General features: G+C 32.5%; 2 protein-coding genes across 4 annotated transcripts; both read left to right on the top strand.

The window, feature by feature from the left end:
• The first annotated feature begins 102954 nt into the window (after positions 1–102954).
• LOC129972153 (glypican-6-like) lies at positions 102955–221586 on the top strand. Its single transcript, XM_056086170.1, has 8 exons — positions 102955–103111; positions 156074–156276; positions 163314–163502; positions 192182–192347; positions 213902–214032; positions 216612–216892; positions 219025–219197; positions 220737–221586. The coding sequence occupies exons 1-8, from the start codon at positions 103003–103005 to the stop codon at positions 220982–220984; spliced, it is 1500 nt and encodes a 499-aa protein (XP_055942145.1). The 5' UTR covers positions 102955–103002; the 3' UTR covers positions 220985–221586.
• Positions 221587–231633: 10047 nt separating this feature from the next.
• Positions 231634–245038, top strand: LOC129972155 (uncharacterized). 3 transcript variants are annotated; one of them, XM_056086172.1, is made up of 6 exons: positions 231634–231810; positions 232714–232767; positions 238160–238508; positions 240434–240493; positions 243506–243697; positions 244720–245038. In XM_056086172.1, exons 1-6 carry the CDS (start codon positions 231756–231758, stop codon positions 244862–244864), a joined length of 855 nt encoding a protein of 284 aa, XP_055942147.1. In that variant the 5' UTR covers positions 231634–231755; the 3' UTR covers positions 244865–245038. The 3 variants fall into 3 exon arrangements, with proteins under 3 accessions (XP_055942147.1, XP_055942148.1, XP_055942146.1); XM_056086173.1 differs by having other exon boundaries at positions 231636–231810; positions 232725–232767; positions 238160–238456; XM_056086171.1 differs by having other exon boundaries at positions 231636–231810; positions 238160–238456.
• The last annotated feature ends 43320 nt before the right edge of the window (positions 245039–288358 follow it).

Below are 288358 nucleotides of genomic sequence, written 5' to 3'. Positions count from 1 at the left end.
CACCATTATAGAATGAAAATAAATAAATAAACATGTGGCTTTAAATTCGACCTCCCAACGGATCGTATGTTGCCTGGTGGTCCGAGTGTCAGCCTGTGAACAAGTGGTCGCAGGTTCGATCCTCTCTCTCTGCATTCGTTTTAGTTTTACTTTTCTTCATTTTATTATTATTTTTTTTAATTTTAAGTATATAGAAAATTATTATTTTTCTTTTCAGGAAGTAAAATTTTGAACAGAATTAACAAAGATTTCAATATCATATATAAAAATACTTCCAAAATAAAGAAATTGTACAAATAAAAGTCAGTTCGGTCAGAGACTCTGGGCATGCGCAGACTCATTCCTTCTCTTATACACATGGCTTTCATGCATGGATTTGCACCATTATAGAATGAAAATAAATAAATAAACATGTGGCTTTAAATTCGACCTCCCAACGGATCGTATGTTGCCTAGTGGTCCGAGTGTCAGCCTGTGAACAAGTGGTCGCAGGTTTGATCCTCTCTCTCTGCATTCGTTTTAGTTTTACTTTTCTTCATTTTATTATTATTTTTTTAATTTTAAGTATAGAGAAAATTATTATTTTTCTTTTCAGGAAGTAAAATTTTGAACAGAATTAACAAAGATTTCAATATTATATATAAAAATACTTCCAAAATAAAGAAATTGTACAAATAAAAATCTCAGTTCGATCAGAGACTCTGGGCACGCGCAGACTCATTCCTTCTCTTATACACATGGCTTTCATGCATGGATTTGCACCATTATAGAATGAAAATAAATAAATAAACATGTGGCTTTAAATTCGACCTCCCAACGGATCGTATGTTGCCTAGTGGTCCGAGTGTCAGCCTGTGAACAAGTGGTCGCAGATTCGATCCTCTCTATCTGCGTTCGTTTTACTTTTCTTCATTTTATTATTATTTTTTTTAATTTTAAGTATAGAGAAAATTATTATTTTTCTTTTCAAGAATAAAAGTTTAACCAGAGTTAACAAACATTTCAATATTATATTTAAAAATACTTCCAAAATAAAGAAATTGTACAAACAAAAGTCTCAGTTCGGTCAGAGACTCTGGGCATGAGCAGACTCATTCCTTCTCTTATACACATGGCTTTCATGCATGGATTTGCACCATTATAGAATGAAAATAAATAAATAAACATGTGGCTTTAAATTCGACCTCCCAACGGATCCTAGTGGTCCGAGTGTCAGCCTGTGAACAAGTGGTCGCAGGTTCGATCCTCTCTCTCTGCATTCGTTTTAGTTTAACTTTTCTTCATTTTATTATTATTTTTTTTAATTTTAAGTATAGAGAAAATTATTATTTTTCTTTTCAAGAATAAAAGTTTAACCAGAGTTTACAAACATTTCAATATTATATTTAAAAATACTTCCAAAATAAAGAAATTGTACAAATAAAAGGCTCAGTTCGGTCAGAGACTCTGGGCATGCGCAGACTCATTCCTTCTCTTATACACATGGCTTTCATGCATGGATTTGCACCATTATAGAATGAAAATAAATAAATAAACATGTGGCTTTAAATTCGACCTCCCAACGGATCGTATGTTGCCTAGTGGTCCGAGTGTCAGCCTGTGAACAAGTGGTCGCAGGTTCGATCCTCTCTCTCTGCATTCGTTTTAGTTTTACTTTTCTTCATTTTATTATTATTTTTTTAATTTTAAGTATAGAGAAAATTATTATTTTTCTTTTCAGGAATAAACGTTTAACCAGAGTTTACAAACATTTCAATATTATATTTAAAAATACTTCAAAAATAAAGAAATTGTACAAATAAAAGTCTCTGTTCGGTCAGAGACTCTGGGCATGCGCAGACTCATTCCTTCTCTTATACACATGGCTTTCATGCATGAATTTGCACCATTATAGAATGAAAATAAATAAATAAACATGTGGCTTTAAATTCGAGCTCCTAGCGGATCGTATGTTGCCTAGTGGTCCGAGTGTCAGCCTGCGAACAGGTGGTCGTAGGTTCGATCCGCGCTCTCACCATTCGTTTTACTTTCACTTTTCATCATCATATTATTATTATTTTTTTTTAATTTTAAGTATAGAGAAAATTATTATTTTTCTTTTCAGGAAGTAAAATTTTGAACAAAATTAACAAAGATTTCAATATTATATATAAAAATACTTCCAAAATAAAGAAATTGTACAAATAAAAATCTCAGTTCGGTCAGAGACTCTGGGCATGCGCAGACTCATTCCTTCTCTTATACACATGGCTTTCATGCATGGATTTGCACCATTATAGAATGAAAATAAATAAATAAACATGTGGCTTTAAATTCGACCTCCCAACGGATCGTATGTTGCCTAGTGGTCCGAGTGTCAGCCTGTGAACAAGTGGTCGCAGATTCGATCCTCTCTCTCTGCGTTCGTTTTACTTTTCTTCATTTTATTATTATTTTTTTTAATTTTAAGTATAGAGAAAATTATTATTTTTCTTTTCAAGAATAAAAGTTTAACCAGAGTTAACAAACATTTCAATATTATATTTAAAAATACTTCCAAAATAAAGAAATTGTACAAACAAAAGTCTCAGTTCGGTCAGAGACTATGGGCATGAGCAGACTCATTCCTTCTCTTATACACATGGCTTTCATGCATGGATTTGCACCATTATAGAATGAAAATAAAGAAATAAACATGTGGCTTTAAATTCGACCTCTCAGCGGATCGTATGTTGCCTAGTGGTCCGAGTGTCAGCCTGCGAACAAGTGGTCGTAGGTTCGATCCGCGCTCTCACCATTGATTTTACTTTCACTTTTCATCATCATATTATTATTTTTTTTTTTAATTTTAAGTATAGAGAAAATTATTATTTTTCTTTTCAGGAAGTAAAATTTTGAACAAAATTAACAAAGATTTCAATATTATATATAAAAATACTTAAAAAATAAAGAAATTGTACAAATAAAAGTCTCAGATCGGTCAGAGACTCTGGGCATGCGCAGACTCATTCCTTCTCTTATACACATGGCTTTCATGCATGGATTTGCACCATTATAGAATGAAAATAAATAAATAAACATGTGGCTTTAAATTCGACCTCCCAACGGATCCTAGTGGTCCGAGTGTCAGCCTGTGAACAAGTGGTCGCAGGTTCGATCCTCTCTCTCTGCATTCGTTTTAGTTTAACTTTTCTTCATTTTATTATTATTTTTTTTAATTTTAAGTATAGAGAAAATTATTATTTTTCTTTTCAAGAATAAAAGTTTAACCAGAGTTTACAAACATTTCAATATTATATTTAAAAATACTTCCAAAATAAAGAAATTGTACAAATAAAAGTCTCTGTTCGGTCAGAGACTCTGGGCATGCGCAGACTCATTCCTTCTCTTATACACATGGCTTTCATGCATGGATTTGCACCATTATAGAATGAAAATAAATAAATAAACATGTGGCTTTAAATTCGACCTCTCAGCGGATCGTATGTTGCCTAGTGGTCCTAGTGTCTGCCTGCGAACAAGTGGTCGTAGGTTCGATCCGCGCTCTCACCATTGGTTTTACTTTCACTTTTCATCATCATATTATTATTATTTTTTTTTTAATTTTAAGTATAGAGAAAATTATTATTTTTCTTTTCAGGAAGTAAAATTTTGAACAAAATTAACAAAGATTTCAATATTATATATAAAAATACTTAAAAAATAAAGAAATTGTACAAATAAAAGTCTCAGTTCGGTCAGAGACTCTGGGCATGCGCAGACTCATTCCTTCTCTTATACACATGGCTTTCATGCATGGATTTGCACCATTATAGAATGAAAATAAATAAATAAACATGTGGCTTTAAATTCGACCTCCCAACGGATCCCAGTGGTCCGAGTGTCAGCCTGTGAACAAGTGGTCGCAGGTTCGATCCTCTCTCTCTGCATTCGTTTTAGTTTAACTTTTCTTCATTTTATTATTATTTTTTTTAATTTTAAGTATAGAGAAAATTATTATTTTTCTTTTCAAGAATAACAGTTTAACCAGAGTTTACAAACATTTCAATATTATATTTAAAAATACTTCCAAAATAAAGAAATTGTACAATTAAAGTCTCTGTTCGGTCAGAGACTCTGGGCATGCGCAGACTCATTCCTTCTCTTATACACATGGCTTTCATGCATGGATTTGCACCATTATAGAATGAAAATAAATAAATAAACATGTGGCTTTAAATTCGACCTCCCAACGGATCGTATGTTGCCTAGTGGTCCGAGTGTCAGCCTGTGAACAAGTGGTCGCAGGTTCGATCCTCTCTCTCTGCATTCGTTTTAGTTTTACTTTTCTTCATTTTATTATTATTTTTTTTAATTTTAAGTATAGAGAAAATTATTATTTTTCTTTTCAGGAAGTAAAATTTTGAACAGAATTAACAAAGATTTCAATATTATATATAAAAATACTTCCAAAATAAAGAAATTGTACAAATAAAAGTCTCAGTTCGGTCAGAGACTCTGGGCATGCGCAAACTCATTCCTTCTCTTATACACATGGCTTTCATGCATGGATTTGCACCATTATAGAATGAAAATAAATAAATAAACATGTGGCTTTAAATTCGACCTCCCAGCGGATCGTATGTTGCCTAGTGGTCCGAGTGTCAGCCTGCGAACAGGTGGTCGTAGGTTCGATCCGCGCTCTCACCATTCGTTTTACTTTCACTTTTCTTCATCATATTATTATTATTTTTTTTAAATTTTAAGTATAGAGAAAATTATTATTTTTCTTTTCAGGAAGTAAAATTTTGAACAAAATTAACAAAGATTTCAATATTATATATAAAAATACTTCCAAAATAAAGAAATTGTACAAATAAAAATCTCAGTTTGGTCAGAGACTCTGGGCATGCGCAGACTCATTCCTTCTCTTATACACATGGCTTTCATGCATGGATTTGCACCATTATAGAATGAAAATAAATAAATAGACATGTGGCTTTAAATTCGACCTCCCAACGGATCGTATGTTGCCTAGTGGTCCGAGTGTTAGCCTGTGAACAAGTGGTCGCAGGTTCGATCCTCTCTCTCTGCGTTCGTTTTAGTTTTACTTTTCTTCATTTTATTATTATTTTTTTTAATTTTAAGTATAGAGAAAATTATTATTTTTCTTTTCAAGAATAAAAGTTTAACCAGAGTTAACAAACATTTCAATATTATATTTAAAAATACTTCCAAAATAAAGAAATTGTACAAACAAAAGTCTCAGTTCGGTCAGAGACTCTGGGCATGAGCAGACTCATTCCTTCTCTTATACACATGGCTTTCATGCATGGATTTGCACCATTATAGAATGAAAATAAATAAATAAACATGTGGCTTTAAATTCGACCTCTCAGCGGATCGTATGTTGCCTAGTGGTCCGAGTGTCAGCCTGCGAACAAGTGGTCGTAGGTTCGATCCGCGCTCTCACCATTGGTTTTACTTTCACTTTTCATCATCATATTATTATTTTTTTTTTTAATTTTAAGTATAGAGAAAATTATTATTTTTCTTTTCAGGAAGTAAAATTTTGAACAAAATTAACAAAGATTTCAATATTATATATAAAAATACTTAAAAAATAAAGAAATTGTACAAATAAAAGTCTCAGTTCGGTCAGAGACTCTGGGCATGCGCAGACTCATTCCTTCTCTTATACACATGGCTTTCATGCATGGATTTGCACCATTATAGAATGAAAATAAATAAATAAACATGTGGCTTTAAATTCGACCTCCCAACGGATCCTAGTGGTCCGAGTGTCAGCCTGTGAACAAGTGGTCGCAGGTTCGATCCTCTCTCTCTGCATTCGTTTTAGTTTAACTTTTCTTCATTTTATTATTATTTTTTTTAATTTTAAGTATAGAGAAAATTATTATTTTTCTTTTCAAGAATAAAAGTTTAACCAGAGTTTACAAACACTTCAATATTATATTTAAAATTACTTCCAAAATAAAGAAATTGTAAAAATAAAAGTCTCTGTTCGGTCAGAGACTCTGGGCATGCGCAGACTCATTCCTTCTCTTATACACATGGCTTTCATGCATGGATTTGCACCATTATAGAATGAAAATAAATAAATAAACATGTGGCTTTAAATTCGACCTCCCAATGGATCGTATGTTGTCTAGTGGTCCGAGTGTCAGCCTGCGAACAGGTGGTCGTAGGTTCGATCCGCACTCTCACCATTCGTTTTACTTTCACTTTTCTTCATCATATTATTATATTTTTTTTTTAATTTTAAGTATAGAGAAAATTATTATTTTTCTTTTCAGGAAGTAAAATTTTGAACAAAATTAACAAAGATTTCAATATTATATATAAAAATACTTCCAAAATAAAGAAATTGTACAAATAAAAATCTCAGTTCGGTCAGAGACTCTGGGCATGCGCAGACTCATTCCTTCTCTTATACACATGGCTTTCATGCATGGATTTGCACCATTATAGAATGAAAATAAATAAATAAACATGTGGCTTTAAATTCGACCTCCCAACGGATCGTATGTTGCCTAGTGGTCCGAGTGTCAGCCTGTGAACAAGTGGTCGCAGGTTCGATCCTCTCTCTCTGCGTTCGCTTTAGTTTTACTTTTCTTCATTTTATTATTATTTTTTTTAATTTTAAGTATAGAGAAAATTATTATTTTTCTTTTCAAGAATAAAAGTTTAAATAGAGTTAACAAACATTTCAATATTATATTTAAAAATACTTCCAAAATAAAGAAAATGTACACACAAAAGTCTCAGTTCGGTCAGAGACTCTGGGCATGAGCAGACTCATTCCTTCTCTTATACACATGGCTTTCATGCATGGATTTGCACTATTATAGAATGAAAATAAATAAATAAACATGTGGCTTTAAATTCGACCTCTCATCGGATCGTATGTTGCCTAGTGGTCCGAGTGTCAGCCTGCGAAAAAGTGGTCGTAGGTTCGATCCGCGCTCTCACCATTGGTTTTACTTTCACTTTTCATCATCATATTATTATTTTTTTTTAATTTTAAGTATAGAGAAAATTATTATTTTTCTTTTCAGGAAGTAAAATTTTGAACAAAATTAACAAAGATTTCAATATTATATATAAAAATACTTAAAAAATAAAGAAATTGTACAAATAAAAGTCTCAGTTCGGTCAGAGACTCTGGGCATGCGCAGACTCATTCCTTCTCTTATACACATGGCTTTCATGCATGGATTTGCACCATTATAGAATGAAAATAAATAAATAAACATGTGGCTTTAAATTCGACCTCCCAACGGATCGTATGTTGCCTCTTGGTCCGAGTGTCAGCCTGTGAACAGGTGGTCGCAGGTTCGATCCTCTCTCTCTGCATTCGTTTTAGTTTTACTTTTCTTCATTTTATTATAATTTTTTCAATTTTAAGTATAGAGAAAATTATTATTTTTCTTTTCAAGAATAAAAGTTTAACCAGAGTTTACAAACATTTCAATATTATATTTAAAAATACTTCCAAAATAAAGAAATTGTACAAATAAAAGTCTCAGTTCGGTCAGAGACTCTGGGCATGCGCAGACTCATTCCTTCTCTTATACACATGGCTTTCATGCATGGATTTGCACCAGTATAGAATGAAAATAAATAAATAAACACGTGGCTTTAAATTCGACCTCCCAAAGGATCGTATGTTGCCTAGTGGTCCGAGTGTCAGCCTGTGAACAAGTGGTCGCAGGTTCGATCCTCTCTCTCTGCATTCGTTTTAGTTTTACTTTTCTTCATTTTATTATTATTTTTTTTAATTTTAAGTATAGAGAAAATTATTATTTTTCTTTTCAGGAAGTAAAATTTTGAACAGAATTAACAAAGATTTCAATATTATATATAAAAATACTTCCAAAATAAAGAAATTGTACAAATAAAAGTCTCAGTTCGGTCAGAGACTCTGGGCATGCGCAGACTCATTCCTTCTCTTATACACATGGCTTTCATGCATGGATTTGCATCATTATAGAATGAAAATAAATAAATAAACATGTGGCTTTAAATTCAACCTAACAACGGATCGTATGTTGCCTAGTGGTCCGAGTGTCAGCCTGTGAACAAGTGGTCGCAGGTTCGATCCTCTCTCTCTGCATTCGTTTTAGTTTAACTTTTCTTCATTTTATTATTATTTTTTTTAATTTTAAGTATAGAGAAAATTATTATTTTTCTTTTCAAGAATAAAAGTTTAACCAGAGTTTACAAACATTTCAATATTATATTTAAAAATACTTCCAAAATAAAGAAATTGTACAAATAAAAGTCTCTGTTCGGTCAGAGACTCTGGGCATGCGCAGACTCGTTCCTTCTCTTATACACATGGCTTTCATGCATGGATTTGCACCATTATAGAATGAAAATAAATAAATAAACATGTGGCTTTAAATTCGACCTCCCAACGGATCGTATGTTGCCTAGTGGTCCGAGTGTCAGCCTGTGAACAAGTGGTCGCAGGTTCGATCCTCTCTCTCTGCATTCGTTTTAGTTTTACTTTTCTTCATTTTATTATTATTTTTTTTTAATTTTAAGTATAGAGAAAATTATTATTTTTCTTTTCAGGAAGTAAAATTTTGAACAGAATTAACAAAGATTTCAATATTATATATAAAAATACTTCCAAAATAAAGAAATTGTACAAATAAAAGTCTCAGTTCGGTCAGAGACTCTGGGCATGCGCAGACTCATTCCTTCTCTTATACACATGGCTTTCATGCATGGATTTGCACCATTATAGAATGAAAATAAATAAATAAACATGTGGCTTTAAATTCGACCTCCCAGCGGATCGTATGTTGCCTAGTGGTCCGAGTGTCAGCCTGCGAACAGGTGGTCGTAGGTTCGATCCGCACTCTCACCATTCGTTTTACTTTCACTTTTCTTCATCATATTATTATTATTTTTTTTTTTTAATTTTAAGTATAGAGAAAATTATTATTTTTCTTTTCAAGAATAAAAGTTTAAATAGAGTTAACAAACATTTCAATATTATATTTAAAAATACTTCCAAAATAAAGAAATTGTACACACAAAAGTCTCAGTTCGGTCAGAGACTCTGGGCATGAGCAGACTCATTCCTTCTCTTATACACATGGCTTTCATGCATGGATTTGCACCATTATAGAATGAAAATAAATAAATAAACATGTGGCTTTAAATTCGACCTATCATCGGATCGTATGTTGCCTAGTGGTCCGAGTGTCAGGCTGCGAAAAAGTGGTCGTAGGTTCGATCCGCGCTCTCACCATTGGTTTTACTTTCACTTTTCATCATCATATTATTATTATTGTTTTTTTAATTTTAAGTATAGAGAAAATTATTATTTTTCTTTTCAGGAAGTAAAATTTTGAACAAAATTAACAAAGATTTCAATATTATATATAAAAATACTTAAAAAATAAAGAAATTGTACAAATAAAAGTCTCTGTTCGGTCCGAGACTCTGGGCATGCGCAGACTCATTCCTTCTCTTATACACATGGCTTTCATGCATGGATTTGCACCATTATAGAATGAAAATAAATAAATAAACATGTGGCTTTAAATTCGACCTCCCAGCGGATCGTATGTTGCCTAGTGGTCTGAGTGTCAGCCTGCGAACAGGTGGTCGTAGGTTCGATCCGCACTCTCACCATTCGTTTTACTTTCACTTTTCTTCATTTTATTATTATTTTTTTTAATTTTAAGTATAGAGAAATATTTATTTTTCTTTTCAAGAATAAAAGTTTAACCAGAGTTTACAAACATTTCAATATTATATTTAAAAATACTTCCAAAATAAAGAAATTGTACAAATAAAAGTCTCAGTTCGGTCAGAGACTCTGGGCATGCGCAGACTCATTCCTTCTCTTATACACATGGCTTTCATGCATGGATTTGCATCATTATAGAATGAAAATAAATAAATAAACATGTGGCTTTAAATTCAACCTAACAACGGATCGTATGTTGCCTAGTGGTCCGAGTGTCAGCCTGTGAACAAGTGGTCGCAGGTTCGATCCTCTCTCTCTGCATTCGTTTTAGTTTAACTTTTCTTCATTTTATTATTATTTTTTTTAATTTTAAGTATAGAGAAAATTATTATTTTTCTTTTCAAGAATAAAAGTTTAACCAGAGTTTACAAACATTTCAATATTATATTTAAAAATACTTCCAAAATAAAGAAATTGTACAAATAAAAGTCTCTGTTCGGTCAGAGACTCTGGGCATGCGCAGACTCATTCCTTCTCTTATACACATGGCTTTCATGCATGGATTTGCACCATTATAGAATGAAAATAAATAAATAAACATGTGGCTTTAAATTCGACCTCCCAGCGGATCGTATGTTGCCTAGTGGTCCGAGTGTCAGCCTGCGAACAGGTGGTCGTAGGTTCGATCCGCACTCTCACCATTCGTTTTACTTTCACTTTTCTTCATCATATTATTATTATTTTTTTTTTAATTTTAAGTATGGAGAAAATTATTATTTTTCTTTTCAGGAAGTAAAATTTTGAACAAAATTAACAAAGATTTCAATATTATATATAAAAATACTTCCAAAATAAAGAAATTGTACAAATAAAAATCTCAGTTCGGTCAGAGACTCTGGGCATGCGCAGACTCATTCCTTCTCTTATACACATGGCTTTCATGCATGGATTTGCACCATTATAGAATGAAAATAAATAAATAAACATGTGGCTTTAAATTCGACCTCCCAACGGATCGTATGTTGCCTAGTGGTCCGAGTGTCAGCCTGTGAAAAAGTGGTCGCAGGTTCGATCCTCTCTCTCTGCGTTCGTTTTAGTTTTACTTTTCTTCATTTTATTATTATTTTTTTTAATTTTAAGTATAGAGAAAATTATTATTTTTCTTTTCAAGAATAAAAGTTTAAATAGAGTTAACAAACATTTCAATATTATATTTAAAAATACTTCCAAAATAAAGAAATTGTACACACAAAAGTCTCAGTTCGGTCAGAGACTCTGGGCATGAGCAGACTCATTCCTTCTCTTATACACATGGCTTTCATGCATGGATTTGCACCATTATAGAATGAAAATAAATAAATAAACATGTGGCTTTAAATTCGACCTCTCATCGGATCGTATGTTGCCTAGTGGTCCGAGTGTCAGGCTGCGAAAAAGTGGTCGTAGGTTCGATCCGCGCTCTCACCATTGGTTTTACTTTCACTTTTCATCATCATATTATTATTATTTTTTTTTTAATTTTAAGTATAGAGAAAATTATTATTTTTCTTTTCAGGAAGTAAAATTTTGAACAAAATTAACAAAGATTTCAATATTATATATAAAAATACTTAAAAAATAAAGAAATTGTACAAATAAAAGTCTCAGTTCGGTCAGAGACTCTGGGCATGCGCAGACTCATTCCTTCTCTTATACACATGGCTTTCATGCATGGATTTGCACCATTATAGAATGAAAATAAATAAATAAACACGTGGCTTTAAATTCGACCTCCCAACGGATCCTAGTGGTCCGAGTGTCAGCCTGTGAACAAGTGGTCGCAGGTTCGATCCTCTCTCTCTGCATTCGTTTTAGTTTAACTTTTCTTCATTTTATTATTATTTTTTTTAATTTTAAGTATAGAGAAAATTATTATTTTTTTCTTTTCAAGAATAAAAGTTTAACCAGAGTTTACAAACATTTCAATATTATATTTAAAAATACTTCCAAAATAAAGAAATTGTGCAAATAAAAGTCTCTGTTCGGTCCGAGACTCTGGGCATGCGCAGACTCATTCCTTCTCTTATACACATGGCTTTCATGCATGGATTTGCACCATTATAGAATGAAAATAAATAAATAAACATGTGGCTTTAAATTCGACCTCCCAACGGATCGTATGTTGCCTAGTGGTCCGAGTGTCAGCCTGTGAACAAGTGGTCGCAGGTTCGATCCTCTCTCTCTGCATTCGTTTTAGTTTTACTTTTCTTCATTTTATTATTATTTTTTTTAATTTTAAGTATAGAGAAAATTATTATTTTTCTTTTCAGGAAGTAAAATTTTGAACAGAATTAACAAAGATTTCAATATTATATATAAAAATACTTCCAAAATAAAGAAATTGTACAAATAAAAGTCTCAGTTCGGTCAGAGACTCTGGGCATGCGCAGACTCATTCCTTCTCTTATACACATGGCTTTCATGCATGGATTTGCACCATTATAGAATGAAAATAAATAAATAAACACGTGGCTTTAAATTCGACCTCCCAACGGATCCTAGTGGTCCGAGTGTCAGCCTGTGAACAAGTGGTCGCAGGTTCGATCCTCTCTCTCTGCATTCGTTTTAGTTTAACTTTTCTTCATTTTATTATTATTTTTTTTAATTTTAAGTATAGAGAAAATTATTATTTTTTTCTTTTCAAGAATAAAAGTTTAACCAGAGTTTACAAACATTTCAATATTATATTTAAAAATACTTCCAAAATAAAGAAATTGTGCAAATAAAAGTCTCTGTTCGGTCAGAGACTCTGGGCATGCGCAGACTCATTCCTTCTCTTATACACATGGCTTTCATGCATGGATTTGCACCATTATAGAATGAAAATAAATAAATAAACATGTGGCTTTAAATTCGACCTCCCAACGGATCGTATGTTGCCTAGTGGTCCGAGTGTCAGCCTGTGAACAAGTGGTCGCAGGTTCGATCCTCTCTCTCTGCATTCGTTTTAGTTTTACTTTTCTTCATTTTATTATTATTTTTTTTAATTTTAAGTATAGAGAAAATTATTATTTTTCTTTTCAGGAAGTAAAATTTTGAACAGAATTAACAAAGATTTCAATATTATATATAAAAATACTTCCAAAATAAAGAAATTGTACAAATAAAAGTCTCAGTTCGGTCCGAGACTCTGGGCATGCGCAGACTCATTCCTTCTCTTATACACATGGCTTTCATGCATGGATTTGCACCATTATAGAATGAAAATAAATAAATAAACATGTGGCTTTAAATTCGACCTCCCAGCGGATCGTATGTTGCCTAGTGGTCCGAGTGTCAGCCTGCGAACAGGTGGTCGTAGGTTCGATCCGCACTCTCACCATTCGTTTTACTTTCACTTTTCTTCATCATATTATTATTTTTTTTTTAATTTTAAGTATAGAGAAAATTATTATTTTTCTTTTCAGGAAGTAAAATTTTGAACAAAATTAACAAAGATTTCAATATTATATATAAAAATACTTCCAAAATAAAGAAATTGTACAAATAAAAATCTCAGTTCGGTCAGAGACTCTGGGCATGCTTAGACTCATTCCTTCTCTTATACACATGGCTTTCATGCATGGATTTGCACCATTATAGAATGAAAATAAATAAATAAACATGTGGCTTTAAATTCGACCTCCCAACGGATCGTATGTTGCCTAGTGGTCCGAGTGTCAGCCTGTGAACAAGTGGTCGCAGGTTCGATCCTCTCTCTCTGCGTTCGTTTTAGTTTTACTTTTCTTCATTTTATTATTATTTTTTTTAATTTTAAGTATAGAGAAAATTATTATTTTTCTTTTCAAGAATAAAAGTTTAAATAGAGTTAACAAACATTTCAATATTATATTTAAAAATACTTCCAAAATAAAGAAATTGTACACACAAAAGTCTCAGTTCGGTCAGAGACTCTGGGCATGAGCAGACTCATTCCTTCTCTAATACACATGGCTTTCATGCATGGATTTGCACCATTATAGAATGAAAATAAATAAATAAACATGTGGCTTTAAATTCGACCTCTCATCGGATCGTATGTTGCCTAGTGGTCCGAGTGTCAGCCTGCGAAAAAGTGGTCGTAGTTTCGATCCGCGCTCTCACCATTGGTTTTACTTTCACTTTTCATCATCATATTATTATTATTTTTTTTTAATTTTAAGTATAGAGAAAATTATTATTTTTCTTTTCAGGAAGTAAAATTTTGAACAAAATTAACAAAGATTTCAATATTATATATAAAAATACTTAAAAAATAAAGAAATTGTACAAATAAAATTCTCTGTTCGGTCAGAGACTCTGGGCATGCGCAGACTCATTCCTTCTCTTATACACATGGCTTTCATGCATGGATTTGCACCATTATAGAATGAAAATATATAAATAAACATGTGGCTTTAAATTCGACCTCCCAACGGATCGTATGTTGCCTAGTGGTCCGAGTGTCAGCCTGTGATCAAGTGGTCGCAGGTTCGATCCTCTCTCTCCGCATTCGTTTTAGTTTTACTTTTCTTCATTTTATTATTATTTTTTTTAATTTTAAGTATAGAGAAAATTATTATTTTTCTTTTCAGGAAGTAAAATTTTGAACAGAATTAACAAAGATTTCAATATTATATATAAAAATACTTCCAAAATAAAGAAATTGTACAAATAAAAGTCTCAGTTCGGTCAGAGACTCTGGCATGCGCAAACTCATTCCTTCTCTTATACACATGGCTTTCATGCATGGATTTGCACCATTATAGAATGAAAATAAATAAATAAACATGTGGCTTTAAATTCTACCTCCCAGCGGATCGTATGTTGCCTAGTGGTCCGAGTGTCAGCCTGCGAACAGGTGGTCGTAGGTTCGATCCGCGCTCTCACCATTCGTTTTACTTTCACTTTTCTTCATCATATTATTATTATTATTTTTAATTTTAAGTATAGAGAAAATTATTATTTTTCTTTTCAGGAAGTAAAATTTTGAACAAAATTAACAAAGATTTCAATATTATATATAAAAATACTTCCAAAATAAAGAAATTGTACAAATAAAAATCTCAGTTTGGTCAGAGACTCTGGGCATGCGCAGACTCATTCCTTCTCTTATACACATGGCTTTCATGCATGGATTTGCACCATTATAGAATGAAAATAAATAAATAAACATGTGGCTTTAAATTCGACCTCCCAACGGATCGTATGTTGCCTAGTGGTCCGAGTGTTAGCCTGTGAACAAGTGGTCGCAGGTTCGATCCTCTCCCTCTGCGTTCGTTTTAGTTTTACTTTTCTTCATTTTATTATTATTTTTTTTAATTTTAAGTATAGAGAAAATTATTATTTTTCTTTTCAAGAATAAAAGTTTAACCAGAGTTAACAAACATTTCAATATTATATTTAAAAATACTTCCAAAATAAAGAAATTGTACAAACAAAAGTCTCAGTTCGGTCAGAGACTCTGGGCATGAGCAGACTCATTCCTTCTCTTATACACATGGCTTTCATGCATGGATTTGCACCATTATAGAATGAAAATAAATAAATAAACATGTGGCTTTAAATTCGACCTCCCAACGGATCGTATGTTGCCTAGTGGTCCGAGTGTCAGCCTGTGAACAAGTGGTCGCAGGTTCGATCCTCTCTCTCTGCATTCGTTTTAGTTTTACTTTTCTTCATTTTATTATTATTTTTTTTAATTTTAAGTATAGAGAAAATTATTATTTTTCTTTTCAGGAAGTAAAATTTTGAAGAGAATTAACAAAGATTTCAATATTATATATAAAAATACTTCCAAAATAAAGAAATTGTACAAATAAAAGTCTCAGTTCGGTCCGAGACTCTGGGCATGCGCAGACTCATTCCTTTTCTTATACACATGGCTTTCATGCATGGATTTGCATCATTATAGAATGAAAATAAATAAATAAACATGTGGCTTTAAATTTAACCTACCAACGGATCGTATGTTGCCTAGTGGTCCGAGTGTCAGCCTGTGAACAAGTGGTCGCAGGTTCGATCCTCTCTCTCTGCATTCGTTTTAGTTTAACTTTTCTTCATTTTATTATTATTTTTTTTAATTTTAAGTATAGAGAAAATTATTATTTTTCTTTTCAAGAATAAAAGTTTAACCAGAGTTTACAAACATTTCAATATTATATTTAAAAATACTTCCAAAATAAAGAAATTGTACAAATAAAAGTCTCTGTTCGGTCAGAGACTCTGGGCATGCGCAGACTCATTCCTTCTCTTATACACATGGCTTTCATGCATGGATTTGCACCATTATAGAATGAAAATAAATAAATAAACATGTGGCTTTAAATTCGACCTCCCAACGGCTCGTATGTTGCCTAGTGGTCCGAGTGTCAGCCTGTGATCAAGTGGTCGCAGGTTCGATCCTCTCTCTCCGCATTCGTTTTAGTTTTACTTTTCTTCATTTTATTATTATTTTTTTTAATTTTAAGTATAGAGAAAATTATTATTTTTCTTTTCAGGAAGTAAAATTTTGAACAGAATTAACAAAGATTTCAATATTATATATAAAAATACTTCCAAAATAAAGAAATTGTACAAATAAAAGTCTCAGTTCTGTCAGAGACTCTGGCATGCGCAAACTCATTCCTTCTCTTATACACATGGCTTTCATGCATGGATTTGCACCATTATAGAATGAAAATAAATAAATAAACATGTGGCTTTAAATTCGACCTCCCAGCGGATCGTATGTTGCCTAGTGGTCCGAGTGTCAGCCTGCGAACAGGTGGTCGTAGGTTCGATCCGCGCTCTCACCATTCGTTTTACTTTCACTTTTCTTCATCATATTATTATTATTTTTTTTTAATTTTAAGTATAGAGAAAATTATTATTTTTCTTTTCAGGAAGTAAAATTTTGAAGAAAATTAACAAAGATTTCAATATTATATATAAAAATACTTCCAAAATAAAGAAATTGTACAAATAAAAATCTCAGTTTGGTCAGAGACTCTGGGCATGCGCAGACTCATTCCTTCTCTTATACACATGGCTTTCATGCATGGATTTGCACCATTATAGAATGAAAATAAATAAATAAACATGTGGCTTTAAATTCGACCTCCCAACGGATCGTATGTTGCCTAGTGGTCCGAGTGTTAGCCTGTGAACAAGTGGTCGCAGGTTCGATCCTCTCCCTCTGCGTTCGTTTTAGTTTTACTTTTCTTCATTTTATTATTATTTTTTTTAATTTTAAGTATAGAGAAAATTATTATTTTTCTTTTCAAGAATAAACGTTTAACCAGAGTTAACAAACATTTCAATATTATATTTAAAAATACTTCCAAAATAAAGAAATTGTACAAACAAAAGTCTCAGTTCGGTCAGAGACTCTGGGCATGAGCAGACTCATTCCTTCTCTTATACACATGGCTTTCATGCATGGATTTGCACCATTATAGAATGAAAATAAATAAATAAACATGTGGCTTTAAATTCGACCTCCCAACGGATCGTATGTTGCCTAGTGGTCCGAGTGTCAGCCTGTGAACAAGTGGTCGCAGGTTCGATCCTCTCTCTCTGCATTCGTTTTAGTTTTACTTTTCTTCATTTTATTATTATTTTTTTTAATTTTAAGTATAGAGAAAATTATTATTTTTCTTTTCAGGAAGTAAAATTTTGAACAGAATTAACAAAGATTTCAATATTATATATAAAAATACTTCCAAAATAAAGAAATTGTACAAATAAAAGTCTCAGTTCGGTCAGAGACTCTGGGCATGCGCAGACTCATTCCTTCTCTTATACACATGGCTTTCATGCATGGATTTGCATCATTATAGAATGAAAATAAATAAATAAACATGTGGCTTTAAATTTAACCTACCAACGGATCGTATGTTGCCTAGTGGTCCGAGTGTCAGCCTGTGAACAAGTGGTCGCAGGTTCGATCCTCTCTCTCTGCATTCGTTTTAGTTTAACTTTTCTTCATTTTATTATTATTTTTTTTAATTTTAAGTATAGAGAAAATTATTATTTTTCTTTTCAAGAATAAAAGTTTAACCAGAGTTTACAAACATTTCAATATTATATTTAAAAATACTTCCAAAATAAAGAAATTGTACAAATAAAAGTCTCTGTTCGGTCAGAGACTCTGGGCATGCGCAGACTCATTCCTTCTCTTATACACATGGCTTTCATGCATGGATTTGCACCATTATAGAATGAAAATAAATAAATAAACATGTGGCTTTAAATTCGACCTCCCAACGGATCGTATGTTGCCTAGTGGTCCGAGTGTCAGCCTGTGATCAAGTGGTCGCAGGTTCGATCCTCTCTCTCCGCATTCGTTTTAGTTTTACTTTTCTTCATTTTATTATTATTTTTTTTAATTTTAAGTATAGAGAAAATTATTATTTTTCTTTTCAGGAAGTAAAATTTTGAGCAGAATTAACAAAGATTTCAATATTATATATAAAAATACTTCCAAAATAAAGAAATTGTACAAATAAAAGTCTCAGTTCGGTCAGAGACTCTGGCATGCGCAAACTCATTCCTTCTCTTATACACATGGCTTTCATGCATGGATTTGCACCATTATAGAATGAAAATAAATAAATAAACATGTGGCTTTAAATTCGACCTCCCAGCGGATCGTATGTTGCCTAGTGGTCCGAGTGTCAGCCTGCGAACAGGTGGTCGTAGGTTCGATCCGCGCTCTCACCATTCGTTTTACTTTCACTTTTCTTCATCATATTATTATTATTTTTTTTTAATTTTAAGTATAGAGAAAATTATTATTTTTCTTTTCAGGAAGTAAAATTTTGAACAAAATTAACAAAGATTTCAATATTATATATAAAAATACTTCCAAAATAAAGAAATTGTACAAATAAAAATCTCAGTTTGGTCAGAGACTCTGGGCATGCGCAGACTCATTCCTTCTCTTATACACATGGCTTTCATGCATGGATTTGCACCATTATAGAATGAAAATAAATAAATAAACATGTGGCTTTAAATTCGACCTCCCAACGGATCGTATGTTGCCTAGTGGTCCGAGTGTTAGCCTGTGAACAAGTGGTCGCAGGTTCGATCCTCTCCCTCTGCGTTCGTTTTAGTTTTACTTTTCTTCATTTTATTATTATTTTTTTTAATTTTAAGTATAGAGAAAATTATTATTTTTCTTTTCAAGAATAAAAGTTTAACCAGAGTTAACAAACATTTCAATATTATATTTAAAAATACTTCCAAAATAAATAAATTGTACAAACAAAAGTCTCAGTTCGGTCAGAGACTCTGGGCATGAGCAGACTCATTCCTTCTCTTATACACATGGCTTTCATGCATGGATTTGCACCATTATAGAATGAAAATAAATAAATAAACATGTGGCTTTAAATTCGACCTCCCAACGGATCGCATGTTGCCTAGTGGTCCGAGTGTCAGCCTGTGAACAAGTGGTCGCAGGTTCGATCCTCTTTCTCTGCATTCGTTTTAGTTTAACTTTTCTTCATTTTATTATTATTTTTTTTAATTTTAAGTATAGAGAAAATTATTATTTTTCTTTTCAAGAATAAAGGTTTAACCAGAGTTTACAAACATTTCAATATTATATTTAAAAATACTTCCAAATAAAGAAACTGTACAAATAAAAGTCTCTGTTCGGTCAGAGACTCTGGGCATGCGCAGACTCATTCCTTCTCTTATACACATGGCTTTTATGCATGGATTTGCACCATTATAGAATGAAAATAAATAAATAAACATGTGGCTTTAAATTCGACCTCCCAGCGGATCGTATGTTGCCTAGTGGTCCGAGTGTCAGCCTGCGAACAGGTGGTCGTAGGTTCGATCCGCGCTCTCACCATTCGTTTTACTTTCACTTTTCTTCATCATATTATTATTATTATTTTTTAATTTTAAGTATAGAGAAAATTATTATTTTTCTTTTCAGGAAGTAAAATTTTGAACAAAATTAACAAAGATTTCAATATTATATATAAAAATACTTCCAAAATAAAGAAATTGTACAAATAAAAATCTCAGTTTGGTCAGAGACTCTGGGCATGCGCAGACTCATTCCTTCTCTTATACACATGGCTTTCATGCATGGATTTGCACCATTATAGAATGAAAATAAATAAATAAACATGTGGCTTTAAATTCGACCTCCCAACGGATCGCATGTTGCCTAGTGGTCCGAGTGTCAGCCTGTGAACAAGTGGTCGCAGGTTCGATCCTCTCTCTCTGCATTCGTTTTAGTTTAACTTTTCTTCATTTTATTATTATTTTTTTTAATTTTAAGTATAGAGAAAATTATTATTTTTCTTTTCAAGAATAAAGGTTTAACCAGAGTTAACAAACATTTCAATATTATATTTAAAAATAATTCCAAAATAAAGAAATTGTACAAACAAAAGTCTCAGTTCGGTCAGAGACTCTGGGCATGAGCAGACTCATTCCTTCTCTTATACACATGGCTTTCATGCATGGATTTGCACCATTATAGAATGAAAATAAATAAATAAACATGTGGCTTTAAATTCGACCTCTCAGCGGATCGTATGTTGCCTAGTGGTCCGAGTGTCAGCCTGCGAACAAGTGGTCGTAGGTTCGATCCGCGCTCTCACCATTGGTTTTACTTTCACTTTTCATCATCATATTATTATTTATTTTTTTTAATTTTAAGTATAGAGAACATTATTATTTTTCTTTTCAGGAAGTAAAATTTTGAACAAAATTAACAAAGATTTCAATATTATATATAAAAATACTTAAAAAATAAAGAAATTGTACAAATAAAAGTCTCAGTTCGGTCAGAGACTCTGGGCATGCGCAGACTCATTCCTTCTCTTATACACATGGCTTTCATGCATGGATTTGCACCATTATAGAATGAAAATAAATAAATAAACACGTGGCTTTAAATTCGACCTCCCAACGGATCCTAGTGGTCCGAGTGTCAGCCTGTGAACAAGTGGTCGCAGGTTCGATCCTCTCTCTCTGCATTCGTTTTAGTTTAACTTTTCTTCATTTTATTATTATTTTTTTTAATTTTAAGTATAGAGAAAATTATTATTTTTTTCTTTTCAAGAATAAAAGTTTAACCAGAGTTTACAAACATTTCAATATTATATTTAAAAATACTTCCAAAATAAAGAAATTGTACAAATAAAAGTCTCTGTTCGGTCAGAGACTCTGGGCATGCGCAGACTCATTCCTTCTCTTATACACATGGCTTTCATGCATGGATTTGCACCATTATAGAATGAAAATAAATAAATAAACATGTGGCTTTAAATTCGACCTCCCAACGGATCGTATGTTGCCTAGTGGTCCGAGTGTCAGCCTGTGAACAAGTGGTCGCAGGTTCGATCCTCTCTCTCTGCGTTCGTTTTAGTTTTACTTTTCTTCATTTTATTATTATTTTTTTTAATTTTAAGTATAGAGAAAATTATTATTTTTCTTTTCAAGAATAAAAGTTTAAATAGAGTTAACAAACATTTCAATATTATATTTAAAAATACTTCCAAAATAAAGAAATTGTACACACAAAAGTCTCAGTTCGGTCAGAGACTCTGGGCATGAGCAGACTCATTCCTTCTCTTATACACATGGCTTTCATGCATGGATTTGCACCATTATAGAATGAAAATAAATAAATAAACATGTGGCTTTAAATTCGACCTCTCATCGGATCGTATGTTGCCTAGTGGTCCGAGTGTCAGCCTGCGAAAAAGTGGTCGTAGGTTCGATCCGCGCTCTCACCATTGGTTTTACTTTCACTTTTCATCATCATATTATTATTATTTTTTTTTAATTTTAAGTATAGAGAAAATTATTATTTTTCTTTTCAGGAAGTAAAATTTTGAACAGAATTAACAAAGATTTCAATATCATATATAAAAATACTTCCAAAATAAAGAAATTGTACAAATAAAAGTCTCAGTTCGGTCCGAGACTCTGGGCATGCGCAGACTCATTCCTTCTCTTATACACATGGCTTTCATGCATGGATTTGCATCATTATAGAATGAAAATAAATAAAAAAAACATGTGGCTTTAAATTTAACCTACCAACGGATCGTATGTTGCCTAGTGGTCCGAGTGTCAGCCTGTGAACAAGTGGTCGCAGGTTCGATCCTCTCTCTCTGCATTCGTTTTAGTTTAACTTTTCTTCATTTTATTATTATTTTTTTTAATTTTAAGTATAGAGAAAATTATTATTTTTCTTTTCAAGAATAAAAGTTTAACCAGAGTTTACAAACATTTCAATATTATATTTAAAAATACTTCCAAAATAAAGAAACTGTACAAATAAAAGTCTCTGTTCGGTCAGAGACTCTGGGCATGCGCAGACTCATTCCTTCTCTTATACACATGGCTTTCATGCATGGATTTGCACCATTATAGAATGAAAATAAATAAATAAACATGTGGCTTTAAATTCGACCTCCCAACGGATCGTATGTTGCCTAGTGGTCCGAGTGTCAGCCTGTGAACAAGTGGTCGCAGGTTCGATCCTCTCTCTCTGCATTCGTTTTAGTTTTACTTTTCTTCATTTTATTATTTTTTTTTTTAATTTTAAGTATAGAGAAAATTATTATTTTTCTATTCAGGCAGTAAAATTTTGAACAGAATTAACAAAGATTTCAATATTATATATAAAAATACTTCCAAAATAAAGAAATTGTACAAATAAAAGTCTCAGTTCGGTCAGAGACTCTGGGCATGCACAGACTCATTCCTTCTCTTATACACATGGCTTTCATGCATGGATTTGCACCATTATAGAATGAAAATAAATAAATAAACATGTGGCTTTAAATTCGACCTCCCAACGGATCGTATGTTGCCTAGTGGTCCGAGTGTCAGCCTGTGAACAAGTGGTCGCAGGTTCGATCCTCTCTCTCTGCATTCGTTTTAGTTTTACTTTTCTTCATTTTATTATTATTTTTTTTTAATTTTAAGTATAGAGAAAATTATTATTTTTCTTTTCAAGAATAAAAGTTTAACCAGAGTTTACAAACATTTCAATATTATATTTAAAAATACTTCCAAAATAAAGAAACTGTACAAATAAAAGTCTCTGTTCGGTCAGAGACTCTGGGCATGCGCAGACTCATTCCTTCTCTTATACACATGGCTTTCATGCATGGATTTGCACCATTATAGAATGAAAATAAATAAATAAACATGTGGCTTTAAATTCGACCTCCCAACGGATCGTATGTTGCCTAGTGGTCCGAGTGTCAGCCTGTGAACAAGTGGTCGCAGGTTCGATCCTCTCTCTCTGCATTCGTTTTAGTTTTACTTTTCTTCATTTTATTATTTTTTTTTTTAATTTTAAGTATAGAGAAAATTATTATTTTTCTATTCAGGAAGTAAATTTTGAACAGAATTAACAAAGATTTCAATATTATATATAAAAATACTTCCAAAATAAAGAAATTGTACAAATAAAAGTCTCAGTTCGGTCAGAGACTCTGGGCATGCGCAGACTCATCCCTTCTCTTATACACATGGCTTTCATGCATGGATTTGCACCATTATAGAATGAAAATAAATAAATAAACATGTGGCTTTAAATTCGACCTCCCAGCGGATCGTATGTTGCCTAGTGGTCCGAGTGTCAGCCTGCGAACAGGTGGTCGTAGGTTCGATCCGCGCTCTCACCATTCGTTTTACTTTCACTTTTCATCATCATATTATTATTATTTTTTTAATTTTAAGTATAGAGAAAATTATTATTTTTCTTTTCAGGAGGTAAAATTTTGAACAAAATTAACAAAGATTTCAATATTATATATAAAAATACTTAAAAAATAAAGAAATTGTACAAATAAAAGTCTCAGTTCGGTCAGAGACTCTGGGCATGCACAGACTCATTCCTTCTCTTATACACATGGCTTTCATGCATGGATTTGCATCATTATAGAATGAAAATAAATAAAAAAACATGTGGCTTTAAATTTAACCTACCAACGGATCGTATGTTGCCTAGTGGTCCGAGTGTCAGCCTGTGAACAAGTGGTCGCAGGTTCGATCCTCTCTCTCTGCATTCGTTTTAGTTTAACTTTTCTTCATTTTATTATTATTTTTTTTAATTTTAAGTATAGAGAAAATTATTATTTTTCTTTTCAAGAATAAAAGTTTAACCAGAGTTTACAAACATTTCAATATTATATTTAAAAATACTTCCAAAATAAAGAAACTGTACAAATAAAAGTCTCTGTTCGGTCAGAGACTCTGGGCATGCGCAGACTCATTCCTTCTCTTATACACATGGCTTTCATGCATGGATTTGCACCATTATAGAATGAAAATAAATAAATAAACATGTGGCTTTAAATTCGACCTCCCAACGGATCGTATGTTGCCTAGTGGTCCGAGTGTCAGCCTGTGAACAAGTGGTCGCAGGTTCGATCCTCTCTCTCTGCATTCGTTTTAGTTTTACTTTTCTTCATTTTATTATTTTTTTTTAATTTTAAGTATAGAGAAAATTATTATTTTTCTATTCAGGCAGTAAAATTTTGAACAGAATTAACAAAGATTTCAATATTATATATAAAAATACTTCCAAAATAAAGAAATTGTACAAATAAAAGTCTCAGTTCGGTCAGAGACTCTGGGCATGCGCAGACTCATTCCTTCTCTTATACACATGGCTTTCATGCATGGATTTGCACCATTATAGAATGAAAATAAATAAATAAACATGTGGCTTTAAATTCGACCTCCCAACGGATCGTATGTTGCCTAGTGGTCCGAGTGTCAGCCTGTGAACAAGTGGTCGCAGGTTCGATCCTCTCTCTCTGCATTCGTTTTAGTTTTACTTTTCTTCATTTTATTATTATTTTTTTTAATTTTAAGTATAGAGAAAATTATTATTTTTCTTTTCAAGAATAAAAGTTTAACCAGAGTTTACAAACATTTCAATATTATATTTAAAAATACTTCCAAAATAAAGAAACTGTACAAATAAAAGTCTCTGTTCGGTCAGAGACTCTGGGCATGCGCAGACTCATTCCTTCTCTTATACACATGGCTTTCATGCATGGATTTGCACCATTATAGAATGAAAATAAATAAATAAACATGTGGCTTTAAATTCGACCTCCCAACGGATCGTATGTTGCCTAGTGGTCCGAGTGTCAGCCTGTGAACAAGTGGTCGCAGGTTCGATCCTCTCTCTCTGCATTCGTTTTAGTTTTACTTTTCTTCATTTTATTATTTTTTTTTTTAATTTTAAGTATAGAGAAAATTATTATTTTTCTATTCAGGAAGTAAATTTTGAACAGAATTAACAAAGATTTCAATATTATATATAAAAATACTTCCAAAATAAAGAAACTGTACAAATAAAAATCTCAGTTCGGTCAGAGACTCTGGGCATGCGCAGACTCATTCCTTCTCTTATACACATGGCTTTCATGCATGGATTTGCACCATTATAGAATGAAAATAAATAAATAAACATGTGGCTTTAAATTCGACCTCCCAACGGATCGTATGTTGCCTAGTGGTCCGAGTGTCAGCCTGTGAACAAGTGGTCGCAGGTTCGATCCTCTCTCTCTGCATTCGTTTTAGTTTTACTTTTCTTCATTTTATTATTTTTTTTTTAATTTTAAGTATAGAGAAAATTATTATTTTTCTATTCAGGAAGTAAAATTTTGAACAGAATTAACAAAGATTTCAATATTATATATAAAAATACTTCCAAAATAAAGAAATTGTAGAAATAAAAGTCTCAGTTCGGTCAGAGACTCTGGGCATGCGCAGACTCATTCCTTCTCTTATACACATGGCTTTCATGCATGGATTTGCACCATTATAGAATGAAAATAAATAAATAAACATGTGGCTTTAAATTCGACCTCCCAGCGGATCGTATGTTGCCTAGTGGTCCGAGTGTCAGCCTGCAAACAGGTGGTCGTAGGTTCGATCCGCGCTCTCACCATTCGTTTTACTTTCACTTTTCATCATCATCATATTATTATTTTTTTTTTTAATTTTAAGTATAGAGAAAATTATTATTTTTCTTTTCAGGAAGTAAAATTTTGAACAAAATTAACAAAGATTACAATATTATATATAAAAATACTTCCAAAATAAAGAAATTGTACAAATAAAAATCTCAGTTCGGTCAGAGACTCTGGGCATGCGCAGACTCATTCCTTCTCTTATACACATGGCTTTCATGCATGGATTTGCACCATTATAGAATGAAAATAAATAAATAAACATGTGGCTTTAAATTCGACCTCCCAACGGATCGTATATTGCCTAGTGGTCCGAGTGTCAGCCTGTTAACAAGTGCTCGCAGGTTCGATTCTCTCTCTTTGCGTTCGTTTTAGTTTTACTTTTCTTCATTTTATTATTATTTTTTTTAATTTTAAGTATAGAGAAAATTATTATTTTTCTTTTCAGGAAGTAAAATTTTGAACAAAATTAACAAAGATTTCAATATTATATATAAAAATACTTAAAAAATAAAGAAATTGTACAAATAAAAGTCTCAGTTCGGTCAGAGACTCTGGGCATGCGCAGACTCATTCCTTCTCTTATACACATGGCTTTCATGCATGGATTTGCACCATTATAGAATGAAAATAAATAAATAAACATGTGGCTTTAAATTCGACCTCCCAACGGATCGTATGTTGCCTAGTGGTCAGAGTGTCAGCCTGTGAACAAGTGGTCGCAGGTTCGATCCTCTCTCTCTGCATTCGTTTTAGTTTTACTTTTCTTCATTTTATTATTATTTTTTTTAATTTTAAGTATAGAGAAAATTATTATTTTTCTTTTCAAGAATAAAAGTTTAACCAAACATTTCAATATTATATTTAAAAATACTTCCAAAATAAAAAAACTGTACAAATAAAAGTCTCTGTTCGGTCAGAGACTCTGGGCATGCGCAGACTCATTCCTTCTCTTATACACATGGCTTTCATGCATGGATTTGCACCATTATAGAATGAAAATAAATAAATAAACATGTGGCTTTAAATTCGACCTCCCAACGGATCGTATGTTGCCTTGTGGTCCGAGTGTCAGCCTGTGAACAAGTGGTCGCAGGTTCGATCCTCTCTCTCTGCATTCGTTTTAGTTTTACTTTTCTTCATTTTATTATTTTTTTTTTAATTTTAAGTATAGAGAAAATTATTATTTTTCTATTCAGGAAGTAAAATTTTGAACAGAATTAACAAAGATTTCAATATTATATATAAAAATACTTCCAAAATAAAGAAATTGTACAAATAAAAGTCTCAGTTCGGTCAGAGACTCTGGGCATGCGCAGACTCATTCCTTCTCTTATACACATGGCTTTCATGCATGGATTTGCACCATTATAGAATGAAAATAAATAAATAAACATGTGGCTTTAAATTCGACCTCCCAGCGGATCGTATGTTGCCTAGTGGTCCGAGTGTCAGCCTGCAAACAGGTGGTCGTAGGTTCGATCCGCGCTCTCACCATTCGTTTTACTTTCATTTTTCATCATCATCATATTATTATTATTTTTTTAATTTTAAGTATAGAGAAAATTATTATTTTTCTTTTCAGGAAGTAAAATTTTGAACAAAATTAACAAAGATTTCAATATTATATATAAAAATACTTAAAAAATAAAGAAATTGTACAAATAAAAGTCTCTGTTCGGTCAGAGACTCTGGGCATGCGCAGACTCATTCCTTCTCTTATACACATGGCTTTCATGCATGGATTTGCACCATTATAGAATGAAAATAAATAAATAAACATGTGGCTTTAAATTCGACCTCCCAACGGATCGTATGTTGCCTTGTGGTCCGAGTGTCAGCCTGTGAACAAGTGGTCGCAGGTTCGATCCTCTCTCTCTGCATTCGTTTTAGTTTTACTTTTCTTCATTTTATTATTTTTTTTTTAATTTTAAGTATAGAGAAAATTATTATTTTTCTATTCAGGAAGTAAAATTTTGAACAGAATTAACAAAGATTTCAATATTATATATAAAAATACTTCCAAAATAAAGAAATTGTACAAATAAAAGTCTCAGTTCGGTCAGAGACTCTGGGCATGCGCAGACTCATTCCTTCTCTTATACACATGGCTTTCATGCATGGATTTGCACCATTATAGAATGAAAATAAATAAATAAACATGTGGCTTTAAATTCGACGTCCCAGCGGATCGTATGTTGCCTAGTGGTCCGAGTGTCAGCCTGCAAACAGGTGGTCGTAGGTTCGATCCGCGCTCTCACCATTCGTTTTACTTTCACTTTTCATCATCATCATATTATTATTATTTTTTTAATTTTAAGTATAGAGAAAATTATTATTTTTCTTTTCAGGAAGTAAAATTTTGAACAAAATTAACAAAGATTACAATATTATATATAAAAATACTTCCAAAATAAAGAAATTGTACAAATAAAAATCTCAGTTCGGTCAGAGACTCTGGGCATGCGCAGGCTCATTCCTTCTCTTATACACATGGCTTTCATGCATGGATTTGCACCATTATAGAATGAAAATAAATAAATAAACATGTGGCTTTAAATTCGACCTCCCAACGGATCGTATATTGCCTAGTGGTCCGAGTGTCAGCCTGTGAACAAGTGGTCGCAAGTTCGATTCTCTCTCTTTGCGTTCGTTTTAGTTTTACTTTTCTTCATTTTATTATTATTTTTTTTAATTTTAAGTATAGAGAAAATTATTATTTTTCTTTTCAGGAAGTAAAATGTTGAACAAAATTAACAAAGATTTCAATATTATATATAAAAATACTTAAAAAATAAAGAAATTGTACAAATAAAAGTCTCAGTTCGGTCAGAGACTCTGGGCATGCGCAGACTCATTCCTTCTCTTATACACATGGCTTTCATGCATGGATTTGCACCATTATAGAATGAAAATAAATAAATAAACATGTGGCTTTAAATTCGACCTCCCAACGGATCGTATGTTGCCTAGTGGTCCGAGTGTCAGCCTGTGAACAAGTGGTCGCAGGTTCGATCCTCTCTCTCTGCATTCGTTTTAGTTTTACTTTTCTTCATTTTATTATTATTTTTTTTAATTTTAAGTATAGAGAAAATTATTATTTTTCTTTTCAGGAAGTAAAATTTTGAACAGAATTAACAAAGATTTCAATATTATATATAAAAATACTTCCAAAATAAAGAAATTGTACAAATAAAAGTCTCAGTTCGGTCAGAGACTCTGGGCATGCGCAGACTCATTCCTTCTCTTATACACATGGCTTTCATGCATGGATTTGCATCATTATAGAATGAAAATAAATAAATAAACATGTGGCTTTAAATTCAACCTACCAACGGATCGTATGTTGCCTAGTGGTCCGAGTGTCAGCCTGTGAACAAGTGGTCGCAGGTTCGATCCTCTCTCTCTGCATTCGTTTTAGTTTAACTTTTCTTAATTTTATTATTATTTTTTTTAATTTTAAGTATAGAGAAAATTATTATTTTTCTTTTCAAGAATAAAAGTTTAACCAGAGTTTACAAACATTTCAATATTATATTTAAAAATACTTCCAAAATAAAGAAACTGTACAAATAAAAGTCTCTGTTCGGTCAGAGACTCTGGGCATGCGCAGACTCATTCCTTCTCTTATACACATGGCTTTCATGCATGGATTTGCACCATTATAGAATGAAAATAAATAAATAAACATGTGGCTTTAAATTCGACCTCCCAACGGATCGTATGTTGCCTAGTGGTCCGAGTGTCAGCCTGTGAACAAGTGGTCGCAGGTTCGATCCTCTCTCTCTGCATTCGTTTTAGTTTTACTTTTCTTCATTTTATTATTATTTTTTTAATTTTAAGTATAGAGAAAATTATTATTTTTCTATTCAGGCAGTAAAATTTTGAACAGAATTAACAAAGATTTCAATATTATATATAAAAATACTTCCAAAATAAAGAAATTGTACAAATAAAAGTCTCAGTTCGGTCAGGGACTCTGGGCATGCGCAGACTCATTCCTTCTCTTATACACATGGCTTTCATGCATGGATTTGCACCATTATAGAATGAAAATAAATAAATAAACATGTGGCTTTAAATTCGACCTCCCAACGGATCGTATGTTGCCTAGTGGTCCGAGTGTCAGCCTGTGAACAAGTGGTCGCAGGTTCGATCCTCTCTCTCTGCATTCGTTTTAGTTTTACTTTTCTTCATTTTATTATTATTTTTTTTTAATTTTAAGTATAGAGAAAATTATTATTTTTCTTTTCAAGAATAAAAGTTTAACCAGAGTTTACAAACATTTCAATATTATATTTAAAAATACTTCCAAAATAAAGAAACTGTACAAATAAAAGTCTCTGTTCGGTCAGAGACTCTAGGCATGCGCAGACTCATTCCTTCTCTTATACACATATCTTTCATGCATGGATTTGCACCATTATAGAATGAAAATAAATAAATAAACATGTGGCTTTAAATTCGACTTCCCAACGGATCGTATGTTGCCTAGTGGTCCGAGTGTCAGCCTGTGAACAAGTGGTCGCAGGTTCGATCCTCTCTCTCTGCATTCGTTTTAGTTTTACTTTTCTTCATTTTATTATTTTTTTTTTTAATTTTAAGTATAGAGAAAATTATTATTTTTCTATTCAGGAAGTAAAATTTTGAACAGAATTAACAAAGATTTCAATATTATATATAAAAATACTTCCAAAATAAAGAAATTGTACAAATAAAAGTCTCAGTTCGGTCAGAGACTCTGGGCATGCGCAGACTCATCCCTTCTCTTATACACATGGCTTTCATGCATGGATTTGCACCATTATAGAATGAAAATAAATAAATAAACATGTGGCTTTAAATTCGACCTCCCAGCGGATCGTATGTTGCCTAGTGGTCCGAGTGTCAGCCTGCGAACAGGTGGTCGTAGGTTCGATCCGCGCTCTCACCATTCGTTTTACTTTCACTTTTCATCATCATATTATTATTTTTTTTTTTAATTTTAAGTATAGAGAAAATTATTATTTTTCTTTTCAGGAGGTAAAATTTTGAACAAAATTAACAAAGATTTCAATATTATATATAAAAATACTTAAAAAATAAAGAAATTGTACAAATAAAAGTCTCAGTTCGGTCAGAGACTCTGGGCATGCGCAGACTCATTCCTTCTCTTATACACATGGCTTTCATGCATGGATTTGCACCATTATAGAATGAAAATAAATAAATAAACACGTGGCTTTAAATTCGACCTCCCAACGGATCGTATGTTGCCTAGTGGTCCGAGTGTCAGCCTGTGAACAAGTGGTCGCAGGTTCGATCCTCTCTCTCTGCATTCATATTAGTTTAAGTTTTCTTCATTTTATTATTATTTTTTTTAATTTTAAGTATAGAGAAAATTATTATTTTTCTTTTCAAGAATAAAAGTTTAACCAGAGTTTACAAACATTTCAATATTATATATAAAAATACTTCCAAAATAAAGAAATTGTACAAATAAAAGTCTCAGTTCGGTCAGGGACTCTGGGCATGCGCAGACTCATTACTTCTCTTATACACATGGCTTTCATGCATGGATTTGCACCATTATAGAATGAAAATAAATAAATAAACATGTGGCTTTAAATTCGACCTCCCAACGGATCGTATGTTGCCTAGTGGTCCGAGTGTCAGCCTGCAAACAGGTGGTCGTAGGTTCGATCCGCGCTCTCACCATTCGTTTTACTTTCATTTTTCATCATCATCATATTATTATTATTTTTTTAATTTTAAGTATAGAGAAAATTATTATTTTTCTTTTCAGGAAGTAAAATTTTGAACAAAATTAACAAAGATTTCAATATTATATATAAAAATACTTAAAAAATAAAGAAATTGTACAAATAAAAGTCTCTGTTCGGTCCGAGACTCTGGGCATGCGCAGACTCATTCCTTCTCTTATACACATGGCTTTCATGCATGGATTTGCACCATTATAGAATGAAAATAAATAAATAAACATGTGGCTTTAAATTCGACCTCCCAACGGATCGTATGTTGCCTTGTGGTCCGAGTGTCAGCCTGTGAACAAGTGGTCGCAGGTTCGATCCTCTCTCTCTGCATTCGTTTTAGTTTTACTTTTCTTCATTTTATTATTTTTTTTTTAATTTTAAGTATAGAGAAAATTATTATTTTTCTATTCAGGAAGTAAAATTTTGAACAGAATTAACAAAGATTTCAATATTATATATAAAAATACTTCCAAAATAAAGAAATTGTACAAATAAAAGTCTCAGTTCGGTCAGAGACTCTGGGCATGCGCAGACTCATTCCTTCTCTTATACACATGGCTTTCATGCATGGATTTGCACCATTATAGAATGAAAATAAATAAATAAACATGTGGCTTTAAATTCGACCTCCCAGCGGATCGTATGTTGCCTAGTGGTCCGAGTGTCAGCCTGCAAACAGGTGGTCGTAGGTTCGATCCGCGCTCTCACCATTCGTTTTACTTTCACTTTTCATCATCATCATATTATTATTATTTTTTTAATTTTAAGTATAGAGAAAATTATTATTTTTCTTTTCAGGAAGTAAAATTTTGAACAAAATTAACAAAGATTACAATATTATATATAAAAATACTTCCAAAATAAAGAAATTGTACAAATAAAAATCTCAGTTCGGTCAGAGACTCTGGGCATGCGCAGGCTCATTCCTTCTCTTATACACATGGCTTTCATGCATGGATTTGCACCATTATAGAATGAAAATAAATAAATAAACATGTGGCTTTAAATTCGACCTCCCAACGGATCGTATATTGCCTAGTGGTCCGAGTGTCAGCCTGTGAACAAGTGGTCGCAGGTTCGATTCTCTCTCTTTGCGTTCGTTTTAGTTTTACTTTTCTTCATTTTATTATTATTTTTTTTAATTTTAAGTATAGAGAAAATTATTATTTTTCTTTTCAGGAAGTAAAATTTTGAACAAAATTAACAAAGATTTCAATATTATATATAAAAATACTTAAAAAATAAAGAAATTGTACAAATAAAAGTCTCAGTTCGGTCAGAGACTCTGGGCATGCGCAGACTCATTCCTTCTCTTATACACATGGCTTTCATGCATGGATTTGCACCATTATAGAATGAAAATAAATAAATAAACATGTGGCTTTAAATTCGACCTCCCAACGGATCGTTTGTTGCCTAGTGGTCCGAGTGTCAGCCTGTGAACAAGTGGTCGCAGGTTCGATCCTCTCTCTCTGCATTCGTTTTAGTTTTACTTTTCTTCATTTTATTATTATTTTTTTTAATTTTAAGTATAGAGAAAATTATTATTTTTCTTTTCAGGAAGTAAAATTTTGAACAGAATTAACAAAGATTTCAATATTATATATAAAAATACTTCCAAAATAAAGAAATTGTACAAATAAAAGTCTCAGTTCGGTCAGAGACTCTGGGCATGCGCAGACTCATTCCTTCTCTTATACACATGGCTTTCATGCATGGATTTGCATCATTATAGAATGAAAATAAATAAATAAACATGTGGCTTTAAATTCAACCTACCAACGGATCGTATGTTGCCTAGTGGTCCGAGTGTCAGCCTGTGAACAAGTGGTCGCAGGTTCGATCCTCTCTCTCTGCATTCGTTTTAGTTTAACTTTTCTTAATTTTATTATTATTTTTTTTAATTTTAAGTATAGAGAAAATTATTATTTTTCTTTTCAAGAATAAAAGTTTAACCAGAGTTTACAAACATTTCAATATTATATTTAAAAATACTTCCAAAATAAAGAAACTGTACAAATAAAAGTCTCTGTTCGGTCAGAGACTCTGGGCATGCGCAGACTCATTCCTTCTCTTATACACATGGCTTTCATGCATGGATTTGCACCATTATAGAATGAAAATAAATAAATAAACATGTGGCTTTAAATTCGACCTCCCAACGGATCGTATGTTGCCTAGTGGTCCGAGTGTCAGCCTGTGAACAAGTGGTCGCAGGTTCGATCCTCTCTCTCTGCATTCGTTTTAGTTTTACTTTTCTTCATTTTATTATTATTTTTTTAATTTTAAGTATAGAGAAAATTATTATTTTTCTATTCAGGCAGTAAAATTTTGAACAGAATTAACAAAGATTTCAATATTATATATAAAAATACTTCCAAAATAAAGAAATTGTACAAATAAAAGTCTCAGTTCGGTCAGAGACTCTGGGCATGCGCAGACTCATTCCTTCTCTTATACACATGGCTTTCATGCATGGATTTGCACCATTATAGAATGAAAATAAATAAATAAACATGTGGCTTTAAATTCGACCTCCCAGCGGATCGTATGTTGCCTAGTGGTCCGAGTGTCAGCCTGCGAACAGGTGGTCGTAGGTTCGATCCGCGCTCTCACCATTCGTTTTACTTTCACTTTTCATCATCATATTATTATTATTTTTTTTAATTTTAAGTATAGAGAAAATTATTATTTTTCTTTTCAGGAAGTAAAATTTTGAACAAAATTATCAAAGATTTCAATATTATATATAAAAATACTTCCAAAATAAAGAAATTGTACAAATAAAAGTCTCAGTTCGGTCAGGGACTCTGGGCATGCGCAGACTCATTCCTTCTCTTATACACATGGCTTTCATGCATGGATTTGCACCATTATAGAATGAAAATAAATAAATAAACATGTGGCTTTAAATTCGACCTCCCAACGGATCGTATGTTGCCTAGTGGTTCGAGTGTCAGCCTGTGAACAAGTGGTCGCAGGTTCGATCCTCTCTCTCTGCATTCGTTTTAGTTTTACTTTTCTTTATTTTATTATTATTTTTTTTAATTTTAAGTATAGAGAAAATTATTATTTTTCTTTTCAAGAATAAAAGTTTAACCAGAGTTTACAAACATTTCAATATTATATTTAAAAATACTTCCAAAATACAGAAACTGTACAAATAAAAGTCTCTGTTCGGTCAGAGACTCTAGGCATGCGCAGACTCATTCCTTCTCTTATACACATATCTTTCATGCATGGATTTGCACCATTATAGAATGAAAATAAATAAATAAACATGTGGCTTTAAATTCGACCTCCCAACGGATCGTATGTTGCCTAGTGGTCCGAGTGTCAGCCTGTGAACAAGTGGTCGCAGGTTCGATCCTCTCTCTCTGCATTCGTTTTAGTTTTACTTTTCTTCATCTTATTATTTTTTTTTTAATTTTAAGTATAGAGAAAATTATTATTTTTCTATTCAGGAAGTAAAATTTTGAACAGAATTAACAAAGATTTCAATATTATATATAAAAATACTTCCAAAATAAAGAAATTGTACAAATAAAAGTCTCAGTTCGGTCAGAGACTCTGGGCATGCGCAGACTCATCCCTTCTCTTATACACATGGCTTTCATGCATGGATTTGCACCATTATAGAATGAAAATAAATAAATAAACATGTGGCTTTAAATTCGACCTCCCAGCGGATCGTATGTTGCCTAGTGGTCCGAGTGTCAGCCTGCGAACAGGTGGTCGTAGGTTCGATCCGCGCTCTCACCATTCGTTTTACTTTCACTTTTCATCATCATATTATTATTTTTTTTTTTAATTTTAAGTATAGAGAAAATTATTATTTTTCTTTTCAGGAGGTAAAATTTTGAACAAAATTAACAAAGATTTCAATATTATATATAAAAATACTTAAAAAATAAAGAAATTGTACAAATAAAAGTCTCAGTTCGGTCAGAGACTCTGGGCATGCGCAGACTCATTCCTTCTCTTATACACATGGCTTTCATGCATGGATTTGCACCATTATAGAATGAAAATAAATAAATAAACACGTGGCTTTAAATTCGACCTCCCAACGGATCGTATGTTGCCTAGTGGTCCGAGTGTCAGCCTGTGAACAAGTGGTCGCAGGTTCGATCCTCTCTGTCTGCATTCATTTTAGTTTAACTTTTCTTCATTTTATTATTATTTTTTTTAATTTTAAGTATAGAGAAAATTATTATTTTTCTTTTCAAGAATAAAAGTTTAACCAGAGTTTACAAACATTTCAATATTATATATAAAAATACTTCCAAAATAAAGAAATTGTACAAATAAAAGTCTCAGTTCGGTCAGGGACTCTGGGCATGCGCAGACTCATTCCTTCTCTTATACACATGGCTTTCATGCATGGATTTGCACCATTATAGAATGAAAATAAATAAATAAACATGTGGCTTTAAATTCGACCTCCCAACGGATCGTATGTTGCCTAGTGGTCCGAGTGTCAGCCTGTGAACAAGTGGTCGCAGGTTCGATCCTCTCTCTCTGCATTCGTTTTAGTTTTACTTTTCTTCATTTTATTATTATTTTTTTTTAATTTTAAGTATAGAGAAAATTATTATTTTTCTTTTCAGGAAGTAAAATTTTGAACAGAATTAACAAAGATTTCAATATTATATATAAAAATACTTCCAAAATAAAAAAATTGTACAAATAAAAGTCTCAGTTCGGTCAGAGACTCTGGGCATGCGCAGACTCATTCCTTCTCTTATACACATGGCTTTCATGCATGGATTTGCACCATTATAGAATGAAAATAAATAAATAAAAATGTGGCTTTAAATTCGACCTCCCAACGGATCGTATGTTGCCTAGTGGTCAGAGTGTCAGCCTGTGAACAAGTGGTCGCAGGTTCGATCCTCTCTCTCTGCATTCGTTTTAGTTTTACTTTTCTTCATTTTATTATTATTTTTTTTAATTTTAAGTATAGAGAAAATTATTATTTTTCTTTTCAAGAATAAAAGTTTAACCAAACATTTCAATATTATATTTAAAAATACTTCCAAAATAAAGAATTTGTACAAATAAAAGTCTCAGTTCGGTCCGAGACTCTGGGCATGCGCAGACTCATTCCTTCTCTTATACACATGGCTTTCATGCATGGATTTGCACCATTATAGAATGAAAATAAATAAATAAACATGTGGCTTTAAATTCGACCTCCCAACGGATCGTATGTTGCCTAGTGGTCCGAGTGTCAGCCTGTGAACAAGTGGTCGCAGGTTCGATCCTCTCTCTCTGCATTCGTTTTAGTTTAACTTTTCTTCATTTTATTATTATTTTTTTTAATTTTAAGTATAGAGAAATATTTATTTTTCTTTTCAAGAATAAAAGTTTAACCAGAGTTTACAAACATTTCAATATTATATTTAAAAATACTTCCAAAATAAAGAAACTGTACAAATAAAAGTCTCTGTTCGGTCAGAGACTCTGGGCATGCGCAGACTCATTCCTTCTCTTATACACATGGCTTTCATGCATGGATTTGCACCATTATAGAATGAAAATAAATAAATAAACATGTGGCTTTAAATTCGACCTCCCAACGGATCGTATGTTGCCTAGTGGTCCGAGTGTCAGCCTGTGAACAAGTGGTCGCAGGTTCGATCCTCTCTCTCTCTGCATTCGTTTTAGTTTTACTTTTCTTCATTTTATTATTATTTTTTTAATTTTAAGTATAGAGAAAATTATTATTTTTCTATTCAGGCAGTAAAATTTTGAACAGAATTAACAAAGATTTCAATATTATATATAAAAATACTTCCAAAATAAAGAAATTGTACAAATAAAAGTCTCAGTTCGGTCAGAGACTCTGGGCATGCGCAGACTCATTCCTTCTCTTATACACATGGCTTTCATGCATGGATTTGCACCATTATAGAATGAAAATAAATAAATAAACATGTGGCTTTAAATTCGACCTCCCAGCGGATCGTATGTTGCCTAGTGGTCCGAGTGTCAGCCTGCGAACAGGTGGTCGTAGGTTCGATCCGCGCTCTCACCATTCGTTTTACTTTCACTTTTCATCATCATATTATTATTATTTTTTTTTAATTTTAAGTATAGAGAAAATTATTATTTTTCTTTTCAGGAAGTAAAATTTTGAACAAAATTAACAAAGATTTCAATATTATATATAAAAATACTTCCAAAATAAAGAAATTGTACAAATAAAAGTCTCAGTTCGGTCAGGGACTCTAGGCATGCGCAGACTCATTCCTTCTCTTATACACATGGCTTTCATGCATGGATTTGCACCATTATAGAATGAAAATAAATAAATAAACATGTGGCTTTAAATTCGACCTCCCAACGGATCGTATGTTGCCTAGTGGTCCGAGTGTCAGCCTGTGAACAAGTGGTCGCAGGTTCGATCCTCTCTCTCTGCATTCGTTTTAGTTTTACTTTTCTTCATTTTATTATTATTTTTTTTAATTTTAAGTATAGAGAAAATTATTATTTTTCTTTTCAAGAATAAAAGTTTAACCAGAGTTTACAAACATTTCAATATTATATTTAAAAATACTTCCAAAATAAAGAAACTGTACAAATAAAAGTCTCTGTTCGGTCAGAGACTCTAGGCATGCGCAGACTCATTCCTTCTCTTATACACATATCTTTCATGCATGGATTTGCACCATTATAGAATGAAAATAAATAAATAAACATGTGGCTTTAAATTCGACTTCCCAACGGATCGTATGTTGCCTAGTGGTCCGAGTGTCAGCCTGTGAACAAGTGGTCGCAGGTTCGATCCTCTCTCTCTGCATTCGTTTTAGTTTTACTTTTCTTCATTTTATTATTTTTTTTTTAATTTTAAGTATAGAGAAAATTATTATTTTTCTATTCAGGAAGTAAAATTTTGAACAGAATTAACAAAGATTTCAATATTATATATAAAAATACTTCCAAAATAAAGAAATTGTACAAATAAAAGTCTCAGTTCGGTCAGAGACTCTGGGCATGCGCAGACTCATCCCTTCTCTTATACACATGGCTTTCATGCATGGATTTGCACCATTATAGAATGAAAATAAATAAATAAACATGTGGCTTTAAATTCGACCTCCCAGCGGATCGTATGTTGCCTAGTGGTCCGAGTGTCAGCCTGCGAACAGGTGGTCGTAGGTTCGATCCGCGCTCTCACCATTCGTTTTACTTTCACTTTTCATCATCATATTATTATTTTTTTTTTTAATTTTAAGTATAGAGAAAATTATTATTTTTCTTTTCAGGAGGTAAAATTTTGAACAAAATTAACAAAGATTTCAATATTATATATAAAAATACTTAAAAAATAAAGAAATTGTACAAATAAAAGTCTCAGTTCGGTCAGAGACTCTGGGCATGCGCAGACTCATTCCTTCTCTTATACACATGGCTTTCATGCATGGATTTGCACCATTATAGAATGAAAATAAATAAATAAACACGTGGCTTTAAATTCGACCTCCCAACGGATCGTATGTTGCCTAGTGGTCCGAGTGTCAGCCTGTGAACAAGTGGTCGCAGGTTCGATCCTCTCTCTCTGCATTCATTTTAGTTTAACTTTTCTTCATTTTATTATTATTTTTTTTAATTTTAAGTATAGAGAAAATTATTATTTTTCTTTTCAAGAATAAAAGTTTAACCAGAGTTTACAAACATTTCAATATTATATATAAAAATACTTCCAAAATAAAGAAATTGTACAAATAAAAGTCTCAGTTCGGTCAGGGACTCTGGGCATGCGCAGACTCATTCCTTCTCTTATACACATGGCTTTCATGCATGGATTTGCACCATTATAGAATGAAAATAAATAAATAAACATGTGGCTTTAAATTCGACCTCCCAACGGATCGTATGTTGCCTAGTGGTCCGAGTGTCAGCCTGTGAACAAGTGGTCGCAGGTTCGATCCTCTCTCTCTGCATTCGTTTTAGTTTTACTTTTCTTCATTTTATTATTATTTTTTTTAATTTTAAGTATAGAGAAAATTATTATTTTTCTTTTCAGGAAGTAAAATTTTGAACAGAATTAACAAAGATTTCAATATTATATATAAAAATACTTCCAAAATAAAAAAATTGTACAAATAAAAGTCTCAGTTCGGTCAGAGACTCTGGGCATGCGCAGACTCATTCCTTCTCTTATACACATGGCTTTCATGCATGGATTTGCACCATTATAGAATGAAAATAAATAAATAAAAATGTGGCTTTAAATTCGACCTCCCAACGGATCGTATGTTGCCTAGTGGTCAGAGTGTCAGCCTGTGAACAAGTGGTCGCAGGTTCGATCCTCTCTCTCTGCATTCGTTTTAGTTTTACTTTTCTTCATTTTATTATTATTTTTTTTAATTTTAAGTATAGAGAAAAATATTATTTTTCTTTTCAAGAATAAAAGTTTAACCAAACATTTCAATATTATATTTAAAAATACTTCCAAAATAAAGAAATTGTACAAGTAAAAGTCTCAGTTCGGTCCGAGACTCTGGGCATGCGCAGACTCATTCCTTCTCTTATACACATGGCTTTCATGCATGGATTTGCACCATTATAGAATGAAAATAAATAAATAAACATGTGGCTTTAAATTCGACCTCCCAGCGGATCGTATGTTGCCTAGTGGTCCGAGTGTCAGCCTGCAAACAGGTGGTCGTAGGTTCGATCCGCGCTCTCATTATTCGTTTTACTTTCACTTTTCATCATCATATTATTATTATTTTTTTTTTTAATTTTAAGTATAGAGAAAATTATTATTTTTCTTTTCAGGAAGTAAAATTTTGAACAAAATTAACAAAGATTTCAATATTATATATAAAAATACTTCCAAAATAAAGAAATTGTACAAATAAAAATCTCAGTTCGGTCAGAGACTCTGGGCATGCGCAGACTCATTCCTTCTCTTATACACATGGCTTTCATGCATAGATTTGCACCATTATAGAATGAAAATAAATAAATAAACATGTGGCTTTAAATTCGACCTCCCAACGGATCGTATATTGCCTAGTGGTCCGAGTGTCAGCCTGTGAACAAGTGGTCGCAGGTTCGATTCTCTCTCTTTGCGTTCGTTTTAGTTCTACTTTTCTTCATTTTATTATTATTTTTTTTAATTTTAAGTATAGAGAAAATTATTATTTTTCTTTTCAGGAAGTAAAATTTTGAACAAAATTAACAAAGATTTCAATATTATATATAAAAATACTTAAAAAATAAAGAAATTGTACAAATAAAAGTCTCAGTTCGGTCAGAGACTCTGGGCATGCGCAGACTCATTCCTTCTCTTATACACATGGCTTTCATGCATGGATTTGCATCATTATAGAATGAAAATAAATAAATAAACCTGTGGCTTTAAATTCAACCTACCAACGGATCGTATGTTGCCTAGTGGTCCGAGTGTCAGCCTCTGAACAAGTGGTCGCAGGTTCGATCCTCTCTCTCTGCATTCGTTTTAGTTTAACTTTTCTTAATTTTATTATTATTTTTTTTAATTTTAAGTATAGAGAAAATTATTATTTTTCTTTTCAAGAATAAAAGTTTAACCAGAGTTTACAAACATTTCAATATTATATTTAAAAATACTTCCAAAATAAAGAAACTGTACAAATAAAAGTCTCTGTTCGGTCAGAGACTCTGGGCATGCGCAGACTCATTCCTTCTCTTATACACATGGCTTTCATGCATGGATTTGCACCATTATAGAATGAAAATAAATAAATAAACATGTGGCTTTAAATTCGACCTCCCAACGGATCGTATGTTGCCTAGTGGTCCGAGTGTCAGCCTGTGAACAAGTGGTCGCAGGTTCGATCCTCTCTCTCTGCATTCGTTTTAGTTTTACTTTTCTTCATTTTATTATTATTTTTTTAATTTTAAGTATAGAGAAAATTATTATTTTTCTATTCAGGCAGTAAAATTTTGAACAGAATTAACAAAGATTTCAATATTATATATAAAAATACTTCCAAAATAAAGAAATTGTACAAATAAAAGTCTCAGTTCGGTCAGAGACTCTGGGCATGCGCAGACTCATTCCTTCTCTTATACACATGGCTTTCATGCATGGATTTGCACCATTATAGAATGAAAATAAATAAATAAACATGTGGCTTTAAATTCGACCTCCCAGCGGAACGTATGTTGCCTAGTGGTCCGAGTGTCAGCCTGCGAACAGGTGGTCGTAGGTTCGATCCGCGCTCTCACCATTCGTTTTACTTTCACTTTTCATCATCATATTATTATTATTTTTTTTAATTTTAAGTATAGAGAAAATTATTATTTTTCTTTTCAGGAAGTAAAATTTTGAACAAAATTAACAAAGATTTCAATATTATATATAAAAATACTTCCAAAATAAAGAAATTGTACAAATAAAAGTCTCAGTTCGGTCAGGGATTCTGGGCATGCGCAGACTCATTCCTTCTCTTATACACATGGCTTTCATGCATGGATTTGCACCATTATAGAATGAAAATAAATAAATAAACATGTGGCTTTAAATTCGACCTCCCAACGGATCGTATGTTGCCTAGTGGTCCGAGTGTCAGCCTGTGAACAAGTGGTCGCAGGTTCGATCCTCTCTCTCTGCATTCGTTTTAGTTTTACTTTTCTTCATTTTATTATTATTTTTTTTAATTTTAAGTATAGAGAAAATTATTATTTTTCTTTTCAAGAATAAAAGTTTAACCAGAGTTTACAAACATTTCAATATTATATTTAAAAATACTTCCAAAATAAAGAAACTGTACAAATAAAAGTCTCTGTTCGGTCAGAGACTCTGGGCATGCGCAGACTCATTCCTTCTCTTATACACATGGCTTTCATGCATGGATTTGCACCATTATAGAATGAAAATAAATAAATAAACATGTGGCTTTAAATTCGACCTCCCAACGGATCGTATGTTGCCTAGTGGTCCGAGTGTCAGCCTGTGAACAAGTGGTCGCAGGTTCGATCCTCTCTCTCTGCATTCGTTTTAGTTTTACTTTTCTTCATTTTATTATTTTTTTTTTAATTTTAAGTATAGAGAAAATTATTATTTTTCTATTCAGGAAGTAAAATTTTGAACAGAATTAACAAAGATTTCAATATTATATATAAAAATACTTCCAAAATAAAGAAATTGTACAAATAAAAGTCTCAGTTCGGTCAGAGACTCTGGGCATGCGCAGACTCATCCCTTCTCTTATACACATGGCTTTCATGCATGGATTTGCACCATTATAGAATGAAAATAAATAAATAAACACGTGGCTTTAAATTCGACCTCCCAACGGATCGTATGTTGCCTAGTGGTCCGAGTGTCAGCCTGTGAACAAGTGGTCGCAGGTTCGATCCTCTCTCTCTGCATTCGTTTTAGTTTAACTTTTCTTCATTTTATTATTATTTTTTTTAATTTTAAGTATAGAGAAAATTATTATTTTTCTTTTCAAGAATAAAAGTTTAACCAGAGTTTACAAACATTTCAATATTATATATAAAAATACTTCCAAAATAAAGAAATTGTACAAATAAAAGTCTCAGTTCGGTCAGGGACTCTGGGCATGCGCAGACTCATTCCTTCTCTTATACACATGGATTTCATGCATGGATTTGCACCATTATAGAATGAAAATAAATAAATAAACATGTGGCTTTAAATTCGACCACCCAACGGATCGTATGTTGCCTAGTGGTCCGAGTGTCAGCCTGTGAACAAGTGGTCGCAGGTTCGATCCTCTCTCTCTGCATTCGTTTTAGTTTTACTTTTCTTCATTTTATTATTATTTTTTTTAATTTTAAGTATAGAGAAAATTATTATTTTTCTTTTCAGGAAGTAAAATTTTGAACAGAATTAACAAAGATTTCAATATTATATATAAAAATACTTCCAAAATAAAGAAATTGTACAAATAAAAGTCTCAGTTCGGTCAGAGACTCTGGGCATGCGCAGACTCATTCCTTCTCTTATACACATGGCTTTCATGCATGGATTTGCACCATTATAGAATGAAAATAAATAAATAAACATGTGGCTTTAAATTCGACCTCCCAACGGATCGTATGTTGCCTAGTGGTCAGAGTGTCAGCCTGTGAACAAGTGGTCGCAGGTTCGATCCTCTCTCTCTGCATTCGTTTTAGTTTTACTTTTCTTCATTTTATTATTATTTTTTTTAATTTTAAGTATAGAGAAAATTATTATTTTTCTTTTCAAGAATAAAAGTTTAACCAGAGTTTACAAACATTTCAATATTATATTTAAAAATACTTCCAAAATAAAGAAACTGTACAAATAAAAGTCTCTGTTCGGTCAGAGACTCTGGGCATGCGCAGACTCATTCCTTCTCTTATACACAAGGCTTTCATGCATGGATTTGCACCATTATAGAATGAAAATAAATAAATAAACATGTGGCTTTAAATTCGACCTCCCAACGGATCGTATGTTGCCTAGTGGTCCGAGTGTCAGCCTGTGAACAAGTGGTCGCAGGTTCGATCCTCTCTCTCTACATTCGTTTTAGTTTTACTTTTCTTCATTTTATTATTTTTTTTTTAATTTTAAGTATAGAGAAAATTATTATTTTTCTATTCAGGAAGTAAAATTTTGAACAGAATTAACAAAGATTTCAATATTATATATAAAAATACTTCCAAAATAAAGAAATTGTACAAATAAAAGTCTCAGTTCGGTCAGAGACTCTGGGCATGCGCAGACTCATTCCTTCTCTTATACACATGGCTTTCATGCATGGATTTGCACCATTATAGAATGAAAATAAATAAATAAACATGTGGCTTTAAATTCGACCTCCCAGCGGATCGTATGTTGCCTAGTGGTCCGAGTGTCAGCCTGCAAACAGGTGGTCGTAGGTTCGATCCGCGCTCTCACCATTCGTTTTACTTTCACTTTTCATCATCATATTATTATTATTTTTTTTTTAATTTTAAGTATAGAGAAAATTATTATTTTTCTTTTCAGGAAGTAAAATTTTGAACAAAATTAACAAAGATTTCAATATTATATATAAAAATACTTCCAAAATAAAGAAATTGTACAAATAAAAATCTCAGTTCGGTCAGAGACTCTGGGCATGCGCAGACTCATTCCTTCTCTTATACACATGGCTTTCATGCATGGATTTGCACCATTCTAGAATGAAAATAAATAAATAAACATGTGGCTTTAAATTCGACCTCCCAACGGATCGTATATTGCCTAGTGGTCCGAGTGTCAGCCTGTGAACAAGTGGTCGCAGGTTCGATTCTCTCTCTTTGCGTTCGTTTTAGTTTTACTTTTCTTCATTTTATTATTATTTTTTTTAATTTTAAGTATAGAGAAAATTATTATTTTTCTTTTCAAGAATAAAAGTTTAACCAGAGTTAACAAACATTTCAATATTATATTTAAAAATACTTCCAAAATAAAGAAATTGTACAAACAAAAGTCTCAGTTCGGTCAGAGACTCTGGGCATGAGCAGACTCATTCCTTCTCTTATACACATGGCTTTCATGCATGGATTTGCACCATTATAGAATGAAAATAAACAAATAAACATGTGGCTTTAAATTCGACCTCCCAGCGGATCGTATGTTGCCTAGTGGTCCGAGTGTCAGCCTGCGAACAGGTGGTCGTAGGTTCGATCCGCGATCTCACCATTGGTTTTACTTTCACTTTTCATCATCATATTATTATTTTTTTTTTTTAATTTTAAGTATAGAGAAAATTATTATTTTTCTTTTCAGGAAGTAAAATTTTGAACAAAATTAACAAAGATTTCAATATTATATATAAAAATACTTAAAAAATAAAGAAATTGTACAAATAAAAGTCTCAGTTCGGTCAGAGACTCTGGGCATGCGCAGACTCATTCCTTCTCTTATACACATGGCTTTCATGCATGGATTTGCACCATTATAGAATGAAAATAAATAAATAAACATGTGGCTTTAAATTCGACCTCCCAACGGATCGTATGTTGCCTCTTGGTCGGAGTGTCAGCCTGTGAACAGGTGGTCGCAGGTTCGATCCTCTCTCTCTGCATTCGTTTTAGTTTTACTTTTCTTCATTTTATTATAATTTTTTCAATTTTAAGTATAGAGAAAATTATTATTTTTCTTTTCAAGAATAAAAGTTTAACCAGAGTTTACAAACATTTCAATATTATATTTAAAAATACTTCCAAAATAAAGAAATTGTACAAATAAAAGTCTGAGTTCGGTCAGAGACTCTGGGCATGCGCAGACTCATTCCTTCTCTTATACACATGGCTTTCATGCATGGATTTGCACCATTATAGAATGAAAATAAATAAATAAACACGTGGCTTTAAATTCGACCTCACAACGGATCGTATGTTGCCTAGTGGTCCGAGTGTCAGCCTGTGAACAAGTGGTCGCAGGTTCGATCCTCTCTCTCTGCATTCGTTTAAGTTTTACTTTTCTTCATTTTATTATAATTTTTTCAATTTTAAGTATAGAGAAAATTATTATTTTTCTTTTCAAGAATAAAAGTTTAACCAGAGTTTACAAACATTTCAATATTATATTTAAAAATACTTCCAAAATAAAGAAATTGTACAAATAAAAGTCTCAGTTCGGTCAGAGACTCTGGGCATGCGCAGACTCATTCCTTCTCTTATACACAAGGCTTTCATGCATGGATTTGCACCATTATAGAATGAAAATAAATAAATAAACATGTGGCTTTAAATTCGACCTCCCAGCGGATCGTATGTTGCCTAGTGGTCCGAGTGTCAGCCTGTGAACAAGTGGTCGCAGGTTCGATCCTCTCTCTCTGCATTCGTTTAAGTTTTACTTTTCTTCATTTTATTATTTTTTTTTTAATTTTAAGTATAGAGAAAATTATTATTTTTCTATTCAGGAAGTAAAATTTTGAACAGAATTAACAAAGATTTCAATATTATATATAAAAATACTTCCAAAATAAAGAAATTGTACAAATAAAAGTCTCAGTTCGGTCAGAGACTCTGGGCATGCGCAGACTCATTCCTTCTCTTATACACAAGGCTTTCATGCATGGATTTGCACCATTATAGAATGAAAATAAATAAATAAACATGTGGCTTTAAATTCGACCTCCCAGCGGATCGTATGTTGCCTAGTGGTCCGAGTGTCAGCCTGCGAACACGTGGTCGTAGGTTCGATCCGCGCTCTCACCATTCGTTTTACTTTCACTTTTCATCATCATATTATTATTATTTATTTTTAATTTTAAGTATAGAGAAAATTATTATTTTTCTTTTCAGGAAGTAAAATTTTGAACAAAATTAACAAAGATTTCAATATTATATATAAAAATACTTCCAAAATAAAGAAATTGTACAAATAAAAATCTCAGTTCGGTCAGAGACTCTGGGCATGCGCAGACTCATTCCTTCTCTTATACACATGGCTTTCATGCATGGATTTGCACCATTATAGAATGAAAATAAATAAATAAACATGTGGCTTTAAATTCGACCTCCCAACGGATCGTATATTGCCTAGTGGTCCGAGTGTCAGCCTGTGAACAAATGGTCGCAGGTTCGATTCTCTCTCTTTGCGTTCGTTTTAGTTTTACTTTTATTCATTTTATTATTATTTTTTTTAATTTTAAGTATAGAGAAAATTATTATTTTTCTTTTCAAGAATAAAAGTTTAACCAGAGTTAACAAACATTTCAATATTATATTTAAAAATACTTCCAAAACAAAGAAATTGTACAAACAAAAGTCTCAGTTCGGTCAGAGACTCTGGGCATGAGAAGACTCATTCCTTCTCTTATACACATGGCTTTCATGCATGGATTTGCACCATTATAGAATGAAAATAAATAAATAAACATGTGGCTTTAAATTCGACCTCCCAGCGGATCGTATGTTGCCTAGTTGTCCGAGTGTCAGCCTGCGAACAGGTGGTCGTAGGTTCGATCCGCGATCTCACCATTGGTTTTACTTTCACTTTTCATCATCATATTATTATTTTTTTTTTAATTTTAAGTATAGAGAAAATTATTATTTTTCTTTTCAGGAAGTAAAATTTTGAACAAAATTAACAAAGATTTCAATATTATATATAAAAATACTTAAAAAATAAAGAAATTGTACAAATAAAAGTCTCAGTTCGGTCAGAGACTCTGGGCATGAGCAGACTCATTCCTTCTCTTATACACATGGCTTTCATGCATGGATTTGCACCATTATAGAATGAAAATAAATAAATAAACATGTGGCTTTAAATTCGACCTCCCAACGGATCCTAGTGGTCCGAGTGTCAGCCTGTGAACAAGTGGTCGCAGGTTCGATCCTCTCTCTCTGCATTCGTTTTAGTTTAACTTTTCTTCATTTTATTATTATTTTTTTTAATTTTAAGTATAGAGAAAATTATTATTTTTCTTTTCAAGAATAAAAGTTTAACCAGAGTTTACAAACATTTCAATATTATATTTAAAAATACTTCCAAAATAAAGAAATTGTACAAATAAAAGTCTCTGTTCGGTCAGAGACTCTGGGCATGCCCAGACTCATTCCTTCTCTTATACACATGGCTTTCATGCATGGATTTGCACCATTATAGAATGAAAATAAATAAATAAACATGTGGCTTTAAATTCGACCTCCCAACGGATCGTATGTTGCCTAGTGGTCCGAGTGTCAGCCTGTGAACAAGTGGTCGCAGGTTCGATCCTCTCTCTCTGCATTCGTTTTAGTTTTACTTTTCTTCATTTTATTATTATTTTTTTTTAATTTTAAGTATAGAGAAAATTATTATTTTTCTTTTCAGGAAGTAAAATTTTGAACAGAATTAACAAAGATTTCAATATTATATATAAAAATACTTCCAAAATAAAGAAATTGTACAAATAAAAGTCTCAGTTCGGTCAGAGACTCTGGGCATGCGCAGACTCATTCCTTCTCTTATACACATGGCTTTCATGCATGGATTTGCACCATTATAGAATGAAAATAAATAAATAAACATGTGGCTTTAAATTCGACCTCCCAACGGATCGTATGTTGCCTAGTGGTCCGAGTGTCAGCCTGTGAACAAGTGGTCGCAGGTTCGATCCTCTCTCTCTGCGTTCGTTTTAGTTTTACTTTTCTTCATTTTATTATTATTTTTTTTAATTTTAAGTATAGAGAAAATTATTATTTTTCTTTTCAAGAATAAAAGTTTAACCAGAGTTAACAAACATTTCAATATTATATTTAAAAATACTTACAAAATAAAGAAATTGTACAAACAAAAGTCTCAGTTCGGTCAGAGACTCTGGGCAAGAGCAGACTCATTCCTTCTCTTATACACATGGCTTTCATGCATGGATTTGCACCATTATAGAATGAAAATAAATAAATAAACATGTGGCTTTAAATTCGACCTCTCAGCGGATCGTATGTTGCCTAGTGGTCCGAGTGTCAGCCTGTGAACAAGTGGTCGCAGGTTCGATCCTCTCTCTCTGCGTTCGTTTTAGTTTTACTTTTCTTCATTTTATTATTTTTGTTTTTAATTTTAAGTATAGAGAAAATTATTATTTTTCTTTTCAAGAATAAAAGTTTAACCAGAGTTTACAAACATTTCAATATTATATTTAAAAATACTTCCAAAATAAAGAAATTGTACAAATAAAAGTCTCAGTTCGGTCAGAGACTCTGGGCATGCTCAGACTCATTCCTTCTCTTATACACAAGGCTTTCATGCATGGATTTGCACCATTATAGAATGAAAATAAATAAATAAACATGTGGCTTTAAATTCGACCTCCCAGCGGATCGTATGTTGCCTAGTGGTCCGAGTGTCAGCCTGCGAACAGGTGGTCGTAGGTTCGATCCGCGCTCTCACCATTCGTTTTACTTTCACTTTTCATCATCATATTATTATTTTTTTTTTTAATTTTAAGTATAGAGAAAATTATTATTTTTCTTTTCAGGAAGTAAAATTTTGAACAAAATTAACAAAGATTTCAATATTATATATAAAAATACTTCCAAAATAAAGAAATTGTACAAATAAAAATCTCAGTTCGGTCAGAGACTCTGGGCATGCGCAGACTCATTCCTTCTCTTATACACATGGCTTTCATGCATGGATTTGCACCATTATAGAATGAAAATAAATAAATAAACATGTGGCTTTAAATTCGACCTCCCAACGTATCGTATATTGCCTAGTGGTCCGAGTGTCAGCCTGTGAACAAGTGGTCGCAGGTTCGATTCTCTCTCTTTGCGTTCGTTTTAGTTTTACTTTTCTTCATTTTATTATTATTTTTTTTAATTTTAAGTATAGAAAAAATTATTATTTTTCTTTTCAAGAATAAAAGTTTAACCAGAGTTAACAAACATTTCAATATTATATTTAAAAATACTTCCAAAATAAAGAAATTGTACAAACAAAAGCCTCAGTTCGGTCAGAGACTCTGGGCATGAGCAGACTCATTCCTTCTCTTATACACATGGCTTTCATGCATGGATTTGCACCATTATAGAATGAAAATAAATAAATAAACATGTGTCTTTAAATTCGACCTCCCAACGGATCGTATGTTGCCTAGTGGTCCGAGTGTCAGCCTGTGAACAAGTGGTCGCAGGTTCGATCCTCTCTCTCTGCATTCGTTTTAGTTTTACTTTTCTTCATTTTATTATTATTTTTTTTAATTTTAAGTATAGAGAAAATTATTATTTTTCTTTTCAGCAAGTAAAATTTTGAACAGAATTAACAAAGATTTCAATATTATATATAAAAATACTTCCAAAATAAAGAAATTGTACAAATAAAAATCTCAGTTCGGTCAGAGACTCTGGGCATGCGCAGACTCATTCCTTCTCTTATACACATGGCTTTCATGCATGGATTTGCACCATTATAGAATGAAAATAAATAAATAAACATGTGGCTTTAAATTCGACCTCCCAACGGATCGTATGTTGCCTAGTGGTCCGAGTGTCAGCCTGTGAACAAGTGGTCGCAGGTTCGATCCTCTCTCTCTGCATTCGTTTTAGTTTTACTTTTCTTCATTTTATTATTTTTGTTTTTAAATTTAAGTATAGAGAAAATTATTATTTTTCTTTTCAAGAATAAAATTTTAACCAGAGTTTACAAACATTTCAATATTATATTTAAAAATACTTCCAAAATAAAGAAATTGTACAAATAAATGTCTCAGTTCGGTCAGAGACTCTGGGCATGCGCAGACTCATTCCTTCTCTTATACACATGGCTTTCATGCATGGATTTGCACCATTATAGAATGAAAATAAATAAATAAACATGTGGCTTTAAATTCGACCTCCCAACGGATCGTATGTTGCCTAGTGGTCCGAGTGCCAGCCTGTGAACAAGTGGTCGCAGGTTCGATCCTCTCTCTCTACATTCGTTTCAGTTTTACTTTTCTTCATTTTATTATAATTTTTTTAATTTTAAGTATAGAGAAAATTATTATTTTTCTTTTCAAGAATAAAAGTTTAACCAGAGTTTACAAACATTTCAATATAATATTTAAAAATACTTCCAAAATAAAGAAATTGTACAAATAACAGTCTCAGTTCGGTCAGAGACTCTGGGCATGCGCAGACTCATTCCTTCTCTTATACACATGGCTTTCATGCACGGATTTGCACCATTATAGAATGAAAATAAATAAATAAACATGTGGCTTTAAATTCCACCTCCCAACGGATCGTATGTGGCCTAGTGGTCCGAGTGTCAGCCTGTGAACAAGTGGTCGCAGGTTCGATCCTCTCTCTCTGCGTTCGTTTTAGTTTTACTTTTCTTCATTTTATTATTATTTCTTTTAATTTTAAGTATAGAGAAAATTATTATTTTTCTTTCCAAGAATAAAAGTTTAACCAGAGTTTACAAACATTTCAATATTATATTTAAAAATACTTCCAAAATAAAGAAATTGTACAAATAAAAGTCTCAGTTCGGTCAGAGACTCTGGGCATGCGCAGACTCATTCCTTCTCTTATACACATGGCTTTCATGCACGGATTTGCACCATTATAGAATGAAAATAAATAAATAAACATGTGGCTTTAAATTCGACCTCCCAACGGATCGTACGTTGCCTAGTGGTCCGAGTGCCAGCCTGTGAACAAGTGGTCGCAGGTTCGATCCTCTCTCTCTGCATTCGTTTTAGTTTTACTTTTCTTCATTTTATTATTATTTTTTTTAATTTTAAGTATAGAGAAAATTATTATTTTTCTTTTCAAGAATAAAAGTTTAACCAGAGTTTACAAACATTTCAATATTATATTTAAAAATACTTCCAAAATAAAGAAATTGTACAAATAAAAGTCTCTGTTCGGTCAGAGACTCTGGGCATGCGCAGACTCATTCCTTCTCTTATACACATGGCTTTCATGCACGGATTTGCACCATTATAGAATGGAAATAAATAAATAAACATGTGGCTTTAAATTCCACCTCCCAACGGATCGTATGTTGCCTAGTGGTCCGAGTGTCAGCTTGTGAACAAGTGGTCGCAGGTTCGATCTTCTCTCTCTGCATTCGTTGTAGTTTTACTTTTCTTCATTTTATTATTATTATTTTTAATTTTAAGTATAGAGAAAATTATTATTTTTCTTTTCAGGAAGTAAAATTTTGAACAGAATTAACAAAGATTTCAATATTATATATAAAAATACTTCCAAAATAAAGAAATTGTACAAATAAAAGTCTCAGTTCGGTCAGAGACTCTGGGCATGCGCAGCCTCATTCCTTCTCTTATACACATGGCTTTCATGCATGGATTTGCACCATTATAGAATGAAAATAAATAAATAAACATGTGGCTTTAAATTCGACCTCCCAAAGGATCGTATGTTGCCTAGTGGTCCGAGTGTCAGCCTGTGAACAAGAGGTCGCAGGTTCGATCCTCTCTCTCTTATTTCGTTTTAGTTTTACTTTTCTTCATATTATTATTATTTTTTTTAATTTTAAGTATAGAGAAAATTATTATTTTTCTTTTCAAGAATAAAAGTTTAACCAGAGTTTACAAACATTTCAATATTATATTTAAAAATACTTCCAAAATAAAGAAATTGTACAAATAAAAGTCTCAGTTCGGTCAGAGACTCTGGGCATGCGCAGACTCATTCCTTCTCTTACACACATGGCTTTCATGCATGGATTTGCACCATTATAGAATGAAAATAAATAAATAAACATGTGGCTTTAAATTCGACATCCCAGCGGATCGTATGTTGCCTAGTGGTCCGGGTGTCAGCCTGCGAACAAATGGTCGTAGGTTCGATCCGCGCTGTCACCATTCGTTTTACTTTCGCTTTTCATCATCATATTATTATTTTTTTTTTAATTTTAAGTATAGAGAAAATTATTATTTTTCTTTTCAGGAAGTAAAATTTTGAACAGAATTAAAAAAGATTTCAATAATATATATAAAAATACTTCCAAAATAAAGAAATTGTACAAATAAAAGTCTCAGTTCGGTCAGAGACTCTGGGCATGCGCAGACTCATTCCTTCTTTTATACACATGGCTTTCATGCATGGATTTGCACCATTATAGAATGAAAATAAATAAATAAACATGTGGCTTTAAATTCGACATTCCGACGGATCGTATGTTGTCTAGTGGTTCGAGTGTCAGCCTGTGAACAAGTGGTCGTAGGTTCGATCCGCGCTCTCACCATTCGTTTTACTTTCACTTTTCATCATCATATTATTATTTTTTTTTAAATTTAAGTATAGAGAAAATTATTATTTTTCTTTTCAGGAAGTAAAATTTTGAACAGAATTAACAAAGATTTCAATATTATATATAAAATTACTTCCAAAATAAAGAAATTGTACAAATAAAAGTCTCAGTTCGGTCAGAGACTCTGGGCATGCGCAGACTCATTCCTTCTCTTATACACATGGCTTTCATGCACGGATTTGCACCATTATAGAATGAAAATAAATAAATAAACATGTGGCTTTAAATTCCACCTCCCAACGGATCGTATGTTGCCTAGTGGTCCGAGTGTCAGCCTGTGAACAAGTGGTCGCAGGTTCGATCCTCTCTCTCTGCATTCGTTTTAGTTTTACTTTTCTTCATTTTATTATTATTTTTTTTAATTTTAAGTATAGAGAAAATTATTATTTTTCTTTTCAAGAATAAAAGTTTAACCAGAGTTTACAAACATTTCAATATTATATTTAAAAATACTTCCAAAATAAAGAAATTGTACAAATAACAGTCTCAGTTCGGTCAGAGACTCTGGGCATGCGCAGACTCATTCCTTCTCTTATACACATGGCTTTCATGCACGGATTTGCACCATTATAGAATGAAAATAAATAAATAAACATGTGGCTTTAAATTCGACCTCCCAACGGATCGTATGTTGCCTAGTGGTCCGAGTGTCAACCTGTGAATAAGTGGTCGCAGGTTCGATCCTCTCTCTCTGCATTCGTTTTACTTTCACTTTTCATCATCATATTATTATTTTTTTTTAATTTAAGTATAGAGAAAATTATTATTTTTCTTTTCAGGAAGTAAAATTTTGAACAGAATTAACAAAGATTTCAATATTATATATAAAATTACTTCCATAATAAAGAAATTGTACAAATAAAAGTCTCAGTTCGGTCAGAGACTCTGGGCATGCGCAGACTCATTCCTTCTCTTATACACATGGCTTTCATGCACGGATTTGCACCTTTATAGAATGAAAATAAATAAATAAACATGTGGCTTTAAATTCCATCTCCCAACGGATCGTATGTTGCCTAGTGGTCCGAGTGTCAGCCTGTGAACAAGTGGTCGCAGGTTCGATCCTCTCTCTCAGCATTCGTTTTAGTTTTACTTTTCTTCATTTTATTATTTTTTTTTTAATTTTAAGTATAGAGATAATTATTTTTTTTCTTTTCAAGAATAAAAGTTTAACCAGAGTTTACAAACATTTCAATATTATATTTAAAAATACTTCCAAAATAAAGAAATTGTACAAATAAAAGTCTCAGTTCGGTCAGAGACTCTGGGCATGCGCAGACTCATTCCTTCTCTTATACACATGGCTTTCATGCATGGATTTGCACCATTATAGAATGAAAATAAATAAATAAACATGTGGCTTTAAATTCGACCTCCCTACGGATCGTATGTTGCCTAGTGGTCCGAGTGTCAACCTGTGAATAAGTGGTCGCAGGTTCGATCCTCTCTCTCTGCATTCGTTTTAGTTTTACTTTTCTTCATTTTATTATTATTTTTTTTTATTTTAAGTATAGAGAAAATTATTATTTTTCTTTTCAGGAAGGAAAATTTTGAACAGAATTAACAAAGATTTTAATATTATATATAAAAATACTTCCAAAATAAAGAAATTGTACAAATAAAAGTCTCAGTTCGGTCAGAGACTCTGGGCATGCGCAGACTCATTCCTTCTCTTATACACATGGCTTTCATGCATGGATTTGCACCATTATAGAATGAAAATAAATAAATAAACATGTGGCTTTAAATTCGACCTCCCAACGGATCGTATGTTGCCTAGTGGTCCGAGTGTCAGCCTGTGAACAAGTGGTCGCAGGTTCGATCCTCTCTCTCTGCATTCGTTTTAGTTTTACTTTTCTTCATATTATTATTATTTTTTTTAATTTTAAGTATAGAGAAAATTATTATTTTTCTTTTCAGGAAGTAAAATTTTGAACAGAATTAACAAAGATTTCAATATTATATATAAAAATACTTCCAAAATAAAGAAATTGTACAAATAAAAGTCTCAGTTCGGTCAGAGACTCTGGGCATGCGCAGACTCATTCCTTCTCTTATACACATGGCTTTCATGCATGGATTTGCACCATTATAGAATGAAAATAAATAAATAAACATGTGGCTTTAAATTCGACCTCCCAACGGATCCTAGTGGTCCGAGTGTCAGCCTGTGAACAAGTGGTCACAGGTTCGATCATCTCTCTCTGCGTTCGTTTTAGTTTTACTTTTCTTCATATTATTATTTTTTTTTTAATTTTATGTATAGAGAAAATTATTATTTTTCTTTTCAAGAATAAAAGTTTAACCAGAGTTTACAAACATTTCAATTTTATATTTAAAAATACTTCCAAAATAAAGAAATTGTACAAATAAAAGTCTCAGTTCGGTCAGAGACTCTGGGCATGCGCAGACTCATTCCTTCTCTTATACACATGGCTTTCATGCATGGATTTGCACCATTATAGAATGAAAATAAATAAATAAACAGTTGGCTTTAAATTCGACCTCCCAACGGATCGTATGTTGCCTAGTGGTCCGAGTGTCAACCTGTGAACAAGTGGTCGCAGGTTCGATCCTCTCTGTCTCTGAATTCGTATTAGTTTTACTTTTCTTCATATCATTAATTTTTTTTTTAATTTTAAGTATAGAGAAAATTATTATTATTCTTTTCAAGAATAAAAGTTTAACCAGAGTTTACAAACATTTCAATATTATATTTAAAAATACTTCCAAAATAAAGAAATTGTACAAATAAAAGTCTCAGTTCGGTCAGAGACTCTGGGCATGCGCAGACTCATTCCTTCTCTTATACACATGGCTTTCATGCATGGATTTGCACCATTATAGAATGAAAATAAATAAATAGACATGTGGCTTTAAATTCGACCTGCCAACGGATCGTATGTTGCCTAGTGGTCCGAGTGTCAACCTGTGAACAAGTGGTCGCAGGTTCGATCCTCTCTCTCTCTGCATTCGTTTTAGTTTTACTTTTCTTCATATTATTATTATTTTTTTTAATTTTAAGTATAGAGAAAATTATTATTTTTCTTTTCAAGAATAAATTTTAACCAGAGTTTACAAACATTTCAATATTATATTTAAAAATACTTCCAAAATAAAGAAATTGTACAAATAAAAGTCTCAGTTCGGTCAGAGACTCTGGGCATGCGCAGACTCATTCCTTCTCTTATACACATGGCTTTCATGCATGGATTTGCACCATTATAGAATGAAAATAAATAAATAAACATGTGGCTTTAAATTCGACCTCCCAACGGATCGTATGTTGCCTAGTGGTCCGAGTGTCAGCCTGCGAACAAGTAGTCGTAGGTTCGATCCGCGCTCTCACCATTCGTTTTACTTTCACTTTTCATCATCATCATCATATTATTTTTATTTTAATTTTAAGTATAGAGAAAATTATTATTTTTCTTTTCAGGAAGTAAAATTTTGAACAGAATTAACAAAGATTTCAATATTATATATAAAATTACTTCCTAAATAAAGAAATTGTACAAATAAAAGTCTCTGTTCGGTCAGAGACTCCGGGCATGCGCAGACTCATTCCTTCTCTTATACACATGGCATTCATGCATGGATTTGCACCATTATAGAATGAAAATAAATAAATAAACATTTGGCTTTAAATTCGACCTCCCAACGGATCGTATGTTGCCTAGTGGTCCGAGTGTCAGCCTGTGAACAAGTGGTCGCAGGTTCGATCGTCTCTCTCTGCATTCGTTTTAGTTTTACTTTTCTTCATTTTATTATTATTTTTTTTAATTTTAAGTATAGAGAAAATTATTATTTTTCTTTTCAGGAAGTAAAATTTTGAACAGAATTAACAAAGATTTCAATATTATATTTAAAAATACTTCCAAAATAAAGAAATTGTACAAATAAAAGTCTCAGTTCGGTCAGAGACTCTGGGCATGCGCAGACTCATTCCTTCTCTTATACACATGGCTTTCATGCATGGATTTGCACCATTATAGAATGAAAATAAATAAATAAACATGTGGCTTTAAATTCGACATCCCAGCGGATCGTATGTTGCCTAGTGGTCCGAGTGTCAGCCTGCGAACAAGTGGTCGTAGGTTCGATCCGCGCTCTCACCATTCGTTTTACTTTCACTTTTCATCATCATATTATTATTTTTTTTAATTTTAAGTATAGAGAAAATTATTATTTTTCTTTTCAGGAAGTAAAATTTTGAACAGAATTAACAAAGATTTCAATATTATATATAAAATTACTTCCAAAATAAAGAAATTGTACAAATAAAAGTCTCTGTTCGGTCCGAGACTCCGGGCATGCGCAGACTCATTCCTTCTCTTATACACATGGCTTTCATGCATGGATTTGCACCATTATAGAATGAAAATAAATAAATAAACATGTGGCTTTAAATTCGACCTCCCAACGGATCGTATGTTGCCTAGTGGTCCGAGTGTCAGCCTGCGAACAAGTGGTCGTAGGTTAGATCCGCGCTCTCACCATTCCTTTTACTTTCACTTTTCATCATCATCATCATATTATTATTTTTTTAATTGTAAATATAGAGAAAATTATTATTTTTCTTTTCAGGAAGTAAAATTTTGAACAGAATTAACAAAGATTTCAATATTATATATAAAATTACTTCCAAAATAAAGAAATTGTACAAATAAAAGTCTCTGTTCGGTCAGAGACTCCGGGCATGCGCAGACTCATTCCTTCTCTTATACACATGGCTTTCATGCATGGATTTGCACCATTATAGAATGAAAATAAATAAATAAACATGTGGCTTTAAATTCGACCTTCCAACGGATCGTATGTCGCCTAGTGGTCCGAGTGTCAGCCTGCGAACAAGTGGTCGTAGGTTCGATCCGCGCTCTCACCTTTCGTTTTACTTTCACTTTTCATCATCATCATCATATTATTTTTTCTTTTAATTTTAAGTATAGAGAAAATTATTATTTTTCTTTTCAGGAAGTAAAATTTTGAACAGAATTAACAAAGATTTCAATATTATATATAAAATTACTTCCAAAATAAAGAAATTGTACAAATAAAAGTCTTTGTTCGGTCAGAGACTCCGGGCATGCGCAGACTCATTCCTTCTCTTATACACATGGCTTTCATGCATGGATTTGCACCATTATAGAATGAAAATAAATAAATAAACATGTGGCTTTAAATTCGACCTTCCAACGGATCGTATGTCGCCTAGTGGTCCGAGTGTCAGCCTGCGAACAAGTGGTCGTAGGTTCGATCCGCGCTCTCACCATTCGTTTTACTTTCACTTTTCATCATCATCATCATATTATTTTTTCTTTTAATTTTAAGTATAGAGAAAATTATTATTTTTCTTTTCAGGAAGTAAAATTTTGAACAGAATTAACAAAGATTTCAATATTATATATAAAATTACTTCCAAAATAAAGAAATTGTACAAATAAAAGTCTCAGTTCGGTCAGAGACTCTGGGCATGCGCAGACTCATTCCTTCTCTTATACACATGGCTTTCATGCATGGATTTGCACCATTATAGAATGAAAATAAATAAATAAACATGTGGCTTTAAATTCGACATCCCAGCGGATCGTATGTTGCCTAGTGGTCCGAGTGTCAGCCTGCGAACAAGTGGTCGTAGGTTCGATCCGCGCTCTCACCATTCGTTTTACTTTCACTTTTCATCATCATATTATTATTTTTTTTAATTTTAAGTATAGAGAAAATTATTATTTTTCTTTTCAGGAAGTAAAATTTTGAACAGAATTAACAAAGATTTCAATATTATATATAAAATTACTTCCAAAATAAAGAAATTGTACAAATAAAAGTCTCTGTTCGGTCCGAGACTCCGGGCATGCGCAGACTCATTCCTTCTCTTATACACATGGCTTTCATGCATGGATTTGCACCATTATAGAATGAAAATAAATAAATAAACATGTGGCTTTAAATTCGACCTTCCAACGGATCGTATGTCGCCTAGTGGTCCGAGTGTCAGCCTGCGAACAAGTGGTCGTAGGTTCGATCCGCGCTCTCACCATTCGTTTTACTTTCACTTTTCATCATCATCATCATATTATTTTTTCTTTTAATTTTAAGTATAGAGAAAATTATTATTTTTCTTTTCAGGAAGTAAAATTTTGAACAGAATTAACAAAGATTTCAATATTATATATAAAATTACTTCCAAAATAAAGAAATTGTACAAATAAAAGTCTTTGTTAGGTCAGAGACTCCGGGCATGCGCAGACTCATTCCTTCTCTTATACACATGGCTTTCATGCATGGATTTGCACCATTATAGAATGAAAATAAATAAATAAACATGTGGCTTTAAATTCGACCTCCCAACGGATCGTATGTTGCCTAGTGGTCCGAGTGTCAGCCTGCGAACAAGTGGTCGTAGGTTCGATCCGCGCTCTCACCATTCCTTTTACTTTCACTTTTCATCATCATCATCATATTATTTTTTTTTTAATTGTAAATATAGAGAAAATTATTATTTTTCTTTTCAGGAAGTAAAATTTTGAACAGAATTAACAAAGATTTCAATATTATATATAAAATTACTTCCAAAATAAAGAAATTGTACAAATAAAAGTCTCTGTTCGGTCAGAGACTCCGGGCATGCGCAGACTCATTCCTTCTCTTATACACATGGCTTTCATGCATGGATTTGCACCATTATAGAATGAAAATAAATAAATAAACATGTGGCTTTAAATTCGACCTTCCAACGGATCGTATGTCGCCTAGTGGTCCGAGTGTCAGCCTGCGAACAAGTGGTCGTAGGTTCGATCCGCGCTCTCACCATTCGTTTTACTTTCACTTTTCATCATCATCATCATATTATTTTTTCTTTTAATTTTAAGTATAGAGAAAATTATTATTTTTCTTTTCAGGAAGTAAAATTTTGAACAGAATTAACAAAGATTTCAATATTATATATAAAATTACTTCCAAAATAAAGAAATTGTACAAATAAAAGTCTCAGTTCGGTCAGAGACTCTGGGCATGCGCAGACTCATTCCTTCTCTTATACACATGGCTTTCATGCATGGATTTGCACCATTATAGAATGAAAATAAATAAATAAACATGTGGCTTTAAATTCGACATCCCAGCGGATCGTATGTTGCCTAGTGGTCCGAGTGTCAGCCTGCGAACAAGTGGTCGTAGGTTCGATCCGCGCTCTCACCATTCGTTTTACTTTCACTTTTCATCATCATATTATTATTTTTTTTAATTTTAAGTATAGAGAAAATTATTATTTTTCTTTTCAGGAAGTAAAATTTTGAACAGAATTAACAAAGATTTCAATATTATATATAAAATTACTTCCAAAATAAAGAAATTGTACAAATAAAAGTCTCTGTTCGGTCCGAGACTCCGGGCATGCGCAGACTCATTCCTTCTCTTATACACATGGCTTTCATGCATGGATTTGCACCATTATAGAATGAAAATAAATAAATAAACATGTGGCTTTAAATTCGACCTCCCAACGGATCGTATGTTGCCTAGTGGTCCGAGTGTCAGCCTGCGAACAAGTGGTCGTAGGTTCGATCCGCGCTCTCACCATTCCTTTCACTTTTCATCATCATCATCATATTATTTTTTCTTTTAATTTTAAGTATAGAAAAAATTATTATTTTTCTTTTCAGGAAGTAAAATTTTGAACAGAATTAACAAAGATTTCAATATTATATATAAAATTACTTCCAAAATAAAGAAATTGTACAAATAAAAGTCTTTGTTCGGTCAGAGACTCCGGGCATGCGCAGACTCATTCCTTCTCTTATACACATGGCTTTCATGCATGGATTTGCACCATTATAGAATGAAAATAAATAAATAAACATGTGGCTTTAAATTCGACCTTCCAGCGGATCGTATGTCGCCTAGTGGTCCGAGTGTCAGCCTGCGAACAAGTGGTCGTAGGTTCGATCCGCGCTCTCACCATTCGTTTTACTTTCACTTTTCATCATCATCATCATATTATTTTTTCTTTTAATTTTAAGTATAGAGAAAATTATTATTTTTCTTTTCAGGAAGTAAAATTTTGAACAGAATTAACAAAGATTTCAATATTATATATAAAATTACTTCCAAAATAAAGAAATTGTACAAATAAAAGTCTTTGTTCCGTCCGAGACTCCGGGCATGCGCAGACTCATTCCTTCTCTTATACACATGGATTTCATGCATGGATTTGCACCATTATAGAATGAAAATAAATAAATAAACATTTGGCTTTAAATTCGACCTCCTAACGGATCGTATGTTGCCTAGTGGTCCGAGTGCCAGCCTGTGAACAAGTGGTCGCAGGTTCGATCGTCTCTCTCTGCATTCGTTTTAGTTTTACTTTTCTTCATTTTATTATTATTTTTTTTAATTTTAAGAATAGAGAAAATTATTATTTTTTTTTTCAGGAAGTAAAAGTTTGAACAGAATTAACAAAGATTTCAATATTATATATAAAATTACTTCCAAAATAAAGAAATTGTACAAATAAAAGTCTCTGTTCGGTCAGAGACTCCGGGCATGCGCAGACTCATTCCTTCTCTTATACACATGGCTTTCATGCATGGATTTGCACCATTATAGAATGAAAATAAATAAATAAACATGTAACATGTGGCTTTAAATTCGACCTCCCAACGGATCGTATGTTGCCTAGTGGTCCGAGTGTCAGCCTGCGAACAAGTAGTCGTAGGTTCGATCCGCGCTCTCACCATTCGTTTTACTTTCACTTTTCATCATCATCATCATATTATTTTTTTTTTAATTTTAAGTATAGAGAAAATTATTATTTTTCTTTTCAGGAAGTAAAATTTTGAACAGAATTAACAAAGATTTCAATATTATATATAAAATTACTTCCTAAATAAAGAAATTGTACAAATAAAAGTCTCTGTTCGGTCAGAGACTCCGGGCATACGCAGACTCATTCCTTCTCTTATACACATGGCATTCATGCATGGATTTGCACCATTATAGAATGAAAATAAATAAATAAACATTTGGCTTTAAATTCGACATCCCAACGGATCGTATGTTGCCTAGTGGTCCGAGTGTCAGCCTGTGAACAAGTGGTCGCAGGTTCGATCGTCTCTCTCTGCATTCGTTTTAGTTTTACTTTTCTTCATTTTATTATTATTTTTTTTAATTTTAAGTATAGAGAAAATTATTATTTTTCTTTTCAGGAAGTAAAATTTTGAACAGAATTAACAAAGATTTCAATATTATATATAAAATTACTTCCAAAATAAAGAAATTGTACAAATAAAAGTCTCTGTTCGGTCCGAGACTCCGGGCATGCGCAGACTTATTCCTTCTCTTATACACATGGCTTTCATGCATGGATTTGCACCATTATAGAATGAAAATAAATAAATAAACATGTGGCTTTAAATTCGACATTCCGACGGATCGTATGTTGTCTAGTGGTTCGAGTGTCAGCCTGTGAACAAGTGGTCGTAGGTTCGATCCGCGCTCTCACCATTCGTTTTACTTTCGCTTTTCATCATCATATTATTATTTTTTTTTAATTTTAAGTATAGAGAAAATTATTATTTTTCTTTTCAGGAAGTAAAATTTTGAACAGAATTAAAAAAGATTTCAATAATATATATAAAAATACTTCCAAAATAAAGAAATTGTACAAATAAAAGTCTCAGTTCGGTCAGAGACTCTGGGCATGCGCAGACTCATTCCTTCTTTTATACACATGGCTTTCATGCATGGATTTGCACCATTATAGAATGAAAATAAATAAATAAACATGTGGCTTTAAATTCGACATTCCGACGGATCGTATGTTGTCTAGTGGTTCGAGTGTCAGCCTGTGAACAAGTGGTCGTAGGTTCGATCCGCGCTCTCACCATTCGTTTTACTTTCACTTTTCATCATCATATTATTATTTTTTTTAAATTTAAGTATAGAGAAAATTATTATTTTTCTTTTCAGGAAGTAAAATTTTGAACAGAATTAACAAAGATTTCAATATTATATATAAAATTACTTCCAAAATAAAGAAATTGTACAAATAAAAGTCTCAGTTCGGTCAGAGACTCTGGGCATGCGCAGACTCATTCCTTCTCTTATACACATGGCTTTCATGCACGGATTTGCACCATTATAGAATGAAAATAAATAAATAAACATGTGGCTTTAAATTCCACCTCCCAACGCATCGTATGTTGCCTAGTGGTCCGAGTGTCAGCCTGTGAACAAGTGGTCGCAGGTTCGATCCTCTCTCTCTGCATTCGTTTTAGTTTTACTTTTCTTCATTTTATTATTATTTTTTTTAATTTTAAGTATAGAGAAAATTATTATTTTTCTTTTCAAGAATAAAAGTTTAACCAGAGTTTACAAACATTTCAATATTATATTTAAAAATACTTCCTAAATAAAGAAATTGTACAAATAACAGTCTCAGTTCGGTCAGAGACTCTGGGCATGCGCAGACTCATTCCTTCTCTTATACACATGGCTTTCATGCACGGATTTGCACCATTATAGAATGAAAATAAATAAATAAACATGTGGCTTTAAATTCGACCTCCCAACGGATCGTATGTTGCCTAGTGGTCCGAGTGTCAACCTGTGAATAAGTGGTCGCAGGTTCGATCCTCTCTCTCTGCATTCGTTTTACTTTCACTTTTCATCATCATATTATTATTTTTTTTAAATTTAAGTATAGAGAAAATTATTATTTTTCTTTTCAGGAAGTAAAATTTTGAACAGAATTAACAAAGATTTCAATATTATATATAAAATTACTTCCATAATAAAGAAATTGTACAAATAAAAGTCTCAGTTCGGTCAGAGACTCTGGGCATGCGCAGACTCATTCCTTCTCTTATACACATGGCTTTCATGCACGGATTTGCACCTTTATAGAATGAAAATAAATAAATAAACATGTGGCTTTAAATTCCATCTCCCAACGGATCGTATGTTGCCTAGTGGTCCGAGTGTCAGCCTGTGAACAAGTGGTCGCAGGTTCGATCCTCTCTCTCAGCATTCGTTTTAGTTTTACTTTTCTTCATTTTATTATTTTTTTTTTAATTTTAAGTATAGAGATAATTATTTTTTTTCTTTTCAAGAATAAAAGTTTAACCAGAGTTTACAAACATTTCAATATTATATTTAAAAATACTTCCAAAATAAAGAAATTGTACAAATAAAAGTCTCAGTTCGGTCAGAGACTCTGGGCATGCGCAGACTCATTCCTTCTCTTATACACATGGCTTTCATGCATGGATTTGCACCATTATAGAATGAAAATAAATAAATAAACATGTGGCTTTAAATTCGACCTCCCAACGGATCGTATGTTGCCTAGTGGTCCGAGTGTCAACCTGTGAATAAGTGGTCGCAGGTTCGATCCTCTCTCTCTGCATTCGTTTTAGTTTTACTTTTCTTCATTTTATTATTATTTTTTTTTATTTTAAGTATAGAGAAAATTATTATTTTTCTTTTCAGGAAGGAAAATTTTGAACAGAATTAACAAAGATTTTAATATTATATATAAAAATACTTCCAAAATAAAGAAATTGTACAAATAAAAGTCTCAGTTCGGTCAGAGACTCTGGGCATGCGCAGACTCATTCCTTCTCTTATACACATGGCTTTCATGCATGGATTTGCACCATTATAGAATGAAAATAAATAATAAACATGTGGCTTTAAATTCGACATTCCAGCGGATCGTATGTTGCCTAGTGGTCCGAGTGTCAGCCTGCGAACAAGTGGTCGTAGGTTCGATCCGCGCTGTCACCATTCGTTTTACTTTCACTTTTCATCATCATATTATTATTTTTTTTTTAATTTTAAGTATAGAGAAAATTATTATTTTTCTTTTCAGGAAGTAAAATTTTGAACAGAATTAAAAAAGATTTGAATATTATATATAAAAATACTTCCAAAATAAAGAAATTGTACAAATAAAAGTCTCAGTTCGGTCAGAGACTCTGGGCATGCGCAGACTCATTCCTTCTCTTATACACATGGCTTTCATGCATGGATTTGCACCATTATAGAATGAAAATAAATAAATAAACATGTGTCTTTAAATTCGACCTCCCAACGGATCGTATGTTGCCTAGTGGCCCGAGTGTCAGCCTGTTAACAAGTGGTCGCAGGTTCGATCCTCTCTTTCTGCGTTCGTTTTAGTTTTTCTTTTCTTCATATTATTATTATTTTTTTAATTTTAAGTATAGAGAAAATTATTATTTTTCTTTTCAAGAATAAAAGTTTAACCAGAATTTACAAACATTTCAATATTATATTTAAAAATACTTCCAAAATAAAGAAATTGTACAAATAAAAGTCTCAGTTCGGTCAGAGACTCTGGGCATGCGCAGCCTCATTCCTTCTCTTATACACATGGCTTTCATGCATGGATTTGCACCATTATAGAATGAAAATAAATAAATAAACATGTGGCTTTAAATTCGACCTCCCAACGGATCGTATGTTGCCTAGTGGTCCGAGTGTCAGCCTGTGAACAAGTGGTCGCAGGTTCGATCCTCTCTCTCTGCATTCGTTTTAGTTTTACTTTTCTTCATATTATTATTATTTTTTTTAATTTTAAGTATAGAGAAAATTATTATTTTTCTTTTCAGGAAGTAAAATTTTGAACAGAATTAACAAAGATTTCAATATTATATATAAAAATACTTCCAAAATAAAGAAATTGTACAAATAAAAGTCTCAGTTCGGTCAGAGACTCTGGGCATGCGCAGACTCATTCCTTCTCTTATACACATGGCTTTCATGCATGGATTTGCACCATTATAGAATGAAAATAAATAAATAAACATGTGGCTTTAAATTCGACCTCCCAACGGATCCTAGTGGTCCGAGTGTCAGCCTGTGAACAAGTGGTCACAGGTTCGATCATCTCTCTCTGCGTTCGTTTTAGTTTTACTTTTCTTCATATTATTATTTTTTTTTTAATTTTATGTATAGAGAAAATTATTATTTTTCTTTTCAAGAATAAAAGTTTAACCAGAGTTTACAAACATTTCAATTTTATATTTAAAAATACTTCCAAAATAAAGAAATTGTACAAATAAAAGTCTCAGTTCGGTCAGAGACTCTGGGCATGCGCAGACTCATTCCTTCTCTTATACACATGGCTTTCATGCATGGATTTGCACCATTATAGAATGAAAATAAATAAATAAACAGTTGGCTTTAAATTCGACCTCCCAACGGATCGTATGTTGCCTAGTGGTCCGAGTGTCAACCTGTGAACAAGTGGTCGCAGGTTCGATCCTCTCTGTCTCTGAATTCGTATTAGTTTTACTTTTCTTCATATCATTAATTTTTTTTTTAATTTTAAGTATAGAGAAAATTATTATTTTTCTTTTCAAGAATAAAAGTTTAACCAGAGTTTACAAACATTTCAATATTATATTTAAAAATACTTCCAAAATAAAGAAATTGTACAAATAAAAGTCTCAGTTCGGTCAGAGACTCTGGGCATGCGCAGACTCATTCCTTCTCTTATACACATGGCTTTCATGCATGGATTTGCACCATTATAGAATGAAAATAAATAAATAGACATGTGGCTTTAAATTCGACCTGCCAACGGATCGTATGTTGCCTAGTGGTCCGAGTGTCAACCTGTGAACAAGTGGTCGCAGGTTCGATCCTCTCTCTCTGCATTCGTTTTAGTTTTACTTTTCTTCATATTATTATTATTTTTTTTAATTTTAAGTATAGAGAAAATTATTATTTTTCTTTTCAAGAATAAAAGTTTAACCAGAGTTTACAAACATTTCAATATTATATTTAAAAATACTTCCAAAATAAAGAAATTGTACAAATAAAAGTCTCAGTTCGGTCAGAGACTCTGGGCATGCGCAGACTCATTCCTTCTCTTATACACATGGCTTTCATGCATGGATTTGCACCATTATAGAATGAAAATAAATAAATAAACATGTGGCTTTAAATTCGACCTCCCAACGGATCGTATGTTGCCTAGTGGTCCGAGTGTCAGCCTGCGAACAAGTAGTCGTAGGTTCGATCCGCGCTCTCACCATTCGTTTTACTTTCACTTTTCATCATCATCATCATATTATTTTTATTTTAATTTTAAGTATAGAGAAAATTATTATTTTTCTTTTCAGGAAGTAAAATTTTGAACAGAATTAACAAAGATTTCAATATTATATATAAAATTACTTCCTAAATAAAGAAATTGTACAAATAAAAGTCTCTGTTCGGTCAGAGACTCCGGGCATGCGCAGACTCATTCCTTCTCTTATACACATGGCATTCATGCATGGATTTGCACCATTATAGAATGAAAATAAATAAATAAACATTTGGCTTTAAATTCGACCTCCCAACGAATCGTATGTTGCCTAGTGGTCCGAGTGTCAGCCTGTGAACAAGTGGTCGCAGGTTCGATCGTCTCTCTCTGCATTCGTTTTAGTTTTACTTTTCTTCATTTTATTATTATTTTTTTTAATTTTAAGTATAGAGAAAATTATTATTTTTCTTTTCAGGAAGTAAAATTTTGAACAGAATTAACAAAGATTTCAATATTATATTTAAAAATACTTCCAAAATAAAGAAATTGTACAAATAAAAGTCTCAGTTCGGTCAGAGACTCTGGGCATGCGCAGACTCATTCCTTCTCTTATACACATGGCTTTCATGCATGGATTTGCACCATTATAGAATGAAAATAAATAAATAAACATGTGGCTTTAAATTCGACATCCCAGCGGATCGTATGTTGCCTAGTGGTCCGAGTGTCAGCCTGCGAACAAGTGGTCGTAGGTTCGATCCGCGCTCTCACCATTCGTTTTACTTTCACTTTTCATCATCATATTATTATTTTTTTTAATTTTAAGTATAGAGAAAATTATTATTTTTCTTTTCAGGAAGTAAAATTTTGAACAGAATTAACAAAGATTTCAATATTATATATAAAATTACTTCCAAAATAAAGAAATTGTACAAATAAAAGTCTCTGTTCGGTCCGAGACTCCGGGCATGCGCAGACTCATTCCTTCTCTTATACACATGGCTTTCATGCATGGATTTGCACCATTATAGAATGAAAATAAATAAATAAACATGTGGCTTTAAATTCGACCTCCCAACGGATCGTATGTTGCCTAGTGGTCCGAGTGTCAGCCTGCGAACAAGTGGTCGTAGGTTAGATCCGCGCTCTCACCATTCCTTTTACTTTCACTTTTCATCATCATCATCATATTATTATTTTTTTAATTGTAAATATAGAGAAAATTATTATTTTTCTTTTCAGGAAGTAAAATTTTGAACAGAATTAACAAAGATTTCAATATTATATATAAAATTACTTCCAAAATAAAGAAATTGTACAAATAAAAGTCTCTGTTCGGTCAGAGACTCCGGGCATGCGCAGACTCATTCCTTCTCTTATACACATGGCTTTCATGCATGGATTTGCACCATTATAGAATGAAAATAAATAAATAAACATGTGGCTTTAAATTCGACCTTCCAACGGATCGTATGTCGCCTAGTGGTCCGAGTGTCAGCCTGCGAACAAGTGGTCGTAGGTTCGATCCGCGCTCTCACCATTCGTTTTACTTTCACTTTTCATCATCATCATCATATTATTTTTTCTTTTAATTTTAAGTATAGAGAAAATTATTATTTTTCTTTTCAGGAAGTAAAATTTTGAACAGAATTAACAAAGATTTCAATATTATATATAAAATTACTTCCAAAATAAAGAAATTGTACAAATAAAAGTCTTTGTTCGGTCAGAGACTCCGGGCATGCGCAGACTCATTCCTTCTCTTATACACATGGCTTTCATGCATGGATTTGCACCATTATAGAATGAAAATAAATAAATAAACATGTGGCTTTAAATTCGACCTTCCAACGGATCGTATGTCGCCTAGTGGTCCGAGTGTCAGCCTGCGAACAAGTGGTCGTAGGTTCGATCCGCGCTCTCACCATTCGTTTTACTTTCACTTTTCATCATCATCATCATATTATTTTTTCTTTTAATTTTAAGTATAGAGAAAATTATTATTTTTCTTTTCAGGAAGTAAAATTTTGAACAGAATTAACAAAGATTTCAATATTATATATAAAATTACTTCCAAAATAAAGAAATTGTACAAATAAAAGTCTCAGTTCGGTCAGAGACTCTGGGCATGCGCAGACTCATTCCTTCTCTTATACACATGGCTTTCATGCATGGATTTGCACCATTATAGAATGAAAATAAATAAATAAACATGTGGCTTTAAATTCGACATCCCAGCGGATCGTATGTTGCCTAGTGGTCCGAGTGTCAGCCTGCGAACAAGTGGTCGTAGGTTCGATCCGCGCTCTCACCATTCGTTTTACTTTCACTTTTCATCATCATCATCATATTATTTTTTCTTTTAATTTTAAGTATAGAGAAAATTATTATTTTTCTTTTCAGGAAGTAAAATTTTGAACAGAATTAACAAAGATTTCAATATTATATATAAAATTACTTCCAAAATAAAGAAATTGTACAAATAAAAGTCTTTGTTAGGTCAGAGACTCCGGGCATGCGCAGACTCATTCCTTCTCTTATACACATGGCTTTCATGCATGGATTTGCACCATTATAGAATGAAAATAAATAAATAAACATGTGGCTTTAAATTCGACCTCCCAACGGATCGTATGTTGCCTAGTGGTCCGAGTGTCAGCCTGCGAACAAGTGGTCGTAGGTTCGATCCGCGCTCTCACCATTCCTTTTACTTTCACTTTTCATCATCATCATCATATTATTTTTTTTTTAATTGTAAATATAGAGAAAATTATTATTTTTCTTTTCAGGAAGTAAAATTTTGAACAGAATTAACAAAGATTTCAATATTATATATAAAATTACTTCCAAAATAAAGAAATTGTACAAATAAAAGTCTCTGTTCGGTCAGAGACTCCGGGCATGCGCAGACTCATTCCTTCTCTTATACACATGGCTTTCATGCATGGATTTGCACCATTATAGAATGAAAATAAATAAATAAACATGTGGCTTTAAATTCGACCTTCCAACGGATCGTATGTCGCCTAGTGGTCCGAGTGTCAGCCTGCGAACAAGTGGTCGTAGGTTCGATCCGCGCTCTCACCATTCGTTTTACTTTCACTTTTCATCATCATCATCATATTATTTTTTCTTTTAATTTTAAGTATAGAGAAAATTATTATTTTTCTTTTCAGGAAGTAAAATTTTGAACAGAATTAACAAAGATTTCAATATTATATATAAAATTACTTCCAAAATAAAGAAATTGTACAAATAAAAGTCTCAGTTCGGTCAGAGACTCTGGGCATGCGCAGACTCATTCCTTCTCTTATACACATGGCTTTCATGCATGGATTTGCACCATTATAGAATGAAAATAAATAAATAAACATGTGGCTTTAAATTCGACATCCCAGCGGATCGTATGTTGCCTAGTGGTCCGAGTGTCAGCCTGCGAACAAGTGGTCGTAGGTTCGATCCGCGCTCTCACCATTCGTTTTACTTTCACTTTTCATCATCATATTATTATTTTTTTTAATTTTAAGTATAGAGAAAATTATTATTTTTCTTTTCAGGAAGTAAAATTTTGAACAGAATTAACAAAGATTTCAATATTATATATAAAATTACTTCCAAAATAAAGAAATTGTACAAATAAAAGTCTCTGTTCGGTCCGAGACTCCGGGCATGCGCAGACTCATTCCTTCTCTTATACACATGGCTTTCATGCATGGATTTGCACCATTATAGAATGAAAATAAATAAATAAACATGTGGCTTTAAATTCGACCTCCCAACGGATCGTATGTTGCCTAGTGGTCCGAGTGTCAGCCTGCGAACAAGTGGTCGTAGGTTCGATCCGCGCTCTCACCATTCGTTTTACTTTCACTTTTCATCATCATCATCATATTATTTTTTCTTTTAATTTTAAGTATAGAGAAAATTATTATTTTTCTTTTCAGGAAGTAAAATTTTGAACAGAATTAACAAAGATTTCAATATTATATATAAAATTACTTCCAAAATAAAGAAATTGTACAAATAAAAGTCTTTGTTCGGTCAGAGACTCCGGGCATGCGCAGACTCATTCCTTCTCTTATACACATGGCTTTCATGCATGGATTTGCACCATTATAGAATGAAAATAAATAAATAAACATGTGGCTTTAAATTCGACCTTCCAGCGGATCGTATGTCGCCTAGTGGTCCGAGTGTCAGCCTGCGAACAAGTGGTCGTAGGTTCGATCCGCGCTCTCACCATTCGTTTTACTTTCACTTTTCATCATCATCATCATATTATTTTTTCTTTTAATTTTAAGTATAGAGAAAATTATTATTTTTCTTTTCAGGAAGTAAAATTTTGAACAGAATTAACAAAGATTTCAATATTATATATAAAATTACTTCCAAAATAAAGAAATTGTACAAATAAAAGTCTTTGTTCGGTCAGAGACTCCGGGCATGCGCAGACTCATTCCTTCTCTTATACACATGGATTTCATGCATGGATTTGCACCATTATAGAATGAAAATAAATAAATAAACATTTGGCTTTAAATTCGACCTCCTAACGGATCGTATGTTGCCTAGTGGTCCGAGTGCCAGCCTGTGAACAAGTGGTCGCAGGTTCGATCGTCTCTCTCTGCATTCGTTTTAGTTTTACTTTTCTTCATTTTATTATTATTTTTTTTAATTTTAAGTATAGAGAAAATTATTATTTATTTTTTTTCAGGAAGTAAAAGTTTGAACAGAATTAACAAAGATTTCAATATTATATATAAAATTACTTCCAAAATAAAGAAATTGTACAAATAAAAGTCTCTGTTCGGTCAGAGACTCCGGGCATGCGCAGACTCATTCCTTCTCTTATACACATGGCTTTCATGCATGGATTTGCACCATTATAGAATGAAAATAAATAAATAAACATGTAACATGTGGCTTTAAATTCGACCTCCCAACGGATCGTATGTTGCCTAGTGGTCCGAGTGTCAGCCTGCGAACAAGTAGTCGTAGGTTCGATCCGCGCTCTCACCATTCGTTTTACTTTCACTTTTCATCATCATCATCATATTATTTTTTTTTTTAATTTTAAGTATAGAGAAAATTATTATTTTTCTTTTCAGGAAGTAAAATTTTGAACAGAATTAACAAAGATTTCAATATTATATATAAAATTACTTCCTAAATAAAGAAATTGTACAAATAAAAGTCTCTGTTCGGTCAGAGACTCCGGGCATACGCAGACTCATTCCTTCTCTTATACACATGGCATTCATGCATGGATTTGCACCATTATAGAATGAAAATAAATAAATAAACATTTGGCTTTAAATTCGACATCCCAACGGATCGTATGTTGCCTAGTGGTCCGAGTGTCAGCCTGTGAACAAGTGGTCGCAGGTTCGATCGTCTCTCTCTGCGTTCGTTTTAGTTTTACTTTTCTTCATTTTATTATTATTTTTTTTAATTTTAAGTATAGAGAAAATTATTATTTTTCTTTTCAGGAAGTAAAATTTTGAACAGAATTAACAAAGATTTCAATATTATATATAAAATTACTTCCAAAATAAAGAAATTGTACAAATAAAAGTCTCTGTTCGGTCCGAGACTCCGGGCATGCGCAGACTTATTCCTTCTCTTATACACATGGCTTTCATGCATGGATTTGCACCATTATAGAATGAAAATAAATAAATAAACATGTGGCTTTAAATTCGACCTCCCAACGGATCGTATGTTGCCTAGTGGTCCGAGTGTCAGCCTGCGAACAAGTGGTCGTAGGTTCGATCCGCGCTCTCACCATTCCTTTTACTTTCACTTTTCATCATCATCATCATATTATTTTTTTTTAATTGTAAGTATAGAGAAAATTATTATTTTTCTTTTCAGGAAGTAAAATTTTGAACAGAATTAACAAAGATTTCAATATTATATATAAAATTACTTCCAAAATAAAGAAATTGTACAAATAAAAGTCTCTGTTCGGTCAGAGACTCCGGGCATGCGCAGACTCATTCCTTCTCTTATACACATGGCTTTCATGCATGGATTTGCACCATTATAGAATGAAAATAAATAAATAAACATGTGGCTTTAAATTCGACCTTCCAACGGATCGTATGACGCGTAGTGGTCCGAGTGTCAGCCTGCGAACAAGTGGTCGTAGGTTCGATCCGCGCTCTCACCATTCGTTTTACTTTCACTTTTCATCATCATCATCATATTATTTTTTCTTTTAATTTTAAGTATAGAGAAAATTATTATTTTTCTTTTCAGGAAGTAAAATTTTGAACAGAATTAACAAAGATTTCAATATTATATATAAAATTACTTCCAAAATAAAGAAATTGTACAAATAAAAGTCTTTGTTCGGTCAGAGACTCCGGGCATGCGCAGAATCATTCCTTCTCTTATACACATGGCTTTCATGCATGGATTTGCACCATTATAGAATGAAAATAAATAAATAAACATGTGGCTTTAAATTCGACCTTCCAACGGATCGTATGTCGCCTAGTGGTCCGAGTGTCAGCCTGCGAACAAGTGGTCGTAGGTTCGATCCGCGCTCTCACCATTCGTTTTACTTTCACTTTTCATCATCATCATCATATTATTTTTTCTTTTAAATTTAAGTATAGAGAAAATTATTATTTTTCTTTTCAGGAAGTAAAATTTTGAACAGAATTAACAAAGATTTCAATATTATATATAAAATTACTTCCAAAATAAAGAAATTGTACAAATAAAAGTCTTTGTTCGGTCAGAGACTCCGGGCATGCGCAGACTCATTCCTTCTCTTATACACATGGATTTCATGCATGGATTTGCACCATTATAGAATGAAAATAAATAAATAAACATTTGGCTTTAAATTCGACCTCCCAACGGATCGTATGTTGCCTAGTGGTCCGAGTGTCAGCCTGTGAACAAGTGGTCGCAGGTTCGATCGTCTCTCTCAGCATTCGTTTTAGTTTTACTTTTCTTCATTTTATTATTATTTTTTTTAATTTTAAGTATAGAGAAAATTATTATTTTTTTTTCAGGAAGTAAAAGTTTGAACAGAATTAACAAAGATTTCAATATTATATATAAAATTACTTCCAAAATAAAGAAATTGTACAAATAAAAGTCTCTGTTCGGTCAGAGACACCGGGCATGCGCAGACTCATTCCTTCTCTTATACACATGGCTTTCATGCATGGATTTGCACCATTATAGAATGAAAATAAATAAATAAACATGTGGCTTTAAATTCGACCTCCCAACGGATCGTATGTTGCCTAGTGGTCCGAGTGTCAGCCTGCGAACAAGTAGTCGTAGGTTCGATCCGCGCTCTCACCGTTCGTTTTACTTTCACTTTTCATCATCATCATCATATTATTTTTTTTTTAATTTTAAGTATAGAGAAAATTATTATTTTTCTTTTCAGGAAGTAAAATTTTGAACAGAATTAACAAAGATTTCAATATTATATATAAAATTACTTCCTAAATAAAGAAATTGTACAAATAAAAGTCTCTGTTCGGTCAGAGACTCCGGGCATAAGCAGACTCATTCCTTCTCTTATACACATGGCATTCATGCATGGATTTGCACCATTATAGAAAGAAAATAAATAAATAAACATTTGGCTTTAAATTCGACATCCCAACGGATCGTATGTTGCCTAGTGGTCCGAGTGTCAGCCTGTGAACAAGTGGTCGCAGGTTCGATCGTCTCTCTCTGCATTCGTTTTAGTTTTACTTTTCTTCCTTTTTTTATTATTATTTTTTTTAATTTTAAGTATAGAGAAAATTATTATTTTTCTTTTCAGGAAGTAAAATTTTGAACAGAATTAACAAAGATTTCAATATTATATATAAAATTACTTCCAAAATAAAGAAATTGTACAAATAAAAGTCTCTGTTCGGTCCGAGACACCGGGCATGCGCAGACTCATTCCTTCTCTTATACACATGGATTTCATGCATGGATTTGCACCATTATAGAATGAAAATAAATAAATAAACATTTGACTTTAAATTCGACCTCCCAACGGATCGTATGTTGCCTAGTGTTCCGAGTGTCAGCCTGTGAACAAGTGGTCGCAGGTTCGATCGTCTCTCTCAGCATTCGTTTTAGTTTTACTTTTCTTCATTTTATTATTATTTTTTTTAATTTTAAGTATAGAGAAAATTATTATTTTTTTTTCAGGAAGTAAAAGTTTGAACAGAATTAACAAAGATTTCAATATTATATATAAAATTACTTCCAAAATAAAGAAATTGTACAAATAAAAGTCTCTGTTCGGTCAGAGACTCCGGGCATGCGCAGACTCATTCCTTCTCTTATACACATGGCTTTCATGCATGGATTTGCACCATTATAGAATGAAAATAAATAAATAAACATGTGGCTTTAAATTCGACCTCCCAACGGATCGTATGTTGCCTAGTGGTCCGAGTGTCAGCCTGCGAACAAGTAGTCGTAGGTTCGATCCGCGCTCTCACCATTCGTTTTACTTTCACTTTTCATCATCATCATCATATTATTTTTTTTTTAATTTTAAGTATAGAGAAAATTATTATTTTTCTTTTCAGGAAGTAAAATTTTGAACAGAATTAACAAAGATTTCAATATTATATATAAAATTACTTCCTAAATAAAGAAATTGTACAAATAAAAGTCTCTGTTCGGTCAGAGACTCCGGGCATACGCAGACTCATTCCTTCTCTTATACACATGGCATTCATGCATGGATTTGCACCATTATAGAAAGAAAATAAATAAATAAACATTTGGCTTTAAATTCGACATCCCAACGGATCGTATGTTGCCTAGTGGTCCGAGTGTCAGCCTGTGAACAAGTGGTCGCAGGTTCGATCGTCTCTCTCTGCATTCGTTTTAGTTTTACTTTTCTTCATTTTATTATTATTTTTTTAATTTTAAGTATAGAGAAAATTATTATTTTTCTTTTCAGGAAGTAAAATTTTGAACAGAATTAACAAAGATTTCAATATTATATATAAAATTACTTCCAAAATAAAGAAATTGTACAAATAAAAGTCTCTGTTCGGTCCGAGACTCCGGGCATGCGCAGACTCATTCCTTCTCTTATACACATGGCTTTCATGCATGGATTTGCACCATTATAGAATGAAAATAAATAAATAAACATGTGGCTTTAAATTCGACCTCCCAACGGATCGTATGTTGCCTAGTGGTCCGAGTGTCAGCCTGCGAACAAGTGGTCGTAGGTTCGATCCGCGGTCTCACCATTCCTTTTACTTTCACTTTTCATCATCATCATCATATTATTTTTTTTTTTTTAATTGTAAGTATAGAGAAAATTATTATTTTTCTTTTCAGGAAGTAAAATTTTGAACAGAATTAACAAAGATTTCAATATTATATATAAAATTACTTCCAAAATAAAGAAATTGTACAAATAAAAGTCTCTGTTCGGTCAGAGACTCCGGGCATGCGCAGAATCATTCCTTCTCTTATACACATGGCTTTCATGCATGGATTTGCACCATTATAGAATGAAAATAAATAAATAAACATGTGGCTTTAAATTCGACCTTCCAACGGATCGTATGTCGCCTAGTGGTCCGAGTGTCAGCCTGCGAACAAGTGGTCGTAGGTTCGATCCGCGCTCTCACCATTCGTTTTACTTTCACTTTTCATCATCATCATCATATTATTTTTTCTTTTAAATTTAAGTATAGAGAAAATTATTATTTTTCTTTTCAGGAAGTAAAATTTTTAACAGAATTAACAAAGATTTCAATATTATATATAAAATTACTTCCAAAATAAAGAAATTGTACAAATAAAAGTCTTTGTTCGGTCAGAGACTCCGGGCATGCGCAGACTCATTCCTTCTCTTATACACATGGATTTCATGCATGGATTTGCACCATTATAGAATGAAAATAAATAAATAAACATTTGGCTTTAAATTCGACCTCCCAACGGATCGTATGTTGCCTAGTGGTCCGAGTGTCAGCCTGTGAACAAGTGGTCGCAGGTTCGATCGTCTCTCTCAGCATTCGTTTTAGTTTTACTTTTCTTCATTTTATTATTATTTTTTTTAATTTTAAGTATAGAGAAAATTATTATTTTTTTTTTCAGGAAGTAAAAGTTTGAACAGAATTAACAAAGATTTCAATATTATATATAAAATTACTTCCAAAATAAAGAAATTGTACAAATAAAAGTCTCTGTTCGGTCAGAGACTCCGGGCATGCGCAGACTCATTCCTTCTCTTATACACATGGCTTTCATGCATGGATTTGCACCATTATAGAATGAAAATAAATAAATAAACATGTGGCTTTAAATTCGACCTCCCAACGGATCGTATGTTGCCTAGTGGTCCGAGTGTCAGCCTGCGAACAAGTAGTCGTAGGTTCGATCCGCGCTCTCACCATTCGTTTTACTTTCACTTTTCATCATCATCATCATATTATTTTTTTTTTAATTTTAAGTATAGAGAAAATTATTATTTTTCTTTTCAGGAAGTAAAATTTTGAACAGAATTAACAAAGATTTCAATATTATATATAAAATTACTTCCTAAATAAAGAAATTGTACAAATAAAAGTCTCTGTTCGGTCAGAGACTCCGGGCATACGCAGACTCATTCCTTCTCTTATACACATGGCATTCATGCATGGATTTACACCATTATAGAAAGAAAATAAATAAATAAACATTTGGCTTTAAATTCGACATCCCAACGGATCGTATGTTGCCTAGTGGTCCGAGTGTCAGCCTGTGAACAAGTGGTCGCAGGTTCGATCGTCTCTCTCTGCATTCGTTTTAGTTTTACTTTTCTTCATTTTATTATTATTTTTTTTAATTTTAAGTATAGAGAAAATTATTATTTTTCTTTTCAGGAAGTAAAACTTTGAACAGAATTAACAAAGATTTCAATATTATATATAAAATTACTTCCAAAATAAAGAAATTGTACAAATAAAAGTCTCTGTTCGGTCCGAGACTCCGGGCATGCGCAGACTCATTCCTTCTCTTATACACATGGCTTTCATGCATGGATTTGCACCATTATAGAATGAAAATAAATAAATAAACATGTGGCTTTAAATTCGACCTCCCAACGGATCGTATGTTGCCTAGTGGTCCGAGTGTCAGCCTGCGAACAAGTGGTCGTAGGTTCGATCCGCGCTCTCACCATTCCTTTTACTTTCACTTTTCATCATCATCATCATATTATTTTTTTTTTAATTGTAAGTATAGAGAAAATTATTATTTTTCTTTTCTGGAAGTAAAATTTTGAACAGAATTAACAAAGATTTCAATATTATATATAAAATTACTTCCAAAATAAAGAAATTGTACAAATAAAAGTCTCTGTTCGGTCAGAGACTCCGGGCATGCGCAGACTCATTCCTTCTCTTATACACATGGCTTTCATGCATGGATTTGCACCATTATAGAATGAAAATAAATAAATAAACATGTGGCTTTAAATTCGACCTTCCAACGGATCGTATGTCGCCTAGTGGTCCGAGTGTCAGCCTGCGAACAAGTGGTCGTAGGTTCGATCCGCGCTCTCACCATTCGTTTTACTTTCACTTTTCATCATCATCATCATATTATTTTTTCTTTTAATTTTAAGTATAGAGAAAATTATTATTTTTCTTTTCAGGAAGTAAAATTTTGAACAGAATTAACAAAGATTTCAATATTATATATAAAATTACTTCCAAAATAAAGAAATTGTACAAATAAAAGTCTTTGTTCGGTCAGAGACTCCGGGCATGCGCAGACTCATTCCTTCTCTTATACACATGGCTTTCATGCATGGATTTGCACCATTATAGAATGAAAATAAATAAATAAACATTTGGCTTTAAATTCGACCTCCCAACGGATCGTATGTTGCCTAGTGGTCCGAGTGTCAGCCTGTGAACAAGTGGTCGCAGGTTCGATCGTCTCTCTCTGCATTCGTTTTAGTTTTACTTTTCTTCATTTTATTATTATTTTTTTTAATTTTAAGTATAGAGAAAATTATTATTTTTTTTTCAGGAAGTAAAAGTTTGAACAGAATTAACAAAGATTTCAATATTATATATAAAATTACTTCCAAAATAAAGAAATTGTACAAATAAAAGTCTCTGTTCGGTCAGAGACTCCGGGCATGCGCAGACTCATTCCTTCTCTTATACACATGGCTTTCATGCATGGATTTGCACCATTATAGAATGAAAATAAATAAATAAACATGTGGCTTTAAATTCGACCTCCCAACGGATCGTATGTTGCCTAGTGGTCCGAGCGTCAGCCTGCGAACAAGTAGTCGTAGGTTCGATCCGCGCTCTCACCATTCGTTTTACTTTCACTTTTCATCATCATCATCATATTATTTTTTTTTTAATTTTAAGTATAGAGAAAATTATTATTTTTCTTTTCAGGAAGTAAAATTTTGAACAGAATTAACAAAGATTTCAATATTATATATAAAATTACTTCCTAAATAAAGAAATTGTACAAATAAAAGTCTCTGTTCGGTCAGAGACTCCGGGCATACGCAGACTCATTCCTTCTCTTATACACATGGCATTCATGCATGGATTTGCACCATTACAGAAAGAAAATAAATAAATAAACATTTGGCTTTAAATTCGACATCCCAACGGATCGTATGTTGCCTAGTGGTCCGAGTGTCAGCCTGTGAACAAGTGGTCGCAGGTTCGATCGTCTCTCTCTGCATTCGTTTTAGTTTTACTTTTCTTCATTTTATTATTATTTTTTTTAATTTTAAGTATAGAGAAAATTATTATTTTTCTTTTCAGGAAGTAAAATTTTGAACAGAATTAACAAAGATTTCAATATTATATATAAAATTACTTCCAAAATAAAGAAATTGTACAAATAAAAGTCTCTGTTCGGTCCGAGACTCCGGGCATGCGCAGACTCATTCCTTCTCTTATACACATGGCTTTCATGCATGGATTTGCACCATTATAGAATGAAAATAAATAAATAAACATGTGGCTTTAAATTCGACCTCCCAACGGATCGTATGTTGCCTAGTGGTCCGAGTGTCAGCCTGCGAACAAGTGGTCGTAGGTTCGATCCGCGCTCTCACCATTCCTTTTACTTTCACTTTTCATCATCATCATCATATTATTTTTTTTTTAATTGTAAGTATAGAGAAAATTATTATTTTTCTTTTCAGGAAGTAAAATTTTGAACAGAATTAACAAAGATTTCAATATTATATATAAAATTACTTCCAAAATAAAGAAATTGTACAAATAAAAGTCTCTGTTCGGTCAGAGACTCCGGGCATGCGCAGACTCATTCCTTCTCTTATACACATGGCTTTCATGCATGGATTTGCACCATTATAGAATGAAAATAAATAAATAAACATGTGGCTTTAAATTCGACCTTCCAACGGATCGTATGTCGCCTAGTGGTCCGAGTGTCAGCCTGCGAACAAGTGGTCGTAGGTTCGATCCGCGCTCTCACCATTCGTTTTACTTTCACTTTTCATCATCATCATCATATTATTTTTTCTTTTAATTTTAAGTATAGAGAAAATTATTATTTTTCTTTTCAGGAAGTAAAACTTTGAACAGAATTAACAAAGATTTCAATATTATATATAAAATTACTTCCAAAATAAAGAAATTGTACAAATAAAAGTCTTTGTTCGGTCAGAGACTCCGGGCATGCGCAGACTCATTCCTTCTCTTATACACATGGCTTTCATGCATGGATTTGCACCATTATAGAATGAAAATAAATAAATAAACATTTGGCTTTAAATTCGACCTCCCAACGGATCGTATGTTGCCTAGTGGTCCGAGTGTCAGCCTGTGAACAAGTGGTCGCAGGTTCGATCGTCTCTCTCTGCATTCGTTTTAGTTTTACTTTTCTTCATTTTATTATTATTTTTTTTAATTTTAAGTATAGAGAAAATTATTATTTTTTTTTCAGGAAGTAAAAGTTTGAACAGAATTAACAAAGATTTCAATATTATATATAAAATTACTTCCAAAATAAAGAAATTGTACAAATAAAAGTCTCTGTTCGGTCAGAGACTCCGGGCATGCGCAGACTCATTCCTTCTCTTATACACATGGCTTTCATGCATGGATTTGCACCATTATAGAATGAAAATAAATAAATAAACATGTGGCTTTAAATTCGACCTCCCAACGGATCGTATGTTGCCTAGTGGTCCGAGTGTCAGCCTGCGAACAAGTAGTCGTAGGTTCGATCCGCGCTCTCACCATTCGTTTTACTTTCACTTTTCATCATCATCATCATATTATTTTTTTTTTTTAATTTTAAGTATAGAGAAAATTATTATTTTTCTTTTCAGGAAGTAAAATTTTGAACAGAATTAACAAATATTTCAATATTATATATAAAATTACTTCCTAAATAAAGAAATTGTACAAATAAAAGTCTCTGTTCGGTCAGAGACTCCGGGCATACGCAGACTCATTCCTTCTCTTATACACATGGCATTCATGCATGGATTTGCACCATTATAGAATGAAAATAAATAAATAAACATTTGGCTTTAAATTCGACATCCCAACGGATCGTATGTTGCCTAGTGGTCCGAGTGTCAGCCTGTGAACAAGTGGTCGCAGGTTCGATCGTCTCTCTCTGCATTCGTTTTAGTTTTACTTTTCTTCATTTTATTATTATTTTTTTTAATTTTAAGTATAGAGAAAATTATTATTTTTCTTTTCAGGAAGTAACATTTTGAACAGAATTAACAAAGATTTCAATATTATATATAAAATTACTTCCTAAATAAAGAAATTGTACAAATAAAAGTCTCTGTTCGGTCAGAGACTCCGGGCATGCGCAGACTCATTCCTTCTCTTATACACATGGCATTCATGCATGGATTTGCACCATTATAGAATGAAAATAAATAAATAAACATTTGGCTTTAAATTCGACCTCCCAACGGATCGTATGTTGCCTAGTGGTCCGAGTGTCAGCCTGTGAACAAGTGGTCGCAGGTTCGATCGTCTCTCTCTGCATTCGTTTTAGTTTTACTTTTCTTCATTTTATTATTATTTTTTTTAATTTTAAGTATAGAGAAAATTATTATTTTTCTTTTCAGGAAGTAAAACTTTGAACAGAATTAACAAAGATTTCAATATTATATATAAAATTACTTCCAAAATAAAGAAATTGTACAAATAAAGTCTCTGTTCGGTCAGAGACTCCGGGAATGCGCAGACTCATTCCTTCTCTTATACACATGGCTTTCATGCATGGATTTGCACCATTATAGAATGAAAATAAATAAATAAACATGTGGCTTTAAATTCGACCTCCCAACGGATCGTATGTTGCCTAGTGGTCCGAGTGTCAGCCTGCGAACAAGTGGTCGTGGGTTCGATCCGCACTCTCACCATTCGTTTTACTTTCACTTTTCATCATCATCATCATATTATTTTTTTTTTAATTTTAAGTATAGAGAAAATTATTATTTTTCTTTTCAGGAAGTAAAATTTTGAACAGAATTAACAAAGATTTCAATATTATATTTAAAAATACTTCCAAAATAAAGAAATTGTACAAATAAAATTCTCTGTTCGGTCAGAGACTCCGGGCATGCGCAGACTCATTCCTTCTCTTATACACATGGCATTCATGCAAGGATTTGCACCATTATAGAATGAAAATAAATAAATAAACATTTGGCTTTAAATTCGACCTCCCAACGGATCGTATGTTGCCTAGTGGTCCGAGTGTCAGCCTGTGAACAAGTGGTCGCAGGTTCGATCGTCTCTCTCTGCATTCGTTTTAGTTTTACTTTTCTTCATTTTATTATTATTTTTTTTAATTTTAAGTATAGAGAAAATTATTATTTTTCTTTTCAGGAAGTAAAATTTTGAACAGAATTAACAAAGATTTCAATATTATATATAAAATTACTTCCAAAATAAAGAAATTGTACAAATAAAGTCTCTGTTCGGTCAGAGACTCCGGGAATGCGCAGACTCATTCCTTCTCTTATACACATGGCTTTCATGCATGGATTTGCACCATTATAGAATGAAAATAAATAAATAAACATGTGGCTTTAAATTCGACCTCCCAACGGATCGTATGTTGCCTAGTGGTCCGAGTGTCAGCCTGCGAACAAGTGGTCGTAGGTTCGATCCGCACTCTCACCATTCGTTTTACTTTCACTTTTCATCATCATCATCATATTATTTTTTTTTTAATTTTAAGTATAGAGAAAATTATTATTTTTCTTTTCAGGAAGTAAAATTTTGAACAGAATTAACAAAGATTTCAATATTATATTTAAAAATACTTCCAAAATAAAGAAATTGTACAAATAAAATTCTCTGTTCGGTCAGAGACTCCGGGCATGCGCAGACTCATTCCTTCTCTTATACACATGGCATTCATGCAAGGATTTGCACCATTATAGAATGAAAATAAATAAATAAACATTTGGCTTTAAATTCGACCTCCCAACGGATCGTATGTTGCCTAGTGGTCCGAGTGTCAGCCTGTGAACAAGTGGTCGCAGGTTCGATCGTCTCTCTCTGCATTCGTTTTAGTTTTACTTTTCTTCATTTTATTATTATTTTTTTTAATTTTAAGTATAGAGAAAATTATTATTTTTCTTTTCAGGAAGTAAAATTTTGAACAGAATTAACAAAGATTTCAATATTATATATAAAATTACTTCCAAAATAAAGAAATTGTACAAATAAAGTCTCTGTTCGGTCAGAGACTCCGGGAATGCGCAGACTCATTCCTTCTCTTATACACATGGCTTTCATGCATGGATTTGCACCATTATAGAATGAAAATAAATAAATAAACATGTGGCTTTAAATTCGACCTCCCAACGGATCGTATGTTGCCTAGTGGTACGAGTGTCAGCCTGCGAACAAGTGGTCGTAGGTTCGATCCGCACTCTAACCATTCGTTTTACTTTCACTTTTCATCATCATCATCATATTATTTTTTTTTAATTTTAAGTATAGAGAAAATTATTATTTTTCTTTTCAGGAAGTAAAATTTTGAACAGAATTAACAAAGATTTCAATATTATATATAAAATTACTTCCAAAATAAAGAAATTGTACAAATAAAAGTCTCTGTTCGGTCAGAGCCTCCGGGCATGCGCAGACTCATTCCTTCTCTTATACACATGGCTTTCATGCATGGATTTGCACCATTATAGAATGAAAATAAATAAATAAACATTTGGCTTTAAATTCGACCTCCCAACGGATCGTATGTTGCCTAGTGGTCCGAGTGTCAGCCTGTGAACAAGTGGTCGCAGGTTCGATCGTCTGTCTCTGCATTCGTTTTAGTTTTACTTTTCTTCATTTTATTATTATTATTTTTAATTTTAAGTATAGAGAAAATTATTTTTTTTTTCAGGAAGTAAAATTTTGAACAGAATTAACAAAGATTTCAATATTATATATAAAATTACTTCCAAAATAAAGAAATTGTACAAATAAAAGTCTCTGTTCGGTCAGAGACTCCGGGCATGCGCAGACTCATTCCTTCTCTTATACACATGGCTTTCATGCATGGATTTGCACCATTATAGAATGAAAATAAATAAATAAACATGTGGCTTTAAATTCGACCTCCCAACGGATCGTATGTTGCCTAGTGATCCGAGTGTCAGCCTGCGAACAAGTAGTGGTAGGTTCGATCCGCGCTCTCACCATTCGTTTTACTTTCACTTTTCATCATCATATTATTTTTTTTTTAATTTTAAGTATAGAGAAAATTATTATTTTTCTTTTCAGGAAGTAAAATTTTGAACAGAATTAACAAAGATTTCAATATTATATATAAAATTACTTCCAAAATAAAGAAATTGTACAAATAAAAGTCTCAGTTCGGTCAGAGACTCTGGGCATGCGCAGACACATTCCTTCTCTTATACACATGGCTTTCATGCATGGATTTGCACCATTATAGAATGAAAATAAATAAATAAACATGTGGCTTTAAATTCGACCTCCCAACGGATCGTATGTTGCCTAGTGGTCCGAGTGTCAACCTGTGAATAAGTGGTCGCAGGTTCGATCCTCTCTCTCTGCATTCGTTTTAGTTTTACTTTTCTTCATTTTATTATTATTATTTTTTATTTTAAGTATAGAGAAAATTATTATTTTTCTTTTCAGGAAGTAAAATTTTGAACAGAATTAACAAAGATTTCAATATTATATATAAAAATACTTCCAAAATAAAGAAATTGTACAAATAAAAGTCTCAGTTCGGTCAGAGACTCTGGGCATGCGCAGACTCATTCCTTCTCTTATACACATGGCTTTCATGCATGGATTTGCACCATTATAGAATGAAAATAAATAAATAAACATGTGGCTTTAAATTCGACCTCCCAACGGATCGTATGTTGCCTAGTGGTCCGAGTGTCAGCCTGTGAACAAGTGGTCGCAGGTTCGATCCTCTCTCTCTGCGTTCGTTTTAGTTTTACTTTTCTTCATATTATTATTTTTTTTAATTGTATGTATAGAGAAAATTATTATTTTTCTTTTCAAGAATAAAAGTTTAACCCGAGTTTACAAACATTTCAATATTATATTTAAAAATATTTCCAAAATAAAGAAATTGTACAAATAAAAGTCTCAGTTCGGTCAGAGACTCTGGGCATGCGCAGACTCATTCCTTCTCTTATACACATGACTTTCATGCATGGATTTGCACCATTATAGAATGAAAATAAATAAATATACATGTGGCTTTAAATTCGACCTCCCAACGGATCGTATGTTGCCTAGTGGTCCGAGTGTCAAACTGTGAATAAGTGGTCGCAGGTTCGATCCTCTCTCTCTGCATTCGTTTTAGTTTTACTTTTCTTCATTTTATTATTTTTTTTTTTTATTATTATTTTAAGTATAGAGAAAATTATTATTTTTCTTTTCAGGAAGTAAAATTTTGAACAGAATTAACAAAGATTTCAATATTATATATAAAATTACTTCCTAAATAAAGAAATTGTACAAATAAAAGTCTCTGTTCGGTCCGAGACTCCGGGCATGCGCAGACTCATTCCTTCTCTTATACACATGGCATTCATGCATGGATTTGCACCATTATAGAATGAAAATAAATAAATAAACATTTGGTTTTAAATTCGACCTCCCAACGGATCGTATGTTGCCTAGTGGTCCGAGTGTCAACCTGTGAATAAGTGGTCGCAGGTTCGATCCTCTCTCTCTGCATTCGTTTTAGTTTTACTTTTCTTCATTTTATTATTATTTTTTTTTTAATTTTAAGTATAGAGAAAATTATTATTTTTGTTTTCAGGAAGTAAAATTTTGAACAGAATTAACAAAGATTTCAATATTATATTTAAAAATACTTCCAAAATAAAGAAATTGTACAAATAAAAGTCTCAGTTCGGTCAGAGACTCTGGGCATGCGCAGACTCATTCCTTCTCTTATACACATGGCTTTCATGCATGGATTTGCACCATTATAAAATGAAAATAAATAAATAAACATGTGGCTTTAAATTCGACCTCCACACGGATCGTATGTTGCCTAGTGGTCCGAGTGTCAACCTGTGAATAAGTGGTCGCAGGTTCGATCCTCTCTCTCTGCATTCGTTTTAGTTTTACTTTTCTTCATTTTATTATTATTTTTTTTTTATTTTAAGTATAGAGAAAATTATTATTTTTCTTTTCAGGAAGTAAAATTTTGAACAGAATTAACAAAGATTTCAATATTATATATAAAAATACTTCCAAAATAAAGAAATTGTACAAATAAAAGTCTCAGTTCGGTCCGAGACTCTGGGCATGCGCAGACTCATTCCTTCTCTTATACACATGGCTTTCATGCATGGATTTGCACCATTATAGAATGAAAATAAATAAATAAACATGTGTCTTTAAATTCGACCTCCCAACGGATCGTATGTTGCCTAGTGGTCCGAGTGTCAGCCTGTTAACAAGTGGTCGCAGGTTCGATCCTCTCTTTATGCGTTCGTTTTAGTTTTACTTTTCTTCATATTATTATTATTTTTTTAATTTTAAGTATAGAGAAAATTATTATTTTTCTTTTCAAGAATAAAAGTTTAACCAGAGTTTACAAACATTTCAATATTATATTTAAAAATACTTCCAAAATAAAGAAATTGTACAAATAAAAGTCTCAGTTCGGTCAGAGACTCTGGGCATGCACAGCCTCATTCCTTCTCTTATACACATGGCTTTCATGCATGGATTTGCACCATTATAGAATGAAAATAAATAAATAAACATGTGGCTTTAAATTCGACCTCCCAACCGATCGTATGTTGCCTAGTGGTCCGAGTGTCAGCCTGTGAACAAGTGGTCGCAGGTTCGATCCTCTCTCTCTGCATTCGTTTTAGTTTTACTTTTCTTCATATTATTATTATTTTTTTTAATTTTAAGTATAGAGAAAATTATTTTTTTTTTTCAGGAAGTAAAATTTTGAACAGAATTAACAAAGATTTCAATATTATATATAAAATTACTTCCAAAATAAAGAAATTGTACAAATAAAAGTCTCTGTTCGGTCAGAGACTCCGGGCATGCGAAGACTCATTCCTTCTCTTATACACATGGCATTCATGCATGGATTTGCACCATTATAGAATGAAAATAAATATATAAACATTTGGCTTTAAATTCGACCTCCCAACGGATCGTATGTTGCCTAGTGGTCCGAGTGTCAGCCTGTGAACAAGTGGTCGCAGGTTCGATCGTCTCTCTCTGCATTCGTTTTAGTTTTACTTTTCTTCATTTTATTATTATTTTTTTTAATTTTAAGTATAGAGAAAATTATTATTTTTCTTTTCAGGAAGTAAAATTTTGAACAGAATTAACAAAGATTTCAATATTATATATAAAATTACTTCCAAAATAAAGAAATTGTACAAATAAAAGTCTCTGTTCGGTCAGAGACTCCGGGCATGCGCAGACTCATTCCTTCTCTTATACACATGGCTTTCATGCATGGATTTGCACTATTATAGAATGAAAATAAATAAATAAACATGTGGCTTTAAATTCGACCTCCCAACGGGTCGTATGTTGCCTAGTGGTCCGAGTGTCAGCCTGCAAACAAGTAGTCGTAGGTTCGATCCTCGCTCTCACCATTCGTTTTACTTTCACTTTTCATCATCATCATATTATTTTTTTTTTAATTTTAAGTATAGAAAAAATTATTATTTTTCTTTTCAGGAAGTAAAATTTTGAACAGAATTAACAAAGATTTCAATATTATATATAAAATTACTTCCAAAATAAAGAAATTGTACAAATAAAAGTCTCTGTTCGGTCAGAGACTCCGGGCATGCGCAGACTCATTCCTTCTCTTATACACATAGCATTCATGCATGGATTTGCACCATTATAGAATGAAAATAAATAAATAAACATTTGGCTTTAAATTCGACCTCCCAACGGATCGTATGTTGCCTAGTGGTCCGAGTGTCAGCCTGTGAACAAGTGGTCGCAGGTTCGATCGTCTCTCTCTGCATTCGTTTTAGTTTTACTTTTCTTCATTTTATTATTATTTTTTTTAATTTTAAGTATAGAGAAAATTATTATTTTTCTTTTCAGGAAGTAAAATTTTGAACAGAATTAACAAAGATTTCAATATTATATATAAAATTACTTCCAAAATAAAGAAATTGTACAAATAAAAGTCTCTGTTCGGTCAGAGACTCCGGGCATGCGCAGACTCATTCCTTCTCTTATACACATGGCTTTCATGCATGGATTTGCACTATTATAGAATGAAAATAAATAAATAAACATGTGGCTTTAAATTCGACCTCCCAACGGGTCGTATGTTGCCTAGTGGTCCGAGTGTCAGCCTGCGAACAAGTAGTCGTAGGTTCGATCCGCGCTCTCACCATTCGTTTTACTTTCACTTTTCATCATCATCATCATATTATTTTTTTTTAATTTTAAGTATAGAGAAAATTATTATTTTCCTTTTCAGGAAGTAAAATTTTGAACAGAATTAACAAAGATTTCAATATTATATTTAAAAATACTTCCAAAATAAAGAAATTGTACAAATAAAAGTCTCAGTTCGGTCAGAGACTCTGGGCATGCGCAGACTCATTCCTTCTCTTATACACATGGCTTTCATGCATGGATTTGCACCATTATAGAATGAAAATAAATAAATAAACATGTGGCTTTAAATTCGACATCCCAGCGGATCGTATGTTGCCTAGTGGGCCGAGTATCAGCCTGCGAACAAGTTGTCGTAGGTTCGATCAGCGCTCTCACCATTCGTTTTACTTTCACTTTTCATCATCATATTATTATTTTTTTTAATTTTAAGTATAGAGAAAATTATTATTTTTCTTTTCAGGAAGTAAAATTTTGAACAGAATTAACAAAGATTTCAATATTATATATAAAATTACTTCCAAAATAAAGAAATTGTACAAATAAAAGTCTCTGTTCGGTCAGAGACTCCGGGAATGCGCAGACTCATTCCTTCTCTTATACACATGGCATTAATGCATGGATTTGCACCATTATAGAATGAAAATAAATAAATAAACATTTGGCTTTAAATTCGACCTCCCAACGGATCGTATGTTGCCTAGTGGTCCGAGTGTCAGCCTGTGAACAAGTGGTTGCAGGTTCGATCGTCTCTCTCTGCATTCGTTTTAGTTTTACTTTTCTTCATTTTATTATTATTTTTTTTAATTTTAAGTATAGAGAAAATTATTATTTTTCTTTTCAGGAAGTAAAATTTTGAACAGAATTAACAAAGATTTCAATATTATATATAAAATTACTTCCAAAATAAAGAAATTGTACAAATAAAAGTCTCTGTTCGGTCAGAGACTCCGGGCATGCGCAGACTCATTCCTTCTCTTATACACATGGCTTTCATGCATGGATTTGCACCATTATAGAACGAAAATAAATAAATAAACATGTGGCTTTAAATTCGACCTCCCAACGGATCGTATGTCGCCTAGTGGTCCGAGTGTCAGCCTGTGAACAAGTGGTCGTAGGTTCGATCCGCGCTCTCACCATTCATTTTACTTTCACTTTTCATCATCATATTATTTTTTTTTAATTTTAAATATAGAGAAAATTATTATTTTTCGTTTCAGGAAGTAAACTTTTGAACAGAATTAACAAAGATTTCAATATTATATATAAAATTACTTCCAAAATAAAGAAATTTTACAAATAAAAGTCTCTGTTCGGTCAGAGACTCCGGGCTTGCGCAGACTCATTCCTTCTCTTATACACATGGCTTTCATGCATGGATTTGCACCATTATAGAATGAAAATAAATAAATAAACATGTGGCTTTAAACTCGACGTTCCAACGGATCGTATGTTGCCTAGTGGTCCGACTGTCAGCTTGCGAACAAGTGGTCGTAGGTTCGATCCGCGCTCTCACCATTCGTTTTTCTTTCACTTTTCATCATCATCATCATATTATTTTTTTTTTTTAATTTTAAGTGTAGAGAAAATTATTATTTTTCTTTTCAGGAAGTAAAATTTTGAACAGAATTAACAAAGATTTCAATATTATATATAAAATTACTTCCAAAATAAAGAAATTGTACAAATAAAAGTCTCTGTTCGGTCAGAGACTCCGGGCATGCGCAGACTCATTCCTTCTCATATACACATGGCTTTCATGCATGGATTTGCACCATTATAGAATGAAAATAAATAAATAAACATGTGGCTTTAAATTCGACCTCCCAACGGATCGTATGTTGCCTAGTGGTCCGAGTGTCAGCCTGTGAACAAGTGGTCGCAGGTTCGATCGTCTCTCTCTGCATTCGTTTTAGTTTTACTTTTCTTCATTTTATTATTATTTTTTTTAATTTTAAGTATAGAGAAAATTATTATTTTTCTTTTCAGGAAGTAAAATTTTGAACAGAATTAACAAAGATTTCAATATTATATATAAAATTACTTCCAAAATAAAGAAATTGTACAAATAAAAGTCTCTGTTCGGTCAGAGACTCCGGGAATGCGCAGACTCATTCCTTCTCTTATACACATGGCTTTCATGCATGGATTTGCACCATTATAGAATGAAAATAAATAAATAAACATGTGGCTTTAAATTCGACCTCCCAACGGATCGTATGTCGCCTAGTGGTCCGAGTGTCAGCCTGCGAACAAGTGGTCGTAGGTTCGATCCGCGCTCTCACCATTCGTTTTACTTTCACTTTTCATCATCATCATCATATTATTTTTTTTTAATTTTAAGTATAGAGAAAATTATTATTTTTCTTTTCAGGAAGTAAAATTTTGAACAGAATTGACAAAGATTTCAATATTATATATAAAATTACTTCCAAAATAAAGAAATTTTACAAATAAAAGTCTCTGTTCGGTCAGAGACTCCGGGCTTGCGCAGACTCATTCCTTCTCTTATACACATGGCTTTCATGCATGGATTTGCACCATTATAGAATGAAAATAAATAAATAAACATGTGGCTTTAAATTCGACCTCCCAACGGATCGTATGTTGCCTAGTGGTCCGAGTGTCAGCTTGCGAACAAGTGGTCGTAGATTCGATCCGCGCTCTCACCATTCGTTTTACTTTCACTTTTCATCATCATCATCATATTATTTTTTTTTAATTTTAAGTATAGAGAAAATTATTATTTTTCTTTTCAGGAAGTAAAATTTTGAACAGAATTAACAAAGATTTCAATATTATATATAAAATTACTTCCAAAATAAAGAAATTGTACAAATAAAAGTCTCTGTGCGGTCAGAGACTCCGGGCATGCGCAGACTCATTCCTTCTCTTATACACATGGCTTTCATGCATGGATTTGCACCATTATAGAATGAAAATAAATAAATAAACATGTGGCTTTAAATTCGACCTCCCAACGGATCGTATGTCGCCTAGTGGTCCGAGTGTCAGCCTGCGAACAAGTGGTCGTAGGTTCGATCCGCGCTCTCACCATTCGTTTTACTTTCACTTTTCATCATCATCATCATATTATTTTTTTTTAATTTTAAGTATAGAGAAAATTATTATTTTTCTTTTCAGGAAGTAAAATTTTGAACAGAATTAACAAAGATTTCAATATTATATATAAAATTACTTCCAAAATAAAGAAATTTTACAAATAAAAGTCTCTGTTCGGTCAGAGACTCCGGGCTTGCGCAGACTCATTCCTTCTCTTATACACATGGCTTTCATGCATGGATTTGCACCATTATAGAATGAAAATAAATAAATAAACATGTGGCTTTAAATTCGACCTCCCAACGGATCGTATGTTGCCTAGTGGTCCGAGTGTCAGCTTGCGAACAAGTGGTCGTAGATTCGATCCGCGCTCTCACCATTCGTTTTACTTTCACTTTTCATCATCATCATCATATTATTTTTTTTTAATTTTAAGTATAGAGAAAATTATTATTTTTCTTTTCAGGAAGTAAAATTTTGAACAGAATTAACAAAGATTTCAATATTATATATAAAATTACTTCCAAAATAAAGAAATTGTACAAATAAAAGTCTCTGTTCGGTCAGAGACTCCGGGCATGCGCAGACTCATTCCTTCTCTTATACACATGGCTTTCATGCATGGATTTGCACCATTATAGAATGAAAATAAATAAATAAACATGTGGCTTTAAATTCGACCTCCCAACGGATCGTATGTCGCCTAGTGGTCCGAGTGTCAGCCTGCGAACAAGCGGTCGTAGGTTCGATCCGCGCTCTCACCATTCGTTTTACTTTCACTTTTCATCATCATATTATTTTTTTTTTAATTTTAAATATAGAGAAAATTATTATTTTTCGTTTCAGGAAGTAAAATTTTGAACAGAATTAACAAAGATTTCAATATTATATATAAAATTACTTCCAAAATAAAGAAATTTTACAAATAAAAGTCTCTGTTCGGTCAGAGACACCGGGCATGCGCAGACTCATTCCTTCTCTTATACACATGGCTTTCATGCATGGATTTGCACCATTATAGAATGAAAATAAATAAATAAACATGTGGCTTTAAATTCGACCTCCCAACGGATCGTATGTTGCCTAGTGGTCCGAGTGTCAGCTTGCGAACAAGTGGTCGTAGATTCGATCCGCGCTCTCACCATTCGTTTTACTTTCACTTTTCATCATCATCATCATATTATTTTTTTTTTTAATTTTAAGTGTAGAGAAAATTATTATTTTTCTTTTCAGGAAGTAAAATTTTGAACAGAATTGACAAAGATTTCAATATTATATATAAAATTACTTCCAAAATAAAGAAATTGTACAAATAAAAGTCTCTGTTCGGTCAGAGACTCCGGGCATGCGCAGACTCATTCCTTCTCTTATACACATGGCTTTCATGCATGGATTTGCACCATTATAGAATGAAAATAAATAAGTAAACATTTGGCTTTAAATTCGACCTCCCAACGGATCGTATGTTGCCTAGTGGTCCGAGTGTCAGCCTGTGAACAAGTGGTCGCAGGTTCGATCGTCTCTCTCTGCATTCATTTTAGTTTTACTTTTCTTCATTTTATTATTATTTTTTTTAATTTTAAGTATAGAGAAAATTATTATTTTTCTTTTCAGGAAGTAAAATTTTCAACAGAATTAACAAAGATTTCAATATTATATATAAAATTACTTCCAAAATAAAGAAATTGTACAAATAAAAGTCTCTGTTCGGTCAGAGACTCCGGGCATGCGCAGACTCATTCCTTCTCTTATACACATGGCTTTCATGCATGTATTTGCACCATTATAGAATGAAAATAAATAAATAAACATGTGGCTTTAAATTCGACCTCCCAACGGATCGTATGTCGCCTAGTGGTCCGAGTGTCAGCCTGCGAGCAAGTGGTCGTAGGTTCGATCCGCGCTCTCACCATTCGTTTTACTTTCACTTTTCATCATCATATTATTTTTTTTTAATTTTAAATATAGAGAAAATTATTATTTTTCGTTTCAGGAAGTAAAATTTTGAACAGAATTAACAAAGATTTCAATATTATATATAAAATTACTTCCAAAATAAAGAAATTTTACAAATAAAAGTCTCTGTTCGATCAGAGACTCCGGGCTTGCGCAGACTCATTCCTTCTCTTATACACATGGCTTTCATGCATGGATTTGCAACATTATAGAATGAAAATAAATAAATAAACATGTGGCTTTAAATTCGACCTCCCAACGGATCGTATGTTGCCTAGTGGTCCGAGTGTCAGCTTGCGAACAAGTGGTCGTAGATTCGATCCGCGCTCTCACCATTCGTTTTACTTTCACTTTTCATCATCATCATCATATTATTTTTTTTTAATTTTAAGTATAGAGAAAATTATTATTTTTCTTTTCAGGAAGTAAAATTTTGAACTGAATTAACAAAGATTTCAATATTATATATAAAATTACTTCCAAAATAAAGAAATTGTACAAATAAAAGTCTCTGTTCGGTCAGAGACTCCGGGCATGCGCAGACTCATTCCTTCTCTTATACACATGGCTTTCATGCATGGATTTGCACCATTATAGAATGAAAATAAATAAATAAACATGTGGCTTTAAATTCGACCTCCCAACGGATCGTATGTCGCCTAGTGGTCCGAGTGTCAGCCTGCGAACAAGTGGTCGTAGGTTCGATCCGCGCTCTCACCATTCGTTTTACTTTCACTTTTCATCATCATATTATTTTTTTTTTAATTTTAAATATAGAGAAAATTATTATTTTTCGTTTCAGGAAGTAAAATTTTGAACAGAATTAACAAAGATTTCAATATTATATATAAAATTACTTCCAAAATAAAGAAATTTTACAAATAAAAGTCTCTGTTCGGTCAGAGACACCGGGCATGCGCAGACTCATTCCTTCTCTTATACACATGGCTTTCATGCATGGATTTGCACCATTATAGAATGAAAATAAATAAATAAACATGTGGCTTTAAATTCGACCTCCCAACGGATCGTATGTTGCCTAGTTGTCCGAGTGTCAGCTTGCGAACAAGTGGTCGTAGGTTCGATCCGCGCTCTCACCATTCGTTTTACTTTCACTTTTCATCATCATCATCATCATATTATTTTTTTTTTTTACTTTTAAGTGTAGAGAAAATTATTATTTTTCTTTTCAGGAAGTAAAATTTTGAACAGAATTAACAAAGATTTCAATATTATATATAAAATTACTTCCAAAATAAAGAAATTGTACAAATAAAAGTCTCTGTTCGGTCAGAGACTCCGGGCATGCGCAGACTCATTCCTTCTCTTATACACATGGCTTTCATGCATGGATTTGCACCATTATAGAATGAAAATAAATAAATAAACATGTGGCTTTAAATTCGACCTCCCAACGGATCGTATGTTGCCTAGTGGTCCGAGTGTCAGCCTGTGAACAAGTGGTCGCAGGTTCGATCGTCTCTCTCTGCATTCGTTTTAGTTTTACTTTTCTTCATTTTATTATTATTTTTTTTAATTTTAAGTATAGAGAAAATTATTATTTTTCTTTTCAGGAAGTAAAATTTTGAACAGAATTAACAAAGATTTCAATATTGTATATAAAATTACTTCCAAAATAAAGAAATTGTACAAATAAAAGTCTCTGTTCGGTCAGAGACTCCGGGCATGCGCAGACTCATTCCTTCTCTTATACACATGGCTTTCATGCATGGATTTGCACCATTATAGAATGAAAATAAATAAATAAACATGTGGCTTTAAATTCGACCTCCCAACGGATCGTATGTCGCCTAGTGGTCCGAGTGTCAGCCTGTGAACAAGTGGTCGCAGGTTCGATCGTCTCTCTCTGCATTCGTTTTAGTTTTACTTTTCTTCATTTTATTATTATTTTTTTTAATTTTAAGTATAGAGAAAATTATTATTTTTCTTTTCAGGAAGTAAAATTTTGAACAGAATTAACAAAGATTTCAATATTATATATAAAATTACTTCCAAAATAAAGAAATTGTACAAATAAAAGTCTCTGTTCGGTCAGAGACTCCGGGCATGCGCAGACTCATTCCTTCTCTTATACACATGGCTTTCATGCATGGATTTGCACCATTATAGAATGAAAATAAATAAATAAACATTTGGCTTAAAATTCGACCTCCCAACGGATCGTATGTTGCCTAGTGGTCCGAGTGTCAGCCTGCGAACAAGTTGTCGTAGGTTCGATCCGCGCTCTCACCACTTGTTTTACTTTCACTTTTCATCATCATCATATTTTTATTTTTTTTTTTTAATTTTAAGTATAGAGAAAATTATTACTTTTCTTTTCAGGAAGTAAAATTTTGAACAGAATTAACAAAGATTTCAATATTATATATAAAAATACTTCCAAAATAAAGAAATTGGACAAATAAAAGTCTCAGTTCGGTCAGAGACTCTGGGCATGCGCAGACTCATTCCTTCTCTTATACACATGGCTTTCATGCATGGATTTGCACCATTATAGAATGAAAATAAATAAATAAACATGTGGCTTTAAATTCGACATCCCAACGGATCGTATGTTGAATAGTGGTCCGAGTGTCAGCCTGTGAACAAGTGGTCGCAGGTTCGATCGTCTCTCTCTGCATTCGTTTTAGTTTTACTTTTCTTTATTTTATTATTATTTTTTTTAATTTTAAGTATAGAGAAAATTATTATTTTTCTTTTCAGGAAGTAAAATTTTGAACAGAATTAACAAAGATTTCAATATTATATATAAAATTACTTCCAAAATAAAGAAATTGTACAAATAAAAGTCTCTGTTCGGTCAGAGACTCCGGGCATGCGCAGACTCATTCCTTCTCTTATACACATGGCTTTCATGCATGGACTTGCACCATTATAGAATGAAAATAAATAAATAAACATGTGGCTTTAAATTCGACCTCCCAACGGATCGTATGTCGCCTAGTGGTCCGAGTGTCAGCCTGCGAGCAAGTGGTCGTAGGTTCGATCCGCGCTCTCACCATTCGTTTTACTTTCACTTTTCATCATCATATTATTTTTTTTTAATTTTAAATATAGAGAAAATTATTATTTTTCGTTTCAGGAAGTAAAATTTTGAACAGAATTAACAAAGATTTCAATATTATATATAAAATTACTTCCAAAATAAAGAAATTTTACAAATAAAAGTCTCTGTTCGGTCAGAGACTCCGGGCTTGCGCAGACTCATTCCTTCTCTTATACACATGGCTTTCATGCATGGATTTGCACCATTATAGAATGAAAATAAATAAATAAACATTTGGCTTTAAATTCGACCTCCCAACGGATCGTATGTTGCCTAGTGGTCCGAGTGTCAGCCTGCGAACAAGTTGTCGTAGGTTCGATCCGCGCTCTCACCACTTGTTTTACTTTCACTTTTCATCATCATCATATTTTTATTTTTTTTTTTAATTTTAAGTATAGAGAAAATTATTACTTTTCTTTTCAGGAAGTAAAATTTTGAACAGAATTAACAAAGATTTCAATATTATATATAAAAATTCTTCCAAAATAAAGAAATTGGACAAATAAAAGTCTCAATTCGGTCAGAGACTCTGGGCATGCGCAGACTCATTCCTTCTCTTATACACATGGCTTTCATGCATGGATTTGCACCATTATAGAATGAAAATAAATAAATAAACATGTGGCTTTAAATTCGACATCCCAACGGATCGTATGTTGAATAGTGGTCCGAGTGTCAGCCTGTGAACAAGTGGTCGCAGGTTCGATCGTCTCTCTCTGCATTCGTTTTAGTTTTACTTTTCTTTATTTTATTATTATTTTTTTTAATTTTAAGTATAGAGAAAATTATTATTTTTCTTTTCAGGAAGTAAAATTTTGAACAGAATTAACAAAGATTTCAATATTATATATAAAATTACTTCCAAAATAAAGAAATTGTACAAATAAAAGTCTCTGTTCGGTCAGAGACTCCGGGCATGCGCAGACTCATTCCTTCTCTTATACACATGGCTTTCATGCATGGACTTGCACCATTATAGAATGAAAATAAATAAATAAACATGTGGCTTTAAATTCGACCTCCCAACGGATCGTATGTTGCCAAGTGGTCCGAGTGTCAGCTTGCGAACAAGTGGTCGTAGGTTCGATCCGCTCTCTCACCATTCGTTTTACTTTCACTTTTCATCATCATCATCATATTATTTTTTTTTAATTTTAAGTATAGAGAAAATTATTATTTTTCGTTTCAGGAAGTAAAATTTTGAACAGAATTAACAAAGATTTCAATATTATATATAAAAATACTTCCAAAATAAAGAAATTGTACAAACAAAAGTCTCAGTTCGGTCAGAGACTCTGGGCAAGCGCAGACTCATTCTTTCTCTTATACACATGGCTTTCATGCATGGACTTGCACCATTATAGAATGAAAATAAATAAATAAACATGTGGCTTTAAATTCGACCTCCCAACGGATCGTATGTCGCCTAGTGGTCCGATTGTCAGCCTGCGAGCAAGTGGTCGTAGGTTCGATCCGCGCTCTCACCATTCGTTTTACTTTCACTTTTCATCATCATATTATTTTTTTTAATTTTAAATATAGAGAAAATTATTATTTTTCGTTTCAGGAAGTAAAATTTTGAACAGAATTAACAAAGATTTCAATATTATATATAAAATTACTTCCAAAATAAAGAAATTTTACAAATAAAAATCTCTGTTCGGTCAGAGACTCCGGGCTTGCGCAGACTCATTCCTTCTCTTATACACATGGCTTTCATGCATGGATTTGCACCATTATAGAATGAAAATAAATAAATAAACATGTGGCTTTAAATTCGACCTCCCAACGGATCGTATGTTGCCTAGTGGTCCGAGTGTCAGCCTGCGAACAAGTGGTCGTAGGTTCGATCCTCTCTCTCTGCATTCGTTTTAGTTTTACTTTTCTTCATTTTATTATTATTTTTTTTAATTTTAAGTATAGAGAAAATTATTATTTTTCTTTTCAAGAATAAAAGTTTAACCAGAGTTTACAAACATTTCAATATTATATTTAAAAATACTTCCAAAATAAAGAAATTGTACAAATAAAAGTCTCTGTTCGGTCAGAGACTCTGGGCATGCGCAGACTCATTCCTTCTCTTATACACATGGCTTTCATACATGGATTTGCACCATTATAGAATGAAAATAAATAAATAAACATGTGGCTTTAAATTCGACCTACCAACGGATCGTATGTTGCCTAGTGGTCCGAGTGTCAGCCTGTGAACAAGTGGTCGCAGTTTCGATCCGCTCTCTCGGCATTCGTTTTAGTTTTACTTTTCTTCATATTAATATTATTTTTTTTAATTTTAAGTATAGAGAAAATTATTATTTTTCTTTTCAAGAATAAAAGTTTAACCAGAGTTTACAAACATTTCAATATTATATTTAAAAATACTTCCAAAATAAAGAAATTGTACAAACAAAAGTCTCAGTTCGGTCAGGGACTCTGGGCATGCGCAGACTCATTCCTTCTCTTATACACATGGCTTTCATGCATGGATTTGCACCATTATAGAATGAAAATAAATAAATAAACACGTGGCTTTAAATTCGACCTCAAAACGGATCGTATGTTGCCTATTGGTCCGAGTGTCAGCCTGCGAACAAGTGGTCGTAGGTTCGATCCGCGCTCTCTCGATTCGTTTTACTTTCACTTTTCATCATATTATTATTATTTTTTTTTAATTTTAATTATAGAGAAAATTATTATTTTTCTTTTCAGGAAGTAAAATTTTGAACAGAAGTAACAAAGATTTCAATATTATATATAAAAATACTTCCAAAATAAAGAAATTGTACAAATAAAAGTCTCTGTTCTGTCAGAGACTCTGGGCATGCGAAGACTCATTCCTTCTCTTATACACATGGCTTTCATGCATGGATTTGCACCATTATAGAATGAAAATAAACTTGTGGCTTTAAATTCGACCTCCCAACGGATCGTATGTTGCATAGTGGTCCGAGTGTCAGCCTGTGAAGAAGTGGCCGCAGGTTCGATCCGCTGTCTCGGCATTCGTTTTAGTTTTACTTTTCTTCATATTAATATTATTTTTTTTTAATTTTAAGTATAGAGAAAATTATTATTTTTCTTTTCAAGAATAAAAGTTTAACCAGAGTTTACAAACATTTCAATATTATATTTAAAAATACTTCCAAAATAAAGAAATTGTACAAATAAAAGTCTCTGTTCGGTCAGAGACTCTGGGCATGCGCAGACTCATTCCTTCTCTTATACACATGGCTTTCATGCATGGATTTGCACCATTATAGAATGAAAATAAATAAATAAACATGTGGCTTTAAATTCGACCTCCCATCGGATCGTATGTTGCCTAGTGTTTCGAGTGTCAGCCTGCGAACAAGTGGTCGTAGGTTCGATCCTCTCTCTCTGCATTCGTTTTAGTTTTACTTTTCTTCATTTTATTATTATTTTTTTTAATTTTAAGTATAGAGAAAATTATTATTTTTCTTTTCAAGAATAAAAGTTTAACCAGAGTTTACAAACATTTCAATATTATATTTAAAAATACTTCCAAAATAAAGAAATTGTACAAATAAAAGTCTCTGTTCGGTCAGAGACTCTGGGCATGCGCAGACTCATTCCTTCTCTTATACACATGGCTTTCATACATGGATTTGCACCATTATAGAATGAAAATAAATAAATAAACATGTGGCTTTAAATTCGACCTACCAACGGATCGTATGTTGCCTAGTGGTCCGAGTGTCAGCCTGTGAACAAGTGGTCGCAGGTTCGATCCGCTCTCTCGGCATTCGTTTTAGTTTTACTTTTCTTCATATTAATATTATTTTTTTTAATTTTAAGTATAGAGAAAATTATTATTTTTCTTTTCAAGAATAAAAGTTTAACCAGAGTTTACAAACATTTCAATATTATATTTAAAAATACTCCCAAAATAAAGAAATTGTACAAACAAAAGTCTCAGTTCGGTCAGGGACTCTGGGCATGCGCAGACTCATTCCTTCTCTTATACACATGGCTTTCATGCATGGATTTGCACCATTATAGAATGAAAATAAATAAATAAACATGTGGCTTTTCTTATGATCTTAAAAAAATATAAAACAAGAGAAAGCAGAAAATTTCTAGCCAAACTAATGTGATGAAGAATTTAAAAAGTTGTTAAAACATGTGGCGACTTAACTTCTTAAACATTCAAAAAGTTATTACTTGGCGCCATTCGCCACCGTATACTCGATTCTCCTACATTGCCAGAAATAATGATAATAATGACATTTCCGTACATATTTCCCTTCATTAATATTTTTAATTCAGTTAGATACATTATCTGTAACAATGTTTCTTAATGCTATGATGGAATTCAAATTCATTCATCAAAAACATTCAATCGCATACTTTCAACTCCATAGAAGTATTTTTACTTCCGCTCTTACTGCGTAATATATGTGACTCTTAATTACACTAAACTAATGCAATTGAATTTGTTTTGCATTAAATAACAAGGTGAAATTTAAAAAAAAGTGTATTCCATGTTAATTATATAACACCCTGAAAAGTCAATATTCTGGGCGGACAAGCTCGTCACATAAGGCGGCTAGTAGTATATAAATTCCTCGTAGTTTTGACCGCAGAAAATACTGTAATGATGATTCAGCAGATAAAAATAATCAGTCTCCAACCCCCCCCCCCCCTACACACATTTCCATCTTCGGCAGCTGGATGATATTAAACCCCCCACCCCCCAAAAAAACTAATCTACAATGTAAATCGTCTTTTACATATTATAATTCATAATAGACATTTCTTCAAAAGAATGGAATAATATTTTAGAAAATTATCTACGCACATTTTTTTTTTCGAAAAGTGACCTCTGATAAAGAATTACGGTTATTCAATGAAACAGATGTGTCTGTTTAGATTTTAAGAATAAAAACTCGTTTGAGTTTTAAACCAAAATGCTCGTTTGAATTTCATTTCTTGGAAAATTTTATTGGTTTTTATGTTTGTACAATCTCATTTTAATGTTTTTTACTATTTATATTGTTGTTTTCTCAAATTCTAAATTTTGCTGGAATCTTCTTGCAATAAACTTCAAAAATTAAACTGTGATGCATTTTTTTTTTAAATATTTGGTGCAATAATTTCTCAATATATTTCGTAGTATTGAAATACAAAATAAAAAATCTGCTTCTATAAAAAAAAATTTTGCAATTGTTTTAATGCTTCATAATCTGAAAGAAGTTGAAAATTTCATGTTGTTTCTGAGACAAACCCCTGTATTTAAAAATCGGATAAAATTATTGCTGATTTATTAATTTAATAAGTAGATAGTCTTTTATCTTTACAATTCTGATTTTAAGATATTTGATAAATTTGAAAACCAGAAGAGTTTTGCTTTCTCTTTTTAGCTAAAGAAACCACGTTTCTCCTAATTTTAAAAACTTCTCGCTTTTAACTGATATATTTTTGTTTCATTGCTGTATTTTCAAGCTATTTAATGCAGAAATTGAAACAAAAAATGAAGTCTTTTATAATATTTTTCGAGAAATTCAACCTGAACGTAATCGCATGTCTTAAATTCATTTTTCAAATTTGTAGAGTGGATTACTACACATTCGCCATTCTCGATATCTCACTGTGTTTCTGAACGTGGGAATTTTTTTATGAAAACCGAACATTAATTACCTAAATAACAGAATTGTAAGCTTGTAAAAACAGGACATTAATTACCTAAATTTGCAAGTTTTTATACTTTTTATTTCAACACTTACATTGTTTTATTTTTGTTTTTATTTACGATAATGATAGATTTTGCTTTCTTATTTTAATTCTTTCCAGGCGAGCAGCTGAGGATATGTGATAGGGGGTTGACGTGCTGCACGACGGACATGGAGCACAAGTTGAGTACGCACAGCAGAGCCGAATTCGATCGCCTCTTGAGAGACACAATAGGACAAGTGAGAGCGACCTTCGCTGCCCAAGCTCAGAGATTCGACGGTGAGACATTGCTTAATACATTTATATCTATACCCTCCCCCACTCCCTAAGCATTGTAGATTGAAGGTGCCCTGCTCGAAATCTGCTTTGCCAACAATAATTTATGTTAAGGATAGGATAATAATTCGGAATGTAAAAAAAAAAAAAAATCTACAAATTTAATGGCGACTTTTAAAAATAACTTTGGTCTTCTTTCAGAATTCTTTTGTATTGTCGTTTGTCATAGTTTAATATCCCTTTTAAAATTCTTACAATTCTTGTAGGAAGATATGCTTCAAATATTTTTAAAATTTGATTAAATATAGAAAAAAAAATATTTATAGAGTAAAAACGTTGGTATGATTAAAAAGATAATATTTCGAATTTTAAGATGTAAAAATTATTCTTATACTGTATTATTTTCGGAATTTATCTTGGAAAAACGGCAAAAAACTGTTTAATATTTAATTAAAATTAAAAATATATATATATATATATTCTAAGCGCACATTTACATCTTTCAAAATATTTATGTGCTAAATGCGGTGTGGTTTTAAGTCAAACTGCCTGTAACGCCAACACACACACACACCTTTATTATTAATAAAGTTAAACGTGAATGTGTGTGCAGGCCTGCATGTTTGTGTGTGTTGGCGCTCTACGTGCTAGGCCGTAGGACCTAGAGCTACCTAACTTGGCATGTGCACATCGGAGCTAAGTAATACGTATCACTAATGAAATGAAATTTATAGTTGTGCTGTGTAACGCGTTCCTGATAAATAAATACAGAAACAGTTATTTTACGCACGTCTGAATGTTAAATAATGTATTTATTTCCTATAAATAAAAGCATCGATGTTCAATGTCATGATAATTCAAGGCAACCTAACTTGAAATCGATTGCATGCATTTAGTATTTCAAAAACCATTAGAGTCGACGGTGGATTACGGGTACAGTGATTTATAAACACCGGATTAATTCTTTTCGACATCAATAAATCATGGCGCTTAACTTGGTATCGTAAGAACCGTTTGTTTATGAGCGAGAGGCGTATGATAAATGATTGTCGACGAATAACAATTCTGCTTTCGTATTATACAGCATGTAGAATGGGAATGATTTTTATCTGTACGATTTCTCCTTGCAAAATAATTTATTCTGCAAAAATGAATAATGGATTCGTGCGAGTTGCTGATTGTTAGCTTTATATAAATTTCTCTAATGATCCCCCAAAAATAATGAGAAAAATCATGTGATTTCCTAATGAGGGATGATAAGGTCCAGAATAAAGGTTGATGATAAGGTAACTTACTGAATAAAGGTTACTTAAAATATATACAAGATAATGAATATTGTACGAGTTAAATCGAAATTGTAAAATATAGGGTGTTAAGCTGAACTTTCTTATGAAATTAGTTTCTGTGAATTAGATATTATCTAATTGAATACTTTATGAAATCTTTCTTTTTCTATAAATATAAACAAATCCCCGAATAATTTGTACTTCATGGAATGGTTCAATAAACTTCCATCATATTTTCCCCTCAAAATTAGTGAAAGAAAATTTTAGTGAAGCTTTTCCGGATTATTAGATAATTTTTGTTAATTAAAAATTGGACTACGTTCCCATGTGTGAAAAATATTTTACTTTCTAGATTTACAATTCCTATTGTATTAAAATAATACAGATGTCTCATTTAATTTAAGAGTGTATGCAGTAAGAGAATTTTATATTTCTTTTTGTATAAAGGTATTTTTTCACAAAGAAAATATTTTTTTAAAGCATATAAATGAAAATATTTTTATCTGAAGCAACATCACATGTATCAACTCGTTAATATAAAATAAGTTTATAAAGGATTAAAATCTTTATTTGTTAACGAATGACTCATGGGAAAAAATGAATCGAGAACATTTCTTGATTGGATTCTTAATCAGAACAGAACTTTGGTGTTCTTAATGTTGCTAATGCTATTTTTCTTCTAGTTCATTTAATTTGAAAAATTTAAAAGAATGCAAATATAAGTTTTTTTTGTACCCATATGAAATGCAATTTTATTAAATTTGAGATTACTGAGAAATGAGATTTTCCTTGCTTTGAAGAGAAAAGGTTAATATACAAATATTTTTCATATTTCTCGACACGATTAAGCATCAAATTATGTAAATATTAAATAATTATTATTGGTGAAAGCATGAGCGAGTTTCTTCTTTTATTATAAATTTTAAAAGTTTTACAACTTGTGATGCAACAATGGCATCCATCTTATATTGTTCTGAAATATAATTATGTTTTTTAAAGATAAAACATTTGGATAATAGATTATAACCGAATTTGCAAACATGGGCAAATATATGATACTTTCCTTTTTGTGAAATATAAATGGATAAATGTTATATCAATGGCAGATTTTCTCAATAAAATATGTTAGAAAGCACATTGTCTAAATTGCTAGCCTAAAAATCAATATCCTAAACCTAATCAATAACCTAAAAATAGATTTATCTTGATAACAAATAAAAAAATCCCTCACAAGGGTCACTAATATAAATTTCAGTTTCAGTATTCAATTCCATAAAAATGATTGAGTTGCTCATTTGAAAACGCTGTTTATTGAATGCTCCGCATTCATTTCTTTGTTAAGATATGTATATGGAATTAAAATATAGTAAATATGGTACTTTTTCCGTTTCCGAGGGCCATTGGTGACAGTTAAATTATGTTCGCCAAATTGCCAGCAAAAGAAAAAGTAAAAAAATCGCCAACAATTTGGCGATTTCTTTTATGGCCCTCGAAAGCGGAAATGAAGGGTAAATGTTTCATTTAATAAGTTTTGAATGATATATTTGAGGATTTTTTTTTTTTTTTGAGAGAGAGATTTTGATATTTACACTGACGCTCGAGGAGGGATGGCTATTTCGTTTTATTCTTTCTTACGTAGTTGCAAGAAGATTGTCTCATAATATGTGTATTAACCAGCGAATATTCAAATTCATTTTATGGATTTCAGTAAATTTTTGTTAATTATATTAAAAACTAAAAAATGAATATAATTGTAGAAAAATGTAAAATGTTAATTTTTAAAAAAACAATTATTAAAATTTTTAGAATCTTAAAAAAAACTTTTACTTGCTAATTTATTTTAAAGAAGCTTTTAAAATATATTAAAATATCCAAAGAAAAAAAATAAAATAAAGATTACTTTCTTGCAGCTCATGCGTTGCTACAAAAATAAATGAATGAAAGTAAAAAAAAAAATCCAAAATGATGATATTTTTTTATTATAAAATATATTTAACGAATGATATATGATTGTGGAAAATTGCTTAGGAGTCTAGGAAAACATATTTGCTTGTTAAGGCTGTACAGTACTTGAAAAAACGTAGAAATGTCGCGGAAATACGGAAATTATTTTTTCTTGGAATTATTTTTTTTGTTGGAGGGAATTTCTTCTATTTCCTGAAACTTTTTTTCATACTCTTGACAGATGCTTGAAATCATTTATAGAAGTTTTCTTATATATGCACGATAATAGTTACTATGCTTTAGGCCTGATATTTTATTTTAATTATTTTTTTAAAGCTCATATTTAGCTGAAAGCTGTAAACTGATAATTTTAGAAATTTCATTTTTTTCCCACCTTAACCTATAAAAAGAAGCATAGTTGAAATTTCATACCAACTTTCGTTGCCAATAAACCAAGAAATAAAGATGAATTAGTTAAAAATATTAAAAATTAAGTATTTGAAAAAGTTTTAAAAAAGCCTAAATTTTAAACAATCTTTTTTAAATTTTGAAATAATTGTTCTTATTAAATTGCTTTTATCGGTCAAACTTATTAATTTTAATATCACTATATAGGAATTTTTTTTTTTGAAAAAGGATATTATGTTCCTTAAACAACGAATTAAAAAGAAGAAAAAAAATGTGCTTGGTTTAGTTGCGGGATGGAAATATAATTGTTTTATAAATAGAAAGCTGCACATTAATGGGTTAAAAACGTCAGCAATTTTCAAGTATAATATCCCAATTTTAAATATTGTTCAAACAAAATTCCCAGTATAACGACATCCCATTAAACCAAGCATTTGCTGTGTAAACAATTAATGGATGTTTTTTATTTAATTTAATAAAAAACAAGTAGTAAGTTTGAGATAACGAAGTAAATCCAAGACTAATTAAAAATTTATTTTGCAGCTCTTCACTTTTATCTTCATAACAAAGTTCTACATTTTTATGTCTTTCAAATATAGAATGCTAATTATTTATATAAAATAATTTTAAAAATAACTTTGTAGATTTGTATTTCCTTTGCAAAACCGACTATTTCATTTTTGACATACGTTGTTTCTGCTAAACAAAATAAATAAATACTTTGCAAACGATTGTTTCCTGTTGAAAATCATAATTTAATAAAGAGTAATATATTAGATTTTATTTCGAGATTTTTCGTACAAGTCTCCAAAATAAACATTTATATTGCAATTTATATTTAAATAAAAAGTCATTATACGTAAAATGCAATATACTGTAAAGGATCCAAGCAATTTTTTTTAATTATTTTGTATACTTTTTTGTGAATTTTTTTTAAGTTCTATCTTTCTACTATTAATTTGTTTCCAATTTAATTTAGCATCATTGTTAGAGACAATTTGCTTATAGATAGTGTATTATATTCTTTTCATTCATATTACAAAATCGATAGTTATTTACGTAGTCGGACGATATTATTAATGTCTTCCTTCATAAATTGGAAACAATAAATGACAGCGCAGTTGTTTAGGCTTGTTCGAAAATTGCATTGCATTTGAAAAATGAAAGAGAAAGCGAGTGCGCAGGGGGGTGGGTATTGAAAGATGTTGAGTAATTTAAATCAAATTTCCATTTCGATTTTTTTTCGAATGTTATTATGAATAGGAAATAGGATATTATCATAATAATACAAAACTCCTACATAAAATATGAAATGTAAAAAATTTCATTTGGATTCTGTGTGTTTTATTTCCCGCTTTTACTTTGAAATTGTGAATCACTGGAAATGCTGAAATAAGTTTCTTCAAAATGATTGTTTTGAAAGACTTTCAAAATTGGTTTCATGTAACAAGTAGAATTGAATAAAAAAAATGAAATAATACATATTTATAAGAGCAAATAGAAGACAATTTTTTTTCAATCATGTTTTTTTATGTCTGCGATTTTCGTTGTATATAAGTTGATTCGTGCATGTTCTTTCGTTATTTTGCTAACAATTGTTTTGTTTGATGAAATTTTAAAAATATTAGCAGTATTGTTAGAACTCAACAAAAACCAAAAATCAAGCGTTTGTTATGAATTTTTTTACAAGAAATAAATAATTCCTAGAGATGATCGTATATTTGTATCGTAATAAGTAAGGCCATTTCTTTTTGATGCTACCCAAAAATTCACTTATTTTTTCCTTAAGTTTTCTTATGTGACTGTTTAATTTATTTCATTTTTTTATTTTACTAATAATATTAATGTCATGTTTATGATTTGTGAGAAAAGATATGATTCTTTATAATAAATAAATAAAAGAAATCCTGAATTTCCTGAAAAGTTTTGATTATTGACGTATTTCCGTAATTAAATCGAGAAAATAGAAAAAATACCGCTTTTCACTATACAAATTTGGTTTGCTACTTTTCCTGATTGTGGCGTCCTGCATTTATACTCGTGATCCAAAACTTTAATGGTCACATTGTCATTGTAGTCTCAACTTTCCAGCATTATCTTAAGTGGCCATTATGACGCCACAAAGTATCACTAGATCGTTGTTCTGAAGCCATCTGCGTAACCATTTATGACGTTACTAAAATTAGCAACAGCTAGTTCAAAACTAGTTAGATTGTGTGTGTTATTATTTTGCTTAAACTGTGTAACCGATCGAAAACTGCATTACTTAAATGATAAATTTACCTTTAAAATGGGAACAACGTTCAAATTTCGAGTCTAGTCAATTGAATTACTGTATAAGGCCTTTTTCTTTCTTTTATTAAATAATATGAAATTTCATTATACCATTTATCGTTCATTTTTTCGTACAATTTCTGGTTGTGTAGCATTTACAATAAAATTAGTTATTGTTGCGTTTGATAGAGAAATTCAGTAATTTCTTTTTTGATAACGAAAGAAAGTGAATTATTTTCTCTCTAAACTTTTTGCGGTGTTATGTGGTTATCAATCGAAGAGATCCAGTTAATATTTAAGATTACCTTAATTCAGGTTTTCAGTGTTTAGTGTTTGAATTTGTCAGTGTTTGTAATTTTATGTGGTTATAAATTGAAGGCTTCCAATTAATATTTAAATTTACCTTAAGTCAATTTTTCAGTTTTGTTAAAATATTAGTATATTCGACTTAATATTTGAAATGTGTTCTTTGAAACATTTAGTGAAGCAAAAACAAAGCATCAAAAACTTTTTCTTTTAGCGATTACTTTCCAAGCAAACAAGCAAGAAAAAAAATCGTTTTTTCTTATTTTGTAATCGTAAATTAAACACTTATTATTGGTAAATGAATTTTTTAAAAAATCAATTTAAGACAATTATTCAAAGAATCCCAGTTATTTTTTGTTATTTTCTGTTTATTTTTTAACAGTTTGAAGAATATTATTTGTTCCATTCTCTAAAAGTTTTTGCACTCTTATTTTGTTTACTTTACACGACCTATAGTCTAGAAACTCTTAATTAAATACGAAATGGTAGGAAGAGCAGTAATAAAAATAATTTATTCTCGATTTTCTCGAAAGTATATAGCTAAACTTTTGACTTTAATCTGCAAAAGATGAACTTTGATTCTGCAAAAGGTGACTTTAATCTACAAAAGATGAACTACCATGGATATTACCGCTTTTAAATTGACTGAATAAAAATTATTCTTAAATAGCGCATCTTCTAAAGTATTAGATGCTTGCATGTATTTTAATCAACGACATCCATTGGTAAACATGTGAAGTATCTATTTAAACAATAATGATTTTGGGTTTTACCAAATTACTTTATCATTATCATTTTGAAGGTTTTCCATTTAGTATTAATCTGCTGCCGAAGGTCATCACACTTTTAGAAACTTAATGGTGATACTGATCCGTCATATCCCAACTGTCCGTTTTGGTTTCACCGATTGAAGAGCGGTGATTTCGATGTGAATAACAAAGAACTGCTTGGAGGACCCCCAAAAATTTCGAAGACCATCAGTTGCAAGACTTATTGGACGAAAATGGGAAAAAGTTGTAAAAAATATTGGAAAATAGCTTGATTGATATATATTGTACCAATTTTTCTCAATAAATGCCATTTTAAAGTGAAAATTCTCAAAATACATGCAAGCACCTAATATTACTTATCAAAACTGTCATGTTAGCCTCATTTTTGGAGAAATGAGTTCAATGAAGGAATTATAAAACTATTTTATTCATAAGACATTTTTTTTGAATTGTAAACAAGTGAAAATAACTGTGACAAAAACACTTGTTGTTTTCTTAGTATTTTCTGATTCTTTCATAAGATATTATGGATGATCCAGATTCTTTTCAACGGACTGAAAATCGTGAAAAATGACTTTGTCTGTTTATTTAATGACTTTTACTTCATAGGAGATCCTCTTTCTACTACAAACTACAAGCATGCTTCCATATTCACTTCAGCAAAAACCCTTCTTAAAGAACCCAGGCCATCTCCATACCACCCACTTGCATATCCCTCTCAATCCGGAGCCACCCTTCCATGTATCTATCATTCATTGCATCCAAAAGTAATGAAAAACTTCCCTTTTAATAAAAGCGTAATCTTTGAACTGAGACTTAAATCCAGATGAAAAACAATTTTTTTTTTTTTTCATTGGCGGACTAGCAGAAAAGAAAAACCCGAAGACGGCAGCTTATATCAGTCCCTTTCTTTGAGGGGAAGGATAAACAATTTTGCTTCTTCTCCCATCTCCCACAAACCTCCCCAACCTCCCCTGCAGTCTGGGTTGAGTGCTTCTTTCCTTCTTTTATTTTATTTATTATATGTATTTTTTTCTTTTTGAATAACGGCCTCCTTTCGGTTATATCGTGGCTCATTATATTTTGTCATCTGCTTATGTTAGCCGTACATCACCAGACTGCTGGAAGACTGCTGTGTAAATTATTGTACATATTTTATGCCGGGAAAAGTTGAGTTAAATCCTTTATAAAGTACCCGAGAAAAACGAAGACATTTTTAGGATTGAAATTTGATATTCATTAAGTGGAGTCGAGTAGTTTTTTTTCTTTTTTCCCCTTCTCTCATGAGATTATAAATGGTCAAATTATTCCCGCTGTATCTGTGGAAAAATGCTATGTTGTAATGTATGTCTTTTGGATGTTCCGATATGTTAAAATGAAATGGATCAAATGGATGTTAAAACTCTTAACTCTATGTTAAGATGTATTAGTAATTTGTTAGTTCCAATGAATAAAATTTAAAATTAAAAGGAGTTTTTTCTCAATAGCTTTTATAGATTCTACACTTATTGTGTTTAAAAGTAAATTTTGGTTACTGACTTATATACGAAATTATTTTGCCGTTATTACTTTCTCGTGTAGAGAAAGTATTGTTATCGTCAAAAATTTAACGAATCTTTAGATTTTTAGACTTCTCTGAGTTTTAAAAACACATTTTTGGAAAATGTCTGTCTCTGTCCGTCCGTCCGTCTGTCTGTGGCAAAGATAAAAAAAAAAAGAAAAGTGGGCTAATGGCACAACTTTGGTATGTGGTTTTCACAGCAAATTAGTAGATTTTTTAAATCAAATTTTGAGCAAGATCCATTTAAAAGAAGTCTGTCTGTCCGACTGTTGGAATATAAGTTAATACAATAACTACTGAATGAATATAACTAGATGGATAAAATTTGGTACTCAGATATAACAATGATAGTGTAGACGCATATCAAAATGTGTGCCAAATCCAACCAATATTGGATCGTCTGTCGGTCTGTACTTTCAGTAACATTTAAACATAAAGCAAAAACGCAGTGACTTAATTATATCAGATTTAGTACGTGATTTTGAGATCGCAATTGTAGTAATATATCTAATTGTTGTTTCAACAGGTTAAAAAAACTCATCTAAAGACTAAATTCGATTTTTGGTTGCTGTTAATCGCATTCCCGGGATTATTTACCAAAAATCTCATCAAATGATGATAAGATAGATTCTCTAAAAATACCTAATGCCTAACTCACGCCAAAGATTAATATTTTGTAAATTTTGTACGCCAGTGGCATGCACGGCAATCTCTAAGATAAAACCTTGATTAGAGAATGCGAGAAAGATTTGGGAGAGCATTCACGCTGGTTTTCTATTTCTTTAATTTATGATTCACTATTTTTTTTACGGAATCCTCAAATCAATTTTCTTCCTTTCCATTAAATATTAGGGTGTCGCAAAAGTGTCTTTCTCATCGCGCTATGAATGGCTTTCTCTGGCTCTTCTTGTGCAAACGTGCAGGCTTATCTATTAATCATCTATGTCATCAGTTTCAGTCCTTCCAGAGCTCTACTACACCCCAAAAAAGTTCTTTTGTTCGTTTGGTGAGATTGGAAAGGCGTCACTTTCTATGAGCTCCATCTTCAAGATGAAAAAATAAATTCTACGAAATACTATCATAAACTGGATTAATTGAAAGCTGCCATCCATAGCTGCCATCCATAGCAAAAATCGGCCAGAATGAATGAACCGACGAGATGTTGTTTTTCATTGTGACAACACGAGACCACCTATTGCTTTGGTCGTAAGAGAGAAGCTCTTACAATTTGATTGGGATGTTTTATCGCATTTTGCATATTCTCCAGATCTTGCTCCATCTGATTATTACTTCTTTCTATCCTTAAAATTCTCTTCGTGATAAAGCCTTAAACTGTCAGAGAAATAAAAGTGCACCTCTGAAATTATTTCTTCCATAGCAAAGAAATCATAATGAGGCTCTCTGAGAGATGGAAGAAGCTAAAGGGTTCTTGTATAACAAAATAATCTCTTAAACAGTAAATATTGTGTATTCATTTCACATTAGAAATAGGAAAGAAACTTATAGGACACCCTAATAGCATCCCTAATACGGAGATAAATTTTAATTAAATTAACAGATTAATTGATAATTCTGGGAATATTAAAATAATATATTGACAGTAAAAACACATAAGAGTTCAAAATTCATGCTCTTCAGAGAGTGAAGGCAAAATCAGTTATGAGATTTCATCTTTATAAGCTTCGTTAAATTAAAAAAAAAAAAAAAGCACCGGTTTTATTTCTGATGTTCTGATTGTTCTTAAAATTCTTAATTATTATGAAAAAAAAATCGTACGTATGTAAAAAGGATTTGATTTAAAAAAAAGCCAAGATTGTTCTAATTACTTTTGATTATATATTTGATTACGTTAGCCATACATGCACTTGTTTCTGTGGCTGTACATAATTTTTTATCTAGAAAGTTAAGTTGAATCCGTTTTATAAAGTACAGGGCGGGGGGGGGGGGTGGAGGAACACATAATTCATACTGAAATTTGATACATTAAGATAAGCTAAATAGTATGTTTTCCTCATTTTTCTTTTCTTTTTCTTTCTTTCTTTTCCCTTTTCTTTTTCTCTTTAGAGAATATAAATGGTCAAATTATCCTTGTTGTTTTTAAAATGTTTTACATGTTTTTTATGGTTGTTACGATAGGTATTAATGAGACAGATAAGCTTTATCTTAAAACTTCTAATTCACGTTAAAGACATTAATATTTTTATATTCAATGATTCAGTGATTAAAAAGGAATTCTTTTTCTAAATATATATTTCATTTTCCTAGTTACTGACATTTGATGATTATAAATAAGTGTTAATTTTTTTATGTACATTTTGCAATTTTTATTTCAAATCATAGCTAAGTGTAGTATAATTTTTGTTTCCACACTTTTAATTCATTTTTTGTAAAAATGGAATTCTGTAAACGATTTTTCATTCACTGCCTGAGATGCAAGAATCTTGAAATTCTCTACGCTTATGTTCTCGATGATAATATGCTATTTAACATTTTTTAGAGCGTGATTATCAGCTAATCGACTCATTTAAAATTATGACTTCATGTTAATGACAGCTATTGATTTTGAATTGATAAAAAAAATTTGATTTCAAGAACCCACAATATTTTCATAATGAATTTTAAATTAAGGATTAAAAAATCGAACATAATTGAGGAAAAAAATAAAATTTTTAGTTCATTACTGAAAGTGTGTTTATTAATTTTTTTTTTTTTTACTAAATAGGTATAATATATGTTTCAGACGTAAAGACGTTTGGTTATATAAACCAAATTTTGAAGATAACGTTTTATTTAGTATCTTCGTCAAATCCGAAATAAAAATGAAATCTTTCGATGCTTTTGACATTCTGAATAACTAAATGCTTTACATATTTAATTATGAAGGCTAAATGTTTTAAAAATATTTAATTATGAAAAAAAGAAAGAAGACGTTTGTTTGAATCCGATGAAATTTTAATGAATTTAATTAGAAAAACTCTGAAAAAGTTCTTATTTATTTTTATGTTTCTCGAATGATTGTTCAATTGTTTACTAATGTATATGTTTTGATTGCAAAGCAATTCATTTTATTGAACCTTTAAACTAATTCATTTTATTCCGGATATTTTATAAGAATCTCTTTAGTTCAAAAAGAAAAAAAAATCTCCAAGTATTTTATGTTGATTGTCTTTTATGAAGGCAATATGTAATCTAATTTAAATCCTAATTAAATTCCTATTTTTTTCTTTAATTAGTCCATATTACTTTATCCTAATATTTTCTCTTATTTCCTGATCCGAATCAATATTTTTTTTATTTATTTCTTAAACGAGCTGTAAGAAATTGATGACCATTGCATTTCTCATGCCCCGAATGAAGAGAGAGAGAAAAAAAAATGTAACATCTGATATTTATAGTTAAAAACAACATCTCATATTTCCATTTAAAAAAGATGGTTTGTCCATTAACAAAAATAAGCAATAATACAGAATACACAAATAGAAAAACGAATCAAAATAGCGGTATCCGTCGAAATAACGGTAAATAAATAAAATTAAATCAGAACTAGTCTCCTAATTGAAAAACCAGACATATGGTTACGCATTTGCTTTAACTAAATTTTTAAAATTTCCTTCTAAAAATATAACAGAACAATTGAGAAAATCTTCTTATAAAAAAAGAAAAATCGCCTTCAGTTATTTGAAAAAGATATTTTCTAAGCTAGTTGACTGTTCCTGTCGATTTCATCCTTTACTTTTCCTATCGCATCACTTCACTTCTATTCAGATCATCGCTCTAGCGAAATTTCAATCTTTTTCGCTCTTTTAGGTACTAGCGCACGAATTGATCCTGTTTTCTGTGCAGTTTATGGGGAATGGGAGGAAAGGCATTTGTAAAAAAAATGGATGCAGTGGAAATTGTATTTTAATGATAGTTATAGATTTGGGTTTATAAGATTGTTGTACTTTATATGAAAGTTTACCCTTTCAAAATAGTCTTATTTTATTTGAAGCTTTTATTTAAATAGACTTATTTTATGTCCATGAATTTTTCTTACATTTTTTGTGTTTATATTGTTGTGTGTTTTCTCTTTATATTAAGTTTTATGGTCTTAATCATAAATCAAATTAATTTTCAAACTATCTAAAAAGCGTTAAAAAAAGGCAGTTAAACTAATGCTTGTTGCTTTGGAATGATTTATATTTATTACTATAATAATATAAGATATTATTTTGTATTTATTAATATATATCATTCCTATAGTAATAATATTAAGCTTTCTGGCCTTAATCAACAATCAAATTAATTTTCAAACTATCTAAAAACATTTAAAAAAACGCGGTTAATCTAATACAGTTACTTTGGAGTGGTTTATATTTATTACTGTAATAATATGAAATATTATTATTTTGTATTTATTAATATGTCCTTCCTATAGTAATAAAATTTTTCTCAAAGTAAACACTTGCTCATTCAAAAATAAAAGATAATGTGTATACGTTGGCGTTCTGTAGGTAACTTTTTGCCCTGGAGTTATAAAATTTAAATATATTTTTGGCGATGGGATTGGGCACTTTGGTGTGATTCTTTTGAAATTTTGATTAGAATTTTAAATAATTAAAAATTAAATATGTATTTTCCGCAATAACATACGAAATTGTTATGGCACATAACTGAATCTACACTAATTCAAAATTTTGAAAAATATCTTTTTGATTATTCAATTTAATTGCACAAATTATATTTTAATTTGGTTTGAAAACTACTTTCCCCTATAATTTCAACAAAATATTTCGCTGTTTCGATGAAAATGAAATCTTTTTCGTTGTTTCATCAAATATTTAATCACGCGAGTCTCTTCATTGTTGATAATTAAGGAAGAAAGATTCTGCTGTTGTCTGTGCAGTCTACATGAGAAATCACTTGTCGTAAAGCGAAAGTGCAATGTATTAGGGTGTCCATAAGTTTCTTTCCTATTTCTAATATAAAATGAATACACAATATTTACTATTTAAGATATTATTTATTTTGTTATATATGAACCCTTTTGCTTTATTACCTTCTTCCATCTCTCAGGAAGCTTTATTATGCCTTCTTTCCAAAATTGCTGTGTTTTGGACAAGAAAAAAATCCTCTAGGTACACTTTTATTTCGCTGATGAATTTAAAGCGCTTATCGCGAATAGAATTTTTTTTTTAAGGACAGGAAGAAGTAATTATCAGATGGAGCGAGATCTGGAGAGTATGCAAGATGTAACAGATGCGATAAAACATCCCAATCAAATTGTAAGAGTTTCTCTGTTACGACTAATGCAATATGTGGTCTCGCGTTGTCATGAGGAAAAACAACGTCCCGTTGGTTCATTCATTCTGGTCGTTTTTTGCTATGGAAGCTTTCAATGGATCCAGTTGATGACAGCATTTCGTAGAATGAATTGTTTCATCTTTGAGGATGGAGCTCGTAGAAAATGACGCCTTTCCAATCTCACCAAATGGACAAAAGAACTTTTTTGGGGTGTAGTAGAGCTCTGGGAGGGCTGAAACCTATGATACAGACGGCTAATAGATAAGTCTGCATGTTTGCACAAGCAGAGCCAGATAAGGCCATTCATAGCACGATGAGAATTGGGACGCCCTAATATAATTGAATGCCGTAGGAAGGTTCTATTAGGAAGGTTCATGTGCACAATAAACAGAACAGTTACAAGCACTATTAAATTAACATACTTTTGATGTCTGTCCCAATTTATTACTAAACAAGATTTTGTTCTAGAAATAGTCAGCATCGTGTTATGCTTATGAGATTGAATTAAAAATGAAACAACGGTGAACCAGCTGATCATCAAAACTGCTAGTTGAAAATAATAAGTGGGGGGGGGGGGGGGGTAAATTAAAAATCTGAAGGCGAATTTAAATAAAAAACTAATTCTAAAGTAAAGAATATTGTTCTTCACAGAAATGGAGGACTCATAAAATTGCAATTCATGGATAGTATAATATTTTTAGAAGTTGAAAGAAATTTCCATCATTTCATTATCATTGTATTGAATATAAGATTTCTAGGATAAAATATGGATTATAAGACTTCTATGAAAACATATAATATTCCCTCGTGATGATGATGTCATATCCGCGTTACAACGAAAAGGGGGTGCCGTAGCTTCTGAGAGTAAAGACGCCTGAACACCCGAGGGCAGAAGTCTGACTTCTAGCTCATATGAAGAGGGCACTCACACACTCGTTTGCACATCCCCTTTTTACAGGGGGGGGGGCTCTTTCGCACATCAGGACTCGAACCCGGGACTCCGAGATCACGAGGAAGACGCGCTACCCCTAGGCCAGGACGCCGGCAGATGTTCTCGTAATATATTTTTTTTTCTGTAAGGCTAATTTTTGATAAGTCTTTTTATAAAAAATAATTTTTTTGATGCCAGATTTTATTTACGTGAATCAAATAACAACTTGGACTAATATTTGTATCTCAATGACCTCACTTTAAAGAAAAAAAAATTATATATCATGGTATGATACATATCTAAATTGAAAAAAAAAAAAGTGAATACATTTCATAACGATGGTTTATGGAGCTACGAAAACAGCATTCTATCTTCAAAAGCTTCTCTTATAAAATTCACATCGCGCCTTCTGTAAACTGTCAGCGCAAGTGTTTAGAATGCTAATGCACTCCCATGTGTCAAACCTCGTTTGTTAAATTTACCGAAAATCGGCAAAACGATCGGAACTGAGTAGAATGAACTAGAAGTAAGGGGAAAAAAAATCTCAGTGCGGATTTCTTTAAACAAATGCACTCTTTATGACAAAAAATGTCTTTTATTTCATGTCCTGCCTTTTGAAATGACTTGAAGTAATCTTTCAAGAAACGAGTGTTGTGTATACGTATATGTATATACATAATGACAGATGATTTTTGGAATTGTTTCCAAAAAGCGTAACTATTACTTCTGTATCATTTACCTCGACCAAATGTTCCATTTCTTCGAGATCCTCTCCCTGCCCATTATTATTGTTATTGTTTCGATTTTGTTTGCCGGAGTTATAGAGGGATTACCCCGCTTAAGACTTCGACCAATAATTGCTTGTTTATCCTTTGCGTTATTGGCCTCAATTTCTTCTGGGAGGATGATATTTTTATTACTTCCTTCTGTTATTTTCTCCTCGAAAGAGGGGAAACGATAACGTTTGATGTAGAAAATAATCAACTTGGTTTGGTTTGAAGTTTCTTTTCTTTTTTTTTTTTTTTGGAGGGGGAGGGGGGCTTTGTTTAAACTTTCTTTCCAACATCAAAAGAATTGGAAGTTTTTACAAGGAATTAGATGTCGGTTAAATAAAGTTTTCTGGAACCAGAATTCGTCTTTTATTTCGTGTTGTACTTAAAAAAAAATATATAATATATCAGCCTGTTTGGCCTTCGAAATTGTGTTTTCTTGTAATCACTAGTAGGAATAATGGGCCACAAGAAGTTATAGGCATTGATTAGATGTCTTTATTGCTTTTTGTTTAAAATTTTCCGTTTGATAAAAAAAATTATATATGAATGGAAATTCAAACAGTTTTTTTACTTTTATTGAAAAAATCTCACTATTTAGCGTTTGTGTACTTATTTGTGGTTATGTGACATTTCCTATTTTCGACCGTCCGTCTTAAATATTTTTACTTTCGCGCATGTCACATATACATAGAAAAAGTATTATAATCATCAAAGAATTCGAATCTCAGGTTTTTATGCATCTCCTATTATAGACATTTTGAAAACCGAAAAGTATATTTTTGGAATTAAATTAGTCTACAGATCAGGATAGCTTAAAGAACAAGTGAAAAGTTATCTGGACGAAATTCAGTATAATCTATACACCAAATTGTTGAATTTCTATTAAATTTTGAAGATATTCTGTCTTTTGGATGTCTGTCTGTCTCTTTGTGAGCATGGTAATAGAGAATACAAACATTTACATGAATGAAATTTTGTTCATGGATATACAGACAGATAGAGCAACAGATAGACATCATTCCAAAAATATGTTTTTTTGGACACAGAGAGCTCTGAAACCTAGAAACCGAAGATACAGATTTCATCAAAAATTTGATAGAAATATACACATTTTGTGTAAAAACCACATACCATGACTAGATCTTCTATTTTAAAGTTATTTTGAATTATTGTATACACGGACAAGTCGACATATACATGCGCGATTCTAAGAATGTGTTTCAATAAGTAACTTAAAATCTCGAATCAGACGAAATTTTGAGCTCGAATTTCTTGACGATTACAATTACATAACTCTTTGTAAATGGTGTCCCAATATTAACGCAAAATTTGAGTTTGTTACCATTCGTGCAGTAACGTGTTGGCAACCCTATTAACCCTTTATTTACCGAATTATATTGCCATCAATTTTTCAACTTCATTTTTGCACTAGTAGTTAAGTTTTCTTGCAGAATAATCCCAGGGAACCCAAGAAAAATATTTTAATTAATAGAAATATCTTAATTAATTTAATTATTAATTAAATATTTTTAATTCCTACTTTTAGCTTATATTAACTTCTCGCTATTTGGGTTACATTCTCCGTGTTCTTTAGAATACCATAAGCGAAAATTGTCATATTACGAAGATACAAGCCAGATTTAAATGGTACTTTTAAGTACCGTCAGTAAATAAAGGGTTAAAGAAAAAACCATTTGACAGTTGATAGTTTAGGGTTAGTAAAAATGAAACATTTAGATGATAGAAAAATGTGTTAGCGAAATATTGAATCACAGTTTTTTTTTCTTTACGATTTTAAAGTACGCAGGATAGAGTTATGTGTGAAATAATAAATAGGGCAAATGGCCTGCACTACTTTGCTGGCACATACGTACTCTTTTGTCGAAATTTTCCATGACCATTTTGCAAATTGTGGCTGAATTTCGTTGATGCAGAGTCGAATTTCCTCCTTTAATGCACGCGTGCTTGTGGTTTGTTTGCATAGACCTTTGACTTCAAATAACTCCATAAAAGGCCAGATATGGCCATAAAACCTCAAGCAACCAACCAACCAACTCCATAAAAAGAAATCCAATGGTGTTAAATCACACGATCCAGGGGCCAAATCTCAAATTTTTGAACTGTGGCCTCCATCACATTTCCATTATTTTGAAATATTGTTGAACAATGAAAACACGTTGTTCTATCGTGTAACGCTCCATTTTTGCTAACCCTAAATTATCAGCTGTCAAAATGTTTTTAAATTGAGTTGTCAGTACTTTATTGCGCGAATAGTTTGCGTTAATTTTGGAGCCCTTTTTATATACTTCTTATGCGAGAAAATAAAAAATGAAATCCCAAAGTAAGGGTCGCATATCGTAATACTCTTTTCTGTCTTTGGAAAAAAAAGGATACGGTGTCTTGTTCACGTTAATTCAAAAAACATATAAAACCGAAAAAATAAGGAGTGCTTCATTTCTGTTATGGAAATATTGGATTATATGGCTCACATGAGAAGCGCTTTTATAAGTATATATACTTCCTTGTAAAAATTTGCCGAAAGTTAATTAATTCAGTTCATGTTTAGAATTTTGTTTGAATGAATCGAACCTCTTAGCTTCATTTTCAGGAAACAGAGTTCAGTTTCCCAATAAAATGATAATTTGTAGATCTCGTAGTACCGCTGAACTAAAACTATATTTTTAAAATTTTTATCAGTTGAATATTTAACTTATCTGCATGAAATCGCGATTTTCCGAATTCTCTGGACGGTTGCAGTCTTCTGCGTTGTATCCTTGACATTTGTTACTTTTAAAAACTGTTCAATCCCGGAACCTTTTACATTCTGCAACCTTATTGCATCCGAATCGAGCAAAAAAAGGAGTGGGTACGTGAAGTCACGGTCTTTGGCGGCAAACTTCAAAGGAGCTTGATCATCGTCCATCTTTTTTGGAATCGTTTGACAACTGGCCCTTCGTGTTTTTTATTCGCGTCCTGAGGTTAGTATTTAATTTCCTCCGAAACTGGTTCTGCCGGGCATAGTGGCAGCGCATTCCTGTTATTTCGCTGTTAACAGATACAGACGGAGATAGGGGATGTATTAATCTACTTTTCACGCATGCGGGAAATTGTTTCTCTTGGACAAAATGTAACTTCAACCGGCTGCAGGTATTTTATCGCCATCGCTGACATGCGGGAAAGAATGTGGAAGAAATTTAAGAGATCGGAACCTCTCATCCGAAACATCGCAGCATGATAGCGTTTTATGGTTATCTCTATTTTATCTCTATATTTATTTTTAATTATATGACAACGATAACATAGACATAAAAGATGTATTTAATATGTTAGCAGCATGTTCGCAACGCACTTAAATTCAGTAACTAAAATAATGAAAACTATTCTTATAAAATATAGTAACAAACATATTTTTTAAATTTATTAAATGAGAGAGAAAACTGTACTGAAATTGAACTTTTCACGGACAGAATTATTAAAAATAAATTTCTTTTGAATTTCAGAATTGTGTCAGAATTCAGAATTTTTATATATTGTATTAGAAAAACCCATTTGAATGTATATTTCACAATTCATTAATTTATTTAATTGTCCCTAAGTTATTGAAGATATATCTTAGATATATCTTCAATAACTTCAGTAACTTAGACCCCGTGTGAGTAGTTTTTAATTAAAATTTTTAGTAGGGCTTACTTGTTTAAGAAGGTCCCACGGGGAGGGGGGGGGGGCTCTTGTAAATGAGGATGAGAAGCTTCCGGCATGCTGTTTGATTCTCGCCACCCTGATGGATACGGAAAAAGGTGGGGTTCTAACTCCTCCCATCGATGACGGCACGGACTTCCCAAGGGAAGGGTTGTAACGTGGCCGGTAATGGCCCTTAGGACTCAACCACAGTTCCCGCCAGTATTGCTGTTGCGGTGGTCCAGTTATTCAGATTTTACCGTGTGTCGGCGGGTCGAAGTTGCCAGTTAAGGTTACTTCCCAAGAAGTAACTATACGCCAAATTTCATAGCTATAGGGAGTATGTTAATAAGCTTTGTTCTGTAGAACGTTACGAACATATATGCTTGAAATTGCATACTATGTTCATTTTTTTTTTCGTCATTGTTTACTAAGAGATGGCAGGAAGCGGTGGATATTACTGTGTTAACCTGATACTTTGTATCAGGTACTCAAAAATATCATATATTGGAAACTGCTTCACATTAAGAGTATCGGGCATTAGATATCAGTGTTCGGATTCGTTCGATGTTCTTCATTCTTTTCGATCTCGAGATACGATATCGTTTGAAACAAATTAGGTCGAAATATTATATTATAATATATAAAATAGCATAGAACGCCCGTTTAGCCTCGGCATGCTATTAAATTTGCGATGTTTTTCTTAACTACATATATTTCGTAGAATCCCCGCCTTCGCTTATGCTAAACATCTAAGCTAACTTTCCATCCCACTCCTAATCTGTTCATCAAATACCGTCAAAATCAAGGCCTCCGGCACTTAACTCTTTCATAGATCCCGATTTACAATCGTATTCGTGCCAGCAGTATTAGCTACTTTTTCGGCGTAGGGCCGCGGTGGCCTGTTGGTAAGGTCTCGGCTTTGGAACCTGTGGGTTTAAGGCTCGAGACCCGATTCCACCGAAGAACCATCGTATAAGCGGGTCTGGTGCACGTTAAATCCGTCGGGGCCAAACGTAGCCCCGATGGTGTAGTGTGAAAGTTTAGAGAGGAAGTGCCTGCTCAGGTATTGTCCTCGACATCTGACCACGGTTCAAAATGACGAGGTCCATCTCAAAATAGCCCTAGTGTTGCTTTGAAAAGAGGGACGTTAATATAATTAAGCTAAACTTTCTCATCGTAAGTGAGGAAATCGTTGCCACTGAATGCCCGATTTCATTCTGATAGAAAAGGAATCTGTTACTGGCTGTATCAGATCAGACTGCACCCGATACAGCAGAACTGAGTGTCAAATCTAGTTACAAGTATTTATAATTAGTACAATTGTCTTGTAGAATTATTTAATAATAATTATTATCCTCTAACATATGTTTCATATTCTTGAATTTTTTGAAGCAGAGTAGGCCTTAAAGCATTCAACATACTCCAACCGCTTTTGGCAAATAAATGCTCCTGTAAGCACATTAAACGTCACCATTCCCACTCGAGTCAGATAAATGAACCTTCCCTCTGTAAACTGACACAATATGATCTCGAGTTTCGCATAATTTCCTCCTCGTCATGTCTTTGTAATAAAAACTCCTCGTGCACAAACTGCCTCTAATTAAAACTGGAACGAACCGCAGAGTCCTACTCCTCGGACGAGGAGAGTTTCCATTGTGTCTCCTCTAATGAGCGGGAGACACTCGTCCATTGAAGCGTCTGAGACGTCCACACTCGGGGTTGAGAGAAAATCAATACTCCTTGGCCTAAGTTCCCTTAAATAAGTCTCCGACGGTGGTTTATAGTTATGATTCGGCCGGAAATGTAATTATGGACAGTGTTTATTTGCAGTCCGGGGTTTTAGTGGCGGCTGTAATTAACACCAAAGTGGAAGAAAAGTTTCTGAAGTGGGGTTTTGGAGTGCTCGAGACGATGTAAAGAGAGGGGATTGGGGGGGGGGGGGGTTAGAGGGTTTTGCAAAATTTTTTCTATCTTCTGAAGAAGATTTTATAGGGATTTCGTTTTCATAGGTGTTGAATACGACAGTTTACATTTTCCTCTATAATTGAGCGATATGTTATAATTACTTGCTGAGTTGTGGAAGATTTTCGCGTAGTGTCTTCAGTCCACTATGTCATTCCCTACCCCCTCGTTTTTTACACTCTTTTATTTAATTGAATTTCTTTCGTGTTTGTAAAGATTGAATTTTTGTAATCGATTTTTTTTTCTTCTTATTTGTTGTTTTATGGTTCTTTGTTGTTGATTTTTCACTTATTGTTGAAGATGACTACATTGCAAATTCGATATTTCTTTGTGAAAATATGAATTTTTGTATTTAATATTATTTTGTGTCTAAAATTTTTCTTTACGTGAAGCCGTTTAAATTTTGTTTCAAAGTCCATTTTTCGGGAAGTTTCATTGATTTTTAGATTTACATTTATATGTTTGTTAATGCTATTTTCACCAATTCGAATCTTTGATAGAATTTTCTTACAAAAAAAAAATCTTAAAAAATAAAATTTAACGCATATTTTCTTTTTTCAAATTCGGTAAAATAATTTATTAATGTGTTCTACAGTTCCTGAATTGGAGATTAAGCTATCTCTCCACAATTAAAAAAAGTTATTTATCAGATGAACATTAATATTTAGAGAGAGGATAGAAATTCAGCTTATTTTTTTTTTTAGTTCAGGAAGTAAATAATATATTTCTTAAGCTATTTTCAAAATGTTAATTAAATCATTGGATAAATCTTTAAATTAAAAGTTTTTTTGCTGCATACTTATGTTAACAACAACAAAAAAAAAATCACTTTTCCCATTTTTAAGAAATTTTTTAGCAGTATATCTTAAGAACTGCATATCTGTTTAAAAGATTTATTTTAATGAAATTTTGATTCTGTGTCTGTTTTCTCTTAATGAAATCACAAAGAAATGAATTACTAGATTTCATTTTTATAATTAATGAATTGTGCAATTTGTTTTAAATGTTAAAAATAAGGGAATCAAACAGCTATTCTAAGAACATGCTTAATGCACTGAATATTTCTTCAAACATCTGAATACCAAATCAAAATCATGAAGGTTTGAGGCACTGAAAATAATAACAGTATAATATAGAGCCACAATGACTCTCTTAATTTTAATAGAACACCACCTGGTTTTATCAAATTGATACTATTTGACACATTATATTGTCAATATTGAATTGTAATACATAGCAAGCTGCTATTTGTTGGCGCTGAATGTGCTTTTCATTCGCAACTTGAACAACAACTACAATCTTTTTATATAAAATTAAGAGCTTATCATTTAGTCATTCAATAAATATTGTTGCAGTAAATTCTCTTTTATTCACACACGCACGCACACACGCACACGCACGCGCACACACACACACACACACACACACACACACACACACACACACACACACACAATCTGCAATCTGTTAAATCATCATTGTATATATATAGATACTGTGCTAGATAAAAGAAATCATTTTTGCGTTAACATGTGTCTTTTTCTCAACCATCTTGCAGATTATTTCCAGTTGCTGCACCCCATCCCAGCTTCTTCGGATAATTGAAAGTTTATTTTGAAAAAAAGTATAGGTAGCACGTTCTGTTAAATGAAAATGACTGCAAAATTAAAATTCCATTATCAAAGTCCATTTTGTTATAAAATAGATAAAATGCGATTGAAAAACAGCCACCGACGCGTATCGATCGATTGATTCATGTCAAAAAGATGGCTTATCTGTTGCCAACCCGCTTTTAAAATACTTTAATGAATTGCAACATAACCATTTCGCTCTAATTGCTCTAAACACACTCCCTACACGCACCTCGTTTTTTGATTAATAACCCCAGGTGCTTCGGATAGGAAGTCGTCCAGAAGAACGTGCAACAATGTAGCAGGTCACACACAGGCAGCCAGCAACACGCGACTTGCAACAATGCCCATTAAAAGCTGTCGTGACCGCGGGGACCATTATAAAAACCCCAGGACGCTTAACAAGGGTCTGGAAAACTAGAGCCGATTGTGGCTCTTCATAGACCGATTTCCGTTTCTCTACTGATTTAATAAGGCTGACGTGACGATATAGATGCTTTTTTTTTTCTTTTTTCCTCCCAGTTTTATCGAGGCTCTCAAACTCATGCATAAATGCCGAATAGTTTTTTCTTGGGGAAGGAAGAATGATGTATTGTGGGTGAGGACATCGAATCCTGGCTGAAAGCTGGGACAAGAAAGTAGATTCTGGTGAAGTCTTTCGAGCTTGAACGTTCTTATGGAATTTCATAGTTAGTGTATGAAGACACGGTGTTAGTCCAGGTGTGTCGAGCAGAATGGATGCGATATGTATTAATTTTAATGAAGGCCTTCTCTCTCCTCCACCCCCTCTAAATAAAGCACCTTTTGTCATACTGTTTTTGGTTGTTATAGGTGTGTTTCTATATTTATTTAACGAAGTGTTTACATGTCCAGAAAAAGGGGTCGGTGTCCGGACAAATTTATTGTTTTTATTTATCATGAAATTTTGAACTTAAAAAGTGATATCGAAATTCGAATTTTAGAATTCCATTTGATGAAATGAATGTAACTGAATAATTTTCTCTCTCATTTTCCCACAGTATCATTTCTAACGATTTCAAAAAAAAAAAAAAAGATTATATCTACTATCGCAAATTTCAAGTTATGTGAGAACATTATTATTTTTAAGTCATTATTTGTTTTACTTAATTTTAGTCATTTACCAGTTTAAACCGGTTTGAAACGATCACGAGACTTTTCTATCGGCCTCTCTCTCTCTCACTATCATATATATATGAGAGAGGGACTTGGAATCTCACTATAGAATCTCATATGATATAATTTTTTTAAACTTTCATTTTCAATTTCTCTAGCTGGCAAACAAAGTTTTGGAGCTCGACCGATTTTGAGATGATATAACAGCTATGATGCCATAGTTGTATGTCAACCTTTTAAAAACGCATCTGCTGTCAGAGAAGCATACGCAATAACAAAGCAATACTGGTAAAAGCAGATCAACCTTTTAAAAACGCATGTGCTTTCAAAGAAGCATACATAATAATAATGCAAAACTGGTAAAAGCAGGTAAAAAAATATATGCGATGATGACGAAAATTGCCATTAGTACTTTCTCATTGCCTAAGCGATTTCGAGCTTCAAAACCCCCTAACCAAAACATCAAGTTCTCACATAATTAAAAAAAAAAAATGTAGTTCTGAAAGAATTTTTTTTTTTACTTCTGATACAATTTACAAAATTTTTAAAAAAAATTTAAGTCTTTTCATAAAAAAATTTTATGAATTAAAATTAAATTATCAGATTCTGTTATCCTTTTAAACTTTCTTCAGTCATTATTTGAGTATTTGTCTCTCATTAAAAATAAAAGTGATTAAAATATATTAATTCATGGATTTTAATTTACTCGACAGAATTTGAAAAGTCGAAATTCATCCATATTTACTCTGTGTGCTCTTTAAATAAAGAGGGGAGTCTTCTTGTCAAACAATCATTAAAAAATCTTAAAGTAAACTTTTATTCTGAACACGATTTGAAGAATTAAAATTTTTATGTATAATCCTAACAATTTTATCTTCAAATATACATTTTAAGCAAATTCTTCTTCTCTCTCATGATTTTAATTTTGTCGTCCTTCTTTAATGTCATCTATTTAAGTGTTTTAACGCTGGATCTCTCTCCCCAATTCAAACAGTAAAAGAGCATTGAACTATATCACATTTTTTTTCTAGTAATAGTTAGAGCGTGTTATTAGCGATTTTAACTAGATCCTGTTTGGCATATTGTCTGTTCAAATCCTTATAATTTGTCGTGATTTCAGACACTGTCTCGCCCAAGTTTTATTTCACCTTCAGCGTGTGAAAAGGGGACGTGGTGCTTGGGGACGTTATTGTCATTGGTTCTGTTTTATAGTTGCCAGGAAGTGTCATTAAATAAAGGATAATGAATGGATTTTGTTATTAATGACTTTTTAACTGAAGGTTTGAAGAGTTCAAGATGTCTGTCTTGCAGTTTTTATAAAACAATAAATTTATGTTTGAAATGATTTGTTCAGCATCTAAATTTTGATTTCCACTCTTAAATTTTGTATTAACTATCCTATGATAAACTAGGAACATTTTTTAATGAATTCTGATGTTGTTCTAAATTGAATATTTATTATATCAAAACTAGCAATAAAATCTAAAAATCAAAACGGAACTTTGTTCATTTGAACTGAAAAGACCATAACAGCCATTCGATTATTCAAAAGTTTGAATTGAGAGAAACTCGATCTGAAAATGAGTAGTACAGTTGCAGAAAACAACAGTTTTTAAACTAAATTGGACAACAATGATTTATTTTTAATGTATAACAGTTCTAATGAATAATACGTAATTATTAATAACGAAGAATTGGATATTTTCTATTAACTAAAATTTATATAAATAGCAGTTTTTATTTAAAAAAATAATTTTTTGAATAAGTATTTTAAGCGATCGAAAGCACTTAAATGTAATTTTTGATTAATATTCAAAATAAACTGTGTTCACCTTGCGTCTAGTACGATGAGTCTTTTTCAACGAGGGGAGGAAATTTTAGATCTTGATCGAACACTTTGTGCAGCCATTCAATGAGGTCACTTAAAAAAATGATTCGTTTATGAGCACTTGTACAAGAAAGAATTTAAAGGACGAAAACAATTCAGAAATATAAATTTATATATAGATTTTAATTTTGACTTCGAATTAAAAGCCATTATTTTGCTAATAAGAAGTGAACATAGCATGGATTTATGCAATTAAAAAGACTTTCGAATGACACAAGTTTCTCTGTATTTTGAATAATTATTTTATTAATACTATTTATGATAATTAATCAATGTTTTTAAAAATAAATATATTGTGTTTAAGACCTGCAAGTAAAATATTTTGTCAATTTTTATCAAAAATTGTCTAGCTTCGTCTATTGGTATTATTCCGGCCGACTGTATTTTGAGTAGAATTGAAATGATTTGTGTTATAATTTTAATATTTTCTGTGTATGAAATATAAAGAAAATATTGTAATTGTGAAAAAAATCCAGCTCAAGATTTTGACGAATCTACGTTTTAGACTTGTCTGGGTTCGAAAAACATTTTTGGAAAATGTCTGTCTGTCCATCGGTCTTTTTTTGATAATGATAATTCAAAAGCGATTTTCGCTAGACGGATGAGATTTGATATATAGTCTTTATCCAAATTTGTAGATTTCTGTCAAATTTCGATCAAAAATCTATTTAGAGGATTTAACTCAATATTAGTTAACTCATATTCGAACAGTCTGTCCGACTGTTCGAATATGAGTTAACACAATAACTACAAAACGAAGAGACCTTGGTGAATAAAATTCAGTACACAGATTTAATATCTATGCTACAGATATTCATCAAATTTTGAGCCATATGGATTGAACATCTATCCCTCTGAACTTTCAGAAGCATGCAAACGCGGTAATTTAAAATATATCATGACTTAAATATATCAAATTTGGTATATGAGTGCAGTTATATTTATGTCAAGTATTGGTTTCAATAGTTTGGGGAAAAACGCGTAAAATTCACCTTTATTAGAGAAGAGCCCACTACTGTTAGTTTTAAATGTAGAAAAAAAAATATCTTCAATTTGATGCATGTAGTAATTAATGCATTAGTAATTAATGAATTTATGATGCTTTTCTGATTTATTATTTATTGTGTTAACTTCTGAGTACTTTTAAGATTTCGATCCAATTGATAACTTTTCTCAATCTCTTTTAAACTCCAAACTTTCATGTAACCCAGCACTTCATTTTCTCTATTGAAGCAATTTCCACCTATTACTTCACTCCGGCCGCCCGAATCTCCTTTTTTATGCTTGTCACAGCACACGAGATATTTCCTTGCAAAACCTCCTTTTCTTCTTCACAAGTGGAAATTTTCATTATACTTTATCAATTGCAGTCCCGTCTTCCTTCTCTTCCCATCATGCCGAGCGCCGCAGAAACAGAACAGCGTCCGGCAGCCAAACACAAAAAGAAGAAGACACGGAGAAGACACTAAACTGTTGTGAGGGGGGAAGTTGGTATAGAAAAGTTCCCTTTCTGGTTGGTCCGATGTCTTGTTGTTGTGGCTGTTGCCGGCTTTATTATCTCTTGGGGAAAAGGATGGTGAAAAAAATGGCAAAAAGTAAAAAAAATAAAAAATAAAAAAAAGATCCGTGCGTCCATTAGCCGGATTGGATACGGATCAAGTACATTTAGGGAATAGGGTTTGGGGATTTTCCTTTCAAGTATCTTCTCGGAGAGCAGCTTTCATTCATTCATTCTTGTGTTACGTGCGCGGATGACAATGCCTATATTTTCGTGAGGCATCATCTTAAGTAAACTTCTGAGTGAAATGGAACCCTCGGTCATGCGTTGAAAGGGGAAATGGACGGATTGAGTCATCGGATCGTTTTTCAGACATGATGAAAATGTTGGATGTCGCTGGTAGAAGTAGCATGAATATTGATAGTGGTGCAGTTTGTTTCCCAGCAGTAAGCCTCTTGAGGTTGAGTAAATACTTTTACATTTATGGATGATCGTCGTCGGATTGTAGGGGGTAGTGGTGTTAAGTTATGGACTACGTTCGCGATGAATTTTTTTTAAAAAAAACTCTTTAAAATAGTTATATTTTTTAATTTTTGCTGAAAGAAGAATGGAAAAAAAATCTGAGATCGAAATATATCAAAAAGAAAATACACAGAAACGTTTTTTAAATAAAGAAGTTTTTTTTAACTTAAAAAGAAGTATAAATCTTTTAGTTTTGAGGTATATAAAATGATTTGCTTAATAATTTGCAGGTAGCTAAGAAATATATCAGCTGTTACCTGAACTAAAAAATAAGCTGTGTTTCTATCCACTTTTTTACCAGTTAACTGTTTCGACTTCTTTGGAAAATGCATATCTAAATTGTGTCGCAAAAATTCAGCGACGACGAGTACACTCGTCAAATACAGAGTATGTGTAATATGATATTATAATGAAATGATTTATTTTATTTTAATAATTACATTTATTTATATGCTTAAACTAACACATTTTTTGCATATAAACGAAAAGAAACATAATAAATTTTTTTATATGCTGCTAGAGAATGATATTGAGCTAAGTATGTTACAACGCGTAATGAAACTATTCGCATATGACTATTGCTATAGATAGAATGATTGAATAGTCCAAAACAATGAATGGTTCCCTAATTACTTCTGGAATGTCTAATACAACAGAGCAATATACTTAATAAAAACAATTCATATTCTATGCGGGTTTTATTATAATAATTATTAATAATCTTTTATTAGTGCCTTGGATTTCGATTTGGCCACAAAATATTTTGGAACATCATGAAATTTGCGAATATGTTTCAATTTTTACTAAAATTACAATTAAAACTGCAAATTGTCATTACTTATTACTCCTGACGAATAAATTCGTCATAATGCAAATTGTTGCACTTTTTCCATGACGAGTATACTCGTCAAAAACAATTAAATGGTTAAATATTGGGGTTCGACTGAAGCATAATATTATTATTTTTTCGTAATCTGAGGCAATAGAACATCTATAGAATATATCTGAATGAAAAGATTACTTGTTCTCTTGTTCAGGAATTGCAGCACATACTGAAAAACACCAAATTTGAAAAAAAAAAAAAAGTTCGCATTAGCTTTTAATTTATGAGGATTTTGTTTTAAAAAAAATTCTATGAACGATTAGAATTTTAGAAAATGACATTTAAAGATTAAGATAGCATTAAAAAGTATATAGCCATACCCTCCCCCACCCCTAAAAATATACTTAGAAACAAAATTCGAACGGTTTTATAAAGAAAACTGTTCGAATAATAAGAATATTTAATTTTAAAAAATCGAAGGTAGTTAAAAAGTGTTTTATTTATTGCCATTCGGAAGTATTATAAATATCCTTCAGAGTTTCAAAATGTAGAGTTCAGAAAAATAGAAATTTAGTGGTACATCAAGATCTCGAAGTTGAATCATTTCACGATTATCTTTCCTTTGTTGCACGAAACTGAGGCCGGCATCCTGGCATAGGGGTAGCGCATCTTCCCCGTGATCTGAGCGTCCCGGGTTCGAGTCCCGGTTCGAGGCATGGTTGTTCTTCTGTGTTCTATCTCTGAAGTGTGTGAATGTGCCCCCCTGTAAAAAGGGGTTGTGCAAGCGAATGTGACGCATGCTAAGTAGCTAAGTCGTACTCGAAGTAGCTAAGTTGGCATTCTGAAAAAGCAAGAGACGCTCACTTGGCTTACATCACCTACAGATAACTGTCAGTTGTCACAACACAACAACAAATAAACTTGGAATATCTTAGATATTCTGAAGATATCACAGTCATTTTCAAAATGAAATTACTTTTAAATCGCATGTCTGCAGATGTGTTAATTGTGAAATGTTTCACAACTTGCATGTTGCCACATGTCAAAATCTGTTTTAAGCAATCGGAGTTGTTCATTTAGTCTTTTTTTATGATTTTTTTTTGGTGGATTATACTTCTATAAATATTAAAAATAGAATTTAAGATTGGATTTTTAAGTGCACGGCAAAAAAACAAATAAACAAACACCTCACAATTTCAGTTTAAAGTTTTTTTTAAAAAAATTCCATTTCGTTTTTATTTCTTGTATACAAAGTATAGTGAAAGTAATGTAAACTACAAAAAAAATCGGAACTCAATATTTTTACGAATCTCCACACTTTAAACATTCCTGAATCAGAAAAAAACATTTTTAAAAAATGCTTGACTGCAACCGGAGCTCTGGGTCAAAATTTTGGTTTCAATCGGTTGGGAGAAAACGCATGCAATATACACTTTATCAGAGAGTATGCGAGAAAGTTTAGGGGAGACTATTTCCGCTGGTTTATATCCAGTCTTAAAAGTATTTTTTTTATAGAATACATATTTAAATTATATTTTCTGGTCGAAGTATTTCATGAATTGTTTCACCAAAATGGTTTTGGGAACTGTCAATTGTTTTAGATAAAACTTTTAATTTAATTAGACATGTTCTAATGAATTAGTCTTAATGTATCAAGCAGCTTAATTTCGAACTAATTAAGAAAAGTATTTGAAATTTTTGATATCTGTCTGCTACAATAAGCTTCCAGAATCTTTGTGGAATAATGTTGTTTTGAAAACCATCCACGTTTTGATAAAAAGAATTTTTGAAAAAGTGTTTTTATTCGTCTACAAAAAAAAAAAAAAAAAAAAAAAAAAAAAAAAAAGTTATTTTCTACTGTTTATTTCTTAACTTAGAAATATGGAATATTATTTAAATATTTATTTAGTTATTTATTTAAAGTAAGCACAGTGCAGAAATGATTCTACTTACAGAGTGCATGATCCAAAAACACATGAGGAACACAAGTCACAAAGCAAGTGAAAACACAAACAAACAAACAAAAGAAAAGTGGAAAGAAATACGGGATTTCAAATTTCGAAAAAATAAAATGCGAACATACAGAAGCACAATACCAACGCAGAAGTATGAATATACGTAAACATCTCAATATATATATGTAGGCAAAAATAGTATGTAGTTAAGCACTAAAAAATAATGTAGTTAAGTCAATAAAATAATGAGATCGTGTAGATGAAAACTGAAAATAAATGGGAGATGAGTTGAACGAGGAAAGTAAAGTTGAGATTATAAGACATATAATGTTACAGAAATTCTAAAACAATGGCTTGACATCGAGAACACACAGATATGCAGAATTTCAAATTTAGAACATAGAGAAATAAAATAAAAATCAGTTTCAAAATTCCATCCTTACCAATATGAAACTAGTTATGCTAACTGAAAATATTTAAAGGCAATTCATTCCAGTTAAATAGCTTAAATATAATTCCAGTTTTAGTTCTCATGCGCCGAATATTATTTCGCAATTTAAATACGACAAAGAAAATGCTAAATTTCTCAAAAACCAATCAAGACACAAAGCACTTTAATTAAAGAAAAAGAAAATCAAGGATGCCATCAAATTAATTTTATTTTTCATTTTTTAATGAAAACGGAATTGAAAAAAGGGGAAAAAAATCGTTTGACTAAATTTGAAAGAAGCCAATCTTCAAGCAATAGTCTGTTTTAAAGATCTTCACGAAAGATAGAGAATTTTGGAAAAGTAATTACTCTAGACTGCTCATGGTTAATATATGCATGACTACGTATTCTATTTTTTTAGTCTAGGGATATTGGCTTTTGTTACTAAAATAAAAAAAAATAATAATGAGCAAAAAAAGTAGGTATCGTTTTCTACCATGGATACTCTAATTACCGAGTTGAACGCACTTCTTATTATTTTGATGTTTGTTGTTTTTCTAGCTGCGCGCAAATAGAAAAGTAAATTAATTCCAACTTCCCCTGGTCTTTTTTCTTTCGGAAGGTGGGGGAAGAGGAGAATAATTATTCTAAGTGCATGCTCTGTGCTTGCATGTTGCTGTTGTTTTGCTCCTATGTTGGAACTTTGCTGGTTTTATCTAGATAAGAAGTAATAATTGGTCCATTAAAATGGGAATTATTCTATTATTTCTGGGAAACTAGCATTCGGTTTAGTGCTATAAGGAATGGATATATAGATTGTCATTTAAATAGTTGCCATGACATAATTTTAATTTCTTGTGCACAAAATGAAATAAATTATTGTAATTTTTGAAACATTTGGCAATGAGAGTTTGATAAATGTTTAGGATGTTTTAGACTTTCCTGAAAGACAAAAATTATTTATATGTCAGTTTATCTATGAAAGTTCACAAACACGAAAAGGCAGGTAGATGAAATTTGGTATGTGTTTTCCATCAAATTAAGTTTCTAACAAATTTTGGGAGGAAATCTGTGCTGAAAGTTTGTCCGTCCGTGTGCATGTAAATTCGTGAGCTCACAGTAACCAGTTAATAAGGCTTGAACTTCGGAACCGAGGCTTCATGTTAGAAATGAAATTTTACCAAACATTCGTCACTGACGTATGACGCGCAGTGGCCTGACGTCAAGGTATAATGCTCCCTGTCTGGTGCAGCATGTCTGAGAAGCATCGGTTTAGATCTTTGTCTCATTGTCATCTGCCCTTGGGTTCGAAATATTGTCCGTTAGATAGATCTCTTGTTACTTTAAAATGAGAAAATTAAAATATACTGTAAGAAAACCCAGTGGGTATGGTCACTCCAAAACTTTCCCGCATACTCTCTAATAAAGGTATTATCCCGGAGAATGCCTTCCATGGTATTGGCGTACAATAGTTATGAATAACTGTTGCCATGAAATATGGCACTTTTAATGAATCGATTATTTTCTCCTTGGCGATTGATCGCGCTAACAGGCGATTAATGGTACCTGAAAATCAAATTCTTGATTTAGACATGTTTTTCTCAATCGATTGATACAAAAATTTTACACAAAACTACTCTTGTATTCTCAACATCACATATCAAATGTGATATATTTAAATCAAAAAGATATTTCAAAATTTGATAGGTGTCTGTAATATAGATGGTATAGATGTTAAATCTACGTACCGAATTTTATAATCTATTTCTATTCATTTTGTGATAATCATATTAATTTATATTCGAACAGTCGGACAGACAGACTTTCTTTGAATAGATTTTGCTCAACATTTAATAGAAATTTATAAATTTGGTGTTAAGACGATACATCACATTTCGTCCGTTTAATTCAAACCTTTTTTGAGTTATCTTTGCCACACAGACAGACTTAATACCAAACACGTGTTTCTCAAACTCGGGAATTTCTAAAACATTGAGATTCGAAAAAATCTCGAGATTGATTTTTTTCGGTCGATTGCAATCATTTCTTTATACTTCGTATATGAGAAAATATAAATTTTAAGATTCATCATGTTACTTTGAAAAACAATGAATCTGAATATATTTAATTTAATCATGATAAATCATTTATATGTTTGTTAAAAATTGTTTTTATACTAAATTTTATCTCCTCTTTATTTTACAGAGATGTGTACCTTTCCACCAACCTGCATTTACATTTTAAATTACATATTTATGTAGTATTTTAGTTAAAAGCATTAGTGTGAATTTTTATTTTCCTGTAATATAAGCAAATACTATCTGTTCCTAGATATGAAAAATTTCGGAGCTTTTACGCATGTGTCAACCGGGTATGATTTTACGAAAATAAGGGTGAAATATAAGAAAGGGAAGGAAATGCTTATTTTATATTCATTGCATTTAAATAAATATAATAATCCCCTATAAACACAAATTAGTTCAATTCAAAAAGAAAATAGACATGGACATCGGATGAGAATTATTGAAAGAAAAATGCGCTTAATAAATTTTTTTAAACTCATCTGTGTATAAAAAACGCTAACGTGACGCAGAAATCTCTGTTGTTATATATATATTGTCCAATGGCTACAGTCAAATGTAAACAAATCACTGTATGAACGTTTCAGATTACTTCATTGAATATTTTTACAACTTCATTTTATTCAGACAGCAATTAATGTGAATTTCGTGCATTAAATTAATATTTAATAGTCCAATAGCCAGTCATTTGAACTGGCTATTGGACTGTGAGCAAGTGGGTCGCCAAAGGCGGCTAGCTACATATAATTCCCTCGGTGGAAGGAAATGGTGGAAAAAAAAATAAATTCATTTTTCTGAAAAGAACTGTAACTGCCAGAAAATTTTACGTCGATATCTATAACAAGAAAAATAATTTGTCTTCACAAATAATCACTGTTTCCTGAGCAACAATTAAGAACTAATCTTTAAACTTAGTAGACGAAAAATGTGCTTGAACCTTTATTAAATATTACGTAGTTATCTGAAATGCATTTAACACTTTTGAAAGATTTTTTTAATCTTCAGCGAGTGTTAAATTTTCCAAAACAGGATATTCTTTTCCTAAATTGTATTTTTCTCACGAAATAATTAATTTTTCGATCTTAACTGTTAGCCATTAACAGATTCTTTTAAAAGTTAAGGAAAGTGATATTTTTTACCTCCTTTATGCCTTTCTTTATGTATTTTTTTTATGTAATGACACCCTGCCTTGTTTGTAAAGAGCTTGCAAACGATCGATTTTTAAATTCGATACTTTTTTTGAAAGAGAGAAGCGAAGTTGTTTATACGTCGTTAGCGTTAAATGGAACTTTGCATCAATTATCTTGTTCCAGTTTTTTTTATTATTGTTGTTGTTTTCACGTTATCGTTTGCATTTTTGTAAGAAAGTTGCTGAAAAAGAAATGCGGCATCGTGTGTTCGCTAATGCATTTGGGTAGTGCTATCTCGATTTCGCGATAGTGGTGTAAAATATTTTCATTCATTTCCATTTTTCTTTCTTTTTCATGAATTTTCTTTTCTTTAATTAGCGAATATTTTTAAGCATCGTTTTTGTGTGTTTCCGTTGCTATGTGTTGCGCTCTGAAATTTTATTTAAAGAAATACCAATAAATATATAAATTGCCTTCACTTTACGATTTATCAAGATATTCATTGTTTATTGAAATATGCTTTGACCGTTTCATAAATTAGACAAATATTTGCTGTTCTCAGTGCTCTAAAACCGTTAAATCGATTGCAAAAAAACATTATCGTTCAATGCGGTTTTTTTTTTTGTTTGTTTCTTTTTGTATCGTATAAAGTTCTATTACTTTCCCATATACGAAGAATGCAAATAAAAAAGTATTGTAATCGTGAAAAAATTTGAACTCGAAAAATAAAAGTTTAGAATTCTGTCCATCCATCTGACTGTGACACGATATCTCAAAAACGTTTTAAGTTAATTGGATGAAATTTGGCATGTAGACTTAACATCAAATTTGTAAATGTCTATCGAATTTTGAAAGAAATCTTTTCAAAAGTGTCTGTATGTCCCAATATATATAAACACTGTAACTACAAAAATGAAAAGCTCTCCTCTAAATCTGATAAAATTCTCTCAGATTTAGCTTTTAAAATATCAAATTTGGAACATAGGGATTACATGTCTGTCGGTCTGTGCTTTCAATGTATCAAATTTCATTCGTTTAGCTCAAAACATTTTTGAATTATCGTATTCACATACTTCCAAAGATATAATTTTCAAACTCAGATTAGAAGGGAGGTGGAGCCGTTGAGATTCATCGGAAATTTTGAGGCGAATTTTTCGACGTTTATAATATTTTCTTTTTAAGTATTTCATATCGAGAAACTAAAAAGGGTAGATTTGATTCTTTTACTTGAATTTGAGTTATATTTTGTTTCGATTTATTTTAAATCTGATTTATATTTTGTTTCGATTTATTTTAAATCTGATTTATATTTTGTATCGATTTATTTTAAATTTGATTTATGTTTGAGATTTTACAATTTTGCGTTTAGAATAGTTTCAAATGATGATTACTTTGAACTGCAGTAGCGTCGAAGTTAATAAATAAGACTTAGGTAGTTATTCAGTTTCGTTTGCAGAAATATTTGTGTGCTTGTGCAATCATTGAATAAGTGAAAGTAAATAAATAAATAGATGTTTTTAACTTATTAAACATTTGGCCGAGCGTTTATTATTATGAATATTTTTTCCGTCGCTTTCATTTTTCTTATTTCTTTGAGAAACAGTACGAAATATTTGCACAGACAACGTTTCTTATGAATACATTTTAACTTAATTACCTACGTAAACTTTCAGAAACTAGGTCACTTACATTTTACTGTTAGAAAAGTTTTAACTTCCATCTTTTCGGAGTTTCATGCGCAGTTCTAGGCCTACTTATCTTGAATCCCCCTCCCCTCACTTTTTGGAATAATGGTCGATCTTTTATGCACTTAGCGTAAGACCCCAGATGCGAAGTCTGATGTTGTGTTCCTTCCTGCCTTAGGCCTATGGGGCCGGATAATGTCCTGCATAATGGAAGGGGGATTCCCCCCCCCCCTGCGGTATATGCTTTGCTCATGTTTACTCATATTTTGCCTCAGACGATGACGTTTACTTTCTGTTGTGACGTTAAAGTGAACTTTAGGGGACGATCAAAGTTCCAAAAATCGATATTCGAGTTTTTTTGTGGAATATTTTAGAATATTCCTGTTTGGTTAAGGTAAAGTCTGTTTTCGTTGTTCTAAAATTCGGCCATGCGTGGTTCTTTTCGTTTTTGCCGTCTGTAATAATCATATCTTTGAATCAGTAATGCTTTGGTGATATCCATAAATGTTTTTAAATGAGTGGATAGATTGTTTCAAAAATAAGGTAGGTTTTTTTCTATCGTATATGAAGTACACTAAATAGTGAAGTTTCCAATAACTTCTGTATTGGTAAATTATGGCGTTTCTGACCGAAATGCCGAATTGTCTCTTTGTCCCTGTACATGTGAACATGATATGTATGCTGCTTATTATTATTATTTCTCAAATGAAAAGTGGTGCTTTTATGCAATATACCCAACTTTATCTTCTAAAATATTAGAAGAACAAATTTGAAACTTTAATATCTGTTGTTGGCAATAGAATATGTATCGAAATTGTTATTATTAAAACCTGAATTACTTATTTCATGAGCTCGGCTAAGGAAATAAATCGATGTTCTTCTACAGTAATGGCATTCTTTTCTTTTCTTTTTTGCACTTTTGCAACTTATTTTATTCTGAAGTGTTGCAGTAAAAGTTGCTTTTACTCTACAGTATTGCACGAAATGTAAGGTGATTCTAAATTCAATACTTCCAATGTTTTGTTTTGTTATAATTCCGCGACAGTGTTGATGATTGGCAACAACTTGTTTCGTGGCCATAAATCGTATTTAAAGCAAAACGGAATTTTTTGAAGCCATTTTTCCCCTTGATTTAATAATAATAATAATAAAGAAAAAGTAAAAGGAAACGCTTTTGTCGCGTGCCTTGACATAAATTATGACACTTTTCTTGGCAACACGTTTATTATGGGTGGATTATATCTTAAGTCATTAATCATTTAATCCATTCCGATTAAAATTTAAACTCATTTCTCGGCGTTCCTTCTAATACTTACCAGCGTCAGCAACCCCACGCAACTGTTCCCCTCTCTTCACTTCATTTCCTTTCAGTCTTGAAGCCGGAACAGCTTTGTGGTGGTTAGCGGCATGACACTTTATAATCAATTTTTAAAAAATCAGGGGTTTAAGGGCTAATGTAATTGTTATTAAAGATAGTGGTAAAAGAAGAAATGAAGTCTTCGAATGATACCTTTTCATTTGATTGAGTGACGCCTGCCACGCTGTTTTTAATTCTCTCATCCAAATATTTCTTTTCATTTCCATTTCCTTTTTTACTTCCACCGGTAGGATCTTCTAATTTTGCTTTCGAAGGAAATACCTTTCAGGCACGACCGAATTAATTCATTACTCTAATTTGTTTTGACTGAGAAATTTAGAACATCCGGGCTTTTCTTTGCGTTTCGGAGAGATGTTTACATTTAATGGAAAACTAATTAAAACTACAAAGGAGGGAACAATTCTCTTTCGTGAAATGTATTTAATTAAGGCAAAAGTAATTAAAGCTTTTTTTTCCCTTTATCATTCCTTGTCCATTTGGGAACTATTGTGGAATGGAGATAAAACCAATATGGCGGCATGATACATAATTGTGTCTATCTATCGATAGATAAATTAATTTTAAATCCGAGTTTGAGTTGAAATAAATTCATTCATTCTTTGCAATTAAAAAGATTTCAAAATCTTCTAATATTTGTTCTTCCATTGAAACAGTGTTGTTTGATGTGTTATCAATTAATTAATTTCGGACCTCGTCTTGAAAGACGAGTAATTAAATTGCAGTGTGTATTGAGATGTTCAATGACTTCAAAAGACACTTTTTTTCTCTCTCTCTTTGTTGATTTGTATTGTTAAAACTTTCCATATGTTGTGATCTTAAAATGTTTCAACTATGTTTGAAAATGTATCATTTATAAAGAGTAATTGGATATAAGAAGAGAGGCTTTTATAGCTTTTTACTCAACCATTTTGAAATTATGTTAAATAGGTTTTTAAATTGTATCTTTCCTTTTTAAATCCAATTCAGGCATTTTATTCTTATATTCTCTTATGCTGTATAAAATATTATAATTATTATAATTTATTATAAGTTAATAAAATATTATAATTATTAGAACTTATTTTTGTATAAAATATTATGATTATTTTATCTACAGATCTATCTATTTGCAGTACTAATCTAACAATCTTTTATTGTCTAAAATCGTTTTTTTTAATTAAAATATCATTTGAAGCAGACAATTTTAAAAACCTCAGATAGCTAATTTTCTCCATAAGTATGTAATAATGGTTATATTATTGAAATTTTTTTTCTGAAACTCTGAAAATGAGTAGTATGAGTAGTACTCTGAAGTATATTTTGGGAAACAATTAATTAAAAAGTTTATTTTATTAATTAATTTTTCATTAATAGAAAAAATTGAAAAGAAATCACCATTTTTTCAAGATACAAATTGTTAATTGTCGCTGCTTCTAAAGTTTTCTTGTTGAATTTTGCTCACGTTTTCTGCCATCGTCTCTTTGTATATATTCTTATTCATCTTTGAATGGAGAATTGTTTCTCCATTTGGACTATGTATTATTACTAACAAAAGCGGTCAGAAACATGAAAATTAAACTGAACAGAAGAATACAGTAACTGATATATTTACTGTAATCTATACTTTCCTAATTTTTAAATCGTAGTACTCTTTCATTTTTAATTAAAAAATGAACATATGCAGACTTTAAAAAATGTTCATATCCTTTGCAATTTTTATGGTCGCCCTAGAACATTCTTTTTTATGACGTTTACTTATGCTCCAAAAAAAAAACCCGTCATTAAGATAAAAATCATTAATTTGCTTTTTCATTTAATTCGTCTAGTCTTCTGGCTTTACAAATTTTATTCTTAAAATGTTGAGAAAGAACGATTCCTCATATTCTCAGCAAACTCCACGCAATCATTTCTGGCGAATTTCCAAGCGAGGACATTCATTTTCTTTTGTTGCAAGTCATCTTGTAGTAGGCTTAGCAGCATTCGTTAAATGTTTTTTAAAAAAAATCTTGCCAGATCACAAAAGCGTTATTGATTTGGAACTTTTAAAATGGCGAACGGCAGTGATGAGTGGCTAATGGAATGAAAATATTTCCATTCGAAAATATTACATTTAAAATATCTGTTTTTGTTCTGTTCGATTGTTCTATATGTTCGAGAAAAACTCTGCAGTACTAATTCTTTGTAGTTTTTCCACTCATTTTTAGAAAAAAAGTCAACATATGAAAAGTGATTAAAGAAGTATTTAATTCAAAGATTTTTCAGTATATGTCAAGTGTTCAAATAAAGTCTGTTCAATTCTTTGACTTAAAATCTTTGTTATTATTTTGTATTTACAGATACAAATTTCATTACATTATTTATTTTGAACTCATTGTTCTTAATGAACAAAAATGTTTCCTTAAAATTTTTTTTAACAATTTTTGTTTTCAAATTGAAATAGAGATGCCTATATTTTGGAAATTGTAAGTTCAATTAAGGATAAAAATTAATTAATTCGCAAAGCAGAATTAAGTGACATTCAGATTTTTATAATCCGAATTTTTTTAACTTTATTTTCTATTATTTATTATTTTTTCTGCATTAATTATTATTAGTGAATATGTTTTGTTCTTTCTTTAACATACTTATTTGTTTATAGTCGTAATTTGAAAACTTTTGAGAATTTGTGTAGCATTTAGTAATTTTGGAAAGTTTGTAGAATATTTTAGAGCTAGTGGTCAATTATTCCTTTTGTCTGAAATACATAAATGTTGTTATCATTCATTTCGAAATTTTCAAAAATTAATTTAACACTGTTTATTTTATTAATTAAAAAATATTTTTAACTTTTTTTATTAAAGAATGTTTTTAGAATTATTTTATTAATTAAAGAATGTTTTTAGAATTATTTTATTAATTAAAGAATGTTTTTAGAATTATTTTATTAATTAAAGAATTTATTTTTATTAAAGAATATGTGTTTTGAAGTAATCATTTTATAATCTGCACTAATATTTTAGGATTCTCTTTATAACTTACTGCACTATATATAAAAGTATTAATTTGTCACTTTACGAGCTTTAACTGTTTTATTTCTAATTGCCAAGAACAGGAACGTTTCATTGCTATCTTTGTCAATTTTTATATTTTGCTATGCCTTCTTTTGCCCTTTCGGCTTTTTCTTCTTCGAGAACATTAATTCTCTCGAACACTGTAGTCATTCGGTGTTCCTACGGCAATTCTGGATATTGACTGAACGCAACAAATTGCATTCGCATTCTACTTCTTTTTTTTTCTATTCTATTTTCTGCTTAGCTTTACCTGGTTTCTTCTTTTTTATACCCATAAGAAATTTCCATTTATGGAAACCCGGGTTCTCTGGCCGTTTTTAACGAGTACATTCTAAAGAACGACGGTAACTTTATTTTTATAAATGCAGTTTATTCTTGAAATATACACCGCTGGAAATTGTCATGGCGTACATCTGCACCTGCGAGTTTCCGCCATTTTATGCTTCTGACGCAGACGAAAATAAAGTTATTTTGACTGCTTATGCTCGTTCCTTTTTTATAATTTTTTCTTCTTCTTGTGACTTCTGCATTTTTGGTATTTTATTCTTGTTCGTCGCATAAAAAAAATTTTTTTTTTGCTTCCTCCTTCCATACTTTTTTTATTCCTTTTTTAGAAATCTTGGAATGCTTTTATGCATTCTTAGAATTTTTATTTTGTTCAAAAAAAGATAAAGATAGTTTGAAAAAAAAATTGCTTGATGTAAGATTATTTGATATTTTTGGCATGTTGTGCCTGCATTGGTTCATGGAAATGGTTTCTAGTTTATGATAAAGTTGAATCTAATTTTATATTTCTGTAATAAAGAATCTAGTTTATCGCCTCTGGATTCTATTATTCGTTTGTCTCTGTATTTTTATCTCCTATTTCTGAAATTTAGTTATTCAAAAATTCTGACTAAAATTGCCAATGTGATAAAATGATCCTTAAAAATGATTTAGGATGCGTTTGTCTTTAATATTTATAAAGATAGTGCATAATAAAATAATCTTGCTTATCGTCTCTGAATTTTATTATTCGTTTGGCACTCCATTTTTATTTATTGTTGCTGAAATTTATTTATTCTGATGATGTCGTGTCCGCGTTACAACGGAAAGGGGGTGCAATAGCTTCTGAGAGTAAAAACCTCTGAGAACCCGTGGGCAGAAGTCTGACTACTTTTTACAGGAGGGTTCTTTCATACACCTCGCAGATAGAACACATGGTGAAGAACAACCATGCCCGAATCTAGACTCCAACCCGGAACGCCCAGATCAAGGAGGAGACGTGCTACCCCTACACCAGGACGCCTGCATTTATTTATTCTAAAATTAGTTTATCTCTTTTCAATTCTATTATTCGCTCGTCACTATATTTTTATCTCCTATAGCTGAAGTTTATTGATTCAAAAATTCTGACTAAAATTGCAATGTGGTAAAATCATCCTTAAAAATGATTTAGAATGTGTTTGTCTTTAATATTTACAAAGAGATGTTTCAAAAAGAGGATTAATTATTGAAAATAAAAACGGTAGAAAAAAAATTGAAATTAAAACCAATTAGATTCTATTGGAAAGAGCAATAATAATTCATCTTGGCAGTAAATAGAAAAAAGCGTGGAATATATTGTAAGATTCATGTAGTGGATGATCGATTCTTATCAGCTTTCCACTCTTTGGATTAGTTTGGTCAGTGTAGGAAATAATAATAATTCCTACTTAGAATCCAAATAGAAAGTAAAAATGAAAATTTACTATATTCTATAAGTTTTAGACAAAGAAAGCAAAATTAAAGTATAGATCATATATTTAAATTTTAAATATATGTTACTATGACTTCAAATATAGCAATGTAATTTTTAAAAAAATTCTAACTGTATCAATATTGTATCTTTTTACATATACATGAAATACAAGTTCAGAAAAGAATACAGTCCTATATCAAATAGTGGTTGAAAGTTTAATTCGATATGTTTGCTGGAAAAATTCAAATAAACCATTTTGGAGATCTGGATAGGAAATAAAAGGCGAAGTTTTGCATATTAATAAAGAAAGTTGATTCTAAATCTCATGAATTCGGACAAGTTTCGGCGAATAAATCCGAATCAAGTTCTACATATAATAAATAAGTAGAAAAGATGTCCATAAAATACAAATTCAAAAGAAACAGTGAACAAAAAAAAATATTTTTTTTTTCAATATTTAAATATTTTTGCTACCAAGATCCTATTGCAATTATTAATAATATTAATAAGAAGCTGTCACTGTATTCACCAGAATTAATTCATATTTGTTTATTCTATTAAGGCTCCGTTTTCATTTTTCATATTCAGGTTGATAATAAACTTGTATAATTATAAAAAATGATAATAAACATTTAAAAGAATGATAAAATTTTGAATAATCAAATATTTTTGCTATCAAAATCCTATTGCAATTATTATTAATAATAAGAAGCTGTTATTATATTCACTAGAATTAATTCATATTTATTTATTTTATTTAGAGTTCGTTTTTCAATTTTCATGTCCAAGTTACCTATAATATTAATAATAAAATAATAGAAATACGTATTGACGTATTTAACTAACGAATTCAATTCCAGCAATAAAAACCCTTTTTGGTCTTGATTTCGAATGAGCGAAATAAATTAGAATTATAGGTAATTATTTTAAAATTTTGTTAATAGTAAAGTTTAAACACTAAAGAAAATTCGCATTATCAGAGAATTCGAACTAGACAAATTTTGATCTAACATAAGACATTAACCTCTAATTTAAAATTCTGAAAGCTTTGATTTGAGAACAAAACCCAGTAGTTTCGGTGTCCCTCTAAGAATGTTGCAACCATGGAGCACACTATATATAGGGGTATGTAAAACAGTTTTACGGATATTACAGATGTTCCTTGTAAACACAGTAGAAAGAAACAAACAAAAATTTGAATACAATGCTGCAGAAAACTTAGTCTTGCTTGGGTACTGGGTACGTAATAACTGTTCTTTGTGACTTTCTTTGATCATACGATCTGCATCTATGCTTTAATTTGTTTATTTCAAACATTGTGAAACATTTTTGCAAAAACTAATGTGCGTTCAAGAACTACTTCCTTTGTCATATGATCAACACCTGCGCATTAGTCCGTTTATTTCAGACATTTATTTGCATTAGTTCATTTGTTTCAGGCATTGTGAAACATTTTTGTAACTATTGGCGCACATTCGGGAACCACCTCGCTTAGTTATAGGGTCAACATTCTTACTCTAGTTCGTTTATTTCAGTTGCAATGAAACATGTTCGTAAGCATTCCCTCCATTCAACATTCGGGAGAGCCGCATGCATGTTTTGCTTGTGTCTGTTTACACATTGTTTCATTAATCTGTCCAGCGGGTATACGATGAATTTAATACAAGAGGCTAGATAATAATAAATGAAGCTTTATTCCATGGAAAACACGAAGCACATGCAGCAAAAACACAATAAAATGTATACCAAAAAAGCACTAATAGAAATCAACAACTCGCAAGCACACAGCATATTGCTACTGAAACATTGGCAATAGCACAAAGCATCCACTCGCAGTACGATTACAACTCAAATAAGGAATGCATTCTCTTATAAATACTTTGTCCTTCATAAGCTTCCGCCAGATTATGAAATTTTTCATAGGAATCTCCAAACTTTCTTTCTTATTTTAGATAGAGACAAAATTCTTAGATTTTCTAAAGCCTTTATTTTTGGCACTAAAGGATCTTAACGATTGTCTAAGCATTCGTTAAGAATACTTAGTAATAAATGAATAATTAGTTCAGTAACGAAATGCACTTTGCAAGAATACAATGTTACTTATTCATAACAATCTGAAATTATCTTGAGTCGGAGGATATTGTCTCTGAGCCAATTCATATTTGGATCGGAAAATTCTTAGAATATATACTAATATCTATATTATACTTAAAATTCTGATTATATATATGACGCATATTAAAGAAATGATTCTCCAATTCTTTTATATGTGCTCAAGGCTCTATCACATAATCTCTTTTACTCAAAACGCTGAATGAATTGAAAGTACACCTAGAAAGGGCTTCTTATGGCCGTGAAGTGAATTACATCTTGTATGTTGCCCTTGTGAGCATAAGGAACCGAAAAGGGGCAATTAATATGGATGGAGATAAAATTTTTAATTTGTACTATGTATTTGTCACTTTGCTAACTTGTACTTTAACTTTTCCTGTACTATGTCCAAAATTTTCTTCCTGTTGTTACGAATCTATAATATTGCTTTTCTGCAATGCAAGTTTTGTCGCTGAAAAGATAAATTTACAGGTATTCTTAATGGACGTTAAGTCAGTTGACACAAGATTTGAACCGACGAATAAGGCTGTAAAAATGAAATTTTCTGGAAAATGCGAGAATTGTATGACTTTCTCTATTGAGAGACGAAATCTGAAGATCCTTCTAAAAAATTCCATGCCTTGTTGGGACTAGAAAAAGAGTACCCCCCCCCCCTTAACAGGAATGATTCTTTATTCAGTATAATGACGACAAAGCGGGTTCTCTAATTGTTGTTGTTGACTTTTTTGATTTAGCTATTTGGTATACGTTAATGTCTTTAAAAACTTCAAGTGCTGCACTTTGCGCTCACCTCTACGGTGTTTTTATTGCATCGTATATGACGTGAAATAAAGCGAAGCTTACCATTACCAAAGTGTTAGACTTTTTCCACTGTACATTCGCCGAATTGCCGTCAAACTATCGTTGTTTACAAAAAAGTTGCTTGCATTAGAAAGTAAGGCAGGATTCAGAATTGCCTTGTATGTTCCAATCATCTTCCATTCGTATGAATGCTTTAGAGAAAAAGTGATTTCTTTGTTAATATCGAATAAACTTTGTTAAGAAAAAAAAGACTGTCAGGATTTGAGAATTGCGATAACACTATTAAAAATCAAACTGGAAAGAGAGCCTCGCCGCTTAAAAATTCCCTTTGATCCCGGTGACTATCCGGGAATTGAATTGTCCGGCTAGAAAGGGCTTCTCCTTTATTTACGCGTCCCGGGACAGACAGCTGCAATTTCCAGATCCCATCTTTCGCCCTAGCGGGAGGAAATGGGGGAGGGGAGGGTGATAAATTATCTTCAGTATCTTTGTTATCGGGCGGAGGCTGTGTCTTCTTTATCTGCGCTCCGTGGAAACGTCCCCGGGGCGCTATTGGTGGAAAGATTACGTTGTGGTTGTAAACCTTGTGGGATGCTGCAGTACAGCTTGGTGGACTGGCTATGAAAATAAGATGGAATTGTTTCGGCTTGGATTGGTGTTTGGTGGTCCGATGTCTAAAAATGGTTTGAAGTGTGATATGTCTGTCCAAATAATCATAAAAATAGATTTATTAGTGTATGTAGGAAAAAAAATATTTCTGTTTAGTTTATTATTTCCGCATCTGCTATTTTTCCTTCACGTATACAAAGTATAGAGAAAGTAATTTAAACGTCAAAATATTCGAACTTGCAATTTCGAAGAATCTCTACGCTTTATACCTTCTTGAGTTCGAAAAACACATTTTTCAAAAATGTCTGCCAGTCTATGACAAAGATAACTGAAAAATGCTTTGAGTTAGATGCTTGAAATTTGGTATCCAGTCTTTGCATCAAATTTGTGGATTTCTATTAGTTTGAATAAAATCCGTTCTGATTAAGTCTGTCTGTTCGAATATAAGTTAACAAGATAACTACAAAATATAGAGAGCTAGATGAATAAAATTTGGTATACAAATTTATCATCTGTAGGGTAGATGTAGTGCCATTTGTAGTGCCAGCTCAGGTGTCGTCCTCGTCGTCTGACTGTGGTTCAAAATGACGAGTTCCATCTCAAAATAGCCCTAGTGTTGCTTTAAGACGTGACATTAATAACTAACTAACTAACCAGGGATTAATCGCAAAAAATGGTGATCGTCTGGTTTCAAAACCTGACATTTAATACAATTCAAATTGTAAATTTTGGAGTTTTTTTTTTTTTTCTTCAGATTGCAAAGATTTTAGATCCATAGCTTGAAGCGAGACTTTTGGAAATATCGAAAAGTGTTTACTTTCCGCCATGACCTTAAATGAAAGAAGTAATTTCACAAGGGTCTTTTCAGTCATCCTTTTAATTTTACAAAGGTCTCTGCAGTCACCTGTTGGCATTCAAGAAATTCAATCAGACTTCTAATATCGTTTGCATTCTCATTGGTCGTATCAAAACTCCATTCTTTATTATATAAAATATCCTTTGAAGTGCTGTCCTTAAATTCCGTTCGTACATCCGACCCGTACTTCTCTAACTTAATCAATGAAAAGAGACTCTAAAACCTAATTTTATCCTCGGCTAATTGCTTGTAAAATTACGACATTTTCCCCACCCCTCTTATCTGGGGCCCGCCCCTTCCTCCCATTTTTAATTGAATCAACTTCCTCTGAAATGCAAATATCCTCTCGCGCTGTGCAAACTTCGGAAGTAACATAAAAGCCTTGGGGGATGTTGGGCATAAATGCTGCGCACAGTTCTAGTTTGTTTGTCTAAAAGCGGCCTTTATTCCCAGCATAAAAGCACACTGATGTGAAATGGATCTCAGATGGCGCCTAATGAATGGTATTGGCGCTAAAAATGCTCGCCAGTTTCAGTGGAGGCCTTGCTTGGGCTGTTTTAATTATTCAAGTGTATCGGGATATTGAATTTTCCGGCCCCTTGTGTACTTTATTAATGTACTGAGTCATGTATCAAAACAAATCGAGTCCTTTGAGTAATGTAGTGAGAGAGGTCGCCAATGGCTATGCAGGGATGATGATATTTAAGAATTTTCATTAGAATATTAAATTTAATGCCCCAAGGAGAAGATATGTGTAAATATATAGCCGGTGTTTTGAAACTTGTTAGCGATTTGTATATTAATGACGATCGTCGGAGTAAAATCGTCTTTAAAGTTAGAAAGGGAGCACATAGATTTATCTATTAATGTAGGACTAGGCGTTTTTAATGGAATATCTTTAAACTTGCTACCTTTAGCTACCAGCTTGTAACTTCTTTATTGAATTTTTGGGTAATTAATATGGAATGTATTTTTTAAAAATTTTATCGTGCCGAAATATTGAAAAATTTTAATTTAATTTAAGCTAAAATTCTACTTTGGAATTATGATCCAAATAAAGCAATTTTTTTTTGTTTCATTTTAACATCAGCATAAATACACAGTTAAATATTTAATTTTTTGGGGGAGTTAAAATAAAGAAAAACGTGCGGAAAGGAGATGGATATCACCAAAAAGTAATTTTGTTAGGTTTAAAATATTGTAAAAACAATTTTTGTGCGATAATATTTTTTCACTTTCCATAGGTAAATAATAGCAACTAACCATTTAACAATGGTTAAGCCTATTTTTTCTCTGGATTAATCTTTCTGTTTGACGCCCATTTCTTGATTTCTATTTCATCATTTTTTTCCCCGTTTTTCTTTCTGACTGAACGGAATTTTGGGAGGATTTGGCTAGCCCCCTCCGGAGCATTTCTAATAATATTTTGCAGCCCCATTAATTTGCAAGGCTTTGAATTAAATTTAGTTGTACAAACCGTTCATTGAAATGAGTCGGAAACGCTCGACTAGAGATCTGTTTACATTTAACTGTGTCTGCGTCCTGGCATAGGAGTAGCGCATCTTCCCCGTGATCTGGGCGTCCTGGGTTCGAGTCTCGGTTTGGGCATGGTTGTTCCTCATCTGTTCTATCTGTGAGATGTGTGAATGTGCCCCACTGTAAAAAGGGGTTGTGCAAGCGAATGTGAAGCGGGTCGTACCCTAGCCTACGACCCTAGCTTGGCCCTAGTTGGTGCCACTAAAACAAGAGACGCTCCCTTGGCTTAAAATCGTTGACTTCGTCAACGAGCCTCTCCATGGCAAGTGCCATTATAAACTACAACAACAAAATTTAACTGTTGTCATTCGACACCAAGTAATAAGAGATTTCTGTGCCACATACTTTCACGTTTTATATATTTATATTTATAGATAGATTGGGTATTAAAACATTTTTCGTATACGTTCACTTAAGTATTCTTTAAAGGCAGATTTACATTGGACAATTATTGGGCGAAGCTATAAACCTTGAGAGCCAATTGAAATTACATGAATTACGTTAGTTCCACCAGTAATTAAAATTTTTTAGCGGAACTGTTAGTCTCTTGATTTGCTTCTTCAGCTGACATTAAATATCCTAATGTAAGCCAAAATTTCAGTCTACGATTGATAATATTAACATACGGAAAATATTAACATTTTATCAAGGGTAATAGATCAGGTTCTTATGGTTTTCGCAGAGGGTTTCAAGTTCGAAACCCGATTTCACTGAAGAGCCGTCTTGTAAGCGGGTCTGGTGCGTGTTAAATCCGTAGGGGCCAAACGTCCTCTCGCTGGTGTGTGTGGAAGTTTGGAGAGAGGAGGTGCCAGAGCTCAGGTGTCGTCCCCGTCATCTGACCGCGGTTCAAAATTACGAGATCTATACCAAAATTGTTCCAGTGTTGCTTTGAAGCGAGGCGTTAATGTAAGTAAACTAAATTAATGTTTTTAGATTAGGTTCACTTTGGTTTCATAAATATTCTAATAGCTTCACCAGCTTCAATAATATTTTGTAGAATCGTAGATGTCGGCAATCTGGAATCGTAGTAAATAAGAATACATACACATTCTCGAAGTTTATAAATGAAAAGAAAATATTTACCTGAAGTAAATTATTAACATATTATATATGTGTTCAAAAGCGAAATTTTATGTATATCTTATTAAAACAGGGACATCATGACGCGAATGCACTGCTTAGGGTTACCACTGTGCTATATATCGGCCTTCTGTTTGTAAAGTTTTCAATTTACATATGGTTTTGTTTTTGCTCAGGTCATGCAGAATATTTATTATTATGTCATTCATTGTTCGTTAAATAATAATCCAAGCTGATGAATGAATTCAGATTTTTTAAAATTCTTATTTGATCTAAATTTTAAATAAACATTGGATGCGCCCTTTTCACCCTATTGATTATATAGGGTCATTCATTTATATAGGGTCATTCATTAATTATTGTCGGGGTTTCCGTACCTCATAACTTTCGAATAAAAAATATTACGCAAAAACCGATTAACGTATTCGTAAATTACAACTCAAAGAATTTTTATTAATGATATTAAAGTGTAAAGCGTGCACAATTTGCACTTTGTAGGCATTCAGCTGAAGACGATTATGTATTCGTAAATTACAACTCAAAGAATTTTATTAATGATATTAAAAAGATTATTGAATTTGCACATGGCTGCCCTTCGTGACTCGTAACACATCGAGACGAAATTCGATTTCCCTCCAAGTGTTCTCCAGCATTTGTGGGGTAACATTTTTTATCGCAGTAACAATTCTGCGCTTCAGTTCATCAAGGGAAGGCACAGGGGTCTTGTACACAATGTTCTTGACAAACCCTCATAGAAAAAAGTCCAGCGGTGTTATATCTACTGATCTCGGAGGCCATGGGATTGGTCCACCTCTTTGCATTGTTGCCACGTAAAATTCTTTGAGCTGTAATTTACGAATACATAATCGCCTTCAGCTGAATGTCTACAAAGTGCAAATTGTGCAAGCTTTACACTTTAATATCATTAATAAAATTCTTTGAGTTGTAATTTACGAATATGTAATCGGTTTTTGCGTAATATTTTTTATTTGAAAGTTATGAGGTAAGGAAACCCCGACAATTATTAATAAACACCCTGTATATTGTTTTTTCGTCTCAATAGTACCATGTAATACTTTCGTGTGTTCGACTGACCGTCCCTTTTCTTTTCTTAATCTTTTTCCTTGCTTGCCTATAATGTATAATAATGTATTGTATTCTACTAAAAGTTCAGATTCGAAATTTTAACAAATATCCCCAACTTTTAGAATTTTGAAATCGGGTCAATAGAGAAATTGACCCAATTATAGAAAATTCGGTTATCTAGGCAGTACATGATCTGTACACTAAAGTTGCTCCAAATTTTTGGACGAAATGTAACAATAATCTTTACTATAAGCCGCTGTTCGATCTGTGCGTTGGAATATAACTCGCAAAACTGTATATTTCCTTCATATTTGGACTCATTCTGTTGAATGGTTGGTGGCTTGTCGGCCAAAAACATACGAAGGCGCAACAATCTAGATTAATGAAATTTAGCATATAGCCTTAATACCAAAATTAAATTTTGGATAGAACTGGTGAAAGGGACGCGCAAAATGCCATAAGTAATCCATAGGGTCGAAATAATTAGGAAAATCGAGAACAGGACATTCCCTCATTTGAACGCTCTCGAATTGTCAACTGTTTAATTGAAAATACCGGGAAGAAAAAGAAAACGTTTGTCCTGAGTTTGACTGGCGAAAATCACTGCTGCTGTTCTGTGACGCAAAACATTTATCATCCTGCTTCGAGCGCCATCTATTATTCGTTGAATAATATCCCGAGTAAGTTGAATTCCGAAGATTTATTGCAATGTGTTGCGTGCATATCAATGTCGCCTTAAGCTCCCGTAAATCTAAATTCTAAATGAATATCGGAGGTGCCTTTCCCGGGTCGGATAAACTGGATTAGTGGCGCCTGCAGTGTGAAGCACCATTCATCATGTCGGATTATTGGCGCTTAATCACCGTCTCTACGCGAGTACTTACTTGATGTGATTAAAAACTAATTCGGTTTAATGATTATAAATTAGCCATTTGAAAGATTTGCCGTTTCCATATAAGCCATTGATTTTGAGGTGATTTGAAAATCTCTCTTATGAATGTGCTAAAAATGAAATATATTAAACAGTAGCAATGTGGTATTTCCATACTTTTGCGTAGAATTTTATAGTTTAGTGCGTTTTTTTTATTAGTTTCATCATATTACAAAGATAATCGCGTTTGCATTTTGATCCTTTTCTGTCTGGCCAAACAGGTCCAAAATTTTAAATAGATTTATAATTTTAATATCAAGATCACATTCGAAATGTCATTCAACCAATTTGTTAATGTATCGTGTTTACCAATAGACAGAATTGCAAATATTTTTCTGACTCAGAGAATCTGAAATTAGGTATTTGGCCAAATCTTTAGGTCAAAATTTTAATCGATATTTATATCAAGAATTAATTTTTTGCACTTTTGCGAAATTAGAGAAAGTTTTGTAATCGTCAAAATGTTCGAACTAGACGTCTTGATGAATCTGCACTTTTAGGCCTCCCTGAACTCAAAAAAGACATTTTTGGTATTATGTCTGTCTGTCTGTCTCTCTTTGACCGAAATAACTCAAAAATGTTTTGAGCTAGACATATAAAATTTGTTACTGTCTTAACGCCAAATTTATAGATTTCTACCGAATTCCGAGTAAAATTTATTCAAAGGAAGTCCGTTTGTCTGACTGTTCAAATATAACTTAACACGATAACTATAAAACAAAGATAGCTAGATGAATGGAATTCGGGACAGAGACTTAACATTTATAGTGTAAACCCTATCAAAATTTTATCGAGATCCAACAGGGGGTTGAGCATCTTTTGGTCTATAATTTCAGAAGCATGTAAACTCTATAACTCAAAAACGCGATGACTTAAATATATCAAATTTTGTTGCTGCAGTTGTGGTTCTGTGTCAAATTTTGGCTCCATTCGGTTGAGAAAAAATGCATCTAAAACAAAAATTAATTTTTGTTGTTGCTTATGGCTCTTGTCATAAACAAGCCCGCTGGCGAAATCGGTGATTTTAAGCCGAGTTTTAGCGTCTCATGTTTCAGCAGCGCCATCTAGGGCCAAGAATACGCCTTAGATACTCATGCTTCACAGCCCTTTTCATGTGGTGGACTTTATACATTTTATCATTCTTCATTCATTCATACATTTTATTCACATATCGTAGTTTAGACCTGAATCAGCTTCTGATCGATCACCTCTGATGCAGTACCCCCAATGGTTCGAAGTCGCAACCAAAGGGATACGAATCCAACACCCAAACAACCAGGCTATCTAGGCCTAAATTAACTTTTATTAGAGAGTATTTGTGAAAGGTTTGGGAACATCATTCACGTTGGTTTAAATTGTTACTACTGAGCCACCAAGGTTTTGCCTCTTGATGCTTCAACTTTACCGGTTGTGTGGGGAGGGGGGAGGGGGGGATGGCCCGTTTCTGGTTTAGCTTCATTCAGCAGTGAAAATAACAGCGTATATATTTTGAACTTTTTCTTTTTATCCTTTTTGCTGTCAAGATCATGCACGAAAATTTCATATTTCTAGTTTTTGTTTTCGCTTTCACATACGCACGAATTAATGGATTGGCCGTCAATCCTTTGATGTGTTAGATCCAAAATGTAATGTATAGCCAAAATTTGAACCATTTTCCATCTCTCTTTGAAGTTTGCATGTTCACAGAAATGGACAAACAGGCTGTCTTTTTGTTGGTCGATTTCGTTCGAATTTTGAACGAAATCTACATTTTCGTTAGAAAGATTGCGTACCAAATTTTATGCTTATTTATACTTACTTGTTTAAGTTCTGTTGTTGTCATAAGCCTGTTATTGCAATAAGTTTTAATTCTGTTTCTCCCTCTGTTGCAGAATACTTCAAAGAGCTGCTGCGGACGTCGAAAAAAGACTTCCACGAGATGTTCTTAAGGACGTACGGCATGTTGTACGACAGGAATTCTTTCATCTTCAAGGACATGTTCGACGATCTCGAGAAATACTATCTCACTGGGGGTGTGGATCTGACCGCTGCCTTAGACAACTTCTTCGATCGTCTCTATCGTAAAATGTTTCAGGTACGCTTTAAAAATTGTTGCATTCCGTGTTAAGAATGTAACAAATAGTGAAACCTACAAAATTTTGTTCTGCATTTACTAAGTTTTTGAGGCTGATTTTCAAACCATACTTCACGACCAAAACTTTTTTCCCCGATACTGTCTATTCAGGAAAGAATGATTGACACTTACTACGTAGCCGAAAACACTTTTTACATATGTTATTTCGTGGCCATCTTTTACAGAGTCAGAATATTTACTAGTCAGGAAAGGTGATCACTAAATAAAATACCGGTGGTTATAATTAAAGTTCCACTATGAAATGGTCATAAAAGGATAACTACTGGACCAAACGCTATCAAACTTGGTAATTAGGGATTGCAATACCAGGATACCGAATACCGGTATTTTGAGCCATTTGTACAATTTTGTAATACCGGTATTCACAAGTTTAAATACCGGTTTTTCGGTATTTACTAGAAATTTTTGAAATTGCCTCCACTATATATTCAGGTATCGCGAACATAGCAATATGGTGTACGTTTTTGTTTTTATGTCTCCCTAACGGGCGAAATTAATTAGCTAATTAATGGCTTAATTAATTGCTTAAATCTGAATTATGAAAATCTTATATTGCTTAAATCTGAATTATGAAATTCTTAAATCTGAACAATTATGAAAAAAGTTGGAAAGTTGATTGGTGCAAATCAGCAGTTGTGTTACAAAAAAGTTACAAATTATTTTTTGTGATATTTACACTCTCTAACAAAACTGGCAAATAAAACAAAAAGAAACACCTGTGTTTTCTTTCTTTTTCCAAAATTTCTAATACCAGTATTAAAACCGGTATTAAGATTTGAAAAATACCGAATACCGGTATTGAAATTTTGGTCCGGTATTGCAATCCCTATTGGTAATATTTTTTAAAAATCATGAGAACTTGTTTTCCGCCAAAAAAAAAAAAAAAAAGGTTAGAAACTCACAACCAGGTTAGAAATGGCACTGTATGTAATATTCTTAAGCAAAATAGGACATGAAGACATCGGTTTAAAAGGTGTTTAATAGTTTCTGAAGCGTGTTCAATGTCGCATCCACTATTTTCTGAATGCAAGTTAAATCGCATTACTGCATTCTCAACAGTAGCTCTTAGCATATCAGGAGGAAAGGTTTGCTTATGTCGGTGTATCGCTTCTTTCAGTTCCACCAAATTGTTTAGATTATCACCATAAACAGTGCTTTTGATGCAACACACACTGAACATGCTTTGTAACACGTTTCAGAAACGATTAAACACATTTTAAACCGATGTCTTCATGTCCTATTTTGCTTAACAATATTGCATACAGCACCATTTCACACCTGGTGGTGAGTTTTTGAACTTTTTTTTCAGGAAAGAAATTTGTTACCTTCTTTAAACTAGTACCAAGTTTGATAGCGTTTGGACCAATAGTTTTCCTTCTATGACCATTTCAAAGTAGAACTTCAATTATAACCACCCTGTATTATCAGCAGCAACTAGGGATTACAATACCGGACCAAAATTTCAATACCGGTATTCGGTATTTTTTAAATCTTAATACCGGGATACCGGTTTTAATACCGGTATTAGAAATTTTAGAAAAAGAAAGAAAACACAGGTGTTTCTTTGTTTCATTTGCCAGTTTCGTGAGAGAGTGTGAATATCACAATAAATAATTTGTAATTTATAAATTATAGCGGTATATAATCACAAAAAAGTAAAGAAACATCTTATTTATTTAAATCACAAAAAAAGTGTAAATATCACTATTCAGTCTATGGTACTATTACAAATTTTTGAAATGTGATTTTAAAAAGCATAATGCATCAATTGTATTGTCATTAAGCCTGAAAAGTAATTTTGTGTAAAAATTACCAGTTGTCGAAAATGCTCTTTCGACATCTACGCTAGTTGGTGATACTGTTAGCAATACGCAATATGCTTTTTTCAAGTATTTACCTCTAAATCCCTTATCTTCAAATAAATCAATTTCTCGTCAGAGGGTTTTGGATATAGCTGATTTCTGTATTGTATTTTGGTTCGTTGATTTTTTTTTTTTATTTATCGCTAATTCTAATTTTTTTTCAAGAGACAATTCCTTTTCACTATCGACATTAGTGACATCATAATCTTCGATAATTGAACCGAATTCTTCTGAATGTAGGATAGGTTTGCGGGTAAAAAATTTTAAGAAAATTTACTCTAAACTTAATCAGATTTGAATTGGTTCTTTTCTTTTCTTATTTTTCATTTTCATTTTTAAAATCATTATAATTATGTAAATACCATAAGACCTTTTCTATTTCGGTATGCCTTTCTTCTGTGCGATTTTTCAATGTAATATATAATTATTCAGATAGTGATGTGTGCTGTTCTTTCAGTTGCTGCAACATGAAATTTATTGTTGCATTAGCTGTTAATAAATTAAAATCTCTCCAACATAATGCCTCAATAGTCAGTTTTATTGGAAGTAGATCTTATATAGTTCTGGATATTAAGTCGAATTCATTTATCAGTTTCATTTATCAAGTTTAAATCGATTATTGCTTTTTGGATTGGATTTCTCAGTTCCAAAAATCGTTCCATCATTAGGAATAAACGGTTCCAACGTGTTTTAGAATCTAATATTAACATATATTCTGTTTTATTTTCAGTTAGTATATATTTTATTAATATGCCATTTTTATAGGGGAACTTTTAAATATCTTAACAATTTTTCGAACTTTATAAATTATAGGAAGCAATTCTTGATAAGTTAATATTTCATCCTCATTAGCAATATCATCTTCAGCAATTACATTGTCATTATCTTGATTGTGAATATCACTCTCACTCTTACTCTTTTCAAAGTTGGAATCCGAAGTTTCTATATCCACAGTATTTGGATTCTTCTGTTCTTTATTTTTTTGGTATAATACATCTATTACTCCTAATTGAATTCCATGTGCATAGCACAATTGCTGATTTTCACCAATCAACTTTCCAACTTTTTTCATAATTGTTGCTCCATCAGCCGTTATGGATACAATATCTTCTTTCAGGGATAATCCATGTTTCGCTAATTTAGATTTAAGCATTTAATTAAGCCATTAATTAGGTAATTAATTTCGCCCATTAGGGAGACATAAAAACAAAAACATATACTATTTTGCTATGTTCGCGATACCTGAACATATAGTGGAGACAATTTGATAAATTTCTAGTAAATACCGAAAAACCGGTATTTAAACTTGTGAATACCGGTATTACAAAATTGTAAAAATGGCTCAAAATACCGGTATTCGGTATCCCGGTATACCGGTATTGCAATCCCTAGCAGCAACAACAAAATTTCTGCACCGATCGACAATCTGACACCTAAAATGCTCTCATGCACAGAAAAAACAGAGGGAGCAGACAGAAAGACGGTTACAAGTGGTTGTTCAGCCCTTATTTCCATTGGCCATTGCTCCAAATATTTTGTGTGGAACTTTGGAAAGGATAGTACCTACTCGGGTATCGATCGCAACACCTGACCGAGTTTTAAAATTACGGGGCCATAACCAAAAATGTCCTTGTGAGGCTTCCTAACTTGACGATAATATAATTCAATTAAACTAACTAAATCATTCGGGAAATAATAATTAAGTAATCTGTATTACGCTTTTATATGAGGTGTGTTATGTTTGTAAAAATTGGATTTTATAATTGATTTTTTAGTCACTTTCTGATCTCCTCAAAATATGAAATTCTGTACAGTTGCGTAGTCTAGATGATTCAATGGTGTTTTTTTTCCGTCTTCAGAACTTAAATATCTGGAAATAAATAAATTTTAATTCAGTTTTGCTTCCGTGTATGTTTTTGTGTTTAAGAATTTCCAAATTAATAAAAATGAGTTATTTATCTACTTAAAGAATTATTGAAAGAGGAAGGAAAAAAAAAAACAGTATCAAAAATGGGAAGTATTTTTTTCTTTAAAAAATAAGAATGAGTACGAAATTGTTTTATAATTAAGCCTTTGGAATGAAGTCTTCAGGATTTTTTTGCTAAAATATTAATTAACATTCATTAAATTTTAAAGGCTCTAATTATAAGTATTTTCTTTCACGATTTCAGGCTTCTACGATTTTGTTTTGACTTCCATATTTCTGATTTAAAATATAAATTCTAATTTTTTTTAGTACATCAAAGGAAATGTATTTTATAAAAATTCATATGATTAAAATTCTTTATTATTTAATATTGTTGATACGGCGGGCGCTACAGAAATTAAAAGATGGTGCCAAAAAAACGTTTCGAAATATCTATAATTTAATTAAATTTGAATGCGAAAGATTAGCAATTATTAGGATGTTGAGAAAATTCCAATTTCTTATTAAAACCTTTCGTCTTATTTTCGTGAAATTGCGATTCTTAAAGAAAAGAATTTTAATTAGTAGTGCATTAAAAACTCTTTGCTTTGATACCTGCAATGAAATAGAAGAATTTGTTTTCGCGATTGTATATTATTACTGCCGTTTCAGACGTAGATTAATTCGGAGACAGTTTCCTTTTCTTTTGATGATGTTGATGAGAGTACGTTTTCTACAAAAATTTGTTTTCAGACGACGAAATGAGTCAGTTAATAGATGAACTTCCTTTTCAAAGAGAACTTGCTTCGAACTAAAAAGTTAAAAAAAAAAAAAAAAAAAATCTTCAATGATTCTGCTTCAATAAACATTAAAATCAAAAGACTTCCCCCGCTTAAAACATTTTCAAAAGGTGTTATCAAAGTAATGAATAAAAGTATATTTCGAAAATTCAAAAAAAAAAAATCGACTTTTGAAAACAGGTGCAATTAAATTCAAATATTTGCTTAAATTCTAATCAGAAATTCGATACATAAAGAGCGTGCCCTCCCCCTCTTTTTTTTTTTTTAAACATGAGAGAAAGAAAAGGGGGGTAGGCAGGATAGGCGGGAGATCGTTTTTGATAAAGAGAAACAAATCGCGAAAGTCATAAAATGCAAAGCCGTGGAAATAATCTAATTAATTGCGCTCTTGTGAAAAGAGATTTTTCTGATTTTAATTTTTTTTTTTTTAATATTTAGTTCCAAAGTCTTTGATATGAAATTCGAACTCTGGAATAAAGGGATTAAAGAAAATAATGAAAGGATGACTTTAAAGAAAAAATTTTATGTTCAAATTTCACATAAGCAATTTTTTCGACTTATGAAAATCAATTTAAAAGGAACATGCGGCGGCATGAAACAAAATAGTTCACCAGTGAATTTTTTTTTTTTTTTTCAATTGATAAATGATCTGAACGACCCAAGTTGCCTTACTCATGACTAGCGGGTATTTCATTAATTGATTTGCTGCTTCAATTATGTTTTTAAAAGCCCGAACGGACAGATTCATTTTCTCTTTCTTGTCATTTATTGCTTAAAGTTGTGAATTAAAATATTTCATTATTCGTTATGAATTTTCAGGGGAGCCATTTTTTTGTATGACAGTAATGGATAAAAGCTCCGTCACTAGTAAGTGATGAAGCATTTAGTAAGTAAAGATATGGCCGGAGGCCGGGCCTGGTTGGTAGAGCGTCGGATTCGCGTCCCTTAGGTTGCGAGTTCGATCCCCGCCGGCCGAAGATTCCTCGCGTGCTTGATGGCTGATGTGCGTTAAATCTGTCGTGGTCACAAAGTCCTCCATGTCGAGAGTAATACCACTGGAGGTACCGGATCAGGGGTGATCGTTCTCTGATTCAGGTCTAAATTACGATCTGTGGTTGAATGACTGAAATGCGTGAATGAAGTCCGCCCCGTAAAAAGGGTTGTGACGTGTGTGTAGCTAAGTCGTTCTCTTGGCCCCAGATGGCGCTACTATAGAAACAAGAGGCGCTGCCCCTCAGGCTTAAATCGACTGTCTTCGAACAGCGGGCTTGTCCATGGCAAGTGCCATAAGAAACAACAACAACAACAGATATAGCAGGAAGCAACTGTGAATTGAAACATTTCGGAGAAATATATCTTATCAGATGCATATAAGTGAACAGCGGCACTCCAAAACTTTCTCGGATATTGTAATATAGTTGAATTTGTGTTTTTCCCCCAATCGTTTGGTTTGATCTAGAATTACAATTGCACTCGCAAAATCATGTACGAAAAAGGATATATTCAAGTCTCTGCGTTCTTGAGCTATCCTGTTTGCATGCTTCGGAAATGATAGACCGATTACAATACTATCGCTGTGCTTCATATGTGAGAAAGTAAAAAGAGTGTTCATGGAGTATTTATTATATGTTACATTGAGTTTGAAACAGAGGATTCACTCTTTTCTGTAATTCCTACTACTGCAAATGCCTAACAAAATTTCATTTAACGAGAAATTTTCTCATGTATATATAATTATATATTGGATTTATAGTGGAATAATTAATAATTATATATTAGATATATATATTAGAATAATTATGTATAGGATTTATATTGGAATAATATATTATATATTGGATTTATATATTGGAATAATTAATAGTTATATATAGGATTTATATATTGGAATAATTAATAGTTATATATAGGATTTATATATTGGAATAATTAATAGTTATATATAGGATTTATATATTGGAATAATTAATAGTTATATATGGGATTTATATATTGGAATAATTAATAATTATATATTGGATTTATATATTGGAATAATTAATAATTATATATTGGATTTATATATTGGAATAATTAATAATTATATATAGGATTTATATATTGGAATAATTAATAATTATATATAGGATTTATATATTGGAATAATTAATAATTATATATTGGATTTATATATTGGAATAATTAATAATTATATATTGGATTTATATATTGGAATAATTAATAATTATATATTGGATTTATATATTGGAATAATTAATAATTATATATTGGATTTATATATTGGAATAATTAATAATTATATATTGGATTTATATATTGGAATAATTAATAATTATATATGGCAATATTTATTGAATTCCCAAGTTTTTATGAACTTTTAAAAAGTCGCGCTCTTTTATTCCTCCGCAGGTCCTGAACAGCCAGTACACTTTCAACGAGATGTATATGAACTGCATCAGCCAGAAGATGGAAGAGCTTAAGCCCTTCGGCGACGTCCCGAAGAAACTCACGGTGGAAGTGAAGAGGTCCTTCGTGGCCACGCGGACGTTCGTCCAAGCCCTGGCGATAGGACGGGATGTGGTCAAGTTTGTTCAAGAGGTGAGTGTTCCGAAAAGAACCCGTTCTCAGTGTCAATAAATTAAGGTTATAGAGATGTAACTCAATGGACAGGTTCTTATTTGTTTCAACTGAATTCTTGACTGATTTTTAATGTTGCATTAAATATAAATTCTATGAATTATAAAATATTGTATCCTTTCTCCTCTCAGCTTGACGACTTTAGGCGTTATACCTTGTAGAAATTCCACCACTTGGTCTGGTGGTGATTTCATCCACATATGGCCAGGTTTAAGCTCTGATGGGCCATCTGACCCATTGTAGGACCATCTCCGCTCGTGGACGTCGATTGGGAGTTTCCCGCAAATTATCGCTAAAATGAGCAGACGTCAAAGAACCCTGATAAACCAAGAGAGAGGGGAAAGAGGGTAAAATGTGCCATGAACCGTCTAAATGGGGTTTTATTGAATTTAGCTCCCGATGCCTTAAATTCAAATCCAAAATGTGAACCTGATACCTATATATGGCCCGGAGAGATCATCCTATTGATGGAGTTTGTGGAAGTTATACCGGTTCAGCTATTCTGAACTCGACATCTGACCACGATGCAAATCTGCCCCAAAGAAATCCTTTTGTTACTACAAAACATAGTATTAATATAACCAAACTAAACATGGTAAGGTTAAAAAATGCATTCATGCAAATAATCATTTTCTGCTTTGACATTGGCTAACAATGTATTAAACTAACCTCAAAACATGGTAGAACCTGAGTCATATTAATTTACATGCATTTAAATCCATAGAACTAAAAATAATAGAGTATTCCTTGTATCCATTCGAACCAAAAAGTTCTATCGCTTTCTAGATGTAGGAATAGTCTCGAATCTAAATGCAGGCACGTAGAAAGTGGCCCGACAAGCCATGCAGTAAAAGGAAAAGAGTGAGACAAAATACTTCGATCCTTCCTCGTTTTTCCGGAGAATTTTTTTCCCACCCCGCTTTGAGAAGTACAAGTGTTGATGAAATTTGAAGTTTAGTAACTCAATTTTCTTCTTCCTGGAAACTGTGTTTGGATTAGTAAATCGAATCCGCCCCAAAACCGCAGGCGTTAGCAGAAAAGTAAAGAGACAGAAGAGGGGGTGGAGAGAGGGATGTAACTGCCGAGCAGAGAAAAAAAATCCTCCCTTGTAAAAAGAGTGGAGATTTTTGTGGAATTGAATATCTTAAAAGGAGTTTCCCGGCAAGTCTATTCTGGTGGTGGAGTAAATGTCCGCTGATCGATTTTAAAAGAGAATTTGCGCGTTATGAAAAATCGCTTTTATGTGGGATATCGCCATATGTTAGTGAAAGTTTCATCTCTTGTTTATTCTGGTTCGGTGTTTTTTTCTGCTAGATCGTGTTATCCGATTTATTTGGGGTGGAAGATTCTTTTCTGTATTGGCTGAATCTGAAAGGTAAACATAACTGGTAGAATTTTAATATGGATTGACAAACTGTGATGTCGGCACCCAAATTAAACTATTACTATCTTCAGAATCTGTCACAAATTAGATTCGAAAATGCATTTTAGCCTCGTGGAACAGATTTTTTCTTATTTTGAAATAAATTTTATTATTTCTCTGTCTAATCTTTCTATTTGGAATTTTTTTTCTCTTATAAACATGATAATGTAGAAAAGGAAAACACTTGATAGTTCAAATTTGGTAAATCGTCTTTTACTAGAATTGTTGATTGTATCAGTTTTGAGGCCAAGAATATCCAAATAAAATTAAATGAATTCTACAATAAGTTTGGGTTAAATGTATGACTCGTGAGTTTATGTGGGCCACAAAATTACAGAGGGAATTAAATTTATTTTGAAAATGCAATATAAAAAGAGCACAAGGATTGCGGAAAAATTATTTTCTTTTCCTTTCACTTCATTTTGCCACTTCGGGGGACATCTGGTTTGCAGTGATTACTTTCGAAGCTGACTCAACCAGCAATCATACATTCCACTGGAGACTTGATTTTTTTAACAGATGAAAATAATGAGTCGCTCCATGAATGCGTTCAAACATGGAAATATTTTTATATGACGATTTTTGGAAGTTTTCAAACATACCTGGTAAATATTTGTAATACCTGCGCTTTTGCAACAATAATTGAATAATAACGATAAAATACAAAGTGTTTATAAATGAATATCAAACTTTATAGGACAATTAAAAAACGAAATAAAGTCCCTTGTTCGCCGGAAATTAACAAATAGCAGTTGAAAGTTTACATTCAGCACAGTTATTGGAGTTCATTGTAAGCCTCTCCAAAAGAATACAAACGCTATCAAAGAGATACGCTAACTCATCCTATAGTTTTTAGCGTCTCTGAAAGACTCGCGTTTTAAGTTTGTCAACGTCAGTTGGCAGAGGTGAAACAAACACCTGCTATTTGATGTAGTCTGGAGGAACGAAAAAAAAAATCAAGTATTGTCATATAAGCATGTCTGCGTTTTTTTTTTTTTTTTTTTTTTTTTTTTGTAAACTTTACATTAAGTTTGCAGTAAAAAAATTGTATGAGTTATCGTGCCACTTCGGTAGCGTTTTCTGCAAGGGCTCATATAGAAAACTTATAACTGTGTTCAATTGAAACTTTCGCCTCTTATTTTTGATTTCTGATGAACAACGAGGCTGTTAGATTAAACTGGATTGACTCCTATCGGAATATACGAAAACAAGAGAACAGATGAATATACAAAAAAAAAAAAAAAAACTGCACAGAAAGACTAAATAGATATTGTAGTCCCAAAATGATTCCAAATTAAGGTTAAAGAAGGAGAGATGACTATGCAGTGGCAGGATAGATGGATAATGTCGTACATCCCATAACGCATAACATCCGAATTCATACCGGAACCAAAAATTTTGAAAAAGAATATTTCACCCGATAATAGTGTAAATTATATCGGGACATGGAAGATTTCCTCAATACTTCTACAGATTCGGAAGGGGGCAAGACAACGCGTGTATATGTGAGGAAATAGGCTCAGTAAAGCACTACATAATAGAATGTGTCGAACTCAAAAGAAACTGGAGGAAGATTCATTATGGATAGAAATTTTAACACAATATTCTAATAACCTGGAAATTTAAAGATATTAAAAGAAATGAGGGAAAAGATTTCTAGCTTTTTACCAACAGTTTGAAGATTATTTAAACTTTATTTGACCGTTTCTATCTTATGCAAAAATTTGGATAGTTGTTGAACATAACAGCCAGTAATCCCTGTTTATGCGGCTTAGTTCTTTCGTAACGGGGTGAACGGCTGTAATTAAAACGAAGCTGTATGTTTTATTTTCTTTTAACAGATCTGTATAGTTGTGATTTTCATATATAAACTCTCTGTAGTTGTTTCATGATCGCTTCCTTAATTATTTGACAAAGTTTTATTTTGCGACATCTCTTCGAACATTAGGATTGTGGTGGTCAGACTTTCATTGACGTCAATACTGATTGACCCTCTCCCCCTCACAAAGATCTAAGCCTCACTTGGAATTGTCATAAGGCTCTTGCAGCTGAATAAGAAATATTCTGTAACTTTCTAGCCAACCAGCCTACTCGCCTTTTTATAAGCGGAACACAATCTATCCATCACGCAGTGGCACACTCTCGAGATTCATTAAAAAGTGCTTCATTTCCAGCGTCACGGGCTGCTTAACGAATGGCAATGTTTGAGGACAAAGCAGAAGTAGAATTCACGGTGTAATTTACTATCTCTCTCGAAGGCCTAACTGAGGTCAGGGACATCGGTGCGACGTGTGTGCCATGCCTATTGCCCGTTTGGTGGAGATCAAAGGAAGCCGCCGAATCTGCGTCGATCCGCTTCCTTAGTGGATTATCTGTGAATGAGAAAAAGGGAAAACCAGCAGGAATGGTTAACCGAAAACTTTCTCACATACAGCAGACTCTCTAATAAGGGTGTTATCCAAAGAACACCTTGTATGGCGTTGGTGTATAATGGTTACGAAATATTAACCTTTGGCGTGAATTTCACTGAATCGATTGTATTCTTCTTGGCGAATTATTTGGCTATTAATCTCTGGCATGCGGTTAAGAGTATCCGAAAATCGAATTCGGCTTTTAAATACGTCCGTTCCGACCGCTTGAAATCAAAATGAAATAACTTATCAAATATGATATATTTAAATGATTGCGTTTTTAAATGATCGCGAACAGCCGAACAGACAGACTTCCTCTGAACGGATTTTGCTCAAAAGCTGATAGAAATTTACAAATTTGGTGTACAGATTGTGTGCCTAATTGGATCCGTGTGACTCAAAGTGTTTTTGAATGATCTTTGTCACAGTAGAATAGATATAATGCCAAAAATGTTTTTCGAACTTAGTGAGGTCTAAAACATGAAAATTCGTCACAATGTTGAGTTCGAATTTTTTGATAATTACAATACTTTTCCTATACTCCATATTCGGGAAATTAAAAATTGTGGAATTTTCTATCTTAATTTATGTGGAAAAAGCTACATTTTATTTTATCGTGGAGATAGAATGTGGCAAGATTAAGCAAGAACTTATGGGTTAAAGAAAATTCACGCACTTCCTATAAATTATGTTTATCAACTTCAAATGAATTGTCAAACATAACAAAACGAAATATGAAAAATTTCATTCTAAAAGAAATTTTATAATGTGACGAAACTAAGCTAAATTTAAAATGTGCATAAAAAAAAATCTCAGTTTTATATTTGAAAACGTCAAGAGAACAAAAGATCCAGAGCCCAAACCCTAATCAGTGGCCTCAAGAAATTGTGATTTGGGCAATTTTTGTTTCTTTTCCTTTGGTTATGTCATTGATCGTCTCTTGTCCTTCACCGTCTTCCATTTTCGAGAAAAAAACTGCTCCATTTTTTACGGGGGGGGGGGACTTTCCAGCCACTAACGATAGCGTTTGTTTCTATCTCATGTGGAAGTTTCGGATCATTGGTCGACTCTACTGCCCAGAAATTTTAAGATATTATGAGGAAGAGTCAGAAAAATAAAATATTGATTATATAGGGTCATTCATTTATATAGGGTCATTCATTAATTATTGTCGGGGTTTCCGTACCTCATAACTTTCGAATAAAAAATATTACGCAAAAACCGATTAACGTATTCGTAAATTACAACTCAAAGAATTTTTATTAATGATATTAAAGTGTAAAGCGTGCACAATTTGCACTTTGTAGGCATTCAGCTGAAGACGATTATGTATTCGTAAATTACAACTCAAAGAATTTTATTAATGATATTAAAAAGATTATTGAATTTGCACATGGCTGCCCTTCGTGACTCGTAACACATCGAGACGAAATTCGATTTCCCTCCAAGTGTTCTCCAGCATTTGTGGGGTAACATTTTTTATCGCAGTAACAATTCTGCGCTTCAGTTCATCAAGGGAAGGCACAGGGGTCTTGTACACAATGTTCTTGACAAACCCTCATAGAAAAAAGTCCAGCGGTGTTATATCTACTGATCTCGGAGGCCATGGGATTGGTCCACCTCTTTGCATTGTTGCCACGTAAAATTCTTTGAGCTGTAATTTACGAATACATAATCGCCTTCAGCTGAATGTCTACAAAGTGCAAATTGTGCAAGCTTTACACTTTAATATCATTAATAAAATTCTTTGAGTTGTAATTTACGAATATGTAATCGGTTTTTGCGTAATATTTTTTATTTGAAAGTTATGAGGTAAGGAAACCCCGACAATTATTAATAAACACCCTGTATATTGTTTTTTCGTCTCAATAGTACCATGTAATACTTTCGTGTGTTCGACTGACCGTCCCTTTTCTTTTCTTAATCTTTTTCCTTGCTTGCCTATAATGTATAATAATGTATTGTATTCTACTAAAAGTTCAGATTCGAAATTTTAACAAATATCCCCAACTTTTAGAATTTTGAAATCGGGTCAATAGAGAAATTGACCCAATTATAGAAAATTCGGTTATCTAGGCAGTACATGATCTGTACACTAAAGTTGCTCCAAATTTTTGGACGAAATGTAACAATAATCTTTACTATAAGCCGCTGTTCGATCTGTGCGTTGGAATATAACTCGCAAAACTGTATATTTCCTTCATATTTGGACTCATTCTGTTGAATGGTTGGTGGCTTGTCGGCCAAAAACATACGAAGGCGCAACAATCTAGATTAATGAAATTTAGCATATAGCCTTAATACCAAAATTAAATTTTGGATAGAACTGGTGAAAGGGACGCGCAAAATGCCATAAGTAATCCATAGGGTCGAAATAATTAGGAAAATCGAGAACAGGACATTCCCTCATTTGAACGCTCTCGAATTGTCAACTGTTTAATTGAAAATACCGGGAAGAAAAAGAAAACGTTTGTCCTGAGTTTGACTGGCGAAAATCACTGCTGCTGTTCTGTGACGCAAAACATTTATCATCCTGCTTCGAGCGCCATCTATTATTCGTTGAATAATATCCCGAGTAAGTTGAATTCCGAAGATTTATTGCAATGTGTTGCGTGCATATCAATGTCGCCTTAAGCTCCCGTAAATCTAAATTCTAAATGAATATCGGAGGTGCCTTTCCCGGGTCGGATAAACTGGATTAGTGGCGCCTGCAGTGTGAAGCACCATTCATCATGTCGGATTATTGGCGCTTAATCACCGTCTCTACGCGAGTACTTACTTGATGTGATTAAAAACTAATTCGGTTTAATGATTATAAATTAGCCATTTGAAAGATTTGCCGTTTCCATATAAGCCATTGATTTTGAGGTGATTTGAAAATCTCTCTTATGAATGTGCTAAAAATGAAATATATTAAACAGTAGCAATGTGGTATTTCCATACTTTTGCGTAGAATTTTATAGTTTAGTGCGTTTTTTTTATTAGTTTCATCATATTACAAAGATAATCGCGTTTGCATTTTGATCCTTTTCTGTCTGGCCAAACAGGTCCAAAATTTTAAATAGATTTATAATTTTAATATCAAGATCACATTCGAAATGTCATTCAACCAATTTGTTAATGTATCGTGTTTACCAATAGACAGAATTGCAAATATTTTTCTGACTCAGAGAATCTGAAATTAGGTATTTGGCCAAATCTTTAGGTCAAAATTTTAATCGATATTTATATCAAGAATTAATTTTTTGCACTTTTGCGAAATTAGAGAAAGTTTTGTAATCGTCAAAATGTTCGAACTAGACGTCTTGATGAATCTGCACTTTTAGGCCTCCCTGAACTCAAAAAAGACATTTTTGGTATTATGTCTGTCTGTCTGTCTCTCTTTGACCGAAATAACTCAAAAATGTTTTGAGCTAGACATATAAAATTTGTTACTGTCTTAACGCCAAATTTATAGATTTCTACCGAATTCCGAGTAAAATTTATTCAAAGGAAGTCCGTTTGTCTGACTGTTCAAATATAACTTAACACGATAACTATAAAACAAAGATAGCTAGATGAATGGAATTCGGGACAGAGACTTAACATTTATAGTGTAAACCCTATCAAAATTTTATCGAGATCCAACAGGGGGTTGAGCATCTTTTGGTCTATAATTTCAGAAGCATGTAAACTCTATAACTCAAAAACGCGATGACTTAAATATATCAAATTTTGTTGCTGCAGTTGTGGTTCTGTGTCAAATTTTGGCTCCATTCGGTTGAGAAAAAATGCATCTAAAACAAAAATTAATTTTTGTTGTTGCTTATGGCTCTTGTCATAAACAAGCCCGCTGGCGAAATCGGTGATTTTAAGCCGAGTTTTAGCGTCTCATGTTTCAGCAGCGCCATCTAGGGCCAAGAATACGCCTTAGATACTCATGCTTCACAGCCCTTTTCATGTGGTGGACTTTATACATTTTATCATTCTTCATTCATTCATACATTTTATTCACATATCGTAGTTTAGACCTGAATCAGCTTCTGATCGATCACCTCTGATGCAGTACCCCCAATGGTTCGAAGTCGCAACCAAAGGGATACGAATCCAACACCCAAACAACCAGGCTATCTAGGCCTAAATTAACTTTTATTAGAGAGTATTTGTGAAAGGTTTGGGAACATCATTCACGTTGGTTTAAATTGTTACTACTGAGCCACCAAGGTTTTGCCTCTTGATGCTTCAACTTTACCGGTTGTGTGGGGAGGGGGGAGGGGGGGATGGCCCGTTTCTGGTTTAGCTTCATTCAGCAGTGAAAATAACAGCGTATATATTTTGAACTTTTTCTTTTTATCCTTTTTGCTGTCAAGATCATGCACGAAAATTTCATATTTCTAGTTTTTGTTTTCGCTTTCACATACGCACGAATTAATGGATTGGCCGTCAATCCTTTGATGTGTTAGATCCAAAATGTAATGTATAGCCAAAATTTGAACCATTTTCCATCTCTCTTTGAAGTTTGCATGTTCACAGAAATGGACAAACAGGCTGTCTTTTTGTTGGTCGATTTCGTTCGAATTTTGAACGAAATCTACATTTTCGTTAGAAAGATTGCGTACCAAATTTTATGCTTATTTATACTTACTTGTTTAAGTTCTGTTGTTGTCATAAGCCTGTTATTGCAATAAGTTTTAATTCTGTTTCTCCCTCTGTTGCAGAATACTTCAAAGAGCTGCTGCGGACGTCGAAAAAAGACTTCCACGAGATGTTCTTAAGGACGTACGGCATGTTGTACGACAGGAATTCTTTCATCTTCAAGGACATGTTCGACGATCTCGAGAAATACTATCTCACTGGGGGTGTGGATCTGACCGCTGCCTTAGACAACTTCTTCGATCGTCTCTATCGTAAAATGTTTCAGGTACGCTTTAAAAATTGTTGCATTCCGTGTTAAGAATGTAACAAATAGTGAAACCTACAAAATTTTGTTCTGCATTTACTAAGTTTTTGAGGCTGATTTTCAAACCATACTTCACGACCAAAACTTTTTTCCCCGATACTGTCTATTCAGGAAAGAATGATTGACACTTACTACGTAGCCGAAAACACTTTTTACATATGTTATTTCGTGGCCATCTTTTACAGAGTCAGAATATTTACTAGTCAGGAAAGGTGATCACTAAATAAAATACCGGTGGTTATAATTAAAGTTCCACTATGAAATGGTCATAAAAGGATAACTACTGGACCAAACGCTATCAAACTTGGTAATTAGGGATTGCAATACCAGGATACCGAATACCGGTATTTTGAGCCATTTGTACAATTTTGTAATACCGGTATTCACAAGTTTAAATACCGGTTTTTCGGTATTTACTAGAAATTTTTGAAATTGCCTCCACTATATATTCAGGTATCGCGAACATAGCAATATGGTGTACGTTTTTGTTTTTATGTCTCCCTAACGGGCGAAATTAATTAGCTAATTAATGGCTTAATTAATTGCTTAAATCTGAATTATGAAAATCTTATATTGCTTAAATCTGAATTATGAAATTCTTAAATCTGAACAATTATGAAAAAAGTTGGAAAGTTGATTGGTGCAAATCAGCAGTTGTGTTACAAAAAAGTTACAAATTATTTTTTGTGATATTTACACTCTCTAACAAAACTGGCAAATAAAACAAAAAGAAACACCTGTGTTTTCTTTCTTTTTCCAAAATTTCTAATACCAGTATTAAAACCGGTATTAAGATTTGAAAAATACCGAATACCGGTATTGAAATTTTGGTCCGGTATTGCAATCCCTATTGGTAATATTTTTTAAAAATCATGAGAACTTGTTTTCCGCCAAAAAAAAAAAAAAAAAGGTTAGAAACTCACAACCAGGTTAGAAATGGCACTGTATGTAATATTCTTAAGCAAAATAGGACATGAAGACATCGGTTTAAAAGGTGTTTAATAGTTTCTGAAGCGTGTTCAATGTCGCATCCACTATTTTCTGAATGCAAGTTAAATCGCATTACTGCATTCTCAACAGTAGCTCTTAGCATATCAGGAGGAAAGGTTTGCTTATGTCGGTGTATCGCTTCTTTCAGTTCCACCAAATTGTTTAGATTATCACCATAAACAGTGCTTTTGATGCAACACACACTGAACATGCTTTGTAACACGTTTCAGAAACGATTAAACACATTTTAAACCGATGTCTTCATGTCCTATTTTGCTTAACAATATTGCATACAGCACCATTTCACACCTGGTGGTGAGTTTTTGAACTTTTTTTTCAGGAAAGAAATTTGTTACCTTCTTTAAACTAGTACCAAGTTTGATAGCGTTTGGACCAATAGTTTTCCTTCTATGACCATTTCAAAGTAGAACTTCAATTATAACCACCCTGTATTATCAGCAGCAACTAGGGATTACAATACCGGACCAAAATTTCAATACCGGTATTCGGTATTTTTTAAATCTTAATACCGGGATACCGGTTTTAATACCGGTATTAGAAATTTTAGAAAAAGAAAGAAAACACAGGTGTTTCTTTGTTTCATTTGCCAGTTTCGTGAGAGAGTGTGAATATCACAATAAATAATTTGTAATTTATAAATTATAGCGGTATATAATCACAAAAAAGTAAAGAAACATCTTATTTATTTAAATCACAAAAAAAGTGTAAATATCACTATTCAGTCTATGGTACTATTACAAATTTTTGAAATGTGATTTTAAAAAGCATAATGCATCAATTGTATTGTCATTAAGCCTGAAAAGTAATTTTGTGTAAAAATTACCAGTTGTCGAAAATGCTCTTTCGACATCTACGCTAGTTGGTGATACTGTTAGCAATACGCAATATGCTTTTTTCAAGTATTTACCTCTAAATCCCTTATCTTCAAATAAATCAATTTCTCGTCAGAGGGTTTTGGATATAGCTGATTTCTGTATTGTATTTTGGTTCGTTGATTTTTTTTTTTTATTTATCGCTAATTCTAATTTTTTTTCAAGAGACAATTCCTTTTCACTATCGACATTAGTGACATCATAATCTTCGATAATTGAACCGAATTCTTCTGAATGTAGGATAGGTTTGCGGGTAAAAAATTTTAAGAAAATTTACTCTAAACTTAATCAGATTTGAATTGGTTCTTTTCTTTTCTTATTTTTCATTTTCATTTTTAAAATCATTATAATTATGTAAATACCATAAGACCTTTTCTATTTCGGTATGCCTTTCTTCTGTGCGATTTTTCAATGTAATATATAATTATTCAGATAGTGATGTGTGCTGTTCTTTCAGTTGCTGCAACATGAAATTTATTGTTGTAACTTTCTAGCCAACCAGCCTACCAGCCAATATTCTGTAACTTTCTAGCCAACCAGCCTACTCGCCTTTTTATAAGCGGAACACAATCTATCCATCACGCAGTGGCACACTCTCGAGATTCATTAAAAAGTGCTTCATTTCCAGCGTCACGGGCTGCTTAACGAATGGCAATGTTTGAGGACAAAGCAGAAGTAGAATTCACGGTGTAATTTACTATCTCTCTCGAAGGCCTAACTGAGGTCAGGGACATCGGTGCGACGTGTGTGCCATGCCTATTGCCCGTTTGGTGGAGATCAAAGGAAGCCGCCGAATCTGCGTCGATCCGCTTCCTTAGTGGATTATCTGTGAATGAGAAAAAGGGAAAACCAGCAGGAATGGTTAACCGAAAACTTTCTCACATACAGCAGACTCTCTAATAAGGGTGTTATCCAAAGAACACCTTGTATGGCGTTGGTGTATAATGGTTACGAAATATTAACCTTTGGCGTGAATTTCACTGAATCGATTGTATTCTTCTTGGCGAATTATTTGGCTATTAATCTCTGGCATGCGGTTAAGAGTATCCGAAAATCGAATTCGGCTTTTAAATACGTCCGTTCCGACCGCTTGAAATCAAAATGAAATAACTTATCAAATATGATATATTTAAATGATTGCGTTTTTAAATGATCGCGAACAGCCGAACAGACAGACTTCCTCTGAACGGATTTTGCTCAAAAGCTGATAGAAATTTACAAATTTGGTGTACAGATTGTGTGCCTAATTGGATCCGTGTGACTCAAAGTGTTTTTGAATGATCTTTGTCACAGTAGAATAGATATAATGCCAAAAATGTTTTTCGAACTTAGTGAGGTCTAAAACATGAAAATTCGTCACAATGTTGAGTTCGAATTTTTTGATAATTACAATACTTTTCCTATACTCCATATTCGGGAAATTAAAAATTGTGGAATTTTCTATCTTAATTTATGTGGAAAAAGCTACATTTTATTTTATCGTGGAGATAGAATGTGGCAAGATTAAGCAAGAACTTATGGGTTAAAGAAAATTCACGCACTTCCTATAAATTATGTTTATCAACTTCAAATGAATTGTCAAACATAACAAAACGAAATATGAAAAATTTCATTCTAAAAGAAATTTTATAATGTGACGAAACTAAGCTAAATTTAAAATGTGCATAAAAAAAAATCTCAGTTTTATATTTGAAAACGTCAAGAGAACAAAAGATCCAGAGCCCAAACCCTAATCAGTGGCCTCAAGAAATTGTGATTTGGGCAATTTTTGTTTCTTTTCCTTTGGTTATGTCATTGATCGTCTCTTGTCCTTCACCGTCTTCCATTTTCGAGAAAAAAACTGCTCCATTTTTTACGGGGGGGGGGGGGACTTTCCAGCCACTAACGATAGCGTTTGTTTCTATCTCATGTGGAAGTTTCGGATCATTGGTCGACTCTACTGCCCAGAAATTTTAAGATATTATGAGGAAGAGTCAGAAAAATAAAGGGACATTTGAGAAAAAGTGCATTTATTCTAATGATAAAGACTGAAACACACGTTATTTTTCTACACAACCATCCTGGACTTTAATGCACTTTTAGCAACGTTTCACAAATTTAATTCCGTTGGGAGAAAAACTTTTTCGGTTTTTTTCTGTAACCCATTTTGCATCGCATCAATGACTTCTTTATCGTCTGCAAATTTTCTTCCTCTTAGTGTTTTTTTCAACGGTCTAAGCATATGAAAATCACTTGGAGCTAGGTCTAGACTGTATAGCGGGTGTTCCAGCACTTCGAATCCCAATTCCTTTATTGTTTCGGCCAGCCTTTTTCAGAATGTGGCCGAGCGTTGTCTTGTTGCAGAATGACACCTTTTGTAGTTTTCCATGACGTTTGTATCCGATTCATTTGATTTGTCTGTTTTCCATAACCAACCCTCAACGACTTTCAAATTGTCCTCAGTGGTTGACGTCGATGGCCTGCCCAATCATTCGTCGTCTCATAAAGAAGTTCTTCCCTGTTTGAAGCGCTCTACCCATTCGTAGACTTTGCTGCGCTATAAATAGCTGTCATCACACTGCGCTTGCATTCGACGAATAATAATCATAGGTTTACCACCTTCCGCAAACCTTGGTGCAGATCGATAATGGAGCTGCCATGTTTAACGGTCTGCTACACTCCAACGACCAATGCGAAGATTAGAGTGACGCGTTGCAGAGAAGTGTTGCCGACTCCACTAATTCAGTGCTGGATACTAGCAGTGTTACCAAACCTTGGGAAGAGAAATTGTAAAAGTCCCTTTACTTTTTGACTTCCCGTAGTACTGAATAAAAATCTGACAGAGCCTCTGGCCTCAACAACTGGACAGATTTCGCCGGTTTTATTCGCATATTAACTTTGCCAGTTTGGAGCCATGGCTGACTCATCTACAACGTTATTGTGCATGTATAATTCAAACTATGATTTTCTTTTGTTATTAATGGAAAGATATAGTTCATGATGTAGATTATGAAAGTTGTAGTTCACGATGTAAATATACATGATGAAAGTTGTAGTTCATGATGTAAATATACATGATGAAAGTTGTAGTTCACGATGTAAATATACATGATGAAAGTTGTAGTTCACGATGTAAATATACATGATGAAAGTTGTAGTTCACGATGTAAATATACATGATGAAAGTCGTAGTTCACGATGTAAATATACATGATGAAAGTTGTTGTTCACGATGTAAATATACATGATGAAAGTTGTAGTTCACGATGTAAATATACATGATGAAAGTTGTTGTTCACGATGTAAATATACATGATGAAAGTTGTAGTTCACGATGTAAATATACATGATGAAAGTTGCAGTTCATGAAGGTTGGTTGATATCACTATCAATATAATGAAAGGACAGTTGTCGCCGAAGGCTTCTGGTAGATTAATAAGTAAGAGCACGAAATTTTCGCCCACTCAAACGTGGCAAAGTTTTAAAGATGCTGGAATGACCGTCTCAATAGGTGATTTAAGCAGCTTGTTAGTGGTCTAAAAATGTCAAAACGAAAGTGACATTTGAAAAGAGGGACCGCTTAAAGAGTTTTTAGTATTTTCATTTGTAATTCTATTTTTCAGCCCTCACACATTTTCGATTTTAATCTCCAAATTTTTTTAATAATATTGTTCTTTTTATTGCACTAGTAAATGCCTTATTTGTAAAAAAAAACAAAAAACAAAACAAAAAAAGGAATCATGAGTTTTTTTCTATTTTTTGTTGTTTAATATATTTTATTCTTTATCGTTATAAATATTATAGCATCTTGTAATATATATATATATATAATATATTTCAAATTCATTTTAAGATAACATCTCTTAAATGGAATCACAATTTATCTATAAATAGTTACCACCAGTATTTTAAAACATACTTTAAATACTGTATTAGAATTATTTATTTTTTATTTTCTCTTTATATCTTTAATTTATAATATTATAGAAGCTTGAAATCAATTTTTTTTGTACAAATTTGCCATAAGATGGCGCCTAGTGTACTAAACCCAAATTAAGTTTATACATTGCTTGATCATCATGTTCAGAATATATTAAAATATTGTCATTTAAATGCATACCTACACAATATTTCTGGATACTGCCCCATCAAGAAATAATTGAAAAATCGCCCACAAAATTTCATTTTTAAAAGTATGAAAGATAAATAAAAGTGTGTAAAAAGAAAAGGGTGGGAAATGGCTCTCAGATTTCCACCGTGTTCATTCTTAATGCATGCCACTCAAGTCGAGTAAATCCCACAAGCAAAACGGAGTCTGCAAGGAGTGAGGGGAAAATTCCCGAACTTGTAATTCTAATTACGTCCCTCTAAATTGCTGAAAATTGGTCGGGACTCGTCCACCAAAGTCGCATTAAATCTCGAACGTCTCTCCCTGTGGAACTTGTAAAAAAGAGCGGATCTAATTACCTAAATGGGTCTGACCGAAACGCGGACCCTTTAATTTCCCACAACGAACGCAGAACGTCAACTTTGGATTTCTGATCCACGGCCTCATCTTTGCAAAGAAGCCGGCAAGTGACGCTTTTGTAAACGATTAAAACTACAGGGAGTTGTAACGTGTCCGGAAGCGTTAACTTCATTATACTAAAAGCGAAGTTGCAAAGCAATGGCTTAATTTTATTTTGTCGGAAATATTCAGTGTCTGAAATCGTCAAATTAGATTGTTGAAAAAATATTATGTAACTGTCTTGTTTGATTTTTCTGAACCGTCATTTGGAATATCTAAATAAAAATGATGCAACGAAAACGATGATTCGAATATGTAAAACTGGACCTGAAAACGAGTACAATATTATAAGTGTTTTTAACCTAAAAATATTTGTTGGTAAATAATGCAGAATTAATAATGTTTGTTTCATTTTGCTTTTCCTTGTTTAGAACAAATTTTTGGTTTCTCTATGTCTTTTTAATATGCATCTCTTTTTACTTTCTCGTACATGAAATAGAGAATTGTAGTCGTCGAAAAATTCGACCTTGGGATTTTAGCGAGCCTCCACATTTTAAACCTCTCCGAGTTCGAAAATTACATTCATAGGAAATATCTATTTGTAATAAAAAATAACTCGAAAATGCTTTGAGCTAGATGGATGAAATTTCGAATACGGTTGTGGCGAATTGTGAGTGATGAGCGAGGATAGAACCTGGGACCTTGTGGTTCGCAGCCCAGTAACATGACCACGATACAAAAGCAACTGCTCGGGTAGCGTAGCTGTTAACTAGCTTATAAGCTTTCACTACACGGTCTTTACACTAAATTCGTAGATTACTATCGAATCTTGAGCAAAACCGTTTAGGGGAAGTCTGTCTATCCGGCCTTTCGAAAATAAGTTAACACTATAACTACAAAACGAAGGCTGCTATATGAATAAAATTCGGTACACGGATTTATCATGGATATTGTAGACACTTATAAAATTTTCAGCCAAATCCTGTAAAAGATTGAACATGTGTCAGTCTGCTGTTTCAGAAGCGTGTAAACGCAATATACCAAATTTGATATGTGATGTTGTGACTGCGATTGCAGTTTTGGGTTCAATTTTTGTTCCAATCGGTTGTAAAAGAACACTTCTAAAACACAAATTCACCTTTACTAGATAGTATGGGAGAAAGTATTGGGACGATCATTCCCGCTGGTTTAATTTGAATTATATTTTAAATACTTTGACGAAAACAATATAGCCATGTGCGTAATGAATATACGACGGAACTTCCTCCTTCAGCAAGGGCTGCAGTGGCTTTGTGGTAAAGTCTCGACTTCAGAATGAGAGAGTTTCAGGTTCGAGATCCGATTCCACCGAAGAACCGTCGTAAGCGAGTGTGGTGCACGTTAAATCAGCCGGGGCAAAAGTCCTCCCGCTGTTGGGGTGAAGTTTGGAGGGGGGATGCCATATATGGCGTCGTCCTCGTCATCTGATCGCAATTCAAAATGACGTCCCTCCCAAAATAGCCCAAGTGTTGCTTTTTAAAAGGATGCTAATTAAACTAAGCCATAGACAGATATTGGACAATTCCTAAAGTATACCTGAGCTAAACCATATATTTCTACATTGAAATTACATTAGTAAAAAAAAATTTGACGCCCATATCAGATTCAGATTCAGATTTTTTATTTATTTATTTTTCAATTTTGATAGTTAAAGTCCTCCCCCTGATGAGATGCAGAAATTTGGAGAGGGGGAGTGCCAGCTCAGGTGTCGTTCTTGTCATATGACTGCAGTTCAAAATGACGAGGTCCGTCCTCAAAGTGTTGCTTTAAAAACGGGAAGTTAATATAACTAAACTAAAAACCCTCCTTCAGCAAGTGTTTTCTGTATATGAAGCGTTGGGAAATTTGAATTTTCTGCATGCTGGCTGGTACAGCTGTTGTACCATTTTTCATTCATTCGAATAAGAAATAAATTTATTTCAGAAACTAATCTGGATTGTATTTTAACTATCCTATAACGTTAATTGATGGGATATTTTTTCTAAACATTTAAGTTTCTAAGAAATCACCTGAAACATTATTCCTTATTTATAAAATGTGTCTTTATTTTGAAACAGTTCTATCTTCAGTGCAATTCAATTTCCATACAATTCAACAACTATGAAACAATTTCCTTTACCGGGTATTTCAGTCAAGAAATGAACCTCTACTTTAACTCTGACAAAGCCTTTAATTAATCCTCAGACTTGGGCCACTAACGAACTAATCTGCTCATTTAACTGCCGCGACCCAAAATTTTATCTTAAGTTCGCATAAACTGTATCATTCACGTTAATGACGTAATCTGCTTTAAAAGGATGCCGGTAAGGGATGGAGGGGGGCGGGACGCGCAGGAAACTGACGTCCAAAATGTGTGCTCAGAGCCAAAAGCTCCTGACATTTTGGTCCCGATCGCGACGGGATATCGGATTTCTAGAAGATGATACCGGATAGAAGGGGGGAGTGGAGTGGAAGGGAGGGAGTGGAGAGGAGGGAGGAGGCAGCGCAGAAATTAATCGTTTGCAGCTATGAGTGACACACCCTTAGCATTGATGATACGCCTTGGAAAAGTTTCGCAACTTTAAAAGAGCAGACAGCTGTCTTGTGGGATTCGAAAAATTTCGAAGGGAAATAGCTGAAATGAGACATTTTGGTTGATTTTTAGATTGTTTATCTGTCTGTTAATATCAACTAAGCTAACAGAGGAGAGTGTGGGGAAACACAGGAAAAAGATATTTTAATGGTAATCGCATTATTATTTTTTTTTCTTTTTTGCTTAAAAAACTCCAAAGCTATTTGCTGTGAAATTTAATTTTTAAACTCCAGTTTCTTTTTAATACATTATTATGATACAACAAATTCATTTTTAATAATAAGTTCAAAATAAATTTTTTTACGTGTTCATTTTTTTTTTACGTGCTACTTCTATTAAGCTGCTAGGTGCTTTCTTCTTTAAAACCCTTTTTGTCCATACCACACACACTAAAAAAAAAAAACTTGTAATAGTTTACGACTAGTTATTATGTATAAATGCGATAAAATATTATATTTTAGTTTTTGATTATATTTTATACTTAATCGATAAATGAGCGCCTTTGAATGCGTTATGATCATTAACTTATCATTCAAAATAATTGGGAAAGAAAGATTCCTTTCTATAGACCTGAAAGCCGAAGTACTGTGTGTTCACCAGGAGAATACTTTCCGCCAAATGTCTATGTTTATGGCGGTCGCTGAAGAAACAGGTTACTATAGGAAGAATTCATTTCGCGTAGGTAGAAATTCATTCAAGTTTCTTACATTGACACGTTTAGCGCCAAATTGGCAATATTTGGTATTATTATATTTAATTTTTTGGGTCTTTTATTTTTGCCTAGTTATACTGTTCCGAAATGCGATGGATCTTTATTAAAATCGAACTTCCGGTCTCCGAACCATTTATTTTCCCTCTTCCTTATAAAATATTCCTCGGCCGTACAAATCCAATCAAAATGTGGAAAAGTGTTTCATTGCTTTAATAGCTAACATTTTCTACAGAAAACGTTGATATTCCCTTCATGTAATCAGTATTAAATTCACTTCCCTGATGAACACATTAATGCATTTCACACGAAATAAAGTATTATTTTATCGTTCAATTTGGTGTACGCCGAACGAGGGATGTTTTTGTGTTCTAGGTACTATTATCCGAGGGCTGAATTTGTAGGCATTCGTATTAAGCACTGTTCCCCTGGCCTGTTGCCTTTACGGATACGGTCGTAGATCTGCCATCTGACCCATTGTAGGACCACTCTCGCCTGTAGACATTGATTGGGAGCTTCCCGCAAACTGTTGATTAAATGAACCGACATCAAAGAATCACGTATAACCACAATTGAGGGGAAAGAGGACAAAATGCGCCGGACGAAAGACGAACACGGGCCATGGGAACGGGACTTCATGAGGGCCATTGAAAAAGGTAGTTTTCTTAACAGGGGAATGACTAAAATAAGATCAATTTTTTTACTCGGATTGCTTTTAGCTGATATTGCTATACGGTTTCTGTCAGTCATATATGTTCGTTTTTCATCAATCTACTAAGAACTATTGTTACTTTCTACTTTCTCGTACGAATATTATAATCACCGAAAGACGAATTTCCACTTTCAGATTTTTCCTAGTACAAATAACACATTTCAGGAATTATATTATTGTGATAATTCAAAAATTCTTTTAAGAAAACGCATGAAATTTGTTATGTGATCTTTTCCTCAATATCCAAACTAACACAAACACAATAACAAAACTAAAAAATGAAGAGAGCTAGATGAATAAAATGTGTTACACAGATTTAACATCTAAAATGTAGATAGTATTAAATTTAAAATTTGTGAAGAGCTTTGACTGACTATAAGTCTGTACTTTCATAAGCACTGGCACGCAAAAACGCAGTGACTTAAAAAAAAGAAGAAGCAAAACTCATAAATGCAATGACTTAAATATGTGAAATTTGGTATGTGATTGTATGACTACAATTGTATCTTATGTTAAATTTCGGTTTTATTCGATTGGGGGGGGGATAGCATTCAAAATATACATTCGGTTTTCTGATTCTTGTGTATTAATTACATCCCAGAGATTAATTGCCAAAGAATGTGCTCTAATAGGTTCTCTCATATTTATTTTTCATTAGTGGCATAGAATTAACAATATACAAATGCATTTCTTAGAGATTACGCGAGAACTGCCACTGTTGCTTTTTTCCCAAGCATATTTTCGCGTTGTGTTAGTGCAAATTTAAAAAAAAGATACGACTTCGGAAATTTAATAGCAAAATTCTTAAATAAAATTGATTTTCTCAATGAATAGTTTGGTTATTGTATTAATTTATTCATAATACTATGTTCAATTTCGTTGTATAATCATGCATAGGAAATACAGACATCGTTATTAAGTATATTTAGTTTTGATGTTATCGATAATGGAAACATTTCATGAAATTCACTCTTTTCAAAAGAGATTGAAAAGATGTTCCATCTAATAAAAAGTTTCTTTTCAAAATCACGTCTCGGAAGGAACTGATGCATATATGCATCATTTTCAGAAACTCTTTGTTGGGACTTTCTTTTTCAGCTGTTATGTTTTTTAATATTTCTAAAATCCATCCTTCAATAACGCCCAAACAAGCGAGATATGTCTGCATTCAGCTGCTGCATGATAAACATCCGTCTGAAATTCACTCCGCTGGAAATAAATTGTTTGAGAACGGAGCTTTTTCAAAAGGGGGAGAGGTCTTTATGATGAGCTACAAAAGTTGCAGCTGATTGAAATGGCAAGCGAGTGTAGCTTGATTTTTGCGGAATCCTGTTAAGATGTTTTGATGCAAAGCTTTTATCTCCCTTGTGAAGAGCCTGGGACGCAGAGGACAGATTGGATTCCTTAATGTTTGATGTTGTAACCCTGAAGGCTTCGTTCGTTGACAGTAAGTGACTTTTATGCATATGTCTGAAGATTGGAAAATGAAGTTTAGACATCGCCGTCGCCTTCCTCAGTGTCACTGTGACAAAACATGTTTTTTTCAAAAACAGGGAAGTTGAAAAATGCATTACTTTTTTTTCCCCTCTAAAAATCATATTGACATGCTTTTGCGAAAATAAATCGAGAAGCTTGAAAATATGAATTAGATTTTTTTTTCCATCTGAAAAGTCATATAAGCAACAGTGGGGTTAAAATGCAGTGTTTCGAACTATTATTATGAAATAGCTGTATAAATGGTATAATGATGAAATAAATTGTTGTAAATTTTATTAAATGATATTTTACAGTACACTCCCGATTATCCCCGGAATTAGGTGGCTCGGCCGCCGCGGATAACAAAAATCGCGGATAATCCGAAAAAAGCTAAAAACGGGTATAGCAAAAGAGAAAACAGTCATTCCAACTTTGAAAAATCGTTTTATGTACAATAAAACGTAAAATAAACCGCAGGAAATGTTTAACTAACGCTTAATATTTTAGTATATCACTCAAAACTAACCTAAAATGTATTTTGTGAATGAAAACAGAAAAGTGCTTTGTACTTACGAGAGGCGTCAAGGATACACAGGAAAATGAATACATATGTACTGTTTTAATACTGTAATGCGTTATGTAATTACAAAAGCATAACTGTAAAGCTGCACCTTTTTGAAGAAATCAGTCAAAAAAAAAAAAAAAAACCTTTGTGTGGCAGGCGCGGATAATCGGGAGTCTACTGTATTTCAAGAAGAAGAAACTCTTTTTTTTTTTTTTTTTTTTTAATATTTATTCATCAACTTTTATTAAAATGTTTAATTCCAGATGAATTTTTCAAAGTATTATAAATTTCAGTGTCTTATATTCTCAAACTTAAGAGATGATCACATTTCGGGATATAAAACATTCTTTAAGGTATTTTTGTGAGTTTTAAGTGTGATATAGCGCGGAAATTTGGAGAAAGGTTGACGACTCGGGTATAGTTCTCTTATTCTGATCATGGTTCAAAATTATGATAGCCCTCATGTTGCTGCACAATGAAGCATTCATCTAACCAGGCTAATCTAAGATATTTGATCACTAAGTGTTGTATAAAGTCTTGAAGCTTTTTTTAAAAAAATAAAATACATATTTTTGCGCTCATATTCTGGTGGCTTATTTTTGATACATAATATATTTTATCATTTTGATTGAGAGGTTCTTAATCGTAATAAATCAAATGAAGCCCCCCCCCTACAAAACACATCTAGAAACGAGCTGATGCGTAAATACATCAGCAAAAGTCATTTGTCAAATCTTTTACTTTCGGTCATTATACTTTTTGTAAAATATTCCAAAAAATATCTTCCCGTAACATCTATTGTTTGCATTCAGCTGCTGCATGGTGTCCGTCCAGAATGTTTTCCTCTGGAAATAAATTCTTTGAGAATAGAGCTTAATGATGAGTTACAGAAGTTGCAGTTAATTGAACTTATTATTTTTATTATTTATTTATTTTGTTAAACTGTATTTTTTTTTCCGCAATTTTTCCGTTTATAATCAGAAAAATCTGAACAGAGAACTGACCTTTGTTTCAAGGTTTGATATTGTAAATTTACAAGCATGATTTTCTTTAACATATAATCTGTATATATAAAACACTAACGAACGTGGCACAGTGCTTATCGTGCTTATTACTTATTATGGAATGGCAACATTCAAATGTAAACACAATATTTGCGATAGCTTCAGCCAATTGCTCTATTCTGCGTTTGGAGAATTGAAACCTACTGGACTTAATGGAACCTCTAGGGTACCTTTAAAATTTATTTGAAGGGGTGATAAATTTTTTTAGAAAAACTGCATTAAAGAGTTAAGAGAAAAGATAATTTGAAAGGAAATGAAGTTTTAAAGTAACCGGAGAAAACATAAGAATTAATATTCATTTCCGTTGTCATTTGCGATATAACAGATTTATTAGGTTCACGCTGAACACGAACCTTTTGTATATTATTCCATTTTAAGAGTTTATTCTTTCCTATTAACGCGCAAAAGCTTTTTTTTACGATCTTGCTAATCTGTTGAATTTTGTTCCATTGCACTAAATTCGAAACTAATGAAAACTGACTTGTGTTAAGGAACTCGCGAGCTGCAAATGAAGAAAGAAAGAAAAACGCGGGCCGAGTACAATTTCTATCTGCCTGCCTAAATGCATTTCACCGCTTAAACCTTTAATCTAATTTATTATGTTTTCCAAAACCCGTTGCATGGGCTTGACAGTCGTGATGAATGTCGCCACGCTTCCGCGAGGGGGCGTTGCTGTTCATTTGCTATGTCTTTTGCTTTTTTACCCGGCCGTCTTCTGGTAACATAATATTAATGCTGCCCAAATTGCTTTCTTTACTTGCAATTCATTTATTTTTATTTTTATTACCTGTTTTGTTTGAGCTATGTTAAGTTTGCCGTGCTCGGGAATTTGCTCGATTTTAGAATGAGTGCGTTTCTGACACAAAGATTGCCTTGTTAAAAAAATGCCTGTTTGTTTCTTCTTGAGAAGGGTGCCTTTTGAAATTCATTTACGAAGTTTTGTTGTGAATTTTTTGTTTCAAGTTGGGAAAGGTGAAAATATGCGCTTGAATCGTGTGTGTTGAAGGGAAATTTCATTTCGTGAACTTTATTTGACAACAAACGAAATTGAAATTGTATTAAAACAAACTCAAATAGCTTAGGAACAAAGACGATATAAATCAGTTTTGTATTTCTTATTTTGAAACATCAATTCTCATCATTCGTAGGCCTGACTGCGCTTATCATCCAGTATGTTCTGTCAACACCTCGAAACTGCATGGATAACTACATAAGGTATCTACTCTAATCGTAGCTCAGTGTCTACTTATTAAACCTCTAAAGAGAGGAATTTTATTTTGGGGTGAGGTTATTGCTGTAGATGCTGTAAAGAATTATATTTTGTATTGCTTGTGACCAATGTATTGTTTGTACTGAAGAAATGATAGCGAAATCTAGATATTCATATAATCACTAGGCCTTTTCATCCGTGTTGAGTAAAATATTGTCGCGTAGATGATGTCACGTAGACTTTTTCGTGTTCTCTCTAATAAAGGTGCTCTCCCCCACTCACAGTAAAAAATTGTGGGCATGGCATTAGTATACAGTAGTTACGAAATATTAACGTTTAGCGTGAATTTGGCATTTTAAATAAATCCGTTTCGTGTGATTTTTCGCGATTAATCTTTGATATGCAGTTATTAGTGTCCGGAAATCGAATATGTGTTGTAATGTCTTGATGTAGACTGTTTAAAAAACGAAGCAGAATTTCCAGACAATTCTTTATTTTACAGCCCTATATATACAAAGAACAACTTGTTCTAATATTGGTTAAATAAATAGTTATTTACACCTGTAATAGGAGATATAACAGTCAAAGTCGAAGGCTTTCTTGAAACTCAGTTGGTTCTCGGACTCCGAATTCGTGGGCGTAGTGCAACTGTCCGTCTGCAGTTCGTTTCTTCTCTCCCCTCCAAAAAAAAAAAATCTCCGCACTTTATTTCGGCGACAATCTCCGCCTCTTAATTTATTTTGGTCATTTGAGCTCTCTTTCAGCTTATCGGAATTCAGCCATATGCTCTGTCAGCGGCGCCAGTGGGTCCTGGGAAGATTCTTTCACAAAGAGAAACATCTAGCATCCAGGTATTTGGACACCTCTTTCTCTTTGAAGGCTATCAATACCTCTTGGATGAGGAACTCCCCATGTGGTCTTTCACTGCAGTCGCTAATGAACAGATGCGAGACCACCCAGGTGAAAAGATCCACCATCTGGCTATCTCGAGGAGTTTAGTAAATAACAGCGATGGCACAGCTGGCTGTAAATGTCTTATCAGTACTGGGAAACGGGGAGTGTTACAGTGTTTTAGACTCGTTTTTCCCAATCGATTGAAACAAAAAAAATGACATAGAACTACAATTGTAGTCACAAAACCACATTACCAAATTTGATATATTTAATTCATTGCGTTTTTAGAGTTATTCAGTTTCCATGCTTCTGAAAAGTACAAAACGATAGATCTTGTTGGATTTAGTCTAAAATTCGATATATATATATACAGTATAAATATTAAATCAGTGTACCAAATGTTATTTGTCTTTTGTAGTCGAGAATCTTATATTAGGACAACCGAATGGACCGACTTGCTCTGGATAGAAATAAATGTACAAATATGTTGTAAAAACCATAGACAATGCACTCCCGAGTATCCGGTTCGAGACTATTCGTACTAGATTTTTAAAAACTAAAAACTGTATATTTTGACCTTACCTTTTCATATCTGTGTATCATTTACCAGTGAAAAATAAAATCAGTTTGAGTCAGTTTGCTTAAGAATGAGGCCAACGATTTATGTTAATGTCTTGTTTATGTTTCCTGCATTTAAGTTAGACATTACAGAATTTATGTTGAAAGGCGAACAGTTTATAACCTTTGACTTACTTTTTTCATCTTTAAAATTCTTAAAACGTGCAGTGTAGTATATAAATATATATAAAATATCAGTACAGAGCCTTCTTTTTTAACTCGACACGTTGCCGGCAACGTTTCTATGATTCACTAGGTCACTGCCTCGTTCACATTCTACGTGGCTCGAAATAAATGGAGGGCTTAGTACTCAATAAGAAGTGAGAAAATACGCATTATAACAGTGAATTTGGGTATAAAAATTTTGTCTCCTGGTATTGGTGGGCAAAGAAATGAGTTCATAGAATTCTGACCTATCCAGCTTTTTTGTTATCCGGCCTGCCCTTCTGCCACATTTCAAGCATCTAATTCAAGACATTTTTGTGTTATTTTTTGTCACAGACAGACATAATGCCAAAAATGTATTTTTCGAACTCAGAGGGGTCTAAAATATAAAAAATTCGTCAACTTTTTTTTGTGGTGATTCAATTCTTTCTCTTCTGTTTTTACTTACCTCGTATACGAGAGAGTGGAAACACAGCAAACTACATGAATGAAATTTGATTTGCAGTTTCCTCACTAAGAATGACATCAAATTTCGGATCAAACTAATCAAAGAGCTGAGTGTCTGTCTGTGCATGGGTACTAAAATAAGTATATGAAGACTTTAATTCTTAAACGTAATTTGGTACCTATTCTTGGTGTTAAAATTGTTAATCTGCGCCGTATTCATTTCCTCCAGGGAGCCAAAGAGAAGAGGCACAGATGAGTACTTGTTTCTTTTCACTGTACATGGAAAATGAATGCCATTTCTTTCCACGGTAAGTGCAGGAGAGTGTCGAGGCGAGAACACATTGTTTTGTGCACGGAATTCGAAAATCATGAAAGTGAATGCCCAGTTGATGACCGGGTTTAATCTCAATCACAGAGTGAAAAACGGGGACTAACTGCTTCTTTCTTTGGCACTAATAACCCTTCCGGGAGTTGGCCGCCGTCCAACACTCATTTATAAAGCCATATAAACACATTAACATGCCTGCGGGGTGCCGCTCGTTCGGAACTTTTTATCTCTTAATGTCCCGGATGTTTAGCTAACGTCCCGGCAGTAAATGAGCAACGAAATTTGAATACTAACCTGGGGAAAGTCGATTAGGCACAAAAATATTTTTCTTTTCCATTTTGTATATATAAAAAAAAATCTTTGGTTGTGGCATGATTTTTATTATTAGTCTCGTATTCGATCCTTCTGAAGTCCCAGGACTGCTCGGGAAAAACCGAATTTCAACCGCTTTTCTGGATTTGGGTTATTTCGAATTTCATCTTCAAATAAATAACGCATGTTAAGAAATAATTAAATTTTTGTTAAATTATTTTATGTAGTTGAAATAATAATAATAAAAAAAAATTCACCTTTGGAAATTCTCTATATATCTTATAACTTTATAATAAATGAATCATGCATAATAAAACCGGTGGATGTGATTCTTTTCAAATTTGTGGCATAATTTCTAATAAAAGTGTTATCGCTCCCCGCCTCTCTTATAAATATTGTTGACATTCATAAAAGCCGTGAACACCCCCCCCCCCGCCCCATTGCTCTGTGTTTTTGCTTAAGTCAGTGCCTCTCACATGAACATTTCTGTTTCCGTAATATAGTGAAAACAAGCTGGTATGGTCTTCCTAAAACTTTCCCGCATACTCTCTAATAATGGTGTTATTCCAGAGTACGCTTTGTATGTAAAAATAACTATTGTATTAAATTATTACAATAATTATTGTATTCCACCGCCATACAATTGTTAAAAAATACTGACCTCTTCTGCGAATGTATCATTTTTACTGCATCTATCGTATGATCCTTAGCGAGTTTTTTGGCAGTTAATACCCGAGATATATTTAATGTTGTCTATAATAAGTGCCATCAGAAACCAGTCCGCATACAAAGTTAGCGAATTAAGCCGACATTTTTGAGTCTCTTGTTTTTCCGTATCGCCATCTTGGGTCAAGAGTACGAATTAGCAACTCGCGCGTCACAGCCCTTTTTAAGGGGCGGACTTCATTCATGCATTTCATTCATTCAACCACAGATTGTAATTTAGACCTGAACCAGAGAACGATCACCTCTGATCCAGTACCCCCAGTGGTATTATTCTCGACATGGTGTACTTTGTGACCATGACAGATTTATACGTGCGCCAGCCAGCACCACACACGGAGAGTCTTCGGCTGGCGGGTGCGAACTAGCAACCCAAGGGATGCGAATCCAACGCCCAACCAACCAGGCTATCCCGGCCTTATATATATATATTTAATAGTACCGAAAAATTCGAATTTATGTTTTAGACGCGTTTTTCCAAACCGATTGAAATAAAAATTACAAAAATTGATATAGAACTACACTTGTAATAACAAAATCGCATGCCATATTTGATATATTTAAATCATTTCGTTTTTGAGTTATCCTGCTAACATGCTTCTCGAAATACAGACAGGTATTAACCCCTTGCCTGCCGCGGACGTATATATACGTCTCCCAAAGCCAATGTGTTAATTGCCCCTGGCGTAAATATACATACGTCTCGCAACTATATACTTATATATACCGAATCTCGCAAGTTATCCTCGGCAGGCAAGGGGTTAATTGCAATGTGGTACAAAATTTGATAGGTGTCTACGCTATAATTACTAAATTTGTGTACTGAATTTTATTTATCTAACCCTCTTCGTTTTGTAGTTATCGTGTTAACGTTAGCCGGACTGACAGACATCAATCTATATGGATTTTGCTGAAAATTTGATTGAACCATATACCAAATTTCATCCATCTAGCTCAAAGCATTATTGAATTATCTTTGTCACAGCTAGAAGAACAGATAAATCTTTTAAAAAGTACGTTTTTCAAATCAGAGGTCTGAAACATGGGGATTCGTCAAAATCTCGAGTTCGAATTTACAAAAGGAAAAAAAAAAAAAAAAAAAAATGTAATATTTGTTTTTAAAATTTCGAAAAAGGCACCTGTCTGAATGTATCCAAAATATCCTATATATATCTGTATTCCGGTTAATTATCAGTCTTCCTGGACTCCTAAGTGTCGATAAATAAATAAACTATGTAGGGCTTACATGCTACTAATAATAGAATTACTAGTCATCCCCATTATTTTTTTTTAAAAAAATAGCATTATTTCAATTGAAAAAAATTTGAGGAGTAGGTATGAAAAATTGGCTCCTAGAAAAGAAAAAGAAATCCTATAATTCAAGCATTTCGTATATGAACTTTCTTTTACATTTTGACAATGTAAAAGAATCGGTTCGTATACTATTAAATATTTTACAGAAAAAGAGTGGAAATGTATTGCTGTATTATTTAATCATATTTAATTTACTTTTAATATTTTTTGCTTCATGAAAATAAACAACTGATTAGACTTGCAATTTACAATATATAATTCTCACATTGATTCAGTATTCGTCTTCGAGTATTAACAATAATTATTTTCATGCGCAAGAAATTAATGCATTTTTTAATTGCCTTTTGCAGGTGGGCCCTACTCCCGAATGCAGCCGTGCCCTGATGAAGATGACTTATTGCCCGCACTGTAACGGCCTCCCAGATCTCCGGCCCTGCTCCAATTACTGCTTGAACGTCATGCGGGGTTGCCTTGCATATCATGCAGAACTGCACCAAGAATGGAATAATTATATCAGTAAGTGAGAGATGTTTTAGAAACAATACGTTGCGAAAGAATTCTTCGACATGTTTTACGAGCATGTAAAAAGGAAATGTGAAGAAGAAGCAAAGCATGTAGTGAAGAAATGCTTTAAAATGCTTTCTGTAAAAAAGATGGAGACATCTTATTTTCCCGAGACCGCTTTAATTTCAGTTATTCCGAAATCAAATCAGATGTCCCGGATTTGATTCATACGTAAAAAAGTCATCTTAAATACAGGTTTGTTGAATTGGATTTTAATGAAAATTTGTTAAAAATTAATTTTAAATTAACTTAAACTTAAAATAAAAAATCTGTTTAAATCGTTACTACATGCTTTGAATAATTAGATGCAATTTTCAAGTCTTTGGTTCTACTTAAATTAAAAGTTCTCTCGAATTTCATTTAAATATATTCCATTTTATACTTATTAAAACAATTCATATATTTTTTAATGTATTGTTATATTATAGCTTTCAAGAAAATTCTGAAGAAAATTCATTCTTGTCTTTTACTATGCATAACGTAATGTATGAAACGATTGAAGGAAAAACTTTTTAAAGTAACAATAAAATAGTGTGTTCGTGCTTCTTAAAGACGCATTCTGCAGTTTCGTTTTGAGATTTTTTTATAAATAATTACTACATCGTTTTGGATTTTTAAATTTAATTTGAACTGTTCAAGATCTGTAGTAAGCGCCGTGAATCGTGTTCCCATTTTGAAATAAAGGTCCGGTTTTTTATCTATAGCCATATAATTAAAAAATTTTAAAAAGTTTAATTAGATTAAATCTTCTAAGAGAATCCCTTAAAAAATTCTTCTTTTCAACTGTACAAAGGTAATATGGCATGCATTTTTAAATCCATCTAATCTAATGGAAAGGGTGCAGCTAAAGTAGATACGCATTCTCTTTAATGAAGAGGCTATCTCCTGTCTTCCCAATATAAAATTTTAGATCTAGGGCGAGACCCTGAGCGCTACGAATGATCAGACTTTATTTTCAGAGTCCCTTTCGTGAACGTTTTGTGTTTCGTAGTACAGTGCAGAAAATCAAATATGCAGTTTGGGATGCATTTTCTTTTCGATTAACTGAAATCACAATTTGATACATAGCTACAGTTGCAATCCCATACTAAATTTCATTGTTATAAGTCGGGGAGTTTTTGAGTTATCGCATTTACATGCTTGAGAATGTACACAGCGACAAAAATTGATCCCTTCACGAATTGGGTTCAAAATTTAATACGGATCTACGCTTTAAACGCTAAAACTATGTCTCCAATTTCATTTATCTAACTTGTTCAGCTTTTGAGTTAAAACGCGCTTAGGTATATGCGGAAGAGCAAACTGACAGATTGTAAACTCTTATAGTTTTGATTCAACATTTGACAATCTGTACTCTCAATCTTAAATCTGTGCATGAAATTTTATCCAGCTAATTCTTTAAATTTTATTGTCACCTTATTCATATGTTTTCGAATAGACAGGGAGTGGGAGGACAGATTTCTTGTGACTGGAATTTGTACAAAATCTGATTGAACACTACATTTAAATGTAAAGACTAGATACTAAATTTCATTTCTCTATCCCAGCGCTTATGACAGGCAGAAATAATTCTAAAAATGTGTTTTTCAAGTTTCAGGATGATCTGAAACATGAAGATTTGTTAAAATCTCGATTTCGTATTTTTTGACCATAACAATACTTTATTTCATTATACTAGAAAGTATTTCGCATATTCATTATTTGAAAAATGAATAACAAAAGCAATAGCAGAAAACATTAAATATTCATTTTGATTTCTTCTAGATGCTTTATTATATGATTATTTTACAGTTATAAGATTTTTTAATTCTACAGTACACTGCCGAGCATCCGGCCTAATGTGGCGGAAGGGCAGGCCGGATAACAAAAAAACCGGATAAGCCGGAGTTCTATGAACCCATTTCTTTTCCCACCAATACCAGAAAACAAAGTTTTTATACCAAAACTCACTGTTATAGTACGTATTTTCTCACTTCTTATTGAGTACCAAGCCCTCCATTTATCTCAAGCCAAGTAGAATGTGAACGTGGCCCAGTGAATCATCGAAGCAGTGGCCGGTTTTTATTATTTCACCAGAATCTAGTCGCTGTATAACGCGTCATTTCTCCTCCATAATCACTACAACTTTTTTTTTTATCTCTTCTCATTTGAAATCTTCACTATGGTCCTCTTCAAAAAACAGTAAGCATACTGCAAAAACAATTTACGATTATTGTACGTACTGAGCAGTTATAGTTAGAAAAACAGCGGCAACAATTGAGATCCGTTACACACTGACGAAACAACGAATAAAACGTTGCAAAATGCCAATCATCATTTGAATTTTGCACACGATACGAAGGAGGATTCTTGCAGATGCCCGCTTCCAATGCCGTGGTAGTGTTGCCAATGCAAGCTTTGCTTTTCTCATTTAATCACGATAAAATAAAACTAGGCCGGATAATCGCAAACCGGATACTCAGGAGTGTACTGTATACTGTACCCAAACACTGTCCCTTCATCAAATACGCTTGGTCACTTTAGACGTAAATGAAAATTTTAGTTTTTATTCCCCTTAATATTTGTCATTAAAAGGTCAATCGTTTTTTTGCGGACCACTAAGAATGTTTATGATAGCTAAAATTAGTAAAAGCGATACAGATATGGACCTTCAGGGTTACGAATTCAGAAAAAAAAAAGTTCCTGGCGTCGATGTATTTTATAAATGAGTCATAGATACCACCGTTGTTGTTTTTCCTTCCTTCTCCTAATGCTAATTCCTCGAAGCGCCGAGTGTTTTTCACCAAGAGCCTTATTTTATGGCGTTCTAAAGACGCATTATTTTTCTTCTCTCGCCGGTGACAACCGTCTCTATTTCCAGAGGCACCAGAAGAGTCCTGCGGGGCTGGACCGGCGATCCTGCGACGGATTTGAACAGAAATAAATAACAGAACAACAAAAAGGCCAGGGTGGAATGAAGATAAATAGATTTCGTTCGGCGCCACCCTGAAACGTAAACTTATCCCCAATCAACGCTTGGGAACACGCGTTACTACGGCGATACGAATGAAAGAAAAAAAGAGGAAGTCAGTCAGTCAGTGAATTAAACGGCCGAGGAGACAAGAGGGGGGAAGGAGTGTCGAGAGTTTTAATCGTTACGTGTTTGAGCTGATTTCTCGGGCCGTCAATCTGGCAGAGTGGTGACGGAAGGGTTGGTGGACTCCGCGCGGAATGAATCGGTGTCTTGTCTGCGTTTTTGTTTCCTAGAAATTCCGATCTTGTTTTATGAAGAGATTCTTCCATTGCTCTTGGTTCCGGGAAATTCACATATAAACATTTCGCATTTAAATTTAGATATTTAAGCAAGATTATTTCCCGGTGGTTAGTGAAGGGCATGACTGGTATTTAAATGGTATTCCCTCCCCCCTCTTGAAATAGATCATTTCAATGGAAGTCCTTAAGCTGTTTAAGGCTGATTGATTAGTTTTCCAATTTCTTTCTTATTGATGCATATTTATTTTAACGTTAAAAAGTGTTTTATTCATTTATTTAGTAGAATATCTATTTTAAGAAATAATTTACTGTGATATACTATTCTGTTGAATACGTAATTATTTCTTGAAATAACGGATTAAGAATGTACGAAATGACGTAATTCGTACTTAAATTATAATATTATCCATTTAATTGTCTTCGTTTTGTAGTTGTCTTAACTTATATTCGAACAGCCAGACATCATCTGAATGAATTTTGTTTAACATTTGATAAAGTCCAAAAGTTTGGTGTAAAGATCATTTACCAAATTTCATCTACCTAGCTCTAAAGATTTTTGAGTTATTTTTGTCACAGACAGGCATTTTATAAAATGTGTTTTTCGAACTCTCGGAGGTCTAAACGAGGAGGTTAGTTAAAATCTCGAGTTCGAATTTTTTTTTCACGATTTCAGTATTTTCTCTATACTTCGTATGGGAGAAAGTAAAAAGTATTGTCACAAATTGTGCTTCAAGTTGCTTTAAAAATTTATTAAAATTAGGAAAAAAAATCTTACAGAAATGAAATTGTAATATTGGAAAATGGTGTAAACTATTTTTGACGAATATACTCGTCATGGAAAAAGTACAACGTTTTGTGTTATGACGAGTTTATTCGTCAGGAATAATAAGAAGTGACAATTTTAGTTAAAATTCAAACATATTCGTAAATTTCAAGATGTTTAAAATATTTTGAGGCCAAGTCGAAATCAAAGGAACAAGTAAAAGATTATGCCTTGTATCATGCTTTGCCCAACGCCATTCTGTAACAGCAAATTAACCTTCTTTGCATGGTGATGGAAATTTACTTCATAGCATTTAGTGAACAAAAATTTGTATTCAAAAGTATGTATACAAAGTATTGTATTCAAAAGTAAAAATTGTAAATTGGTTGTTGCTGGCAATTTTTTTCACGGTTATTGCGTAATAAGAAATGTAGCTGTCAAGTAAATAAATTAAATAAAAAAAAATCAAATGTCGCAATCATTATTGAGGATATGAACTTGTCATTCCGCTGTTTATTGTGGTTGGAAGAAACGTGCGATTTCTGGAATATTTTTTTATAACTAATCTGACATTTTTTTGTTAATAAAAGCAATAATAAGTGGATAAATTTAGAAGTGAAGGGCATGGAAGATTTTGTACTGAACTTAACTTGTAAATTTGCATGATGATGACATTTCTATCCTATTGTTTTTTTAAATTATTTTAGATTATGTTTCTAAACATTTTTCTTTTAATCTGGAGCATAAATTATATCACTCCGATTTATTTAGCAAAAAAAGAAGAAAAAAAAAATCATGAAATGAAAGGTTAAAATAATAATTATATATTTTTATGTTTCTTTTCGTTCATATGCAAATAATATTTAATGTAAGTATATAATTAAATAAATGTGATTACTGAAATAAAAAAATAATTCATTTTTTACAACATAATTTCATATTACACATACTCTGTGTTTGACGAGTGTACTCGTCATCGCAAAAAGACACAATTTTGACACCCTTTTTCCGAAGAGGTCGAAACAGTTAACTGGTAAAAAGGTTTTCGCATTGTAATATACTTTGAAATCATTAAGGACTGACGTTAAATTTCAATTATTTTTTAATATAATGAAAAAATCTTTTTTAGTGAACACCTACTACCTAAGAAGCAACATTTGATTTGCTGCAAGTCCAAAATCTTTTGAACAATGTTTTCATTACGCAACTTAGAATAAATAATGTCGACCTTAAAAGCATCATCATGTTAATATGACTTATCTATGTGTGTCTTAGGATTTCTTAAAGTTTGTCTTAAGACTCGCCCTTCATTAACAGGACACACAAAAAATGCAAAATAAATCATGAAAGATGGGTATGGGCTGTGTTAACGCGTCTTTTCTTGGGGTCTTATTTGTTTAGGCCGGTTTCTCAGGCCATCAGTTTGGCAGGGTGGTGACTGAAGGGTTGGTAGACCCCAGATGGTATGAATTAGTGTCGTGTCTGCATATTTGTTTGTGGGAAAATCAAAATTTTCTTTCGTCAAAAGATTCGTGGAATTTTACAATAAATATTTGGGGTTTGTCCGCATTTAAATTTCCTACTCGATGGCCTTTAGATTTTAACTGACAGGCGTAGGTGGTATTTCTGAAATGTTTGCTTTTCGAGATGATATTTTTACTAAAAGTAGCCAACATCCGGCCTTTTTCTGTTTTTCTTTATTTCACATTCAGCGTCATATATATGAACATATCAGTTGTATTCACACCCATAATGATGCTTAATTTGAGTGCAAAAAATTAACGTAAAAATAATCTTAATTAAAATTATATAACTTTTCTACTTTCTCATATACCATCTATATAAAGAGAAAACACTGTAACCATCGATATATTTGAACTTGGATTTATACATAAATATATTTATTTTCACATTCTCGAAGTTCGAAAAAACCGTTTTTGGAATTTTATCTGTTGATCTGCTTGTAAAAATTTATAATGTCATTGTTACTGGATAGTCCACATATGCACCCGACTATCCTCCTACAGTTATCATTGTTGCAGAAAGGATAATCGGCACCCGAAGTATATTACAACTTTTTCGCCCCCATTAGTCATCACTGACAGGTTGACGAATGGCAAGGCATTAATTCCTTGCAGCTGCGTAATACTTTTCTAAAATGTGACAAAAATGCATTGGTGTTTTCTCATGGTACGCCGACGATTGACTGCCGTGGTATCTATCCTTCTAAGCCTTTCTTCCCTCCCGCTCTCGGCTACGCCACTGGTCCCTGGGGAAAATGCTAAGCAGAAGTGTCTGGAGTGATTTCTCCTGCACTTCTGCTTCGTGAATGTATGTGCAATAGGTTAGCGACGGTAAGTGAAGTCGGAGTAATTGCATTCACTTTCACCCCCTTTAAGATGTTTCTTTTAAAAACTGACATAAGTGCTCTAATATTTGTTCCCTGGTTATCCGGATCGTCCCTATCCTCCTTGCTACCCCGTCGTTGCACCGCTGAATATGTGCATATTATTCGCCTAATATCACTGTAGTACTCCGCACCGCACATTACATCTCCGACATTATATTACTAATGACCTATTTAATACAAATTACTCTTGTATTCCGAGCCTATGGTACGGAGGCTAGTTGAAAATGAAACCGATTCTGGTGGTGTTTTCATCATCTGATCACGGTTAAAAATAATGAGGTCCGTCCCACAATAGGCTTCGTATTGTTTCAGAATGGGGCATTAATGTAACTAAAATTAAACTCCGCTAGTTAGATGTGTTTATCAATGTATGTTAGAGAAAGAGAGAGGTTAGATTCAAACATTCTAAACCTGTAACTAAATTTATATCAGTGTTGTTCTTTGACTCGCATTTCGAGTCATAAACCACGAATTATAAACATGAATATTGTTATATTTCCTTTATTTATCTCAAACAATTTAAGGTAGTTTAAGAGAAGTATTATAATGTTAGGCAGATGTTAAGTCTGTTCTCTACAAATAGCCTCATTGCAATAATTGCCAACTTATTCATACTTTGTCATTTTATGTTTCTTAGATTGCTCAAATGCACAAATTCTGCGTTAATTTATCTTTCCCAGAATTCACCTTTCATTCGAAAAAAAATATATATATATTTTCAAAGTGATCGATTATGGTATTAACGCAAACTTCTGCACGTTATCAGTCAATATTTGACTGTTAGACAGCTATTACAGAACATTTTGAAGAGCATGTAGCCGTATTTATCACTTTACGATAGCGCCGGCGTCCTGGCATAGGGGTAGCGCGTCTTTCTCGTGATCTAGGCGTCCTGGGTTCGAGTCCCGGTTTGGGCATGGGTGTTCTTCCGTTGTTCTATCTGTGGGATGTGTGAATGTGCCCTCCTGTAAAAAGGGGTTGTGCAAGCGAATGAGTGATGCGTGAGTAGCAAAGTCGTACTCTCGTACGCCTAGTTGGCGCTACTATAAAAGCAAAAGACGCTTCCCCACCGGCTTAAAATCGCGGTCTTCGTAACAGCGGGCTTGTCCATGGCAAGTGCCATAAGAAACAACAAAACTTTCCGATAGCTCATTTCTACTTTCTCATCTACGAAGTATAGAGAAAGTAATTCGAATCGAGATTTTGACGAATCCCGGCGTTTAGGCTTCCAGAATTCGAAAGACACATTTTTGAAAAATGTCCGTTTGTTTTCTGTCTGTGACAAAAAAAACTCAAAAATACTTTGAGCGAGACAGGTGAAATGTGTTCTATGGTCTTTACCCCAAATTCTTAAATATCTATCAAATTTTGAGCAAAATCTATTCAGAGGAACTGTTTACCCGGCTGTTCGAATATAAGTTAACCCGGTAACACGAAACGAAGAGAGCTAAATGGATAAAATCCGGTGTACAAATTTATCATCTGTAATGTAGACACCAGATTTTGAGCGAAATCCAATGGGGGATTGAGTGTCTGTCTGTTATTCAAAAGCATGTAAGCGCGGCAGCATAAAAACGCAATGATTTAAATATATCAAATTTGGTATGTAATTTTGCGACTGCAGTTATAGTACCGTACCAAATTTTGGTTTCAATTGATTTGGAAAAATGCTTTCTGAAACGTGAATTTATCTTTATTATCGGTTTGGGCCACGGACATATATCGAATTTCGCAAAACCGGCAAGGGGCAGTACTTTATTTGGTAAACTTTTAGTCATTTGGGGTTAACGGTATCAAATGTGCGAATTGTTTCCAATATGGACAATCCGTCGCCAAAACTGGTAGTCCGCTCTGCAGTCAGCGCGACTATTGTGCGCGATTGGGGCGGCATCAAATCACTGATTATCCCTTTGCCTATTTGTCCGTCAACAATGGCTCCCTTTGAAAAGAAAGGGAGGCTTTCAAACTCAATTCGTCATTTGAGTTCGCTGAGGTGTAATGCGCAATCTGAATGCGGCATTCGCACCTTCTGGATCCGAAAACGTCCCTGCCCTTAAAAGCGAAACTCTGGGGGCTTTCGTTTGGATAAGGAAAAGAGGGCGTTTTCGCAAGATGTTGCATTAGATTCTGAGGCTTAAGCGCCCTCTCTTTGCTAAAGCAGATACGTAATTGAGCTTCTGTGTCGAGCGAGAACAAAGGTTGCGGCGTTCCTGAATATAATCGGCGTATTTTGAAGGGGCGATTGTCAATAGCTACTCAGATTTACAATTCGATGAAAGCCAGTGAATTTGTCACTGGCTTTCATCTTATTGGCTGGCTAACTGGCTTTGTTAAAAAGTATTAATTTTATTAATTATTGTACCGGATGATGAGGATTAAATATCTCTTTAAAGCAAAGTGTAGAGAGAAACGATGATAATGTCTGTTTATCAGCTTTCTAATAAGTTTTCATGTGTCGTATTTTGTGTTTAGCTTCGTTCTACCACTTCATTAGCATATTGAATGTTTTGGCAAAATCATCGGTGACTGACACTCGGCAGTGGCGTTGCAGGGGTCAGCGGTGGCTCCCGTTGAATAATATTTCAGTATTTGTCGAATATAGGGGGACATTTCACTAACGAAGTATTTCTGCACTGTTCGTGAGCACATAACCTGTGCTCCTGTTTGAAAAAATAGAAGATTCTACGGAAGAGGAATTCAAATCAGAAAACAGCTTTCTTGACTAGTCATCCATTTATTCACATCGAGCCTATTTTTATGCAATTCCATATGACGGTTACGAATATTTCTTAAATAAAATAAAAATTATTTTCTTCATAAACTACTCATTTCACGAGAAACTCGCTGCGTTTCCGCGCGATCATTAAAATAAATTTGCTCTGCTTTTCCTCTCGAGCTACTGATCGCTCACACTCCACATGAACGGCTACTTTTCTTTACTGCCAAGCGAACAAGAAATCTTTCCTGCATAACTTTCAAGACAATTAGAATGCGCTGCCATCTATGGTTAGGAAGGAAAACTAATCTCGACAGTATTATATGTCTCCCGTAGTAAAACTCGCATCGTGGCAGCACGAACAAATCCTGTAACACTCTAGTGGCATTCAACCTGTTTTAAATTTAGCTTACGGTTTTATCATCAAATTTATAATCTAATTCGCTAAAGGGTTGACGATTTTTTTTTTGGTCTACCCCAATACAATCTGGCTACCCTAAAGAATGAAGATCAGCAAGGAGAGAACCATTATTTTTTAAATTTTTTTAAGGCTTCCAATTATTATAACTTGACGACTTGTATTTTTCGCGTGTATGTGAACCAGAACTAGATTATTAAATAAGCAAAACGGGCAACTGCATAGGGGACATGCAATTTTGCAAGGCCCAACTTCCTTTCTTTTCTTTCTTTCTTTTTTTTTTTTTTTTGTCTGTGTGTGATGTTTTCAAAGTTATTTAATTTGAAAAAAACTGTGCCCTCGATCGAGATTAAGATTTAAGCGTTGGTTAAATTTTGGAATATTATTCTTGCAACATTTTTATATTATGTTACTTTATAATTATTTTTAAAAGAATTTCATTTTTAAAAATCTGTTTCATCATATAATGAAATTACATTTAGGCTTTGTTGAAATTCTGCAATTTTTAACAATTTCTTTAATATTAATTAAAAATTTCTTGTGATATTGAAGCTAGTTTTCATGACAGTTCCCCATTGGCGAAATAGGATAAATAGGAGCTTATTATTAATTTTCTGTCTCCACTTAGATTGTATTCGTTATTTTTTGGCCTTAAAAAGGTTCTATGGTACTTGCGCTCGATAAATTTCCCCCTTTCCGCTCAAGTGTCAAGAAAGACTACCACATTATAAACTTTATCTTTGCATGTAAGATTTGGCGATTTTACAATGTACGCCAAATGGTAATCAACTCACTATGAATGAGATAGATACTCCTTGTCTCTGATAACGAAACGAAACTTCCTTGAGAAAAATGCTGATGACCTTACCACGTTTCAAACCAGTGTTGAATATAATAAATATAAAGTGTGAGAAATTTGCTTTAAAAATGTATTTATTAAAAGGAATACGTTTATAATTTTACCACACGGAAGACATTTATAAAAATTATAATTCTGATGTGCATAATACAAATTTAATCTTTATATCTCTTACGTTTTAACTTTATTTAACAAAATGAAAAAAAAATACATAGAAAGGGCTTTAAATTCAAATTTAAATGGATATCAATAATGTTTAATTCTTTCTATATGTATGCTTTTATGTATATACATTCCACAAACTGATACTTGAAATGAGTTAATGTATTTTTTACGTTAAAGCTGTTCAAATAAGGGTTTTTTTTTTTTTTTTGCAAAAAAATAAGCTTTTTGGCTGGCTAAAATAAATGATAGGAATCATATTAATATTTTTAAAAACAGCTGCTGGTTAATTCTCAGGAGAAAAAAAAAACATTTTCAATAAGAAAATGTTGATAATTAATTTAAATGCAACATCTAAACGTGCTACATTAAAACGCTTAATTCTCAAATACAGTATCATGAGCTTAAATTTTATTCGTAAGTAATGTAGTAGCAAATTTCTGCCTATTTTCTTAAAAGCGCTGCCAATGATATATTACTAATTTTCAATTTGTCTTAAATTTATGTGGGAAGCGCTGACAGATCCCGTATCCTGTATGGCGCCATGCTGGCCATGTTGCGTCACGTCATTAATCACGTGATGCTTTCCCGCCATTATTGGCAGACGAGAGTTGGGCAGTGAGACGTGCAAGACGTGCAGCTCACGCTCATGTACCTTTTATGTTCTATGTAGTAATGTTTTGTCCTTTGTACTTTAATCTTAATAAATATATTTCAAATATTAATGCTGGTCGTTGCCTTTTCCCACATTTTTGGGGGCTCGGCCTTTCTCGTGAATACCCCTAGCAAATCCCTCCAAATTGTTGAAAAGCTGTGGACGTTAGTACAATTTAAGACGTTAAATTGATGCTAAGAATTTTGATAAGAGTGGATTTTTGCCGTGGATATTTTAATGGACGTTAGTGCACGTTTTGGATGGATATGATTCAAGTGGAAACGTTAAAGGTTCAATTACTTCGTGTTCTTGTGCAACTGTGCTGACATATACTGGCTGCTTTAAAAAAAAGGAACTTTTAAGAGTGAATAATTCGACTGCTCCCAACCAGGTAGGCGCAATTTTTTCCCAAGTTTGTAATTTATAGTATAGTACGTTACTTTATTCCATTCTCCCTTTAAATTTTAATCCCGAGTGAATGTGCATTAGTTCTGTTTTAATTCATTACAATGTCTTTCTTGTAATTTTTTCGGACATAAATCTTCCGATTGTCATCGTACTACTCGGAATGACAGTTCTACCCCACGGGATAATGTCAACACTTTACATTTATTGCATTCTCCGTCGAATATGCATAAAGAGGTTGTTATTCTTAATAATACACTTTCCGGATTAGTCGATACTGGTAGTTTTTCGACACTTCTCAAACATTCTGCATGGATTAAACTAGGATCGCCGCCGTTGACGAATAACAAGATGACACTAACTGGATTCGGTTTTTCCCAAACTAAAATAATAGGTTCCTTTGAATCTGAAATTATTATTGACAAACAAAGTTTTCCTGTTTTTATTTCTGTGGTACCTAATAATTGTACTACTTATGACCTAATAATAGGTTGCGACGTAATAAATCAGGCAAATTTGACAATTAAACCTGACGGTGTTGTATTTTCCAAAATTTCTAAATCTGATGATCCGGTTGAAACTGACAGTTTTATAATGGCTATTTCTGCCGAAACTCCCACGTTTGATATAGGTCCGAATATTTCTAAACAAACTCGCAATGAGGTTGAACAGATTTTGTTAGCCTATAAACCTAACAAAACTAAAACCACGAACATCGCACTTGATATAACGCTTACTGACGATGAGCCAATTTTCCACTCTCCTCGACGTTTACCCTTTGCCGAACGTGATATAGTAAATGCGCAGATAGACGAGTGGTTAAAAAATGGAATTATAGAACCATGTTCTTCACCCTATGCTAGTCAAGTTGTCGTAGTTCGTAAGAAAGATGGAAAACATAGAGTCTGTATAGATTATAGAAAATTAAATCGTAAATTAGTTAAAGACCATTATCCACTACCATTAATTGATGACATTTTAGATCGTCTTCAAAATGCTAAAATTTTCAGTACTCTCGATTTGCGTAACGGATTTTTTCATGTGCCGGTAAAAGAAAAAAGTCGTTGTTACACCAGTTTCGTCACAAATACAGGTCAATTTCAATTCCGTTATATGCCATTCGGTTTAAGTTCATGTCCTCCTGTCTTTATGCGATACATAAATGCCGTTTTTCGTGATCTTATTGCAAAAGGCATTGTCCTCCCGTATATGGATGACATCGTCATTCCCGCAAATAATGAATCTGAGGCTCTCGAACGCCTTAACACTGTTTTAAAAGTAGCTCGCGATTATGGACTAGATATAAACTTTAAAAAATGTCAATTTTTGTATAGTCAGATTGAATTTTTGGGTCACGTAGTAGAACACGGCAAATTGCTCCCTTCACCCTCCAAAACTAAAGCCGTTCTTAATTATCCTGAGTTAAAAAATGCAAAAGACGTACAACGTTTTCTAGGTCTTACGGGATACTTTAGAAAATTTATTCCCTCATACTCTACTATAGCAAAACCACTTAGTGATCTTCTTCGTAAGGACAGCCCCTTTCTATTTCAAGCTCAGCAAAAAACTGCGTTTTTACGCTTAAAACAGTTACTTTCTGATAAACCCGTTTTAACTATTTTTAATCAAGGCAGTCCCATTGAAATTCATACAGACGCGTCAATTGATGGCTTGGGGGCAGTCCTACTACAAAAATCCAAAGATGATAACAAATTCCATCCAGTGTATTATATGTCCAAGAAAACGTCTGACAGCGAAAGAAAATACACCAGCTATGAGCTGGAGGTACTCGCCATTGTAGAAGCTCTTAAAAAATTCCGAATTTACATCCTCGGATCACACTTTAAAATTATCACTGACTGTAATGCATTCGTCAAAACGTTAAATAAAAAAGAAATGAATTCCCGCATTTCGCGATGGGCATTATACCTTCAGGATTTTGACTACGAAATAGAGCATCGAACCGGTTCAAAGATGACTCATGTCGACGCTCTTAGCCGAAGCCCATGCTGCATGATCATTCAAGACTGTGTCAATCTTCAAATTTTCAAAGCTCAACAGACAGATGAGCATATTAGAGCTATAAAAGCATTACTTCAAAATGCACCTTACGAGAACTACATAGTCAAGAACAACATTTTATATAAGAACTTAGACGGAATCGATTTATTTGTCGTACCTGATGATATGCAGGCGAACATTATTAAATCCTGTCATGAACGAGGCCATTTTGCAGTAAAACGCACGCAGGAAATGTTAAACAAAGAATTCTTTATTCCGAACTTGAAAGAGAAAATTGAACGATGCATACGCAACTGTGTAACATGCATTCTAAATAACAGAAAACGTGGCAAATTAGATGGCACTTTGCATCCACTTGACAAAGACGATACTCCCTTTCATACATACCATATTGATCATTTGGGTCCTCTTCCCAGCACTTCTAAGAAATATAAGCATATTCTGGCAATCATCGATTCCTTTACGAAGTTTGTGTGGCTTTACCCGACCAAGTCCACCGACACTGCTGAAGTTCTCAATAAGCTCGAATGCCAAAGATCAGTTTTCGGTAATCCTTCAAGGATTATTACGGACAGAGGTACCGCTTTCACATCTACGTCATTCAAAGAATATTGTGAACATCAGCATATCACCCATATTGCTATTACAGCTGGACTTCCTAGATCAAACGGTCAGGTAGAAAGACTTAATTCTACTATCATATGTGTACTCTCCAAGCTATCCATAGAAAACCCTGAGAAATGGTATAGCCATGTTGCTTCCGTTCAGCAAATTATTAATTCTACATTTCAACGAAGTATCAATTCTACTCCATTCGAAATTCTGTTTGGAACTAAAATGAAATCTGAGCATGATATAAAAATCCTCGAAATCGTCAACGAAGAGATCCAGTCTGCATTTCTCCAACAGCGTGATGAGCTCCGTAAAGATGCAAAACAACAAATCCTCAAAATCCAAGAAGAAAATCGCCGTACCTACAATCTGCGTAGGAAACATGCTCAAAAATTTCAATTGAATGATCTCGTCGCAATCAAGCGCACTCAATTTGGCCCTGGTCTGAAATTGAAACAAAAATTTCTCGGACCATATAAAGTGATCAAAATTAAAGCAAACGACACATACGATGTTGAAAAGTATGATTTCTTCGATGGACCATCAAAAACTTCAACTTGTGCAGAATATATGAAACCATGGTCCAGCAATATAGAACATATCACTTGAATTGTGTTTCAAAAGAAAACACTGAACACTACTTAAAGAGAAAGAGAACTATTTTCCTTCTTTTTGTGTGTGTATATTTGGACGATATAGACTTTGATTTTTTTTTCTCTGTTTATTTTGTGTTTTTAGATTTTTATATGTTCAACACTAATATTATTTTTATTTTTAGTTAGTTATTCGATATTTCCAGTGCACGCTATTGTATTGCTATATACTTATGCTGTCACGGATGGTATGACTATTTTATTTGTTTTATCTTGTGAATATTTCAATTTTACAAATTATTTTCCTGTAATTGCTGTTTGTTTTATATATTTACTTCATTGTACTGTATACCATAAGGCGAGGTCGCCTATCCTGTCATGATGGCCGATGTGGGAAGCGCTGACAGATCCCGTATCCTGTATGGCGCCATGCTGGCCATGTTGCGTCACGTCATTAATCACGTGATGCTTTCCCACCATTATTGGCAGACGAGAGTTGGGCAGTGAGACTGCAAGACGTGCAGCTCACGCTCATGTACCTTTTATGTTCTATGTAGTAATGTTTTGTCCTTTGTACTTTAATCTTAATAAATATATTTCAAATATTAATGTTGGTCGTTGCCTTTTCCCACATTTATGCACGAAAGAAAGCTAAAAATAAAATATAGTACTTTATATTTTATTCGTTCTTTTGTTTTTTTCGCCCCTGAATTTCTTGCCAAAAGTATAGATTTATATAGATTGGACCTTTATCGTAATCAAAATTGAAATTACAATGGTAAATATTTAAATATTAGGCCTTAAGATAAAAACTAATTTCACAACTATGTAAGCATGGTTTCTAAAGTCACTTTTTTTTTTTTAAATATTGCATCTAAACATACTTCGAATTACAAAATTTCAATAAATAAGATAGGCAATTGTACAAAAATTGCAAAAATTAAATTTTTTTATATCCATCATAATTTCAAGAGTGAATTAGTATATATTGATTCTTATTTTCATCTATACAAAATTTCACATTTCTATCTAGAACATTTGTAGGTATATGCTTAGTTTTAAATTTCGAAGGACTGGCCACAAATGTGGAAGAAAGCGTTTATTTCGGAATGCAATTAGTACATCATCAAGTCATTATGGCTTTAAAAGAATTTGATAATAATAACGTTGTTCATTTTCACTCTTCGGCAGTTGCACTATCGTCTTTATAAAGAAGGAAAGATAAACTTGGGGAACTGAACATTTAAACCATCTCAGAGACTTACTGGAATACTCAGCAAGAAAAGCATTGTTTTTGTTGCAATGCAAAATTAAGACTTTTTTTTCTTCTGAAAAATGTTATTTGGAGAGACGAATGTTGCTTTAATCTAGATAGAAACATTAATTTGAAAAAATTTCACGTTTGGAAAAGAGAAGACAATTTTTCGTGCAAGAAATTCATCATCACTCGCAGTTTTCTGTTCATATGTTACAACTGCCGTTTATAGAAGTCCTTGAGTTGGTCTCATTTTCTACAAAAGTATATTGTATGGTAACGATAGATTCAGTTAATTTTTATTGGCACTATATCTGAACTAAGAAATGAATTAACTTTATCAATAGATATTTGATAAATCTTTGCTGACTAACTCAAAAAGCCAATCCTCATGTCACATGAACTCAATCACATATGCTCAAGCATTATTAAGTTAATGTAATTCTGCATAGATGTTGAAGGTGTTAATTTGGAACCAATTTTTAAGCACTTTAATTAATAGAATATCATTCTATTTTTTTTTTAAAAAAATGTAATGAAAGTTAATAAATGTTATGTTTTATCAAAGGAAAGATAGAATTTCAACCGCTTGAAATTAAGCATGTTATATCCTTTGAGAGTAAATTTTATTGACCACAGTTTAGTACATATTATAGTATAATTTTATTCAAATACTTTAATGATAAGGTTAGGTTATTTTTTTTCGGGGGGGGGGGTCCTCCAAAAAGGGCTTAAATCGAAATTAAAATTATTACCTGAATTTGAAGAGGTCTATCGTAGCTCTCAGAAAGCAGTTATAAACATTATCATTAATTGAAATTGGAATATTGTAACATATACATACATTTTTTCCCTTTTATGAGTAAAGATAATAGCGATTTTGAAGAAAATTCATTCAGAAATATGAGATTGTTCAAATATTGGTAAATAAAGCAGCTATAGATTCTCTTATATCTTACTTCTTTTTAAATGCATTTAATTCCGCTATTTATTTTTCTGATAAAAACAGTCTTACTTTTCTATTAATAATAGAATTAATTATCATTTATTGCAAGATATATGAATAAGATAAATGTATGTACAAGATCTCATAAATGAAAGATCAAATAAAATTTTTACAAAAATTATCGCTATTCCATTATTACCAGTTAGCCCGACCGGAAATGCAGCTATGGAAAACTAAAAACCGTCACCCGCGCCAAGTTTTCTTGCCACAGGTCCAAATCCCAGTAAACCTACGATGCAACAGGGGTAGGGAATGATTTACCGAGCGCAAATGTTCCTATACCCTTAAAAAGGGCGAAATAATTACAAACTATTCCCTTCATGCCGCTACCCGAGCTTTGCGGATGTGACATCTTGCCCGCCTTTGGACACTACTGCAGTTACCCTTCATTGTTCTATTTCACTCTTTCACCCATTTGTGGCTTAAAACTTTCAGTATTAAAATCAAATTAAAATGAATTAAAAGTATATATTTCTGAATGTGGGGAGAGGGGAAGATTGGGCTTTATCCGGTTTTGACGTGAATACGATAATTCATAAACACAATAAGTTAAATAAATGAAATGCGGTATTTATTTGTCTTGTTATGAATTATCAACAAGTATTTGAATCCAGTGGATGGAAAAATATTCTTCCAAAATACTTGATGGATTTTCACCATTTACAACACGCCTCATTGTACGTGCCATACTATATCAGTATCTGTGAAAAGGAACTGCTTCTAGTTTAGCATAATGTCAATAAAATGCTTCCACAATAGGTAATATTCTGCTTCCACTTTACGAATTTTCACTAACTTATGAATGGGGTTGATTGATTCGTTTTATTATGTTATCTGAATATCGGTACTTCACTCGATTTGTGCCTAAAAGGGGAATTGATTTACAACATTCTTAGAAAACAGTGAAATTTCACTTGATCTTTGCCGGATTACTCACTCTATTGGACATTTTCGGCGTAAAAGGAACACCACTGAAGACGATTCCACTCGTCTTTATTCGGTCATAAACAAGAATCCCGATCCCGGATTCTTTTCCATCCCCGACGAAACCAATAAGTGTCTGATTCCGGCTGCGGAGTCCGTCCGACGTCACCGGCAAACAATAAATGAACAAGATCAACAGAAGAGAATGGAATAATCGAACTGAACGGAATGCACGAGTGCCGCCAGCCGTCCGCTGACGCTTGACCCTCGGAGGTCAAGACGCCGAGAGATGGAGCGAACCAATGTTGTAAATCTGTCATTAAACCACTTGCTGAACAGGATGATGTTCCATCATCAGATTGTAGCGTCCCTCTTCTAGGTCTTTTGTTTAATATGCCTGGAGGATGTTATGCGTGTGTTTGTGGCGGATGCGATGGCTTGTCTTATTTCTGATAATGGCAGCAAATTAGACTGCTGTGCTTTTATGTCGACTCTTGAGCAAACTGCTTTTTCCCGAAACAGTTAGCGTCGATGGGGTTATTTTATGTTGATGATTCTCTTCCGAGAACTCGAAGGTCCTCGAGGTTTTTGTTATTTTTTTTTCGTGGTTGCTTTTTAATGTGGCTTAAACGATGTGATTCGTTTGCGTGTGTATGCAGGGTTACGAAACTGGAAAGTTGTTTTTGTAATTATATTATAATAAACGGTTAAACTGTTGTGACCAGATGTCTCTGATGAGTGGAACAGTCCCGACTTTAAAATATTTCTTCCAGATTGAATATGTGCTGGAAGATTTATTTCGAGCTCGAATGAACCCTTTGTACTCGGAAAAGTAATTCGGTGCATAAGACTTGTTTACTGCTCCGAAAAATAAATATATATAATTGTTTTAAGTTGAATTCTCCCCTTTAATTAATTTGCATTTTCTTACTACTCTGCAGGTATTTTTAACAATTAAAATTCAATAAATGAATAAAACGACAAAATAATGCGCCGTCTTGAATGGTGAGTGAGAGTCACCACCCAAGTCCTGAATGAAATTTTCCTGATTTGGCGTAGATAAGAATAAGATGTCCCGAATTTTATTTATAAGATAATATATCAAGCAACTGTAATATTCTCCCTAGAGTTTTCTCGTATATTCTCTAACAAAGGTGTTATCAACCTTAGCCCACGCAAAATGACGATCGAGGCCGCGTAAGGACGCGAGGCCTGGTGGTAAGGTCTCGGCTTGTGAGCCGTAGGGTTTCAGGTTCGAGACCCGATTCCCCGAAGAACCGTCGTGTAAGGGGGTCTGTTGCATGTTAAATCCGTCGTACCAAACGTCCTCCCGCTGGTGTGGTGTGGCGTAGAGAGGGGGATGCCAGCTCAAGTGTCGTCCTCGTCATCTGACCGCGGTTCAAAATGACGAGGTCCGTCTCAAAATAGCCCTATTGTTGCTTTACAACGGGACGTTAATATAACTAAACTAAAAAAAAAAAAGCAAAATTAGGGTCCTTGGGGAAGCCCCGAGCTTCATAAAAACCTTTTTTTTTTCTTTTCAGAATTTTGCACATGAGCATTTTGTGCTTAATAGTTAAAAAAAAAAAATGAGTATGCATTTTGGACGCTTTTTTTTTAATTGATTGAAATGAAATCTGATAGAGCTACATTTTTAGAAAGAAGATAACATGCAAATTTATATTTATCTAAATCATTGCATTTGTGAGTGATCGGTTTACATGTGAGATTGAACAGACCGATAGACGATACGTTGATGGTTGTGGTTTGAGATATACTAAAAAAAAATCTATAATTTAAATGCTGAAGTGGTGTGTCAAATTTATCTTTTGTATTTTTGAATCGCAACGTTTACATACTTGAGAAAGTATACCCCTACAGACTTTCAACCAAGTGTCGGATTTGGTTAGAAATTTGATGGAAATCAGTACTTTAGATTCTAAATATGTGTACCAAATTTTATTCACTTAGCTCTTTACATTTTATAGTTATTATTCTCATTTTTACTCGGTCAACCCGATACATAGACTTTTCTTTGAATAGCTCGGTTTAAAATATGATTATTCAAATGTAAAGTAAAGCTGCAAGCCAAATTTCATCTTTCTAATACAAAGTGGTTTTTGTGTTATTCTGTCCCAGAAAGAGTAATAGGCAGACGATTCTACAAATGTATTTTTCGGGCTCAGCGAGGATTGAAGCATTCATCAAAATCTCGATTTTCTTATTTATTTATTTGACGATTACGATATTTTATGTATACTTCGTACAAGAGAAAATAAAAACGTGATTTAGGTTTCATTTTTAAAAAAGTTGCTTAAAATTGTTTATTGTATCAATAAAATGGAAATTTTACTATACAATAGATATACATGCTATATAAATTATAAAGAAATTCTAAATATATAATGGATTTTTTTTCTTCAAATTTTGCTCCCTATTATTATGACACATTCATTGCATGTATGCTTTGTGTTGATTAACTGAAATACGATAGACTCTGTACTGTTCGATTTATTTATTTATTACAAAAAACTATCTGTAATAGAATGAGGAAAAATTTCCTTTACTGCAAATTTGTCATCATCTTTTGACTGAAAATATCTATGCATGAGTATTCTTTCAATCAGTGCATATGTTAAAGATTTCAATTTCATAAACAATTTAATTTTTTTTGTTTTAAAAAGTGCACAAACTGATTTTTAATTTACTTATTTCCTTACAACGAACTAAAAAGTTATGTTCGTATATATAATATATATAATAATATTATTATTAACTTTCAGATAATATAATCCTTAATGCCATTTTGCATGTAATATTTTGCTGGTTGTTAATTTTTAACTATTTATTCGTATCTAGAGATTTGCTGTACAAAGGAAGCCTGGTACTAAACTGAATCTTTAGCAAGAATTTACCTCTAAGTGAGAAAAAACGATTCCTAGAACGGAAATATCTTTTTCATAAACAACCTTCCTATGTTCCGTGAATTTCTCTTCAGAATCAACGAGAAATTATCCCTCGCCCCCCCTCCCCTCCCCCAACATTTCAATTAATTTGAATTTCAGCTCAAGAACGAAACCCTCGGGCTTTTCTAATTGCAATAGGTGTACGTAAGTTATTATGAGAAAGTTTTGTTCGATATGTAGAAATTGTATTCGATATCCAGAAACTGTTTTTTCAAGATTCTGTTTTTCCAAATTGATACATAGAGATTTTCGATAAAAGCAATTCCATTGTATTCATTGTTCCCCCCACCTTTCGATTAATTTGAATTTCTACTCAAGAGCGAAATCCTCGGGCATTTTCTAATTGCAGTAGGTGTACATAAGTTATTATGAGAAACAGTTTTGTTCGATATTTATAAATTCTATTCGATATCCAGAAACTGTTTTTCGATATATAGAGATTTTCGATAAAAGGAATCGCACCTTATTCATTGTTGTCTGCTTTCCAGATGCGATGATGATGCTCGCTTCGAGGCTGGAGAGCTCCTTCAACATCGAGTCTGTGGTGGATCCCATCGACATCAAGATTTCGGACGCCATCATGAATTTCCAGGAGAACGGACAGGTGGTTTCGCAAGAGGTAACTATCGCTAAGAACGAAGGAGGCTCGAATTTTATAAAAGCCTTTATCTCGACTCTATCATTTTTGACTTTATGATCTATTGTTATATTTACACGGTGACAAAACATATCCAAAATATGTAAATATATTATATCCAATGTTATATTTACATGGCGCTTTTTTAAGGCTGTCGCTCGGGGCATTTATGTGTCCTTCAATTTGCTGCGGCTTTATCAGTGATGGGACGTGAATAGTTACAACCACCGATAGTCTGTCGGTGGTTGTGGCATTATAACTTATGATGAGGATGCCGTGTCCGCGTTACCACGGAAAGGTGGTGCAGTAGCTTCTGAGGGTTCCCCTGAGCACCCGAGGGCAGAAGTCTGACTTCTAGCTCATATGAAGATGAAACTCACACATTCGCTTGCTCAACCCCTTTTTACAGGGGGGCACATTCACACACCTCACAGATAGAACACAGATGAAGAACAACCATGCCCGAACCGGGATTCGAACCCGGGACGCCCAGATCACGGGGAAGACGCGCTGCCCTCATGCCAGGACGCCGGCATTGTAAGTTATAATGCTGTATTTAAATATTGTGCTGAAGCATTTAATATTGCACTGTATACTGATGCATTCCTGCATTGCTTAAGTTTTGTTTGCTTAAATAAAATTTGAATAATTTAATAATAAGTTAATGAAAATAATTTTTTGATTTGATGCAGATTTTTAATAAAAAGGTTCTAATGAACATGCTAAACGTCACTCTAAACAAATGCTCAGAAACAGATAACGATGTTTCATTCTGCATGGAAACACGATACACAGGTAACAAAACTTAGAAGAAACTTGCAAAAGATGAAGCTTGCAGTAAACAGTTTCATACACGCAGTAAATCGATAATAAACAACGTAACAACATAAAACACTCAGAGAGAACTTGCTCAAGATCTATACTCCAAAGAGAGACTCCGTTGAATGACTCGCTCCAGCTCAACTCAGATATTCATATCTCACAACTTGACTTCCTGTTCCTCTCTTTCCTGAGGTTTTATAGCCTTCATGACAGAGCATCGGAAGTTCTAGAATCATTTCTAGAACTGGAATCCTAATGGAGCTATCGTCTGGATTCTCAATTATTTTGGCTCCATTTTTGTCACCCAGATCAGAGACCCGACATCCAGTTGTAAAACCTTTCCTTACCAGGATACGAATTACGCAGGGCTGCAATATTATATACTTGGGTTAAACCCACTGCTCGCTTCGATCACTTAACTCGCAAGATTAACGTCAGTGATCCCAGCTCGCTTGTCTGTCCCTCGTCATATAGTTGTACATTTCTAATAATAATGAGGAATTATAAATGCATTCATTGACGAAAAGTAAATTTAAGTGATTTCAAACTGAATGAACTGCTCACATTAATTTTACAGGAATTATTAAAAACTGAATCATCAATTTCTAAAATTAAATTTTTCTGGTACGAAGATTTAAGATGAATGTATGGGTTTTCGCCAAGCATGCCAAAATCATGTCAATCGTGCCAAAACATTCTAAAAGTCCCACATCTTTTATGGTTACTGGAAATTGATACAAACGGCCTTTAGGATTGCAATGAAATTTGTCACGATTACATTTGACAAGGAACAGCCAAAAAATAATTCAACTTTCAATAACTTTGAACCGTACATTAATTTTAATTTACAGTCTAGCCTTTATATCTTTCCCCCTGCTTATTAAAATGTATTTCATCAAAATTTGTCGATGTAATGTTAAAAGCATTGCAAAAATGAGATGGTGAGTATTAATTTTGATGAATATATCTCATTACAAAAATATAAAATATTATTTTTATTATATTACTTTTAAATACTCTGAAATGGCTTAAATGGCAACGAAAATGGGCGATACTTCTGTAGTTCGGAAACTTTGTTCGGTAAACTAAAACGCATGCGCCTCTTTCGTTCATGCTGACTGTATCTTATAATGAATAATACTTCATCACTTTTATTTCCCCTAAATTCTCGTTTTTGATCATTTTGATTTATTATCGAAACTGCTCAATATACTTACTTATTTTCATTTTATCCAATTCCAAAATAAAATTATTTATATAATGATATTTTAAGATCACGCTCTTTATAAAATTGCTCAACTTCAGCATTTTCCCACGCTCCAAGCAAAGGGATAAAAATCCTTCATGTTTGCAACATTCCTTGAAAGATACCTAAATTTCTCTTTCCTAAGGCTACACGGGTAAGGAAATCTCTATCAAAATGTCATTGTAAAAACATTGAAGGAAAAAAGTTTGGTCTCTTTTGCTCTTGTGCCGCGATGTAGACTGACGCATCTTTTACCGCCTTTTATTAGTATGAATTATGCCTCCCGTTATGAAATAAATCGAAGATTTAATATATCAATAGTTTCTTCTTCTCGGCCATGCTTCTGCTAAAATATGTTATATACATAAATGCGAGCTGTTGCTAAATGAAGATGAACAAATCCAACCTGATTTTTCGTACTCATAAATGTTTTGAATATAGATATTAGTAACAACAATACTAATGAGTTGCATTTAATATCTATCGTTTTCAGTTGTTCAAGCATTGCGGTAAGCCGCGACTGGGCAAGCGAGACGCTCGGCACGAACTGAATTTCGAGACCCTGAAATTCGGACACCGCGAGAACGCAGTACGTCCGACGACTGCGGCCGGCACCAGCATCGATCGACTCGTTCAAGGTATCAGGAAGAAGATAAAAAAGACCAAGAACTTCTGGATTCAGCTGTCGAAGCTCATGTGCTCCAACCCTCAAGTGGCCGGTCAAAGCAAGAGCTTACCTGTGGATGACTGCTGGAATGGCCTGGACAAAGCAAAGTAAGTGAGAATAGTTGAAATTTTTTTTTGCACCAACATATCTGTTGCTTGTTCCGATTCAAACTCGGTTAAATTGAGGGATATTTGTGTTTAGACCCAAGTTATATAATTCTGAGTTTTGTAGAAATGCATTACCTTTATAAACAGGACGACATAAAATTCATCTTATAAATTTATTATGAGGTACGAAATGCAAAAACAAGCCAAAATATAAGTTGAAAGTATGACTAGAAAAACCATCCGGATGATGTAGAAGGTACGATCGTGCAGTTTGTACAATACAAGATCTTTGTAAGTGGTGCAGTATAAACAATTTAAGATGCATAGAATATGGACTTAGAGAGTGTTTGCAGAAAGGTTTGCCAGTCCATTAGATCATTATATGCCAGAGATCATTTTATTAATCTTAATAAATTTTCAAATTTTAATTTTAAATTAGACCATGTTCCTTAATTCAAAAATTTTCTCCTATTTCCGATCTCCTCCCTCCGATCCAAATCCCACTTTTTTCTTTAATTATTTCTAACACACGAAAATCTCTACTTTTGCGGCATGTTTTTAAAGATATCCATAATTGCCTTTCCGATGGCGAGTCGTGTCAAAAAAAAAAGTATCAAAATCTTTTAATAAATTTATTGTAACATTCCCCGTTTCCCAGTACTGATAAGACATTGTGTTGTACTGATTCATTGTGTCGTCGCTGTTACTTACTAAACTCCTCGAGATAGTCAGATGGTGGATCTTTTCACCTGAGTGGTCTCGCATCTGTTCATTAGCGACTACAATGAAAGACCACATATGGAATTCCTCGTCCCAGAGGCATTGACAGTACTTTCAAAGAGAAAGGGGTGTCCGAACATCCGGATGCGAGATGTTTCTCTTTGTGAAAGGACCATCCCAGGACCCACTGGCGCCGCTGAGAGAGCATATGGCTGAACCGCGATTGGCCGAAGGAGAGTTCAAATGACCAATGTAAATGAAGAGGCGGAGATTGTCGCCGAAATAAAGCGCGGAGATTTTAGAGAGGGAGAAGAAATGAATTGCAGGAACTGTTGGACTACGCCCACGAGTTCGGAGTCTGAGAAACTACCCCTGGGAATTGTCGTGTTGACATGATAGAGAACTGAGTTCCAAGAAAAATCTTCGAATTTGACTGTTGTATCTTCTACTACAGGTGTAAATAGCTATTTATTTAACCAAGATTAGAACAACTTGTTTTTTGTATATATAGGGTTGTAAAATAAAGAATTGTCTGGAAATTCTGCTTCGTTATTTGATCAGTCTAGATCAGGACATTACATTACTAACGGAAAAAATTTCTGTTGGTTTTATTTATTAGCTGTCATTCGAATTTTGAAAGGAACACGATTTCACTTTTTCAAGAAATAAAAAATCGTGCGCAGAATCAGCTTGCATGTTATCTGTAATACTGTATCATTTTTTATCTAATATATTAATGAATAATTAACTAATAAATGTACTATTTTTATATTACTTTCTAATTAATAAAAGTGTGCTAGATGGCTGTAACCATCATTTGTCTGCAGATCGCCAAAAATGGTGTCGATGTGCAGAGGGTTCAGGGATTGCTTCAACTTCTTTACCTCCGGCATTTCTAGTGATTTGGGAAAGTGACATGGCAATACAACTATATAGCAAAAAGAAAAAATGCCTTAGAATATGTATAAGTATATAATAAGCATATTTATTAATAAAAATATATGTAAAAATGAGAGAAATGATTGTTATATTGTGGAATTTATCGGCATCATTCAAATTGCAGGGTTACGTTTTACATTGGTGAGCAAATTATCCATGGGCTGGTCGCTGATCTTGGTCTTTTGATGTGTTTAGTATATCTTGGATTATAAGTTCCGATTTCTTTAATATTGTTGTTTTTATTAAGTTTTTCGAAGAATCTTGATGGCATTAAAAAAAAAAATTCATTTAATATTATGGAATTGTCGGTATTTCCAGATATCGATGTCCGTGACAAACCACAGCCATCAGTACAGAATTAGATTCACAAATTTTTAAATGTGGAGTAAAAATTTAAGATTTTGTTACAAAAAATAATTTAAAAGGGAGGGAAAAGATTGAATGATTCATAATGAGATGTTTTCTTTTTTCAGATACATTGCAGACTTGATGGGCGAGGGCCTGCAGAACCAGACGCGGAATCCCGAGGTGCACTTCGACGTCTCCCGCCAGAATTCTGTCATCAACCAGCAAATCCTCACTTTGAAGCTCATCACCACGAAGCTGACTCACGCCTATAACGGTCTGGATGTCGAATGGCAAGACAGTAAGTGCCTAGATTTCTTTTACAGGAGAAATCTCTTCTAACGCGCAAACAATTAACCGACTATCAAAACAACGATCTTTTGAAAATGCAAATGTAAATTTGATAAATAAATTTGTGTGTGTGGAGTGGGGGAGGGGAGAATAACCGCAATAGTTATCTCCTCGACGTTCTTGCCGATGTACTTTCCCCTCTTTTCTTTGCATCTGGCTGTCTTTTGCTCGAATCGACCTTGCGGATGCTGTACAGTAAAAATTCGATTTTTCCCAAACAATTAAGAAAAAAATTGTTTTGAATGCAAGAGCGAAAAAGATGTTGATTTCCTAAATTAATGATTATAATATAATAAATTTGATAATTGTAATTGTTTGGGACACAGTGGTCTGGTGGTAAGGTCTCGGTTTCGCAACCGGAGGGTTTCAGGTTCGAAACCCGATTCCATAGAAGAGACGTCGTGTAAGCGGGTCTAGTGCACGTTAAATTCGTCTGGGCCAAACGCCCTCCTGCTGGTGTAATGTGGAAGCTTGGAGAGGGGAAGTGCAGCTCAGGTATCGTCCTCATAATCTAACTGCGGTTCAAAATTTGGATGTCCATTCCAAAATAGCCTAATGTTGCTTTTAAACGTGATGTTAATATAACTAAACTAAACTGTAATTGTTTGCTATATGTAAGCGTAATTATCATCGTATGCAGACTTTTCAATCACGGAAGCTGTAATTCTAAAGCATGCACAACTGAAGTCTTCATAATAAACCATGTTACTCTTCAGAAGTGTAATTTTATGGTTTACGCAGAATGCAGACTTACAGTTGTTCCAATAAGAAGACGATATGTAATGAAAATGATAGTGATAATAGCTATATAATTAATACAATATAATTAATTGACTTAAAAGAAACTTAATAAATTAAAATTTATAATTGAAATTTAATAATTTATAAAGATATTAACTTCAGAAAATTATTAATTTAAATTTAAAAGACATTGAACCCAGCTTTGAATTCGCTAATTGATTGGTAAAACTTTAAAATAAGCAACATAATTCACAACTTATTCACACCATTCATTTCCATTATCCATAACTCACACTATTTATTTCCATTATACAGCAATAAATTAAGATATTGATAAAATTATTGACTTACGATATATGAATGCAAATAACATAGAATATTTAATTAATAAAAACAGTTGAAGAAATAAAATGTTTTATAATTGTTAGATTTGATTTCAAATTAGACAAATACATTTGAATTATATATGAAATGTTAACAATAAATGAACAGAAACCGAACGTGTATTGTTATTGCTAAACAAAGTTAACAATAAATTTAATAAATTTAAATTTGGAAATTCTTATTACCGACGAATCCGCGTTATAGTTTAGATTAGCCCATTTTTGATTCGTAAAATAATCTAAATAGTAGAAAGTTATTAAAAATAGTTTCTAATTTTTAGTTAATAAGTGTTCTTAAAAAAAAAAAACTGTTTTTATTGAATTTGTCTTCTTTCTTTAAATCAAAACTTCCGCTTTTCTTTCAGGTGATTGGAGTGATTCGAGTGGTAGTGGAAGTGGGAGCGGATTTGGCGAAGACGAACCGACAGAAGACAGCTTTGGCGACATATATTTCTCTACTCCTTCAAATCCGACGCGTTTCATTCCAGATAACCGAACTCCACCAAAAGTGTCATCGGCCACCACTAGATGGCAGCACAGTACTCTGTTGATTTGTGCCACTTTTCTTATATGGAGCTTTTTTCAGAAGCAAATAGCGCTATTCATCTGCTAACAATTTTTTAACGGCGATATTCTCAGAATCTCATACAAGTGCTTCCTAAAACACATAAAGAGCTGGAAAGTCACTGCCTTCGTATGGACAGAGACCTGTAAATTTTTTCTTCTCGTATTCTTTTGTACAACAAAAGTGTAGTGAGAGAAGATAGTGGTCAGTAACATTAGAACTTTTTCGTTGAAAAGAATGCCCAACAAAATGTAAAACTTCTTTTTATGTTTTCATAGTACAACGTGTGATCTTATCTTCCTAGCGCTGCTCAATTGTGATAATTTGTTGAGCAACTTTTGATCTTGGAGTTTTATTTTATACATATTTTTTTCTTTAAGTATTATTCTTTGAAACAAAAGAAAAAGAAAGAAATTACCAGAAATCTTGTTTGAATGGAACCGATATTATTTTTATACTAGAATCTCATGACGTACAATGACGTTTGCTTCTTGGAAATGTGAATTTAGTGAATTGGAAATATTTCTGACAGTGAAAATTGTATTTGCTTATTCTGCAAGAAGAATATTAAGTCATTTTCTTTTCATGCAGGTGCTTATGTCTGTAAAATATGTACATTTTAACATGAATGGAAACTATTAAATATTATAGTGTACATTAAAAAAGTGTGTTGTCTTTTTTTTCTTTTCCTTTTTTTCCCCCGAGTTTTAAACCATCATATCAATTACATGATTTAAACTCACACTGCACAGTTTTTATTTGTTTTTTAGATATCCATTTTTTTAATAAATTTATAAGTACTCCGAAAATAATTTTAAAAAATTGTCTGAAAATAACCATTTTAATACTTTAAAACTCAATTTGGAATTAAAACCATCTTCATAATCAACAGCTACAGCTCTCCAGTTTTCCACCAAGGCGTATGTGCCAGCCTGGCCGTATGAGGAAAATATATTTGACAACAAATACAAACCAAATACATCACAACCATTTGTTCGAAATTTACTGCGTATGTTCCTGAAAGAAAAAGGAAGTGACCATGTAATACCGGTGCAGGAAACAACAAATAGATGAAGAGTGAATATGAGCAATTTGTATTATAATCATGTAAATGCTATCAAATATAATGATGATACATTTATGCATAATTTAAGTTCGTTACTTATTTTAATATTAATAACTTAATCAGTAAATCATTAATTTTTTAAAGGAGAAAGTTTCATTAAAAAAGAATTCTATTCAGTTATTTTACATGGCAATAACTGTAAATTTTTAATTAAAAATTAATTATTAATTTTGAAATTAATGTTTGCATTTGCCTTGACTTAGGTTATACTGTTACTTGAAAAACGTATTTTTCGACAGATCTCGCGATGTTCTGATCAGAACTGGAATATTCTATAGAATACTTCCAGTTTAAGAAACTGTGCGATAATCCATATGATAGATTTAAATATATTACAAGTTTTGGCCACATCGTAATTATTGATTAAAATATAAAGGGATAGAATTCTAGAATTTTTGATATCTTGTTGAGTTCGGAGCTAAATTGCTTTTTTCATAAAAATTGCACTAGTTTAAAATTGATTGATAGTTCTATATAATGGATTAAAATATATAACACGTTTCAGACTAAGCGGTGTCATAAGTTGAAAACACAGAGAAATCCTACTAGTTTAAAATTGTTTATGAATTGATTAATAATTCTATGTAATAGATTAAAATATATAACAAGTTCCAGACTAAGCGGGGTCACAGGTTGAAAACATCCTACCGGTTTAAAATTGCTTGCGAATTGATTGATAGTTCTATATAAAGGATTAAAATATATATAACAAGTTTCAGACTAAGCGGGGTCATAAATTTAAAACATAGAGAAATATGTATTTTTCTGCAAATATCGCGATGTTATCAAAAGCGGCGTTTGCGCCAAAATCATTTTAGTTTAAAGAGTGTTTTCAAACAGCTTGTTATTAGATATTTTGCAATAAAATATATACATACAATTCCCAACATTTCAACAAAACATTCCATTATTTTCATTCAAATGACTGAAATAAATTGCAATGTCTTTAGAAAATTAAAAAAAATTTATATGTCATGATCTCGCACATGCACAAAACTTTGTTCTGTCCAATAAATTGTGCTTTTACTGTAGACATGCCATCAAATATTAAACAGAGTCTTGTTCTCAAATTAGAAATTGTATCTGCACAGACGTTCAAATAATATGTGGCGTGGTGGTATGATCGCATACCACATTTTGACGACCTTCAGTTCAAATCTGAATCCCAGAATTCAAATTTTCTACATATACTTTATTTTGCAATTTTTTTTATATGATTGTACATATAATACCCAAAATTCTACAAAACACCATATTATTTTCACTTCAAATAATTTAAATATATTACATTTATACAAAATTTATTCTTTTTCAATATCGGGATCTGGCGCATTTGCAAAACCCAACTTACATAGAATAAATTGTTCTTTTAAAATAGATATACCATGAAATATTAAACGAAATCCTGTTCTCATATTAGAAGTTATATCACATAAGCGCTCAAGAAACGTGTTCTGGGGTGGTGTGATCGTTTGACTGTTTCGCACGGTTTGCAGACCTTTAGCTGGAATCTGGAAACTGGCTTTGAGGAGTTTTATTTTATTTTCATTTTACAGACTTATATAATCAAACATATCATTCCCTGAGCTTCGAAGAAACGTCCTATTTTAACTTCAAATAATGGAAATATGATATAATATATTTATACCAAATGTATTCTTCATTGATATCCTAATCCCACACATATACAAATTTGGTTCTATCCGATGCATTGTGGTTTTAGAATACATATATCATCAAATATTAAACTATGTACTATTCTGAGATTAGAAGTTACATCTGATGCGATTTGAAGGGTCGGGTGTGCTTTGACACTCTTGCAGACCTTCAGTTCGAATCTGAATCTTGGCATTCATATTTTCTTCTTCTTTTTATTTTAGAGATTTTTTACATTATTGTAATATAATTCTTAGATTTCAAACAATACAATCCAATATTTTCATTTCCAAAATTGAAATGCACTACAAAATATCTATACAAAAACCAATATTTTTAGATGTTCGGGTCTCGCACATGTTCAATACTTGCTTCCAATCAATATATTGTGACTTTAGAATAAATATACCATTATGTATTAAACGAAGTCCTGTTAGAAGTTATTTCTCCCCAGTCAGTGCTGAGTACTTGGTGTAGTATGATGGCAGTGAACTTGCTCTCATTTTGCAGGCCTTCAGCTTGAATCTTAATCCTGTCATTCAGAATTTCTTACTTTTTTTGTTCTTTACTATTTAAAATATAATTCGGAATACCCTTACAAAAAAATTCCTTAAGTGTCCTTCAAATAATACACATATACTTCAAAATATCCATGCGAAAATTATTATTTTAAGATATTAATTCGCACACAAACGTAATATATGTATCTATCTATCCAATATGTTGTGTCTTCACGATTGATATATCACAGTTAGGGATTGCAATACCGGTAAACAGGGATACCGAATACCGGTATTTTGAGCCATTTATACAGTTTTGTAATACCGGTATTCACAAGTTTAAATACCGGTTTTTCGGTATTTACTAGAAATTTTTAAAATTGTCTCCACTATTGTTCAAGGATCGCCAACATAGCAAAATAGTATACGTTTTTGTTTTTATGTCTCCCTAACGGCCAAATTAATTAGCTAATTAATGGCTTAATTAGTTGCTTAAATCTAAATTAGCGAAACATGGATTATCCCTGAAAGAAGATATTGTAACCATAACGACTGATGGAGCAATAGTTATGAAAAAAGTTGGAACGTTGATTGGTGCAAATCAGCAATGGTGCTATGCTCATGGAATTCAATTAGGAGTAATAGATGTATTATACCAAAAAAATAAATTACAGAAGAATCCAAATACTGTGTATATAGAAACTTCGAATTCGAAATTTGAAGAGAGTAAGAGTGGGAGTGATATTGACAATGAAGATAAAGACAATGTAATTGTTGAAGAAGATATTGCTAGTGAGGATGAAATATTAAGCCATCAAGAATTGCTTCCTATAATTTATAAAGTTCGAAAAATCGTTAAGATATTTAAACGTTCCCCTATAAAAAATGACATATTACTAAAATATATACTAACTGAAAATAAAACAGAATATATGTTAATATTAGAGTCTAAAACACGTTGGAAAAGTTTACTCCTAATGATGGAACGATTTTTGAAACTGAGAAATACTATCCAAAAAGCAATAATCGACTTAATTCTGTAAATTAATTTTTCAGATAGTGAATTCGACTTAATATCCAGAACTGTATCAGCTCTACTTTCAATAAAACTGACTATTGAGGCATTATGTCGGAGAGATTCTAATTTATTAACAGCTAATGCCACAATAAATTTTAGGTTGCAGTCACTGAAAGAACAGCGCACGTCACTATCTGAAGAATTATATATTACATTGAAAATTCGCACAGAAGAAAGGCATACCGAAATAGAAAATGACATAATTATAATGATTTTAAAAATGAAAATGAAAAAAGAAGAAAAGAAAATAACCCATTCAAATCTGATTAAGTTTATAGTAAATTTTCTTAAAATTTTTGACCCACAAACCTATCCATATTCAGAAGAATTCGGTTCAGTTATCGAAGATCATGATGACACTAATGTCGATAGTGAAAAAGAATTGTCTCTTGAACAAAAATTAGAATTAGCGATAAAAAAAAAATCAACGAACCGAAATACAATACAGAAATCAGCTATATCCAAAACCAATCGAGAGAAATCGATTTATTTGAAGATGAGGGATTTAGAGGTAAATACTTGGAAAGTATCGCTCATCACTAACAGTACTACCAACTAGCGTAGATGCCGAAAGAGCGTTTTCGACAGCTGGTCATTTTTACACAAAATTACTTTTCAGGCTTAATGACAGTATAATTGATGCATTATGTTTTTTAAGGTCACATTTCAAAAATTTGTAATAGTACCACAGACTGAATAGTGATATTTACACTTTTTTTGTGTTCTTTATATACTGTTTGTTCCTTTACTTTTTTGTGATTCTTTATATACTGTTATAATTTATAAGTTACAAATTATTTTTGTGATATTTACACTCTGTAATAAAACTGGCAAATAAAACAAAGAAACACCTGTGTTTTCTTTCTTTTTCTAAAATTTCTAATACCGGTATTAAAACCGGTATCCCGGTATTAAGATCTAAAAAATACCGAATACCGGTATTGAAATTTTGGTCCGGTATTGCAATCCCTAATCACAGTATATTAGACGGAGACCTGTTCACAAGTTACATGTTGTTTCTTCTCAGCTGCTTTTGAATAGGTGACGCTACTGTATGACTGCAAGTTTCTTTCTGGCTTTTGGTTGGCGTCTGAATCTTGCCATTCGAAATTTCATTTTTTTTAAAGAATATATACTATTTTATATGTAATTCCGAATACATCTACAAAAAAAAGTCCACACTTTTCCTTCAAATAATAAAAATATACTACAAAATGATTATTTTTAGGTATCAGGAACTCGCACATGCGTAGTACTTGTTTCTATCCAATTCATTGTGCCTTTGGAATAGATATACCATGAAATATTAGACGAAGGCCTTTTCACAAGTTAGAAGTTATTTTTTCACATAAATTGAGGTATTGGTGGCGTGGAGGTGTGATGGCAGTGGAATTACTCCAATTTTGCAAGCCTTCAGTTCGAAGTATCCTGTCATTCAGAATTTTTTTTGAGGGTTTTTTTATAATATTGTATTGTAATTCTGAATATATCTAAAAAATACTTCATAAATTTTACTTCAAATAATAGAAATATACTACAAAATATCTGTACAAGAATTATAATTTTTAGATGTCAGGGTCTCGCTTATGAGCAATACATGCTTCTATTTAATACACTGTGAAATTTTGCCATATCTTTTGCCATTTTTTTCTTTCAATCTCCAAGTTTCAATTTCAACAGCAATAAATGAATCGAAGGGATATATAGTTCCCTTCGATTCATTTATTGCATTGATATTATCAGCGTAATATCAATGTCTCGGCTTAGTGAATGGAACTCATTCTTAAATTCTGGGCAGTTTGTTGGAATAAATATTCTCTAAAACACGGATATATATATATTAATAATTTGATATTTCTTAAATTCTGTAATCTGTTTCTGAATTATTTTGCTTAATCAAATAAAAGTTTTTGATAAAATTTTTTTTGAAAAAGCTAATGTTTTCTTTAAAAAAAAGTGTCGAAAACAAAAATTCGACCAGACTGAAATTCTGCCGCAGAATTTACATCTCATCTTTATTCAAGTCTCTATCTTCATTTCGTCTACGAATAAGTGAAAGAACAGTAGCTTTATCTATGTGCTGTTGGGGTCTGAGTTAACTGGATAGAGCTTCATGAGTAAGTCGTAAATTCTCATGTGTCTGGTCAAATCCCGTAGATATAAGACTTTTTTTATTACTTTTTAATATAAAATTACACTAGATTTCTCAAACACAGTAATCTATATCGGAAATGTTTTGGTTAATCAAGAAATTAAATTGGATACCAAGTAGTCTTTAAAATAAAGCGTTATGAATTGGAATACTGCCAGAATCTGTACTCCTGCCATAGTATTTACATAGTTTCTTCATTTTAACAAAAATCATACATTCAAATAGGAAAAAATGAAAGAAGAGCAGATTTTGTTTCTTTGGGAATGCGGCGATGTCTGTTTCGTGGATTGGTAGTACACCATATTTGAAATTTACTGTATTAAAAGGCAAATAGATAGATACTATAATGAATCTGTAATGTTGCTTTCCAGCACGATTTGTTCCATCGGAGGAAAGACATTTTTACGATCAGCTGTATTGGATGCTAATCGGGTGCCGCATCAAAGACCACCCGAGCTTAGCGAAAATTTTGGCGCCCATTTGGGGACTTGGAGACAAAAAGGATCTTTAAGAATTTTGGCGATAGAGACAATAGAAGCTGAGATATGCTTGATTGTTCCAGAACCTTTTCTACCCGGCACCGAAAACTATAAAAGACCGAAAATCTAAGCTGAAGAAAAATCATAATCGTGGAAAGAGTCAACGACAAATAGTTGGATTAATCCAGCGAAGCACAAGCGTTGAGTGGCTCTCAAGCGATTGACGAATTGAGCTGTGTGCCGAATGCTGGAATTTATTACAGAAGCAGCATTGAATCGTGTGTGGAGGAGCCATTTGTGTAGTAGTGAGTCGGCGGTTGGATACAGCTAAAGCGAGGAGACAGTGGAGAATTGCAGGCGTTTGGAGAGACTGTAGAGAGTAGCTATGAAGATTCCTTCCTCCTGCTGAATTCGGTCTGGCCGCTTTGTGTGCTGTGATTTTTCTTAGCTACCGATTACTATTTGTGGGCTGCTGTTTGTTCTAAGTATACTGCTATGTAAATGCTTGTGTGCGTCTCAGCTGTGTATTCGTATCTTCGTGTTAATAAGAGTCTTCGTTTGTTACTGAAGCCTGTTGATTGTGTTACGTCATTCACCCACTACAAGCGAACCCGTTGACTTTACGGACTTAGTGGAGGAAGTTCCGTGACAATACAATTCTAAAAATATTTTTTTAGGATTCAGGGAGATATACATATAAAGTAGGGTTTCGTCAAAATATCGACGATTCCTTTTTTGATGATTTTAATACTTTAGGAAAGTAAAAGAAAAAGACTAACCGATTAATCCGTAGGGAGAAAAAAGAAAGAAAAAAAAACTAATTGATTTGTCCGTTTGAGGAAAAAAGATCGGGAACCATTTTCTAGACTAAAACTCATTTCTGTCATTTTGATTAAAACCTATTATATCACCAAGTGCTGACAATTTATCCAGCTAGTGGGAAAATATTATTAAAGATAAAAGACTGCTGAAAATAATTGTGAATATCAGGTAGATTCTTCGTAAGAGAAAGTATGATGCCATTAATAATCAAAAAGCGTTTAAATGCATCCATTATCTCAAGCAGCATTCGATGTGAAGTATTCCAGGAAACCTTAATTTATATATTTATCTCTCACATCTTATTTCCGTGATTCTTACTTAAGTTAGGGTAGTGCTATTTTATAATAAAACTTACGAGATCGCTTCCTTCTTTGTGAATTAATAATAATAAAGAATGACTGGTTTACATATTTTAAATGCAAGCAAATGTTTCATTCTATTGCTATGAAATAACCTTCAGGGACTGAGCTTTTCTTCAGCAAATCCCCATGAAGAAAGAATTGATTTTAAAAAAAGCAACACCTTTAAAAAAAACAATTATAAATTAAAATTTTTAAAAGTAATGCAGCAGGAGTTTCATTACGATATTTATAATTATAAATTTTTGTTTATGAGCAAAAGAAACAAAATGGTAAACTGCTGTATTATTGTGTTACAAGCAAACATGTGAGCTCTTTTATACCACACCACTTTTTTTTAATCAAAATTTATTTTAGAATTTCCCAAACCCTTACCTATTACAGCTTATGAATTCCCTAAAGGGAGCACCTCGAACTAAGGATGAGTGGCTTTCGGCAGGGTGGTTAGTTCTCGCCAAACTGCTGAGTGCAGAAAAAAGTGGGGGTCGGCTCCTCCCATCGATGACGGGATGTGCTTCCCAAGGGAAGAGTTGTACCATGGCCGGTGATGGCCCTTAGGACTCGCCCACAGTTCCCGCCAATGTTGCTGTTGAGGCGGTCTAGTCATTCAGATTTTTCCATGTTCCGTGTGGTTCGGAGTAACCAGTTTAAGGCATACCTTATGGATGGTTTAGGAGGAAGCAATTTGAACAACGGATATAAAGGAAACGGCATAGCTCATTTCTTTTTCTATTAGGTGGCTGAAGAGCTGACTTACTTTGTGCGTATGAAAGTGTTTTATAGCGCTGTGAATATAACAGAAAATGTAACACATATAACATTTTCAATTTTTCAATAATTTAAATAAATTCATGTAGAACAAATGATTCATTTTATGTATCGTTATTTATAAGCAAATTTTGCAGGGACTTTATAATATTTTCAAATATAAATGATATACTATTAAATGAATTATTATTATCATTAAATGAATAAAGAGTTCCTGCGGCCAATTAATCAGAATAATTTCATTCAAATGCTGCTGCGCATGTCCATAACTCGTATATGTTGATTAAGCATTAGCATCTAATTTAAATATTTCTGCTCAGATTAGTAGTTTTTTCCTTTAAATTCAGAAAACCGATCATTCTTCTACCCTTTTCCTTTATCCGGTTTGATATCCGACTAAATGTTATGATCTGATATAATTGTATATTTTATTGATCAATTCAACAACTTAAATAAATGCTATTATATTTATATATATTTTTCCCACATTTTAACACTTTCAATGAGAGTTCAACTTAACTACGTCTAAATTGATTAAAAAGACCTTAAATTGTGAAACTGACAACAAGAATATGCCTAACTTCTCGTTTAGTTTGGTTCGATTAGCATCGCTTTTTAAAGGGAATTGAAAGTTTCACTGTGTAAGACATTGTAACTTCTCTTCATGAACCTTTCTCTAAATTTCACCATAATAAATGTAAAAGTGCTTGAACGAAATGCTTCTGGTGGAGTGCATAGAACTTCAACTCCGAAACCAAGAATCTACTCATAGATGCATAAATGTAGTAGAATGCGGATAAATTTAGCAAAATAAAATTCCAATCAGCACAACCCTGCAGTTCAGTTCAGTTATATTAATGTCCAGTTTTAAAGCAACACTAGAGCTACTTTGGTACGGGCCTCGTCATTTTGTATCGAGGTCAGATGACGAAGACTACACCTGAGCTAGCACCCACCACCCTCTCGAAACTTTCACACCGCACCAGCTAGAGGATGGTTGGCCCCGGCGGATTTAACGTGCACTAGACCCGTTTATACGACGGTTCCTCAGTGGAATCAGCGGGTCCCTAGATCTTCCGAAGCCCGTACCTTATCACCAGGCTTTTATTGCCCACACAAACTGTAAAAAACTTATTTATATATGTTTTTCGCAATGTACGACTTATTTTAAGTATTTTATAAATATTTTTTATATATTTTTTATTTATTTATTACATTTGTTGCTCTTTTGCAAAACTCCAGCATGACTACCAACAACGATGTTAAATTTTATGAGTTATGCCTAAATATAGTTAAACAAAGCAAACGTTTTCGATGATAAACGATAAAAAATATTGGTACGTATTTCGTCTTCTAAATCCTAGTTACTTTCATAAAAAGTATTTTTCGTTCGTTTTAAAATCAAATTCATCAGAAAAAAATGGAAATATTTTGATTTCTTTTAATCATTTAATTATTTTTTGATTAAAAACTCACAAATTTTCACTTTCCGTATGGTTTTTATTCATCCTAATCCCATATATGTATATATATATATATATATATATATATATATATATATATATATAATAATAGATATGCAACTAAAGTTCGGATTAAAAATCGAGTGATTTAAATCTTTCTCGTAATCTTGCTTTTTTATCGAAATAACGTTAGTTTCTGATTTCCTCTGCCGTGACCTTTACACGGATTTTATCTTTAGTAATTCTAGAGATATATTGCGCTTGTGTGTGAGTTACAGCTATTGCCATGCATTTACCATTTGCGCATATAATCTTTGATAATCAGCTGTTTATCGGTATCGCTGAATGTTGACATTTTTCAGGCTTAGTGTACTAAATACTTATTCTGAGTGTTCACTTCAGAGCTAAATATCTTGATGGCATTAGATTTTTCGAAATATTATAATGCGCACTCCATTTTACAGAAGAAACGTAATGATAATTCTGTTTCTCTTTGTTTTTCATTCAATTTAAAGTAAATTCCTTAAATGAAAATTTGCCATTGTCTTAATCTTTCTTTTCGGACTTATAAATTGTACTGTATTGACATCTTTTTTTATTTTAAATGCTAATAAGCAAAAAATATTTTCCCTTGATTTCCTTTTTTCTTTAATTCTTTTTTCCTTCATTACTTTTACCACGTAGAATATTCTATAGTTTGTGCTCTTTTTTGAGTTAAATTTATTGTTTTACTCCTTTTTTTTTTACCATGTAGAATATTCTATAGTTTGTGTTCGTTTTTGAGTTAAATTTCTATGTCGCATTTAGGTATTATGATTTCTCAAGTTTCAATTGTAATAATTTTTATGAGTAATCAATTAATTGTGCATTTTTGAATGGACAAATATTGTTACGTTGAACTGAATGTGTTTTGATTGCTTAGAATTTTAACTATATTATTTTTCCATCTGTACTTGGCTAGGAAATTTTTAATTTAAAAAAATATATATATTTATTTTTTTGCCATTTTCTAACTAAATAAGTCATTTTTCAATTAAATACTATTATGTAGTTAATTGTTCATGGAGAATATAGTTTTCTATATGTTAATCACATATGTAATTCAAAATTTAAAAAAAAAGGGAAATATAGTTAATTCGTGGAATTTAAATTTTGTATTTGAAAATAAAGTAATCAAATACAGTATTGATGTGAAGATTCAAGGATCAGAGCTCTCCATTTCGCATACGGTGGATTGTTCATAGATAAAGTATCCGTGCCTTAAAGGAAAGTCGAAATTTAAAGAGTTAAAAAAAAAAAGGTACTCTTTAGTAATTGAAGCATTTTTTCTTAATCTGTTTTGCCTTGTATATTTTTTTACATCAAAGTGAGTAGTTTTGTTTCAGGAATCCAATGCTGAAACTTCATTCGAATGTACTTTAATTCCTGGTGAGTAAATTCTTTTCTTTCTGAATAAATTCACTTGTTTTTTAGAATAGAAACAATGCTATCTAATCTTAGCAGCAATTCACTTGTTTTTGAAAAGCATCAATATTGATATCATTAGTGAAAAAGTTTCAAAAGTAACATTGCGTTGTTATATTGCTATATCTTGTGGCCCTCAAAACTATTGTTTATTCAATTCGTACACATTATTTAAGAAAATACAGGACTTTCTATGCATTCTTAAGTGTAGTTGAAAACAGCATTAATATTATTTCAACTTAAATTCTCTTTTCGTGGGAATTTCATTTGAATGATATTTTAATCTGTCCTTTTTAAATTTTTTAAAATTTCTTATTACTTCATTAAAAGAGTTCATTTTTGTTTCAGGTCTTATTTTCATATTCACTGTCAAATATTGCGCTAAACTGTGCATAGATTTCAAGATATATTAAATTGGTTGTTAAACTGATAAGCATTTATTTCAATGATTCGATGAAAATAAGGAAACTTAGCGTTTCGATCATTTTATATGTTTCCTGTTAAAAACGCAAATGAATGTTTATTTCATGATCACTTTTATAGTATACATAATCATAAAATCCTTAATTAAGGGAGAAAATCATACTAATTTTAGGATTTTATATTGAAAAAAATTAATGTTCAGCTAACGCCATTTAAACTTTTGATCTTTATTTATAATAAAAATAAAAGTGTGGTAGCGCTTTACACCCCAAACCCTTTAATTTATACCTATCAAACTTGACATATATATACTTTGGAGGGGGGACATATATATACTTTGGATTAATTAAAAATAGAAAAACATTTTGGGCGTTTCTTTTTTCGAGACACTTCCCGAAAACATTACATCAAAGAGTTGATTTTCACCTTTTTTTTTTTTTTTTTTTTAAATATCCTTTTGAATAATATAATTTTTTTTCTATTTTTGATCAATTTTCAAAAGTATTTTAAACATAATTTTCAACAATCTATTTAATAAATAAAAATAACATTTAAACTGTACCTACACGTTGCGCGTGCATGAGATAAATGAGTCTTTATCGATATGTTGACAAAAGCTCAAGTTAAAAGATTAAATTAATTTTCACAAGAAATTAAACCTAGAAAATAAATTTTTAACAGATTTCTTTTTGTCTAAACCCTTGATCCTATGAGTAATAATTAATATATATTGTTCGGATATTAGCATTTTAAATAAAAAAATATATCCGTTATTTTCTAACGAAAACTGGGTGAGTTATGAAAATTTGAATATCATTTTATAAATACTCAGGATTTTAGACTGCTCCTTTGTAGAAGATATGTCAATCAGCGCTCAGAGTTTCATTAAAGCTCACAATGAAATAGTTGATTTTCCTAAAATAATGATAGTCTTCATGACTCGGTCAGATTTGGATAGAAGAACAGAGAAAAGTTTTTGATTTAAAAGTTAGAATATCACGAATATTTTACTGAATATGGTTCATAGGATCGAGAGATTGTATAAAATTCAAAATTCTTCTTAATTTTTTTCAGGCGTATATTTATTGACTGAAATGAAGTAAAATATTATCATTTATTTAATTTAAATTCTTTTGAAAGAAAATTATTAACTGAATTTTATAATGAAGCAGAGAAATTTTTATAGATAATCCCCTGCAATTTTGCAGAAATTATTAAAAAAATATTCTGTAATAAACATAAGACTTCATTGCCGAACGATTTCATTTTCTGTACTCATATTTTTAACAAAGATGCTTGGTTTCATGGCATATTCATGTATATTTGGAGTTATGCCTCTATGTCTATGACAAAGATATTAAAAAATATTCTGAGCTAGACGGATGAAATTTGGTATATATAATTTACAACCAAATTTATAGATTTCTATCAAATTTTGAGAAAAATCCGTTCAGAGGACATTAGTCCGGCTGTCCGAATATAAGCTAACAATATAACTACAAAACGCAGGCAGCTAGATGGATAAAATTCAATGCACAGTGTAATGATCCAGCTTCTTCCCTGGGTGACCACTGTGGCATTCCTTTTTCCCACACTCGATAATTTACATTCCGGGCCATTCTTCATCAACGAAACTCCCACAGTGTTGAGGGCCTCCAGATTGCCAAATGGAAGACCCTCCTTTTAAGTACGGTCGTCTGGCCAATTAGTGCTAATCCAGATAAGGAACCACACGTGCGTTTCCCAGGGAAATAAATCGTGTCTTCGAAAGGCGAGAGTGTCAAACACTCCAGATGTCCTTCATTTTTCCCATTGTGGATGGTGGATCATCAATGGACATTTCCTACGGGCGACCAGAGACGATTCAGGTTGTTCTGAACGGTGATTGGGTAACAGGGAGTGGACAGGAAAGGTGGAGTCTGAGAGAAAGATAAAAGGTGAGATTTTTCGGAAGAAGAGAGGGAGAGGAGCTTGGTATGAAGTGGACTTCTGAGAAAAATTCCACCCGAAGGAAGTTCGGTGGATTCCTAGAGCTAACCCTGCAGTAGCCTGAGACGCCAACCGCCTGTTAGCTGTTCTTGTGAAGGCGTTTTCTCCAAATTTGTTCGAGGAACTATTCTTGCTTAAATTTCGTGCTGTAAATAGCATCATTCATTTAACCTAGATGAGAAAGAGTTGTTTTTATGTAATAAAGCTGTAAATAAAGAATTTGATCATAACGCTACCTGTTATTGGATCGAGACTTTACAACAGATTTATCATATATATTGTAGGCACTTATAAAATTTTGAGCCAAATTTAATAAGGAGTTGTCTGTCTGTCAGTCTGTTCTTTCAGAAGCGTGTCAAAGCCTCAAAAGTCAAAGCGTCTTTCAGTTGCGTGTCAAAGCGTCACAATCTTGATTTGAACATATCAAATTTGATATGTGATTTTGCGACTTCTAAAATTGTAGTTTTGTATCAAATTTTGGTTTCAGTCGATTAGGAGAAAACGGGTCCAAATTAGATTCGGAAGACTACGTAGTCTGTTTTTCTCTAATAACTATTTAGATGATGGTTTCTGTTCGAGATTCGGACGTCCTATATATCAGCTAAAGTAAGCGCTACAAGACGCTACGAACAATTCTTAGCTTTGGGGCTTGAACCGTTGACCCATAAGTTGCTAATGACTCTAGCATCGAACATTTGCGTTGAAAGACAATTCGCCAGTTGTTGAATTTTAACACTCGAATCAAAGGAAGTCTCGAAGAAATCCAGTCTTTTGCGTGGGCGTGCAGCTACATTCCGTCAGTTATTTCCCGGTATTGTTATATTTATAATTCTTAATTTTCATATTTCATTAGAGAGTGGGGTTTTTATAAAATGTATATTATTTGCAAAAGTTGTATACACTCAAAAACCAGGAAGTTATTCGAAAGCTGTCGATAGCAGTACCCTATATTTAATCTGACTGCATTTTCTTTACATAATTAGCCCCCCCCCCCAAAAAAAAAGTCAAATGAGCATATTTCAAAATATGACGACATATTTTTGCTTAAATTTGGCATTTAATTTTTTTATTAACTTTTATTATTATTTTTTTAACTTTTTAATTTTTATTACTTTTTTATTATTTAATTATTTAATTTTTTTCATATTAATTATTTATTTTGTTTTATGTTTGTTTTTTATATAAATAGGATTGTGAAATTTTTATTTTCTCCAGTTAGCATACTTTGAGAAACAAATAATATAAAAACAAAAACCGATATCATTCAATTTTAAAGAATCACCAAATGAAATATACATAATCCTAATATTTGAATGCGCGAAACTCTCTGTGCATTGATCCTCGAACACTTTCCTTTTCCCTTTTTCCATTCTTTTTTATGTAGTCCTCTCACTTTCGACAACATCAAAAGTGAAATATCGCAATGTTGAACGACGTCCCGTCAAACGTCGGATCAAACATTCGCCCCACTGTGTGGCAGAAACATGCCTTTGCAACTGCCAAATCACTAGACTGAAACGTTGGATCAAACATTTGAGTAAAAACTGGATATATCGTGTTGCGCGGGGAAAGAATTCATAGAATACTTGAGGTGTTTGAAAATTATGTACTCTTTTTGCATTGAATTTTTACCTTTGAGTGATTTAATGTTCATTTACGAAATTGAAAATAGTGACATCATATGCCGCAAGCACACGATAGTTAAAGAAACGAAGACTATAAAAAATGTCATTAGCAAAGCTCCCTCCTACTGTTCGTTTCTGTATCTGTAGACTACCACTTTTCGACGATTCCATCTTACTAAGGGGTGAGACGGGGAAGGATGTGCGTTTCTTCGGAATTTACTTTAATGTAAAATGTAAACAACTCTTCCTTTCACCCCTATTTTGTAGAATTAAACTCATCCTAACGCATGCGCAAAAGTGCGGAAGATTTTAGAATCCGTTGGCAAACAATATAAAATTGTATCCACTTCTTTCTTTCTTTTATTTCAATATTTTAGACAATTCCTTAAAGGATAAATAAATAAAATAAAAAAAATCAATGCTTTGCTTATTTTTCCCTTGAAAGATTGTTGTAAATGACATCAAAAATTCACTATTTTGTCAGTAGGAGAAAAAAACAAATAAACAATTCTCCGATTGAGGATAGATGCAATCGAGGCAAATATCCGTTGTGAGTGATGAAAAGACATCGTTCCAATTTAACCAGTCACTGGCTAATGGTAATTCCCTTAGTGTGGTATGGGAGTTTGAAGCAGAGGTGCCTGTTTAAATGTCTTCATCGAAATGAACCACTGGTCAAAATCACGAAATCCGTTTTATATAAACTGCATTCTGGCTTCAAAATCGAATATCAACTCTGACCGGAATGACGATCATTATGAATGGTAAGGTCCATGTAAAGTAAGCAGGCTTTAAAAAAAAAAAAGGTTTAAAAAAATTGAAAATATTAGATTAATTTTAAGACTATTTAGAAGACTATTATAAATTTTGTAATAAAATACGAATGAGAACTTAAAAGGTGCCAAAAGGGAAAATATTGGGAAATCGCTAAAAACTACTCGATTAGCTGAAAGAGGCATCGTATTCTTTGCGTATTCTTTTCAACTAATTAAAGTGTTTTCTGACACTTTTACCTTATAAATATACCTGTTTTTTTACTCGCTAAAAATACAATAAAATTGAAATAGTTTTCATCTTTGTGAATATGCTTATTCAGTGAATGATCCAGTTTAAGAATAAAATTTAATATAGGCATTCTTATAAAGACAAAATGAACGACCAAATTTCATTAAAAATTCTTATTAAATCTTCTGCAAGAAATTTCTTCTTCAGATTCTGTCACAATTTTTAACAAGCATTATACCTAGCAAAAAATTTTGAAATAACTCTTAGTGCGCGAAATAATATGCAGAGTTCTAAAAATAATTGGCATTTCGCAGGTTCTTCAAAGCGGTACGAGAATCCAGAATTCATCGAATCTTGTCCAGCAGTCCTGGAACCTTCGAAAGACAAATTCCGATCAGAAGAGGAGATCACCAGAAACCTGTTGGAAATTTTTTCAGCTCCTCCAAACCCACCTCCAGCTTTTCTTCCAGCGCTTATCGGAAGCTCCAGTATACGTTCATTTGATCTTGGGAATGTACAACTGAGTAATGAGGAACAACCGAGAGCAACCACTTGTTGCTCTGCTGTTATCAATTACTACAGAAAATCTGCAATCGCTTTCAGGAATTCTAGTGAGGAAATATTTTCTTTCAGGAAAGCTCTTTGCAATAAAGCTGATCCTCGGTAAAAAGATAATTTAACCCTCCATTAGGTCAACTTTCTCCTTAAATGATTCCAGTGTTTCTAATGGTTGCAAAATATATTCTATGATGTATTTATTCGATATAATTCCCCTCTTGAGAACAGTGACCATCTTTAACACCAAACATAAGAAAATATTATAAAAATCTATATATATAAAACGCTAACATACGTGGCACGGAAATGACTCTTATTACTTATAACGGAATGGCAACATTGAAATATAAACATATCGATGTATCACAGTTTTAGCAGACTGCTTTATTCAGCGATTTTACAGCTGCACTTCATTCAACACTTCGCTAATTAAATAAAATTATTATATTATAAATGTTGCTTGCCATGTAAAACACTTCATTCAGTCAGAAGATGCAAAATAAATTAAGAAATAAACTTGATTCGTAATAATCGGGAGTGAAAGTAGGCTTAACTGTCACTATGAATATTTGCTATGCGTTACCTACTGGAAATAGACGACTTCCAAAACTATTAATTTCCCAAAAAGAATTTTGCATTATCTTAAAATTCAAAAAATTATCTCTTGTCTTATGTCTTAAAATTATCTTATGTCGATTTCATTTCTATTCATTATTTTCTTTACTTTTAATAAATTCCTCAAGTTTAATTTACATTGTTACAATGCTTTTAATGTTAGATTTGGTTTTGTTTTGTTTTTAAAAAATTTTAAGAGTAATGCACACTTCAATTGCTTTTGTAATGCTATGAAATTAAAACTCATTCTTCAAAATATTGAGTCGCATGCTTTTGCTAATATTAAAATTAAAATTAAAAAAATTACTTAATATTATAAATGTTGTTTAAGTCGTGTCAAATAGATTGAAATAAAAAAAAATCATTTCATAATAATCGTTTAACAAACTAAAAAATCTTGGAGAGTAAGCTGGTCGCCAAAGACGGTTAGTTGAAGAAAATGGTGTTTGATACATAGAGAAATGCTTGTTCTTCCTTAATCACCATAGTCACCATTCAGAATATGAACTATCTTTTGTAGAGAAAAAACACAACATTGAAGGTAATATTCTGGGAGCATATACATGACTTTTTGTTACGGAAATATTTTGTCTTTTCCCTGAAGTTTACATGATTTTATTTATTTATTTTTCATGTAACTGCAAACGTGATGGCGCAATAGCTTGGCGACTTTCTTGTTTTGAAAGGCGCCAACAGATGTAAGAGGGGCGAAGTTTTCTTCATACAATTTTTTGAATGATCAAGACTTGTATCAATCCACCCAGATGAAGGCAGAATCGACAACTGTTCTGCGCATGCACGCTTTTTAAAATTAAACTATAACAGTTACAGTTTAATTTTAAAAAATAAAATTAAACTGTAATTGATTTAAATTGTAACCGATGAAAATTTAATTAAACTGTAACTGTAAGCAAGAGAGTGAGTGGTTGAAACAAATAAAATCCCTCATCTGTCTCGATTTTATATTTCCCAATAATTGAGTTAGCTGATTAATCGATAAGAATTTCTTTTGCTTAAATGATTTCAAATACGTTAGCAACTTAGACAAAGAAACATGATTTTCTTTATAGATAAGAGAATAGAAAGAACATGAATTACAGAAATTCGATAACCCTGTAGAAAAACATTTTCTATAATTTCACAGCATCTTAATGCCTTAAATATTTTTTTTAATTAATGATCAGAAGATCTATAGATTCGAAAACATTGCACATGTAAATTAATATGTAGCATCACTTTTATTCTTATTAAATTAGTTTTCTTCTTTACTAGATTGATCATATACAGTTGCCCGTATTTATTAACTTTTATAAAATTTTCTTAATATTAATTGCATTATTTTATAACCAATCGTTTGCAATATTAATTGATTAGATTATTTCGTTTTCTTTAATATAATTCGTTTTCATTTACAGGAGTTTTTTACATCTTTCAAATTTTGCTCTCCTTGCTTCCTCTTTCTGCAATAGCCATGGGTAAACAAATCTATTATTATTATTTTTCAAATTGAATGTCACTATGAAATTGTACACTAAAGTTTTAGTTTAGTTATATTAACGCCCCGTTGTAAAGCAACACTAGGGCTATTTTGGGACGGACCTCGTCATTTTGAACCTCGATCAGATGACGAGGACGACACCTGAGCTGGCACCCCCCTCTCCACACCACACCAGCGGGAGGACGTTTGGTATAACGGATTTAACGTGCAACAGACTCCCTTACACGACGGTTCTTCGGTGGAATCGAGAAATCCTGCGGCTCACAAGCCGATACCTTACCACCAGGCCACCGCGGCCAATTGTATATTAAAAGTTCACTTGTCACTTTTAAAGACTTTGTATAAATGAAAAAAAAAATGTATTTGTGTTTGTAAATGTGTTCCATATAATGTAAACAGCTTGAAGTTTCATTCGGATGCTTCATTTCAAATAATTTATTTATTATGAAATAAAAATGATGATTATTTAATCGATGTAGGTAATTAATAATACCTACAATGTTTAGATAAGTAATCTAGGCGATAAGTAATTAATATTTTTAATTTTAATTAAATGTTGAGCTTCAAAATGAATTTTGATTATTTTTCCAAATGCTTTTACTTTTACAAACGAAGATCGCGTTTGAAAAATTAAAAAAAAAAAAATGCTGACATTATAATTTTAAACTAATTAGCTGTAAGAATGCTATTTCCGTATTTATTTGGAAATTGGTATTTTTTTAGCATAACATTTTATTTTATATTTTCCGCGAATTGTCATTCATTATTTCTCCTTCAAATTTTAAAAGGAATTACCTAGAAAAAGCCACGCTATAATAATATCCAAAGACAAAATTTATAATAATATGCAAATGCAAAATTAACAAAAAAAAATTAAGGCCATTATTAATTCTGTGCAGTTTGATATATATCTTAAAAAAATTTGGAACGTGCAATGCAACACGATATTTCTATATAATTTCACTTATAGTAACTTGATTTGATATATAATTCATATATTTCTTGATAGATTTTGATTATATATGGCACATTCCTAGAAAGCATTGTTAATATTAGAATCCAGGGAAAGGACGTCACCAGAAATACGTGGATATAAAGACATACGAAATGTAAAAAGGTTCTGGATTCTCTTAGGAATGGAATAATCGCATAGGATTAAGTTGTCTGAACTCAAATGGAAGAAAAAAAAATGGAGAAAAAATGTGAATTAAACCAAACTGATATTGGATCATATGGAGTGGAACCAAATGGAGAAAAAATGTGAATTAAACCAAACTGATATTGGATCATATGGAGTGGAACCAAATGGAGAAAAAATGTGAAATAAACCAAACTGATTTGGATCATATGGAGTGGAACCAAATGGAGAAAAAATGTGAATTAAACCAAACTGATATTGCATCATATGGAGTGGAACCAAATGGAGAAAAAAATGTGGTCCTCAATTTATTAATTAAGATATGAAAAAGAATAAAGAGAATACCGGTGGAAAACTGTTTCTTTATCCTCAATTTTTTAAAACAGGATTTTAAAATGATCGTTTTGCCTTCGGAAATAATGGTATTGTAAATACAATAGATGGCTTGGCTATTTTACAAAATTATGCAGAAAAAAAAGAGAGAGAGTATAGTAAAGAATACATTAATCTAAATGTTATATGTCTCAGTTGTATTGTGATGGACTTCGAGTTAAGATATAATAAAAGCGACTAGAAAACAATATTTCTCACGACCTTAAATACAAAAAGTTCGGAGTTTTTTGCTTCATACTATCTGCCTGGAATTCCTGGCGACATCTATCGGATGTGTATAAAATCATAATGCCTTGAAACAAAGTTTTAGCGATTGTTTTGTAGTAGGTGGTATCGAATGAAACCTATGATGCTCCCAATTATTTTTTCCCCTCGATTTTGTAATGTGCAAAGATTTCTCAAGAACCAAATATCTGGAATATGAGAACTATTGATGCTAATAGGAATTTACATGTTGTTTTGGAAATTTACTTACTTTTTAAATGATAATAATAGTCAGAATAAAATATAACATTTAATCGAGATCAACATGACGCATTTATACAATTAAGAAATAACATGCTCATATTCAGGTAAAATTTTCTAAACTAATGCAAAAGACAATAATTGCTGCATTGTTTCAAATTTAATTATTACTTTTTAATAAATTGTTGCGCAATGTAAGAAATCGGTAAGTTTTTCTTATTTAAGGTGCAGCTTAAGATAGAAAATGATTGCTAATTCCAAATTGCATCCGATTCGATTAACGCATATTTTAATTAAATGAGTTGTATGTACAGGGTGTTTCTGATTTCATGGACCAAATTTTCAGGGTAAATAAAAAAAAGTGATTTTGTGTAGCACTATGGGTTAAAAATAAAAAGTGAAGGTAAACAAAAAAAAAAAAAAAAAAAAAAGAAAGAAACGTTGAAGAAATGAAGAGACAGTTCTTTTACTTACACAATCTGCAGTAAATGTACAAATGCGCCACCGCCAATATCGATACCGGCATGGTAAAATCTCGCACATGATTGGCGCACTCTTTCGAAGATGCCTGTTGTTCAACGAACAGATGTAGCAGCCACTGAAATTTTGGAATGAAGTAGGTCCTCATCAGAGTCAGAATGTCGTAGACGCATTCCTTGAGGTGTTTCCACAAGAAAAAAATCGCTACTGACAAATCTGTTGCCCAAGTGACTGGTACATCTCGTCCCATCGAGGGCCAAAGGTGGCATTGCGATATTTCGCACATTATTGCGGAAATAGGGAAATCCTCAGCAGTGCTAGATTTTTTCCCGCTTGCACTTTTCATTTCATTTCCTATCCCTGGTTTATAAACATACATGGGCCCCTTAAAGTTTGCCTCATGAATTCAGACTCTATTTATGTACAGATATCCCATGTAAATATTTATCTGTTCACATAACATTTATACTTCTGGCTGAGTGAGCAATATTACAATTTCTATTTCTTTTTCAGGAATAAAATTTTCTCAACACTGTTCTTCCTCTTTTCCCGTGCTCACCTTAATCATAGGAGCAGTTGGCGCAATGCTCGTCGGTGTATGGATATCCATCAATATCTTTCATCATTCTGGAAAGCGCTGTACGGGTCAGCAAAAATTCTTGGTCAGAATGTTGTTTGGACTGCTAGCAATTCTGTTGTCAATCGGTAAGTGCATGTTTTTTTTCTCGTGCGAGTAGAAGACAAAGTTTTGAGCTGCAAATTTTACTTCAGTTTATTTAATATAGTTTGGTATTGTTAATATTCAATGAATTTATAATCATTAAACTTCAGTAGTATATTGAGATTTTGTGGATGCACATCTTTTCTGGCAATGTTCGAAACGAGTGGGATGGTAGTAAAGTCTCAGTTACAGTACTCCAAAGTACAAGATTTGAAGCCAACATTTACTGCAAATTTATGACGAATGGGATCGTAGTCTTGCGTTGATAGTTTGGGCAAGTTATGCCAGGGCGGGTATCGTTCTCCGCACCCTCTCTATCTCCTCCAAAAAAAAACCCCCTCAAAGCTGAATGTTAATATAACTAATCAACAAATGTTGAAGCACTAAAGAATAGAAAATTAAATTATAGAACACATAATAAAGGGAGAATTATGAACATTTAATTTCGACTTTCTAGGTTTTTTTTAAATGATTTTATAGCTGTAAGTATTTTGATATACTAAATCGATGGAGCTAAGAAATACTACCTTGATATACACAAATGTGGCATGGTACTTTAATTTTGGGACTTATTGGGAATCTTGTAGGAAGAAAAGGTTTTCAACATATGACATATTGTTATACTTGTCATCTGTCTGTAACATCATATGAAATTTTTCTGGCAAATGATTTCACAAACAATCAGCACCATAATTAATGGGGAAGTAAGTTCTTTGCTTTTGAACTTTAGGGTTTCAAGTTCGAAAATCGATCCCAGTACAGACATGAAATGAATATGATCATTGTATCCACGAAATTTAAGATCACGTCCGAATATCTAACCATTGGTGTGACTCTAAAATTTAGGGAAGGGTACTTCTAAGTGTTCGAATCCTCGTATTCTGTGTTATTCTCGTGATATAACGATCTTCGTTTTGAAATAGCCCTCGCCGTATGTTAAAACAGAACTCTGATATAAAATTCGAGATTTCCCAGCCACTTAATGATTATGCTTTTATTCTCACAGAGATGTCGCTCTACTTCAGTACTTCGCCGAACTACGACCCATCGGACAGGAAGTACTGCAGCAAGACATTCATGGATTACACTTTCTACAAGTACATTGCGATTGCTGGATCTTTGGTTCTTGCATTCATAATCTATATTCCTGATTTCCGCGGCTTTATCTGCAGCTTCGAATGCACGACGCCTGTTCTCTATGACCAAATATGAAGTCATCTCATCAGGCTTTTAGTCATGTAATACGTTTTACTAAATTTATATCATAGTTTTGACTATTTTAACTATTTATTTAACAGACGACAATAAAGCATTCAACACTTTTGTACTGGTGTTATTTCTATTTTGTCCCATTACATACGTGGCTCTGCAATCGGGAAGATTAGAAGTACAGTCGATTGTCATTAGGGATTGCAATACCGGTATACCGGGATACCGAATACCGGTATTTTGAGCCATTTGTACAATTTTGTAATACCGGTATTCACAAGTTTAAATACCGGTTTTTCGGTATTTACTAGACATTTTTTAAATTGTCTCCACTATATGTTCAGGTATCGCGAACATAGCAAAATAGAATACGTTTTTGTTTTTATGTCTCCCTAACGGGCGAAATTAATTAGCTAATGAATGGCTTAATTAATTGCTTAAATCTAAATTAGCGAAACATGGATTATCCCTGAAAGAAAATATTGTATCCATAACGACTGATGGACCAACAATTATGAAAATAGTTGGAAAGTTGATCGGTGCAAATCAGCAGTTCTGCTATGCACATGGAATGCAATTAGGAGTAATAGATGTATTATACCAAACAAATAAAGAACAGAAGAATCCAAATACTATGGATATAGAAACTTCGGATTCCAACTTTAAAAAGAGTAAGAGTGATATTGACAATGAAGATAATGACAATATAATTGTTGAAGAAGATATTGCTAATGATGATGAAATATTAACCTATCAAGAATTGCTTCCTATGATTTATAAAGTTCGAAAAATTGTTAAGATATTTAAACATTCCCCTATAAAAAGGGTATATTACTAAAATATATACTAACTAAAAATAAAACAGAATATATGATAATATTAAATTCTAAAACACGTTGGAACAGATTACTCCGAATGATGGAGCGATTTTTGAAATTGAGAAATCCAATCCAAAAAGCAATAATCGACTTAAACCTATAAATTAATTTTTCAGATAGTGAATTCGACTTAATATCCAGAACTATATCAGCTCTACTTCCAATAAAACTGACTATTCAGGTATTATGTCGGAAAGATTCTAATTTATTAACAGCTAATGCAACAATAAATTTCATGTTGCAGTCATTAAAAGAACAGCACACATCAGTATCTGAAGAATTATATATTACATTGAAAAATCGCACAGGAGAAAGGCATACCGAAATAGAAAATGTCTTATGGTATTTAGATAATTATAGTGATTTTAAAAATGAAAATGAAAAAGAATAAAAGAAAATAGCCAATTCAAATCTGATTAAGTTTAGAGTAAATATTTTTACCCACAAACCTATACACATTCAGAAGAATTCGGTTCAATTATCAAAGATTATGATGTCACTACTGGCGATAGTAAAAAGGAATTGTCTCTTGAACAAAAACTAAAATTAGCGATAAATAAAAAAAAATTCAACGAACCAAAATACAATACAGAAATCAGCTATATCCAAAACCATCCGACGAGAAATCGATTTATTTGAAGATGAGGGATTTAGAGGTAAATACTTCGAAAAAGTATATCGCGCATTGCTAACAGTACTACAACTAGCGTAGATGACGAACGAGCGTTTTCGACAGCTGTTAATTTTTACACAAAATTACTTTTGAGGCTTAATGACAGTACAATGGATACATTATGTTTTTTTAAGATTACATTTCAAAAATTTGTAATAGTACCACAGACTGAGTAGTGATGAATACACTTTTTTTTTGTGATTTAAATAAATAAGATGTTTCTTTACTTTTTTGTGATTATATAATGTTATAATTTATAGGTTACAAATTATTTTTTGTGATATTTACATTCTCTAACAAAACTGGCAAATAAAATAAAGAAACACCTGTGCTTTCTTTCTTTTTCTAAAATTTCTAATACCGGTATTAAAACCGGTATCCCGGTATTAAGATTTAAAAAATACTGAATACCGGTATTGAAATTTTGGCCCGGTATTGCAATCCCTAATTGTCATATACTGACGCAAAAAAACATTTTACAGGTTTGAAAACTTTTCCTAAAACGTGAATAACCTTACATACGGAGTCTGGCATGGAATGATTATTTTCACAAGTTTTGACTTTTGCTCTTATTAAATTGGTATGATTAAAATTTAAAAAAAAAATGAAACGAATAGTTTCAATATGTAAAGCGTTAATGCATTAATTTTTCGAACTTTCTCTTTTAAAAAAAGTTTAAAATATATTTTAATAAAAATTCAATTTTCTAATGGAATTTGAAATATAGTTACTTCTGTTATTTTTGCCATTAGTTAGATCATGTCATTTTTCAGCGCTTTAAGTATAAGGTGTTTGTGCTTTCACTTTTTTTCATGTTAAATAATTGTTTTCTCTTGCCAATTCAATCCTTTAAATGAGAAACCACATTGAACCTATGGCAAATTGGAAGATTTAGATTCCACCTACGTACTGGAGCGCATAAAATTTGCGTTGAACCTGCACATATAAAATTCCATGCGTACCAAGAATATTAGCAAGCGGTTGATTTTTCTTGAGAGAAAAGGATGTTGATGCTTGTGCTTGATTCTCATGTGACTACCGGTGAGAACAGCTAGGTTTATCTTGGAAACGTTCCACAGGTATTTTTAAAATGAGGCGCGAGCTTCTGTTGGTCACATAAACCTATTAGCAAGCACAATTCATATTTATAATGATTTCAAATACTATGTCAGACCAAAGGTTAAGTTTATTAATTAAATATCCCTTGACGGATCTATCGGCTGTGTTGCATTCGATGCATCTGATCCGCTTTTGCAGTTTAACTATTTTGAATACATTTTTAATCTCAACTCCAATAATTTCAATTAGGATTTCCTTTTTTAATCTACCCAATTACATCTATTCTATCTCATTTACTATGGGTCGTGCAAAAAATATCCATTGCCGGATCATAAGTATTTTAATATATTTACTGTGTCATATTATTAACGTAGTATTTTATTAAGTTTTATTTAAAAGGACATATTTCACTTATGTCAATACGAAATTTTATAATTAAGTTTTCATTCAATTTCTGATATTCTAATACTTTGAAATTTTGAATATGGATTACAAATGACAGTGAAAAATTTCACTATTTTAAGAGCTTAATTATCAATTAGTGGCTTAATATTATTTAAATTTTTGTATTATCTGGAAAAAGTCGTTTGGTAATGAATTCTGAAACTTGATTACAGGATTTCATGAAAATTGTTTCAAACGTCACTACGTATTAAAATCTAAAAGTAGAAGATTATTAAACTGACGAATTTTACTTACATGACTTATTCACTTAATAAAAGCTTGAAAATATATATTTAAAAAAAAATCAAAGCAGCGAATATTATAAAAACATAAGACCCCGGAAACAATAGTGTAAAAAATTAAACCGCTATCAATATTTTAAGCTGGAAAAATTCCAAAATCTTCATTTCAGCTTCCATTAGATCATCAACACAAATTAAAATATATTATAAATGTGATTAGAATTTATTTAGAATTTTTCAATCCCGAACTAACGCTTTTACGATTTCCTTTTGACGTTCATTTAATGCACCAAATATTATTTTACCTTTAATGGAGCAATAATTTTTCATAAAGCACCAGTAATCTCTAAAACACACAACTTGCGTCTTACTATTATGTAAAAATGTCTCTCTGTGTGATTTTTTGAGTATATTGCGATTCTTATTCGGAATTGAAACTACCGATTGCAAGTGTCTTCAAGGTTTTGACACAAATAAAATTCCAGGAATTTCGGAATTATCTGAACGCACGTGTTACTTATCACACGATTACATTAGAGTTAGTTGTCTGGCCGATAAGAACATGAAACTTGCAATAGAAATAAAATTATCCAAAACATTTTACACATTTGCTCTGAAATTTTAGTTGAAAATTAGCATGAAATTTCTTTAACTAATAGTAGCAGAAATATCCAAGGAATTACATGCAATCGCACTTGTTTCTCGAATGAGAAAACATTTCAATCGTAGGAAAAAAGACCTCTAGATTTTAACTAAACTTTACATTTCAGATTTCCCCAAACAAACTTTGAACAAACTGAAGAACCAACAAACAAGATGGTATAGACAATTTTGTATGATGCCTTCCCATTAAAACTGTAAAGTTCTATAAAACTTTGGATATAAGTCATCTAGAATCCACCTAGTGCTTAATAAAAGAAAACCGACTTTTCGCCAATGTCGAACTTATTATTTGATCGCTTCAGTGTTGAACGGAAATGAGGAAAAGAAGCCAAAGCTACTTAAACGCATTAAGGAGATGGCCCCCAGGGCAACCAAGAAATTAGGCATAAGTAACTATGAACTTTATTTTGCGCTTTTCGATCTCTGTCCTCATTTCCAATCTTCTACTAACTCTATCTCTTTCGGAAAAGTTTCCGAACCTACTGAGGCTGTAGAGGCTGTCTGATCAGCTGACGATGTCACAAACACGAAGTCAGATGACGATGTAGAAATTATTTCGAATACTGACGTCATTGATAGCCCAAAGGATGAAATTGGATTTCAGATTCAAAGAAAAAGAAGACAGGAAAATTTAATGAGGAAGGTCAAAACCCCAGAAATAAAAGAAAAATGATGACACTAACCAAAAGCATTCTAATAACGTAACAGTTTCACCAAAGATTCTCCTATAGTTATGAGGAAATTAACAAAGTCTTTTCGAATTCAATGTAGGGGATTCACTCCCTGCAGGTGGCCTGTATATCATGTTACTCCTTGTCAAGAGAAAACTCCAGAATTCTCAAACACATATGTTTATTGCATGAGGTAATTAAAGAAGTGAGCAATGTACAAGTAACAGCATGTGATTTATACAAATTAAAGATAATACACACAGTGCCACCTATTCGTTAGACACTGTAATTCGTAACATTTATTCGAATTAACATTAATTTAAAATTAATCTGAAAGATTTAATGAAATTCAGAAAATTAATGGTAATTCTAAGATTGTTGATGAGCCTCCATATAATGTTACTCCTTGTTAAGAGGAAGCATTAGAATTCCCAAACAACATGTTTATTGCAAGAGGTAATTACAGAAGTGAGCAATGCACAAATAAGAGTATGTGATTTATACAAATTGAAGAGAATACACACAGCGCCACCTATTCATTAGACACTGTAATTCGTAACGTTTATCTGAATTAAGTTAACATTAATCTGAAAAGATTTAATGAAATTCGCAAAATTAATTGTAATGCTAAGCTTGTTGATGAGCCTGTATATCAAGTTACACCTTGTCAAAACTCCAGATATCCTGTCAAATATATATGTTTATTGTACGAGGTAATTACAGAAGTTAGCAATGTGCACGAAAGAGTACATGATTTATACAAATTAAAGTGAAGGCCCACAGCGCAACCTACTCTTTAGACACTGTAATTCGTAACATTCTAAAAGATTTAATGAAATCCACAATATTAATTGCAATGCTAAGCTTGTCGATGAGTTTTTGCATGTATGTTGCATAGTATGTTAATGGCCACAGGAACCTGATTAAATACGTAGATAATGGAATAATACCTAGTATCTCCAAGCGTTAAAAATGCCAGTCAAAATTGTAAAAATTGTTGATTATTCTATGTCTAAAATTAACAGCGAACTTTCGACAAAAAAAAAAAAAAAAAGCTTCAAAGTCGACACTGTTAACCAATTGAAACAATTAAAAAAAAAAAAAAACTTTTTTTTTATCAATTTATCAAGTATATGTCTTTAAATCAGAAAATATTGCCAATATCTACGACTTGAAACAATTTACTACATGGTTGTCAGATATATTAGGAAAATAGTAAGCCACTGTTTTTTCTATCAAAAATTTGTCCACCACAACACAGGATGTAAATTCCAAGTTTACTGTGCATTATGCACCGAAAGGCACGACCCTAGAAAATAGGCGAATGAAGAAAATAAAAGATATCCTTTATTCATAAATATATAACTGTAATGAACCACATATAGCCTCATTTAGAGGTGCTCAGAAATTCAGCTGCTCTTTATCTAATAAAAAAAATCTTCATCTCTCTTAAAAAAAGAGAGAGAGGACCTCCCCCCCCATAATAGTAGTTACTAAAAACGCCAAGAGATGGCGCCACGAACAAGTGCAGTCTATTGAGATTAATAGTAAAGAAAATTCAACCGATTTTTTCAAATATAAGCAAGAAATTAACAAAATAATAATGAAAATACCTAAAATTAAGAAAATACTTGCAGAGTTTCAACAAACTGATGATGTAGCTTTAAATCTTTTCACCCTATCGAAAAAAATTACTAAAAACATTTAACTGAAGCGCTATCGACATTTGTTCATGGCCTGACGTGGAATTAGCCTCAACCTCCCTCTTAAACCTATTTTTCCTGCTTTAATCCTTTTTCAATTTTTTTTTATTAATTTAAATAATTACTTCATGTATTTTTATCTTTTCCTTTTCTATAAAACTTAATTCATTATCCTGAGTGATGTTGCTGCGACGGTTTGCATTTCAATTTGCCGGGAAGCTATGTTCATCAAAAATACTGATCGGGCACGAATGAATGCACCTACAGAAGCGATATCCAATAATTTACATATTTTTTTTATAGGTGACATTATGCAAGCATGCTTCGATATCCAAGACATGCATATTTTTTGTTTCCCACTACACTAGTCTGCAAGCGTCTTTAGTCTTGATGTATGTCTAGCTTGACTTTAAGTTTTCATAACTTTGTTATAAACTAAACATCGCGTTATCAACGGTATTAGATAACAATTCAGTAGCAACTGTGGATAAGCGAATTCAATTGACAATCCATAAAATGACGAAAAATGACACAAATAACCACGGAATTACTTTTGAAGTTTTACTTACATTAGGGATTATACATGCGATTAATTGGGGATTTGTAACTATGCATAATTAAGTTTTCTGCATTTGCATTCTGTTTTGCTATGAATTTTATTTTTTTAAAGAAAAACTGAATATAAATAAATTCTCCTTGGTATTTATTTAACATTTATAGAAAAAAAAAAAGTCCTTGATCTAGTCGTGATCAATTCAAATTTCTTCATAATCAAAACAGGTTATTATATATATTTTGGAAAATATATTCTACTTAATTAAACAAATAAAAAAATTTTATTATTAAAAAATGCTAATTTATTAAATTTGAAATTTTGTAAAATATTTTATAGCACGACTGCTATTTTAAATGATGACAAGGACTATAGTATGAACATTGGTAATTCAAAAACTTTTCGATGATATGAATTTGTACAATTGAAATTACGGCTTATTCTAGATAAAAGAAGAAAGAAAAAGGAAATACTGACAATCTCAAAAGATAAAGATATAAAAGAAATCATTGGTGATGACAGTACCATTTTACAGATATTCAAGGAATGCAGTTTGTAATGCATGCATTTTCTATAAACAGTTATATTAGATATAAACAGTTGTAACGTATTATTTAAATGCTAAAACGTTTTCTTTCTTTTTCTTACTGATAAACACGTTGAACGGCTAAAGATATCTGATCTTCTCTGTTATCTTAATACATGATTCCATACTGTTAGTACATTTTTAATCAATTGATAATGGACATGTTATTTTAATAAATTTCGAAGGTTCTTTCAAAATGTTTGTTTAATTTTTTTTCCTGTTTTTTTAGAATAGATATTTTTAAAAATGTCTAACAAAACAATTCTAATTGGATGTAAAACATCAAATAGAGCACATTTTATAATTAAGGAATTATGGAAATTTGTAATTTTAATGCATTTGAATTTAATACATTTTCCTAGCCTTGTTTAATTTAAATTAAAAAGATAAAATAGTGATTTCTTTCTTATAAATTGAAAATATTACTTAATCATGATAATTTTATTGAATATTTTTGTACTTCATATTCTTGCAATTTACAAACATTAAGTAAACTCTGCTTTAGTTTTTCTGCGATTTTTCATGATGGATGACTAAATCAATATCAACTAGTACTCCAAAGCAGACAAAAACGAAATGGAGCAATAATTTTTTTTTTAACCTTATCTACTTCAACTGCTTTTTAAAGTCAGAAATCCTTCTTATGAATCTTTCAATAAATGTATAGTTTCATTTTCACAACGAGAAAAAACGTAACATTATTCAGATAGATTGAAATGAGAGCTCACAAATTCTTGAATCAAAAAATGCTCTTTCAGAGGTTTATATATTTATTTTGTATTTCGGGAGCTCTTCACTAAATGGGTTTAATGTTGAAATTTTAATCAAGAAAGCAAGACGCGTTTGAAATTAATTGGCGTTTTTAAAGTTCTTTGCAAGACGGACACTTCTATGTTCATAGCACAGAGAAAGAGAATTCTGTCGTTTATACTATTCGAAGTAAAAAACACAGAGGTCAAAAATTTCGTTGCGGAAATATTATAGTTTCGACTTATAGAGAGCGTTAGTCACTAAATGGATTTGATGGTGAAATCATTCCTTTGAAGAATCGGCTTAGAGGGCGCTGCTGTAAAGTGCAAGAAAGGATAAACGATCGGTGCGTTTCGCCACGTCGTGAGCGCCACCTACTAGAAGGAGTAAATCTGCGCATGCCCAGAGTCTCTGACCGAACTGAGACTTTTAGTCGTACAATTTCTTTATTTTGGAAGTATTTTTAAATATAATATTGATATCTTTGTAAAATCTGGTCAAAATTTTACTTCTTGAAAAGAAAAATAATAATTTTCTCTATACTTAAACTTAAAAAAAATATATATATCAAGAAAAGTGAAAGTAAAACGAACTCCGAGAGCGAGGATCGAACCTACGACCACTGGTTTGCAGGTTGACACTCGAACCACTAGTCAACATGCGATCCGTTGTTAGGCCGAATTTAAAGCCACATGTTTATTTATTTATTTTCATTCTATAATGGTGCACATCCATGCATGAAAGCCATGTGTATAAGAGAAGGAGTAAATCTGCGCATGCCCAGTCTCTGACCGAACTGAGACTTTTATTTGTACAATTTCTTTATTTTGGAAGTATTTTTAAATATAATATTGAAATCTTTGTAAAATCTGGTCAAAATTTTACTTCTTGAAAAGAAAAATAATAATTTTCTCTATACTTAAACTTAAAAAAAAAATATATATATCAAGAAAAGTGAAAGTAAAACGAACACCGAGAGAGAGGATCAAACCTACGACCACTGGTTTGCAGGTTGACACTCGAACCACTAGTCAACATACGATCCGTTGTTAATCCGAATTTAAAGCCACGTGTTTATTTATTTATTTTCATTCTATAATGGTGCACATCCATGCATGAAAGCCATGTGTATAAGAGAAGGAGTAAATCTGCGCATGCCCAGAGTCTCTGACCGAACTGAGACTTTTATTTGTACAATTTCTTTATTTTGGAAGTATTTTTAAATATAATATTGAAATTTTTGTAAAATCTGGTCAAAATTTTACTTCTTGAAAAGAAAAATAATAATTTTCTCTATACTTAAACTAAAAAAAAATATATATATATATCAAGAAAAGTGAAAGTAAAACGAACACCGAGAGAGAGGATCAAACCTACGACCACTGGTTTGCAGGTTGACACTCGAACCACTAGGCAACATACGATCCGTTGTTAATCCGAATTTAAAGCCACGTGTTTATTTATTTATTTTCATTCTATAATGGTGCACATCCATGCATGAAAGCCATGTGTATAAGAGAAGGAGTAAATCTGCGCATGCCCAGAGTCTCTGACCGAACTGAGACTTTTATTTGTACAATTTCTTTATTTTGGAAGTATTTTTAAATATAATATTGAAATCTTTGTAAAATCTGGTCAAAATTTTACTTCTTGGAAAGAAAAATAATAATTTTCTCTATACTTAAACTTAAAAAAAAAATATATATATATCAAGAAAAGTGAAAGTAAAACGAACACCGAGAGAGAGGATCAAACCTACGACCACTGGTTTGCAGGTTGACCCTCGAACCACTAGGCAACATACGATCCGTTGTTAATCCGAATTTAAAGCCACGTGTTTATTTATTTATTTTCATTCTATAATGGTGCACATCCATGCATGAAAGCCATGTGTATAAGAGAAGGAGTAAATCTGCGCATGCCCAGAGTCTCTGACCGAACTGAGACTTTTATTTGTACAATTTCTTTATTTTGGAAGTATTTTTAAATATAATATTGAAATCTTTGTAAAATCTGGTCAAAATTTTACTTCTTGAAAAGAAAAATAATAATTTTCTCTATACTTAAACTTAAAAAAAATATATATATCAAGAAAAGTGAAAGTAAAACGAACTCCGAGAGCGAGGATCGAACCTACGACCACAGGTTTGCAGGTTGACCCTCGAACCACTAGGCAACATACGATCCGTTGTTAATCCGAATTTAAAGCCACGTGTTTATTTATTTATTTTCATTCTATAATGGTGCACATCCATGCATGAAAGCCATGTGTATAAGAGAAGGAGTAAATCTGCGCATGCCCAGAGTCTCTGACCGAACTGAGACTTTTATTTGTACAATTTCTTTATTTTGGAAGTATTTTTAAATATAATATTGAAATCTTTGTAAAATCTGGTCAAAATTTTACTTCTTGAAAAGAAAAATAATAATTTTCTCTATACTTAAACTTAAAAAAAAATATATATATATCAAGAAAAGTGAAAGTAAAACGAACACCGAGAGAGAGGATAAAACCTACGACCACTGGTTTGCAGGTTGACCCTCGAACCACTAGGCAACATACGATCCGTTGTTAATCCGAATTTAAAGCCACGTGTTTATTTATTTATTTTCATTCTATAATGGTGCACATCCATGCATGAAAGCCATGTGTATAAGAGAAAGAGTAAATCTGCGCATGCCCAGAGTCTCTGACCGAACTGAGACTTTTATTTGTACAATTTCTTTTTTTTGGAAGTATTTTTAAATATAATATTGAAATCTTTGTAAAATCTGGTCAAAATTTTACTTCTTGAAAAGAAAAATAATAATTTTCTCTATACTTAAACTTAAAAAAAATATATATATCAAGAAAAGTGAAAGTAAAACGAACTCCGAGAGCGAGGATCGAACCTACGACCACTGGTTTGCAGGTTGACACTCGAACCACTAGGCAACATACGAACCGTTGTTAAGCCGAATTTAAAGCCACATGTTTATTTATTTATTTTCATTCTATAATAGTGCAAATACATGCATGAAAGCCATGTGTATAAGAGAAGGAGTAAATCTGCGCATGCCCAGAGTCTCTGACCGAACTGAGACTTTTATTTGTACAATTTCTTTATTTTGGAAGTATTTTTAAATATAATATTGAAATCTTTGTAAACTCTGGTCAAAATTTTACTTCTTGAAAAGAAAAATAATAATTTTCTCTATATTTAAAATTAAAATAATAATAATAATATGTAGAAAAGTGAAAGTAAAACGAATGCCGAGAGCGAGGATCGAACCTACGACCACTGGTTTGCAGGTTGACACGCGGACCACTTGGTTACATAGGATCAGCTGAATGGCCGAATTTAAACCCACATGTTTATTTATTTATTTTCATTCTATAATGGTGCAAATCCATGCATGAAAGCCATGTGTATAAGAGAAGGAATAAGTCTGCGCATGCCCAGAATATCTGACCGAACTGAGACTTTTATTTGTAAAATTTCTTTAATTTGGGAGTATTTTTAAATAAAATATCGAAATCTTTGTAAACTCTGGTCAAAATTTTACTTCTTGAAAAAAAAAAATAATAATTTTCTCTATATTTAAAATTAAAAAAATAATAATAATATGTAGAAAAGTGAAAGTAAAACGAATGCCGAGAGCGAGGATCGAACCTACGACCACTGGTTTGCAGGTTGACATGCGGACCACTTGGCTACATAGGATCCGCTGAACGGCCGAATTTAAACCCCCATGTTTATTTATTTATTTTCATTCTATAATGCTGCAAATCCATGCATGAAAGCCATGTGTATAAGAGAAGGAGTAAATCTGCGCATGCCCAGAGTCTCTGACCGAACTGAGACTTTTATTTGTACAATTTCTTTATTTTGGAAGTATTTTTAAATATAATATTGAAATCTTTGTAAATTCTGGTCAAAATTTTACTTCTTGAAAAGAAAAATAATAATTTTCTCTATACTTAAACTTAAAAAAAAAATATATCAAGAAAAGTGAAAGTAAAACGAACACCGAGAGAGAGGATCAAACCTACGACCACTGGTTTGCAGGTTGACCCTCGAACCACTAGGAAACATACGATCCGTTGTTAATCCGAATTTAAACCCCCATGTTTATTTATTTATTTTCATTCTATAATGGTGCAAATCCATGCATGAAAGCCATGTGTATAAGAGAAGGAATAAGTCTGCGCATGCCCAGAATATCTGACCGAACTGAGACTTTTATTTGTAAAATTTCTTTAATTTGGTAGTATTTTTAAATAAAATATCGAAATCTTTGTAAACTCTGGTCAAAATTTTACTTCTTGAAAAGAAAAATAATAATTATCTCTATACTTAAAATTAAAAAAAAAATAATAATATGAAGAAAAGGGAAAGTAAAACGAATAGTGAGAGCGAGGATTGAACCTACGACCAATCGTTTGCAGGTTGACACTCGAACCACTAGGCAACATACGATCCGTTGTTAGGCCGAATTTAAAGCCACGTGTTTATTTATTTATTTTCATTCTATAATGGTGCAAATACATGCATGAAAGCCATGTGTATAAGAGAAGGAGTAAATCTGCGCATGCCCAGAGTCTCTGACCGAACTGAGACTTTTATTTGTACAATTTCTTTATTTTGGAAGTATTTTTAAATATAATATTGAAATCTTTGTAAATTCTGGTCAAAATTTTACTTCTTGAAAAGAAAAATAATAATTTTCTCTATACTTAAACTTAAAAAAAAAATATATCAAGAAAAGTGAAAGTAAAACGAACACCGAGAGAGAGGATCAAACCTACGACCACTGGTTTGCAGGTTGACCCTCGAACCACTAGGCAACATACGATCCGTTGTTAATCCGAATTTAAAGCCACGTGTTTATTTATTTATTTTCATTCTATAATGGTGCACATCCATGCATGAAAGCCATGTGTATAAGAGAAGGAGTAAATCTGCGCATGCCCAGTCTCTGACCGAACTGAGACTTTTATTTGTACAATTTCTTTATTTTGGAAGTATTTTTAAATATAATATTGAAATCTTTGTAAAATCTGGTCAAAATTTTACTTCTTGAAAAGAAAAATAATAATTTTCTCTATACTAAACTTAAAAAAAATATATATCAAGAAAAGTGAAAGTAAAACGAACACCGAAAGAGAGGATCAAACCTACGACCACTGGTTTGCAGGTTGACCCTCGAACCACTAGGAAACATACGATCCGTGGTTAATCCGAATTTAAACCCACATGTTTATTTATTTATTTTCATTCTATAATGGTGCAAATCCATGCATGAAAGCCATGTGTATAAGAGAAGGAGTAAATCTGCGCATGCCCAGAGTCTCTGACCGAACTGAGACTTTTATTTGTACAATTTCTTTATTTTGGCAGTATTTTTAAATGTAATATTGAAATCTTTGTAAAATCTGGTCAAAATTTTAGTTCTTGAAAAGAAAAATAATAATTTTCTTTATACTTAAACTTAAAAAATATATATATATCAAGAAAAGTGAAAGTAAAACGAACTCCGACAGCGAGGATCGAACCTACGACCACTGGTTTGCAGGTTGACACTCGAACCACTAGGCAACATACGATCCGTTGTTAATCCGAATTTAAACCCACATGTTTATTTATTTATTTTCATTCTATAATGGTGCAAATCCATGCATGAAAGCCATGTGTATAAGAGAAGGAGTAAATCTGCGCATGCCCAGAGTCTCTGACCGAACTGAGACTTTTATTTGTACAATTTCTTGATTTTGGAAGTATTTTTAAATGTAATATTGAAATCTTTGTAAAATCTGGTCAAAATTTTAGTTCTTGAAAAGAAAAATAATAATTTTCTTTATACTTAAACTTAAAAAATATATATATATCAAGAAAAGTGAAAGTAAAACGAACTCCGAGAGCGAGGATCGAACCTACGACCACTGGTTTGCAGGTTGACACTCGAACCACTAGGAAACATACGATCCGTGGTTAATCCGAATTTAAACCCACATGTTTATTTATTTATTTTCATTCTATAATGGTGCAAATCCATGCATGAAAGCCATGTGTATAAGAGAAGGAGTAAATCTGCGCATGCCCAGAGTCTCTGACCGAACTGAGACTTTTATTTGTACAATTTCTTGATTTTGGAAGTATTTTTAAATGTAATATTGAAATCTTTGTAAAATCTGGTCAAAATTTTAGTTCTTGAAAAGAAAAATAATAATTTTCTCTATACTTAAACTTAAAATATATATATATATCAAGAAAAGTGAAAGTAAAACGAACTCCGAGAGCGAGGATCGAACCTACGACCACTGGTTTGCAGGTTGACAATCGAACCACTAGGCAACATACGATCCGTTGTTAATCCGAATTTAAACCCACATGTTTATTTATTTATTTTCATTCTATAATGGTGCAAATCCATGCATGAAAGCCATGTGTATAAGAGAAGGAGTAAATCTGCGCATGCCCAGAGTCTCTGACCGAACTGAGACTTTTATTTGTACAATTTCTTTATTTTGGAAGTATTTTTAAATGTAATATTGAAATCTTTGTAAAATCTGGTCAAAATTTTAGTTCTTGAAAAGAAAAATAATAATTTTCTTTATACTTAAACTTAAAAAATATATATATATGAAGAAAAGTGAAAGTAAAACGAACTCCGAGAGCGAGGATCGAACCTACGACCACTGGTTTGCAGGTTGACACTCGAACCACTAGGCAACATACGATCCGTTGTTAGGCCGAATTTAAAGCCACGTGTTTATTTATTTATTTTCATTCTATAATGGTGCAAATACATGCATGAAAGCCATGTGTATAAGAGAAGGAGTAAATCTGCGAATGCCCAGAGTCTCTGACCGAACTGAGACTTTTATTTGTACAATTTCTTTATTTTGGAAGTATTTTTAAATGTAATATTGAAATCTTTGTAAAATCTGGTCAAAATTTTAGTTCTTGAAAAGAAAAATAATAATTTTCTTTATACTTAAACTTAAAAAATATATATATATCAAGAAAAGTGAAAGTAAAACGAACTCCGAGAGCGAGGATCGAACCTACGACCACTGGTTTGCAGGTTGACACTCGAACCACTAGGAAACATACGATCCGTGGTTAATCCGAATTTAAACCCACATGTTTATTTATTTATTTTCATTCTATAATGGTGCAAATCCATGCTTGAAAGCCATGTGTATAAGAGAAGGAGTAAATCTGCGCATGCCCAGAGTCTCTGACCGAACTGAGACTTTTATTTGTACAATTTCTTTATTTTGGAAGTATTTTTAAATGTAATATTGAAATCTTTGTAAAATCTGGTCAAAATTTTAGTTCTTGAAAAGAAAAATAATAATTTTCTTTATACTTAAACTTAAAAAATATATATATATCAAGAAAAGTGAAAGTAAAACGAACTCCGAGAGCGAGGATCGAACCTACGACCACTGGTTTGCAGGTTGACAATCGAGCCACTAGGCAACATACGATCCGTTGTTAATCCGAATTTAAACCCACATGTTTATTTATTTATTTTCATTCTATAATGGTGCAAATCTATGCATGAAAGCCATGTGTATAAGAGAAGGAGTAAATCTGCGCATGCCCAGAGTCTCTGACCGAACTGAGACTTTTATTTGTACAATTTCTTTATTTTGGAAGTATTTTTAAATGTTATATTGAAATCTTTGTAAAATCTGGTCAAAATTTTAGTTCTTGAAAAGAAAAATAATAATTTTCTTTATACTTAAACTTAAAAAATATATATATATCAAGAAAAGTGAAAGTAAAACGAACTCCGAGAGCGAGGATCGAACCTACGACCACTGGTTTGCAGGTTGACACTCGAACCACTAGGAAACATACGATCCGTGGTTAATCCGAATTTAAACCCACATGTTTATTTATTTATTTTCATTCTATAATGGTGCAAATCCATGCATGAAAGCCATGTGTATAAGAGAAGGAGTAAATCTGCGCATGCCCAGAGTCTCTGACCGAACTGAGACTTTTATTTGTACAATTTCTTGATTTTGGAAGTATTTTTAAATGTAATATTGAAATCTTTGTAAAATCTGGTCAAAATTTTAGTTCTTGAAAAGAAAAATAATAATTTTCTCTATACTTAAACTTAAAATATATATATATATCAAGAAAAGTGAAAGTAAAACGAACTCCGAGAGCGAGGATCGAACCTACGACCACTGGTTTGCAGGTTGACAATCGAACCACTAGGCAACATACGATCCGTTGTTAATCCGAATTTAAACCCACATGTTTATTTATTTATTTTCATTCTATAATGGTGCAAATCCATGCATGAAAGCCATGTGTATAAGAGAAGGAGTAAATCTGCGCATGCCCAGAGTCTCTGACCGAACTGAGACTTTTATTTGTACAATTTCTTTATTTTGGAAGTATTTTTAAATGTAATATTGAAATCTTTGTAAAATCTGGTCAAAATTTTAGTTCTTGAAAAGAAAAATAATAATATTCTTTATACTTAAACTTAAAAAATATATATATATCAAGAAAAGTGAAAGTAAAACGAACTCCGAGAGCGAGGATCGAACCTACGACCACTGGTTTGCAGGTTGACACTCGAACCACTAGGCAACATACGATCCGTTGTTAGGCCGAATTTAAAGCCACGTGTTTATTTATTTATTTTCATTCTATAATGGTGCAAATACATGCATGAAAGCCATGTGTATAAGAGAAGCAGTAAATCTGCGAATGCCCAGAGTCTCTGACCGAACTGAGACTTTTATTTGTACAATTTCTTTATTTTGGAAGTATTTTTAAATATAATATTGAAATCTTTGTAAATTCTGGTCAAAATTTTTCTTCTTGAAAAGAAAAATAATAATTTTCTCTATACTTAAACTTAAAAAAATATATATATATATATCAAGAAAAGTGAAAGTAAAACGAACTCCGAGAGCGAGGATCGAACCTACGACCACTGGTTTGCAGGTTGACCCTCGAACCACTAGGCAACATACAATCCGTTGTTAATCCGAATTTAAACCCACATGTTTATTTATTTATTTTCATTCTATAATGGTGCACATCCATGCATGAAAGCCATGTGTATAAGAGAAGGAGTAAATCTGCGCATGCCCAGAGTCTCTGACCGAACTGAGACTTTTATTTGTGCAATTTCTTTATTTTGGAAGTATTTTTAAATATAATATTGAAATCTTTGTAAATTCTGGTCAAAATTTTACTTCTTGAAAAGAAAAATAATAATTTTCTCTATACTTAAACTTAAAAATATATATATATATATATATCAAGAAAAGTGAAAGTAAAACGAACTCCGAGAGCGAGGATCGAACCTACGACCACTGGTTTGCAGGTTGACCCTCGAACCACTAGGCAACATACGATCCGTTGTTAGGCCGAATTTAAAGCCACGTGTTTATTTATTTATTTTCATTCTATAATGGTGCAAATACATGCATGAAAGCCATGTGTATAAGAGAAGGAGTAAATCTGCGCATGCCCAGAGTCTCTGACCGAACTGAGACTTTTATTTGTACAATTTCTTTATTTTGGAAGTATTTTTATATATAATATTGAAATCTTTGCTAATTCTGTTAAAAATTTTACTTCCTGAAAAGAAAAATAATAATTTTCTCTATACTTAAAATTAAAAAAAAAAATAATAATAATATGATGAAAAGTGAAAGTAAAACGAATGGTGAGAGCGCGGATCGAACCTACGACCACTTGTTCGCAGGCTGACACTCGGACCACTAGGCAACATACGATCCGTTGTTAATCCGAATTTAAACCCACATGTTTATTTATTTATTTTCATTCTATAATGGTGCAAATCCATGCATGAAAGCCATGTGTATAAGAGAAGGAGTAAATCTGCGCATGCCCAGAGTCTCTGACCGAACTAAGACTTTTATTTGTACAATTTCTTTATTTTGGAAGTATTTTTAAATGTAATATTGAAATCTTTGTAAAATCTGGTCAAAATTTTAGTTCTTGAAAAGAAAAATAATAATTTTCTTTATACTTAAACTTAAAAAATATATATATATCAAGAAAAGTGAAAGTAAAACGAACTCCGAGAGCGAGGATCGAACCTACGACAACTGGTTTGCAGGTTGACACTCGAACCACTAGGAAACATACGATCCGTGGTTAATCCGAATTTAAACCCACATGTTTATTTATTTATTTTCATTCTATAATGGTGCAAATCCATGCATGAAAGCCATGTGTATAAGAGAAGGAGTAAATCTGCGCATGCCCAGAGTCTCTGACCGAACTGAGACTTTTATTTGTACAATTTCTTTATTTTGGAAGTATTTTTAAATGTAATATTGAAATCTTTGTAAAATCTGGTCAAAATTTTAGTTCTTGAAAAGAAAAATAATAATATTCTTTATACTTAAACTTAAAAAATATATATATATCAAGAAAAGTGAAAGTGAAACGAACTCCGAGAGCGAGGATCGAACCTACGACCACTGGTTTGCAGGTTGACACTCGAACCACTAGGCAACATACGATCCGTTGTTAGGCCGAATTTAAAGCCACGTGTTTATTTATTTATTTTCATTCTATAATGGTGCAAATACATGCATGAAAGCCATGTGTATAAGAGAAGGAGTAAATCTGCGCATGCCCAGAGTCTCTGACCGAACTGAGACTTTTATTTGTACAATTTCTTTATTTTGGAAGTATTTTTAAATATAATATTGAAATCTTTGTAAATTCTGGTCAAAATTTTACTTCTTGAAAAGAAAAATAATAATTTTCTTTATACTTAAACTTAAAAAATATATATATATCAAGAAAAGTGAAAGTAAAACGAACTCCGACAGCGAGGATCGAACCTACGACCACTGGTTTGCAGGTTGACACTCGAACCACTAGGCAACATACGATCCGTTGTTAATCCGAATTTAAACCCACATGTTTATTTATTTATTTTCATTCTATAATGGTGCAAATCCATGCATGAAAGCCATGTGTATAAGAGAAGGAGTAAATCTGCGCATGCCCAGAGTCTCTGACCGAACTGAGACTTTTATTTGTACAATTTCTTGATTTTGGAAGTATTTTTAAATGTAATATTGAAATCTTTGTAAAATCTGGTCAAAATTTTAGTTCTTGAAAAGAAAAATAATAATTTTCTTTATACTTAAACTTAAAAAATATATATATATCAAGAAAAGTGAAAGTAAAACGAACTCCGAGAGCGAGGATCGAACCTACGACCACTGGTTTGCAGGTTGACACTCGAACCACTAGGAAACATACGATCCGTGGTTAATCCGAATTTAAACCCACATGTTTATTTATTTATTTTCATTCTATAATGGTGCAAATCCATGCATGAAAGCCATGTGTATAAGAGAAGGAGTAAATCTGCGCATGCCCAGAGTCTCTGACCGAACTGAGACTTTTATTTGTACAATTTCTTGATTTTGGAAGTATTTTTAAATGTAATATTGAAATCTTTGTAAAATCTGGTCAAAATTTTAGTTCTTGAAAAGAAAAATAATAATTTTCTCTATACTTAAACTTAAAATATATATATATATCAAGAAAAGTGAAAGTAAAACGAACTCCGAGAGCGAGGATCGAACCTACGACCACTGGTTTGCAGGTTGACAATCGAACCACTAGGCAACATACGATCCGTTGTTAATCCGAATTTAAACCCACATGTTTATTTATTTATTTTCATTCTATAATGGTGCAAATCCATGCATGAAAGCCATGTGTATAAGAGAAGGAGTAAATCTGCGCATGCCCAGAGTCTCTGACCGAACTGAGACTTTTATTTGTACAATTTCTTTATTTTGGAAGTATTTTTAAATGTAATATTGAAATCTTTGTAAAATCTGGTCAAAATTTTAGTTCTTGAAAAGAAAAATAATAATTTTCTTTATACTTAAACTTAAAAAATATATATATATGAAGAAAAGTGAAAGTAAAACGAACTCCGAGAGCGAGGATCGAACCTACGACCACTGGTTTGCAGGTTGACACTCGAACCACTAGGCAACATACGATCCGTTGTTAGGCCGAATTTAAAGCCACGTGTTTATTTATTTATTTTCATTCTATAATGGTGCAAATACATGCATGAAAGCCATGTGTATAAGAGAAGGAGTAAATCTGCGAATGCCCAGAGTCTCTGACCGAACTGAGACTTTTATTTGTACAATTTCTTTATTTTGGAAGTATTTTTAAATGTAATATTGAAATCTTTGTAAAATCTGGTCAAAATTTTAGTTCTTGAAAAGAAAAATAATAATTTTCTTTATACTTAAACTTAAAAAATATATATATATCAAGAAAAGTGAAAGTAAAACGAACTCCGAGAGCGAGGATCGAACCTACGACCACTGGTTTGCAGGTTGACACTCGAACCACTAGGAAACATACGATCCGTGGTTAATCCGAATTTAAACCCACATGTTTATTTATTTATTTTCATTCTATAATGGTGCAAATCCATGCTTGAAAGCCATGTGTATAAGAGAAGGAGTAAATCTGCGCATGCCCAGAGTCTCTGACCGAACTGAGACTTTTATTTGTACAATTTCTTTATTTTGGAAGTATTTTTAAATGTAATATTGAAATCTTTGTAAAATCTGGTCAAAATTTTAGTTCTTGAAAAGAAAAATAATAATTTTCTTTATACTTAAACTTAAAAAATATATATATATCAAGAAAAGTGAAAGTAAAACGAACTCCGAGAGCGAGGATCGAACCTACGACCACTGGTTTGCAGGTTGACAATCGAACCACTAGGCAACATACGATCCGTTGTTAATCCGAATTTAAACCCACATGTTTATTTATTTATTTTCATTCTATAATGGTGCAAATCTATGCATGAAAGCCATGTGTATAAGAGAAGGAGTAAATCTGCGCATGCCCAGAGTCTCTGACCGAACTGAGACTTTTATTTGTACAATTTCTTTATTTTGGAAGTATTTTTAAATGTTATATTGAAATCTTTGTAAAATCTGGTCAAAATTTTAGTTCTTGAAAAGAAAAATAATAATTTTCTTTATACTTAAACTTAAAAAATATATATATATCAAGAAAAGTGAAAGTAAAACGAACTCCGAGAGCGAGGATCGAACCTACGACCACTGGTTTGCAGGTTGACACTCGAACCACTAGGAAACATACGATCCGTGGTTAATCCGAATTTAAACCCACATGTTTATTTATTTATTTTCATTCTATAATGGTGCAAATCCATGCATGAAAGCCATGTGTATAAGAGAAGGAGTAAATCTGCGCATGCCCAGAGTCTCTGACCGAACTAAGACTTTTATTTGTACAATTTCTTTATTTTGGAAGTATTTTTAAATGTAATATTGAAATCTTTGTAAAATCTGGTCAAAATTTTAGTTCTTGAAAAGAAAAATAATAATTTTCTTTATACTTAAACTTAAAAAATATATATATATCAAGAAAAGTGAAAGTAAAACGAACTCCGAGAGCGAGGATCGAACCTACGACCACTGGTTTGCAGGTTGACACTCGAACCACTAGGAAACATACGATCCGTGGTTAATCCGAATTTAAACCCACATGTTTATTTATTTATTTTCATTCTATAATGGTGCAAATCCATGCATGAAAGCCATGTGTATAAGAGAAGGAGTAAATCTGCGCATGCCCAGAGTCTCTGACCGAACTGAGACTTTTATTTGTACAATTTCTTTATTTTGGAAGTATTTTTAAATGTAATATTGAAATCTTTGTAAAATCTGGTCAAAATTTTAGTTCTTGAAAAGAAAAATAATAATATTCTTTATACTTAAACTTAAAAAATATATATATATCAAGAAAAGTGAAAGTGAAACGAACTCCGAGAGCGAGGATCGAACCTACGACCACTGGTTTGCAGGTTGACACTCGAACCACTAGGCAACATACGATCCGTTGTTAGGCCGAATTTAAAGCCACGTGTTTATTTATTTATTTTCATTCTATAATGGTGCAAATACATGCATGAAAGCCATGTGTATAAGAGAAGGAGTAAATCTGCGCATGCCCAGAGTCTCTGACCGAACTGAGACTTTTATTTGTACAATTTCTTTATTTTGGAAGTATTTTTAAATATAATATTGAAATCTTTGTAAATTCTGGTCAAAATTTTACTTCTTGAAAAGAAAAATAATAATTTTCTTTATACTTAAACTTAAAAAATATATATATATCAAGAAAAGTGAAAGTAAAACGAACTCCGACAGCGAGGATCGAACCTACGACCACTGGTTTGCAGGTTGACACTCGAACCACTAGGCAACATACGATCCGTTGTTAATCCGAATTTAAACCCACATGTTTATTTATTTATTTTCATTCTATAATGGTGCAAATCCATGCATGAAAGCCATGTGTATAAGAGAAGGAGTAAATCTGCGCATGCCCAGAGTCTCTGACCGAACTGAGACTTTTATTTGTACAATTTCTTGATTTTGGAAGTATTTTTAAATGTAATATTGAAATCTTTGTAAAATCTGGTCAAAATTTTAGTTCTTGAAAAGAAAAATAATAATTTTCTTTATACTTAAACTTAAAAAATATATATATATCAAGAAAAGTGAAAGTAAAACGAACTCCGAGAGCGAGGATCGAACCTACGACCACTGGTTTGCAGGTTGACACTCGAACCACTAGGAAACATACGATCCGTGGTTAATCCGAATTTAAACCCACATGTTTATTTATTTATTTTCATTCTATAATGGTGCAAATCCATGCATGAAAGCCATGTGTATAAGAGAAGGAGTAAATCTGCGCATGCCCAGAGTCTCTGACCGAACTGAGACTTTTATTTGTACAATTTCTTGATTTTGGAAGTATTTTTAAATGTAATATTGAAATCTTTGTAAAATCTGGTCAAAATTTTAGTTCTTGAAAAGAAAAATAATAATTTTCTCTATACTTAAACTTAAAATATATATATATATCAAGAAAAGTGAAAGTAAAACGAACTCCGAGAGCGAGGATCGAACCTACGACCACTGGTTTGCAGGTTGACAATCGAACCACTAGGCAACATACGATCCGTTGTTAATCCGAATTTAAACCCACATGTTTATTTATTTATTTTCATTCTATAATGGTGCAAATCCATGCATGAAAGCCATGTGTATAAGAGAAGGAGTAAATCTGCGCATGCCCAGAGTCTCTGACCGAACTGAGACTTTTATTTGTACAATTTCTTTATTTTGGAAGTATTTTTAAATGTAATATTGAAATCTTTGTAAAATCTGGTCAAAATTTTAGTTCTTGAAAAGAAAAATAATAATTTTCTTTATACTTAAACTTAAAAAATATATATATATGAAGAAAAGTGAAAGTAAAACGAACTCCGAGAGCGAGGATCGAACCTACGACCACTGGTTTGCAGGTTGACACTCGAACCACTAGGCAACATACGATCCGTTGTTAGGCCGAATTTAAAGCCACGTGTTTATTTATTTATTTTCATTCTATAATGGTGCAAATACATGCATGAAAGCCATGTGTATAAGAGAAGGAGTAAATCTGCGAATGCCCAGAGTCTCTGACCGAACTGAGACTTTTATTTGTACAATTTCTTTATTTTGGAAGTATTTTTAAATGTAATATTGAAATCTTTGTAAAATCTGGTCAAAATTTTAGTTCTTGAAAAGAAAAATAATAATTTTCTTTATACTTAAACTTAAAAAATATATATATATCAAGAAAAGTGAAAGTAAAACGAACTCCGAGAGCGAGGATCGAACCTACGACCACTGGTTTGCAGGTTGACACTCGAACCACTAGGAAACATACGATCCGTGGTTAATCCGAATTTAAACCCACATGTTTATTTATTTATTTTCATTCTATAATGGTGCAAATCCATGCTTGAAAGCCATGTGTATAAGAGAAGGAGTAAATCTGCGCATGCCCAGAGTCTCTGACCGAACTGAGACTTTTATTTGTACAATTTCTTTATTTTGGAAGTATTTTTAAATGTAATATTGAAATCTTTGTAAAATCTGGTCAAAATTTTAGTTCTTGAAAAGAAAAATAATAATTTTCTTTATACTTAAACTTAAAAAATATATATATATCAAGAAAAGTGAAAGTAAAACGAACTCCGAGAGCGAGGATCGAACCTACGACCACTGGTTTGCAGGTTGACAATCGAACCACTAGGCAACATACGATCCGTTGTTAATCCGAATTTAAACCCACATGTTTATTTATTTATTTTCATTCTATAATGGTGCAAATCTATGCATGAAAGCCATGTGTATAAGAGAAGGAGTAAATCTGCGCATGCCCAGAGTCTCTGACCGAACTGAGACTTTTATTTGTACAATTTCTTTATTTTGGAAGTATTTTTAAATGTTATATTGAAATCTTTGTAAAATCTGGTCAAAATTTTAGTTCTTGAAAAGAAAAATAATAATTTTCTTTATACTTAAACTTAAAAAATATATATATATCAAGAAAAGTGAAAGTAAAACGAACTCCGAGAGCGAGGATCGAACCTACGACCACTGGTTTGCAGGTTGACACTCGAACCACTAGGAAACATACGATCCGTGGTTAATCCGAATTTAAACCCACATGTTTATTTATTTATTTTCATTCTATAATGGTGCAAATCCATGCATGAAAGCCATGTGTATAAGAGAAGGAGTAAATCTGCGCATGCCCAGAGTCTCTGACCGAACTGAGACTTTTATTTGTACAATTTCTTGATTTTGGAAGTATTTTTAAATGTAATATTGAAATCTTTGTAAAATCTGGTCAAAATTTTAGTTCTTGAAAAGAAAAATAATAATTTTCTCTATACTTAAACTTAAAATATATATATATATCAAGAAAAGTGAAAGTAAAACGAACTCCGAGAGCGAGGATCGAACCTACGACCACTGGTTTGCAGGTTGACAATCGAACCACTAGGCAACATACGATCCGTTGTTAATCCGAATTTAAACCCACATGTTTATTTATTTATTTTCATTCTATAATGGTGCAAATCCATGCATGAAAGCCATGTGTATAAGAGAAGGAGTAAATCTGCGCATGCCCAGAGTCTCTGACCGAACTGAGACTTTTATTTGTACAATTTCTTTATTTTGGAAGTATTTTTAAATGTAATATTGAAATCTTTGTAAAATCTGGTCAAAATTTTAGTTCTTGAAAAGAAAAATAATAATATTCTTTATACTTAAACTTAAAAAATATATATATATCAAGAAAAGTGAAAGTAAAACGAACTCCGAGAGCGAGGATCGAACCTACGACCACTGGTTTGCAGGTTGACACTCGAACCACTAGGCAACATACGATCCGTTGTTAGGCCGAATTTAAAGCCACGTGTTTATTTATTTATTTTCATTCTATAATGGTGCAAATACATGCATGAAAGCCATGTGTATAAGAGAAGCAGTAAATCTGCGAATGCCCAGAGTCTCTGACCGAACTGAGACTTTTATTTGTACAATTTCTTTATTTTGGAAGTATTTTTAAATATAATATTGAAATCTTTGTAAATTCTGGTCAAAATTTTTCTTCTTGAAAAGAAAAATAATAATTTTCTCTATACTTAAACTTAAAAAAATATATATATATATATCAAGAAAAGTGAAAGTAAAACGAACTCCGAGAGCGAGGATCGAACCTACGACCACTGGTTTGCAGGTTGACCCTCGAACCACTAGGCAACATACAATCCGTTGTTAATCCGAATTTAAACCCACATGTTTATTTATTTATTTTCATTCTATAATGGTGCACATCCATGCATGAAAGCCATGTGTATAAGAGAAGGAGTAAATCTGCGCATGCCCAGAGTCTCTGACCGAACTGAGACTTTTATTTGTGCAATTTCTTTATTTTGGAAGTATTTTTAAATATAATATTGAAATCTTTGTAAATTCTGGTCAAAATTTTACTTCTTGAAAAGAAAAATAATAATTTTCTCTATACTTAAACTTAAAAATATATATATATATATATATCAAGAAAAGTGAAAGTAAAACGAACTCCGAGAGCGAGGATCGAACCTACGACCACTGGTTTGCAGGTTGACCCTCGAACCACTAGGCAACATACGATCCGTTGTTAGGCCGAATTTAAAGCCACGTGTTTATTTATTTATTTTCATTCTATAATGGTGCAAATACATGCATGAAAGCCATGTGTATAAGAGAAGGAGTAAATCTGCGCATGCCCAGAGTCTCTGACCGAACTGAGACTTTTATTTGTACAATTTCTTTATTTTGGAAGTATTTTTATATATAATATTGAAATCTTTGCTAATTCTGTTAAAAATTTTACTTCCTGAAAAGAAAAATAATAATTTTCTCTATACTTAAAATTAAAAAAAAAAATAATAATAATATGATGAAAAGTGAAAGTAAAACGAATGGTGAGAGCGCGGATCGAACCTACGACCACTTGTTCGCAGGCTGACACTCGGACCACTAGGCAACATACGATCCGTTGTTAATCCGAATTTAAACCCACATGTTTATTTATTTATTTTCATTCTATAATGGTGCAAATCCATGCATGAAAGCCATGTGTATAAGAGAAGGAGTAAATCTGCGCATGCCCAGAGTCTCTGACCGAACTAAGACTTTTATTTGTACAATTTCTTTATTTTGGAAGTATTTTTAAATGTAATATTGAAATCTTTGTAAAATCTGGTCAAAATTTTAGTTCTTGAAAAGAAAAATAATAATTTTCTTTATACTTAAACTTAAAAAATATATATATATCAAGAAAAGTGAAAGTAAAACGAACTCCGAGAGCGAGGATCGAACCTACGACCACTGGTTTGCAGGTTGACACTCGAACCACTAGGAAACATACGATCCGTGGTTAATCCGAATTTAAACCCACATGTTTATTTATTTATTTTCATTCTATAATGGTGCAAATCCATGCATGAAAGCCATGTGTATAAGAGAAGGAGTAAATCTGCGCATGCCCAGAGTCTCTGACCGAACTGAGACTTTTATTTGTACAATTTCTTTATTTTGGAAGTATTTTTAAATGTAATATTGAAATCTTTGTAAAATCTGGTCAAAATTTTAGTTCTTGAAAAGAAAAATAATAATATTCTTTATACTTAAACTTAAAAAATATATATATATCAAGAAAAGTGAAAGTAAAACGAACTCCGAGAGCGAGGATCGAACCTACGACCACTGGTTTGCAGGTTGACACTCGAACCACTAGGCAACATACGATCCGTTGTTAGGCCGAATTTAAAGCCACGTGTTTATTTATTTATTTTCATTCTATAATGGTGCAAATACATGCATGAAAGCCATGTGTATAAGAGAAGGAGTAAATCTGCGCATGCCCAGAGTCTCTGACCGAACTGAGACTTTTATTTGTACAATTTCTTTATTTTGGAAGTATTTTTAAATATAATATTGAAATCTTTGTAAATTCTGGTCAAAATTTTACTTCTTGAAAAGAAAAATAATAATTTTCTCTATACTTAAACTTAAAAAAATATATATATATATATCAAGAAAAGTGAAAGTAAAACGAACTCCGAGAGCGAGTATCGAACCTACGACCACTGGTTTGCAGGTTGACCCTCGAACCACTAGGCAACATACGAACCGTTGTTAGGCCGAATTTAAAGCCACGTGTTTATTTATTTATTTTCATTCTATAATGGTGCAAATACATGCATGAAAGCCATGTGTATAAGAGAAGGAGTAAATCTGCGCATGCCCAGAGTCTCTGACCGAACTGAGACTTTTATTTTACAATTTCTTTATTTTGGAAGTATTTTTAAATGTAATATTGAAATCTTTGTAAATTCTGGTCAAAATTTTACTTCTTGAAAAGAAAAATAATAATTTTCTCTATACTTAAAAAATATATATATATCAAGAAAAGTGAAAGTAAAACGAACTCCGAGAGCGAGGATCGAACCTACGACCACTGGTTTGCAGGTTGACCCTCGAACCACTAGGCAACATACGATCCGTTGTTAGGCCGAATTTAAAGCCACGTGTTTATTTATTTATTTTCATTCTATAATGGTGCAAATACATGCATGAAAGCCATGTGTATAAGAGAAGGAGTAAATCTGCGCATGCCCAAAGTCTCTGACCGAATTGATACTTTTATTTGTACAATTTCTTTATTTTGGAAGTATTTTTAAATATAATATTGTAATCTTTGTAATTTCTGGTCAAAATTTTACTTCTTGAAAAGAAAAATAATAATTTTCTCTATACTTAAAATTAAAAAAAAAATAATAATATGAAGAAAATAGAAATTAAAACGAATGCCGAAAGCGAGGATCGAACTTACGACCACTTGTTTGCAGGTTGCCTTTCTGACCACTAGGTAACATACGATCCGATGGGAGGCCGAATTTAAAGCCATATGTTTATTTATTCATTTTTATTCTATAATAGTGCAAATCCATGCATGAAAGCCATGTGTATAAGAGAAGGAATGAGTCTGCGCATGCCCAGAGTCTCTGACCGAACTGAGACTTTTATTTGTACAATTTCTTTATTTTGGAAGTATTTTTATATATAATATTGAAATCTTTGTTAATTCTGTTCAAAATTTTACTTCCTGAAAAGAAAAATATTAATTTTCTCTATACTTAAAATTAAAAAAAATAATAATAATATGATGAAAAGTGAAAGTAAAACGAATGGTGAGTGCGCGGATCGAACCTACGACCACTTGTTCGCGGGCTGACACTCGGACCACTAGGCAACATACGATATGTTGGGAGGTCTAATTTAAAGTCACATGTTTATTTATTTATTTTCATTCTATAATGGTGCAAATCCATGCATGAAAGCCATGTGTAAAAGAGAAGGAATGAGTCTGCGCATGCCCAGAGTCTCTGACCAAACTGAGACTTTTATTTGTACAATTTCTTTATTTTGGAAGTATTTTTATATATAATATTGAAATCTTTGTTAATTCTGTTCAAAATTTTACTTCCTGAAAAGAAAAATAATAATTTTCTCTATACTTAAAATTAAAAAAATAATAATAATAATATGATGAAAAATGAAAGTAAAACGAATGGTGAGACCGCGGATCGAACCTACGACCACTGGTTCGCATTCTGACACTCGGACCACTAGGCAACATACGATCCGTTGGGAGGTCGAATTTAAAGCCACATGTTTATTTATTTATTTTCATTCTATAATGGTGCAAATCCATGCATGAAAGCCATGTGTAAAAGAGAAGGAATGAGTCTGCGCATGCCCAGAGTCTCTGACCAAACTGAGACTTTTATTTGTACAATTTCTTTATTTTGAAAGTATTTTTATATATAATATTGAAATCTTTGTTAATTCTGTTCAAAATTTTACTTCCTGAAAAGAAAAATAATAATTTTCTCTATACTTAAAAATAAAAAAAATAATAATACTAATATGATGAAAAGTGAAAGTAAAACGAATGGTGAGAGCGCGGATCGAACCTACGACCACTGGTTCGCATTCTGACACTCGGACAACTAGGCAAAATACGATCCGTTCGGAGGTCGAATTTAAAGCCACATGTTTATTTATTTATTTTCATTCTATAATGGTGCAAATCCATGCATGAAAGCCATGTGTAAAAGAGAAGGAATGAGTCTGCGCATGCCCAGAGTCTCTGACCAAACTGAGACTTTTATTTGTACAATTTCTTTATTTTGGAAGTATTTTTATATATAATATTGAAATCTTTGTTAATTCTGTTCAAAATTTTACTTCCTAAAAAGAAAAATAATAATTTTCTCTATACTTAAAATTAAAAAAAAAAAATAATAATATGATGAAAAGTGAAAGTAAAACGAATGGTGAGAGCGCGGATCGAACCTACGACCACTTATTCGCAGGCTGACACTCGGACCACTAGGCTACATACGATCCGTTGGGAGGTCGAATTTAAAGCCACATGTTTATTTATTTATTTTCATTCTATAATGGTGCAAATCCATGCATGAAAGCCATGTGTAAAAGAGAAGGAATGAGTCTGCGCATGCCCAGAGTCTCGGACCAAACTGAGACTTTTATTTGTACAATTTCTTTATTTTGGAAGTATTTTTATATATAATATTGAAATCTTTGTTAATTCTGTTCAAAATTTTACTTCCTGAAAAGAAAAATAATAATTTTCTCTATACTTAAAATTAAAAAAATAATAATAATAATATGATGAAAAATGAAAGTAAAACGAATGGTGAGACCGCGGATCGAACCTACGACCACTGGTTCGCATTCTGACACTCGGACCACTAGGCAACATACGATCCGTTGGGAGGTCGAATTTAAAGCCACATGTTTATTTATTTATTTTCATTCTATAATGGTGCAAATCCATGCATGAAAGCCATGTGTAAAAGAGAAGGAATGAGTCTGCGCATGCCCAGAGTCTCTGACCAAACTGAGACTTTTATTTGTACAATTTCTTTATTTTGGAAGTATTTTTATATATAATATTGAAATCTTTGTTAATTCTGTTCAAAATTTTACTTCCTGAAAAGAAAAATATTAATTTTCTCTATACTTAAAATTTAAAAAAAAAAAAATAATATGATGAAAAGTGAAAGTAAAACGAATGGTGAGAGCGCGGATCGAACCTACGACCACTGGTTCGCATTCTGACACTCGGACAACTAGGCAAAATACGATCCGTTCGGAGGTCGAATTTAAAGCCACATGTTTATTTATTTATTTTCATTCTATAATGGTGCAAATCCATGCATGAAAGCCATGTGTAAAAGAGAAGGAATGAGTCTGCGCATGCCCAGAGTCTCTGACCAAACTGAGACTTTTATTTGTACAATTTCTTTATTTTGGAAGTATTTTTATATATAATATTGAAATCTTTGTTAATTCTGTTCAAAATTTTACTTCCTAAAAAGAAAAATAATAATTTTCTCTATACTTTAAATTAAAAAAAAAAATAATAATATGATGAAAAGTGAAAGTAAAACGAATGGTAAGAGCGCGGATCGAACGTACGACCACTTGTTCGCAGGCTGACACTCGGACCACTAGGCAACATACGACCCTTTCGAAGGTCGAATTTAAAGCCACATGTTTATTTATTTATTTTCATTCTATAATGGTGCAAATCCATGCATGAAAGCCATGTGTATAAGAGAAGGAATGAGTCTGCGCATGCCCAGAGTCTATGACCGAACTGAGACTTTTATTTGTACAATTTCTTTATTTTGGAAGTATTATTATATATAATATTGAAATCTTTGTTAATTCTGTTCAAAATTTTACTTCCTGAAAAGAAAAATATTAATTTTCTCTATACTTAAAATTTAAAAAAAAAAAATAATATGATGAAAAGTGAAAGTAAAACGAATGGTGAGAGCGCGGATCGAACCTACGACCACTTATTCGCAGGCTGACACTCGGACCACTAGGCTACATACGATCCTTTGGGAGGTCGAATTTAAAGCCACATGTTTATTTATTTATTTTCATTCTATAATGGTGCAAATCAATGCATGAAAGCCATGTGTATAAGAGAAGGAATGAGTCTGCGCATGCCCAGAGTCTCTGACCGAACTCAGACTTTTATTTGTACAATTTCTTTATTTTGGAAGTATTTTTAAATATAATATTGAAATGTTTGTAAACTCTGGTTAAACTTTTATTCTTGAAAAGAAAAATAATAATTTTCTCTATACTTAAAATTAAAAAAAAAAATAATAATATGAAGAAAAGTAAAACTAAAACGAATGCAGAGAGATAGGATCGAACCTGCGACCACTTCTTCACAGGCTGCCACTCGGACCACTAGGCAGCATACGATCCGTTGGGAGGTCGAATTTAAAGCCACATGTTTATTTATTTATTTTCATTCTATAATGGTGCAAATCCAGGCATGAAAGCCATGTGTATAAGAGAAGGAATGAGTCTGCGCATGCCCAGAGTCTCTGACCGAACTGAGACTTTTGTTTGTACAATTTCTTTATTTTGGAAGTATTTTTAAATATAATATTGAAATGTTTGTAAACTCTGGTTAAACTTTTATTCTTGAAAAGAAAAATAATAATTTTCTCTATACTTAAAATTAAAAAAAAATAATATTAATATGAAGAAAAGTAAAACTAAAACGAATGCCGAGAGAGCGGATCGAACCTGCTACCACTTGTTCACAGGTTGACACTCGGACCACTAGGCAACATACGATCCGTTGGTAGGTCGAATTTAAAGCCACATGTTTATTTATTTATTTTCATTCTATAATGGTGCAAATAAATGCATGAAAGCCATGTGTATAAGAGAAGGAATTAGTCTGCGCATGCCCAGAGTCTCGGACCGAACAGAGACTTTTATTTGTACAATTTCTTTATTTTGGAAGTATTTTTATATATAATATTGAAATGTTTGTAAACTCTGGTTAAACTTTTATTCTTGAAAAGAAAAATAATAATTTTCTCTATACTTAATATTAAAAAAAAAAATAATAATATGAAGAAAAGTAAAACTAAAACGAATGAAGAGAGAGAGGATCGAACCTGCGACCACTTGTTCACAGGCTGACACTCGGATCACTAGGCAACATACGATCCGTTGGTAGGTCGAATTTAAAGCCACATGTTTATTTATTTATTTTCATTCTATAATGGTGCAAATCCATGCATGAAAGTCATGTGTATAAGAGAAGGAATGAGTCTGCGCATGCCCAGAGTCTCTGACCGAACAGAGACTTTTATTTGTACAATTTCTTTATTTTGGAAGTATTTTTATATATAATATTGAAATCTTTGTTAATTCTGTTCAAAATTTTACTTCCTGAAAAGAAAAATAATAATTTTCTCTATACTTAAAATTAAAATATAATAATACTAATATGATGAAAAGTGAAAGTAAAACGAATGGTGAGAGCGCGGATCGAACCTACGACCACTTGTTCGCAGGCTGACACTCGGACAACTAGGCAAAATACGATCCGCTGGGAGATCGCATTTAATGCCACATGTTTATTTATTCATTTTCATTCTATAATGGTGCAAATCCATGCATGAAAGCCATGTGTATAAGAGAAGGAGTAAATCTGCGCATGCCCAGAGTCTCTGACCGAACTGAGACTTTTATTTGTACAATTTCTTTATTTTGGAAGTATTTTTAAATGTAATATTGAAATCTTTGTAAATTCTGGTCAAAATTTTACTTCTTGAAAAGAAAAATAATAATTTTCTCTATACTTAAAAAATATATATATATCAAGAAAAGTGAAAGTAAAACGAACTCCGAGAGCGAGGATCGAACCTACGACCACTGGTTTGCAGGTTGACCCTCGAACCACTAGGCAACATACGATCCGTTGTTAGGCCGAATTTAAAGCCACGTGTTTATTTATTTATTTTCATTCTATAATGGTGCAAATCCATGCATGAAAGTCATGTGTATAAGAGAAGGAATGAGTCTGCGCATGCCCAGAGTCTCTGACCGAACAGAGACTTTTATTTGTACAATTTCTTTATTTTGGAAGTATTTTTATATATAATATTGTAATCTTTGTAATTTCTGGTCAAAATTTTACTTCTTGAAAAGAAAAATAATAATTTTCTCTATACTTAAAATTAAAAAAAAAAATAATAATATGAAGAAAATAGAAATTAAAACGAATGCCGAAAGCGAGGATCGAACTTACGACCACTTGTTTGCAGGTTGCCTTTCTGACCACTAGGTAACATACGATAAGTTGGGAGGCCGAATTTAAAGCCATATGTTTATTTATTCATTTTTATTCTATAATAGTGCAAATCCATGCATGAAAGCCATGTGTATAAGAGAAGGAATGAGTCTGCGCATGCCCAGAGTCTCTGACCGAACTGAGACTTTTATTTGTACAATTTCTTTATTTTGGAAGTATTTTTATATATAATATTGAAATCTTTGTTAATTCTGTTCAAAATTTTACTTCCTGAAAAGAAAAATATTAATTTTCTCTATACTTAAAATTAAAAAAAATAATAATAATATGATGAAAAGTGAAAGTAAAACGAATGGTGAGTGCGCGGATCGAACCTACGACCACTTGTTCGCGGGATGACACTCGGACCACTAGGCAACATACGATATGTTGGGAGGTCTAATTTAAAGTCACATGTTTATTTATTTATTTTCATTCTATAATGGTTCAAATCCATGCATGAAAGCCATGTGTAAAAGAGAAGGAATGAGTCTGCGCATGCCCAGAGTCTCTGACCAAACTGAGACTTTTATTTGTACAATTTCTTTATTTTGGAAGTATTTTTATATATAATATTGAAATCTTTGTTAATTCTGTTCAAAATTTTACTTCCTGAAAAGAAAAATAATAATTTTCTCTATACTTAAAAATAAAAAAAATAATAATACTAATATGATGAAAAGTGAAAGTAAAACGAATGGTGAGAGCGCGGATCGAACCTACGACCACTGGTTCGCATTCTGACACTCGGACAACTAGGCAAAATACGATCCGTTCGGAGGTCGAATTTAAAGCCACATGTTTATTTATTTATTTTCATTCAATAATGGTGCAAATCCATGCATGAAAGCCAGGTGTAAAAGAGAAGGAATGAGTCTGCGCATGCCCAGAGTCTCTGACCAAACTGAGACTTTTATTTGTACAATTTCTTTATTTTGGAAGTATTTTTATATATAATATTGAAATCTTTGTTAATTCTGTTCAAAATTTTACTTCCTGAAAAGAAAAATATTAATTTTCTCTATACTTAAAATTTAAAAAAAAAAAAAATAATATGATGAAAAGTGAAAGTAAAACGAATGGTGAGAGCGCGGATCGAACATACGACCACTTATTCGCAGGCTGACACTCGGACCACTAGGCTACATACGATCCGTTGGGAGGTCGAATTTAAAGCCACATGTTTATTTATTTATTTTCATTCTATAATGGTGCAAATCAATGCATGAAAGCCATGTGTATAAGAGAAGGAATGAGTCTGCGCATGCCCAGAGTCTCTGACCGAACTCAGACTTTTATTTGTACAATTTCTTTATTTTGGAAGTATTTTTAAATATAATATTGAAATGTTTGTAAACTCTGGTTAAACTTTTATTCTTGAAAAGAAAAATAATAATTTTCTCTATACTTAAAATTAAAAAAAAAAATAATAATATGAAGAAAAGTAAAACTAAAACGAATGCAGAGAGATAGGATCGAACCTGCGACCACTTCTTCACAGGCTGCCACTCGGACCACTAGGCAGCATACGATCCGTTGGGAGGTCGAATTTAAAGCCACATGTTTATTTATTTATTTTCATTCTATAATGGTGCAAATCCAGGCATGAAAGCCATGTGTATAAGAGAAGGAATGAGTCTGCGCATGCCCAGAGTCTCTGACCGAACTGAGACTTTTGTTTGTACAATTTCTTTATTTTGGAAGTATTTTTAAATATAATATTGAAATGTTTGTAAACTCTGGTTAAACTTTTATTCTTGAAAAGAAAAATAATAATTTTCTCTATACTTAAAATTAAAAAAAAATAATATTAATATGAAGAAAAGTAAAACTAAAACGAATGCCGAGAGAGCGGATCGAACCTGCTACCACTTGTTCACAGGTTGACACTCGGACCACTAGGCAACATACGATCCGTTGGTAGGTCGAATTTAAAGCCACATGTTTATTTATTTATTTTCATTCTATAATGGTGCAAATAAATGCATGAAAGCCATGTGTATAAGAGAAGGAATTAGTCTGCGCATGCCCAGAGTCTCGGACCGAACAGAGACTTTTATTTGTACAATTTCTTTATTTTGGAAGTATTTTTATATATAATATTGAAATGTTTGTAAACTCTGGTTAAACTTTTATTCTTGAAAAGAAAAATAATAATTTTCTCTATACTTAATATTAAAAAAAAAATAATAATATGAAGAAAAGTAAAACTAAAACGAATGAAGAGAGAGAGGATCGAACCTGCGACCACTTGTTCACAGGCTGACACTCGGATCACTAGGCAACATACGATCCGTTGGTAGGTCGAATTTAAAGCCACATGTTTATTTATTTATTTTCATTCTATAATGGTGCAAATCCATGCATGAAAGTCATGTGTATAAGAGAAGGAATGAGTCTGCGCATGCCCAGAGTCTCTGACCGAACAGAGACTTTTATTTGTACAATTTCTTTATTTTGGAAGTATTTTTATATATAATATTGAAATCTTTGTTAATTCTGTTCAAAATTTTACTTCCTGAAAAGAAAAATAATAATTTTCTCTATACTTAAAATTAAAATATAATAATACTAATATGATGAAAAGTGAAAGTAAAACGAATGGTGAGAGCGCGGATCGAACCTACGACCACTTGTTCGCAGGCTGACACTCGGACAACTAGGCAAAATACGATCCGCTGGGAGATCGCATTTAATGCCACATGTTTATTTATTCATTTTCATTCTATAATGGTGCAAATCCATGCATGAAAGCCATGTGTATAAGAGAAGGAGTAAATCTGCGCATGCCCAGAGTCTCTGACCGAACTGAGACTTTTATTTGTACAATTTGTTTATTTTGGAAGTATTTTTAAATGTAATATTGAAATCTTTGTAAATTCTGGTCAAAATTTTACTTCTTGAAAAGAAAAATAATAATTTTCTCTATACTTAAAAAATATATATATATCAAGAAAAGTGAAAGTAAAACGAACTCCGAGAGCGAGGATCGAACCTACGACCACTGGTTTGCAGGTTGACCCTCGAACCACTAGGCAACATACGATCCGTTGTTAGGCCGAATTTAAAGCCACGTGTTTATTTATTTATTTTCATTCTATAATGGTGCAAATCCATGCATGAAAGTCATGTGTATAAGAGAAGGAATGAGTCTGCGCATGCCCAGAGTCTCTGACCGAACAGAGACTTTTATTTGTACAATTTCTTTATTTTGGAAGTATTTTTATATATAATATTGTAATCTTTGTAATTTCTGGTCAAAATTTTACTTCTTGAAAAGAAAAATAATAATTTTCTCTATACTTAAAATTAAAAAAAAAAATAATAATATGAAGAAAATAGAAATTAAAACGAATGCCGAAAGCGAGGATCGAACTTACGACCACTTGTTTGCAGGTTGCCTTTCTGACCACTAGGTAACATACGATAAGTTGGGAGGCCGAATTTAAAGCCATATGTTTATTTATTCATTTTTATTCTATAATAGTGCAAATCCATGCATGAAAGCCATGTGTATAAGAGAAGGAATGAGTCTGCGCATGCCCAGAGTCTCTGACCGAACTGAGACTTTTATTTGTACAATTTCTTTATTTTGGAAGTATTTTTATATATAATATTGAAATCTTTGTTAATTCTGTTCAAAATTTTACTTCCTGAAAAGAAAAATATTAATTTTCTCTATACTTAAAATTAAAAAAAATAATAATAATATGATGAAAAGTGAAAGTAAAACGAATGGTGAGTGCGCGGATCGAACCTACGACCACTTGTTCGCGGGATGACACTCGGACCACTAGGCAACATACGATATGTTGGGAGGTCTAATTTAAAGTCACATGTTTATTTATTTATTTTCATTCTATAATGGTGCAAATCCATGCATGAAAGCCATGTGTAAAAGAGAAGGAATGAGTCTGCGCATGCCCAGAGTCTCTGACCAAACTGAGACTTTTATTTGTACAATTTCTTTATTTTGGAAGTATTTTTATATATAATATTGAAATCTTTGTTAATTCTGTTCAAAATTTTACTTCCTGAAAAGAAAAATAATAATTTTCTCTATACTTAAAAATAAAAAAAATAATAATACTAATATGATGAAAAGTGAAAGTAAAACGAATGGTGAGAGCGCGGATCGAACCTACGACCACTGGTTCGCATTCTGACACTCGGACAACTAGGCAAAATACGATCCGTTCGGAGGTCGAATTTAAAGCCACATGTTTATTTATTTATTTTCATTCAATAATGGTGCAAATCCATGCATGAAAGCCAGGTGTAAAAGAGAAGGAATGAGTCTGCGCATGCCCAGAGTCTCTGACCAAACTGAGACTTTTATTTGTACAATTTCTTTATTTTGGAAGTATTTTTATATATAATATTGAAATCTTTGTTAATTCTGTTCAAAAGTTTACTTCCTGAAAAGAAAAATAATAATTTTCTCTATACTTTAAATTAAAAAAAAAAATAATAATATGATGAAAAGTGAAAGTAAAACGAATGGTAAGAGCGCGGATCGAACGTACGACCACTTGTTCGCAGGCTGACACTCGGACCACTAGGCAACATACGACCCTTTCGGAGGTCGAATTTAAAGCCACATGTTTATTTATTTATTTTCATTCTATAATGGTGCAAATCCATGCATGTAAGCCATGTGTATAAGAGAAGGAATGAGTCTGCGCATGCCCAGAGTCTATGACCGAACTGAGACTTTTATTTGTACAATTTCTTTATTTTGGAAGTATTTTTATATATAATATTGAAATCTTTGTTAATTCTGTTCAAAATTTTACTTCCTGAAAAGAAAAATATTAATTTTCTCTATACTTAAAATTAAAAAAAATAATAATAATATGATGAAAAGTGAAAGTAAAACGAATGGTGAGTGCGCGGATCGAACCTACGACCACTTGTTCGCGGGCTGACACTCGGACCACTAGGCTACATACGATCCGTTGGGAGGTCGAATTTAAAGCCACATGTTTATTTATTTATTTTCATTCTATAATGGTGCAAATCAATGCATGAAAGCCATGTGTATAAGAGAAGGAATGAGTCTGCGCATGCCCAGAGTCTCTGACCGAACTGAGACTTTTATTTCTACAATTTCTTTATTTTGGAAGTATTTTTAAATATAATATTGAAATGTTTGTAAACTCTGGTTAAACTTTTATTCTTGAAAAGAAAAATAATAATTTTCTCTATACTTAAAATTAAAAAAAAAATAATAATATGAAGAAAAGTAAAACTAAAACGAATGCAGAGAGATAGGATCGAACCTGCAACCACTTCTTCACAGGCTGCCACTCGGACCACTAGGCAGCATACGATCCGTTGGGAGGTCGAATTTAAAGCCACATGTTTATTTATTTATTTTCATTCTATAATGGTGCAAATCCAGGCATGAAAGCCATGTGTATAAGAGAAGGAATGAGTCTGCGCATGCCCAGAGTCTCGGACCGAACTGAGACTTTTATTTGTACAATTTCTTTATTTTGAAAGTATTTTTATATATAATATTGAAATCTTTGTTAATTCTGTTCAAAATTTTACTTCCTGAAAAGAAAAATAATAATTTTCTCTATACTTAAAATTAAAAAAAAATAATAATACTAATATGATGAAAAGTGAAAGTAAAACGAATGGTGAGAGCGCGGATCGAACCTACGACCACTTGTTCGCAGGCTGACACTCGCACCACTAGGCAACATACGATCCGTTGGGAGGTCGAATTTAAAGCCGCATGTTTATTTATTTTTTTTCATTCTATAATGGTGCAAATCCATGCATGAAAGCCATGTGTATAAGAGAAGGAATGAGTCTGCGCATGCCCAGAGTCTCTGACCGAACTGAGACTTTTGTTTGTACAATTTCTTTATTTTGGAAGTATTTTTAAATATAATATTGAAATGTTTGTAAACTCTGGTAAAACTTTTATTCTTGAAAAGAAAAATAATAATTTTCTCTATACTTAAAATTAAAAAAAAATAATATTAATATGAAGAAAAGTAAAACTAAAACGAATGCCGAGAGAGCGGATCGAACCTGCTACCACTTGTTCACAGGTTGACACTCGGACCACTAGGCAACATACGATCCGTTGGTAGGTCGAATTTAAAGCCACATGTTTATTTATTTATTTTCATTCTATAATGGTGCAAATCCATGCATGAAAGCCATGTGTATAAGAGAAGGAATGAGTCTGCGCATGCCCAGAGTCTCGGACCGAACAGAGACTTTTATTTGTACAATTTCTTTATTTTGGAAGTATTTTTATATATAATATTGAAATGTTTGTAAACTCTGGTTAAACTTTTATTCTTGAAAAGAAAAATAATAATTTTCTCTATACTTAATATTAAAAAAAAAATAATAATATGAAGAAAAGTAAAACTAAAACGAATGAAGAGAGGGAGGATCGAACTTGCGACCACTTGTTCACAGGCTGACACTCGGATCACTAGGCAACATACGATCCGTTGGTAGGTCGAATTTAAAGCCACATGTTTATTTATTTATTTTCATTCTATAATGGTGCAAATCCATGCATGAAAGTCATGTGTATAAGAGAAGGAATGAGTCTGCGCATGCCCAGAGTCTCTGACCGAACAGAGACTTTTATTTGTACAATTTCTTTATTTTGGAAGTATTTTTATATATAATATTGAAATCTTTGTTAATTCTGTTCAAAATTTTACTTCCTGAAAAGAAAAATAATAATTTTCTCTATACTTAAAATTAAAAAAAATAATAATACTAATATGATGAAAAGTGAAAGTAAAACGAATGGTGAGAGCGCGTATCGAACCTACGACCACTTGTTCGCAGGCTGACACTCGGACAACTAGGCAAAATACGATCCGCTGGGAGATCGCATTTAATGCCACATGTTTATTTATTTATTTTCATTCTATAATGGTGCAAATCCATGCATGAAATTCATGTGTATAAGAGAAGGAATGAGTCTGCGCATGCCCAGAGTCTCTGACCGAACTGAGACTTTTATTTGTACAATTTCTTTATTTTGGAAGTATTTTTATATATAATATTGAAATCTTTGTTAATTCTGTTCAAAATTTTACTTCCTGAAAAGAAAAATAATAATTTTCTCTATACTTAAAATTAAAAAAAAAATAATAATATGATGAAAAGTGAAAGTAAAACGAATGGTAAGAGCGCGGATCGAACGTACGACCACTTGTTCGCAAGCTGCCACTCGGACCACTAGGCAACATACGATCCTTTCGGAGGTCGAATTTAAAGCCACATGTTTATTTATTTATTTTCATTCTATAATGGTGCAAATCCATGCATGAAAGTCATGTGTATAAGAGAAGGAATGAGTCTGCGCATGCCCATAGTCTCTGACCGAACTGAGACTTTTATTTGTACAATTTCTTTATTTTGGAAGAATTTTTAAATATAATATTGAAATGTTTGTAAACTCTGGTTAAACTTTAATTCTTGAAAAGAAAAATAATAATTTTCTCTATACTTAAAATTAAAAAAAAAAATAATAATATGAAGAAAAGTAAAACTAAAACGAATGGAGAGAGATAGGATCGAACCTACGACCACTTATTCGCAGGCTGACACTCGGACCACTAGGCTACATACGATCCGTTGGGAGGTCGAATTTAAAGCCACATGTTTATTTATTTATTTTCATTCTATAATGGTGCAAATCCATGCATGAAAGCCATGTGTAAAAGAGAAGGAATGAGTCTGCGCATGCCCAGAGTCTCGGACCAAACTGAGACTTTTATTTGTACAATTTCTTTATTTTGGAAGTATTTTTATATATAATATTGAAATCTTTGTTAATTCTGTTCAAAATTTTACTTCCTGAAAAGAAAAATAATAATTTTCTCTATACTTAAAATTAAAAAAATAATAATAATAATATGATGAAAAATGAAAGTAAAACGAATGGTGAGACCGCGGATCGAACCTACGACCACTGGTTCGCATTCTGACACTCGGACCACTAGGCAACATACGATCCGTTGGGAGGTCGAATTTAAAGCCACATGTTTATTTATTTATTTTCATTCTATAATGGTGCAAATCCATGCATGAAAGCCATGTGTAAAAGAGAAGGAATGAGTCTGCGCATGCCCAGAGTCTCTGACCAAACTGAGACTTTTATTTGTACAATTTCTTTATTTTGGAAGTATTTTTATATATAATATTGAAATCTTTGTTAATTCTGTTCAAAATTTTACTTCCTGAAAAGAAAAATAATAATTTTCTCTATACTTAAAAATAAAAAAAATAATAATACTAATATGATGAAAAGTGAAAGTAAAACGAATGGTGAGAGCGCGGATCGAACCTACGACCACTGGTTCGCATTCTGACACTCGGACAACTAGGCAAAATACGATCCGTTCGGAGGTCGAATTTAAAGCCACATGTTTATTTATTTATTTTCATTCTATAATGGTGCAAATCCATGCATGAAAGCCATGTGTAAAAGAGAAGGAATGAGTCTGCGCATGCCCAGAGTCTCTGACCAAACTGAGACTTTTATTTGTACAATTTCTTTATTTTGGAAGTATTTTTATATATAATATTGAAATCTTTGTTAATTCTGTTCAAAATTTTACTTCCTAAAAAGAAAAATAATAATTTTCTCTATACTTTAAATTAAAAAAAATAATAATAATATGATGAAAAGTGAAAGTAAAACGAATGGTAAGAGCGCGGATCGAACGTACGACCACTTGTTCGCAGGCTGACACTCGGACCACTAGGCAACATACGACCCTTTCGAAGGTCGAATTTAAAGCCACATGTTTATTTATTTATTTTCATTCTATAATGGTGCAAATCCATGCATGAAAGCCATGTGTATAAGAGAAGGAATGAGTCTGCGCATGCCCAGAGTCTATGACCGAACTGAGACTTTTATTTGTACAATTTCTTTATTTTGGAAGTATTTTTATATATAATATTGAAATCTTTGTTAATTCTGTTCAAAATTTTACTTCCTGAAAAGAAAAATATTAATTTTCTCTATACTTAAAATTTAAAAAAAAAAAAAATAATATGATGAAAAGTGAAAGTAAAACGAATGGTGAGAGCGCGGATCGAACCTACGACCACTTATTCGCAGGCTGACACTCGGACCACTAGGCTACATACGATCCGTTGGGAGGTCGAATTTAAAGCCACATGTTTATTTATTTATTTTCATTCTATAATGGTGCAAATCAATGCATGAAAGCCATGTGTATAAGAGAAGGAATGAGTCTGCGCATGCCCAGAGTCTCTGACCGAACTCAGACTTTTATTTGTACAATTTCTTTATTTTGGAAGTATTTTTAAATATAATATTGAAATGTTTGTAAACTCTGGTTAAACTTTTATTCTTGAAAAGAAAAATAATAATTTTCTCTATACTTAAAATTAAAAAAAAAAATAATAATATGAAGAAAAGTAAAACTAAAACGAATGCAGAGAGATAGGATCGAACCTGCGACCACTTCTTCACAGGCTGCCACTCGGACCACTAGGC

The sequence above is a fragment of the Argiope bruennichi genome, chromosome 6 (assembly GCF_947563725.1).
Source record: "Argiope bruennichi chromosome 6, qqArgBrue1.1, whole genome shotgun sequence".
NCBI lineage: Eukaryota > Metazoa > Arthropoda > Arachnida > Araneae > Araneidae > Argiope > Argiope bruennichi.
This window is presented reverse-complemented; position numbering and strand designations above follow the sequence as displayed.

Bases quoted from the DNA above. Each gene is read 5' to 3' on its own strand.
- LOC129972155 (XM_056086171.1), top strand. From the start codon at position 231,756: ATGGCATTAGATTTTTCGAAATATTATAATGCGCACTCCATTTTACAG. The intron at 238,457-240,433 runs GTGAGGAAATAT...TTTCATTTACAG, and splicing joins AATCGCTTTCAGGAATTCTA to GAGTTTTTTACATCTTTCAA. The intron at 243,698-244,719 runs GTAAGTGCATGT...TTATTCTCACAG, and splicing joins AGCAATTCTGTTGTCAATCG to AGATGTCGCTCTACTTCAGT.
- LOC129972153 (XM_056086170.1), top strand. From the start codon at position 103,003: ATGGAGCACAAGTTGAGTACGCACAGCAGAGCCGAATTCGATCGCCTC. The intron at 156,277-163,313 runs GTACGCTTTAAA...ATTCCTCCGCAG, and splicing joins TCTATCGTAAAATGTTTCAG to GTCCTGAACAGCCAGTACAC. The intron at 192,348-213,901 runs GTAAGTGAGAGA...TCTGCTTTCCAG, and splicing joins AGAATGGAATAATTATATCA to ATGCGATGATGATGCTCGCT.